At 43.3% G+C, this 238,361-nt stretch overlaps 4 protein-coding genes and 1 long non-coding RNA gene across 6 annotated transcripts; 4 read left to right on the forward strand and 1 right to left on the reverse strand.

Annotated features, from left to right (window-relative positions):
• Positions 1–58,057: 58,057 nt before the first annotated feature.
• Camsap2 (calmodulin regulated spectrin associated protein family member 2) lies at positions 58,058–146,873 on the forward strand. Of its 2 annotated transcripts, XM_027417480.2 has the most exons (17): positions 58,058–58,854; positions 77,232–77,491; positions 107,389–107,550; positions 114,327–114,410; positions 118,183–118,324; positions 118,572–118,711; positions 124,627–124,720; positions 126,498–126,591; positions 130,732–130,766; positions 131,512–131,581; positions 131,899–134,107; positions 137,378–137,514; positions 137,945–138,165; positions 139,921–139,993; positions 141,063–141,178; positions 143,497–143,615; positions 143,993–146,873. In XM_027417480.2, exons 1-17 carry the CDS (start codon positions 58,716–58,718, stop codon positions 144,296–144,298), a joined length of 4,401 nt encoding a protein of 1,466 aa, XP_027273281.1. In that variant the 5' UTR covers positions 58,058–58,715; the 3' UTR covers positions 144,299–146,873. The 2 variants fall into 2 exon arrangements, with proteins under 2 accessions (XP_027273281.1, XP_027273282.1); XM_027417481.2 differs by lacking the exon at positions 107,389–107,550.
• Positions 146,874–146,991: 118 nt separating this feature from the next.
• On the reverse strand, positions 146,992–169,532 carry LOC103163059. The gene is made up of 4 exons (XR_003485723.2): positions 168,225–169,532; positions 150,627–150,855; positions 150,048–150,088; positions 146,992–147,262 (listed from the first exon to the last, which is right to left on the reverse strand). It is a non-coding gene; the product is annotated as an uncharacterized LOC103163059 (long non-coding RNA).
• Gpr25 (G protein-coupled receptor 25) lies at positions 155,756–156,838 on the forward strand. The gene has a single exon (XM_027417482.2). It carries the CDS (start codon positions 155,756–155,758, stop codon positions 156,836–156,838), a length of 1,083 nt encoding a protein of 360 aa, XP_027273283.1.
• Positions 169,533–183,143: 13,611 nt separating the features above from the next.
• Positions 183,144–197,171, forward strand: Inava (innate immunity activator). The gene is made up of 9 exons (XM_035445560.1): positions 183,144–183,284; positions 183,921–184,045; positions 184,566–184,682; positions 185,321–185,543; positions 189,636–189,689; positions 190,447–190,657; positions 191,134–191,307; positions 194,348–195,032; positions 196,315–197,171. The coding sequence occupies exons 1-9, from the start codon at positions 183,230–183,232 to the stop codon at positions 196,405–196,407; spliced, it is 1,737 nt and encodes a 578-aa protein (XP_035301451.1). The 5' UTR covers positions 183,144–183,229; the 3' UTR covers positions 196,408–197,171.
• A 5,161-nt stretch (positions 197,172–202,332) lies between these two features.
• Positions 202,333–233,549, forward strand: LOC113835935 (maestro heat-like repeat-containing protein family member 7). The gene is made up of 21 exons (XM_027418076.2): positions 202,333–202,413; positions 202,763–202,885; positions 202,998–203,077; positions 203,444–203,573; positions 204,300–204,386; positions 211,669–211,776; positions 212,255–212,390; positions 213,164–213,252; positions 214,499–214,648; positions 217,617–217,771; positions 223,529–223,673; positions 224,112–224,284; positions 224,654–224,791; positions 224,894–225,008; positions 228,559–228,699; positions 229,267–229,443; positions 229,761–229,919; positions 230,900–231,001; positions 231,981–232,083; positions 232,601–232,660; positions 233,377–233,549. The coding sequence occupies exons 1-21, from the start codon at positions 202,333–202,335 to the stop codon at positions 233,526–233,528; spliced, it is 2,604 nt and encodes an 867-aa protein (XP_027273877.1). The 3' UTR covers positions 233,529–233,549.
• The last annotated feature ends 4,812 nt before the right edge of the window (positions 233,550–238,361 follow it).

Genomic DNA, 238,361 nt, shown 5'->3' on the forward strand with positions numbered 1-238,361 from the left:
ACCAAACACAATCATAATGCACACAGATATAATGCAAGCAAAATACCCATCTACAAAAAAAATTAAAGAAAAACACAATATATATATATATATATATAGTCGGAAAAATTATATAGACGTATACTAAATTAGCTGTTTTCTCTTTATTACAGGATACATAAGTCTATGGTTTGAATGAGAATGATGCCCACAAACTCATCTGCATACTTGGTCCCAGTTGGTAGAACTGTCTGAGAAGGATTAGGAGGTGTGGTCCCTTGTTGGAAGAAGTGTGCCAGTGGTGGTGCGCTCTGAGGTTTCAAAATTCCACACCATTATTAGTTAGATTGCATGTTCTTTCCCCCATCCCTCCCCGCCACCATGCTTCTGTTTTAATATTAAGCTCTCAGCTACTGCCCCAATACCATGCCAGCCTGCCTGTTGCCATCCTCTCTGCCATAATGGTCATGGGCTTTAACCCCCTGAAACTATAAGCCCCAAGTAAACTCTTCCTTCTAAAAGTTTCTGTGGTCACAGTGTCTCTTCACAGCAATAGGAAAGTAACCAAGACAGCATCAATTGATTGCTTCATTACAGGTGGATAATTCAATCACTATCAGGTGATGACTGCATCTAAGTCAGTGGTTCCCAACCTTCCCAGTGTTGTGACCCTTTAATACAGTTCCTCATGCTGTCGTGACCCCAACCATAAAATTATTTTCGTTGCTACGTCATAACTGTAATTTTGCTGCTGCTATGAATATCTGAAATGTAATATATGTGACCCCCTGTGAAAGGGTCACTGGACCCTCCCGAAGGGGTCATGACCCACAGGTTGAGAACCTCTGATCTAAGGGACTGACTCTTCCTTTACACATGCTCAGAAGGCAGTAGGACTTAAATGGAGGCACAGGTAATCCATGTACATAATACAAAACATCAAAATATCTTAGACACATCCGAAAATTAAAACTGCAGAAGACACACAGCCCACTAAAACCTGAGATAACCCATGGGCAAACACTGCAAAGAAACGGAAAGCTTTAGAGATACTCCGCCATCATCACATAAAGCAGGAAGGCCTGATCTTAAAGACCAGGAACACAGCTCCCTCCAGAAGTCTGTAAGGAGGGTTTTTGCTTGTTCTGAAGTCAGTGTCATGGCGAACAGCGGGAGTTCTGTAGAGGCGCATGGGGAACAAGAGAAGGAAAGCTGCTTTCAGTTTCTCAATGATTCCATCAAATGCTGATTCCTTTTGAAACATGGCATGAGCTGAAAACGGAAAGTTTAGAAAAAAGCGGCAACTGCTTAGGTCCCTCTTTAAGTTTTTCAACTGTCACCTGCCCCGGAGTTTCAAGGTGAAGAAGGCAGGCTTTGCTGAGAACTGCTTGTCGGAAGTGTCAGAAGCCATGTGATTCATCCCGGCTACCCACAAGGACTGTGTTTCAAGACCCACAGAGGATTCTCCACACTGCAGAGTACTGAACCGCTGTATACCTATACATACATACCTGCAGCAAAGCTTAATTTATAAAGTGAGCTCAGGAAGAGATACCAACAAGCAATTAAAATAGCATAGAATATTATAAGGGTTATGTAAACCCCCATCATAATTTGCCCAATTAAACCCATTGAGTCACCAGGGCAGGAAAAAGACAAGAAAATGAAGGGCAACTAGTTGGGAAGAAGAGAGGATTAGAAAGACTAGGAAGGGGAGGAACAAGAGGCTATCTAGGGTGAATATGACCAAAATATGTCTTACATATGTATGAAAATGTAAGGATGAAACCTGTCATTGTGTACAATTAATATATGTCAATAAATACACATGTAAAAGTAAGTAAATAAATTTATTTTATTAAAAATGAAAATAAAAACAATGTATTTTAAACAGATTTTGAATTTTATGGCAATTGTCTATAATCCTAGCATGGGAGTTGGAAGCAGAAATATGAGGTGTTCAAGGTCGTCCTTAGCTATGTAGGGAATCTAAGGCAAGACCCTGTTTCAGTAAACAAAAACAAAATATCCTTAAAATAGTTTACGTTGCATGTCTGTGCATTGTGTCTGTGTGAGTATATGCATATGAGTGCTGACACCTACAGAGATCAAGGCTTCAGCACCTCCTGGAGCTGAGCAACAGGCAGGTAGGAGCCACCTGACATGGGTTCCAGGAACCAGACTCGGGTCCTCTGCAAGAACAATACTTGCTTTTGACCTCCAAGTAACCTCTCTAGGCCCCAGATAAAAATATCTTAATTCTTCTCTGCACCATAGTTATATTTTTAGACTGTACCTGACTTCAGGGAACTCCAATCATGAAATCAAACCAGGCTGAAAATGGCCATGTTCACTTCCAGAGCCAAGGCTGTAACTGTGTTCCCTTCATTCTCTTGGAGACTATTTTTAAGTAAAAGACTATATGTGTGTGGGTTACTATATGTGTGCTAAAATCCAAGATACACAATGTCCCCCTCCTCGCCTTTAGTGTAACAGTTACTTTGGGAGAGCAGGGATTCTCTATGACTTTATATAGCCCTTCGCTAAGATTGCCTGCCCTTTTCCCCAAGCACCTCACCTATGCTGACATCAAGCCTTTGGGAGGGGATTTCAATTTTGATTTACTTCTTTGCTTCTGGGTCACCAGTACCTTGGCAGTAACCGGCACATGAAACTATTTGGATTCTGTTCAGGATCTAACCATTGAGCTTCCTACTACCATCAGAGATAGAAATCCATTTTTAAGTCAAGGCAATCGGTGGTTCTTGAGGTAAAGAAGGTCATTTTCCAGCACCATTTGTGGATTTTTTACCAACAGGAGCAGAACCACAGAGAGTTTCTGGCCCTCATTACTCTCTCATAATCTTGCTCCTACACCAGAATTAAATACTTTTATGAACTGGGTCATACACAAGCTGGTAATGCAAGTCTGGCGAGCTTGTTTCTCTACAAGGTTCTAGAGAGGTGTTCCAATTCCATTATTCCTAAAGCAGTATCTCAAGGGGAAGGAAGCATCAAGATGACTTTGGATTTTGATTAGATCTTTACAAATCTTGAGCATGTTACATTTTCTGAGTCAAAATTTACTCTGAATTTGGTTTATATGACTTCACTTCATTTGCTTTCTTTAATAGAAGAGCATCAAATTTTCTGTCTATATTTTTCTAAATTTATATTTTTTGTGTTGCTGCTAGAAAGCGTTCAGTGTTCAGTTTACCTTTCTATTACTGTAAAAATCACCATGGTGGTTGACAGTAAGATGTGAAACAAGCCTTCTCTCATATGAAAAAAAAATCAAAATCAAATGTCATCAATAATAATAATGCTTGATCCTTTAAAAAAATTGTTTTTTGGTTTTTCAAGACAAAATTTCTCTGTATAACAGTCCTGGCTGTCCTGGAACTGGCTTGGTAGACCAGGCTGGCCTCAAACTCACTGAGATCTGCCTGCCTCTCCCTCTCAAGTGCTGGGATCAAAGGTGTGCTGTGTGCCACTATTGCCCAGTTGCTTGCTTTTATATGTAGGTAGATTCCACAATTATTGGAGTAGAGGAGGAGGAATCGGAGGGAAGGAGGGAAAAGGAATGTCTATGGTTAACTCAGGAAAATACCACAAAACTAACTTAACAAGTGAAAACCAAGATGCAACAGTCTCTCTCCTGTTCAAATTGTTTTAGCTAAAAAGTACACCACGTGTGATGGATTTAGAATGCCACGGAGCTGCTTGCTCTGATGACTTAGTGGGTGTGAGCAGAGACCATCAGCTCCTGCTAAAAGCATCAGGTGAAAAGCTGAGTGAGAACTTGGCAGCTTCCCACTCAGCACAGCAGGGCCTGACTCTACCCATCAATCCATCACACAACACACAAAGAGCCAGCCAGGTAGCTTACGCTTCTGGATATAGACAAAACAGGGAGCTTGGTTTTGGTTTCTTTGACTTGTGGTCTAACATGACTGAGAGTTTAGAGGACCAATGTAGCAAGCTTTCTTTTAGGTCACCAATGAGCTCCCAAGTCATGACATGGAGACTTATTAGTTATGAATGCTTGGCCTTACCTTAGCTTATTTCTAGCTAGTTTTTTTTTTCTTTAACTCAACCTGTTTCTTTTTATCTATGTTTTACTTTGGGGCTTTTTCCCCTTCCTTCCTTCTTTCCTTCCTTCCTTCTTTCCTTCCTTCCCTCTTTCCTTCCTTTTCTTTCTACATGTCCTACTTTCCTGCTTATTATGTCTGGGTGGCTGCCTGGTTTCTAGCCCCAAGCATATCCCTCTCTTTCTCTCTCATTCTCTCCTTTCTCTAGATTTCTCCTCCTATTTATTCTCTCTCTGCCAGCAGCCCCACCTATTCCTCTTCTGCCTAGTTATTGGCTGTTCAGCTTTTTATTAGATCAATCAGGTGCCTGAGGCAGGCAAGGTAAAACAACAACACATCTTTACATAATTAAACAAATGCAGCATAAACAAATGTAACACATCTTTACATAGTTAAATATTCCACAATATATCAACTATTTTGTGTAGTTTAAACATTTTGTTTATTTATTTATTTATTTATTTAGTGTGTGTGTGTGTGTGTGTGTGTGTGTGTGTGTGTGTGTGTGTGTGTTGTGTCTACATGCCACAGCAAACATGTAAATGTCAGAGGACAACTTGCAGGAATCAGTTTTCTTTCTCCACTTTATTTTGAAGCAGAATCTCTCTTATTGTTTCTGCCATGCTGTATACTTTTGGCTAGCTGGCCTGCAAGCTTTTGAGTGACTCTCCTATTGCCATCTCCCATCTCACTAATATGAATGCTGGGATTACAGATGCACACATTCAGGAAAATAATGATTAGGGTTTATTTCTAGCTGTGGACTTTTGCCCATATTTACAGTGCCTAGCATGGATTCCTTCGTGTGGAGCAGGCCTCAATTGCAATCAGAAAATGGTTGTTTAACCCCATAGCTGAGTTGCCACCATTGCACAGTGTACTTGTCTTACCTGAGTAAGCAGTTTTGTAAGACTTTGGATGACCGCTCTCCCCAAACCGCCTGCATAGCACCTTGCATCATGGTGAGGGCTATTGAGCTGGAATTCCAGCCCAGTTCCAGCTTGGGTTCTTTTTGTCCTTATAATGAAAACATGTGGTTTCTTCAACAATAGGGTCTCAGTACTGGTGGGCAGTCAGAAGAAATGAAAAATTATATAATAAAGTAATTTTTGCACAAGACCTAATTTCTTTATATACTTAAGTGAATTTGGTATCGTTACATAGCAAGGAAGTGCAAAGTATGATTTCTATGCTGCACTTTCTGAAGTTGAAGCACTAATGAGATTACAGGCTTCCAAAACTAGTTTTAGTAGTCTTTCTTGGGCCAGTGAAATGGCTCAGGTAAAGGCACTTATTGCCTGATAACTTGAGTTCAGTTCTTCGAACACATGTAAAATTGGGTGGAGAGAACAGGCTCTGCAAAGTTGTCCTCTGACTCCACACATGCACACTGTGACACATATGTGCCCACACACGTTTATATACACACCCAGTATAATATCTCTTATACACCAATAAAAATAATAATAATACATTAAATTTGCAAAGCATTCTTTATCCTATAGACTACTAAGTAACTAGTATTAACTTAGATTCAAGAGTTAAGATTTCAGTGACTGTCTTAGTTTCCTCTCTGTTGCTGTGATCAAATACTCTGACCAAAAGCAACTTAAGAGCTTTCCAAATCCATGTCACAATCACTCTTTGACATCTGGGTCACAATAAATCTTTGAGGATCATCAGGGCAGGAACCATGGAGGAACATTGTTTGCTAGCTTGCTCTCTGGCTTATCCTTAGCCAGCTTTCACATACAGCTCAAGCCTACCTGCCCTAGGAGTGGTGCCATCCATAGTGCACTGGGCCTTCCCACATCACTTACCATTCAAGACAGTACCCCACTGGTGTGTTCTTGGACCAATCTGATGGAGACAATTGCTCAATTGAGGTTCCCTCTTCCCAGGTGAGGTTCCCTTTTCCCAGGTAACTTTAGGTGTTGTGCGCGCGTGTGCGCGCGCGCGCGCGCACACACACACACACACACACACACACACACACACAAATCCTAACCAGGATAGTAACATCAAAAATTCAGCTGAGGGGACAGTTCAGTGGTTAAGAGCACTTGGGGCTCTCCAGGCCCAGCTCTCAGGAGGTAGAGGTAGTCGGATCTCTGTGAGTTCAAGGCCAGCCTGGTCTACAGAGCAAGTGCCAGGACAGGCTCCAAAACTACATAGAGAAACCCTGTCTCCAAAAAAACCAACCCCCCCCATGGGGGGTGGAGAGATGGCTCAGAGGTTAAGAGCACTGGCTGCTCTTCCAGAGGTCCTGAGTTCAATTCCCAGCAACCACATGATGGCTCATAACCATCTGTAATGAGATCTGGTCTGCAGGGATACATGCAAACAGAATACTGTATATATAATAAACAAATAAATATTTCTAAAAAACCAACCCCCCAGTAAAAGAGCACTTGGGGCTCCTGCAGAGGGCCTGGGTTCAGTTCCCAGCATCTATATGATAGCTTACAGTCATCTGTAACTCCATTTCCTGGGAGACCCAAAGCCCTTTTCTGGTCTCTGGGGGCATGAGGTTAACACACAGTACACAAACACACATGCAGGCAAACAGTGAATACACAAAAAGTAAAAATAAACAAACAACCTTTTTTTTAAAAATAAGGAATTCAACTTGGATGAAGCAGGTTTAAATGAGTCTCAACAGGCACCAGGCAGTTTCTTTCTTCTGGTTTCTTTTCTGAGCACAGATTTCTCATCCTGTACTCAAGAGCACAGTAGCTCCTTTTCTTACCACTTAGATGAAGTAAATAATTCAGAGTAACATAACCTCCAGTACAGCACAGGCTGAATGGAACGCCTTCCACTTCCCTTTAAAAACAGCGTCAAGAGAAAACATGGAGGGGCACTTTGTTTTGAGACAGCATCTTGCCCTGTAGTTCAGACTGGCCAGAGATTCACTAAGTATCCCAGGCTGGCCTTGCACTCACAGCGTGCTTCATGTCTCAGCTTTCCAAGTTCTGGACTCAGAGGTGTGAGCTACCATACCCAGCTGACAATGGCTTTTGGAAAGATATCCTAATTTTTCTCATAATGTCAAAATAATAAAAAAAAACATCTGTAGTTGGTGTTTTCTATTTGGAAAAATCCCCCCCCCTTTTTTTAAAGCAATGACACGGTGGCTCTGGTGTTCCAAGTTCCCACATCTTGTCATTGTGTAAGATGCAGAGTCCTTTAGGGATGATGGCATCAGGATGTCATAGAAACAAGGACTTTTTCTCCTTGTGAAGACTGGAAGAAAAAAAAATTCTATTTCCTTGTAGGAGTGTATTGTAGTGCAAACTGGCCTCACAAGAAATTTATCAAACGTGTCTCCTTCAGCCTTTGCTGGGAAACGCCTGGGTGTTCAGTGCAAATGAAAGTGGCAGGTGGCTGGCATCCGTGTGAGAGCGCTGCAGGGACCTGAGACAGCCTTCCCTACCTTTGAATGCCCAGTCTGCAGCCAGACCTTACTTGGTTGCTGTTTTCTACATTTGTTGATTTTCTTTCTTTTTCACTAAAAAAAAAAAAACAAAAAAGAAAAACAATACACATCTTGCTGTGTATCCCAGGCTGTCCTCAAACGCTCCATTCTGCTGCTGTAGCCTCTCAAGTACTCAAGTGATACCACAGCACAACACCCGACAGATTTCCAGATTTTGATGTTTCTTAAGTCTAAGTGAATTTACCTCTCCTTTTGATTTTCATCTCATAAAAGTTAGTTATTATTTCCAATTAAGCTCATTCCTCCTCTTCCCCTTCCTACCACGGTGCTTTCTTTCCTATGTGACTGGTGAAGCCTATGTATCTAAAGTGTGCTGTCTGATTTCCACTGAGTGGCATATGTCTTGTTTTCTGATGCCATTCTTTCTCAGTCAGACTGCAGCATCACCAATGACTGCTATGTTTCCATCAGCTTACAACACAAATGCTATTGCTGATTGTTTTTTTTTATTAAAACACAAAACAATTAGCCAGTCAGTGGTAGTGGCACTTTAATCCCAGCATTCAGGGGGCAGAGGCAGGCAGATCTCTGTGAGTTTCAGGACAGAGAGAAACCCTCTGTATAAAAACAAAACAAAACAAAAATCCACAAGCAAGTAAAAGTGTATATGATGTTGTCTTAGAGTTTTTATTGGTGTGATGAAACAGCATGACCAAAAAGCAAGTTGGGGAGGAAAGGGTTTATTTGCTTTACTGTATCACTGTTCCTCATCTAAGGAAGTCAGGACAGGAACGCAAACAGGGCAGGAACCTGGAGACAAGAGCTGATGCAGAGACCATGGAGGGGTGCTGCTTACTGGCTTGTTCCCTATGTCTTGCTCAGCCTATTTTCTTAGAGAATTCAGGACCACCAACTCACGGATGGCGCCACCCACAATGGGCTGGGCCCTGCCCCATGATTCACTAAGAAAATGCCCTACTGGCTTGTGTACAGCTCGATCTTATGGAGGCATTTCTCAATAGAGCCTCCCTCCTCTGAAGACTCTAGCTTGTGTCAAGTTGACATAAAACTAGCCAGTACAGTTGTTACAGCAATAAGCAGATTTTCAAGTCCAGCACTTAGCTTGTATGCAAATGTTAATTATATTCATTGTTCATACATTATGTAATGATTTTGTGTTGTGTGCTAAAGGCTACTTGGTGTTATTAAAACATAAACGTTCACTTCTCATTTCTATTTTATTGTGTTAAATACATAGTCTTAAAAATAAAGCAGTTTGGGTTGGTGAGCTGGCTCAACAGTTAAAGGCACTGGATGTCAAGCCTGATGACCTGAGTTTGAGCCACATAGCCTATGCGGTAGAAGGAGAGACCTGCTTTCTGCAAATTGTCCTGTGACCTCCATATGTGTGCTGTGACATGTGCACACACATACACATAAAATATTCACTTTTTTCTGTTTTTTTTCTCCATTTTTTTATTTGAATGAGAAACAAGATTGTGAGGGCTGGAGAGATGGCTCAGAGGTTAAGAGCACTGACTGCTCTTCCAGAGGTCCTGAGTTCAATTCCCAGCAACCACATGGTGGCTCACAACCATCAGTAATGAGATCTGGTGTCCTCTTCTGGTGTGAAGATATACATGGAAGCAGAATGTTGTATACATAATAAATAAATAAAATAAGAAAAAGAAAAGGCCGGGCGGTGGTGGCACATGCCTTTAATCCCAGCACTCGGGAGGCAGAGACAGGTGGATCTCTGTGAGTTCAAGACCAGCCTGGTCTACAAGAGCTAGTTCCAGGACAGCCTCCAAAGCCACAGGGAAAACCTGTCTCGAAAAACAAAAAAACAAAAAACAAAAAAAAAAGAAAGAAAAAGAAAAGAAACAAGATTGTTTTACATGTCATCCCAGTTCCCTCTCCCTCCCCTCCTCCTCTACCACTCCCCCACTAAAACCCTACCTATCCCAAACCATTTCTGCTCCCCAGGGAGGGTGAGGCCTTCCATAGGGGGTCTTCAGAGTCTGTCATATCCTTTGGGATAGGGCCTACTCCCACCCCTATATTCACTTTTAAAATAAAAAATTAAAGTTCTTCTTTATATACATACTTGAACTCTCTTAATTCAATGGTTTTCAACTAGAGGCAGTTTTACCCTCAGCTGATCAAAGGACATTTGGTAATATCTACAGTGTTTATTTGTTTACTCATTTACTCATCTTGAGACAGGGTCTCACTATGTGGCCCAGGATGGTTGGTTATGAACTCAATAGTCTTCCTGCCTCAGTCTTCTAAGAGCTGGGATTTTAGGCATGAGCTACCATGCCTTGGTTTGTGGTCATTTTGGGTTATTACAGTTAGAGAAGAAACATTATTAGTTTTTCTTTCCAGACCATAATAAGCATCCAAATTTTCTTTAAACCACCTTCAAATTTACATTATCCCACTTAGACTTAAAGCTATGAATTATACATGGTCTGACCATTCCTGAGTCTAAAGGACAGACCACTTCATATTCTTCCAGGCTATGATATTTATTAAGAAATAATCTGCCGGGCGGTGGTGGTGCATGCCTTTAGTCCCAGTACTCGGTAGGCAGAGGCAGGCGGATCTCTGTAAGTTTGAGACCAGCCTGGTATACAAGAACTAGGACAGCCTCCAAAGCCACAGAGAAACCCTGTCTCGAAAAACAAAACAAAACAAAAAATCAAAAGTAGCCGTGCTGAATGAGGACAAACTCCATGCTAATTTAGATGAACACATCCGGCGTACTACACAGGTCCACACAGAATGTCTGGGATGTAGAGCAAAACACGGGAGCTGAGGGCCTGGGGTAGGGAAGGAAGAGCTGTCTGAGTTGGAGGCACAGAATAAAAGCAATTGCAATGGGAGGGGAGTTCCCAAGGCTCTGAGAACTCTCAAACTGTCAACACGGGCCACCAAAGAAAAGGGGCTGAGTAAGGCTTCCTAGCCCCATTTGTGGCACTGTGGCCTCTGGACGTGTCTTTAAGATGACTTTGGCAATTTCTTGTATTTCTTTCCAATGCTTGTGTGCTGTTAAGCCCGGTTCATCGATAATGTGGAGAGGTGACAACTCTTAAATTCACAGGCTTGTGAGCAGAGGACAGCAGCAGCAGCAGCAGCAGCAGCAGCAGCAGCTCCAATTCCAGCAATCACTGTGGGTGGGGTGGGGGTCTGAAGAAAAACTGGACTGGGCAGAGTCAGGAAGGAGAAAAACCTAGAAAAATCCCCGAGATGTATGAAAAGGAATTGGGGGTCCGGAATTGGCTAATTCCCTGGCTGGAAAAAGTGCTTCAGGGTCTCAGAGCAGACGGGGAGTTCTGCTGTACTCAGATCCTCACTCATGGGAGAATTTAATGCATGGTCTCCTGATTTTGATTAGCATTTTGCTTCTAACTACTGCTCTTAAATTCAAATTATAGCTTTTTAGAGGATACAAAGAGAAAAAAGAAAAAGAAGAAGAAACACGCTGACGTTGCATGAGATCAAATAACCAGTCCTTTCTAAAACCATAGATCCTGCCATGGGTTGGCTTTCAGAGCCAGGTCTGACATTTTCCATGCTTGGTGTCTGCATGTAAACAATCACATCGGAGAGTTTGAGCAAAGTCTTCTGGTTGGTTTGTGCTCTGTGAGGAATACGCAAAATGTTCCATGAGATTCTGGTTCCCAGTGTGTTTTACATTTACATGGCTCACAAAGTCTTATCTGCACATTGCCCATCTAGAATAAGAAAGGATCTGGATGGATATGGGAAATAATTTCAACTTCATGCAAGGGAAGGATGGAAGTGTCCCACATTCCATCCATCTGTCTCCACTCCAACTCCATCTGCTAGGCCATGCAGGAGACCTGAAGGGAAAGAATCACAGACCTGAAAGAATTGTTCATCCTGTGGGCAGGACAGGAGCTGACAGGAAGGGTTTGAGAGTTCCAATGTAAAGACATAAAAAATGGTGGCTGCTGGTAATTTGTCTCCCTATGGTACTGTGATAGCTGACATGTTCACGGTCCCTCTGCAGCCCTTGTGAGTGTGAATATGCTCCCTGATCCCTAGCTGCAGTGAAGAAGCAAACTGAGGCCTGAGGGCTCCTCACTCCTTTCCCCTCTTTCCCTCTCCCCTCTTCAGATCTGTCTGCCACGATAAAGACTAGACTCCACCATCCTTCCCACATGTCAAGACTGCTGACGTATGCTGCTCCCAAAGTGTCAGTCAGAATGAACATGGCAGTCAAACTGCCCAAGTCCCTTAGGAAAGCGTTGCTGGGAGAGACAGGCAATATGTTTACAGCAAGAAAGAAACACCAGTATAGATGCTAAGGAGCCCTGAGAACAGCACAAGAGACTCCGAAGAGAAACAACAGTATGATGTTCAGACTAGTCTAGTGGAAGAAATAAGCCAACAGCAAAAACACAATGAAAAAGAAACTGTGACTCAGAGGGAAGGGAAAAGGGAATTTGGAGGATAGACCCTTGATGGTGGCTTCTGAAAGGAAAAAAGGATAGATAGAAGAGAGGTGATAACACCGGGCGTTGGTGGCGCACACCTTTAATCCCAGCACTCGGGAGGCAGAGGCAGGCGGATCTCTGTGAGTTCGAGGCCAGCCTGGTCTCCAGAGCGAGTGCCAGGATAGGCTCCAAAGCTACACAGAGAAACCCTGTCTCGAAAAAAAAAAAAAAAAAAAAAAAAAAAAAAGAGAGAGAGAGGTGATAGGAGGAAAAAATGTTACTGTGTTGAAGAAGGGCTTATATCTACAATTCAGGTGAAATTAATGAGAGATACATGAACCAAGCAAAATTCTTGAACTTCAAGATAAACGGAAAAATCTCACATTCAAAAAATAAATAAATAAAAAAAGACTGAACTACAAAGAAATAGAATTGGATAGGCATGTCACTGATCTTCAGTGCTGTGGAGCCAGGCACCATGGTACTCCCTGGTAGTCCTGGCTCTTGGGAAGCTGAGGCAGGAGAATTATGACTTGAAATCACTTTGGCTGCATATAAGACACTGTCTCAGAAACAAAGAAAAGACAAAGAATGAAAGGGAAGGAGTGTGGAAGGGAAGGGAGAAAATGACAAATTTCTGAGAAGGATTAAAATCATAGTATTCTAATCTAGGAAAGTTACTATTTAAAAGCCACTGTTCACCATTGCTACTTACCTGCCAACTACAAGGGAAGACATCTGTGAACATTCACAGACTAGAGCATGTCTCTGGCATTCTACCTGTAAGTGAAAGGCTTAAACAACAAATTAATCTGAATATGATATATACATCCAAAATTATCATTAACTGCGCAGAAAATCACATTTGAGTGACGTAAGCACTTGCCATCTGCCATCTTATGGTTTTCCTGAGTACAAAGTGACTTAGCTATGAAATCCTGGTCTGAAGGTTTTCACAAAGACTGATCATTATGAGGCACTGTGGTCCTCTGAGGATCAAGGTGGTCACTCACTGACTGAGACATTGTCTGTCTCTTGGTAGAAGGCTCAGACCCTCCAATGTGTTGTTCTTCTAAGTGTACTGAATGTCTTCCTGATATGATGGCCAGTGCCAGCTAGAGCTGGAGAAGAATCAGCACAAACCACTTCACTCTGCTGATTTGAAGCTAGATACTAAACACAACCCACATTTGGAAGGCAAGAGTTAGATATTACCACTGAGGGACATGTATTGAAATATTTGTAAATTTATTTTAAGGTCATTGTATAGCACAACTAATAGCAAAACTAATAGAAATGCAGAAAAAAAACTAATAACATTTCAATTCTGGGAATACAGGTCAGTGACATAACAGTGTGCTTAGCATAAGCTAGGCCCTGCGTTCTGGGTTCAGTTGTCAAGACAAAAACAGCAACCAAAAAGTAAACACAGAAGAAACACAATAATATATTATACTTATTACACATATACAAAGCCTTATAGCCCCCAAAGACATACATCCCTAGATCCACGAAACAAATGATAAAAAAAGATCAAAGCAAAAATATTTAGTGATGGATTTGCCACCATTTTGTGTCTTCAGTTGACTCTGGATGCCAGGTGTTCTGAGTACTTTACAGGTAACCGGTTGTTGACTCACCATCCAAACTCATGGATTAGGAAGACATAACTACTTGGTAATTTAAAAAACATCCTGGTTGGAGACATGGTTCAGTGGTTAAGAACACTTGCTGCTCCTACAGAGAACAAAGGTTTGGTTCTTAGCACCTCATGGTGATTCACAACCATCCATTAACTCCACTTCCAGGGGATTTGATGCTTTCTTCCTATTGGGCACCAAATATGCACATGGCACATATATATACATGCAGGCATTACTTATGGTAAAAGGATAAATACTTAGTCCTTATGCAAACAAGGTAAGGTGTCTCCTCTTACTGGTAGAATTCAGCATAATACTTGAAAGTATAGTCATTGTCATAGGTAAGAAGACAAACATCGTAGGTTGGAAAAAAGAAAACACAACCATTCCTATTTATCAATGATAACACCATAACAACAAAAAGAAATCACCCTGAACAAACTTCCTAGAATTAATAAGTGACTTTAATAGGATCTCAGGACACAAAGTCAACACCTAAAAAATGGATTGCACATATGTATACTAATAGAGAACAAACAAGCAGACAGAAGTTACAGTTCAGCACTGTTCACAATCACTCTAAAAATGAAGGGAGAGACCAGGCATAAAGCAAAAGATACCCAGCCTACAATCCACAACCATAGAGAAACTAGAACCCTCTTCCAGAAACAGATGGAGGCAGATGCAGAAATTCACAACTAACCAATGGGCCAAGGTCCTGGAGTACAATCGAAGTGAGGGAGGAGTGATAATATGAACAAAGGAGTCAAGACAATAAGGGGAAACCCACAGAATCAGCTGACCCGAGCTAGTGAGACATCACTGACTCAAGTCTGACAAATGGGGAACCTGCATAAGACCAAACTAGACTCCCTGAATATAGTTGACAATGATGCAGTTGGGGCAATATATGAGGTCACTGGCAGTGGGTCCAAGATCTAACTCTAATGCACAAACTGACTTAGTGGAGACCATTCTATATGGAGAGATACTTGCTCAGCCTGGACGCAGGGGTGTGGGGGTGGGGAGGTGAGTTGGTCCTGCCTCAACAAGATAACAGGATGATGGGACAGACTTAGTAGACTTCCTAGGGGAGGCCTTATCCTCTCTGAGGAGCAGATGGGAGGTGGGGTGTGTGTGGGAAGTGGGAGGAGGGGGAGGAGAGGAGGGAGAGGGAACTGGGATTGGAATGCAAAAAATAAATTAAAAAAATGAAGTGAGGCACAAACTTCACGGAACTCATGCATTGTCTGTGCACCGATGATTATGGAACAAGTCCTAAATAAACGGGGAAACAAACTATGCTCAGTGGCTGGGAGACCAAACAAAAGAATGTCATTTCTCCCAAATTAATCTACAGATTGAGTTTAATTCCTATCAGAATGGTAAATATTTTTGAGGCATGCGTTTATTTTAATATCACATTGAAAGGCATACATCCCAGAACAATGAAAAGAATCTTCAGAAACAAAGCAGAAGGGATCACAATGCCTGGCAGAGAGCCTCAAGACGTATTCGGAGGGAGAAATCCTGATCAGAGGTACCACTGACCACACCCGATTGGGCGTGCTCAGTTACGTAACAAGAGTTTAAGAAGGAGGGAGGTGCCCACGTGGCTCTCTTTTACCCGGCTGGGCTGACCAAGAGGCATTTCTGGGTCCATCCTGCTCAGGTGCAAACTTGGTCATTGGCTGCCTTGCCTGAGTGCTTTTCCCCAATAAACTGCTGTTTATCAACCTATTTCTGACTCCACTTTGTAAATGTCTATAGTAATTCATGACAAAGGGTATGGTGTTGGTGGGAGGAGAGATGGAATGAGGACCCACATACGGAGCCACACGAACACACATGGGGAGAGATGGGAAGTCAATGCTGTGGTGAAAGGCTAACCTTCCAACATGGTGCTGGAGCAAATGGACACAAGGAAAACGGGGAAAAGAAAAAGAAACTGGACATAAATCTTATACTTCATGCAAAAATTGTACCAGCAGATTGGATACTTAACTATAGAATATAAATCTTTTTGAAAAATTAGTGAGAAATCTTTAGGACACAGGACGAGACAGAGTTCTCACACTTAACATTGAACATATGAATCATGAAAAGAAAATGATGAATCAATTGGAGCTCATAAAAATTTAAAACATTATTCTCCCAAAGGCCATATGAAGAAGACAGAAAAATCAAAGTCAGACCGGGAACAAAGATTTTTTTTCCAAATTCTTAACCTGGCAAAGAATCAACACGTAGAATATACAAAAGTTCCCTTTAAATTCAACGGCAAAAAGCCAAATGACCTGGGTAGAAAGTAACAGGAGACCCAAGTGTCCTGCTAAGCAGACTGTAGACAGTGAATGAGCCGGAGAAAAGATGTGGGGTGCAATCAGGTGAGGGTAGCTCAGACCTATCATCCCAGCACTCTGGAGGCTGAGGCAGGAGGATTCCTGTGAGTATGAGGCCAGTCTGGGTTACAGAGTGGGACCTTGTATAAAACAAATGTAATTCAGTACACTGGCAAAGATGCAAAGGAAACAGAACCTCCATCTACGGCTGGGATGGATGGGAAGGGAAACAGTATAGCCATTCAGGAAGGGCTCTTCTCTTCTTTTTCCTATAAAACTAAACATGCAGTTACCATACACTTAGCAATTATACTCTTCAACCTCTGCCCTAGGAACTTGAAAACTTACATGTTCACTCAAAAAACCTGTAAGTGAATGTTTATACCAGCTTTATTCCTAATGAGCAAAACAACCCAAAGCCTGGGGCTAAGATGGCCTTCAATAGGTGAATGATGAAATAAACCATGCCATCACTGTGGAATACTCATCAATAAACATGAAGAATAAATGTCACAGCAAGCTGGATGAATTACCAGGGAATTCTGTGGGGGGGAAAAAGCCAGTCCCCAAAGCTACATGTAATTCCATGTATTTGACACTTCTGAAGCAGTTCAATTTTAGAAGCAGAGAACAGTTTACTGGGTGCTGGGGCTGGGACAAGAGAATCTGGAGTGAGAGTCACCAGAGAAGAGCATCATGAAGGATCTTGTGGTGAAAACAAGCAACATCTTGCATCATCTTGATCATGGTAAACACATGCTCCCACACATATGGCGTCTATGAAGCCAGACATATGGGCACAAATGAAGTAAATGGCAGAGGTGCAGTGTCAATATTCTGATGCTGGGGTTGTACTCAAGTTTTGTACAATGTTACTATGGTGACACATGGGTAAAGCACATGGGATCTTTCCATTGCTGTATCTTTTTGAGAGGGCAATCTCAAGTGGCCTAGATCAGCCACAAATTCCCTACGCCATTAACGAGGACCTTGAATTTCTGATCCTACAATCTCTGCCTCCTAAATACTAGAATTACAGCCGTGTATTTCCTCCACACTCAGTTTATAGTGCTGGGAGGAAACCAGGGCTTTAGTAGGCAAACACTTTACCAACTAAGCTGCTCTCCCGCCCTCTCTGCACTATGTGGGGAGTGTGTGAGTGTGGGGGGTCAGGTATGTGTGTGCCACTGAGTATACATAGAGGTCAGAAGACAAGCATGGGTGTTGGTCCTCGCCCTCCCACTCTTTTGAGACAGGGTCTCTTGCTTACAGCTGTGCATGCCAGGCTAGCTGGCCTACGTGCTTCTGGATTACAGCTGTGCATGCCAGGCTGGCTGGCCCACATGCTTCTGGATTCCTCTGCTTCTGCCCTCTGTCCTCTCATAGGATGGCAGTGATTACAGATGTACAAGGCTGTGTTCAGCTTTGCACGGATTCTGGAGATCTGAACTCAGATCTTCGCTCTTGCACAACAAGAGCTTTACCGGCTGAGCCGTCTCCCCAGCCCACCACATTATTTCTTATAACTACAGAGAAATTGGTGTTCAACTCTGTTGACATTTCATTAAGAAACAATCGCCCCTGAATTATTTTTCAATATGTCAAAGGCAACAAAAAATACCATCTCTTATCTCTTAGGAAGAATGTGCATCACTCCCCAACCCCCCCCATTTTCTTTTCTTTTGTTGTTGTCTGGAACAACTGGTTTTTCATCTGAAAAAAATATAGGCAGAATCTATGTTATGCTGTGGGGTTCGTCAAACGATGGACCCCCCCCCAAGAGGGGAAGGAGGAGGCACTGGAGAGGTGGCTCAAATGGTTAAAAACACTTGTTGCTCTTTTCATTTTTGATTTGTTTTGAGTTGTTGGTTTGTTTTGAAACGGGATCTCATTGTGTAGCCCTGGCTGTCCTGGAAGGCACTTTGTAGATCAACCTAGCCTCAAACTCACAGAGATCTGTCTCTCTCTTCCCCCAGATGCTGGGATTGAAGATGTGCACCACCATGCCCAGCTGTGCTTGTTGCTGCTACAGAGGACTGGGGTTTAGTTCGCAGAACCCACACAGTGACTCACCACTACAAAGAACTCTAGCTCCAGGGGATCTGATCTTCTCTGATTTCTGTGAGCACCAGGCGCACCTGTGTTGCACAGAATCACGTGCACTCCTTCAAATAAGATGAATAAATCTCAAAAGAAAACAAGACAAAACAAAACAAAAAGAACCCTCCCAAAACGTTAGAGTACAACATATAAACTCAAAACAGAAGACATCAACTAAGGTAGAAAACCTAGACAATAGTTTTTCTTTTTAAAGTTATGTTTGACAACATAAATATTTAAAACCTTTGAACAGCAAATTGTACTAAGTGTGAGTGACCTCAGCAAACAAACGATGGAGCGGGAAACATTCTCAGTGATTACAGCAGGAAAGCCAAGTGTCTACACATGAAAACCTCCAGCTTAAGCCAACACACACAATGAGATGGACAGACAGACAGTCGAGCAAGCAGACATTCTCAATACTTGCAGCAAGGAAGGACTAGCACTCTACATACATAAAGAATACCAACAACGGAAAAGGAGCCCATATGCATACCAAAATGGTCAATGAATCACACAGACATTCACAATGCTTATGACAGGAAAAGGTCTATTGTCTACAATACATACAGGTCTCTAATAAAAAAGGAGCTCATGAACAACCTGAACTGTTTAGAGGCTTCACCATTTACAGAAGAGTAAATGTTAAAAACCACAGGCAAATATGGTCAAACTTGCTGGTATTGGGAAAATACACATTAAAATAACAAATTATACTGCTTTGTCCATTGAACTGTAATAATTTAAAAGGAACAACAGTGGCCATTTCTGTTTGGAAATAGGAGGAAAAAATAACCATTAAATATTTTTTGGTTTCTTTGGAGAGGAATCTATGGCTACCTACTTAAAACCCTATACATGTCATCAACATGATAATCCTTCCAGAAATATGTTACCTAGAAAGAAAGCTTAGTTCCAGGATGTATGTATAATGTTATTTGGTTCACTCTAGGCCCCAAAGAGACTCTTGTCTAAAAAAACAAGGTGGCTGGCTCCTAAGGAACAACTCATGTCCTCAGACCTTCACATGAACACACACATGTTTGCATGTGTGCCCACAAACAAACACACACCCAACATAAACATATGCCCATGTGTGCATTCATACAGGCGCGCGCGCGCGCGCACACACACACACACACACACACACACACACACACACACACACACACGATTATTAAGTAAAATATAATCTAGTTTTACAAATTAGCAATAATTTCTCTCTCACACTTTTTCTCTTTTTTTGGTTTTTCAAGACAGGGTTTCTCTGTGTAACAGCCCTAGTTATCCTGGAACTAGCTCTGTAGGCCAGGCTGGCCTCAAACTCACAGAGATCTGCCTGCCTCTGCCTCTCAAGTACTGGGATTAAAGGTGTTGAGTCACCACTGCCTGGCTAGCAATAATTTCTAATCTATGTATTTGTTCATGGTTGTAAATCTGGAGAAAACAAACTATAAATCAGATTGTATTTACAAATTCTCTGCACAGAAAGAGGTGGGGGCAATGAGTGGAGCAGAAGAGGGAAGGAAAAGTAAATGACAGAGAAAGTTCAACGATAGAAGCCATAGCAGACAGACAATAGACAGACAAAACAAAACAAACGTGTTCTAGAACATATGGCATTAACTTGTGAAATATTCTGTGTGTGTGTGTGTGTGTGTGTGTGTGTGCTTGTGCTCACAATACACATATACACATATGTATATATGCATGAGAGAAACAAAGACACATAAAGAGAAAAAAGAGTTACTAAAGAGAAAACAGTTATTAGAACCAGTTGTGTTGGCTCATGCCTGAAATCCCAACATTTGGGAGGCTGAGGTAGAAGAACTGTAATGAGTTTCAAAGCCAGGCAGGGCTGCAGATAAGACCCTATCTTAACAACAAAACAGACAAAGAAAAAATTTAAATTATTATAGATCCACATTTACTATTTTCAGAGATATTTATGATGACCTGTCAAGTGGAAAACAAGTCGGGCTGTATGGATTTGAATAGGAATACTTGTAAGAATGTTGGAGCTGGCATGTAGCACACACTATAATCCCAGCGCCCCAGTACTCGCAGCCTGAGGCAGGAGCATCACCAGTTTCATACTGGGCAACAAAAGAGATCCTGTCAAGAAAAGGAGGAGAGGGAAAGATAGGGAGGGAGAGAAGGGAGATACTAGAAAGGATTAGAAAGAGAAGGAAGATTGAGACATGGTATGGAATCATCCAAGGTCTAAACCTATATGAAGTATGATTATATGTCTATAGTGACCAACAAGCATATCTCTGATGCATCTGAGTGTGCATTTGTCAGCAAAGCATGGGAGCTGCCATGGAGAAACACTGCAGAATGAAGAGGTGGTCATTGGTTTTATCTTTTCCATATACTTGTGCCTTGTTATTGTACTTGTTAATGGAAGTCTGGGCAACTGCCGCAACCTCTTTAAAAGTGAAGCATTTTAGAGAAACTCAGTCCTAGCTTTTCCACACGGCACCATACAGAGGTGTACCCTGGCCTGCATGGAAAGCACACGGTACACACCAATTCTGAAGATAGACTATAGGCACTATGGGCTTAAAATGGACTTTGAGGGCCTTAAGTTAGAAAAAAACATAGTATCCAAATTGGGGTGCACAAACATATTTAAACTTATCTTGGAAAAATATTAAATAGCAACTGCTAGGAAAGAAAGCACACCAATGATCCGTGATGCAGAGTTCAGAGAAAGACTGACTCAGTGTGGCTGGAAAGATGCTGTTCATGACAGAGGCAAAACACAGCCTTTCAGGCCTAAGGAGCCAGACTCAACTCAGGTTAGGCAGCCAGAGAGCCAGGCAGCAAGCCAAAGCAGCATTCAAGTTGCCAGCAAAGGCCCCTGGGAAAGCACCAGAGTCCCAGGCCCACTGCAGAGAGCTGCCAGCTCCTTTTACTGTCTCCCTTCCCTTCTCCAGATGCCTGCAGCCTAATCGCAGGATGTAGAACGGGAGTTTGTTTTCTCAGAACTCGAGCTTTAGCCTCAAAGCTGTGGTCAACAGGTAACAATTGCCCCCACGCTCAAAAGAACGCCAAAGAAACTGCCGTGGCGGCACAGAGAGTGATCTTCAGTGACCAGTCCTATCACCCATTTCCAGCTTCCGGAAGGAGAGATTCCGTAACAAGACTCTTGGTAGCAGAGAACTGTTGTGAGCAGGAAGCCTTATGTTTTCTATCACACCAAATCAAAGCTGGCCTCTTTTGGAAGGGGACCAAGTGACCTGATTTAGACATTGGCTCTAACTACAAGAGCGGAGGGCTGTTATCTTATTTTCCAGCTGGAAGCTGGGTGCCCTGCTACCACAATGGACCACGTGAACATTTGGGGAGGAAAATGTCTTCAGGAAATTGGATCCTATGGGATGAAAGTAGAGACTAGGGCCTCCCTCCCTCCTGGAAAACTCAGAGCAGAGATGGATGCTAGCTAGCCATGGAGGAAGGCAAGGAGAGACTCCAGTGGAGGCGGCTAATTTTCCCATTCAATCTCAGTGTACCCAGTGAACGCCACAGACATGTTGGTGAGCAACTTGAAATACTGCACCCAAAGAACCACCCGCATGGGTGAGGAGAGTCACACAGATGTGGATGTGACTGACACATGTGAGGATGGAGTGGGAAAGATCAGGAATTGTATTATGTTGAAATGGAAGGTGTTAGGCAAGACTTCACTTCTGCACGGTGGGAAGCAGAAGCATTTAAATGCCTGCCAAGCCCTGGTTGCCAAAGAAAACTGCAGCTACAACCTTTGCCTCTGTCTCTCTCCACCACTGTCCCCAACCCTGAGGAAGTAAAGAGCAGTGGCAGGGTTGGGGGTGGGGGTAGGGGATGGAGCAAGGACAGAGCAGACCTCTCACCCAGTGTTGCTTACAAACCCACAGGTCTGGCCTGAGAGGGAAGCTTAAGTTGGAGGAAGGATTGGAATGTTAATTTAGATCTAGAAGAAAACCCTAAAATTACTCTGAAAACTATGGATCTTGCTCAAAAGTAACTCAAGGAACATGAAAGAGAAATCTTAGAGTATGCTTGATAAGAAATGGTAAATAGAACTGTTTGCTAATTGTCCCCAGCCAGTGTCCGCCCATTCAGTGGTGGAGTCATAGCTACAGCCAGCACCGACTGTCTTTGGCCACCTGGCCCTTAGATATTCTTCAAGCTTATTTAGTATTCTTCCCTCCATTCCAAGCAAACATGACATGTGATTCCCTGTGTTGATGACATTTCCTCCTTTTGGAAAGCACTGCTGGCGGCCCTCCTGGGCCCTGTTCTGTCCAAACCCCAACCTCCTTCACAAAGCCTGCCTAGCTGGCCCAGATTCGTCAGAATCACTGCTTTCTCTGAGTTTCATATTGCTGACTGGCAATGAAACAGATTTTTCTATCCTATCGCTGCCCTTCAACCACACAATCCAATACTCAATTGAAAAATGTACTTACTGCATACATCTAGCCTTGGTATTCACCTTCATACCTCGGCCTGTCATTCCCTATGGGCTCCCTAAAGGCAACATGGTTACTAGGTTTTCACCACTATCCTCATCCTATTTCCAGTGGTGGATTCTGGGTAAATGTTTGTTATGGATGTTTATGGTGCTGATGAGTCTGGCTTTGCCCTCTTTTCTGGATCAATGTCTCACTTCCTGGGGCTGATTGTCCGTAAGCTGTCTACTGGATGAACTGGGAATGAGCCATGAGCCCATGGGAATGAGCCATGAGCCCATTGTTGTGCCAGTGTTCTGTGGACCAGGTTTCTAGGAGAGTTTTGCACCACTTTCTCTATTTTTAAAAGCGGGAACAACAGTATGTTTTCCTCTGCATAACCACTAATTATATTAGCAGAAGCAAACAAGATGACGTTAATTGTATTTCTCTGTAAATCTGATTATGTATCATTAGCACTTTGCAGGATCATTTCTGGGGAGATACAGAAATAACTCATCTAAAAGGATACCAGCTTCTCAAGGGGCTTTCTCCTTTATCCTCTTTTCAATTTAGAAATGAAGATTCCAGTCCTGTAGGAATAGAATAGTTGGGCTGTGAATGGATTGTGACTCATTTCAAAGATTTGGGCAACGTAAGGAAAACCTTACCTCACGGCTTATTTTCTAAAGGTTAAAAAAAAAAAAAAAAAAAAAAAAAAAGATGACAACCTATTTTCCATTTCCTGATTCTTAGTTAGTCCCAAGAATGCCACTGGGCCCTACTTCAGCCTCAGGTAGTTGAAGTAACAAGACCAACGTCTGCTCTTGAGTCTACCCTCAAGGAAAGCCAAGTGTTGTATTTCATTTGGAGATGAGTATGTGTGGAAAAAGTGAGGGGTAGTGAGATCATCTGGTGGATTTTACTTACCACGCTAATTCCCTAAATAACCCAGCAAAACAAGTCCAGAAGTTCAATTACCTAAATCACCTGCCCACATCTGAGTTTGCTTACTCTGCAGATAAATCAACCGTGCCCTCACTTCCCCTCAGTTGTTTAAAAGTAGAGCAAGGTAGCCAGAGTCTAACTGTTCCTCTGTAGGGGAAGAAGGAGGAAATACCGTATTAAGAGACCAAGATCTGGGAATGTATCTCAGTGGTCCATGCTTGCCTGGCTGTTTCAGAGAGAGGGCAGAAAGACAAGGGAGCGAGAGCGACAGAGACTGCAAAAGTAGATAGTGCTTGCCCGGGATGTGCAAAGACCTAGATTTGGTCCCCAGAACTGCAAAAACAATGACAATGACAACGAGAAGCAACAACAACAACCACAACAACAAATAAGAAGAGAGATCAAGGGTAGAAGAGACTGATTAAGCGTTTGAACTCTGGGCCCATTGTGATGGCTCAGGGTCCAATCCCTGGGACCCACAGAAAAACGAAAAGAGAGAAGCCGCTACACAAAGTTGTTCTCTGACCTCCATATACGCACCATGGCAGGAATGACCATTTACACACATCACAAACTCATATACAGAAATAATAAATTTTACAATAATAGTACTTTTTTGAGTGTGTGTGTGTGTGTGTGTGTGTGTGTGTGTGTGTGTGTGTGTGTCTCAGACAGGGTTTCCCTCTATAGCCTCGGCTGTCCTAGAACTCACTTTTTAGACCAGTTGACCTGGAGCCCAGAGATTCCCCCTGCCTCTGACTCCCAAGGGCTGGGATTAAAGGAGTGTACAACCACCGCCAGGCCCAGATTGCCTAAATTAAAGGCATGTGCCACCATGCTTGGTGAATTTATTTATTTTTTATTTGTATTATTTTTAATTATGTGCATGTGTGTACATTTGTGTACATGACAGCAGGTGTCTGCAGAAGCCAAAGGTGTTGGATCTCCTGAAACTGGAGTTACAGGTGGTTATAAGCTGCCCTATGGAAATGCTGAAAATCAAACTGGGATCCCCTGCAAGAGCAGTATATGCTCCTAACCATTGAGCCATCTCTCCAGATTCTAAATAAGTAAAAATTTAAAAGAAGATTTTGTAGTTTTCTGTAGCAAACCCCAAATTACTACAAATGATGAAAAAAATGAATGTGTTGTTCTTCCATGAGCAATATATTTGAACACTATATTGGGTATTGATTCTTCTTGCTTTTAACTACAATAATTATTTCATTCACTGGGGACAGATACAGCAAAGTGTTCAAAGGACTCTATTGCTCTGACATTAACATATCAGGACAAGAGGCCCTGAATTTTCTAGCATAGTGCCACTTGTGTTCTCTTCAGTTCCGGTAGCCTGTTAAGTTTCTGACTAAATATCATTTAATATTTGTACCTTCAAAAATTCTTTCACTTCACAAATTAATTCTTTAATGAAAAGAAAAGTTTCTCCCACCAAGCATTCTGATTTGGGATTTTTGAGAATATGGTCAAAATACTCAGTGAAAAGAAAAAATGAGTTTGTTTCATCTCTTTTGAGCCTTCCTGTCTTGAGCTGGGTCTCCTGTAAGCCCCTGACACACTGTGTGGTATAGCAGAGTGAACAAGATACAGTCAGGAGAGGCAGTAAGCTCTGACCAAGTGTGTGATTCTGGACAGTCAACAATACCTATCAAGGTGGTCCCTGGTGATGTGGCCAGATGAGGACAACTTTCAGGGTCTATTATTGAGGTTGTTGGAAATCTAAATGGGAAGGAAAATTGTCAGATGTATTAAAAATATTTCTAAGTATTTTCATTTATATTTGATTACCTACTTTTGTAAAGTAAACTCCTGCTCAATTTTTGTTATCATATTTTCTGACACCTAAGGTATGCTTTTCTTCCACACATTGCATCCCAGAGTTACCCCAAAATGACAGAGGGACAGGAACAGAGTGCATCTATATTAGCCACTAACTGCAGGACCCAGGTGGAAAGATGACACAGAAACTTGAAGCTGAGCGCTTAGTTTGCCCTCTCTTTGTTGCTGTGACAGAACACTCAAGAAAACAACTTAAGGAGGGAAGAGTTGATGGTTTCAGTCATGCTTGCCTAGTTCACTGCTGTGGGCCTGTGGCCAGGCAGAACACAATGGTAGAGGACTGGCTGGCACAAAGGTGTTTACATCACGGCAGCCAGGACACAGAGGGATGTGGAGGAGGGAATCTGGAAGAAGATACAGGCCCTAAGGATTCATTTCCAGTAACCCAGTCAGGTCCCATGTTGCAGCTTCTACCACCTGCTAAAGAGTACATCCGATTATAACTCTGTCAGTGGGTTAACCCGTTGATTAGGTCAGAGCCCTCCTGATCCTATTGCCTCTTCACGATTAATTTGCTGGTTGGAGACCAAGCCTTCGGGATACTTCATACCCAAAACAGAACAGGTAAGACTTCCATGTAGAAAAGAGACCATTACAAAAGCAGTTCTGGGCCTGTGCTGTGGGATGACCTGGGTAGGGATTTCTGCCAGTTATGGGATGCCAGAGCTAGGGTGAAGCAGACGTGTCTCATTTAAAACCTGCTGCTATAGAATTAACAGTGCCCCAGACGGCGGCACTGAGCAGGGCCTTTTGTTTGAAGACAGCGGTGACTCAGTTTCGGGTGCAGCCAACACTAGTAAGTGAGTCTTCTAGATACCACCATGACAAAGAGCTGTCAGCTTGCAGAGAGCTAGGAGTTTCTTCCTCTGAGGATGAAGAATCAAATCTTCAGTTATGTGTTGTTTTGTAATGGATTCTCCTGTTTTTTTATATACAGTGATACACCAGAGGTTTTTGGTTTTTTGTTTGTTTGTTTGTTTGTTTGCTTTTTAAATTGGCTCAATTTGTCTCTTTGCTCATTAGAGACTAAGCATTGGTGAAGTGTCATTACCCAAAAGTACATCCACAGAAGTCTTTTTAGATGTCCTGCTTCTGCATTCTTTTTATTTATTTATTTATTTTTATTTTATGTGTATTGGTGTTTTGGCATGAGTGTCAGGTCCCCTGGAACTGGATTTATAGACAGCTGTGAGCTGCCACGTGGGTGCTGGAAGTTGAACCTGAGTCCTCTGGAAGAGCTGCCAGTGCTCATAACCACTGAGCCATTTCTCTACCCCCTGCTTCTGCATTTTTTTTTTTGTGATTGTTTTCAGCTGAGCTGCTGGTTCATATTTACTGGAATGGGTCAGCTATAGAGCAGCTACCAGAAGCTGGGAGCAGAACCCAGAGGAATGCATCACCAAGACCCTCCAGTCCTGTGGTTCTCACCCTTCCTAATGCTGTGACCCTTTAATACAGTTCCTCATGTTGTGGTGACCCCAACCATAGAATTACTAAGTTGTTCTTCATAACTGTAACTTTGCTGCTATTATGCATCATAATGTAAATATCTGATATGTGATTCCAAATGGGTCCTGACCCACAGGTTAAGAACTGCTGCCCTAGTGCCTTTGCAATGCCGGGATGCCATGAACTCTGACTGTTCTTCAGTCTCACATGTGATCAAGTGTGCAGGAATCTGGGCCCTCTGAAGGACAGACACTCATGACCCTAGTCAGTCTCTGTCAGGGGGGTTTAAAGAACAGTGACTGAATGTCAGTGCTGGGGTTGGAATGAGCAAAGGGGATTGGTGGAGGCCTGCAAAGTAGCTCAGCAGGCAAAGGTACTTTCTGTCTGATGAAGCAAGCCTGAAAACCTGAGTTCAATCCCAGAACTCATGTAAAAGGAGAAAGGGGAAAACCAATTCCAGAACCTCCACACAAATGTACGGCCCACGTGCTTCCCCCTTTCCTGTATCACACACACACACACACACACACACACACACACACACACACATGCTAATAATAAATTAATTAAATAAATTTAAAATAAAAACTTTTTTAAAAGTAGAAGTTGGTCTGTAGAGAACAGGAGAAAAACACAAAGCTCACAGGCGAGACCATCCAGTGTCTTTTCCTTCTTCCTCCCTCCCACCCTCCCTCCCTTTCTCCCTTCCTTCCTTCTTTTTTTGACAAGGTCTCATGTAGCCCAGGTTGGCTTCAAACTTACTATGTTGCCAAGGATGGCCTTGAACTCTGATCCTACAGGATTGTGCCACTATCAGGGTACTAAAGATGGATTGCAAGGCTTTGTGTATGCTGGCAAGCACTCTACCAACTGAGTTGTATCCCCAATACACACCCTGCCCCCCAGAGTCTCACTAAGTAGTTCAGGCTGGCCCAGAACTTGCTGTGCAGTCCACAATGGCCTAAATTCGAAATCTCCCTGCCTTAGCCTCAGGAGTGAAGAAAGAGAACACAGGCAAACCCTGGGATTACACGTGTGTGCCACATTTGCTGATTTAAGAGTCTAATTCGAGTTCCTGTGTCTGGTCTTTTATGCTGCTTCATTCTTGGATATTCCTTATGAAAAATCTACAATACTTACAATAAACACATTTATACACATTTTCAAGGTAGTTCGAATGGGTTTTTTATTATTTAAAAATTAAAACAGAGGGGTGGTGAGATTGCTCAGTGGGTAAAGACATTTGCCACCAGGCTTGATGCCCAGACTTCCATGCCAGGACCCCCTTGATGGAAAGAGAGAACCAGCTCCTGCAAGTTGTCCTCTGACTTCTATTATTATTCTGTGACCTGTACAGCCACCCTCCTCCCCACATTCAAAAATAATATAATAAAATTTTTAAAATCAAAATAGACCTACTGAAGCATTCACATCATTGTGTCTGTGTGTGAAGCTAGCAACTGATTTCATCCAGGAATCACTGCAGAATTTTTCTACTGTGTTGTTAGTATAGATGGAATTAGAGCTCACTCAAGGTTTTGGTAGGGGGATGGAGAAGTGGCTCATCAGTTAAGAGCACTGGTTGCTCTTCCAGAGGACCTAGGTTTGATTCCCAGCACCCACGAAGTATCTTACAACGGCAAGTAACTCTAGTTCTAAGGGATCCAACACCCTCTTTTGACCTCTGTGGGCACAGACATTCAAGCAGGCAGAATACCCATACACATATAAAGTAAAAATGAAGGTTATAGAATTGAAGAGAGAGCCCAGAGAGACAGACACAGAGATTTTGGTAGGCATACCTAAGTAAGTATTGACTGTCAAAAAGAATAACTACAATTTCCTATATCTTAATTAAACATGTAAATATTTTCCATAAAATGGTCATACTTTTGTCTCTCCAAAATATCCTCCTTTGAATATCCAATAGGAAATCGTTGCAAATTTCCTTTAAAAGACTGGAATTTAGGGGAAACACTTGTAGTTGTTATTGAGCTTATGGGAATGAGTTACAGAATGCATTTTTTAAGGTGCATTTTCCTTATCTCTCTTACTCTGCATTGTGGATGTGCAAAATGAGAGACTTCTTGTAATTAGCATGGTAATTAATTACTGACATGTTAATTTGCCTTGCCAGGGTTAGGCACAGCACTTGTCTAGCATGAGTAAGGACAGGGTTCTATTCCCAGAATAACAAGCAAAACCCCAAAGCAAACTTCCATGCCAAAATTATTAGGAAAAATACCTCCTATTGTTTCTGATAAATGATCCAATTACAAAAATAATCTCACATCACTTACTTAATTTTTTAGTGTTTATGTTGGAGGGTTTTTTGTTGTTGTTTTTTTGTTTTTTTTTTCCTCTCAGCCCTTCGTGGAGAAATCTGCACCAAATGAGTCTAATCTAACATTTTAGAAAAATCATCGGGCCATTTACCAGCTTTCATCAGTTTCTGTTGGTCAGTGCTGTCTGCCCACATGGCTGGTACAAACCCCCTGAAGCTGCTGTTTAGGGTGCTGCCTACTTCATGAATTGCTCTTTGCTCAAATAAACTCTGCTCAATTTAACTTCACTAAACCTTTTTTATTTTTCTTGTCTAGTACCAAAGACTGTGTTTTCTTTGAAATGTCTCCCTGCTTTGCTTCTTGAGGACATAGTGGAGAACGAGGCTCTGTTGCCAGGTGGTCAGACTTTAAAATGCTGACTCCAAAACCTATTAGCTATGGAAAACTTAGTGAGATTATTTACACTTTTCATTACCAGAACAGTGGAAATAATAATAGTAGCCACCTCAGTAAGGGGGGGTGTGCATATCAATACACGAAAAACACTTAAAATAGCCCTGGCTGGTATTAAGTAGCTGTGCTTGCAGTTATCAATCTATTAAATATCTGGGCTCATTTCTGAACTCCTGGTTTGGCCTTAGTTCTCTCTGCAGGCTCCGCTTGTTCCCAGTTCCCTGGTCTTTTGCATCAGCATTTCACTTAATGGCATCTTACTTTCCACCCTCTCTCTGGTCAATTTTATCTTAGCTTCCAGGTTGAATGATAATTTACCTGTGAATGGCTCCTTACATTCATTCACCATCCCAAGAATAACAGTCCCACATATAAGCCCAAGAATCACAGTTTTAGCTGACTAGTGAATACATCTAGAAGTGTCCTAGACACAAGCTCAATACTTAGAAAAGCAAATTAATTCCCCTCTTGCCTCCATCTTCCCAAATCTTCCCACAGGTCCACAGCCAGTAGGTAACCATAGAAACAAGAGCAGGTTGTTCTCCACTGCTAACTGAATAGAGAGGGTATTGTAATATTAACCACAGTGGACAGGTATTGTTCACACTTATAGATAGAAATAGTTATCTGGGGCTGGAGAGATGGCTCAGAGGTTGAGAGCAATGGCTGCTCTTCCAGAGGTCCTGAGTTCAATTCCCAGCAACCACATGGTGGCTCACAACCATCTGTTATGAGATCTGGTGCCTTCTTCTAGTGTGCTGATATACATGGAAGCAGAATGTTGTATACATAATAAATAAAATCTTTAAAAAAGAAATAGTTATCCTTTGTAAACTGTCTTTAAGGTTTTGGAACCAGATAGTTAAGTTTTGACATATTTAGAGAAAAGAAAGTGTGTGTGTGTGTGTACACCAGTCCAGAGAGTGGGAACTTAACTCTCCTCTCTTCGAAATAATGAGAGCTAAAGCTCACTATGCCCTCTGTATACGGCAAAATCAAAGAAGGACTTGGGCGGGAGTAGAAGAGGGCAAGACTGTGCAGTTTATTGAACACAGGAAAGGACCTTTTTTTTTTAAAAAAAAAAAAAAAGAAGGGGACATTCTGGAAAATGAAAGAAAGAAAGGTCAGGATATAAGAAGGTGCTGAGATATGAGCAAACATCTGCTCACCCCAGACAGGGAACCAACGAAAGACTAAGGTAAAGAAACCACCAAAGTCCAAGCGGTGAACCAAAACTGCTTTGTTTTATTGAAGTTACTTATAGGAATGCAGGTGAGGGACTGCTTACAGGACTCAGTGACAGTTGCATCACCAAAGCCCATCTATCATGGGTGACAGCTCATAAAACCTTACAACTTAACAGCCTGAAGGCAGAGCAACAGGTTGGAGAGTGTCATTTCCAGGTACTTCAATTGGTCTGAGTGTCCTTCCAGGCAGCTCAAATGGTTTCTCTCCTTCTGGTCTCTCCTTCTCCTAGGGGGGCTTAGTCTGAGCTCCCCCCCATCCCAGCAAAACAACTTGTTTCCGAAGTTCTTACAGTTTATAAATGCTCTGGGAAGGAGGGGATTAGCGAATCCAGTCAGTTTCAGGGACTTCCTGAAGCTATTTTGAGTTACTTATGCCTTATAAAGGGACTTCCTTACAGGATGGAATGTTTTGCTTCCTCTCAGAAGATTGCATTGTTTCACCTTCTCGTAAACATCCCTTCTTAAACTATGCCCCCACCTCCTGTAAACTTCCTCTGTCTTAAGTATCCTCCCTCCAAAATGGAAGGTTTTAATCTAGGAGGAAACGGCTACTTAACAAGGGGAGGTTACGCGAGAGAGAATCTGTGGAGAAGATCAGCCCTCAGGGAAGATGGGAATATACCTATACTGTCTATATGATGATAGAGGAAACCTGTCTGGAGGGATGGGAGGGTGGGACCACACCCAATTTTTCTACTTTCTGACCCTACAGTATAGATTTATCACTGGTGGCTCTGTATAGAAACCCTTGAAAACTTTCTTCAGACTCCCATTTTAGTTCGGTCTTAATTTAAAAGTCAGTTTTCCAGATGCACTCTGGAACCATCGCGCTTCCCCGAGTCACCAGCAGCAGCGTATGTTTACCGCCAAGCCACTATGCTGGAGCTCCTCCTGTTCGAAGGAGCTTGTCCCACAACCTTTGTTGAACCACCATCCGTACCACTTTGTAAAATCTGAACAGGCAAGAGTTTCCACAGTTACTGTCTCCCATCTCCTCAATCCTACAAGTTGTAGAAACTTCAGACTGCGAAAAAAGCTGAGTCTGATAGCCCCTTTCCGCGGCAGTCTCCGAAAACATTTCTTTTTTGGATTAGAGTAACGGTGAGGCAACAATGTCTCTTGTAGAAAAACAATAATGTGATTCCCACCCCCTCAGATTTCACATCTCTTTGGAACCAAACCAAACTGGAACAAAACAAGGACAAACCTGCTTCCTACATGAGGTTATTTGTGCTGGTTAAAAGCATCACCTATCTCTCTGGAGGATGCTCTTCTTGCCCTACCTCCATCCAACGGTCCATGAAGTCTTGGCATTCTCCCCTAGAAACGGGCTCCTTCTTCCTCCACAACAGTAAGAGCCAGCGTCAGTTCTCCGGATCTCCCCCTTTCACTATATTGGCCTAAAGGTGGACCTTCTTGCTTTCAGAAGTGGTACCTCAGTACCCCCTTTCCTCTATGATCTTTGTTTCTAACAGTCTTGTGAGAAGACATGTCTATGTTGTGCCTTTGCTTCAATAAACCAGTGCCTCCCATCACTCCCATCACTCTCACAAAGCTGCTCTTCAGCTTATACCAAGAGTTCCCAAGAGAGGAGCACATAGAGGCCATAAGATGATTATAGTCACATGAATGGATTACTCCATTTTATAGGCTTATTAATGTGTGTCATTAAAGCCATGCTTCAAAACTGTGACTTCATGGATATTATCACCCACAATGAAGCTAAAACAGGCAGCATGGTGGTAAGCTGCTTATATTGACACAGGGAAAAGGAATGTTTTCACTGTTTCTTACATAGAAACAGTTTGTCCCCACTCCTGAGAGTCATGACAGCTTATGAGAACTACAAAATGGCATTGTTCAAATTGTCCGTAACATTAAGAGGTAATAATGCCTGAGAACTACCGTTGCCTAATAATGAAAGTCATTAATCCTCAAATTTGGATACAACTAGGAATCCCAAGAATGTTTGAAAAAAAATTAAGGCACATGATGGTAACACCGTAACTCTTCATAGTCAAGGAAAGATATTCAGTGCAGAAGGGAACTAACCTATCAGCAGAGCCATTAGCAGAGTGCTCTTCACTTGGGGAGGGGAGAGGGCACTCACACACAGCCCTGAAGAGGTAGGGGTGTGTGTGTGTGTGTGTGTGTGTGTGTGTGTGTGTGTGTGTGTGTGTGTGCGCGTGTGCGTGCGTGTGCGTGTGTGGCGTGCGTGTGTGTGGCGTGTGTGGTGTGTGTGTGATGTGCGTGCGTGTGTGTGTGTGTGGTGTGTGTGTAGTGTGTGTGGTGTGTGTGGTGTGGTGTGTGTGTGCGTGTGTGGCGTGCGTGGTGTGTGTGTGATGTGTGTGTGTGTGTGTGTGCGTGGTGTGTGGCGTGTGTGTGGTGTGCGTGTGTGTGGTGTGTGCGTGTGTGGCGTGCGTGTGTGTGTGTGTGTGTGGGGTGTGTGTGTGTGTGTGTGTGTGAGTGTGTGTGTGGTGTGGTGTGTGGTGTGTGTGGTGTGTGTGTGTGTGTGTGTGTGGTGTGTGTGTGTGTGTGTGTGGTGTGTGTGTGTGTGTGTGTGTGGTGTGTGTGGTGTGTGTGTGTGTGTGTGGTGTGTGTGTGTGTGTGTGGTGTGTGTGTGTGCGTGTGTGTGTGTGCGTGTGTGGTGTGTGTGCGTGTGTGGTGTGTGTGCGTGTGTGGTGTGGTGTGTGTACGTGTGTGGTGTGTGTGTGTGTGGTGTGGTTGTGTGTGTGGTGTGTGTGTGTGTGTGTGTGTGTGTGTGTGTGTGTGGTGTGTGTGTGTGGTGTGTGTGTGTGTGTGTGTGTGTGTGTGTGTGTGTGTGTAGTGTGTGTGTGGTGTGTGTGGTGTGTGTGTGTGTGGTGTGTTTGTGTGTGGTGTGTGTGTGTGTGTGTGCGAGCGTGTGGTGTGTGTGTGGTGTGTGTGTGCGTGTGTGGTGTGTGTACGTGTGTGGTGTGTGTGCGTGTGTGGTGTGTGTGCGTGTGTGGTGTGTGTGCGTGTGTGGTGTGGTGTGTGTACGTGTGTGGTGTGTGTGTGTGTGGTGTGGTGTGTGTGTGTGTGTGTGTGTGTGTGTGTGTGCGAGCGTGTGGTGTGTGTGTGGTGTGTGTGTGCGTGTGTGGTGTGTGTACGTGTGTGTGTGTGCGTGTGTGGTGTGTGTGTGTGGTGTGTGTGTGTGTGTGTGTGTGTGTGTGTGTGTGTGTGTGTGTGTGTGTGTGTGTGTGTGTGTGTGTGTGTGTGTGTGTGTGTGTGTGTGTGTGTGTGTGTGTGGTGTGTGTGTGTGTGTGTGGTGTGTGTGGTGTGTGTGTGTGTGTGTGTGTGTGTGGTGTGTGTGTGTGTGGTGTGTGTGTGTGTGTGTGTGTGTGTGTGGTGTGTGTGTGTGTGTGTGTGTGTGTGTGGTGTGTGTGGTGTGTGTGGTGTGTGTGTGTGTGTGTGTGTGGTGTGTGTGTGTGTGTGTGTGTGTGTGTGTGTGTGTGTGTGTGTGTGTGAAGAAGGGAGGTCAGGTTCTAGAAGCAGGGCTCTTAAGAGGATGGATCAAAGGCAGAAAGAGATTACACACAAAGGTAGCCACACTTAGAAAAATACATCAACAAAAATCAAAGAAGACTAGAAGCCAAGATATATCTGTAATCCCAACACTTGGGAGGTGGAGGCAGGAAGGAAAAGTGTTAGGTCCACTACTAAACTGCAAGCCCAAGGCCAGCCTGAGGGCTGTGAGGCCATAAATAGGGGTAGGGGAGAAGGAATACTAAAAGCAAACAAACAAATAAATAGTGAGCTAGCATGATCAATTTAAGAATAGAGGGAAATACAGAACAAAAATACAAGGACAGTAAGGGGAGAATGGGACAATGGCTCACTCAGTGCCATGCCTGCCATACAAGCAGGAGGAGCTAAATCTGGACTCCCAGAATCCAGTAAAGAGTGTGACTTGACAGTATGCCTGTAGCACCAGCTTGGGGACTGGGATGGGGATGGCAGATCCCTGAAGTTCATTTGCCAGACAGGTTGAGTCTTAGTCAGGGGGGAAAAAAAGGTGGAGAGATTGAGGAAAGACCCCAAACTGACCTGAGGTCACTACACAGGCACTATGTACTCACACCTGCACATACACGTGCACAAAAACACACTAATAAGTACACACCACATCAACCCCCCCAACACACACACACACACACACACACACACACACACACAATGAAAATTTTAAAAATTGAAAGGCAGTGAAGTAAACTCAAAGAAATAAGAAAGGGAATAAAGAGCTGAAAATTAACAACAATAACAAAAGGAAGAGATAAATCAAAAAACAAAAAAGTTAAAAAAATATTAACAAGATGCTAAGAAGTAATACTGGAGATGAGAAAAATGGGCATAAACCCAAATAAAACAAGAATCAGTTATGGATGGAGAGGCAGGTCAGCAAATAAGAGCAAATATTGCTCTTGTAGAGGACTCAAGTTCAGTTCTCAACACCAGCTTTAGGTGGCTCACAAGAGACTGTCACGCCAACACCAGGGAGTTCAGACATCCTTGGCCCCTATGAACACCTGCATTACTTGTGTGTAAATCTCTCTCTCTCTCTCTCTCTCTCTCTCTCTCTCTCTCTCTCTCTCTCTCTCTCTCTCACACACACACACACACACACAACTAAAAATAAAGTAAATCTTTTAAAAATTATGAGAGAATGAAAGAACAGGTTTATTCATCTAAATAAAATATAGATGAAATGCAACTTTTTTCTTAGGAAAAAAACAGCCAATATAAACTGAATCAAGAGGAGTAGAAAGCCTGATTAGACTTTCAGTCTTTAAAACATTAATTTAAAAGTTAAAATTCTTCCTACAAAAGCACCATCAGGCCAGGATGGTTTCTCAGGATACTTCGGCCAAACTTCCTTGAGCAAGAAGATAATCCTATTTCATATCATTTGTTCCAGGTAATAGAAGAAGATAGAATGCCTTCCAACATAATTTGTGAAACTAGTACAATATTTATTCCATAATCAGACAAAGAAGCATTTAAAGGAAGTTTAGGCTTAATCTCAGGCAAAAACACACAAGCAAACATGTTAATGCATTAACGTGTCACACCCAATCTGATAATTCAGTTTAAACAAAACAAAACAACTCATAAGAGAAAGAAACTCTTTAATCTGGAAAGGTCATCTTCCCAAACCTTTGCAAACAACACAACCAATCATGAGTTGTTAGAATTACTTTCTGTCAAGAGCAAGCCACAGAAACCCACTATTCCAGCTTACGGTCATTCATGATTGGACAGGAACTTCAAACCACAGCAGGAAGATGAAGGGAAAAAGAGAAGGTGGAAGGGAGGGAAGGAAGGAAGAAAGGAAAAGCTGGAACAAAGGAAACTAATGTAACACTTCACAGATGACCAATTCTTACAGAAAAATCTATGTATCAATAAATTATTCAAAAACTGAGCTGGTATTCTTTTTTTTGCCTTTTAAAAAGTTTTTTCTTCTTCTTTTTGCATTTTCTTTCTTTCTTTTTTTTTTGGGGGGGAGGGGTTTGAGACAGGATTTCTCTGTGGCTTTGGAGGCTGTCCTGGAACTCGTTCTTGTAGACCAGGCTGGTCTCGAACTCACAGAGATCAGCCTGCCTCTGCCTCTTGAGTGCTTCTCTTGGTTTTTCAAGACAAGTTCTTGGCATCAAAGGAGTGCGCCAGCCAATTTAATTTTGCATTTCAATCACAGTTCTCCCTTTCACCCCTCTTTCTGCCTCCCTCACCTCCCCCTCCAGTCCCCCCCCCAATTCACTCCTACAGGGTAAGGGCTCCCATAGGGGGTCGACAAAGCCTGGCCCATTAAGTTGAGGCAGGACCAAGCCCCCACCCCCTCTGCTTTAAGGCTGAGCATGGCATCCCACCACAGGGAATGGGTTCCAACAAGCTATCTGAGCTGTATTTCTAAAGGAATCAATAGCATCAAACTCCTTAAAACTTTTAGGACTAGATTTTGCAAGACAGGTCAGAGAGCTTTTAGAAAATAAATATGAAAGCACATACAATAAGTATGTGTAATTAAAAATTAGAAAAAAAAAAACTCTGAAACTATTTGGGTAGTGACATCCATACATAATTCCAGCTCTTAGAAGGAGGAGGAAGGAGGATCAGGAGTTTAGACCATTTTCAGCTACCTGACATGGAATTCAAGGCCAACTTGGGTAACCAGAGACCTTGTCCCTTCCCCCAAAATAAAAGTAAATAACAGGAAGAAATGGAAGACTAGAAAAAACATAGAGATATAACTTGTTAATTAGAAAAGTCAGTATTGAAAAATTCAAATTATCCTCCAAATTAATCTCTGAATTCATAATTTGCCTAGAGAAATCTAAAATTTGCATACAAGGATGCTCTTGATGAAAATGAAAAAGGATGAGGAGCTGGTCTATACCTGTAGGCCTAGCATTTTGGGGGCTAAGGAATTAGAACTGTTTGAGGCTAGCCTGGGTTATATACACAGATCATATTAAAAAAAAAAAAGAGCAAAGAAATTTTCTCTACTTCATGGGAAAACTTACTAGAAAGCCTTGATGGCTACGACTAGCAAAGAGGCAGGAATAGAAAATCAAATCAAGGGCTGGAGAGATGGCTCAGAGGTTAAGAGCACTGACTGCTCTTCCAGAGGTCCTGAGTTCAATTCCCAGCAACCACATGGTGGCTCACAACCATCTGTTATGAGATCTGGTGTGCAGATATAGATGGAAGCAGAATGTTGTATATATAATAAATAAATAAAATCTTAAAAAAAAGAAAATCAAATCAATAGTACAACATAAAGGATTGTAAAACAGGACCATTCCTATATTAAAGCCTCACCTGACACTCAATTCAATAAGAAAGGAAGACCTCTTCAACATTCAGTGCCAGAAGACCTGATTGATCATACTGAACAATGACATGCCAATTCACACAATCCACAGAGGAATTTTTTTCCTGTAGAATAGAGGTGACACGGAAGAAGGACAGCAAAAGACATGAGCAAAGTAAGATTCTCCACACAAAATAAAATTACCCAGATGCACTTGTGTTGAGAAATTTGTTAGTTATACAAAGACATCATGTGATGATGCCAAGTACTGGGGTGGCCATTGACCAGGAAGAAATTCACAAGATGCTGGTGGGCCCTTGAATAGGATCAGTCAAGCTTGAGAGCGCTTTAACAACATGCAATTAGCTTGAAAACAGAACCTATGCATGTTCTTACCAACTCTTACACATGTAAATAAATAGAACATTACGTTTGACACTTTACGACAGTGGAAACTTAGAAACCTTCTAAGTTTATTCTAATAGTAAAGTGGATAGATGAGAGTAGCATGTCCTGTTATGCAGCTATTTCCTCTGAACTGACACACTCCCACCTGGAAGGAGGAACTAGGCCTATAACACTTAAGAGTGTTGGAAGCTGAGAAAGTTGACAAGTCACGCAAGATGGCCTTCCCAAGGTTAGGAAGGCCGTGAACTACTCTGGGGCAGAGAAAAGACTCTCCAGTGAACTTCTTCCAATCTGGGCAGGGCACCCTAGAAATACAGTGCTCCTAAGCTGTCACTCATGCTGGGATGAGCTTTTGATGATGCAACTGCCTTTAAGCCACCCATGTTCCTATAGATAGCCCCTCACCCATACTCCCGTATGTAACCTTAACAAATTTATTGGTTCATCAATAAATGAATTCACTCCTGCCTGGAGTGAATGTGTGTTCACGTTTTTCTAGGCAAAGTCACACGACTTACATAAAAGAATTCTATACAACACTAAGATGAACAAAGTTGAGCTAAATGTGCCAACAAAGGGAAATCTCAACATGGATTGAAAGTGCTATGGTATTATTAATGTGAAATTTAAAGACATGCATCGGTATGCTTTATTATGGTCATGTGTTATAAAAGTATAAAATGATAAAAAGAAAAAAGACATCTGATATAAAATGGTGTTAGGCAGAAGAAGAACATAATTAGCATGAAGATAGGACTATTCACAACTCTTGAGTAACTCCTACACTCGTGTCCATGAAAATAGGGCAGTAAGAGTGTAGCTCCGTGGTAGAACACATATGCTTGAGGTCCTCCTCTCATGCTTAAGGGGTGAGAGAGGTAAAAGATTCAGGTGTGTGTGTGTGTGTGTGTGTGTGTGTGTGTGTGTGTGTGTGTGTGTGTGCATGCGAGCACGCGTGTCTACGAATGGAATCTAGGGCTTCATTTATGCTAGGCAAGGGTTCTGAAATTCCACATTGTAGTCCATCACTGAAGGAAGGAAACCAGTGAAGAAACACAAAGAAGGTGGAAGCAGGAACTGAAGCAGAGACCCTAGAGGAACACTGTTTACTGGCTTGCTTCCTAGCTGGCCCAGTTACCTTTCAAAAAAATACCACCTGCTCGGGGTGACACAGCCCACAGTGGACTCTATTACTTTCTCCATCAATTATCACTGTCTTAGTTAGGGTTTCTATTAGGAGGATGAGACAGCATGGCCAAAAAACAAGTCATGGAGGAAATGGCTTACACTTCCATATTATAGTCCATTGTTGAAGGAAGCCAGGTCAGGAACCTGGAGGCAGGAGCTGATGCAGAGGCCAGGGAGGAGTGCTTCTTACTGGCTTGCTCAGTCTGCTTTCTTATAGAATCCAGTACCACCAATCTGGTGATCTCTGTTGACTCTAGCTTATGTCAAGTTGAGAAAAAGCTAGCCAGTACAAATACAATGCCCCAGGTCTGAAGGAGGCAATCCCTCAATTGAAGTTTCTTTTTCCCTACATGTCTCTAGTTTGTGTCAAGTTAGCAAAAACTAACCAGCTCACCAGTTTCAAATATTTAGATTTAGCCTTATAATATTATTTTCTGTAGGGTTGAATATTTTTATATAAGAACATTCTAAATATGTTAAAAATACTGTCAAATCTATAACGCCAAATAGTTACATGAGTGTCAATATAATAATGACATGCTATGTGTTGTTAGGAATATTTTAATATTTTGAACTGAGACTATCTTGTTATTGATTTCATAACATTATTTTGTTACTTAAACCACCAGAAATGAAGGCAATATTTAAAGCTAAGCAGAGCTTTCTGAGATTGCTTTGCAAGGGAAGAAGAGGGAAGACAGTGGTATTTAGGAGAAATGAGTGAATGAGGAAGACAAGGTGAAGCCTGCAACAGAGTGGACGGTTGCTGGGACCAGGTCCAGACCAAAGCCGAAGGGAGGAGGAAAGGAGCAGAAGGGACCGGTGTGCAGATCTACAAGGCAGGAAAACAGAGAGTGAAGGGCCGGACAGGGCAGTCCTCTATGTGATTATAACAAACACGGTTAAAAGGCAGATTCATATGCAGAGCATGACTTAACTCACTTAGGTCAGGGACTTACAGTTTCTATCATCTTCAACGTACTTATTTCAGAATGAGGAAACTGAATCAGAGTTAAGTACATTTACCCGTGGTGAAGTGTAGACTGAAAGTTCAAATTCCCATCCTCAGGGCACCTTGGAGAGATTCATTCTTCTACCCCACGGCATCCTCTCATGGACGTGGGTGTGAGAGGGAATCACAAAACACCCAGCCAGGGCAGAAAACTGTGCTCTTTCTTTTCTTTTCCTGTGTGTGGTTTGTGTTTGTGTATGTGATGTGTGTGCATGTGTTTGCGTGTTTTGTATGTGATGTGTGTGTGCATGTGTGTTTGTGTAGTGATGTGTGTGTTTGTGTGCTGTGCAGTGATGTGTGTGTGTGTTTGTGTATATGATGTGTGCATGGATAGGTGTGGAAACTCACATGTCACAGTATGTGTGTGAAGGTCAGAGGACAGCTTTGGAGATGTCTTTCTTCACTTTTACACAGTTCAAGTCTCTCGACTCTGCCTCTCAGAAGGGCACATTGTGCACCCAGCTTTTATGTGGATTTGGGGGTCTGTGTTCAGCAAGCTTTTTATCTCCTGAGTCATCTCACCAGTCCTCTTAAAGTTCTTGAAGGAAAAAAAAAGTTCTTGAAGAAGCAGGGCTTGCATGGCATGGTTTTCTTCTCAGAAGTCATTTAGTAGACAGTTGGCAGCTAAAATGGAGAGTTGAAAATGAAAGGTTGAAAACTATACTAATCTATTTTTCACACTCAGTTTGGTGCTGGGCCTTGTGCACCTAAGCCCACAGTTTTTCACTGAGCCACACACATACACAGCCAGCCACGCATACTAATCTACTACTGAGATGTTTTGATTAGTTCTTAACCATTCTATTGCCATTCCATGATTTCCTCTGTGTCCCTTTTGATAGAGTGAATTCTAGCAAATTCTAACGGTAATGGTTTTTAATGTTTGGGTTTTCTTTTTCAGAGATGGTATATGCCTGAAGACAGAATACAAAGTTAAAGAAAACAAAACCCAAATTGGTTACACAATACAGTGAGTTTGAAGTTTCTTAGCTCTACTAAACCATAAACACAAACGTTTCCTGATGAAGCTTGCTAGCTAGACCAATGTTTGATTCCTAAGCAGTCAAGGCATCGGAAGATACCAGGTACCTTTTTATATTTCTTTCAATGACTCCTAGTTCTCCTGACAAAGTTCACTAACAGCACCACAAAAGTTTTGTTGGTGACAGTGTGGAGCATGAAATGGCTGGGTAGACCTATGAATGTGGCTTTGTTTGGGCAGAGTACTGCTACAGCTAGGGCACAGACCAGCCCAACACTTGCCATTTAAACCTCCCTCTGCGGAGCTTTATGACTTGGCTGGAATGCCTAATTCATCATGCAGCTTAGTGGCAAGGATTACCTTTTACATTCTGAAAACAGTCACATCAAGTGAAACAAATCAGACCCCTCAGTTTGATTTTCCCCTTTCTCATTTGTGCTCTCAAATTTTTCTTGGGAAAAGGGATAAAATTAACGAAGTGTTTTTAATGAGACGTTGATTAAAAATCATACCCTGGGTCAGGCCACATTGCATAATATAGTTTTGCTTCTTTTTGGAATCTAGTAAGAGCTGACATTTTATTGGGAAAAGTGAGGTAACTTGTTTTAAGACATTTTTTTTTTTCAAAGAAAAAGTACCTGGGATCCTATTAATAAAATTTTAAAAAACATCTTGTACTTAAAGTCACATAATGTTTCAAGCTACTATAAATACATTTTTGAAAGTGCAGACCCCTGTTTTGTTTTGGTTTTTTTTCTTTTTAATTCCATAAAACCATAGCTAATTACCGAAGTGCTGAAGGTCTTGGGATGAGGGCCTCGGAGGTCACTTGGCTTACCCTTCCATGGGCAGAACTGTCCCTGGCTTTGTTTCCTTGAGCATTTTTTCCAGGCCCACGGAATGTCTAAAGATCACAGTTTAATGCTTTGAATTGTGATTTTTTTTTGCAACATTTTATCAGCTGGAACAATGCAGAGTATAAATGATTTTTCTAAATTGAATGCTGCTTTTAACTTTCAATAAGATTTTAAAATGAAGACATGTGTGCATGTGTGTGTGTCTGTTTGTTACATGTGAATATGAGAACATATGTACTTATGCACACAAATGTGAAGGCCAGAAGACATGAGGTGCCTTCTATTGCTTGACGTCTTATCACCATGAGACTGGGTCTCTCTCACTGACCTGGAAGCTTGTTGTTTTAGCTAGGCTGACTGGCCAGTGAAATGCCAGGACCCCCCTGCTGGCTCCTCCACAAAACTGGGAGTATAAGCACACATTCATAGCTTTTTATGTGGATACTGGCAATTTAAAATCAGGTCATCATGCTTGTACAACAAGTGCTCTTACTGTCTTAGGGTTTCCATTGCCGTGAAGAGACACTTACCGTGGCAAGTCTTATAAAGGAAAACATTTAATTGGGTGGCTTACAGTTCAGTGGTTTAGTCCATTATTGTCATTCTAGAAGCAAGGCAGCACACAGGTAGACATGGTGCTGGAGCTGAGAGTCCCTGCATCTTCATTCAAAGGCAACAGGAAGTGAACTGTCTCACTGGGTATGGCTTGAGCATATATGAGACCTCAAAGCCCACCTCCATGGTGACCCACTTCCTCCAACAAGGTCACATCTCTTTATACTGTTGCTCCCTTTGGGGGTCATTTTCTTTCAAACCACCACACTCACTGAATCAGCTCCTCAGCCTCGATGCTTTTTTTTTTTTTTTTAATGTCTGGTTGTTTTGTATGTGTGTACTCTCTCCTGGTACTGGGGACAGAATCCAGGGTCTTGAGCTTGAACAAGTTAAATCCTTAATTCCTTAGCTCTCCTTAAAAAAAAAAAAGATGTTGGACTGTTTAATTCATATCAGGTGTTTGTACTGTATGCCACTTAAAGACTAAGCATTGGGTGAAACTTTTACGTTTTGTTCTATTTTATTTTTAGTTTTGGGGATTAAACCCAGAACTTAACACATGCTAGACAAACTTGTGCCACTGAGCTGTACCTTCAGCACACAATTAGATTTTATGTTTTAGAAGACATAACTGTATGGAGAGTCAATGAGGTCCTACTGTAACACACCCTACTTGGAGGGTTTATGGCTTTATCACATATAATTATGCCATAAAATGATATGCAACCCATTAGAAATAACTTGAAGTGTCAAGAGCAAAATGGTTCATTGACTGACATGAATTTCCTCAAGATAGAATATAGACTATAGCCGGTGACTCCTAGTGAATGATTGCTGAGATACCTACCAAAAAAAAAAAAAAAAAAAAAGGAGTAAAAAATGATTAAAACTCATTATTTGTGGATCACACGAATAAATGTTAAGCCAAAGATTTTACATATAAGCCGGGCATTGGTGGCGCACGCCTTTAATCGCAGCACTCGGGAGGCAGAGGCAGGCGGATCTCTGTGAGTTCGAGGCCAGCCTGGTCTCCAGAGTGAGTGCCAGGATAGGCTCCAAAGCTGCACAGAGAAACCCTGTCTCGAAAAAACAACAAACAAACCAACAAACAAACAAAAAGATTTTACATATACTACCAATAGATCATTTTCTCTTATAAATATCCAACTTACAGATAGAATGGACAATTCTGTAAGAAACTTTGCAATGCTAATGCAAATGTTTTTGAAAAAACAATACAAATAGCCTCTATTTGTGTGTTTTTTTTAGCTGTTTGTCTCATCTCTGTCAGAAAGCTTTCTTCTTGGCAAAAGACAATGAGGTCTTGAAGATCTTTTCTTTTTGTTTGGTTCTTTAATAAAAACAACAACCTATTATAACTGGACTACTCATAATTGTTTTATTGTTCAGTTGATTTTAAACGCTTCCTAAACTTTTGCTCTGCAATTGATATTTCCAGAACAGTTCACTTGGAATCTTTGTGATGTCCATCCACAACGGGCACAAAAATGAGTGACCAGGCTGCTGTACTTTGAGTGTTGAATGTCCTCAAGGCCTGGGCGTTAAAGGCTTAGTTTCGAGATGGTGCTATTGGGAGATGTGGACCTTTCACAAGGGGCTTTGTGGAGGTCACTGGGAGATGCTCTTGCCGGATGATGGAAGCCCCACCTCTACCCTCTTTTGCTTCCTTGTTTATGGTGACTTTGTTCCACCACTTTCTTTGTGTGCTCTTTCTTTGTGTGCTATCTTGCCTCAGGCCCAAAATCAATGGGGTCAACAAATCATGCAGAAAAACATCTAGAGCTGTGGGATAAGCTTTTCCTTTTAAAAAGTGGATTTAACACAGGAAAATGTGGGAAGGGGGTTGGAAAATGTCTGTCATATTATAGAACTGAGCTTGGAAGGGGTAGTTGGGAATGCTAAGCTAATATTCTACTACCGAGTTACACCCCTGAGTCCTACCTACGCAACTCTATATTGCTGTCTGATTAAGCAAAGAAAACAAAAGGAGTGTGTGAGGTGTGGTGGGGGTTATGAGAGTGAGACAGAGAGAAACAGGATAAGTCCAGGGAGGGAGAGGAATGAGAGCAAAAGAGGTGGGGAGAGGGCAGAATCAATAAAAAAGGGGCACTTGAACTGATATTAATTGGAGGGCTCAAACTAGGGCTTGGGTAGCATCTCCAAAAGTCTTTTCTGAACCCATCTTCTATCTTACTGCTGTAGCCTCTTCGTTAGTCACCTATTGCTGCATAACAAATTAACCCTAGCGATTGCACACAGTTTTGGTGCATCAAGAGTCCAGGAGCAGATTAGCTAAGCCACAGGAGCTGAGTCTCTTGGGAGGTTGCAGGCTAAGCTGAAGACTGGACAGAGGACAAACAGATGGGCTTGCAATGGCTCATCACATGACTGTTGGTGAGCAGCCTCAGTTCTTCTCCAAGTGGGCCCAGTAACAGACTTCTGAGTACCCTTTCCACATGACAGCAGGATTCCCCTAAGAAAGACTGGTTTAAGAAAGATCAAGGAAGATGAAATGCCTGTGATAGCTCTGTCTCCAGGACTAGGTCATGAACAGTGTCCCTTAAGCATCTCTCCTATTCTTTGGGACGAAAGCCTTTGGTTCAGCCCACATTCAAGGAAAGAAGACACAGCCTCTACCTCTTAAAGAGAGTCTCAAACTATTTGTGGTCTTATTTCAACTTGTCCCATCACTTACTCGCCCTGGGCTGGCCAAGATGTTCTGCACTTTGTTCTCCTGTGTGATAAAGTAGCCAACTCAATTGATAACACCGGCTTTTAATCTAGCAATCTTCTATACAATTCATAATGAAAATTGCTAACAGAAATAATTGGTATAAAAGCAAAAAAGCAAGCACAGCATAAGCAGCACACAGCAAATAGATGAAAGAATCATTTGGCTTTAGAGAACCATACCTTTAAAAGAAACAGTGGGCTAGAAAAATGTAACGTAGAAAAACTAAACTTGTTTAGTTAAAAAAAATGTCCACAAAGAAAAACGTGTAACAGCAGAAGCTCTCATGAGAATTTCATGTGAACAAAACCACTGTATAATAGAAATCAAAAGCCAAAGATGGCTCAGTGGTTAAGAGTGCTTACTGGTCTTGAAGAGTTCCCGACTCCAGTTTCCAGCACCCACAGCAGTCATTCAGCTCACAACTTCCTGTAACTCCAGCCCAGGAGCATCTGACAATACTGGCTTCTGTGACCCCAGACACAGGCATAATTAAAATCAATAAACTCTTTTAAAAAATCTTTCTTGTAAATTCACCCGGAAATGAATTAATACCAACATGAATAGTCTCAGTAAATCAGCAAAAGAAACAGCAAAAAAAGGGGAGGGGGCTTAATTGTAGAATAGAGAAAAGTGATCAGTTTAATAATACTTTGAAAACAGCATCTCCACAATCAACTGTATTAGAACAATTTTAATTAAAGTCTTGTGTAGGTTACCTGGAGCAAAACTGCTTGAGATTAGAACCAGGTATCTAAGTATCTCCGGAAACAAAATATTTGCATTGGTATAAGTCTTCATTTATTATGTGTAGATTCATAACCTTCAGGATGGAAGGAGTCTGGAGGAAAGGCTGTCTAAGTTTGCAAAGAACAGATTGACAAGCAAGTTAGGGATGTAGCTCAGTGGTAGAATGCTTGCCTAGCATAAATGGAGCTGTAAGTTCCATCCCCAGAAACATAAACAAAAGGAGAAATTGTTTTTAAGTGAATGAATTTGACTGTACAAAGATAAGTACAATCCAAAATGAGGTAACCAGTGTGTTTAAAAGGGGAATGAAACTGGGTGTGGTTCCTCATATGAGTAATCCCAGAATTTAGGAGGCTAAGGCAGAAGGGTTGCTGATAGTATGAGGTCAGCCTGGGCTATCATGAATTCCAGGATAGCCTGGGCTACAAAGAAAGATCTTGTCTCAGAAAAAAAAAAAAGGGGGGGCGGGGGTGACTGGAGAGGTGGCTCAGTAGTTAAAAGTGTTTACTGCTCTTGCAGAGAAGCCAGATTAGGTTTCTAGCAGCTTGCAACTGCCTATAACTCCAGTAACAGAGGATTGGATACCCTCTTCTGGGCTCTGAAGGATCCTGCATCCACATCACATGGTACATCTAAACTAAGTAGGCTCACACATACATGTAAGAAAGTCTTTGAAATCCAAAACAGAAAAAAAGAAAAGAGTAAAAAAGGAAGGAAGGAGATTAATGGAAAAATTTGGGGAAAGAGCTGATATTTGTATTTGATATATAAATTTACATTAAAATAATTATGTATAATTAAGTTGATAAGTAATTATAATTCATCTTTCACAAATCAATATGAAAAGACAAACACTAATTGAAAAATTAATGGCCACTAATTGAAAAATAAGAAACTGATTTTATGTGAGGCAAAAGCAAACAAAATTATGAAGAGTTTTTTATATATATATATTCTTTTATTAGTTCAAATTAGGAATAAGCTTGTTTCAATCCCTTCTCCCTCTCCCTCCCCACGCCCACACCTCCTACCCCCCCCACCTACCCCCCCCCCCACCCCATCCACCCTCCACTCCCCAGTTAGGGTAGGGCCCTCTACAGGGGCTCCACAAAGTCCACCACATCTTCCTGGGCTGGGCCTAGGCCCTTCCCCATGTGTCCAGGGCAAGAGTGCATCCCTTCACCTGGGATGGGCTCTCAGAGTCCCTTCTTACACCAGGGAAAAATACTAATCCACCTCCAGGGTCCCCCTAGAGTGCAGAGGTCTCCTCATTGACATCCATGTTCAGGGGTCTGGATCAGTCCTGTACTGGCCTCCCAGACAGCATCTGGGGTCCCCCTTGTTCAGGCCAGCTGTTTCTGTGGGTTTCACCAGCCTGGTACCGACCCCTTCGGTCTTCATTCCTCCCTCTCTGCAACTAAGTTCCAGAGTTCAGCTCAGTGTATATCTGTGGATGTCTGCTTCTGCTTCCATCAGCCACTGGATGAGGGCTCTAGGATGGCAAAAAAAAAGTAGCCATCAATCTATGAAGAGATCTTTAATATAACTAGTTAGAAACTAAAAAATACAAACTAAAAAAATATAGATTCTTACACACTATTCACATTATTGTTGTGCATAAAACTGATACAACCAATTTTCTTTCTTTTTGGCTTTTCAAGACAGGGTTTCTCTGTGTAGGCCTGGCTGTCCTGATACTTGTTCTGTAGACTATGTTGGCGTCAAATTCAGAGATTTAACTGCTACTGCCTCCCAAGTGCTGCTATGAAAGACATGTACCACCATGTTCCACTGGTTTTATAAAGCTAAAGAAAGGAATGATAGTAATTTCCATTCACAAATTTGTCCACATCTGAGAATAATAAGTAAAGTAGGCACAGATGTAACAGATAAATGTGTAAGGGCATTCCTCACAGCACACTACTCATAAAAATGAAATTAGAGAAATACCAAATATATTTTAACTAAGACTTGGTTATAATAAAAAAATGACACATTTACACAATAAAATTCCATTATTCACATTAAATTGATGACTCTTATGAAAGGATATTATCCTTTCTTTTCCTCTTCCTTTTTTTTTTTTTTTTTTTTTTTTCAGGCAATTTCTCTGTGAAACCCTGGCTGTCCTGGAACTCACTCTGTAGACCAGTCTGGCCTGGAACTCACAGAGATACACCTGCTTCTCCCTCCTGAATGCTGGGATTAAAGGCGTGCACCACCATTGCCTGGCTATTATTATCCTTTCTTTTGTGAAATTGAGTATATGATGTGATAGCATCTTGGTGTAAAAGGAATGAAAGGATATACAAAGAACATCTCTGGGTGGTGAAACCATAGGTGTTTGTTCCATTCACTTTTTTTTGTATTTTCTGTATAAAGTAATTTAGTATGGATTGTTTTCATCAAAGGAAAAAAAGTTAAACTGTAAGGATAAAAATTCTCCACTAGAAGCCTGTGTTCTAGATTTTTTTCTTTCAGAAGTTTTCTAAGTTGTTTTTCCCTCTTCCTGATTTATACACACACACACACACACACACACACACACACACACACACACACACTGGGCAATATTCAAATACAGGTTATAGTTCTTGTGTCTCCACATCTTGACTCCTGCTTTGATTCCTCCCTTTCCTCTACAAAATGAACCAAAACAGCTACGTGGCTCATACAAAGTTAACAGTAAATCTCTTTTTAAGTCAAATAAAAAGTTATGCAATACACTGGAATAAGACTTTCGGATGTAAGCCCCCATGTGTGAATTCGAGGTGCTCACACACAAAGTTTTCTGCAGGAGAGAGGTGACTTGACTTTGTGCACACATCCAAGCAATTCTTAGATTTTTCACTTTTATTTACGAATGAAGAAAATGTTCTCAGTTTTATTTACAAGTGGTATTTATTATTCTGAATGTGCTCATTTAATTTAATCTTTAACAAATGTTTCACAGTACCAGAAGAAATCTGCTTAAGCCGATTTAAAATGGATTAACAAAAGCACTCATGGATTTTCTTCTATCTTAAAAGGAACCTCTTCAGTTTGGAAACGGGAAAGGTTACCTCTGAACATCTTTAGCACACTAGGCCTTTTGTTGCTTTTCTTACCTTGCCAATCCCAGCTTGTATTTTGAACAACCTAAAAGCAAAGTATTTCTCAAAGTTATCTAATTTCTCTGAGTCATCCAAATTCCATAAAAGATATCATTTCAGATGCCAGACAATTTTGTCTTTTCAAATTCTCAACGATGTGCTGTAGTTTTCCTCTTCTAGTCTTTCCCAGGGACTTTAAATGAACAAAAGAACACTAAACAGGAAGTTACATTTCTCTGATGTAGAAAATTAGGAGGAAGAGAACAGATGACAAACGGAAGTTAGGAGAAGGAAGGCTGATGTTTTGTTTCTGTTAATTCAAAAATCCTCCTGGAATCTTAGCTTAAAGAATAAACATCATGTGCCAGGCGTTGGTGGCACACACCTTTAATCCCAGCACTAGAAGGCAGAGGCAGGTGGATCTCTGTGAGTTCAAGGCCAGTCTGGTCTCCAGACAGAGTGCCAGGATAAGCTCCAAAGCTAACAAAAAAAAAAAAAAAAAAAAAAAAGAGTAAACATCACAAAGAAGCGTGGTACAGTTTTCCAACTGGAAGGAACAAAATGAACATTTCTACTGATGGTTCAAAATCTATTTTAAAGAAGATCCACAAACATTTCAGCGTAGCTCTTCACTTTTGTTTTTTTTAAAAAATATTTTGTTTGCATATTTAGACACCATAAAAGAAGAAAATCTTAGCCCGTGTGCTATGACTTGGTTCAGTATCAGCATGCTAGAAATTATGTTTCATAGCAAATATGAAACACACATAATTGACTTTTGCTGTACATTTCTGAAGGCAGTAGGGGCTACTTTTGTTTATAACTAATAAGAAGTAAGCTCCTTGGTTCGTTTACCAGAGCAACAGCCTCCAGATTTTGAAATTTCATAAAGCAGTCAGTGTTTTGAATGAATGAATGAACTGGAGAGGAGTGACCCTTGTCAATCTTTCATTTTGTGAAATTAGGACATACTACAGTTCAACCATTATCTACAACTACTATTATATCATAAGAAATGGTATTTTAATGAGAATCACTCATTTTTAATCCCCACATAAGCTGGGTTTTTTTTTTTTTTGAGGGGGGTGGGTTTCGAGACAGGGTTTCTCTGTGTAACAGTCTTGGATGTCCTGGAACTCATTCTGTAGACCGTGCTGGCCTCAAACTCACAGAGATCCATCTGCCTCTGCCTCCCAAGTGTTGGGTTTAAAGGCTTGTACCACTACTGCCCAGCAGCTAGCAATGTTTTTATTGTATGGAAATGTAAACAAACATCGTGGGGGATTCTTATGGATTTTGTAATTTTCATGAACTCCCTGAGCCTTGTAAGTTTCATTTATCAATTTATTGATTTATTTATTGGTAGTTTGTTAAGATTTAGGAGCCCCCTTCCCCTCTTAAAAAGGGAATTCTTCAATTAAGAAGAGAGAGCTACAGGATACTTATATGTTCTATCCCATGATCCTAGAATGTGTGTTAACATATATTCTGTTGTTGTTGACCTTTTATTTCATCAATGCCTTCATTTATCCAACAAATAGCTCTCACGACTTATTATATATTAGGCATTGCTGGAGATCACCAAGTAGAATAAGATCACCTTTGTCTTTGTGAAGAGGTGTGTGTGTGTGTGTGTGTGTGTGTGTGTGTGTGTGTGTGTGTGCTCAAGGAACGCTGGTAATGAAAGCCAAGGGTAGGAGAGAGAAAGCTTCATGGAAGAGGAGGCACTGAAGTTGAATATTGAAAGAGGAAAGGATTTCAGTAGCTAATGGAGTCACCAAAAGCATCATTGAAATTGGTTAAACTAAGTCCGGCGGTGGTGGCGCACGCCTTTAATCCCAGCACTTGGGAGGCAGAGGCAGGTGGATCTCTGCGAGTTCGAGACCAGCCTGGTCTACAAGAGCTAGTTCCGGGACAGCCTCCAAAGCCACAGACAAACCCTGTCTCAAAAAAAAAAAAAAAAAAAAAAAAAAAAAAAAAAAAAAAAGAAAGAAATTGGTCAAACCAATAAACCATTGAATGGTTAAATATATCCAAAGTCCTGAGAATAGTTTGGCTTTAAATGTACAGGTGAGTATTGAAGATACATGAAGGCAGATACAAGCCATTTTGTACCGGGATCTCGAAAAGACAAGGCACATATTTAGATCTTTGTCTGGTAAGCAACAGGGTAGGACAATTCTGGAACTAGAAATTGGGAGGCAGAATTTTGGGCATCAGTGCTGCTGCTCTCAGAAAGAAGACTTTGAGGGATTCCTTATTCCGTCTGAGCCTTCATCAGCCATCTATAAGATGAGACTAACAGCCACACTATACGCTGGATTATGAATTCACTGAAGCTTGCTGACTCTAGGTACTTTTGACTCTTCACACTTCAGGTTTAGGAAGATTAGTGGGCTAGCCTGGGCATTCAAATGAGAGAAAGCAAGTGTGAATTTTTCAGGGATGCAAAAGAGAGAGACTCTTCTTTCAAAAATCTCCCTCTCTCTCTCTCTCTCTCTCTCTCTCTCTCTCTCTCTCTCTCTCTGTGAGGATGCACTCGCCCATATGCACCTGTGTGTGTGTGTGTGTGTGTATGTGTGTGTGTGTGTGTGTGTGTGCGCGCGTGTGCGCGTGTGTGCGTGTGTGTGTGTGTGTGTGTGTGTGTGTGCGCTCGCGCGCGTGTATGCACATACGAATGTGTACACAGATCTGCATGGAGACCAGAAGACAGATCCTGTATGAGTGTTAAGGACTGAGCTCCTGTCCTCTGCAAGAGCAACAAAAGTCCTTAACCACTGAGCCATCTCTCCAGCTCTGAAGTGAGAGACATTTGAAGAGCTTAGATCAGTGACATGAGAGAGAGGAGGCAGGAGGATAGATAACATAGTTTAAATAAACAAGATATAATTAGCAGAATTTAGAGGCCAAATGAAGGGCCTATTTTATTTTTATTTTTTAAATTTCATTGGATTTGAAGTCCTAGGGCTATTGTTGGATTAAACACATGCAGCATCTTTAAGAAGTTAAGACAGGGATCAGGAGCTGAGAAGCACGTCAGAAAATTGTCTGTGTAGGAAGACTGGACCATAGAGGTCATTCTGAAATCCTGTGTGGTGCCACATACCTATAACCCCAGCAATGGGAGATGGCACAGGACTGAGAGTTCAAGGATAGCTTGGACTACACTAGAGACCCTGTTTCAAAATTCCACTACTCTACAAGAGGTCACTGTGATGCCAAGGGAGCGAGAAAAGAAAGAAGGCAAACAAGAATCCAGTCTTGAATAACTCCTCAACTGAGCAGGAGAGCAATGAAGAAGGTTCGAACGGTGGCAGAGGGGGAATTGAAAAGTGAGAGAACCAGGTGCTGACTGCAAGGCCACAGAACCTGCCTGGAGACAGGCTGCAGAACAAAGGGGCCCTCATAAGTCCTGCATGCCAAAGAAGTCAAAGGAGCAAGAGCGCAAGAGTCACAACAAGGTATCGTGTGATGGCTTTGTGAGAAGTCTCTGCAGTGTGACAAGAGCTGGAGATACTTTTCCAAGATGGAGGGAAGTGTCAGCTCGAAGAAACTATTAGTTATTTTGTATAAAGATGCATATGAATCAAAATGAAGCAAAAGCAACAACAACAGCAAAAATGGTCCCCTCTTCTCCTTTGTGTATCCATGCATTATCCAGGCTGCTCCAAATATTGTTTGTTCAGCAGTGCTGGAGGTCAAATTTGAGCCTCTTACAGGATAGGAGTGTGTACTACAACTAAACTACATCTTCAGCTAACTAAAGAAATATGTATATGTATACATATATGGAATGTGCTGTCATCCTAAGGTTGTTCCCTATTTTCCTCCTTTTACTCAACCATCTCATGTTTTGGCGATCCCTCAGTATGCTGAAGAGGACTCCTATTATTGCATTTCTTATCCAATCATTTCTCTACCAGTAGGCATTTGGCTTGTACATATTAATTTGATAAAAAGAAAGAAAGAAAGAAAGAAAGAAAGAAAAATCTTCCCAGCTAACTAGAAGCCAAGCCATTCTAGAATTCCAAAGCTTGTGACTTCTCCAGGCTCTGCTGATGTTTTGACTAAACACCACAGGGCTTCTGTATTTAACCAACAACAGTTGCATGCATCCCCCTCTCTCCAGAGTTCTTCTCTTTTGCATTTGATCTCTAGCTTTGTTGGAAGGTCCTGTTTCCTGCTCTATAATTTCCCTTAAATTTTCTGTACAGTAAAGCTTGGTGGAAATCCAAAAGTAAAGATTTAAAGTCTGAGTGCCAGGCACATGACGGATTTGACCTTCATTTGTAATCTGGAAAGATACATAGATGCCATCTCCGTGGTAACTGTTGACACAAGAGGTGCCTTAGATGCTGCTGGGCCCACCTACTTTTACAGCAGTGGAAATCTGAGAGCAGAGTGGCTCTGACAATCACACAGTATCAGTAAAAAAAGGTGTTGACCTGGGGTCTTTACTTGTAGCCCAGTAATCTTTCACTTACCTCCAAACACTCTAACCTGCCTTCAATGGTGTTTTAAAATGATGGCGGCTTTACTTGTTACTAGTGACTCAGGAAAGTTGGTTTGCAAAAGGAATAAATAAAAAGAACAATTTGTTATAGGATCTGAGAAAATCCCAGTGTTGGACCTGGGAACCTGAGGCCAGGTTTCTCTGTTCTGTGCAGACACTGACTGACTCATGGAGTAGTTCTGGGAAGTTATGCAGCCTCCGTGTGTTTCTGTCATTCCAGGCACAGTCATAGCACATTAGAACTGTTGTCAAGACTGCTGAGGTAATTCTTGTAAAAGCCTGTTGGTTCTTCATATGGCAGCCATAGCTGTATCTAGAAATGATACATGGCCAGATGCTCCTCTCACACTGGCAGGTTAGAGGCAGCTACACACCCAACGAAACTCACTATTGTTAACAATTAGCCAGAATTTCTTCACATCCCTGAAGATGGAGGTTTCTGTCCTGCCTGGTCTCACAGCCACTTTGCCCCAAATAAACACACAAAATCCTTACTCCTTCCTCTCATAGCCCTGCCTATACTTCCTTCCTGGCTAAGGGCCAATTGGTGTTTTATTCATAAACCAGTAAGAGAAACATATGTACAGAAAGACATCCCCCATCACATGCCTCCCCCACCCCTGTGTGTGTATGTGGTGTCTGTCTGTCTGTGTCTCTGTGTATGCTCCCAGTAGAACCCCAGGGCCCTGTGAATATTGAGTGATCTACTGTTGAGTTGTATTTCCAATTCCTATTCTTAAGCTAGATGATTCTGTTTTCTTATAGCTTAGCTCCTAAGTTTCAGCAACCTAATGTCTTCTAATTACTTAAGCCTTCTGCTCAGTAGTTTCATCTACCTAATGAGGATAATAGGGCTGTAATGAGATTAAATAAGTTAATATATGCAGAACACAGCCTGGTGCACAGAAGATGCCCAGTGAGTGCTGGCTGCTATCACTGTAACTCTGAATGGATCTGCTAACACACACACACACACACACACACACACACACACACACACACACACACACTTTAAAATAATCAGCTCTCTTTCTTCCTCTCTCTCTTTCTTTTGGCCCAGGCTGGTCTCAAGCTCACTATGTATCCCAGGTTAACCTTAAACTCCTAATCTTCCTATCTCTACTTCCCAAGAGCTGGGATTCTTGGGGTGTTCACCAAGATATAATGCTGGAGGTCAAATCCGGGGTTTCTTATATGCTAGGCAAGCATTTGGTCACCTGAGCTACACTACAATGAGGTTTTCTGTGGAGGAAATAACAAGGTTTTTAACTTCTGGTGATACAGACCTGACAGTGAAGACAATATGAGCATTTTAGGTCACAGAGGCTCCCTGTTTCCATGTTTTCCCATTAAGAATTTGGTGTTGCTTCTTCTTTGTTCTTTCTTTATTCCTCCCCCCCCCTTTCCTTGGTTTTAAGATGGGGTCTCATGTAGCTCAGGTTGGCTTTGAATTTAACGTAGCCGAGGATGGCATTGAACCTCTGATCCCCTTGTCTTAATCTCCTATATGCAGGGCTGGAGTCACAGGCCCAGTTCAGCATGCCCAGCTTAGCAAGCTGCCTCTTCAGCTGTCTGGTTCAACACTCAGTCCTGAGCACTTGAGACTCCATCGACATTGGTTGATGAGTGAATGAGCAAACGTAAGTCTATTGAAAGGCCTAAGTAAAGGATGGCCATAAAGAAAGAGGTCTGCTTCTCGGCATTTCAGGATTTCCAGAGAACGGGAGGGGAACAAGATAAAGGAGGGAGTGCTGCATGTATGGGGATAAGAGCCCCTGATGGACTGAGACCCCAGACCTAGAAATCAAAAGCAGAAGGAAGCTGTGCAGCTGGACCAGCAAGCCCATAGAACCACCAAGCTTTGTTTTTGCTTCAAACAAAGTAATTTGTCTTCAGAAGGCGGAGGAGAGCATTTCTTTTCGGAGGTGATAGTCCACAGAGATTTCCAGCCTTAAAAAGAACCATTCTGAAGGTGTCACAAAGAGCACCCTATTAGAGTGTCTGCCGCCCTGAAAATGAATCCTCCTTCTTTGTACTCAGGGTGTTTCCCTGTTAATGGCATCCTCCCACTGTGACCCCGAGTTGTTTCAGAGCCTCCCTGAAAGTAAAAGCTGCTCATTGTTTCAGTGCTTTCCTCCCCGCCTCATTCCTAAACATACTCCTTCCCAATTGGGGTCACAGTAACACTATCCTTACTAAAGCATCACTGTTGAATCAAGAGACAAGTCAGAGCAACTGTCATTGTCTTCTTCTCTTCCTCATGTAGTTTATTTAGGTTGAAATAGTTTTGAATGAGATTCAACACTCATTTGTTGAGAACCCTGTCTAAAAACAGGGCTGTGTTAGATCATGGACAGCACAAAGGTGACTATGTTTGGTTGCTTGCTGGCTTCGAGAATCTTCTATTTGCTTGTAGATTCATATAATAACAGACATAGTATTTCAGTAACACTTTCTAACTTTTTCTAGGCTGTAGATTTCTTTTAACTTGATATGTATGCTCTAGAATCCAGTTGAAACTGGACTTAAGGACATTAGATGTAACAGAACTCTCTAAGACATATTTGGAGTTCCCCTTACCCGTCTATCTTTGCTGTGCCTTCTTATCTCTTACAGCATGAACCATTTTTACACTACGTGGTGTTTATCTGTATATGTGCCAACCACTATACAGAGACAGAGCAGGAGCCTAGAAAAGTGCCCAGGAATGGAGACAGAAGGCCTGGGTTTGAATTTGAAGCTAGACTCCGATACAAATGGACCCAGAAATCTTCATCTTGCCACTTGATCTCTATGATCCTCAGTCCTACATCTAGAACAGGAAGCTAATTAGTGCCCATTTCTTCAAATAGATATGGAAATTACTTATCATTTGAATGTGCTTTGACCACTAGTATTTATATGTTAATAAGTTAATTTTACAAAGGACCTCACCTATGAGAAAAACCTTATTAATATTAACTGAATTACTGAGAACTATGCCAGTCCCCCCAATGGCATATTGTTATTGGTGCCATTTTTTCCCCCTGCTCTGAATTGTTAGTGGGGCTTATCTGTAATGCCTTATTGGGCTCAGGGAGGAGTGTTTCAAGGGATTAAGCAGAATCAAAAAGGTGGAGCTTGCCAATGGAGATAGTAGGGTCCAAAGCTTCCCCCCTCACATTTCATGTCTTCCCTCTTAACGGCTGATAATAATAGGAAGGCCCTAGTTGTACAAAGTAAGATAGTTCTGGGTTCAAACTATGAGTGCGCCTTTACTATATGTGCAATTTAAGATGCTTTTCTGAGTCTTAGGTCTCTCATCTGTAAAATGAAAACAACGCAGGATTACGTTATCAAAATTAGACTACAATGTGATAAAATGTAAGTAAGTAGCACGCTAACTAAACTCAGCATTAACTACAGTAATATTCACCCTGTAACAGAGCAACTACTGTGAGGATGAGCATCATACAGGTGCCCGAGATAGACGATGTCATCTGTGTAAATGACAGCTGGAGACTGGCATACAATGTGACTAGAGTTATGACAGAAAGGATATACATCGCTCTGGAAACATTCGGGCAGGCGTCTATATGACAGCTCTGCTTGGGAAGTTGGCAGTTACTATCAGGGACCTATCTGGAGGGAATGGCTATTGTGGAGGGGCTTAAAGTCACAAGAAACCACAGTGACAGGGCGAGAAGCGCACAGGTCTGAGAAAGCATGCCCATATTGGGGGAACCAAGAGGGTCCTGACAAAATGAATTCATAGAAAAATACGACAAATCATAATTGTGTGTTTTTTTTTATGAAACGATTTCTGCTTCGTTTTATGAGGAATCAGAAGGCACCGAAAAACTGTCCCTCACGTAGAAAACTTCGGTGGGTAGCATCAAGTTAAAATGTCTTTATATGAAATTAATACAGGTTTGGAGACTTTAAAGCGGACCTTCAACTCTGGATAAACCCCGTGGGTGCCTCAACTCACTGCATCTCTCCATAATTTCGTGGCCAACCAGCTGTAACACCTATCTCTCAGGGTTACTGCAAGGACTAAATGGGTGTGCAAGGCAAGTTCGCAGCAATACGTGTGTGGCATAAGCAGCATTTGGGATAAATATCAGTTCTCTCGGCCGAACCACGTGTAACCGGAGGAAAAAGTCTCGCTCCTCCCTTTCTTTCCTGCCCTCCTCCAGCAGTGTCAGCGGCAGCAGCCCAAAGCCGGGGACGTCCAGGACATCCACTCAAGCGGGCACTCTGTTGATTAATGGAAAGGGGCGCGGAGCCCGGCGCGGGCGGCAGCGAGGTTGGGCATGCTCAGTGCGCGCGGCGGCGCGAGGCAGCGGCGGGGGCGGGGCCGGGCGCGCCAGGCGCATGCTCAGTCTCCCCATCTGCTCTTTCCATCCAGTGCCGCAGCCGGAAAACCGCAGCGGCGGCGGCGGCTGAAGGGGAGCGACGCGCCCGGCTTCGGGAGGGGTAGCGGAAAATACGAGGACAAGCCCGATAAGGCAGGAGCCGAGGGCCCGTGATTTGCGGCCTCCTCCAGGCCGCTGCCTCGGCCGTGAGCTTCGCCGAGGAGGCGGGCGGCGGCGCCGGGGAAGCGCCGGGCCGCGGGCGGCTCGCGCGCTGCAGCGATTCTGACGTTTTCCGCGGCGGGTCCCGCGGCCCGAGGGGCGGCGGTGAGTGAGGCGGGGCGTGCGCGCTCCGCCATGGCCGGGACACTGTCCGCGACGTGATCGTCCAGGCTGCCCCCGCCCGAGCATTCCGGGCCCTCGCAGCCGCCACCCTCCTGCGAGCCCGTGTGACTAAACGGAGACAAAGGGGAGGCGGCGGGGCAGACCGGGGCCGGAGCGAGCGCGGCCCGGCGCCGCCTCACGTCTATGCCCGGGGCCGCGGCGGCTCTCGCGGGCGGGCGGCGGGCTCGCGACGAGCACAGCTGAGCTTTTCCGCGCCCGGCGCCCGGGAGGGCCGCGACCGGCGCGGACTGTCTGAAGTCCCCTCTCCGCCACACCATGTGAAGGCTGTCGTCCCGCCATCCCGACCAGCCGCCGTGAAAGATGGGGGATGCAGCAGACCCGCGGGAGATGAGAAGGACGTTCATTGTTCCAGCCATCAAGCCCTTTGACCACTATGACTTCTCCAGAGCCAAAATCGCCTGCAATCTGGCTTGGCTGGTGGCCAAAGCCTTTGGGACAGGTAAGTGGTGTCATCCCTTCCTCTTCCTCCCGATGGTGTCCACATCCCGGTTTTTGTTCCTGATTCCAGCCCCCTCCCCCCATGTATGTCTTCCGGTACAGGTTCAGGGAGATGATGGGAGACTAGCACTAGGAGAAAGAAAGAAGGCAGGTTTGGTCTTAAATGAGGTGCCCTTGACTGATTGTTTTTAATGCATAGGGTTGGCCAGATTCCTTCTATTGGATAGCGTGAGTGTGTGTGTGTGTCAATTGAAGGAGCAAATTGTCGTGTTTTCCCAAAATGGCTTTAATTTGTGGTGTTTTCCTCATTATGCTGCATACATTTCCCTATCAGTCATAATTGTGATTACACTGCCAAGAAATCTGAGTTTCTTTATTACTGGAAGAAGGCGGATGGTCCATGGTACTATATTGATTTTGACATTTGTAATGGTGGCTGCTATTCGGCTCTATAGGATGAAAGGTGGTTCCGTTGAAGTGCAGTATTAATTTTTGTTGTCATTCTTTATCCCTCTGTCAGCCTTCCATACACATTTCAAATCCTCATTAAGCCACCCATTAAAACCAGTTTTCATTTATAAGTTAATATTATCGAGGCATATTCCTTTTTCCAGATGTATGTATCTTGGCGTAATAAAATCAGATAAACAAAACCTCCTTGCTTTGAAGTTTTCTTTTTGAAGTAGAAGTGGTTTTTTTTTGGGGGGGCAATGTGCTGTTGACACAGAAATCCTGTAGTACAGTGGCAATTAAACACTCCCTCCATAACCCAGTCTTTACAGAATAACAGGAAAGGGGCCTCCTGCTGTAATTCCTTAGCTCTTGCTTTAGAAGCTCATCTTGTGGAATGCTTTAAAAAAATTAAGAGAAGTCCCTCAGTGCTTGCAAACTGTTCTCTGGATGTTTTGTGGACGATGACTGATTTCCAGTTTCAGGACTGTGAAAATATGTGGCTTAATGGTTTAATCATGCTTTATTGTTTAACCTTACACATAGCGAGTGTTTTCATGACTTGTGCATCTGGGTTAAAGAGTAGATGAATTCCCTCTTAGAAAAGAATTTGAGGTAGTTTGAAGGAATTTTTATGTTTATGTCTAATAGGAAACACAGATAATACTTCTAAAAAATTGATATAAGGAATGGGAAGTAGTATACTAAGTATCTATTTGGAGAACAAACGAGGCTCTTTGCATACTTAGAAAACAGGGAAACTAACAGAGTTTTCTGTGTGGAAGGAAGCTAGAACACAGAGAGGACCAGGGCCATTCTTGCCATCTGAAACAGAGAGAGTGCTTATAGCATAAAAGGCGAGCGTTCTGCAGTTCACTCTCCCAGAGGCTTCGGAGCAGAAATGTCCTACTTTGGATGTATGTCAGGCTGGTCACTGGATTCTGGAGTACTAGACCACACTTGGGAAGAAAGGAAGTGAAGGAGCATACTGTCAGTGAGTTCTGACTTCTGCCAGGTGCTCTGCAGTGTTTTGCATTGTTTTACATTAGAATTCACAACTCTGATGCCAGTGTGCTCCATGTTTAAGTAGGAGGAAGCCAGGGCAGCATTTGGCATGAACAAAAAGATTTAAGGCCTTAAGAGAGCAGCTTACAAGTTGACACATTCTTCAGTGTGTGTGTGTGTGTGTGTGTGTGTGTGTGTGTGTGTGTGTGTGTGTGTGTGTGTATTCTGAGACATCTCATTGGTCTCACTGTGTATGTTCAGGGGGCCTGGTCTCATATGGAGACTGGAATCCAGACTGGCCTTGGATTCATAGTAATCCTCTGCCTTAGCACTAGGCATCAGTGCTAGGGTTAGAGATGTGTGCTACTCTGTTCCACCTTGCTTTGCTTTATTGGCAGTCTTTTTTTTTCTTTTTCTTTTATGTGCATTGGTATTTTGCCTGCATGTATGTATGTCTGTGTGAGGATGTTGGATCCCATGGAACAGGAGGTACAGTTGTGAGCTGCCGTTGCTCTTAACTGGGTGCTGGGAATTGAACCTCAGTCCTCTGGAAGAGCAGCCAGTGCTCTTAACCACTGAGCCATCTCTCCAGTCCCCTATTGACAGTCTTTAAAACATAAACTTATACAGAGTAAATTGAAAAAAGGTAAGATTTTTTGATATATTTTTATTTGCCATAAACACATAAAAAGGTTAACAGACAAATCTTTCTATTTATTACTCAAAACGTTAACCCAACTTCTTAGGCTAACGTATAGGGTTTTTTTTTTTTTTTTTTTTTTTATTGTTGCTGTTAGAAATGTTCAAAGTTTTAGAAATAATTTGTTGTATCACATTTATATGCCTGTGTGCATGTACACACACTTACCCATTAGAGGACAACTTGCTGGGGTTGGTTCTCTGTACCAGGTGGGCTCCAGGGCTAGAATTCAGATTGTCAGACTTGGCAGCAAGGGCTTCTATCCGCTGAGTAATCTTACTGGTCGCTTCCTAACTTTTGATATACAAAATATCATTAATTTTAGAACTGTATGTTGGAAAAGCAATTCAAAATGGTTAACACAGAATTAATTGTGGGCAAGGAATAAATTGTAAAACCACTAAGACTAGCATTGTGATACCTAGAAAGCAAATACGAGATATTTACATGAATAATATTCTTCTTGTCCTGAAAAATATTCCAAAGGCCCATCTTTCATAGAGTGTGTGTATTCATTAGTTTTTGGTTTTTGAAAGACAGTGCTTCATGTAGCCTAGAGTGGCCTTCAATTCACCATATAACCAAGAATGACACTGAACCCTGATCCTACTGCCTGAGTTTCTAGAGGGTGTGCTAGGGATTACAGGTCCCAATCGTAATAGTTTTATTTTCTCAAAGATTGTAGCTATGGTTTTGTTTAAACGAAGAATAAGTTTGTATAGATGAATTTACAACCACAGTAGGTATTCTGGTCACAAAAGAGGAGGCTAACCTATGTGATGACTGCTACAGTGTTTGAAAATAACACATTCAAGCAGCAATATAACTGAGATTGCCTTAAATGTTTTGTTGTTTTGACTTGTCCAGCTGATGCATGTAGAAGAATCTCTTGGAAGGAATCCCACTCTCTCTCCTCCCCACATTCCTCTCTCTGTGTGTGTGTGTGTGTGTGTGTGTGTGTGTGTGTGTGTGTGTGTGTGTTGTATAAACAGGGTCTTACTGTATAGCGCTTGAACTCACTATGTGGACCAGACTGGCCTGTAACTCACAGGTTCTCCTGTCTCTGCCTTCTAAGTGCTGGGATTGAAGGCATGCACCACTATATTCTTAGCATGTGTCTGTTGACACAGATTCTTGCTGTGTAGTTCTGTCTAGCTTAGAATTCATGTGAGTCATCTTAATCAGCGTCTTGAGTACTGGGATTGCAAATGTGGGCCATCATGCCCCCCAGAAGGCCCATTTTATAGTGCCAATTTATCAGTTTGACCTTAGTAGCTATATTTTCTGTGTGTGTGTATTTATGCCTGTGCATGTGTCTGTGACTGTGCCTGTGAAGGACATAGGCAGAATTGCTCTCCATTCTCTGAAACAAGGTTTCTCATTGAATTTGCAGCTCCCCAGTCTGGCTAGCAAGCCCCAGGGATCTTCTTTTTTTCCCCCTCTGGGTGCTAGGATTATAGGTGCATACTCCCACCAACCCTGGCTTTTTGTGTGGGATCCAAAGTCAAGTTCTCTTGTTTGTGTAAGAAGCACTTTTACTTAAAGACAGTACCATCTTCCCAGCCCCTCTTTTTCCTTATTCTATCTAGTTAGTAATGTAAAATCATTTGCTGTTGTAGGTATACTTTGTTACATTTCTTTATGTCCCAGCAGATATTGTTAAAATCTTATAGAAGTCCTGACTCCTACTAAATATTTACAAGGACTGTTAGAGCATTGAGTAGCCATGAGGTGAAAAGAGACTCAGAGCAGAGAGGCCATTTGGGACATTACTGCAAGAGTCTGGATAAGAGGTGATGAGGGCTCAAGGTGGGGTGAAAATAGTAATAAATCTGCTATATTCATTGAGCAGTTACTGGGTGTCATACACTTCACACATAGTATCTCATTTTAATCCTCATGATGGCCTTAAGAGGTGGACACTAATGCTCACCCCAGTTTTAACGAGACTCGTGGGTTTAGGAGCTTATTCAATGGAAGGAACTAGGATCAAAACCAGGGAAGTCTGACTTGGTGTATGCTTTTAATAGTTAAGGACTATTTTACATGGGCCAAAGGAATGGAAAAAGAAGTTAGTGACAGAGAGATGTTGAGGAAATTTAATCCTTAGTGTTTCTAAAGGACTGAATTTGGGGTACGTGGGTGATTTTGAAGAGTATAAATGATAGGGCCACCCGAGGATTTAGAGAAAGTGACACTTGGAGACTTTCGTGGCTGGGAAGTACAATTGTGACCCTGGTTAATGGAGAAGCAGCAGGTTGGATGGGAAGGCAGATGTTTTTAATACTCTTGAGCCTGGTGTGTAAGTCCATGTATGCTGTCTGAGAAATCCAGTGAAGTCAGTAGTGACAAATACAGGGAAGACTGCTGTGAGATCCGAAGCCGAGTCTGGAGTTAATCATTTGGTGTTCTGTGGATAGTAACTGCAACTGAAGTTGCACGTAGATGTGATTGTAGAGAACAAGAAAAAAGTTAAAGACACATTTAGAAGAGTAAGGACTTAGGTCTGGAGAGGTGGCTCAGAGGGTAAGAGCACTACTGGCTGCTCTTCCAGAGGTCCCGAGTTCAATTCCCAGCAACCACATGGTGGCTCACAACCATCTATAATGAGATCTGATGCCCTCTTCTGGCATGCAGGCATACATGCAGAGAGAATACTGTATACATAATAAATAAATCTTTAAAAAGAAGAGGAGGAGGAGGTGAAAGGACTTAAGAAAAAGGAAGGAGAAGCAGAGCAATTGGAGTTAAGAACTGTATTGTAGGGCTGGAAAGATGGCTCAGAGGTTAAGAGCACCGACTGCTCTTCCAGAGGTCCTGAGTTCAATTCCCAGCAACCACATGGTGGCTCACAACCATCCGTTATGAGATCTGGTGCCCTCTGCTGGTGTGCAGATATATATGGAAGTAGAATGTTGTATACATAATAAATAAATAAAATCTTTTTTTTTTTAAAAGAATTGTATTGTAAAAGCATATAGACCAGTGAGATGGCCAGCTTGAATTTGATCCCCAGGAACTACAAGGTAGAAGGAGATAACTGACTCTGGCAAGTTGTTCTCTGACAGTCACACATGCACCGTGACACACAAGCCTCCCTCCCCCCTCCCAATAAGTAGATGAATTAATGTTTAAATTTTTGTTCAGAAGAAAGGATAATAGCATTGAGGCCCTGGGAGGAAAGGTGTTTGACAACAGTGGTTTTAAGCAAAGAGGAAAGGCTAACTGCTGTATAGTTCAGGATAAGGACTGTACAGTGGGAACAGTGACATTCAGAGAGACTGGTAGGGATGGGGAGTGGCGCTGGAGGCTAGTCTGGAGAAATCACTTTCAGCCCAGCAGTGTGAAGTAAGGTGTGTTGTAGTAAAGGAGGCTGTTTTAAACAAGACCCTGAAAATAGGCATTGAAGTTGGAGAAAATGGCTTGTGTCCATGGAGGAAGGACCATCAGGTGCTGTAAGGGAAGCAGCACAGATTTGGTGAGATTTGTGTAGTGAAGTCAAGGGGAAACTAGCTTGGAAGGTAAACTAGTGCACAGTAGTATTTACGATTGCATTTTGTTGTTGTTGTTAGTAGGTAAATTATCTTAAAATGCACTGAATTAAAATTAAAATTGTTATTTTATCATACCATGTACTTTGAGTTGATTACTATTCAAGGCATTTTACATGAATTTTTCTTTTAGTTCTGAGAGCAACCCTATTGAGTAGATATGTTATTTCTTCCCCAAATCTCTAAATCAGGGGTTCCCAACTGTAGAACTATTGATCAGGTAATTCTTCATTCTAGGGGCTGTCCTGTACATTACAGAACTTTATCAGCACCCTTAGTTCTTGTCCAAATGCCAATAGTATTCTCTATGCCTGCTGGAAACTTGCAACATATTGCCAGGTTAAAAGGGTATTTTTATTTTAAAGTGTGAACAATATCCAGGTTGAAGTCAAGAAGTTAGGAAATGTAGTTTTTCTTTTTTAAATAAATAAAAAAAGGCATGGAGAAGCTAATTAAATTATCTTTGGCCATCTAGTTAAATCTAGTGAAAAGTTTCCTGCTTGCCTGGGACCCTGACCTACTCAGTTTATGTTCTGGGCAAGGTGGCATCTCCAAAATCTTTTTCAGAAGCTCTTATGGAGTACACTTTAAAAAGGCTGAACTGTATACTTCATGTTACATAAGTGTTGCCATAAAGAAAAATGAAATCTTGGAAATAGCATAGGAAATGGATTTGAGTAGGACTAAAAGTTATAGTGGGGATCCATTGGATGTTAAAGGTGGGAAATGTAGACAAATGAGACTAGGTTGAAATTGGATAGGAAATAGTTTTGTTTGTAATTAATGGAAAACCCAACTCAAATTGACTAACAATAAAAAGGATTTATAACTACAAGAGTCCTAAAGTAGAATGGATTTGGATTTGAATTTCTGGTGCTTGTGTTTTTCCTTTTAGCTGTACCCTTCTTCACTGGTGGGCTTTATTCTCTGGTTGTCATGGTACTAAATAGCTATAGGTGTTCCAGGAGTCAACCAGCAACCACAATTCAGAGCCCTTCCTGATTATTACATGAAAGTTCTGCAGTCTTTTCTTGCCCTTTTCTTTTTCTTAAACAAAACCATTTGATGGCATCTCATCCATGTACAGTAACAGCAAACTTTCGTGGCCTCATTACCTATACAATCATAAACTTGTGGCCAGTCTTGATCTGTAAGCACGTCCTCCCCCAACCAATTATTTAAAGCAAATCTGAAACTGCTCTATCTACCCAAAGACAAAACTCTTTAAAATGTAACCATGTCACTGCCATTACCACAAGTCCCACCCTAAGGCATAAGTGTTAGCATTTCTGATTGTGTCATACATTCCTTTTCTTTTTGTAGTTGTTTACTTGTCCTTGTCAGTATCTGCCAAAGGACCATTTGTTCTAAGTTTTTTGTCTTTGTTTTTCAAATATATAGACTCCCTCTGTCGTTCTTGCAATTTGCTTGTTGGAGAAAGCAGAGTGTTTAATAAAATGTCTTGCGTTTCAGCTATAGCACTCTTGGAAACAAACCCAAAGGACTCTATATCCTCCACAGAGACACTTGCACATCCATGTTTATTATTTTCTTCATGATAGGATAATGGAAACACTCCAAATGCTCATTAATGGATGGATAATGAAAACGTGGTACATGTTTTCATGTACCATGGGCTGTTATTCAGCTATAAAGCTGAATAACCATGGGCTGTTATTCAGCTATAAAGAAAAATGAATATTGAAATTGGTAAAGAAAAATGGATGGATCTGGAAAATATAATATTAAGTGTGGTCACCTAGACTCAGAAAAACAAAAGCTCATGTTCTCCTAAATGTCCTGGCCCTGCCCATAATGTATATCTGTATATATGGAGATAGCTGTAAGTGTGGAAGAAGTCTAAAAGTCTGGAAAGGAGTCCAAGTGGAGGGTCACAGGTGGTGAGGAAAGGTCACTGGGTCATGAAGGATGAAAAGAACCACGTGGGGGAGTCTATAAGTGGGGAACAGGGAAGCATGAGGATGGAAAACCTCAGAAACACACTTCGTTTAAAAATGTCATAATGGTGTTTAACACATTACATGCTGATAAGAAGAGATCTTGGGTTTTGTTGTTTTGAGACAGGGTCCCATGCAGTCCAGCCCGGCCTTGCACATTTGTAGCCAAAGACGATCTTTAGCTCCTGATCCTCCTGCCTTTACTTCCCAGATAGTGGTTTTAGGAATGTGCCACTACACACGGCTTAATGACGTTTTTTTATTCTTTAGATTTCCAGAGTTGCTTAACAGGTTTCTTTTTTCTTCTCTGTTTCTAAATTGATAATTTGATTTAGGAAATAGATTCCATTCGTATTTTTTTAAAAATAAATGTATGCTGTATATGTGGATTTTTGTTTTAATCAGGTGACACTTCATATCGTTCTGTCATGATGTCTTCTTTTTGGAATGCTCCTTTAATAATAAACTTCTTAGCCTGTCAGTGGTGGCACACACCTTTAATCCCAGCACTCAGGAAGCAGAGGCAGGCAGATCTCTGTGAATTTGAAGCTAGCCTGGTCTACAGAGCTAGCTCCAGGATAGTTTGGGCTACACAGAGAAACCCTGTCTTGAAAAACAAAAACCAAAAGAAACTTCTTGCCATCGGGTGTGGTGGTGCACACTTTTAATCCCAGCATTTGGGAGGCAGAGGCAGGTGGATCTCTGAGAGTTTGAGGCCAGCCTGGTCTACAAAGTGAGTTCCAGGATAGCCAAGGCTATTACATGTAGAAACCCTGAGAGTTGTGTGGGAAATTACCCTAATACAGGAATAACCTCTAAGCACATATGAGGCAGCCTACCTCAGAGGTCTTGGAACAGAAAGCAGACAAAATAACTTGAAATGCTCATTCTCATGACTTATTAAATCAATCCACAGGAAGAAGCAAGAAGAAAAAGAAAAGTTTTAGTGATTTAATTAGGATAAGGTGGAAGCAGGAAGAATATTTCAAAATTTGCAGCAGACAATGTTTTTATGTCCATCCTTTCTGCCACTTTAGTTTTTCCTGCTCTTGGTATGGTCATTAGGACAAGAGTTGAAATTCCAACAAAGAGCCTCTTGGGGAAACCCAGTCACTGACACATACTGTTTTTATCAGAGACACCAGAGGAATGAGCATGTCTGCCACAGTTGAAGCTTACCAGTAAGCTTGGTGAATAGTCATGGATTTTGTGTTCCTTTGGTAGCAAACTTAGACCAAAATGGGGATCATTGTTGGGTGGCTGGATTAAGGACTCATGAATATTAGTTTTTTTTTTTTTATAGGTCCTTTGTCTCTATGTTTACTGTATCATAAATATTTAGTGACATATATGTGTATATATTTGTAGTATGAATAATCAGTATCTAGGTGCTTCATGACCATAGGGTATCTTTATTTATTTATTTTTTTATTTACTCTTTTTGTTTTGTTTTTCGAGACAGGGTTTCTCTGTATTGTTTTAGAGCCTGTCCTGGAACTTGCTGGCCAGACCAGGCTGGCCTCGAACTCACAGAGATCTGCCTGTCTCTGCCTTCCAACTGCTGGAATTAAAAGCATGCACCACCAATGCTCGGCTGGGTATCTTTATTTTTATTTTTTCCATTCCCTATGTTTGTTATACATAAACTACTAAAACTTTAATACAATCTGTTAAGTCTCTGTTTGCTAAACTTTTCCTTACTTTAAATATCTCAGCACATAGTTATATTCTATAAACTACAAACTCATCTTTTATAATAGAATAGTCTTGAAAATAAAGGCACATTGAGATACAGGAATGGCAGGATAAGTGGTACATTCTTTCCTTTTGTTAAAGGGAAATTGGATGAAGCTGTCAGTCACTGGCCCCTCAGAATCTAAAAGGGTATAAAGAATAGGAAGAGAGAACATCGAAACACCGGTGACCACAATGTGCCAGGGCACTGAGTAAACGAGGACGTGGTTTTTAGAAGCTGAGTGTGGCTGGCAGACAGGAGCACTTTACTCTTCTAGTCCAGAGGAAGGATTTTAATCCTCAGAGAAGGAAAAAAATTGAAAACCCTTGGGATAGACGGGCTCTGTGCCACGATTGAATTTGCTTATGCAAAACAAGCAGTTTGACTAGAGAGAATGACTTAATTTTAAATTGTGTTTTTGTGTGCATATGCACAGGTGCTTTTATTTGTCAGCATTTGTCTTCCTCTATTGCTATTCACCTTTTTTTTTTTTTTTTTTTTTTTTTAAAGGCAGGCTGTCTCAGAACCTGGAGCTCACCACTTTGACTATGTTGGCATAACATCAAAACCCCCAAGATTCAGCTGTCTCCTTCCACCAGACTGGGGTCATAGATATGTGCTGTCATGCCCAGCTTTTTACATAGGTTCTGGGCATCTGAACTCAGGTTCTTTTGTTTGCACAGCAGACATTTTACCCACTGAGCTATTTTCTCAGCCCCAGGTAGGGCATGCTTTGGAGTGACAACAAAAATGAATATGGGAAGATAAAATTAGCAATAGATGTGGTAATTGAGAGGAAAAGTGCTGATTATATGCACCAAAGTGACATGAGTTGACATGATAAGGGAAAGATTTGGACTTGGTTCTGAATTTTTTTTGAAGGCTAAGAGACAGGAAAATAGTAGTGATGATGACTCCTAAGTTTCTGTCTTGTATAGCTAGATGAACACTGTAGTCCATTGGTGTGTGAAACCCTAGAAGATGGGGCAAGAAAGATTGGTAATCAGCATTTTGAGGTCTTATACTTTCCCCTTTACCTAGATTTAAGAACTGTTAACATACAGTCCAGTTTATCATTCTATTCTCCCTCCCCTCCTTCTATACAAATACATGTACACATTATGTTACGTGCAAATATAAATGTATGTGATATTTTTATTTGACTATGCACTGGAGACATTGTACCCTCCCCATGCCCCAGATATTTCACTGTATTTCTTTTAAATGTAAGTTTGTTCTCGTAATCTCTTTTTAAAAAATCAGAAAATTAACTGATATATTTTCTAATCCACAACCCATGTTCAATTTTGTTTCAAAGCTAATTATTGCTGTTTTATTTCTCATTGCAAAATCAAATCCAGGATCATGCATCGTATTAGAAATTCACTTTTAATCTTTAGTAGTCAGTCATGACAGCAACATTTTGAAAGCCTAAGCACTTAGTTACATGCTGAGTTGTGTATCAAGCTTTTTCCTTGCCCTCTATGTTGGTCCTTGCCAAACTGCCTGTATGCTGTAAGCCTGATAAAAGCAGCCAGTCTTCTTTCTTCAGTGCTCTGGAATGCTGGGCCTTCCTTAGCAGATGTCTCCTTCCACCTTGGGTCTGAGTGACTAGAATGGTGATGAGATCCTGGCATGGGTTCTGGCTGTGTCCCAGAATAGGAGTGCCTAGACTGGAGAAACAGAGGACACAGATTCTAGAGACGATGTCCCAAATTCCTGGTAATGTCTGCCTTCTGTCTTCCATCTTCTTTGACCTTTTTCCTGCCTCATTTTCTTTCTTCTCTTATGATTACCGCCGCCACCTGTTTTTCTACCTGCAGACGTGCCCTGTTCCCTCTTTGCATAGCACCATCTCTGCATTCCACAGGGCCCTTGCTTGGCAAAGGGTGTCCCAGCACCTAAAGACAAGCCAAATAGCCAAAGGAAAGATGTCCAAACAGAAGAAAGTTTTCTTACCCACTGTGTTCCTCCTAGGGTGAGAGTGACACGTCCTCTCATATACAGTAATGCTGGGAAGGTCTGGGGTTGGGGTAGGGAAGTGGTAACTCCTCTTTCCCATTATCCCCAGTGTGTGAACTTTCTTTTTTTATTATAAAATGTACTTTTATCTTAGAAAAAATGAGTCAGTTATTTACAGAATGCCTCTGAAATTGTCTTTATTTAATGTTGTAGTGATTGATGTTAACACAAATCTGGCAAAACTACCACAGAGCTACGAATTCTCAGTAAATAAGATCACATGACACATGACACTGCCAGGGATGTTTACTATGACCATCTGCGAAAGTTTACTCCACTATACAATGAATTCTTTACGTTTAAGAAAAGATTTATTTTTATTTTATATGTATGAATGTTTTGCCTGCATGTATGTCTGTACACCATGTGTGTGTCTGGTACCAGAAGAGATCAGAAGAGTGTGTTGGATCCCTCGGAAGTGGAATTACAGAAGGTTGTGAGTTACCATGTGAATGCTGGGAATTCATCCTGGGTCTTTTGCAGTAACAGCACATTCTTTTAACCACAGAGTCATCTCCCCAGCCCTACTTTTTTTCTATTTTTAGTTAACAATTTATGGGGATTTGACTCTGTAAACTTGTACCTACTTTTTTACCATCAAGTAATAATTTTGCCTGAATCTGTTATAACTTGATTACTGTTATCATTCCTCCTCATTGATTATTTGGTACTCTACTACAAGGAAGAGCTTTTTTTTTGTTTTTCTTTTTGTTTGTTTTTGTTTTTTCCAGACAGGGTTTCTCTATGTATCATCTCTGGCTGTCTTGGAACTTGCTATGTAGACCACGCTAGCCTTGAACTCACATAGCTCTGCCTGCCTCTGCCTGTCAAGTGCTGGGATTAAAGGCAAGTGCCACCACTGCCTGACAAGGAAGAACTTTTTCTTTCCTATGTATTTACTTACTTACTGGGACAGTATCATTGGTTCATCTTTTATTTAATGAATTATAATCCTTTATTGTTTTGCATTTGGTATAACTCAAATTGCCCTAGATTTGGCCAGTAGGCTTCCCTTCCATCTGGATCCTATGTCCCCTTGACATAGTTGTGTCCCTTCTTACATACAGCATTCCTTTCTCTCTGACAGTGAGGCTCACACATCCGTATGCACATGTGTGTGGTAACAAAGATATTCTAAGCTGTCTTGTACTTTATCTGTACCAGGTTTTGATGGGAAGAAACTAAGTTAGAAACTAAGGTACAGATTATAGGTTTATTGCTTGTGGAACGTTAATATAACAGAAAGCTAACACACAGAACATATAGCTACAAGTATTTTTTTTATTTTTTCTGTGTATATGTTTTAAATACTGTATTTATATCAACGTTTACCATTTCATACCACATCAAAGTTCCTTTGAGTCTTCGTCATATTGTAACCCCTTCATCACTGAGAAACTGAACTCCTCCTGTGAGTTTAGGTTTCTTTGTGGCATTCAAGCGAAATAGTAGGTTGATGCTTCCAGAATGATCTGGAACATAAAAGACCTGGTCTCAGGGTAGTGGAAGGAGTGCAGTGGTAACTTAAGCTTGAGAATGCCATACAGCACTCAACACATCGCCTGGTTGTGGAGCTCAGAAAAGGACTTTTTAATTGATGCCATCTGGGTTTAGGGGCTTGCTCTATTTTAGTAACGTCTCAGGAGCCTGTTTTGTGTCAGAGTTCTGTGCACTAGTGACACTGGACAGAGAGGCATTAGAGTAGGAAGCTGCAGAAAGAAAGATGCAAAAGTTAGGGGAGAATTAAAATTGTTAAGGGAGTTGGTTCTTAACATCTCCCTTGTTGGTGCAGGATACTCTCTTGTATCTACTTTGCTGGGCTAGCTGGCTTGTGAACTTCTGACCTGCCTCTGCCTCCTCTCCTGCCTTAGAAGTGCTGGAGTTAAACAGTTCAAACTTCAGTCTGGCAAGCAAGGCAGCCTCCTTTTAACATTCTGATGGACAAAATATCTTTAATTGTAGCTTTCTTAGATTACTGGTAGTATGAGTTTCTTTTACTGTTAGTGATTGCTTTTCGTGTTTTTCAGTTAGCTGAAAGCTCAGAGTTTGGCTTTAGTTGGAAGTTTTTAAAATTTTTATATTCAGTGTTAATAATTATTTCAGAAACTTTTTTAAGATTTGAAAAATAAGGCATTCCTTCCTATCTGCTGCCCCTTACTTTTTTTGTTTTTCCCTTATTTTAAGAAATCTGTTCCGCTTGTAGGAATAGGGATGACACTGGCAGTTGAGCCTCTTCTAGCCTGTTGCCTAAACAGTACTGTCACTACTGCTTCTACCTATACCTCAAGCATTTCCAATGCATGTGAATTTCAAAACATAAATCTAGTCAGGTGGATAATAACACGATTGAGATAGGTTCTGTTAAAGATCTGGCACACAAGAAAAACTTGTCTCCCATCCTTTGCAATTCTCACAGTGGTATTTCACTCAGCCATTCTGTAATTATGAAGTTTTTGCTTTTTGTTCTGGAGTTCAGAAAAGAATGAAATAGTTTACCTGGTTTTGCCTGCTTCTTTTCTTTTTCTTTTTTCTTTTCTTTTTTTTTTTTTTTTGGGAGGGGGGGTGTTTTGAGACAGTTTCTCTGTATTGTTTTGGAGCCTGTCCTGGCACTTGCTCTGGAGACCAGGCTGGCCTCGAACTCACAGAGATCCGCTTAGCTCTGCCTCCCAAGTGCTGGAATTAAAGGTGTGTGTCACCAATGCCCAACTTGCTTCTTTTCTAATATGCTCTTTCAGCTCATTTTTCAAAAAACATACAATCGCAAATAATTTTGAAAAATAACATATAAACCATTATAATCTGTTTTGAAAGTCTTCTCAAGAATGTCCTTGAGGATTTGTTTTAGGTGTTTGTGTTTGGTGTGGTGGCTCACAGTTGTCATCCCAGCTCTCAGGACACTGAGACAGAAGAAGGGCTGCAAGGTATTTGTATGGAGGTTTTCTTTCTTTTTTCAAAAAAATAACTTCAATTAAATTTGTTCCCAGACAATTCCTACAAGTATACAGTCCGCTCTGATTATTGTCACCTCTCACGATTTTTGGAACCCAACCCTTCCTACCTCCTCCCCAACCCCTCCTTCCTAGGAGTCCCTGTGCTTCCATTCATTGTTTTGTGACTTGAGTTTAATGAGGACCATCTGTTGGCCAGGGGTTTAGAGCTATTTATTGGAACCTGGTGGGCTAGCTCAGTGGTATACACAACTAGAGACAATGTCTGTTCTTCTCCCAGAATCCAAGAGTAGCCAAGAGTTTGTCAGGGAACGCAGGGCCCTGTGAGATAAATGATGTATTGATAACAGGCCCAGTCTGTGTGGACTCATTGCAGGCAGCTCTGGCTGCTGTGAGAACATGATTGTATTGGCTGTGCTGTGCCCAGAAGATAGCTTTCACACCAGCTCTTAGACCTTTTCACCCCTTCTTCTGTAATGTTTCCCAAACCTTAAGCAGCGTTTCTTAACCTGTGGGTCAAAACCCCGAAACCTGGGGGTCGACTGACCCTTTCACAGAGATTGCCTGAGACCATTGGAAAAAAGATATTTACATTATACTTCTTACAGTAGCAAAATTACAGTTATGAATTATCAAGGAAAATGATTTTATGGTTGGAGTGACCATAATATGAGGAACTGTATTAAAAGGGTTGTGACATTAGGAAGGTGGAGAACCACTGCCTTAGAGGGTATGAAAGTCTTTAAGGCTGAACCAGCTCAACCATCATCACCTTGAGTACCATGTGTCTCTGAACTCACTGCTATTCATTGTAAAGAGAAGCTTCTCTGATTAAGGCTGAAGGCAGCCTGTGGATGTAAACATATATTTATGAAAACAACCTGGTGTCATGACAACCTTTTCTTTCTTTAGGGAGTTGAAAAATACTTTTTTTGGAAGGGGTGTGTGGCTCAAGACAGGGTTTCTTTGTATACCCCTGGCTGTCTTGGAACTCACTCTGTAGACCATGCTGGCTTTGAAACTAGAGATCCTCCTGAGTTCTGGGATTAAAGGTGTGAGCTACCCCTGCCTGACAAAAAAGTACTTTAAAACATATTTGAAAGTCATCTTTTGTTTGTTTGTAGACAGGGTTTCTCTGTGTGGCCCCTAACTGTGCTGGAACTGTCTTTGTAGGTCCAGTGGCCTTGAACTCAGGCATCCCCCTGCCTCTGACTCCTGAGTGCTGAGTCCAAAGGTGTGTGCCACCACACCTGCTTACATTTGAAGCAATCTTTGTTACTCTGTTTTTCTCTTCTCCTTGTACCAGGGTTGTTTTCAAAATAGACCTTTCATCTAAAGTTAAGGGTATGCTGTAATAAAGTGAAAATAGCCCTAGGCCTTGCATCTTCCACCTTCCACCCTTGTGATCCTGGACTATCAAAGCTACTTTGTAGTGTATCACCTGTGTAGAGCTGTATTTATAGCTGCGTGTCTGTCTTGGGGCAAGAGAACTGTTGTGAAGTTTTTTTTGTTTTGTTTTGTTTTATGTCACACACATACAAAGAGGTGGTTAAGATTCTTGTTTAGAGCAATGCCTAACAGACACTGTTCTAAGTATTTACTTCTGTTACTTATCTGGGTATCACCCTTACTTGTCTTTTTCACCAAGATACTGTAAAGCAGTGTGTGAGAATGTATAAATGGATGTGGAACTATAGACTGAAATAAGCCTTTCCCTCCCCAAGCTGCTTTTGGGTTCAGTAGTCTATCTCAGCACTAGAGTCCCTAACTAAGACAGTGGGGTAGATAAGCTTAAAATCTTAGTAATGGGCATGTACTTTTTTTGTGCATTGCTAGTGCTTAGATGCCAAGATGGCCTGTTTTAATCATTTTTACTGCTATTACAGGAAACAAAATGTCACTTAGATATTTTATAATAATTATCTTTTCTTTTTTCTGGTCTTTAGAGACAGGGATTCTCTGTGTAGCCCTGGCTGTCCTGGAACTTACTCTGTGGACCAGGCTGGTCTTAAGCTCAGCGATCTGCCTGCCCCTGCCTCCCATGTGATGGAATTAAAGGCATGTGACACCACTGCCCAGCTAATAATTATTTTAATAAAATCCACTCAGACATTTTATGATAATTATCTTAGTATAGTTTTTCTTTAATGGATTTTCTGCTAATAGCTTCTGTTTAGGTACTATGATGCTAAAATACAGTACCTGCACTGAAGTCTGAAGTGAACGTTAAACCCTATGTTAAATTTAAGTTTGGATGACTTTTGGGTTGGTAAGGCAGTTAGAAAGGAAGGAAAGTGTTTTCAATTATTAAACATGAATGATATTTTTAGATGTCTCTAAAATCCCAAATTTATAGATTGGTTCTGACCTCTTTCTGAGTCCTATATTTCCTGCTGCTCACTGGGTATTTCTGTTTGGATATTTTTGCTATTATTTCAAACTCAGTATGTCTGCAACAGAACTTACCTTCTTTCTTCCAGAATTGGTGTAGCCCCTGCTTTTTGTTTTTCTATAATACTAGCACCCTTTTTGTATTAGTTACTTTTCTGTTGCAATGATAAATCATCATCAAAAGCAACCTGTGGAAGAATTTCTTTTGGGTTCTGTTTCCAAATGGGTAAGAATTTGTCCTGGCAAGGAGGCATGGTAACAAGTGGCAGGCATGGCAACAGGAACGGGAAGCTGAGAACTCAAATCTTGAATGCCAGATACAAAGCAGAGAGAGTACATTGGAAGTAGGAGAGGCTTTTTATTTCTCAAAACTCTTCCCAGTGACATACTTCCTCTAGCTAGGCTGTACCTCTTAAACCTCCCCAAAGGATGCCACTAATTGGGACCATGCATTCAGATATCTTAGTCTATGGAAGACATTCTCAGTTGAACTACTACACTTATAACTTAGGTTTGATCATCTTTGATTTTTATCGTGACCTCTGCTATATGCCTGGGTACCTTCTGATTGCCTTTAGCAATCTCATGTTTTTTACTGCTTCTAGTTTTCTTCTCCTTCTCTTCTCTCCCCTTCCTCTTCTTTCATGTGCATTTGGTGTTTCCCCATGGGTGTCAGGTCCCCTGACACTGGAGTTACAGACAGTTGTGAATTGCTATGTGGGTGCTGGAAATTGAACCAGGGTCCTCTGGAAGAGTAGTCAGTGCTCTTAACCTCTAAGGCATCTCTCCAGCCCTATGCTTTGTTTTGTTCTGTTTTCCCCTGGGAGAGGAGAGTGGTGGTTTTGAGACAGGGTTTCTGTATGGAGCTCTGACTGTCCTGGAACTAGCTTTATAGGCCAGGCTGGCCTCAAACTTAACAGAGATCACCTCCCTCTGCCTCTCATGTGCTGGGACTAAACGTATGTAAACCACCACCGCCTGGCTCAAATTTTATTTTCTTACCTTTGTAAAATAGTTTTCATCTGTTTATGATTTGTATAGTCATCAGTATTGAATGAAAGATTTTAAACAGAAGATCTTATCAAAATAGTTGTAACTTCCCCTCAATAAATTTAGCAACCTAAGCAAAAGGGGCAAAGACTGGGACAGGGTCAGGGTGAAGGGCACTTAAGGAAGAGGGACCAGATAAGTTAGGCAGTCTCAGTTCTACCACTTGGTAGCTGATTTCTCCTGTTAGGTCTTCAGATAGTAGGTTCATTTCCTGACTGCCTGCATGAGTAGCTAGTCACTGACAGGGTTAGGAACCTACTTGAGGCACTGCAAGTGGGCTTTTCTCCTAGTTTGCATCTTCTATTGTGTATCTCAGAACCATGTGTTCTCTAAAGGGAATTTGTAGCTTTCCTTTTAGATCTTATGCCCAGATCCTTCTTACCCCCTCAAAAAAAAAAAAATCATCTTTCCAGTTAAAGGTATATTAATATTTTAAGAAGTAATCTCAAGTTCTGTGATGTGATTTTTAGTGATGTGATTATTAATAGTGATTATTAAATGATATTCGTGGTTTTTTAATAGAAGTCTTATATTTTAGATAAGATTTTTTTTCCCATCCTCTTTATAGAAAATGTGCCTGAGGAACTTCAGGAACCATTTTACACGGATCAGTATGACCAGGAGCACATCAAACCACCTGTTGTTAATCTGCTTCTGTCGGCTGAGCTGTACTGTCGTGCTGGGAGCCTCATCCTCAAGAGCGACGCAGCAAAGCCGCTCCTGGGCCATGATGCTGTGATCCAGGCATTAGCACAGAAGGGCCTTTATGTCACAGACCAGGAAAAATTGGTAACTGAACGAGATCTCCACAAGAAACCCATACAGATGGTAAGTCTTTGTATATGAAAGATTATTTCAAGTTTGAAATGCATAAGTCTGTGAATTGTACTATAAAATAGAAGGAAATACGTTTGAAAACTTTCATGGCCTCTACACCTAGAGTTCAAAAGCCATCTTGTTCTTTAAGTGAAAGAAGATTTTAACAAACTATTTTGGAATATTTGGAGGCTTCTAATGTCTAGAAGGAACAATTACGTAAATTTCAACTATTTTGAGATAATTTTTCTTTAAGTAAAATTTTCTAGTTTTAGAGATTAGCTATAAGGAGATGGAAAATGAATCCTTGACTATTTTTGTAAGACAAAAAGGGATTTGTAAATTTTCCTATGGGAATGGGACTATAGCTCAATGATAAAATTGGCACTTGAAAGACCTTACCTGGGTTTGATTCCCAGAGCCACATAAAGATAATATGTAAGGGGATGAAGAAAATAACTCAACACATATGAGCATTTAAGTGCTTTGTGCAAGCGTGAGAACTAGAGTTTGGATTCCAGCAGCTGTGTTAAAGGCCAGGCATAGTCTTCTGCAGGCCTATGACTCCATCACTTGGGGTAGAGACACGAGGATGGATGGGGCTTGCCAGGTTGCTAGCTTAGCCAAAACAATGGGAACTCCAGGTTCAGTGAGAGACCCTGCCTTAAAGGTGGAGGGTGATAGAGATGGAAAGTTGACATTCTACTTTGGCTTCCATGTGTATGCACTTATGCACACATACATATGCACACACAAAAATATTTTAAAATGTAATGGAAAATGGGAAAAAAATCACAAATGTAAAAGTATTCATTTATATGCTTCAGTCATGGGAAATTCTTATGCGTTCGATATTTTAGCTTACTTAATAACCATTAACTCATTCTTGTAGAAAATACATGTAGAAGAAGTCTAAGTGGAATAAGTATGTAGGAACTCATAGTCTATAGACATAAACCCAAATATTTTTAAGCTCACTGTGTGCTTTGAGTAAAGTTCACAAAATACAGGTATCATCAAGAGTGTTAAGAAAGTTACTAAAAAAAGGGGGGGTGGAAGAATATTACTAAAAAGCAGGTCTTATGAGACGGCTCAGTGGGTAAGTGTGCTTGCCATACCATTGTAAGGACCTGAGTTCAAATCCCCAACACAAACATAAAACAAGCCAGGTTATATGATCATGTAACCCTGCAATCTCAACACTGTGGGGAATAGATAAAGATCATTGGGGTTTGCTGACAACCAATCAGGAGGAGAATGATAGAGCAGAACACCCAACATAGTCTTTGGCCTCTGTATGTGCACACAGGTGGACACACATACCCACACATACATGCACAAAGAATGCTAAAAATTAAAAAGTAGTTTTGCATGTTCAAATTATTTTTCATGAGCATAGTAGTCTTGGGATAAAGTACTGTTACATAAAAGGGTGTATTATAAAACTCAAGAAGAGTGAACAAAGTCACCAAGTCTAATACTAAGTGGAAGGGATGTTATACTTTGCTTTCTTTTAAAAAACTCACTTTAGTACTTGTAAAGGATTGAGAATAAGTTCTCAAGAGTAATTTAGTTAAAATTTATAATAAATTATTAAGAATAACCTAGAATGTTGAACTTTTTCCACATATGAGATTTTCAATTCTCACTGGCTCCAGATTCACATATGGTTACCCTTTCTGAGTTGTGTACATGTGTGCATATCATGTGTAAACCATTCACTAGCTCTAGGGACCATTGAATTCTATTTCTGGATATGCCACATTCAGCTCTTCTGGGTTTACTCTCTTAGTTGTACTCAAACGGCAGATATATCCACTTCTTAGTAATTGGAAGTTTCAAGGCCAGGTAGATAGATACACTGCACACTGTTGACTCTGAAAGTGTTTGATTAGGAGCTGCTCTTTCAGACACAGCGAAGTATGTGGTAGGTAACCCAGATGGTCCTTAACATAGGCTGTCTGTCTTCAATCTTAATAAGGAAACAAACTTAACATACTTTCTACAGTCTGTCTAGTGTAGTTGGTATGTGTGAAGATATAACATGAAGTTACTTGGAGGACTAAGTTATTAATAAAGAGTTTGGTAGACATCTAATTATATTATTAGGTTTCTTTCACCCTATAGAACTTGCTGACAATTTTGAATGTTTAATACTTAAAGACTAAATAACATATTGTATCCCTCTTTTTCCAGCTCTGACTTCTAATTGTTGGCTGTTAAAACTTCAGACTAGACTACATCAACTTAACCCTTTGTAGTGTCACATTTATTGATCTGTATTGTAACTGTATACTTTCAGTTTTTGTCAGAATTCAAAGTTTTTCAGTTGTAACTTTTTCATTGTTACTCTTGTAATATTATATTACTCTTCTAAAAGCCTATATGAGAACATTTTACTAGTAAAATTTTGTTAAGGAACTTTTTAAATGTAACATAAGTTATTTAAATTACCAATGCTTCTTTGTCTTGCTTTTTAGGTGATATCATGTAAAATATTTTTACTCACAGTTAATGTGTTGATACCATTTTGCAGTTCTGAATAAGCTTAGTAGTTTTAGTAAACTATTATATGCCTTACAACTTTGGAGTCAGGGTGGATATAATAGCAGAAGTATCATCTTGGCTTTTTAAGACATAATATTCTTCCTGATTCTTTTTTTAAAAATGTACTTTATTTTATGTATGTGAGTATTTTGTCCACATGTATGTGTATACCATATTCATGCCTGGTGCCTACAAAGGCTGGAAGAGGGCATTGGGTGCTCTGGAACTGGAGTTAATAGAGCCTTTAGCCTCCACGCATGTCCTGGGAACCCTGGTTCTCTGCAACAGTAGCAAGTGCTCTTAGTAGATGAGCTAGCTCTTCAGCTCCTTAATTCTTTTTTTATCAAAGTCTAAGACAGTACAATATTCAATATTTAAAGAACTAATTTAAATTATGTTTCCCCCTTTTTTGACTGCCTTCTAATTGTTGATTGTTAGAACTTCACACTAGACTTTCAACTTCCCCTGCAATTGTATATTTTGTGAGAGTGGTTTTTTGACAAAATGTGTTTAGTTTCTTCTTCTGTGAAATGGGATTAAATTGGCATGAGAGGGATGACTGGTACTTTGATTGTTATTTGATGTATTTCTATATTGGTAACATTTGTATATAATTACATATACTATTTTAAAACTTACAGAGAAGAAATTTAAGTTCAAGTAGAAGTAATCATTGTCTGAAATGTTTTTACAATCAGCCTTGATTCTGCATCAGTAGATCCAGCCAAGCTGGAAGTGAAGCTACTTAAGGAAACAAAACAAAACAAAAACTGTTCACCGTGAACAGCTTTTCCCCTGGTTATTCCTTCAGCAGTATGTTTGAGACTATGACATAGTGCTTACACTGTGTTGGGTAGTACAGGTACTGTGGAGGGAGGGCTTTATACATAAGTACTCCATAGGTGAGACTTCAGATTCCCAGATTTTAGTGTCCCTAGGAGCTCTTGGAACAACTGCTAGGACATCAAGGAATGACTATAGTTCAGTGTTTAAAAGCAAACATTTCTGAGGATTGACAAGAATAAATAGTTATTTATACCAAAGTTTTGACTGTTAGTTAACCTGAGGAATAGTTGCATATGTGAAAATTACAAATGAACATTTCTCAACTAGAAGTATATTCTAGGCAAAATCTTATCAAAATTCCAGAATAAATACTGGTATCTAAGATGGCATGAAAATGTACCCAAATGCTAAGTAAGATAGATTGAGAATACAGAAAAAAAATTTTTTGTCTTTTGGTTTTTCGAGACAGGGTTTCTCTGTGTAGTTTTGTAGGCCAGGCTGGCCTTGAACTCAAAGAGATCCACCTGCCTCTGCTTCCCGAGTGCTGGGATTAGAGGCGTGTACCGCCGACACCACCACCTGGCTACAGAAAAGTTGATTGTTCTTTAGTGAAATACAATTTCATGGGAATTGTATTAGTATCAGCTGGGATGGAGTGCTGCTCCATGTTATATAATTTCAAATGCATGAAACTCTTTACCAGTTGAGAAATCAGAAAGCAGTAAGATTAAAACATCCCAAAAGCTGTGTGGGAGCTCTGAATATACGGTGTCAGAGCTGCTGCGTCGGCATCTTTAGGGAAAGAGGGCTGTGTGTTTGTACTTGTTCTGTTTTGACCCAGAGTATTACTGTGTGCCCTGCTAGCTTTGAGCCTTAGGATTCATCCTGCTCCCGCCTTCCAAGTGCTGCAGCACAGGAAGCACCACACCCAGTCCAGGGGCTTCTGGTTCTTAAATGTGGTTTTTATGGGTGGTTTCTATGATCAAGAATGTATGGGAAAGGTTCATCTAGTCAGAGTTTTATGTTGTGCATATGATACCACATAGGGCTCGGCAGGGTGAAGTGATTTGCCTAAGAGAACTGCTCTGTAGGCAAGCCAGTTAGAACCTGGGCAGAGCTGTGGCTTTCTAAAGCATGCCCTAGCTATCCTAGAACTCACTCTGTACACCAGGCTGGCCTTGAACTCAGGGATCCACCGACCTCTGCCTCTGAATACTGGATTAAAGATATGCTCCATCATAACTGACTAGTTTTGGGAATCATATTTACCTAGCTGTCCTCTAGACTAGAGACTCAGAGATCAAACTCTGGGTTGTGAATTAATTTCCCAGCCATATTTGTGCATATGTATATAATGAAATGAGATTGATTTTAGGATATGGTTTATTGTTTCATTATTATGTAAATCAAAGTACTTAATTTTTTTTCACTTTTTTTTTTTCATTTTCTTATGTTTTGAAGACTGGGTCTCATGTTTCCCTGGCTCTCCTCTAGTGTACTGTGTGGTTGCCTTGAACTTTTGGTCCTCACTCCTGCATATAGCTCCTGCATGTGCAGGGATAACAGATGCAGATGTGTACCACCACAGCTGGGTTAGAGTTTCGGGCATCAAATCTAGGTCTTCCTGCATGTTAGGCAAGCATTCTCCCAACTGAGCTACATTCCCTGCTCCCAGATTTATATTGAAATCTTTTATTCTAACAAATACAAAAAAAAGAGTAGCTTATTCTGTTTACTTAATTGTAATTAAAGTAGGATGATACATCATTGGAAAGTAAGGAATCAAATGTTCTCTTCTGAATTGCCAATATTGTTAATGGAAGCCTTATTTATTTACTTGTTAATATTTAGTTAGAATGTTTTTAGTGAGAGGGTGAGCAGAGTCTTGCTACATAGACCACATTGATCACAGCAATCCTCCTGCCTCAACCTTTTGAATTGTGAAATTACAGCTGTATACCACTACCTGGCTATGAAATATATATGCGCACACGTGCGCGCGCGAGCACACATACACACACACACACACACACACACACACACACACGTATATTCCATGATATATAATTCATATAATATGTATCATTAAAGCTAAATAGTTGTGGTCCACCTGTGCTACTGTACTACATTGCTTTATTATACCACCAAGGCAGGGTCAGTGAAGTTGTAGTTAGAACACAGAAAGACACTGCAAATATTTTTTACCCTCAAAAAAGGTATTTCTGTATGTAAAGAAGTGTTATCTCTTAGCGTGTTTTATGCTCTGCACTCATGGACCACTGAAAGGACATCTTCACTTGGATAATGAGCTTAAGAATTTAGTGAGGAAAACGCTGGGGCAAGCCCCTCAGTCAGAATGCAGGAAATGTGTGCTCTAAACTGTCAGCTTGGGCAGTAGACACTGACCACAAGGTAAATCGGATGGCCTCTGCTTGGTCCTAGGAAAAGCGGCAAAGGACAGGTTGACTGATAGGATGGGGAAGTGGTTGGGGTGAGCATGGTTACTGAATTGACCGAATTGTTTGAGCCAAGTGTGTCATACTGTGAAGTATGTTGTCTATTACAAGTTAAAATGTAACTACATACAAGTATAAATGTGGCTCAAGGTCAGAAGAGACGGAAGCTAAGAATTTTAGCTTTTTTTTTTGAGTGACAAGATCGTAGAATAAATGGTCATAGTAGTCTCCATATTCCATCTGTTTCTCTTGTTTTGTTACTATGTATGTGTTTCCACCTCTGCCTGTATCAATCCTTTGTAAAGTACTTTGTCAAGTTAGAATATTATGGTCCTGTTGTTAGGTCTTTCTGATTTTCATACATCTGCTTCTCTGTTCTCAGACAACCTGGTAGCTCTTTTTGTTTGTTTTCCATGTACCATGCAGCGTGCTTATACTTCACACACCCAAGCTCATGTAACTTGGCTCTTAACTGCTGTGTTATCCTGATGAAGATACAGGCTTTGAGCATGTAATGACAAAGCTCACAAGCAAGGACAGGACTGCGGTGAAGGCAGGATTCTGATCATCTCTGCCCTAGTGATAAATTCTGTGTTCTTAATAACCAGGTAGCATTTCATTCTTTGCTGAAGTAGTAACAGGAAGTGGGGAGACAGAAGGAATAGATAAGGATGCTACTGGAAAGCTGTGTCCTTTTCTAATTGTTTTGTCTTACTCTTCTTTCCTTCTCTGCCTCTCCTGTTCTCCCATTTGGCAGCTATTCTTACGGATTTCCCTTATGCCACCAACTTACTCATACAGAGTTAGAGGGGAAAAAAAAGTTCTCCATTTAAAAAATTCCACTTTAGAGAAGGATTATGTAAATGAGTATTACAATAGTAGGTGAAGTGAGGAGACCTTAGTTTCTTGTCAAGGTTTTATAAAAATGCCTTTCAAATGTGTGAGCAAATATGTAACTAGTCTTTCTCTGTCCCTCCAGCCAACTCCCAAATCATAACACGAAGACTTAGCTATTAATTATGAAAGCTTGAGTGATAGCTTAGGCTTGTTTTTAGCTAGCTCTTATAACTTAAATTTACCCATTTCTATTCATCTATGTGCTGCCCTGAGACTCCTGCTTTGCCGCTTCCTGTGCTAGTCTCCTGAGTCTCCATCCTTCTTCCCATTGTCCTCTGCTTGCAAATCCTGCCTATTTATTGGCCGTTCAAGCTTTTTATTAAATGAATCACAGTGACATATCTTTACACAACATAATCAAATATTGCAACACTGAAATTTTATTTGAATACTTTTTTGTTTATGTTTTTATTTTTCTGTGTATGGGTGTGTTTGTGTGCACCGTGTGGTTGCAGTAGCCCATGGAAGATGAGTGAGATTCCCTGAAACCAGAATTTCAGATGGTTATGAGTGACCCCGTGAGTGCTGGGAACCAAACTCAGGTCCTCTACAAGAGCACAGTCAGTGAGTGCTCTTCGCTACTGAGTCATCTCTCCAGCCCTGGTAGCTGTTTTTACTCAGAGTCCTTTTCCCTTTAGGTAGTGCTGGATCTCACTCATTGTGTACCTAATTTGCATTCTTTCATTTCTAGATAGCATGTTGTATATGCCTTTTTTTTTTTTTACGTCACTGGGACTGGAGAGATACTCAAACTGATAAGGTGCTTGCTATATAGAGATACTTAACCCAGTTCTTTTTTTTTTTTTTTTTGGTGTCTGTGTGTGTGTCTGCCTCTGTGTGTGTGTGTGTGTGTGTGTGTGTGTGTGTGTGTGTGTCTATGACAGAGGGAGGTGGGATATATGAGAATGAATACTTGTGGAGGTCAAAGGATAACTGTGGAATTGCTTTTCTCTTACCTTTGTGTAGGTTCTGGGAGTTAAACTAGGTAGTCAAGTTTGCGTGGCAAGTACTTTACCTACTCAACTGTCTTGCTAGCCCATAAGCCAAGGTTTCAAAAGTGTGAAGGAATTTGCTAGATAGGGAAAGATGGGTGTGATGTTGGTAATATATGTGGGAATGCAAGGCAGTGTTTAGTTATAGCTTAGGTATAAGGTACATATTGGGAGATGACAGGAAGTGATGCCTCAGAATAGATGGAAGACCAGCTGTGACAAATGTGGTGTTCTCCTAGAAGGAAGGGAGAGTGACAGAGACTAGAGGTTAAACCCCACAGAGAGGGTATGATCAGATTTGTGTTTCAGAAAGTCACTTTGGCAGTACTGTGTCACTTGGGAGTTTAAAATTGCTGGGCCTGAATTACATTAGGGACTGAGGAGCTGGAGAGCTGTTTTTGGAAGGGGATGGAGGGAGTGGTTTCTTAAGGTCTGTGAAATGGAGGTGAAGTTTTGACTTCTCAGAGTTGGGAGATAAAGAACAGAGATTACAAATAGGGCCAGGGAAAAATTCATCCAATACACCACACCTCTAGTTAGTTTACTCAGTCAGTAGTTAGTAATTACAAAAGCCCCTTAGTTTAACCCATTCTGGACCCCCTCAGGGTTGAGCTATTCTTCATTCTCAGCTTCTGTTCTCCCTCCCCTTTCTGCCTGTGTGTCTGTGACCCCTTTGGCCTCATGTGGAGGCCAAAAGTCAAAATGAAGTTGTCCTTTCTATTTGAAGATGGGGTCACTGAACCTAGGGTAGCTGGCCAGCATGTGCCCAGGACTTGGCCTGTTTCTGCTCCCCTGGGACTGGAATTACAGCTCCTTGTTACTGTGCCCAACTTTTTACTTTTGGAAATCATTATTTTGTTATTTTATGTGTATCGGTGTTTTTCCTGCATGTATATGTATGTACCACATACATGTGTGTTGCCCAGAGAGGCCAGAGAAGGCATTGCATTCTCTTTTTTAAATTTTAAAAAATTGTTAGAAAAGGTAAGATGCCTAGTAGATTTCAGCTTATTCCTGTAGAATGAAGCCAAAGTGAAGTTCCTCAAGAAAAGAAAAAAAAAAGATATTCTATTGTTCCACCTAGCCAAGGATAGCCCCAAATTGCTTTCACATAGAATCACTTTTGTGAAGACAGGGTCTGTGGGTCCTGGTTATCACCATATTCTGCCAAGGAAGTGCAGAATCAACGAACATTTGATATTAGTGAGTTTTTAAGAATTAAATGCATTTGCAAGATCATATCTTTTTAAAAATAAAAAAAAAAGGTTGCAGTGTTGTTGTGCTTTGCTAGTCTTAGACTCAGCTCAAAGGTTCCTCTGCTTTGCTGAGTTCTAGGATTAAAGCTCCTGCCTTAGGGTTTCTATTGCTGTGAAGAGATACCATCCATGACCAGGGCAACTCTGTTGTTGTTGCTGTTTTTATTTTTTGAGACCCAGCTGGCAAGAGGTTTCTGTCCAGCCTGGTCCCGCCCCACTCTTCATTCCCAAATAAACACTCAGAAGATTATATTAATTATAAACTGTTTGGCCTATTGCTCAGACTTCTTATTGTCTTGCTCTCTTAATTATTAACATACACATAACTATTAATCTATGTATTTCCACATGGCCTTATCTTACCGGAGAATGCCCAGGCTTTCTACCTTTCCAGTATCTACAAGGTGTCTCATACTGGTGACTGCTCTCTCTGTGTTCCTCTTCCCAGAATTCTCCTAGTCTGGTAGCCTTGCCTATACTTTTTGCCTGGCTACGTCCTGCCTGTCCATTGGCCAAAACAGCTTTATTCATCAACTAATAAGAGAAACATATATTCACAGCACACAGAAGGACCTCTCCCATTAGAGACTGGTGTGGGTGTGTGTGTGAGTGTGTGTGTGTGTGTGTGTGTGTGTGTGTGTGTGTGTCTCTGTCTGTCTGTCTGTCTGTCTGTCTGTCTGTCTGTCTGTCTGTCTGTCTGTCTGTCTGTCTGCCTGCCTGCCTGTCTGTCTGTCTGTGTGTGTCTGTATAGCCTTGCATGTTCTGGAACTAGCTGTGTAGACCAGGCTGGTCTCAAACCAGGGCAACTCTTATAAAAGAAAACAAAATTTAATTGGGGCTGGCTTAGAGCTCAGAGGTTTGGTCCATTATTGTCATGGCAGGAAGCATGGGGGAAGCACAGGCAGACATGGTGCTGGAGAAGGAGCTGAGAATGCTCCATCTGGATCAGTAGGCAGCAAAAGAGAAAGTGAAGCCACTGGACTTGGCTTGAGCTTCTGAAACCTCAAAGCCCACCCCTAATGGCACACTTCTCCAACAAAGCCACACCTACTCAACAAGGCCACATGCCCTAATCTTTTCAAATAGTGCCACTCCCTGTGAGCCCACCGCAGCTCCCCATTGCTATTACACTGCTCATTGTCTGTGGCTTCTGAAATCCCGATATGACAGGATTATCATGACTATTTTGTCCTCTTTTTCACACAGAGTGCTCAGAAGATGACAATTAGGGACAGTCAGGATGGTATCATAGCTTCATTACCAGTATTTATGATAAAACTAAGCTGATAGTCACGTTTGCATACACAGCCAGCATGTACGGAAGAAACTGACAAACTTTCAGAGTTTTCTGAGGGTTCACCGAAGCTTTAGCTGGTGGTTATTTTTACATAATAAAATATATTTCAGAGTACTTTGGTAACTTGTTTTAGATTTGGAGATTTGAGGCACAATTTTTGGCTTAGAGTCAAGTATTCTTGGAAAACCTTCAAATTTGGAAAACTATAAAACACAAACATTTAGAAATACAACATATGTAACTGCTTAAACTACATTAGACATGTCATCTTGTACAGGGAGAGAACATGGCCATCATTTTCCATTGTGGGCACAGGGAGCAGCAATTAGCTGAGCAGTGCTGGACAAGCCTGAGCCACTGTGTGTAAGCGGTCATAAAAATAGACTTGCCCAGATCACAGTGGGTAGGACATCTGAAAACACACACGTTCCACTTAAGCCCTGATTTGTAGAATGTAATCTACTTTCATGGGCTTTTAATAACACCCCTGTTTCATGGTCTTGATGGTTACTTTTTCCTATCTACATGTCCGATTGATTCATTGGAAACTCAGTTCCTTAAAGCATTAATAACATTTTAAGTCTAAAGAGTGTCTTTAGATTTTATTTATTATGTAATAAGCTTCTGTCATAACTGCAAACATACAACCAGTGATTGTAAACCTATAAAAATGTTCCTAGAGAAAATTTTAGATTACTTTGAAGTATACATTTCATTTGACACTTTGTGGTAAGAAATCAAATGTTCACATTTGAAAAATTGTTCTAAATTGACACTAGTACCTATACATATTTATGGGGCAAGTATGCCATTTTAATATATGCGATGCATAATGACAGGCTCAGGATAATTGCATACCTGATGCTCCAGACGTTCATTAATCCTTTATATTAGGAAAATTAATGTCTCCTTTACCAGTTTTCTTGGCTCCTTTTTTTCTTTCGTGGGGTGTTTGTAGTGTGCGTGTGTTCCTATCTGTTAATGTGTGGACACATGTGGCTGGGTGTGGTTGTTTCGAATCGTCTTCAATAAAGCAGAGCTGTCAGCTAAACCCAGAGCTCTCTGATATGGCTGTTCTTGCTAGAATGTTGGCTCTGGGGAGCCCTTGTCCCAACTTTCCAAGGCTGGAATTATAGACATGACTCTACCCTTATCTGTCATTTTTCTGGGTTCTTGTGATCCAAACTCCTTTAAGAATCTAACCATTCCCTCATTCTTCTACTCTTGTTTTGAAATATTTAGTTAATTGTCAACCAGTTATTCACTATGCTATAAAACATGAGAAGTTTTTCTTCTCTTCCACATGAGCCTCCATAGTGAATAGATCTCTTCTCTCCATTTCCCCATCCCCATGTTCCTAGGCTCTGATAGACATTCTTATGTGCCACACTTTTTTATTTTTTGGAGAGACAAGGTTGCTAGCCCAGGCCAGTACTAACCTGTATCATTTTATCCCAAGTCTTGCCGTCTGCAATGCAAACTGCTCAACTTTGTATGTCAAAATTAGTATTCCATTTTCTTTATATTTCCATATACACTTTAGAATCAGTTTTTCACATGGGCATGCAGCTAGTTCCTACCTTTATACTAAAGAAAAGCCAACAAAGAATAATGCTATTTGTAGGATTTTTGAAGATGTCCTTTCTTTCAGAGTTTGCTAAGAAGCTTATGTATGCTGAATTGTAACTTGGTGTTATTTTTTCTTTTGTTAAGGTAATCACATGGCCTTCCTCATTTATCTTGGTAATATGTGAATTAAGAATTTTTCAACTATTAAGAATCTTAGAAGTTACCTCTGCTGGTCCTGATATATTAGCCCCGCCTCCATACACACGTACTTGCACACACAAACATATGTGAATGATTTCATTCCACTCATTCATTCATTCATTCATTCATTCATTCATTCGGTATGAACATGTATGTGTGTGAGAGAGGGTCTTCAGTGACAGTTGTTATGTTAGCGTACGTGTATGAGATCTCTCAACTTTATCCCTTCTTCCTCCCTCCTTCATTTCCTTTCACTTGTTTTCTTTATTGGGGCTTGAAGAAATTATGCTGACAGCTTTCACCTTTCCTTCCTTTGGGGAAGAGTTTCTCTGAAAGCATCACTGATCAATCGTCCTACAACTAAGTTTTGACTGAGCCTTGGTGCAGAGAAGGTCTAGTATGAGGGAGTGGACACCAGTGTCAAAGCCCCATTTAATTGTGTTAAGAAGAAAGAGGTTTAAAAGTTGTAGTTTTCAGACTAGGTTTGCCTGGAGCTCAGTAGTTTTCGTTTTCCATAGACATGCGCTATCACCGCCAAGGGCTGGGCCAGCATTGTTTTGTTAGGCGTTTTACTTCTGCAGATCTTTGACAGGGAACAGGGACAAACTTTTAAAAGAAACTAATGTTTTTTTGTTTTTTGTTTTTTTTAAAAAAAAGACTAGTAAGAACATAGCAAAGGAACTTGCATAATGGCTTTGGGTCATGAATCTGGGTGTAAGGGCAATTAAGTGAGCCCTGCTCCTTCTGTTTAGCCTGTATTATTTTTATGCAGTTGGGTTTCAGTTCCCTAGAGAACTTTATTCAGATAGAGCATGTAGTATTAATTGAGTCACAGATATTTTCTTATTTAACCAATATGTAGTCTAGAACAATCTCATCTTCTAGTCCCCAGGCCTGTGTGGTATTTGGAATGTTTAAAATAGAGAGTGAGAGATCATCTATACAGTTTGAACAAGTGGTTACATTAAAGATGTTGCTAAGTTGCCTGGTGAACTAAAGGATTCCCTGAGTTGAGTTCTGGATAGCTGTTCACAGTAGCTATTGTTGTGAAGCAAGTATTCATGAATATCTTGTATAGGCCTTCCCGTGAATTTGATTGTAAGAGTACATTCAGCTGGGAAAAAAATGGATGACAAAAGGGGTGGATTTTAATGAAGTTCTGATAAAAGTCTTGTAATTGACAAGAATATTCAATTATTTTCATAGCATACACTTTAAGATACCAGTCTTGATTGATAGCCTGACATCCAGAACCATCAGACTTTTGAAATTTTCATGGAATCTTTCACACATCCACATCAATGAAAAGTCTACAGTATGACTTGAGAGCATGTTATCACATATGTTTCTATAGATAAGGTGAGATTTTCACTTGTAAACTGCCCAAGGTAGTTCTAGGTCAGAGAGACCTGACTCACACCCACAAGTATGTGGACAGCATATTGGACTTATGTTATTAAATTAAAAAGAGGACATTTTAAGAGGACACAAGGGATTGGGGGAGGTGAGGCTGGATCAGGGAGGAATTGGGAGTAAATGTGATCAAAAGACATTGTATGAAATTCTGAAAGAATTAATAAAAATGTTTATTTAAAAAAAAAAGACATTTCAAAACGTTAACCATGAAGAAGTTAGCTAAGATTGTTCAACAGTTTTAAAGCACTTTATCAAAGTAGCTCTATAGACCTTTGTGAAAAAAATAGTTGTGAATGGGCCCCTAGAGGCCCAGTGTTAAATTATTGATCCCCAAGGTGACACCGTTAAGAGGGGTTTCCAGGTCATTGGAGCATGTCTTTCAAAGGAATAGTGTAACTCCAGTGACCTCCTCCTCTCTTTGACCCTCCTGCCATGAGGGTGAGCAGTTTTGTTCTGTCACAACTTCAGCCATGACTTCAAAACCATGAACCCAAATAAACCTTTGTTCTTAGAAGTTTATTGACTTGGGTGTTTGTTACAGTAATGGTAAGCCAGCACAGTAATCATTCATCAGAGTGGTAATTAGAAGACTTTGGAGTTGGCACGAACCTGTGATCCTAGAATTCAGGAGGCAGAGGTGGGAGTATCCTAAGCTTCAGGCCAGCCTCGGGTATAAGCAAGACCTGTCTCACAAAACAAAACAAAAAAAACCTTGAAGAACAAGGAAAGTTTTTCTTAAGGTTTTTAAGATTGAAAAATAAACAAAACCTAGTAAAGTTAACACAGAACACAAGAACTTACCTCAACAAACCATAAATGTTTGTTTTCCTGGGCTTGTTGCCAAAGGTAAAGACAAACCTTTTTCAGGATGATAACTTCTCTGTGGGAAACCATGTAGCCCAGGTCCCACCTGATAGAAAGGCACTGGAGTATACATGTCTGAGGTTATGAACACAGATCATACTACAAAAGTAATCAAGAAAGTCCAGTACTTTGAGCACAGGAACACATGACTATTGAAATAGAGTATAATTCAAATCTAACAAATCTAGAAAAGTAGTGACGACACATTAGGTAAGAAACTAAAATAGTGGAAGCAGAAAATACCTTACAGTTTGAAGGGTGGGTCAGAACACAGAGAATTGGGGTATAGACTTAAAAACCTTGTGAGATTTTAGCTATGAGTATACCAGTTTTTGTTTTGTTTTGTTTTGTTGTTTGCTTTCTTTTATTTATTCTTTGTGTCTTTCATATCCTGATTCTACCCATATCCCTCCAGCCCCAGAATAAAACATAATAAAATGTAAAAGAAAAAAAGGGGGGAGGAAAGGAAAATCTCGTCATGCAGTGTGACACGGTGAGTCCCACAGTAAAGCCCTTTATCCATACATTTTACATGCAGGTGTTCATTGCAAAGAATCATTGGCCTGGTTCAAGGGCCCTAGTCTTCTCTACACCATTAACTCTGGGCCCTCTGGGACTCTTCCTGGACATCCTGTTTCTGCCCTGGGTTATGGAGATCCTGCAGCCCTGGGTCTGCAGGATCAACCCACCCTCACCTCCCCTTGCTCCAGCAGATCACAGACGGGGTGGATATTGGAGTGGGCCAACATACAACCCTGGCTCTGGGCCTGGTAGTGCAGGGTTGGTCAGCCCGCCAGCTCTCCCCCATCTGCACCACCAGAATGAGCTCTCCAGCATTGCCCTGGTTACTTTACCCCTTGCAGCGATGAGCAAGGTGTGTGTGGGGGGCAGGAGGCAGTTGTCCAATTTTCACATCCTCGGGGTCAATTCTCCCTCACCTACACCTTCAGGGCAGGGCCAGCTCTACTGTGTTGCCCAGGCCAGGTGTAGGCACCGCTCTCAAGTGGTGCAGCTGGTGAGGGAGGGGCAGCGACAGCTCTCCCCCCTGCCTCAGGTGCTAATGGGAGGGAGGCATCTCTCGCCTGCCATGTGACAGGTGAGTAATGGGGACAGCTCCCCCATGCTCACAATATCAGGACTGGTTCACCCACGCCTGTCATGGGTGAACAGGTCAGCTCCCTCACCCACCACGGGTGGCAGGGTCAGGGTGGGGGGCATCTTTCCATGGCCCTCACCACCACATGGCAGGCAAGGGGGGGGGCATGACCAGCTATTCCACTCTCACGGCCTCAGGGTTATTTCATCCACACCTCTGCCAACAGATTCATCTCTACTGTGCTGCCTAGGCAAAGAGCAGGGCCTGCTTTTTTTGAGCACTGCAGCTGGTAAGAAGGTGGCCCAGCTCCCTGGTCTGTAGCAAGGGGTGAGGGGAGCATCTCTCCCCAGCATTGGGGGGTGGGGGGGTGGGAGTTATTTCTCCTACATCCATGCCACCATAAGATAGGTACATCATTATTTTAAGGAAACCTTTGAACCAGATTGGATTTTTCCTTTGTACCACCAGTATGTTACCCAACGCTAAGTTTTTGGCAAAAGCTATAGTAATTTCCTCTAACTGTACTTGTGATCCACATATAGGGGAAAACATGATGCTTGCCCGAAATGCTGGCTTATTTCAGTTCACGTGATGATCTCCAGTTGCATGCTGCTTTCATTTTTTTATGACAGTTTTGTTATTTATGCCTGAATAAGATGTGTGGGTTTGCACACGTGTGTATGCATGTGTGAGCACATGCGCAGGAGTGCATGTACATTTTTGCAGCACACGCACTTTTCTTTATCCATTAGTAGGCCTCCAAGCTAGTTCTGTACCTTGACTGTTGTGAGTAGGACCATAGTCAGTAATCATAGATACATAGATACAACTTCCATAGGAAGTTGGCTTTGATTTTTTTTGGTATGCCCAAAAGTGGCCTGGGATTTGGTTTTCATTTGTTGAGGAAGCTTATGTGGTGGTTTGAATGAGAATGGCCCCCATAGGCTCATGTTTAAGTGCTTTGTCCCCAGTTACTGGAACTTTGGAGGTGTATCACTGGAAGTGGACTTTGGGGTTTCAGAAGCCGGCTCCAGGCCCAGTCTCGCTCTCTTCTTCCTGCATGTGGGTCGAGATGGAAGCTCTCAGCTTCTGCTCCAGTGCCAGGCCTGCCTGTCTGCTACCACATCCCCCTCCATGATGGTCATGGACTCACCGTCTGAAACTGTAGGCCAGTCCCCAGTTAAATGCTTTCTGTTATAAGCTGCCTTGGTCCTGATGTCTCACAGCAGTAAAATAGTAACTAAGACACCTCCATACCAAATTTTTATAGTGGCTGGACTAGTTTATATTCCTACCAACATGGTGTAGAGAGTACCCTCCCTTCCACATACTACCCCTCTGCAGTCTTGTTGATATCTGTTGGGTTTTGATGCACCTTTGATTTGCATTTTCCTAGTGGCTAAAGATGCTGAACACGTTTTTTGTGTATTTATGTGCTATTCATACTTAACTAATTTTAAGAGTTCAGTTCATTAGCCTATTTGTTGAGTGGATTGTTTGCTCCTTTGGTGTTTCAACTTTTTGAGATGCTTGCTCTATTCTGGCTGTTGATTGTCTATCACATGAGTGTCTTGCAAACACCTCCCATCCCATGTGCTCTCTTTACTCTGGTCATTGTTTCTGTTGCTCTACAGAAGCTTTTGAATTAGATGCATTCCTGGCTATGACTTCCTGCTTTTATTTCCCGAGCTTTTGGAGTAATATTCTGAAAGCCATTGCTTGTGTCTGGATTTGAAGTATTTCAGTGTTTCAGGTCAACACTGGAGTCTTTGTATTTTCAGTTGATCTAGTTTCAGTCTTCTGCATGTGAGCATCTAAGTTTGCCAGCAGCACTTGTTTAAAAAGCTGTCTTCTTTGCCTTTCAGCATCCTTATCAAGAATCAGATGGCTGTACATGTGTGAGCTTGCTTCTGGGCTTTCAGTGGTGCTCTGCCAGTAGGTGGCTGTTTTTGTGTTATTACCACAGCTCTGTAGTGTCAGCTGAGATTTCTCCATCTGGATTGGCAGGCAGCAGGAATAAAGAGTGACACTGGGCCTGGCTTGAGCATCTGAAAACTCAAAGCCCACCCCCAGTGACATTCTTTCTGCAAAAAGGTCACATCTCCTAATAGTACCACACCCTGTTGGCCTGTGGGGGCCATTTTCATTCAGACCACCACAATATTCTTGATATTCATTCAGACCACCACAATATTCTTGATATGCATTGTGTTATTTGTTTTTCAGTCCTGGAGATTGAATCCAGGGCCTCAGTCATATTAAGCAGGCGTTCTACCTCTGAGCTACAACCCCTTGGCTTTTTGAGACAGGGCTCCCTGTAGCTCAGTCTAGCTTTGAACCTGCTCTTGCCATCTGTGTGTTGAGATTCACAGGTGTGTGCCACTTTGCTCAGCATGTCATTTTTGGTGCATAAACTGCTGCCACTGCCTGATTTTGCAGTGTAGGCCATTGATGCACAGCAGCATGAGGGATTTGCCTGAGATAAGACTTAAGACCAGAAAGTTGGTGTTTTGATGATATTTAGAAATGATGCTTTAAAATATTTCCTTTGAAACCATATACCGCATTAATTTGGCTACCGATATGCTGTTTCTTTATATTTCTGTCCAGAAGGGCCACATTAAACATCTCAGCATTTGAGGTTAAATCTATTCCAAGTAGCAAAACTGTATGATAATGTGAAGTATTAATTACTAATTTGGAATAACTCTTTTAAAAACATTCTGATATGTCCATGTTGTATGTGCCATTTCAGTAGAATGACTTAAGTACTTCCTATTTATAAGCTAAGTCTTAGTTTCCTCCTCTGTCCCTATGGAAGACTTCTGTGTGGGGCTGAGACTAGTGTTCGTGTTAGGAATTTTTCTCTTAGTTATGTATCTGACTGTGTTGTAAGAGGTATAAATGTTATATAGCCATTGTATTTCTTTCGTTGTGAGGCTAATACACTTCTTACAACACTTAGAAGCTCTTGTTTCTGCTTTTCCTATCTGTGTGTTGTGTATGTGTATGGTGCAAATGAGTGTGTGGGTGTGTATGCCCATGAGTGCAGGTCTGGAGACCAGAGCAGGACACCTCTACCTTATTCTTTCATTGTCTCCAGCCTCCCAGTGGTGGGGTTCTGGGTGTGCAGTCATGTCTAGCTTTTTATATGGGTGCTGTGGATTCAAATTCAGGCCCCTCTTCTTGCACAGCAAGAGCTCTTACCCACCGAGCTGTCTCCCAGCCCCAATGCCCATTTCTTTAACCTTCATTTCTCATACATAATGTGTACCTTATTTTTGCCTAGAGTCTCCAACAAAAACACACTCCTGGTAATACAGATACAGAGCCACCTGTTGGCCTTTGGATGATACTTCAGATTTCACCAGAGTCAAAGTCCTCGAAGCCCACCATCCATCCTTTTTTATTAAAGTATATGTGGGGCTCACCTGGTTTTTGTTTTTGTTTTTCATAACTAGTATTTTTTGCTCTTGCTCCAAAATACTGTATTTCACTCTGCCACCTAGTGGCCTCAATAGGCACTGTTGGTTCTACTGTAGTGTAGGTTGGCATTAAGTTTGCAAGAATGGCATGTGATTCTGTTCTGCCTACTTTTCCTGGTTGCTGTGTAACCATGAGTCAGTTACATAGTTTTTCTTCTGTTAATTAGACAGAATAGTCTTAACTCAAAGGAGCTTTCTACAGATTCTGAAAACATTACTTACAGAAGACTTCACATAGTGAGAGTACTGGGAGCAGTTAATAGTAAGCTGAGCAGCACCTGGCATCAAACTGCATTTAACTGTTGTTATCAATCTGATGTTAATGTGTTTAGATAGGAAATTACATCCGTTTACTTGAGACTATAAAAGCTCCACCTTTGGCCTTGAGTTTTTTTAATGTTTATCTTTTCCAGGTCTGTTATGTCTATACTCTGTTATATATGATTCTTACCTTACGTCTGTCTCCTAAAGTGAAAGCATGAGAAAGACTGAAGCACAAGCATTCTTAGAAGTGAGAGCCACATAGTAGTGGCCACATAAGCACAGTAATAGAGTCTTCTTAGTCTCTTCTGTCAGGGAATTGAGCTGTCTTAAAGCTATTTTAGTAATGATTCTTACTGGTTACTATCCCAGCTCTTGAAGTAACCTACAGGGTTAATGTGTGTCTTTACATGCTGTATATAACAAGGCATTTTCTAAGTTTAACTTTTGTTCATTGCTTTTTATTTCCTGTTTCATATATATGACGTGTTAATATAGAGAGAACATTGTTGCATGTTTTATTTTTTTTACTAGTTTTATTACATACATTTCACATACTGTAATGTATCCAAATCTATCCTAAATTACTCGTTATAGAACCTTTATATTTCTCTTTTGATTTAAAATACTAAAATGATTTCTTTTCCTGTGTGTGTGTGTGTGTGTGTGTGTGTGTGTGTACACATAGTGTACACATAAGTGCCAGTGGAAGGCAGAAGAGGGTATTGGATCCTTTGGTGCTGGAGTTACAATTGGGAGCCACCTGACATGGGTGCTGGATTTGAACTCTGGTCTTTTACAATAGCAGCAAGAGCTCTTAATGGCTGAGCCAGCTCTCCAGACCCAGTCATTTTAACCCTTTCCTGTTATATCTGTCCAACAAATAGCCAAGAGAGATCTTAGGGTATATGAATTGTCTGGTGGCTCCTGAATTTCACACATTGTTGTCCCTATGGGTTATGGTTTTAGTGCTCAACTAAGAAATTTCATCCATGATACCTTGTTTGGGAACAGGAAAAATGGTGGCTCCTATGCTTTCTGGAGCAGGGTTTCTTAAACTTTTTTGGCTTGCTATCACCTGAGGATTTTTTAAAATGAGCCTGGATTTATAAAATAGGTATGCAAATCAAGTATTTACCAGTAACAAATCACAATTTATTTTTAAGGTTATTCTTACATAAATATTTACCATTTACTAAAGGGAAGGTGAATTTGCTCTAAGAAGATGGATGTGTTTATTTCTGAATAAAGGATCTAATCTTGGCTGAATATTAGACACTGCAGGACTAGAGCATCTTCAGTTTTTCAGAGTTGATTAATTGGGCAGAAGTGTGTATATTTCATGCATGTGTACATGCATATGTGTGTATATGTTGCAAGTGGTCCAGAGGTCAACATTCTTGAAACAGGGTGTTACTGAACCTGGAGCTTGCTCATTAAGTGGAGACTGTCAGGCTTTGTAGCAAGTGCCTTTCTTAAAGAGACAGTCTCATTGTTGCACAGAATGCTCTTAAATTCCTGGGCTCAAGCAGTCCTCCTGTTTTAGCTTCAAATAGCTGGGATTATAGACATGTGCCACTGTGAGCTGCTAAAATGTAAATAAATAAAGTAGTTGGCGCACTATCTGACATAAAAATGAGAGTCATCATAGGTTTTGTGCCATCACTGCCAACATGAAGCTTTCTGTTTCACACAAAGCATTGATTTCCCTGAAATGTTCTAATAGAGTCAGCTCACTTCCTCACCCTCCAGCACAAAGCCTGCTCTTAAGTTTATAGTAGCCAATAGCTAGCTCATTCCTTCCTGTCTCCCTCCTCCCGTAGATGTAGTGTGAAAGAAGATAACATTCCTGGCCTCAAGAAGCAGAGTTTTGTACATAGGTGGCTGAATTAGAAGTAAGAGAAGTCAGTAGTTTTTAATCCCTGATTGTTCTTTTTTAAAGTTTTTTTTTTTATTCATTTTGCATACCAACCACAGTTCCCCCTCCCTACCCTCCCCTCCTATCAACTCCTCAGTGAGAGTAAGGTGAATCAAGTAAGCCTGGCATATCAAGTTGAGGCAGGACCAAGCCCCTCCCCCTGCATCAAGGCGGAGCAAGGTATCCCACCATAGAGAACGCCAAATTCATGCACCAGGGATAAATCCTAACCCTACTGCCAGGGGCCCCACAAACAGACCAAGCCACACAACTGTCACCCAAATTCAGAGGGCCTAGTTATGTCCCATGCAGGCTCCCCAGTTGTCAGTTTAGAGTCCCTGAGCGCCCACTAGCTAGGGTCAGCTGTCTCTCGGGTTTCCCCATCAGGCACAGTGGTTGGCTGTGGATCTCCTGATTGCTCTTTTTGTTTGTTTGTTTGTTCTGTTTTTCGAGACAGGGTTTCTCTGTATTGTTTTGGATCCTGTCCTGGAACTCCCTCTGTAGACCAGGCTGGCCTCGAACTCACAGAGATCCGCCTGCTTCTGCCTCCCGAGTTCCTGATTGCTCTTTAGCATTATCACTGAAGCTGTTAAAGACACCTGTGCCCATTTCCTGCTCCATGATGTCAGTACAGAGTACAGGTGTACCTGTAGTCTGTCCGAATCTGCTCTTTAGAGGATGAATGAGGCGTCTGATTGGGAAGGCCAAAGGAAAAGCTTTACATTGAGAGTCCCATTCTAACCAGTGTCAGTCAGTATGAAAAGGAGAACTTAGGAACTCAAGGCACAGAAGCTTGAAAAGGAATGGCAGACTTAAAGCGTGGCAGGCAGTTTTGTGTTGCTGCTTTTGAAGATGTATAGGCTGAAGAAGGGAGTAGTAAGGCTGGAATGAGTGGTACAAGTCAGATAATAAGAAAGCTTTATCTCCGTAAGGCTTTTTTGTGTGGCATTGTTCCTGAGGATATGTGAACGTCTACTCACTCCAGATAGGGAACCAACAACAGACCAAAATAAGGATACCACCGAAGCCCAACTAGTAAACTCATGTGTTTTATTGGGGTTACTTACAGGAATATGGGTGAAGGGTTACTTATAGGAGCAGAAATGACTAAAAGTGCACCCCAACATGGGTGACATCACAAAGGGGAAACCTGGAACACACTGCACAGCCTATAGGCAGCTCAGCAGGTTGGAGGGTGCCCTTTCAGGCAGCTCAGCTGGTCTAAAAGTGTCTGGGGTAATCCTTACAGCTTAATATGGGCTGGGGAATAGAGCAACCTAGTAAATCTGGCTAGTTTCAGGGACTTCCTGAAGCTGTTGAGTTGTTTACTGCCCCAAACTTCATCTCTCCTTAGAACATCCTGTTGCTTTACCCTCCCCCCTCCTTTAACATCAATGTCTTCAGGAGCTTCCCTCTGAAATGGAAGGCTTTAGTCTCAAAGGAAATAATAGGAGTGCAGGTTTACTATGTTAAAAAAAAAAAGTTATTTGTAGGAATGATAAGATGTAGTCTTTGATTTGAAAAATCATCTAGTCCCTAGTTCATAACATCTTCAAAATTCAAATGGATTTAATATAATGGAGAAAATAAAGAAGACAGTATTTCTAAACTCAAGAGCCATACAAGAAAGCACCAAGCCTGACAGATTTTACCAAGAAAAGCTAGGAAAAAGTTTTTGCTGTCTAGACAACAGAAGACTAACAATGCACCCAGTATATGATGAGCTCTTTACAAGTCAATGAAAACTGTTCCAAAGAAGAAACAGGCAAAAGATATTAGTAGGCAGTTTCTGAAGAAGAAATGCAAATAGTTGCTAACCACATAAAAGCATACCTAGCAATAATCAAATAATTGCAGAGGCAAACAAGTGTGAGAGTTTTTTTTTGTGTGAGCTATTTTTCTTTTCTTTTTTTAATTTTTTTATTTAAATTAGAAACAAGATTGTTTTACATGTCAATCCCCGTTCCCTCTCCCTCCCCTCAGCCCCTGCCCACCACTAACACCCTACCTATCCAATACCATTTCTGCTCCCCAGGGAGAGTGAGGCCTTCCATGGGGGAGGGTCTTCGGAGTCTGTCATATCCTTTGGGATAGGGTCTAGGCCCTCCCCTGTGTATCTAGGCTGAGGGAGTATCTCTCTATGTGAAATGGGATCCCAAAGCCCATTCCTATGCTAGGGATAAGTACTGATCTACTACAAGAGGCCCCATATAGTTCCGAGGCCTCCTCACTAACACCCACATTTATGGGGTCTGGATCAGTTCCATGCTGGTTTCCCAGTGATTAGTCTGGGGGCCAAGAGCGCTCTTTTATACCAGGGAAAAATACTAATCCACTACCAGGGGCCCCCTAGACTTCGGAGGCCTCCTAATTGACATCCATGTTCAGGGGTCTGGATCAGTCCTGTACAGGCCTCTCAGACATCAGTCTGGGGTCCATGTGCTCCCCCTTGTTCAGGCCAGCTGTTTCTGTGGGTTTCACTAGCCTGGTACCGACCTCTTTGATCTTCATTCTTCCCTCTCTGCAACTAAGTTCCAGAGTTCAGTTCAGTATATATCTGTGGATGTCTGCCTCTGCTTTCATCAGCCACTGGATGAGGGCTCTAGGATGGCATAAAAAGTAGTCATCAATCTCATTATAGGGGAAGGGCAGTTAGGTTATCCTCTCCACCATTGCCTAGATTGTCAGATCGTGTCATCCTTGTAGGTCTCTGGAAATCTCCCTAGTGCCAGATCTCTCCTCAGACCTATAATGGCTCCCTCTAATATGGTATCTCTCATCCTGCTCTCCTCTATTCTTCCCCCCAACTCAATATTTCTGCTCCTCCATTTCCTCCTCTCCTTTCCTCTTCTCCTGCTCTCATTCTGGCAGCTCCCTCTCCCCTACCCTCATGCTCCCAATTAGCTCAGGAGTTCTTGCCCCTTCCCATTCTCTGGAGTCCTTACATTTTTCCCTTAGAGTACTTCATGTTTTCTAATTTCTTTGGTGAAGAGGATTGTAGGCTGGTAATCCTTTGCTCTATGTCTAAAATTCATAGATGAGTGACTACATACCATGTTTTGTATGTTTTGTGACTGGGTTACCTCACTCAGGATGGTTTCTTCTAGTTCCATCCATTTGCCAGTGAATTTCAAGATTCCATTGCTTTTTTTCTGCTGAATAGTACTCCATTGTATAAATATACCACATTTTCTCTATTCATTCTTCAGTTGAGGGGCATCTAGGTTGCTTCCAGGTTTTGGCTATTACAAACAATGCTGCTATGAACATGGTTGAACATATGTCCTTGTGTGGATGTGCATTATTTGGGTATATGCCCAAGAGAGGAATTGCTGGATCTTGAGGTAGACTGATTCCCATTTTTCTGAGCAACCGCCATACTGATTTCCAAAGTGGTCTTACAAGTTTGCACTCCCACCAACAATGGAGGAGTGTTCCTTTTTCTCCACATCCTCTCCAGCATAGATTGTCATTGGTGTATTTGATTTTAGCCATTCTGGCCGGTGTAAGATGGTATCTCAGAGTTGTTTTGAGTTGCATTTCTCTGATGGCCAAGGATTTTGAGCACTTTCTTAAGTGTCTTTCAGCCATTTAAGATTCCTCTGTTGAGAATTCTCTATTTAGTTCTGCATCCCACTTTTTAATTTCATTGTTTGGTGTTTTGGTGGCTAGCTTCTTGAGTTCATTGTATATTTTGGAAATCAGCCCTCTGTCAGATGTGGGGTTGGTGAAGATCTTTTCACATTCTGTGGGCTGTCATTTTGTCTTACTGTGTCCTTTGTCTTACAGAAGCTTCTCTGTTTCAGGAGGTCCCAGGTATTAATTGCAGATCTCAATGTCTGTGCTACTGGTGTAATGTTCAGGAAGGGGTCTCCTGTGCCAATTCGTTCAAGTGTATCTCCCACTTTCTCTTCTAGAAGATTCAGTGTGGCTGGATTTATGTTGAGATCTTTGATCCATTTGCACTTAAGTTTTGTGCGTGGTGACAGATGTGGATCTATCTGCAATCTTCTGTCCAAATCCAGTTGTGCCGGCACATTTGTTAAAGATGCTGTCTTTTTTCCATTGTATAGATTTAGCATCTTTGTCAAAAATCAGGTGTTCGTAGGTGTGTGGGTTAATATCAGGGTTTTCAATTCGATTCCATTGGTCTATCTGTCTATTTTTGTGCCAATACCAAGCTGTTTTCAGAACTATGGCTCTATAGTAGAGCTTGAAGTCAGGGATGGTGATGCCTCCAGAAGATCCTTTATTGTACAGATTGTACAGTTTTGGCTATCCTGGGTTTTTTGTTTTTCCATATAAAGTTGAGAATTGTTCTTTCAAGGTCTGTGAAGAACTGTTTTGGGATTTTGATGGGGATTGCGTTGACTCTGTAGATTACTTTTGGCAAGATTGCCATTTTTACTATGTTGATTCTACTTATCCAAGAGCATGGGAGATCTTTCCATTTTCTGGTATCTTTTTTAATTTCTTTCTTTAAAGACTCAAAAGTTCTTACTGTACAGGTCTTTCACTTTTTTTGGTTATTGTTACCGCAAGATATTTTATGTTGCTTGTGGATATTGTGAAGGGTGATGTTTCCATGATTTCTTTCTCATTGGATTTATCATCTGTAAATAGTAAGGCTATTGATTTGTTTGAGTTAATTTTGTATCCTGCTACTTTGCTGAAGGTGTTTATCAGCTGTAGGAGTTCCCTGGTAGAGTTTTTCGGGTCACTTATGTAGACTATCATATCATCTGCAAATAGTGAAAGTTTGACTTCTTCCTTTCCAATTTGTATCCCTTTGATCTCCTTTTCTTGTGTTACTGCTGTAGCTAGAACTTCAAGTACAATATTGAAGAGATGTGGAGAGAGTGGACAGCCTTGTCTTGTTCCTGATTTTAGAGGAATCACTTTGAGTTTCTCTCCATTTAGTTTGATGTTGGCTGTTGGTTTGGTGTATGTTGCTTTTATCATGTTTAGATAGGTTCCTGTTATTCCTGTTCTCTCCAAGATCTATCATGAAGGGATGTTGGACTTTTTCAAAGGCTTTTTCAGCATCTAGTGAGACGATCATTTGGTTTTTCTTTTTCAGTTTGTTTATATGGTGGATTATATTGATGGATTTTCGTATGTTGAACCATCCTTGCATCCCTGGGATGAAGCCTACTTGATCATAGTGGATGATTTTTCTGATGTGTTCTTGGATTCCATTCGTCAATATTTTGTTGAGTATTTTTGCATTGATGTTTATCAGGGAAATTGGTCTATAGTTCTCTTTTTTAGTTGTATCTTTGTGTGGCTTGGGTATCAAAGTATTGTAGCCTCGTAAAAAGAGTTTGGCCATGTCCCTTCTGCTTCTATTGTGTGGAACAATTTGAGGAGTACTGGTATTAGCTCTTGTTTGAATTTCTGATAGAATTCTGTAATGAAGACATCTGGCCCTGGGCTTTTTTTGGTTGGGAGGCTTTTGATGAATGCTTGTATTTCATTAGGGGTTATAGGTGGATTTTAAACTGCTTATCTGTTCTTGATTTAATTTTGGTAAGTGATATCTATCCAGAAAATTATCCATTTCCTTTAGATTTTCGAATTTTGTGGAGTACAGGTTTTCAAAATATGACCTGATGATTCTCTGGATTTACTCAGTGTCTGTTGTTATATTCCCATTTTCCTTTCTGATTTTGTTAATTAGCATGCTCTCTCTCTGCCTTTTGGTTAGTTTGGATAGAGCTTAGTCTATCTTGTTGATCTTCTCAAAGAACCAACTCTTTGTTTCATTAATTCTTTGTAATGTTTTCCTAGTTTCTACTTTATTGATTTCAGCCCTGTTTGATTATTTCCTGGTGTCTACCTCCATGGTGAGTTTGCTTCTTTTTGCTCTAAAGCTTTCAGTTGTTCTGTCAGTTCTCTAGTGTGGCTTTTCTCCCGTTTTTTCATGTGGGCACTTAGTGCTATGAACTTTCCTCTTAGCACTGTTTTCAGTGTTTTTATTTCTTCCTCAACCCAGGAATGGTGCAATTGGGTGTTACTCAATTTCCATGAATTTGTAGGTTTTCTGCAATTTGTATTGCTATTGAATACAAATTGCATGGTGATCTAATAAGATACAGGGGGTTATTTCAATTCTTTTGTATCTGTGGAGGTTTACTTTGTTGCCAACTATGTGGTGAATTTTAGAGAAGGCTCCATGTGGTGCTGAGAAGAAGGTATATTATTTGTGTTTGGATGGAATGTTCTATAGATATCTGTTAAACCCATTTGCGTCATAACTTCTGTTAGATCCTTTGTTTCTTTGTTAAGTTTCTGTCTGGTGGTCCTGTCTAGTGATGAAAGTGGGGTGTTGAAGTCTCCCACTATAACTGTGTGGTTTTATGTGTGGCTTGAGCTTTAGTAATGTGTCTTTTACAAATGTGGGTGCCTTCGTATTTGGGGCATAGATGTTCAGGATTGAGACTTTATCTTGATGGACTTTTCCTGTGATGAGTATGAAATGCCCTTCTTCATCTCTTTTGATTGATTTTAGTTTGAAGTCTAATTTGTTAGATATTAGGATTGCTACACCAGCTTGTTTCTTGGGTCCATTTGATTGGAAAATCTTTTCCCAACCCTTTACTCTGAGGTAACGCCTGTCTTTGAAGTTGAGGTGTGTTTATTGTAAACAGCAGAAGGATGAATTCTGTCTTTGTATCCATTCTGTTAGCCTATATCTTTTTATGGGTAAGTTAAGACCATTGACATTTAGGGATATTAATGTCCATTGTTCATTGGTTCTTCTTTGTTTTGGATTTATTGTTGGTGGTGTCATTGTGTGTGTATTTTGCCCTCCTGTTTCTTTTCGTGTTTGGTAAAATTAGATTATCTATTGCCTATGTTTTTGCGAATGTAGTTATCTTTGTTGGGTTGGAGTTTTCCTTCCAGAACTTTCTGTAGTGCTAGATTTGTGGATATGTATTGTTTAAATCTGGTTTTGTCATGGAATGTCTTGTTTTCTCCATCTATAGTGATTGAAAGTTTTGCTGGGTACAGTAGTCTGGGTTGGCATCCATGCTCCCTTAGTGTTTGTAGGATATCTATCCAGGACCTTCTGGCTTTCAAAGTTTCCATTGGGAAGTCAGGTGTGATTCTGATAAATCTGCCTTTTTATGTTACTTGGCCTTTTTCCTTTGCTGCTCTTAATATTTTCTCTTTATTCTATAGGTTTGGTGTTTTGATTATTATGTGTCAAGGGGAGTTCTTTTTGTGGTCCAGTCTGTTTGGTGTTCTGTAAGCTTCTTGTACTTTCATAGGCATATCTTTCTGTAGGTTGGGGAAGTTTTCTTCTATGATTTTGTTGAACATGTTTTCTGTACCTTTGAGCTGTATTCTTCACCTTCTTCTATACCTATTGTTCTTAGGTTTGGCCTTTTCACAGTGTCCCATATTTCCTGGATATTTTGTGTTAGGGATTTGTTGGACTTGAGATTTTCTTTGTTCAATGACTGTATATTCTCTAGTGAGTCTTCAACAACTGAGATTCTCTCGTCAATCTCTTGAATTCCATTGGTTTTACTCACTTCTTTAGTTCCTGATTGTTTATCCAGCCTTTCTATTTCCAGCATCGCCTCATTCTGTGTTTTCTTTATTGTGTCTATTTCAGCTTTCATGCCTTGAACTGTTTCGAGTGCTTCCTTCACTTGTTTGTTGTTTTTTCTTAGCTTTCTTTAGATTCTTTAAGAGATTTATTTACTTCTTGAATTTTTTGGTCTTTTCCTCCATTTCATGTAATTTTTTGCTTGTTTTTTTCTTCTATTTTTTTAAGGGATTTTCTTGTTTTCTTTAAAGGTCTCTATCATCTTCCTAAGATAATTTTTGAGGTCCATCTCTTCTTCATCCTCTGTGTTGGGCTTTTCAGATCTTGCTGGTGTGGAGTCCTTAGATTCTGGTGGTCTTTGGTCTTTCTGTTGTTGAGTGTGTTCTTACTCTGTCTTCTTCCCATCCCTTCTTCCAGTGAGTGCAGGTGGGGTCTCTCCCTCTCTCTGCTCAGCCTCTGGCGGCAGTCAGATGTCAGAGGGCGGTGGGTGGACAAGGGTGAGGTGTGTCCGGACTCAGGGTGGGCCTTCCCGGTCTGGGCAGGTCCACTCTTGTGGGGGGGGGCGGCAGTGTATTTTTTAAGATTTTATTTATTATGTATACTGTCTTCTGCCTGCATGCCATCAGAGGACACCAGATCTCATTCAAGGTGGTTGTGAGCCACCATGTGGTTGCCAGGAATTGAACTCAGGACCTCTGAAAGAGCAGTCAGTGCTCTTAACTGCTGAGCCATCGCTCCAGCCCAATATTTTGTATTTTTTTAACTACCATATAACATTCATATATTGCCCAAAACAAAACAAAACTCTGAGGAAATACTACAAGTTCGGTGCCATAGGAATTAGATGAAGAAGAATTTGGAGGCAAGAAACTCGGTTAAAGATTTTGTTGTTCATGAAGAAGTGAAGCTTTGTAATGTAAATTGAAGGTGTGCCTGTATTAATGAAGAGCACATAGGGGTATTTGTAAAGTTGGAACTATAAAGTTGTACTGGGGTTTGAAAAATGAAGGAAAAGCATCAACAGCGATTCTGGAATTTGTAAACTGCATTGCAAATGGTACATGGGTGATTCTAATGCTGAGAGGAGAGGAGAAGTGGCTTGAGTAGGTTACAAGAGCATCTTCACAGAAGTCTTCAGTAGTGTTTGAATAATAAAACTAGTGTAGAGTCAGCTTGTCTTAGCATGCTTTGTGCTTTCTTAACACACGTCTGTTTTGGCTTTACTACTGTTTTTAAGAAAATGCTAATATTTTACAATAAAGCAATTTCTAAGTGTAACTTTGAAACTGTTTGTGCTTTTCTATTTTCAGAGTGCACATTTGGCCATGATTGATACTCTAATGATGGCTTACACTGTAGAGATGGTCAGCATAGAAAAAGTAATTGCATGTGCTCAACAGTATTCAGCTTTTTTTCAAGCTACAGATCTGCCCTATGATATTGAGGATGCTGTCATGTACTGGATAAATAAGGTAGGCTTATGTCAATTGGAAATGGGTCTACTAGCAGAAAAACTAAAACCCTCAATTACTTATTGTTCTTGTATGACTTTTTGTTTTAAATCAAAGTATAAGCTAACATTGTACAATTTGCTTAAGACATTTTATCTTAAAAAGTGTAAAACTGAGCACCAAGGCTCAGATCTGTGGTCTCAGTACCTGTGAGGTTGGAGGCTGAAGCTGCAGGATCTGAGTTCAAGGCCAGACTGGGCTGTGGTGAGACCTAGTTTTAAAATGAAAGCGTTGAAAAGATGAAACCAATTTTTATATATTTGACAGTGTCTATAATTGTACTTGTACTTAGTAATGATTACTTAAGATTAATCCATCTTGTGACATATTATTAAAAATCAAGATATAATTCACATACATTTCTGATTGTGAGCATCTTAGGTTTGTTTAACCAAATTGTACAAAATAGTGAATCATGGATTCATTGTCTTGGAGAGTTTTTGGTTTGTGCTTTGAGCATGGTTAAATTCTTAATTTATTGTCCTTGTCATTTATTTTAGTAGTGAATTCTTCTTGACCCACATTCAGACATTCGGGGCTGAAAAAGGTCTCACTGTATAGGCCTGGCTGACTGAAGCTTGTAGAGGGCCTCTTGCCTCTGTCTCTGGGATCACAGGCTTATGTACCACATCCAGATGCACCGAGTTTCACTTACAGTTTTCATTGCAGAGAAAACTAAGCTGGATTTGTGGGATAGGCAGTGAACAAATGTGGTGTCCTTCCTTAAATGCTTGCATGAAGCTTGTCAGAAGCTAAATTGGGCTAGAGAAATGGCTCAGTGAGTAAAGCACTTGCCACATGAGCATCAAGTCCAGAGTTCAGATCCCCTGAAAGCAGAGATGGGAAATGCCGTGAGACATGAGAACAACGGCCATGCCATGTCCAGAAGACAGCATTTCATTGTTCTCCTCCCCTCCTCAAGCTCTCGTATTTACCCCATTTTCCATGGTGTTCCCTGAGCCTTTGGGGAAGGGGACTACAGGGATATCCCATCTAGGGATGAACAATCTGCAGACCAGTTATGAGTCTCTGCTTCAACAGCCACCCATTGCAAAAAGAAGCATCTCTGGCCAAGGCTGAAAACAATGCAGCTCTGTGGGAATAAACACAAGTATTTAGAAGGCAGTTTGACATGTGATGGTCTTACCACTGCTAGACTGTGTGTGCTCTAACATGATCTGCCTGGCAAGCATGCCATTAATACAGTAGTGGCGTGACAGTTATGGAGCTAATAAACACTCTGAGATTGGATTTGAGGCCTGCTCACTGGAGGGAATTCATGCCTGTTACTGTAAACTTAGTCAAAAGCCCATGACTGGGGTGGCTTAAGGCCCTAAGGGAAACTTCTATTTTTTTTAGTAAATGTTCGTTTAGAAGGAGAGAATTAACTCCAGCAAGTTGCCTTCTGATCAACACATGGAGGGCATGGCATGTAAATGGATAATGATCCCGAATTTAAAAATGTTTTTTGCCTTTTGTATTTTTTCTTTTGAGAACTCTTGCTCAGTTCATTGGTGTCTCTCTCCAATCTCCTCTGTATGACTTCATGTGAATGGATGTTGGATTTCCTCAGAAGTTTTTCCTGTGCTTATAGAGATACCATGTAATTCTGTCCTTGAGTCCATTTATGTAATTTATAATATTAATTTACCAGTATTGAACATCCATATAACTCTGGAATAAAGTCAACTTGATCATGGTTGATGATTCTTTTGTTGTGTTCTTGAGCCTTGTTTGCAGGTATTTTGTTGGGAATTTTTGCCGCTATATTCATCAGGGAGCTCAGTCTGCAATTTTTATTATTGTGTCTTTTATCTGTTTTGAGTATCAGTAATACTAGCTTTGTAAAAAGAGTTTAGCCATGTTTCTTTTCTATTTTATGGAATAGTTTTGAGAAGCATTGGGGTTCTTCTATGAGGGTCTGGTAAATATCACTAGTGAATCCATCTGGGCCTGGACTTTTTAATTTGATTTTGGTAGGTCAGATGCACCTAGAAATTCATCCATTTATTTTAGATTTCCAGTTTAATAAAATATGTTTTTTATAGATTTTCTGAATTCCATTGGCATCTATTATAATGGCTCCCTTTTCATCTTTAGTTTTATTAATTTGTGTCTTCTCTTTCTTTTGGTTAGTTTGACTGATTTCATCTTATCTTTTCAAAGAACCAACTCTGTGCCTCATTGATTCTTTGTTCTGTTTTGTTTGTTGTTTTCATTTCATTAATTTCTGCCCAATCATACTGGTTAGAATTTGGCTTATTGTTCCTTTACCAGAGAATTAAGGTACATCATTAAGTCATTTATTTGCAATCACTCTGACTTCCTAATGTAGACACTTGGAGCCATAAGACATCATCTTCCCCATTCCCTAGGGCTGCTTTCATTGTTTTCTGAAGATTTTGGTATGTTTTGATTGCATCTTCATTTGATTTGGGGCATTTTTTTTTTCCTTCTTGATTTCTTCAAGGTCTCCCTCCTCAATCAGTTCTGTTTGGCTTAATCTTTCTGAGCTCTAGGGTCTATGGGTTTATAGCCTCAGTCCATTGTGATAAGGTAGAATACAAGAAATTATTTCAGTTTTCATATATTTGTTGACTTGTTCTGTATCCTGATGTATGATTCATTTTAAAAGAAAATCCCATGTACTGCTGGGAAAAAAAATGTGTACTTTTTAGTGTGGGACGGAATAGTCTGAATATACCTCTTAAGTCCTCATAAGTACATTTAATCTATGATGTCATTCAGAAGTTTTTCTGTTGATTCTTTTTGCCAAGATGACCTATCCATCCAAAGTAGGTGCTGAAATAATCCCACTTTTGTGTTGGGGTTATTTGTGACTTTATATCCATCTAGTAATATTTGTTTTGTGAAACTGGGTTTACCTAAGTTGGAACATACATATTTAGAATGTAACATCCTTTTGATGGATTGTCCCTCTAACCAGTATGAAGTGACCCTTACCTATTTTTTTTTTCACCAGTTTTGGTTTGAATTCTGTTTTGTTAGAAACAGTAGCACATGTGTGTTTCCTAGGTCTGTTGGCTTGGAATACCTTATTCCATTCTCCCACTCTAAGGTAATGCCTGCTTCTCACAGAGAGGTGTGTTTATTGGAGGCAACAAATAAAAGCTTTCTGCTTTTTGATACACTCTTTGTCTTTTGATTGGGATATTGAGACTTAATATTCAGAATTATTGTTGAAAATTATATATTGATTCCTGCCATTTTGGTCAACCTGTAGCATTTTTTTCTTCCTCTTTTGCTTAGTAATATTCTAATACTGTTGATTTTTCTGGTGGCCTTGTGGATGGATTTGCTTTTCCTTTTAGTCTAAGATTTCTTTAGGTATGGTCTGTAGATCTGCCTTGGTGGTCATAAATGCTTTCATCTTCTTTTCAGTTATGACAAGTAGCTTTGCTGGCATAGAGCTCTGGATTGGCAGTAGTTCTCCTTCAGAACTTGAAACCGAGCCCTGCTGGTTTTTAAAGTTCCAATGGAATGATCTGGTGTTACTCAGTGGGCCTGCCTGTCCTGTGACTTTGTGATTCTTCTCTCTTGCTGCTTTCACTGTGCTGTCTTTGTTCTGTGTATTTAGTGTTTTAATTAGAATGTGACAAAGGGAGGTTCTTTTCCAGTCTTTCTGTTTGGTGTCTGTACTGGATAGTTTTATGCCAACTGGACACAAGCTAGAGTCATCTGAGAGAAGAGAGCCATCGTTGAGAAAAATGCCTCCCTAAGATCAGGCTGTAGGCAGGTCTGTGGGCATTGTCTTCATTAGTGATTGATGTGGGGGTCTATCTGGGTGTTGTTACCCCTGGGCAGTCTGTCCTAGGTTCTGTAAAAAAGGAGGCTGAGCAAGCCATGGGGGGGGGGGGGCAAGCCCTTAGCAGCACCCCTCCGTGGCCTCTGCATCAGCTCGTGCCTCCTGATTCCTGCCCTGTCTGTTTCTGCCCTGGCTTCCTTAAGTGATGAACAGTGATGGAAGCAGAAGCCAAGTAAGCCCTGTCCTCCCCAAGTTGCTTTGGTCATGGTGTTTCATCACAGCAATGATAACCCTGTGACAATGCCCTAAATGTCTCCTGTATCTGGTTAGCTCCTCCTTGCCAGCTCTAGGAGATTACCTTTTATGGTTCTTTGAAAATATCTATACCTTTAGAATGTGACGATTTCCTTCTGTGCCTTAATCCAAAAATTTAGTTTCAGAGTGTCATCACATATATCATGAAATTCTCATTCACCTCCATGTCCTCTTTGGGTTGCTCCAGTTCCGATACTGTATCTTCAAGCTCAGGTACTCTCCTCTCCTTGATCCATTCTATTTGCTGGGATTTTCCCACAGGCTTTTTTGTTGTTGCTGCTGGTGATGATGATGATGGTGGTGGTGGTGGTGGTGGTGGTGGTGGTGGTGTGTGTGTGTGTGTGTGTGTGTGTGTGTGTGTGTGTGTGCCTGTGTCTATTTTCTATGTGTACTACATGTGTGTCTGGTGCTCAGAGGGTCCAGAAGGAAATGTGGGATCCATTGAAATGGGAATTTCGGAGGGCTGTGAGCCAGCATTCGGTTACTAGGAACCAAACCCAGGTCCTCTGTGGGGGCAGCAAGTGCTCTTCACTGCTGCTGAGCCATCTCTGTAGCCCCTGGCCACGCCTCAGGTGGTTGAGCTTTGCTAAGTAAATGTTGAGAAGTAAATGTTACTAGAGGGACTGAAGCTGGTTCCATTTTAAACTCATAACCACAAACTTTAGACAAACACCAGCCACTTAGGATGTGCCCTGAAAAGTCTGCTTCCCCACACTCAGAGACGTTCATCTTTTTTCTAGTCTTCACACTTAGGAAACTTTTCCCCTGTTGCTTGGAGCTGCAGCTAAGTTGGCTGGCCTTATCTCTTTAGGGGAAATCCATTTCCTCTTCTTGCTACTAAATCTGTTTGCCTTTCTGCCTTCTCCCAGTCTTCTTTCCCTAGTTTAGAGTGGAGAATATCATCTGGGAACTTGTTTAACTGCAGGGGCCTGCTCTGTGTGGAGCAAGAGACGCTGACGATGGTGCTGATGTGATCTTCCTGGTGTTCCTTCGTCTCGTTCTCCTTCCCAGCTGAATTATTCTCACTGTGAGCTGTGTTCATATTTCTCTATCTAAACACAGCCTCATTTATCTCTTTGACCACTCCCCCAAAGTGTTCATTTCCTAAATGGTTAGCTTCTCCGTTTACTCTTTTATCTTCATTCATGCCCTGAAATTGTTCCTCTTGATCAGTTAGGGTCTCCATGCTGACAGATCCACTGAGTACTTTTCTGTCCTCAAATTAAACTCAGCCATCTCTTTTAAAGCACAACAAAATGACATGGTTTCTTTGGAAAATCTGAGTTATTTCCTAAGCCCTTCTTTTATTTGACAGAATTTGAGCACCAGACTGCCCTCTATTGGCAGCTTCTTTGTCCTGCCAGCAGGGCCCGTGGATTCTTTTTAAAGCATAAAGCCAAAATAAGTAGACCAGTGGTTCTCAACTCTTTGAGGGCTGCGTATCAGATATTTACATTATGACTCATAACTAGAAAAATTACAGTTTTGTGGTAGCAACAAAGCAGTGTTATGGTTGGGGGTCCCACAACATGAGGAACTGTACTAAAAGGTCACAGCATTAGGAAGGGTGAGAAACCCGCTGTGGTCTTTGTTCTTCTTAACTGTGATTCCATCCTTCCCAGGATGCTCTTCACATACATCTACTCTGATAGTGTCAAATTTCTCTTGGATTCTTCAAGCCAGTGAGATTACTTTTCTGCTTAAGTTCTAGTCACTCTTTCCTGTATCAGTTGTGGGAAGGCCACATGTCCTTCTTTATTTTTATTGCTGGGGTAAAATACCCTGACATTGTGGGAAGTCAAGATAGGGACTTCACATAGCTAGTTACGCCCTCCTCACAGTCAAGAGCACAGAGAAATGAATGCATGCTGCTTGCTTGTGTTCAGCTCAGTATCTCCACTCCTATAGGTTTCATCACACGCACACACACACACACACACACACACACACACACACACACACACACACACACCCCTTCCCCACCATCCCACCCCCTGCTCCTGCCAGTAGTACACCAACAAGTAGGCTATATCTTCTCACATAAGTTAATGTTAGACAATCTCTCCTAGACATGTCCACAGGCCAGCCCATTGTTGCTCATTGAGACTCTTGCAGATGATTATAGACTGTGTCAAGTTGTTTACCATATAAACACGAATAGAATCCATTGTGTTCATTTTCTTTCTGAGTTCTTTCCTTCTTCCCACTTGCCTTTGTTTATCTTTAGCAGGGTTTTTACATGTATGTGCATGCATGCGTAAAATGTGGATTGAACACAGGGTCTCACGAATGCTCTTATCATTGAGCTGTACGTGCACTCCAGCCTTGCCTTTTGTTTTGTCAGAATTGATAATCGGTCTCTTGGAGGGGATTTGTGTGTTGAATGCCTAGTAGTACAATACATGTTACAAGTATAATAAACTCTTTCTAGAACTAGAACTTTCTGGCATACAGTAGGTGCTCAATATGTACTATGTTGATTTATAGAACTGATGTTAGACTTGCAAATAAAATTCCCTGTAAGGTACTGTTTTCTAGTTGTAAAAATGACATTTTATTTGTATGTTACTTTTACTTGATATTGGTGATTTAATCATGTCATTTTGTTGCTGTATTTTAATGCAAATACACATTGATTTTTCTTATATATTTTAAGGTAAATGAACACTTGAAAGACATAATGGAACAAGAACAAAAATCTAAAGAGCATCACACAGCTGAAGCTCCAGGAGGTCAAAAGGTACACACTGCAGTGTGAAGTGTGGTTATGATTGCATCGCCATAATTTTAGAGATGCCAGAACTATTCTAGGAAATGTAAAATAACTAGTCACTAATAATTGATTAGTACTGAGATTAGAAACTTACTGAATTTAAGTTTTAAAGAATAAAAAAGTGGTACTCTGTATGACACCCTTAGATAGCAAAATTATTAACTCTTAGATTCCCAGCCACTTCAGCTATATTGCTGTTTGCTTTATGCTTCTGCTCAATGTAGTGATTTTCCCCCCTTCAAAAAGACTATTCCTTTCTTACAGTTGATCTACTAATATCTAAGAATCTAACCTAACAATCTTTTTTACTTTAATAATATGAATTTATTTTTAAGTACAATTTATGACTGTGAATCTCTGAAATAAAATTATTTGTTGCTAAAATATCCTCAGTATCTTAAAATGTGATTGTGTATGGGGAGGGCAAAGGAGAGGAGATGGCACTGGTCTTGGCTGTTAGGAATTTATGTAGCTTTAACTATGTGTTAATTATACTAAACACGTGAGAACTGAATGCAGAGCCCCGCATCAGAAGCCCCACTCTAGCTTGCTAAATTGGACAATTCTGGTAGACTTTTCCTTCACCTCCTGCTTTATCTTTTCTCCCTCTGCTGCTTCCTCTGAAGTCTCCTTCCAAATGGTTTTGGAAACTGGTTCCAGTAAGTTTCCCTCACTACTTCTGATTTTTCTCTCCAGAACTGTAATGGTATTGGTGGTATTGTTTATAGCTTTCTGGTATCGTTATTTCATACAAATCTGTTGTCTTTGAGTAGAGAGAGTAGAGAGATTAGGTTTTAATATACTTTCATAATATAAAATGGAAATAGTGAGTCCAGCCAGTTTCCAGAACAGCTTAAAGAATAAACACCTTTGCTCATCACAAAGTTCATTTACCCAATGCCAATGGGTAAAACAACCTTGGGTATGAAGTCTTGCTAGTATTAAGAGTTTTCATAAAAAGTGAATTTGAATTTTTTTTACCCTAATTGAAGATAACACTTCACTATTTGAAAAATCAAAACCTTCTCTGTATCCCCTTGCCAGCATTGTACCTAAACTATGACACTCTGATTTCACCGGTGACTGATGTTTCAGGGTTAGGTATGGGCAGTTAAACCAAAAAAGATTCCCTATAGCTCATGGATTGTAGATAACTATCTGGGAATTGTAAAACCTCACTTTAAGTTTGTTTGCTCAGGGGATTTTATAGGATATGTATAGTCTTAAGGGAAATGCTTTGGTTTGTCACCATAAAAATTCATTGTTAGTGTGAGTACACACACACACACACACACACTCATACTCCTTATCCATAAATGCTAGTGACAGAGGAGATAGAATGAAAGAAACCAGTTTTGATGGTGATGCTAAGTTGTTTCAGTCCGGCTCTCCCTAGCTAACTGGAGAAAAGAAGGTGGGTATGGAGCAGTGCTCACTACCTGGAAAGCCAGCTTACCACTGATTGATTTTCTTTCTTCTTCTCCTCTTCCCTCGCTCTTCTAAATTATCTCCCAGCAAGAAACTGAAGGTTTTTAGGAATGATATAAAAGTCAGTGATCAAAGAATCTAGGTTAGCCTGTGCAAGATGTCTCACAGCTGTAAGACCAGCATTCAGAAGCTAAGGCCAGAGACTTGAGATTTCAGGGCCAGTTTAGGCTGCTTTGATACACCCTCATCTCCCCAAAAGAGAACAGGAAAGGAAAAGTAGATTTGTACATGCAAGTAATTATTTCCTGAATATAGTAATGTATGAGTTAGGGATATAATGTATGTCTTTGCACTTCTCCAGAATTGTTTTTCAAGAGGCAAACATGTTCCATGACTCTTGCCAGTTGGTACTCCGGGACAGAGAAGCAGAAATAAATACTTCTTCTTCTTTTTCATTGGTGCATATGTTTTCTGGAGGATGTCACTGAAAAGACGCTAATTGCACCTTCATGTGTTAAGTGTTGTTCAGTAAATTTGAAAATTTCTTTTAGTCACATAAACACTTTTTCACAATTGCATTTTAATTTATAAATTGCAGAGGTGACAGTTTAGATAGAATTGGAAGAAAAAATTTAAATTGTCCTTTTATAAAAATGACACCTATAGCTGGAGAGATGACTCAATGGTTAAAACCACTTGCTACTTCTATAGAGGAACTATGTTCAGTTCCCTGAACCCACATGCCAGCTCACAACCCTCTGTAATTCAAGATCCAGGGGGTCTGATCCTCTTTTGGTTTCCACAGATATACCAGGCGCAAAACACCCATAAGCATAAAATAAATATTTTAAAAACTGACTACTAAATATCAGTAGCCTATGTAATCATACATCTTGCCAATAAAAGCCTTCATGCACTGGCAGTAAACCATAAGCATTCTTTTTCTTGCCTGTAGGGAGCTACTAGCTAGTAACAGCCAGCCTGCACTGATTGCTTCCATGTGCCCAGGAGTGAACTTAGCACTATGTGTCCATCATCTTTTTAAATCCCCCAGTAGCCAGGAGTGAACATAGCACTATGTGTCCATCATCTTTTTAAATCCCCCAGTAGCCAGGAGTGAACATAGCACTATGTGTCCATCATCTTTTTAAATCCCCCAGTAGCCAGGAGTGAACATAGCACTATGTGTCCATCATCTTTTTAAATCCCCCAGTAGTACTATGAAATAGTATGAAGTAGGTTTTACTATCCCCGTTTTACAGATAAGGAAAATGAGAAATGAGAGTTTGGGTAACTTGTCCAAAGTCACAGCTAATAAGTGGCAGAACCTGGATGTAAGTGCAGCTAATTTGGCTTAAGAGTTTTTCTCTTAACTTTTATTTTATTGTTTTGGTTTTAGAGACAGGGTTTCTCAGTGTAGCTCTGGCTGTCCTGGCACTCTCTGTAGACCAGGCTGGCCTTGAACTCAGAGATCTGCCTGCTTCTGCCTCCCAAGTGCTGGAATTAAAGGTGCGCACCACCACCCAGCACCATGCTGGCCTGTCTTTACTTTTTTTTTTTTTAATTGGTTGGTTGGTTTTGGTTTTTGGTTTTTGGAGACAGGATTCCTCTGTGAGACAGTCCTGGCTATCTTGGAACTGCTGGATTAAAGGCATATGCCCGGCACCTGTCTTGACATTTTTACCCAACCACATCAAGCTGTCTTTACAAAGCTAAGATTTGTTTTTCTGAGGGGAGCAGGACCCTGACACTTGGCTCTGTTCCTCGTTCTGAAGTCTGGTGCCGTGTGCCCTGACATTCAGATGGTAGATGGAGCAAATACTCTGGTGCTGTTTCTTGGCTCCAGATTTTCTTTGTGGAAAACACTATCCAGCTCTACCCATTCCCAATTTTGATAGCTCTTGTAATTATTTCTGCTCAGATGGTTCCTTTGCTCTTCAGAAGCTGTACATCTTTCTGTGTAGGAACTTTCAGTCTTGATTAAGTGTAATATTAAAGTAAATAAAATTTTAATCAGTAAATGAATAGAACTTACTTGAATTCAGTGTTCAGAACTGTTTTGTGATTGTGTGACTATTGTAGACTAAATGCCATGTGATATCATTGTTAAAATGTTATATTAAGTTTATGATTTGAAATTAGTATTGTTGTAAATTTAACCTTAGTATATAGTATTACTGCCAGAACAAGGTGAATAGTTGGTATTTCTTGTTTCTCCTGATTTATATTTAATATTTACTATTAAGAACAATTGGGGGTATTTGTTTTCTTTACATTGTTTAATATTTATTTATAACTCTTTATATTGTAGGCTCGTTACAGGAAGGAACAAACATTGCTTAAGCAACTGCCTTGCATTCCATTGGTAGAAAATTTGTTGAAGGATGGTACAGACGGCTGTGCATTAGCTGCCCTTATTCATTTTTACTGCCCTGCTGTTGTCCGGTTAGAGGGTAAGTATTCTGAACTGTGGATAGAGGGCAAAAAAAAATTTAAATCAACAATATTGAATAACTAATGAAGGGTTTTTTTTAAAAGGAACATTGAAGTATAATTCTGAGAAAGTTGAAAACTTTTTGTCTAATGATATTATTTATAAATACATTTACTGAGCAGATTTTACGTAATTATGTATTTGTATTGTCAGTAGTTATGAATTGTTCATAGTTAACTCAAAGTCATCCCCTTTTCTGTTTGAAGATATTTGTTTGAAAGAAACCATGTCTTTGGCTGACAGCCTGTATAATCTACAGCTGATTCAGGAATTTTGCCAAGAATACTTAAACCATTGCTGCCATTTCAGCTTGGAAGATATGCTTTATGCTGCTTCATCCATAAAGGTAAATTCAGTCATTCTCCTTTTGCCTTTCGATAAAGTTTAAAAGTCATGGCATCAAGCTGGGGATGCATCTCAGTGGTGCAGTAGGGACCCATCATGAGCAAGGCCCCAGGTTCAGTCTCTTCAAGTACTAGCAATAGAAAGGTGGGGGCAGAAGATAAGGAATTCAAGTCCAGCTTGAGCTTTGTAGTGGGTCTGAGGCCAGTGGAGATAACAGCAGAGAACCTGTCTCTAAAAATAATGAATATAAATAAAAGCTTACAAATTAACTATCAGTAAAGAACTTGTGGGTGGGGGCTGGTCTTTTTTCCTTCCTCTTTAAGCATCCATTGCTAGCTACAAGACTTTTACATTGTAAAGGCAATGTAAACACAAAGTCATGTATAAAATTGATCTGTTGTCTTGGTGTGGCCTGAGTAGTTTATGAACCATTAAATGGTTTTTGATCATAGGTAAATGGAACAAAAAGTGAGAGCCTCCCTTTAAAAGCTGGGTGTGAGTGTATGCTAGTAACCCTGTTATTCTGAAAACTGATGTCAAAGCATGAGTTGGATTCATGCCTGGAGACATAATGAAACATCTATCAAATAAACAGCAAACAAAAACAGTCTTGGAGTTTCATTTTCATGAAGAATTTTTAATTAGAGAACCAAATGAAACACTTTGGTATGCATGTGTGTGTGTGTGTGTGTGTGTGTGTGTGTGTGTGTGTATTTTGGGATGTGTGTATATGTAGCTTTTATGTAGGGTCTGGGGATCCAGCCTTGGGTCCACTGTGCCCTGCTGAGCCATCTTTAGCCTCTTTGGTCGATTTTTAAATCAGATGTCAAAACTCTTTTTGCCCACATTTACTTTGGCTCTTCTGGGTTCGGAGGCTTCCGCATGACTTTCAGGATTGTTTTTTCTAGTTCTGTAAGGAGTGTCATTGGAACTTTAATAAGGTTTACATTGAATCTGTAGATCACTTCAGTAATTTGGCCATTGTAACAATGTGATAATTTTGTCACTCCATGTCCTACTTCAGTTTCAAAGCCTTAGGAATAAGTGATCTTATAATATGTTTAGTTTAACTTAGAAGTTTGGCTCAGAGGTAACAATTTTCTGTTGAGTCTAGTCAGAGTTCCAGTGCTAATCCTACTTGGAAGTGCTAAAGAGCTCTCCTGACTATGCTAGTGCCTTACACTTAGAATTCTTATTCTCTAGTATCTCCTGTTTTTCCTTTGTCCATTTCAGGATCTCCAAAAGGCAGAAGATAGAGCCAATGATAAAATCATTTCCAAATGAGGCACTAGTCCCCGTGACTCAAATGGTACTCACTCCTTACTCTGACACATCAAAAGAGAAACCTTGATTAATCAATTCTGAAGGTTCACTACACCATTATTTCCTGTATATCTTCCTAATGACTTTTCTATAAAATATAAGCGCTACTTCTGTAATATGAGATGGAAAGTTGTCATACACCTAAGATCTATATTTGTTTTAAAATTGCTATAGATTTTGGTAGTGTTCCTTCCTGTCCATTTTGGAGAACAGAATATAGACTTTCAATAAACCAAATAATCCTGATATTTAGATCATTTTGAGCATGATGCAAATATAAAAACATTTCCTTAAGTCAACTTACTTATTTAAACTAAATAATTGTCAACAAAATGTCTTTGTTTATGCTCTGCATTCTTTGCTTAATTATCACAATTACAAGTTTGAATTTAGCATACTATTTTAAGGCTCTGAACTCTAGGGAGTTGCTTGGCTCATGTTGCTGGCACCTCATTTTCACTTTAACTTTTAATAGTGGTGTTTAGGAATGTATGGGAAATGAGCACTGCTTTTTCTTCTTGTAGAAGTACAAACTGGGATGTGGCTGCTTTAGAGAACTGTGGGCATTGCCTGGGCAAGTTCCTGTACTGGATCCTAAACACCACCCAAAAGGCATTGAAGGGTCAGGCTGTGTCCTAGTTGGAGACTAGCTCCTCTGCAGTGTATTTGATAGACTATTTTTTTTTTTTAAGGGATAGTCCCTGTTGAAAGGCACATAAAGGACTGCTTCTGATGTTGAAAAGTTAGAAATGATCCATTTTAGTAGAGGCATAAATTTAAATGTTTTGTAGTATAATTGACCCATTTAAAGGAAGGTAGTTGAGAGTTTTGTTGTTTTTTGCTGAAACAGAAAGCTCCAGAAGACAATTGTTAAGTAAGGGTAAAGTCAACAAGAATACTATAACTGTGTGTGTGTGTGTGTGTGTGTGTGTGTGTGTGTGTGTGTGTGTGTGTGTGTGTGTGTATTTTAAACCTTTCTCCTCTTTTTTCTCCCCCTTCAGGGCTAGGGATCAAACTCAGAACCACAGACACATTATTCCCTAAACAATTCAGTGTAGTAACTATTTATATATTATAGTAACTACTAGTATGTAATATAGAGGTGATATTAACTCTCCTATGGGAGCTGGAGAGATGGCTCAGCTGGTAAAAACTCATACTACTAAGCCTGACACCCTGAATTTGATCCCCAGGACTCACCTTGTGGAGAGAGAAAGCCAACTCCTCCCATGGCAGAGTACATAGGTTCTATGTGTATACTGCACGATCTTACATAAGGGGCTTAAACGTCTTTAAATCTTTGGTATCTATATGAAGTTCTAGAACCAACTTTTATGTAGATTCACAAAAGGGGTCTTTAGGATAAATATAAAACAGAAGTAATTCCTTCTGAATGTGGTACTGGATATGGGAGAAGGCGTTAAGCTTCACTGGACTTCTTCATTTTATATAATCTGTGTTGTTTTCACTGTTTAAGTATGTAGATGTATCTGACCTTCTTGACTAAAAGAAGTAGGGGTTGAAGATATAGCTCAGAGGTTAAAAGCATCTACTACTCTTCCAGAGGACCTGAGTTCAGTTCCTAGTACCCCTGGCTCACAACTTCCCGTAACTTCTGACACCATATTCTGGTTTCCACAGGCGTCTGTGCTCACATGCATGAACCACATGCAGACACATGCTACATATATTTAAATGTAGGTCAGGTGTGGTGATGGATACCTTTAACCCCTTCTTCACACGGAAAGTACAGACAGGCTGATCTTCATAAAGAGTTACAGGCCAGCCAGGACTACATAGTGACGTTCTGTCTCAATGTAAACTGGGGAAAGATGATTTTAAATTAATGTTGTACCATTTCTGGAATTTGTCATTTAACCATAATTTTATAATGAAATAATCTCCAGTTTAGTTACCAGAAAAATTTCTTCCTGCTCTGCCATCTTGTGGCCAATTTTTGCCATTATGTTATTAGGACAATTCATAACAAGGTCCTTAAAAATAAATACTGCTTTTCTGTGGACAGATAACTACTGCATATATAAGAGGCTTTTTTTTTTCTTTTTCTTTTTCAGAAGATAAAGTCAGCTCCTAGTTAACTGTGCTAGCAGGGCAGAACCTAGCCCCAGTACTTAACAAAGTTTATCCCTTGGTTTTAGGAGATATATGGTAAAGATTATTTAAAAAGGTATAGGTATAATGATATTTTGTGTGTGTGTGTGTGTGTGTGTGTGTGTGTGTGTGTGTGTGTGTGTGTACTTTAAATAATAAGATAAAATTTTAAAAAGGAAGGAAGGGCTCTGACACACATTATGAGACAGGGGTCCAAAGGTCCTGTTGAGTTCGTTTTCTGTTAGCTGTCTATGGCTAGGCATGCAGCCTACCCTTAAGAGTGATTTGTTTTCCCAATGAGACTTCCTTGGAGAAAACTAAATTTTCATCTGTAAGTGGTTATCTTACAAGACAGAGCTTCTGGGTTAGGAATGGGAATGTGCCCACTTCTTTGAGCTCCAGGACCCCAACTGGCGCAGACCTGTGCAGGCCCTGTGCATCCTATCTCAGTCTGTGAGTTCATGTGTGTGTCAGTCATACTGATGCAGGGAGTCTTGTTGTGGTGTCTCTGTCTGCTCTGGCTCTTACACTCTTTCTCCACCTCCTCTTCTGTGGGGTTCCCCGAGGGAGAGATTTGATAGAGACATCCCTCTTAGGGATGGGTGTTCTAAGGTCTCTCTCTCTCTGCTTAGTGCCTGGCTGGGGGTCTCTGGAATAGAAATGCCCCCGGTAGATAAACTGGAATAAGATCACTTTATGGAGAGGATCGCTGTTTCAGTTTTGGCCTTTGAGATTTATAAAGGCAAATGCTCTGTGGACCATTTTGTATGTAAGTGCAGTCAGTGTGCTAGGGTTCACTCAGCAGTGGATGGACAAAGAGAAGAAAAGTCCGGAGCATTGTAGTTCTGAGAGTCAGTAAAGTGAAGTTCAGGGTCACCGGAACCAGTAGAGTTCTGGGGAGTGATGGTTCAGCATGAGACTACAGTGCTCGAGGCCATAGGAAGGGAAGAAGCACGGGATTAGTTTGAGCCTTTCCTTAAGGAACTTCATTAGATGGTAAGAACGGAGGGTGAAGAGAAATAGGACGTGGTGATTACTGAGAGGTCTTACGTTTCAGTGGAAGAGAGTTAAAGGAAGGCCGAGTAATAAATACAATTAGAAATGCAAAGCTGTGAGAAGGCAAGGTGTTGTCCAAGCCACAGTTTTAAAAGAAGGTACAAATTTTCATAGCTTCAAATGATTTTAAGCATCTGAATATCCTGGAAATTTACAATGAAAACAAATACTGAGAGTAAGGTAGAAAAACTACCTTTTCTATTTGTCTTTTGCTCTGTCACCCTCCACAATGCCTCGTGCCCCTACTTTCAAGTCCAGTGAGATGTTTAGGGAAAGTATCAGAGATGTCCCTTTCATTACCTTTTCTCCCAGTAATCTTCATTTTATTAAGTGGCAGTAACAGTTGCTCAAACAGAGACCTTGGAGACATCTTTGACTCTTTTGCTTTTTTTTGCCCTCTAAGATGGCAGGTGACTATGTGAACATTACCAGCTTAAATATGACAAAAATCCAGGTGATGAAATCCAAGGAACTATGTTTATGTATGTATCTAAAGAAGTATGTTTGGTGCCTTGAGCATTGTTCAAAATTAGCAGATAAGCAGAAGGCAAGACATCAGAAAACACCCCATATTTCCAGAGATAATAGACACAATGAGGAAAACAGGTTTTGTATAGTGCTACTTTTAGAAATATATTAAATACCTAAAATTGAAATTATCTTTCGTATGTATTTTAACGTATAAACCTTATTATTCTAGTACAGTAGGGGCACATCTAAATGACACTGCTCAGTTTTCAAAACTCTGTCTCAGAAAAACAAAGAAAAAATAAAAACCCAAACCATATATATGTATGTGTATAAGTAGTTACATATTATATGTGTAGTCCTTTAGAAGTATGCTTTTGAGAATTCCTTTAAGCTATTTAAAGAATTATTTGTGTTTTCAAGTATAAATATAAAAGATTGTTATCATTAATGTTTTCAAACTTAGAAGGATGCATTAAATGATAAAGACAATGTTTTTATACATTTCAAGATTATTTTAATCATATTAATCTGTAGGGTTGATATCACTCAGCATGTGAATTACTATTGAATTCAGCATTATCAAATATGGATACAATATTTAAATTACATATTTAATTACTTTTCAAAAAATTCTTTTTTTAATGGAAAATGCTCTTTATGCTATTTGTATTTACACTGAAAGAAAAGGACATTTGTTATCTCAGAGTTCTACATAGCTAGAGATAGTGATGCCTGAGAGATTTGCTGTAACCTATAAAACAAAGTATCAGAGATCTGAATGTGTGTTTACAGGTGCTAAACTTTGTACACCAGGTTTAATACAGCATAGTGAATATTTTTAACAGTGAATGAGTAGAATTCAAATCTGTATTTGAGAGGATAAAGCATATGTGTTTATCACTGTGGCTGATTTGACTTAGGGCTTCTTTTAATTTTCTTAACTCTCTTATATAGAGTAATTATTTGGTGTTCATGGCAGAACTCTTCTGGTGGTTTGAAGTTGTGAAGCCATCATTTGTACAGCCACGTGTTGTTCGTCCACAAGGAGGTAATCAATCTTTGTAATCTTTATATATCTCATCTGGTTATTCTTTTAGATAGAAGCTTGTTGTTATTTTAGATTCCAGCTGTTATCCTTAATAAGAGTCTAAATGTTTTATTAGTTACGGCACCAAATTATCTTCAAGAAACTGAAAACATTCCCTGTATTTGACATCTCATGGTATGGAACTTTTAGTGTTAACTGGGTGCTGTATACTTCTTGCTTTCTTTTGTTCCTATCCATAGTTTTTATTTCCTATTAGATTCTTCATTTTTAACAGTATCTTACCCAAACTCCACTCACATTAGGACTTGACCTAATTGATTTTTGTTAAACCATAAAATACTTTGTAGATATATTTTTTAAATTAGTAGCCTTTGTTATTACAGTGTAATTATGATAAAATTAAAAGAAATAAGAGTGCTGTTGTAAAGACTGAATTGCTGGCAGAGGCTGGGAACCCAGCTTAGTGGTGGAGTACTTGCCCAGCTTGCACACAGCCTTGGGTTCAAGCTTCATCACTGTCAGAAAGCAAAAAAAACAAAAAAACAAAAAAACAAAAAAGAATTCCTTCTGGATTTTTTTTTTTTCTAGCACAAATGCCATGTTTAGCACAGTAAAACTGGCTTTTATTTTCAAGTCAAACACATACTCCTACAAGGGAAAAATGATTCTAAGTTTAGCATTTCTTCTAAGCTTAGAACTTTATTCCAGCAAAAATTATGGGGCTACTTCTTCCTGCTACAGTGGCTCCTGTACCCAGTACAAAATGTGATTGCTCTGTTTCCTGGCTACTTAGCAGCTTTCCTTGGCTCAACTTCCTTTTTCTAATTGCTGTAGTTAACCTCTACCTTCCCAGAGATAAAAAGGAGGAAAAAAGTTTAGGAACAAAGCGGAGTGAGGGTCTAATCACTAAAGAAAGGCACATCATTCTGGTGGGTCTGAGCTTACTTTATAAAGTTTGCTGATCTCGGGAAGAGTCTGTGCAGTATGAGATCATTTGTATTCTATCTATCCTGGTGTCTCAATACCACTTAAACCAGATTCTGAATACTGAACAGTAGATAATAAATAGTACCTTGAAGGAAGTTGAGATCCTTAAGGCCATTCATGAGGATCTCTTACCTTTAATAATTGTCATAACCAGTATGTATACATTATTTTGCAATTAGTGTGACTTTTTACTTGCACTTTTTGTGATTTCATCTGTGAAGCCCAGCACTCAAAAAACAAAGCTTTTGCATTAAACATCAGTCAAAACCAAGTTGTTTCCCCCTAGAATTACTTACAAGTATGGAAGCTAGATATAGTGGGGTTTTTTTTCCAGTGAAATTCTGTCTTTAATTAACTACCAAATTACCAGCTATTTCATAAAAACCAAAACTGAAACTGACCTGGTGTGTGTAAAATTTCATGAAAACTTTCACAAGATTAAGTACTCAGGTTTGACCTTGTTTTGAATGCATTTATTTTATGGTACTTCCTCCCATTAGCCTTAAGTGAAATTTTAAAAGTCAGATTATATCAAGAAATTCTTTTGACCCATGGAAATGATTTAAGGGTACATTTCTGTTATAAGGAGTTATTTCAAGAGAACCAGGGCAGTTCTGGGGTCCTAGGCTTGATCCCCAGCACAGAGTGGGTGGGGAGAGAACCATGACTACTCTGTAAGTATGAGGAAAATATAAAGTAAAATTTAAATGATTACTAAGGCTCAGAATGTCTGAAACAGTGTTCAAAATAAATTGAACATACAGTTTTGAAGTTTTATCCTTTATTCCAGCTGAACCTGTGAAAGATGTGCCATCAGTCCCTGTCTTGAATGCTGCCAAAAGAAACATCATGGATAATTCATCTAGTTCTGACTTCACCTCAAGGTAGAGTCCACAATGTCTTCACCATTTCCATGTTAATTTCTAATGAAATCAGATCATATTTTGACATTAAAAATAGGTTTTTTAGTTTTGTAGTTGGATTTATAAATTAAGTTACAATTACCTTCTCTTACTACAGCCTATTTTAATTTAAAAGTTATTGAAATTTATATTTAAATGGGTATTTCATAAATTGAGAGAAATGATTCTAAGTTCTGAATAAAAAACCTAAAATTAAACCTGTGCTACATTATTCCTACAATTGAGACTTATTTAATAGTATAACTGGAAAAATATCTGATAAGTGATTCTTAGGCCTCAGGGAACTTTTAAAATTATGTCTGAATTTTTACTTCTTAACTGCATTTATTTATGAATGAGCCCATATGATTGGTTAATAATTTGTAAGGTCAGTTCACTCCTTCTGGGGAGCAAAAAAGTACCTTTACTTGCTGAGCTATCTTATCTTGCTAGCCCTGGATTTTTTTATTTTCCTATTATTAAAAAAACAAAAAACAAAAAAAAAAACCAAAAAAACACCCAAAACTTTGAAACAGGTCTCCCCCACTTATACTAGTTATTGTTGTAGTTGTTGTTGTTGTTGCTGTGTTAAAACACCATGGCCAAAAGCAATTGAAGGAAGAGTTTATTTTGGCTATGGTTCCCAAAGGGGAGTCCAGAATGGGGGAGGCATGGCAACAGGTAGCCAGAGCAAGAAGCATAAGGCTGTCATCCTCAACTGCAAACACAAAGCAGAAAGAGTAAACTACAGGTGGTGAAGGGCTTCCAGCCCGCAAAGCCCACCCCAGTGACGCACTTCCTCCAGCAAGACTGCCCTCCTGGAAATCCCAAAGCCTCCCTGACTGCAGCTGGGGCCCCAACTATTCAGATGTCAGTGGGAGCCTTCTTTCTTTTTCTCATTCAAGTCACCTGTCACACACAACAAACCAAACTTTGTTTTCTAGTTACCTAATTCTTGAGAAGTAGCAATTAAATAAATATGACATTGAATCTTTATTGCATGCTGTAGTCTTTAACATAGGAGTAAAGAGTGTAAATAAATAAATAAATAAAAGAAAGTAAAGAGTGTCCTAATTAATATTAGGATATCCTGACTACTAACCCACATATCTGATAAAGTCATTTGTTAGTTTAAAATTTTTCTTCCTTTATGTATTTGGTTTTTCTCTGTGTAACCCTGGCTCTGTAGACCAGGCTGGTCTTGAACTCAGGGATCCTCTGCCTCCTGAGTGCTGGGATTAAAGGTGTGCGCCACCACTTCTAACAGCGAAAAAAAATTTTAGGCAGAATCTATAAGTTGCCTTCCCTCCCTCTCTCCCTCCCTCCCTCCCTCCCTCCCTCCCTTCCTTTCCTTTCCTCCCTCCTTCCGTCTTTTTTTTTTTTTTTTTTGAAAGGGTCGTATTATATAGCTCTGGCTGTCCTGGGACCCTGTAGACCAGGCTCCCACTGATTCACAGAGGTGCCCTGCCCCTGCCCCTGCCCCTGCCCCTGCCTCCCGTGTGCTGAGATGAGTAGTGTGTACCCCTACACCCAGCCTTACCTTTTCATTTGTGTTTATTGCAGCTTGGCATTTATATTAACTTTAGACTCCCTAACCAATCTTATTCTGTGCTTTGTGGGGTTCTGGAAAGTCAAGGAGATCTATTAAAAATACATTTTAAAAAGGGATGGGCAAAACCTTCAAAGTAGTCTTTGTATTAATTCTTGGCCTAATTATATAAAAATAAAAACTTATTCTGAAGCTGCTACTTACTGTCATGTAAGAAGCTTTTGTCAAGTGTGTGTTCATGAACTTTCAGAGTTTGCCTGACTTAGAGTGCCCCATTTCCTCTGTATTTCCTATCTTTGTGAGCTTCCTGGTGTCTGTAATGCATTTCTTCAAAACTAAAGAGGTTTCCTCTCCTTAGCCTCCAGCTTACTGCTGTGAATCTTTTTGCTACTCATTAAGTTTCTATTCTGTACCTGGCTCACAATTTAGTGCAGAAGGGTTAAGTTATAAAGTACTATTGATCTAGTGTTGGGGATATCACTCAGGTATAGAATGCTTGCTTGGTGTGTGCAAGGGTTCGACCTCCAGCACCTAAGAAAAGGAAGAAAGGAACAGGTATGTGTGTAGCTTCATCTAGGGACTGCTGTGTATTTTTCCCTAAGGGTGTCTTTCCAAACATAGTTTCCCCGAAGCTTTGCTGATTGACTACATTTCTTTCCTTGAAAGTGTAGAAGATATTCACATTCTGGGTCATCATTCCCATGCTCTGTCTACTTCCATTCAAAAGTGAACAGTGAAGCTTCGAGATTAGATTATTTGGTCATGATCAGGACCGGTATCTGAGTGAACAGTGCCCTGTGTCTCTGACCCTGGGAAAATGAAGCTTGGGTCCTGTGGAGACTCATCTCTTTTATGTTAGATACGCCAGGAACTACTTTTTCTCTCTTTTCTAGGAGAACCCTGATAACCCAGGTAGATTTTAAATCCTTCCCCTTGAGGAGTTGCTGTCTACTGTCATCCTAGGCTTCTAGGCACTCTACTTCCATAAGTCTCCACATGATCCTTCATAGAATTTTTTAATGACTTACTTTTACTTTATGTGCATTGATGTTTTGACTGCATGTGTGTCTGTGTGAAGGTTTTGGATCCTCTAGAATGGGAGTTACAGACAGTTGTGAGCTGTCATGTGGATGCTAGGAACTGAACCCTGGTCCTCTGAAAGAGCAACCAGTGTTCTTAACCGCTGAGCCATCTCTCCAACCACACTTCCTAGAACTTTCGAGTAGGGATTGGATCATTTTCCCTCTCCCTGGGAATAATGTGGACCTATGTACAGGTGTTACTACACCTAGAAAAAAGGCCTTATAAGTAAAATGAAGGCAGGCACAGCAAAAGGCAGGCCCAGCAGGTGCCCCACCTCCTAGACTCCTAGCTGACTCAGGAGTGTACAACACCAAACCCTCTGTGAGAGTTTCAAAATGAGACAGTTAACCAGCTTTTTATCATTGTAGCCATTATTTGGGGAAGAAGAAAAGAATAAACACTTTTGTTTGTTTGTTTGTTTTTCTAGACAGGGTTTCTCTGTGTAGCTTTGGAGCCTATCCTGGGACTCACTCACCAGGCTGGCCTTGAACTCACAGAGATCCTCCTGCCTCTGCCTCCCGAGTGCTGGGATTAAAGGCGTGCACCACCAACGCCTGGCACAAATGAACACATTTTAATATAACCAGTTTCCTTGTATTCAGGATTAGCTTCTCTGGTATATATAAGCTGTGGAACATATTTAGGAGGAGGGATATCACAGACATGCTTGGAAACTGTCTGTGTCTATTGACAGTCCTAACAAGTGACTACAAATAAACTGAGCGGACAAGCTGCACATACTAGAGAGAAAGATTCAGAGACCCCAGAGTGCATTTGTTTTGGACAGATAATTCTTCAGTATTGCTGCACTCTATCAGAGCTCATTGATTAAGCACAGCATTGATCCTGACTCTGAATCTGCTGGCTTGTTCAGAGTCTGAGTTTATATGAGTTCAAAGACGGTGTGATTGAGTGAGTGGAGATGCTGCCTCTCATCCCTGACTTCCAGCACCTGGGGATGGGATGTGTACCTTCACTTGATGCCAGCAGAACATGGCAGATAAAAACTCCAAAAGAGGACTAAGAGTGTATCTTGGTTGAACCAGTTATCACTGTCACTTGAGAAGACAGTGTTTATTGTCAGTTCCCTGTGTTTATTGAAACAGAGCAGAGTTGGGTGAGAGGTAACAGGAAAGCCTCATGTCTTTATGAAGAAGGCTTCAAGGTGGAGCTCACTGTCATTGGGGTTGGAGGTCTAGAGACCCAGGCTATGCTGAGAGGCTTGGCAGGGTCTTCTGTGGGATTTTACTGTACAGAAGGTTTTAGACATTTAGATTTCCCTAAAATACTGTAAATTAATGGGTTTCATTTAACTTGTTTCTTTAAATTTTTTTATAAAAGTGTGTGTGTATAAAGAGAAGTGTGTGTGTGTGTGTGTGTATGTATATGTGTGTGTGTATATATATATATATATATATATATATATATATATATATAATGCAGTGCATTGAGAAGGAGCTATATTTACAGTCTCATCATTTGCCTTTTAGATATGCACGTCCCCAAGCTCGTTCTTCAGCCTCAGGTAATGTATTGAAAAGGCTTATGAGGAAAATGCTATTTTAAGTAGGCTAACTGGAAAATAAGTGAGAATAAATATAAACATCTTCTTCTGAAAAATGTCTGTTATGTACATGAAGGGTGGTCTGTAGCTCCACATGCCCCCTCCGTTTGTGGTATTAGGGACCTCAGATGTCACATGCTAGGCAAGTGCAGTACCAGTGAGCTGCCTCCCTGTGCTTGCTTTTCTTTTGTTTTGGAGACAAGTCTTATATAGCCCAGACTGGCCACAAACTCCTTATGTGGCTAAAGATGACCATGAACGTCTGATGTTCCTGCCTTGATCTGTGAGTGCTAGGGATATAGGTGTGCACCAGGATGTCCTCATAATAGGGGTGTGCCACCGTGCCCTGTTTTTATTTTTCTTGAGGTCTCTATATATTACCCAAATTAGTCTTGAACTACTAACCCTCCTGCCGAAATCTCCTAGTATTACTGTTGTGAGCCTCTCCCGAGTCTATGTATGTATGTGTTTGCTTGGTTTGTACAAAATAAAATTCTTTACATGTGTATACTTACTTGTCAGGGAGGTAGTTTACTGGGGATTAAACCCAGAGCCTCTCATGCTAGTTAGTTGTTAGCTGTGAACCACACACTCCTCCCCTAAGCTGTATTGTTGGTGCTGAGGTTCCCCTTTCTAGTGCCTTGAAGTAACTCTCAAACATGTCAAATGTGTGTTTTCAATGTGTTTTCCTTTCTTGCATTTGAAGGAGGAATTAGAAGGTCTTCATCTATGTCTTATGTTGATGGCTTCATAGGAACATGGCCTAAAGAGAAAAGGTAAGCAGTTATTAGTGCAGTCACGCTACCAGAAATGCTGGTTTTACCTCACTCTGCTTTTTTGTTGTTGTTATTAGCCAATCTGTCAAATCAAAATTTTAATTAGGACTTAACTTTGAAAAGGGTAACTTAGGGGTATGATAGAGGTCAAAGAGACTAAGTTAAAAGGTAGTAAAATGGTCCAATCTTACCTTGAGGTCAATAAGATTTCAAAAGATGCAAGAAGGGCATAGACTTTCAAATAATTGTTGAATGCTATTTTAAAATCATTTGTTTCCTGCAGTTTCTTAAACATTTTGTCTTTACATCTTTTTTAGAACATCAGTGCATGGTGTTTCATTTGATATTTCTTTCGATAAAGAAGACAGTGCGCAGAGTTCCACTCCAAACCGAGGGATCATCCGCTCTGTTAGTAATGAAGGGCTTACTCTCAACAACAGCCGTGCATCCAGACACATCAGGAAAAACTTGTCCTTCAAGCCCGTGAATGGAGAAGAAGACGAAGATGAAGAAGAAGAAGGCATTGAAGAAGAACTTCACGTAGACCCTCATACTGACCTCAAGTCTTACATGCCTCTTAATACAAATGAACTAAATTCTAACGAGAGTGCTCACTACAGGCTTCCTAATGGGGCTTTACAAAATAGAGTGCTTCTAGATGAGTTTGGCAATCAGATCGAGACACCAAGCATTGAAGAAGCATTACAAATAATTCATGACACTGAAAAAACTCCTCATACACCTCGGCCAGATCAAATTGCTAATGGCTTCTTCCTTCATAGTCAGGATCTGAGCATCCTAAACTCAAATATCAAGCTAAATCAATCTAGTCCTGATAATGTAACTGATACAAAAGGTGCCTTGAGTCCCATAACAGACACTACAGAAGTGGACACGGGCATTCATGTTCCTTCAGAGGACATTCCGGAAACAATGGACGAAGACTCTTCCTTGAGAGATTACACTGTTAGCTTAGACTCTGACATGGATGACGCGTCTAAATTTCTTCAAGACTATGATATAAGAGCCAGCAACCCCAGAGAAGCCCTGAGCCCTTGCCCAAGTACCATCAGCACTAAGTCTCAGCCAGGGAGCAGTGCTTCCTCTAGCTCTGGAGTGAAGATGACCAGCTTTGCTGAGCAGAAGTTCAGGAAGCTCAATCATACTGACGGGAAAAGCAGTGGGAGCAGTTCTCAAAAAACTACACCAGAGGGCTCTGAACTTAATATCCCTCATGTAGTTTCCTGGGCACAGATTCCAGAAGAAACAGGCATTGCCCAGGGGCGGGACACCACCCAGCTGTTGGCCTCTGAAGTGGTGCAGCTTAGGATGAGACTAGAAGAAAAGAGACGTGCTATAGAAGCCCAGAAGAAGAAGATGGAAGCCGCTTTCACTAGGCAGAGGCAGAAAATGGGAAGGACAGCGTTCCTAACCGTAGTGAAAAAGAAAGGGGATGGGATTTCCCCTCTTCGAGAAGAAGCAGCGGGTGCAGAGGATGAGAAAGTGTATACTGACCGAACAAAAGAAAAGGAATCACAGAAGATGGATGGACAAAGGAGCAAGTCTCTAGCAGACATAAAGGAGAGCATGGAGAATCCTCAGGGAAAATGGCTGAAGTCTCCAACCACGCCTGTGGATCCCGAGAAGCAGTGGAACCTGGCAAGTCCTTCAGAAGAGAATTTAAATGAAGGAGAAATTTTAGAATATACCAAGTCCATTGAAAAGCTAAATTCATCCCTGCATTTTCTACAGCAAGAAATGCAACGCCTGTCCCTTCAGCAAGAGATGTTAATGCAGATGAGAGAGCAGCAGTCTTGGGTGATTTCGCCTCCACAACCCTCTCCACAGAAGCAGATCCGTGATTTTAAGCCTAGACAGGCAGGCCTGTCATCAGCTGCTGCTCCCTTCTCCTCTGACTCCCCACGCCCCACTCATCCGTCTCCACAGTCTTCCAACAGGAAAAGTGCATCTTTTTCTGTTAAAAATCAAAGGACTCCAAGGCCAAATGAATTAAAAATAACTCCTTTGAATCGAACCTTGACGCCTCCTCGGTCTGTGGATAGTCTCCCTCGGTTAAGGAGGTTTTCACCCAGTCAGGTCCCCATTCAGACACGGTCATTTGTATGTTTTGGTGATGATGGAGAGCCTCAATTAAAAGAGCCCAAACCAAAAGAGATTAAAAAGGAGCCATCCGAGTGCAAAGGAACGTTGGAACCATGTGACCGTAATCCTGGGGAGAAGGAGATTAAACCTGTTGAGTCAACAGTTTCTGAAGTCTTATCACAGCCCATCACAGAGACGGTGTGTGTGACACCAAATGAGGACCAGTTGAGCCAGCCCACAGATCCACCTCCTAAACCTGTTTTCCCACCCAGCGCTCCTAAAAATGTCAATCTCATTGAAGTTTCTCTGTCAGATTTGAAGCCCCCTGAAAAGGCTGATGTATCTGTTGAAAACTATGGTGGAGAGAGCGATAAAGAACAATGTGACGATGACCAGAAAGTATGCTGTGGATTCTTTTTTAAGGTAACGATAACCAATCCAGATAGTTTGGAGCATCCTCTTAGCATGGGTACCTGCATGTTTTCTGAGTTGATATATTTACTTCTTCAGAAACAATCTCTTTAGTACAAGTGAGCCATTGCTCCCGGAACGTGTCTAGGCAAACCCTGCCTTGTCCTATAGAAGTACCAAGGCACACCATGGTTCCTGCAACCGTAGTCCAGTGTGGACTTGAGCTGCAGTCCTCTACCACAGTCATGAATGCATGCATTTAAATTATGTTATATGGTTCCCTACCTCCCCTTCTCACTTTTATCAAAGCCCTTTTAAGAATTCACCTATTCCCAGTTGGTAAAAGTACTCATATTGCATCGTATATAAATATATTTTAAGGTTTTAGCATTTTTTATTCATAATATCTTTTGAGTTTTACAAACTTATCAGATATGGACCAGGCAAAGTCAAACATTTGTAAAAATATGTAGTAGTTTGATATTATCATTAAGATACAGGTCTCTTTTTCAGGGAACCAAAGCCAAGGCCTTGCATGCTGGGCAGAACTTTGCCACCAGCTATACTGTCCGCCCCTGAAAAGACTCCTTTAAAGACAGTTTGAAGAAAGATGGATACAGTCCATGGTGTTACCTAATTATACTGTCTCGTAGACCATAGTTTGTTTTCTGTAACTGGAAATGTGTGTTTCAGATTTCTTGTTAAGACAGGTGATCTCTAATCTTGTATCTGTACAGATTAGGAATATAAATCTTAATCTTATTATTGCTGTTAGGTAACAGTAGTCAGATAGTACTTCAGCCAGATAAATGACAGAGCCTAGACAGTATGATTTCTTGATCGTAAAGATCTCAGAATTTATAAATAAAACCTTAGTAATATTAAAGGTTTTTTTCCTCCTCAATCATCCATTTTCTTCATCTTTGTAGTTTCCTAAATTACCACATGGAAGGTTATGTTTTTCACAGTTAGAAACATGTGCCGTTCATACTTCTTTCTTTCATGAACTGTTACCTCTGACCCTGTAAAGCTGCACAGGGCAGGCGTCACTAGAAAAACAGACCCGGCAGCACAGCTTAAGAATTTAAGATTTAGGTGAAGTGTGCAGTAGCAAATGGGAAGAAACATCACTGTGAGGCTGTGGTAGTTTTAATGTTGTGATTATTTTAAATTTTATCTCAGGATGTTCGTCCTTTAGGCCTCTCTCAGCATTTAGAAATTTGGATATAAGTCATGTTTTGTCTCTTAATCATGTAAAACTACCGCTTTTTGGTTTTTTTTTTGTTTTGTTTTTTAATGGACTGCTACTATAGATATTAACACAGCAAAGTTTTATGTGCAAGGTTAAAGTCTTTTGGTACCTTTGTTCCTTGCCCAGAAAGGAAAATGGGACAGAAGGATCTTCAACATGAGCTAGGCATCCGTCCGTACCTTCATTTCTTTTCCATCCTGTTCATTTCATGTCCTCACTGCCCCAAAGGTCATCTCTTGGATGTGGGTATAATTTCTTAACTTTACTCGTACCATCCTGGTACTAATTGTCTCCAAGAGCCAGGCTCCACTGGAGGATCCTTATTTATATCTAAATGTGGTACTGGAGAGTGATCCTACGTCCTCAGGCATTCTGGGCAAGTGTTTATAAATCTCAGCACAGCCCAGGGACTTGGGCAGAATAACCCATACCTGCTTGTCTAGACTCTTCCTTATACTTTCTAGGCCGGAGGTTCTCAACTTGTGGGCCATGACCCCCAAAGGGGTTGAATATCAGATGTCCTGCATATCAGATATTTACATTATGATTCGTAACAGTAGCAAAATTACAGTTGAGAAGTAGCAATGAAATAACTTTATGGTCAAGAGTCACCACAGCATGAGGGACTGTGCTAAAGGTTCACAGAATCAGGAAGGTTCTGCGAGCCACTGCTCTGGAACTACTGTTCTTTACCTCTGTTTCTTCTAAGACTTTTCTTGCTTCCTTGATTAGTTAATGTGTCCACCTGTGTCTCTGTGGCATCCTGCATATTACTGACAATGTACTTATAATCCAGAGTTTTCAGTTTCCTCTTTCACTTAGACTGTGAATACCCAGGGGACTAGTTCTTTTTTACCCAGGGCATTGTGTAGTGTGTATAGTTTGGTAGATACAGAAATGCATGTTTGAGCCTATGGGTTCAGTGATATCATCTGGCTTTTTCTATTCATCATGAGATCTGTCTCTGGGCTCCCTTGTGAAGCAAGAGGCCACAGTGCCTCTTCCCCATGTGACTTAATACCTGCCATGTCTAGCATCGTGATGCAAATGTATTAGCCACTAAATCATTAGGACCGAGAACTGGTACTGCAGCTTGTTACTTGCTTGAATTGTAAAGCACCACCGCGTAGAAGCCTTCTGAGTACTGAGAGTACCCTGGTGGATCAGTAAGTCAAGGAGATTTACAGACTGTGACCAGTTCTCAGAATGGCAGAACTTCAGAACAAGAATATACCCATCTCTTCTTCCAAGTGAACCCGCCAGTCAAACTGTCAGCCCCTCAGCTGAAAAACAAGCTAAACTAGAAGCAAGCCCATGCAACACTTAGGTGACATGATGTTTGGTGGCTAGTTTTGGAATGCTTTTTATCCAATTTTCATTATAATTTAAATATGATTTTCAAAATGGGGGCCAAACTCTCCTACTTTAGGTTATTAGAATCAAAAGCCAGTTATTTGGGGGCCAATGAGGTGATTCAGTGGGGAAGGACACTTGCTGTCAAGCCTGACAATCTGAATTAGATCCCCAGAACCCAGATTATGGAGGAAGAGAACCAAGTTTTGCAAATTGTCCTCTGACTTCCATGTGTGTGCCATGGCATGAATATGGGACACACAAATGCACATACATGTAATTTTTAAACAGTTGTTTTCAGACCATGGGATGGTTCATCAGGTAGAGGAAAAGCTTCTGAACACCAAGCCTACTGACCTGAGTTCAGTCCCTGGGATCCACATGATGGAGGAGGGGACAGACTCCTACAAGTTATCCACCCATCCACCCACCTCCACACATGCTCCATCCTATGCATGCAAACTGAAAAAGCAAACAAACAAACTTGTTTTTGTTCTTTTTTTTTTCTTTTGATGGTCATTAAGGAGTTTTTATATTTTCTGAATCATGTACACATTTGGTAAAGTTGTAATTAGTTCAGGTTTTCAGATATGTGTAACTACTAGACGTGGCTATGCTAGAAAATGAAAATATTGGAACCTAAAATGTTTACTCTTTTCAACAAAATTTGTTCTTAGGATGATCAAAAGGCAGAAAACGATATGGCAATGAAACGAGCAGCCTTGTTGGAGAAACGCTTAAGGAGGGAGAAAGAAACTCAGCTTCGTAAGCAGCAGCTGGAAGCAGAAATGGAGCATAAGAAAGAGGAGACAAGGTAAGGGTGCTGCTGCGCCTCGTTGTCCACACACAGGGGCTTAGAGAGATCTGCAAGTGTGCCGTGGGGCAAGTCACGTCTCCAAGTGTTAACGGGATTCTCCAGATAGGCTGTGGGGAATGTAAGGCAGCTGGATCCTTGCTGACTTTGCTTGTCAAGAGTAAAGTTCTCCAGGAGCATTAACTTTGAAAATCAATGTTAAGGTTTAAAAAAAAAAAAAATTAAAATAACTTCACTGAGAAATACACATATACACACCACACACAAAGAAAGATGACCAAAAGTTTAGATTTTCTTAAGCCATCTATGTTTTCTCCCAAGGTTCTGAAATATAATAATTTTCATTCTCTCCCATCAGATGTGTAGCTCTCTCCGATGTCATTTGTATTTGGTATGCAAAATAATCCATTTAGCCCATCTGGTTTCTTAGGCGTAAAACCGAGGAAGAACGTCAGAAGAAAGAAGATGAGCGAGCGCGCAGGGAATTTATTAGGCAGGAGTACATGAGGCGAAAACAGCTGAAGCTGATGGAAGACATGGATACAGTAATCAAGCCTCGTCCTCAGGTGGCAAAACAGAAAAAACCACGGCCAAAGTCTATCCACAGAGATCATATTGAATCCCCCAAAACACCAACCAAAGGCCCTCCAGGTAACACCAGTTACTTATGAGGAGGTCTGTTCATAAGCACCAGCTTGGTTTGTTGTACTAACTTGACAATGCTTGGTAATACTAAATTGGATACACAGTTTGGGGTGATGCATGGTCTTTTTGGAAAATCAAAATGTGCAAAGGAAATTTTTATTTAATCTAGGTGCATTATATGTGCATGCATATATTTAGTGAGTCAAATGGGAATGCTAAAAATGTAGTTGAAATACTAACTTATTAGGGAATTCTGTCTGCAGATGTCACATTCTTGAATTATCAGTTACCATTTCTATCTCCTTTTATTTCACTCTTAAGACAAGCTCTTACATAGCTCAAGCTAGCCTCAGACTCACTGTATAGCCACGGATAACTTTGAACTTCTGATCCTCCTACCTCTGCCTCCCAAGTCCTGGGATTACAGGCATGTACTAGCCAGTATGCACCCCTCTGACCACAGTCCTGGGGGTTGAATCCAGGGCTTTGTGCTTGATAGACAAGCACTCCACCAACTATACTACATGCCCCAATGCTTAACTACTGTTTAAAAACTTACGAATGTAGGATAAATGTTATGTGTGTAAAATGTATAAGAAACATACCTGTATTTTTTGTTATCCTTGTTCTGGAGGTGAGGGTATAGGATTGACTCCAGGGCATTGCACTTGAGAGGCAAGAACTCTCCTGTTGACTCTATCCCTAACCAGTGTTACTGGGCAGTAAAGAACATCAGGTCAAGATTTCAAAATTTTCTCCCTTTAAGATAGAAATAGTCAAAAATACAAAATGATGATTTCTTGAAATTGAGAAAATATATCCCTTAAATTTAACATGCATAGTTTCTAAGCCATATTATTTAAAGTAGTGCTGTGGAAAATTTCAGATACTTCTTACAGTTAGACCTAAGGATAAAGGTAGAGGAGGCCCCTTGCCTAACTTGAGGCTTTAGATTCTATCCTTAGCACTTCAAAACTAAACAGGAATCCTATAGTTATTCGAATCCTAGACTTAATTCTGAGGGAAATAACCTAGAATTGATGGTTGCTAGGCAGTGAAACTTTGCTTGTGTGCTTGCTTTTTAGCATAAGCTGGCCTCCAACTAGCACTTTTGCTTCAATATTCCAAATTCTGAGGCTATAGGAATGGGCCTGGTCTGGTGAAACTCTGATATTGGCTGATGTGGCTGAAGAGAGACTGGTGAGATAGCTCAGTGCTTAAGAGCACTTACTGCTCTTGCAGAGAATTAGGGTTCAATTCCAGCACCCACATAATGGTTCACAACCTCCATAGCTCCAATTCCAGGGGATCCACCACCCTCTTCTAGCATCAGTGGGCACAAGGCATGTATGCAGGACACACATAGAAATGCTGGTAAAAATTAATATCCATGTAAAATAAAAATAAATCCCAAGCTAAAAACCACTGGGAGAAATTTTAATTTTGTACATAGGAATTAGATATTACAAAATATATGTTTTCTTCTTGAAAAAAACCTGGACACAGTATCAGGTCTTCTGTTACCACGTTACTTTTAGAACAGCAAGTTAGTTTTATTGTAGCCAAAAATGTGATTCTTAGTTTAAATTGTGAATATATGCATGCACCATATTATGTGTTTAGATTCAGGGCAAAAAAAGAAAAAAAAATTAGAAAAGCCCAATTCTCACTGCTGGTGTTATCTAATGAACAGACTCCTTTCTTCTTCTACATTGACAGTTGTGTTTTGTTCAGGATCACGAGTTTACTGTGTTTTTTCAGTCTCTAGCCTCTCTTTGGCATCGCTGAACACAGGTGACAATGAGAGTCTTCATTCAGGCAAGAGGACACCAAGGTAAGCCCAGAGCTTCTGAGTGTTCTCCACAGAAAAGTGTGTGCCCCTTGCAATTATGTAACAATCTAGATAAAAATTAGAGTTACTTTATATTTTATAACAAATGAAACACCACAAATTTTTAGTTTTGCTGTGTTGGCATACATCTTTAATCTCAGCACTCAGGAGGCAGAGGCAGGTGTATCTCTGTGAGTTCGAGGCCAGCCTGCCTGGTCTACAGTGTGAGTTTTAGGACAGCCAGGGCCACACACGAAACCCTGTCTTGGGGGGTCAGGTGTGTGTGTGTGAGAGAGACTTTCTGTTAAAATGATATGAAATGGGGCCACTAAGATGGCTCAGTGGGTAAAGGCACTTGCTGCCACATCTGGCATCCTGAGTTCAAACTCCTGATACCCTCATGGTGGAAGGGGAGAACTGACTCCAGCAAGCTGACCTCTGACCTTGTGTGTGACATGGCACAAGTGCATGTACACGAGCGTGTGCCCACACACACACACACAATAAATAAATACAGTGATTGTAATAAATGGTCTATTTACTTTTCAGTCTCTTTTATAATTTGAATTATTAACATTAATTCTTTTGTGAGCTGTAAATCCTAATAGTATTTATATGCAAATAGTAACTATATGCAAAGATATTGTTAATATGACTCATTAAATAATAGAAACAGAAAATAAAACCTGTCTTCCCATTGAAGACAGTGACATTACACCAATCCCAAAAGTAGCTTGCTTACTTGAATCTCTCATTTTGGAGCCTTTGTATCTAACACATGATATACTTTCTCTGGCATATAGACTAGACAGAATCAGTGCTGCCTTCAGCTACAAGACTCACATCACCAGAGTGCTTCTCTGGCTGTCAGAATCTCAGTCTTACGGTCCTAGTGTGCAGGTTGCCAGTTTTTGTATGGAAAAGGTTCATCCCAGCGGTGTTTTGTAATGTGCTGTAGAGAAGGCACAGTACTAGTGCTGCCTCATTGTTTTTGCTTGATGTTATCACACACATTCTCAGAAACGCAAGCGTTCTTTCTCTGGGACATAAAACACAAGTTATCCATGTTTAGGTCGGAGTCTGTAGAAGGCTTCTTATCTCCAAGTCGCTGTGGCAGTCGAAACGGTGAGAAAGACTGGGAAAACGCATCAACGACTTCTTCAGTGGCTTCTGGGACAGAATACACAGGTTGGTGTGAACGTTTCAGGGGGTGTTTTAATTTAATGCTCTGATGAGAACAGGTATGGGGCGCAGTGAAGGAGGAGTTACTGGTTCATCTTGTGGTATGAACACAGCGTCTGCTACAGTAAGGAAAGCGGCCACTCTGAGGTGCCAGCCTCTCAGTGATACAGCCCCACTGAAAGAGGCAGAATTCACCCCTGCCAAGTAAGGTAGGTTTCTAAAGTTGTCAGTTAGATGTCATCTGCCTTAAATATTACTTACCATTTGACTGTGCTAATTTGAGTTCAAAGAAAGCTTAGAGAAGTTTTGTAAGCAACATATTGTTCCTTAGAAGTATGTGAAGGAGCTTCTATCCCTAAGGACTTCCCAACTCTGCTTAACACTGGGGCTTCAGGAATAATCAGGCTGGGTAACTTAATGACACTGTCTCAAAATAAAAAACAAAGGTTGGGTATATATCCGACTGGTGAAGTGTTTGCCTAACTTGCATGAGGGTCGGAGTTCAGTCCCCAGCATCACCAAGACAGTAGTGATAATAATAGTGTTAAGGGAACCTAGAGGTCAGAAGAATGCATTAGATCTGGGAGGGTGTCTGTCCTCACGGATCCTGTTTTCTCTAAGTCCTTTTCAGTCCTCTGTGGATGGGCATGATTGAATAAAATCAAACCAAAGAATAGAAAGTGAGAATCCACTGAAAGACATGAAGCAATAGAGAGAAAGGGTGGCGACCTGGTGTGGGGAAGATCAGGTGAAGGAGATGGCCCCTGTGTGCCTGCAGTTTTGCAGGGTTGGAAGCATTGCCATACCCTGAGTAGTCAAGAACCGGCTAGAGACTGTGTATTTACTTTCTGGCTTCCCCTTTCTCCTCTTTATTCTGTAGCTTTGGTACAACCTCCTATGGTCAATCTGACAGCCTCTTTTTTCGTTTCTGTGTGTATGAGTGTTTTACCTATATATGTCTGTCTGTTCCCCTCTTGCACACCTGGGGTCTGCATCAGGAGGACATCAGATCCTCTGGGACTGGAGTTAGAGATGGAATCAAACCCAGACACTGGATAAGCAAGTAGCCAGTGTTCTTGACCACTGAGCCATCTCTCCAGCCCAGGTCTGACAGCCTTTCGTGTAAGATTGGGGAATATCTCCCTGTCACTCTGCCTCTGCCCAGGTCTGACAGCCTGCAGTGATAAGATTGGGGAGTATCTCCCTGTTACTCTTTCTGCCTCTGCTTGTAAAGTTGAGCAGTGTGAACACCCTAAAAAAGGTGCTTTTCTTCATTTTTGTTTGTGTGTACGTCAAGAGCTAGAAGACTGTGGTGGTGGTGGTGGTGGTGGTGGTGGTGGTGGTGGTGGTGGTGGTGGTGGTGGTGGTGGCGGTGGTGCTTTTGGATTTTTAAACAGAGTCTCAATATGTACCTCAAGCTGGCCTTGAACTCAGATATCCACCTACCTCTGTTCCTGAGAACTGGAATTACCACACTCAGCTTTGTGCATTTGTGAAATGGGGTTTCTTTCATTTGCCTGTCTCCACCTCACCAGAACTTTTTTTTATAAAAAATATATAATGTGGGTTCTGGGGGTTGAACTAACATCCTTGTGCTTACAAGACAAGTACTTACTGAGTGAGCTATCTCCCAAGACTACCTAGCTAAATATGGTGGCTTATACCAGAAACCCCAGCACTTGTGAGTCTGTGAGGCTAAGGGAAGAGGATGGCCATGAATTTGAGGCCAGCCTGGACCATATACTTACTTCCACACCAGTCTGGGCTTACAGAGAGAGACACTGTCTCAAGAAAACAAAACTAACCTAAAAAGGACTCTTGGACCCTGTATATTTTAAGCTTAATAGTCAGCAGTCTAGCCAGCCTGGAAAGATTGAAGAGACTGTAAGGTTATAAGCAGGATCTCATTCCCAATATTGCCTTCATGGGACAGCATCACAAAGCCACAAGAAAATCCCCCAAATGTGTCCTTGTGTGTATAAAGCCATGTTGTGATTGGAGTGTAGCCCCTAAAAAGAAGACCATAGAGCTGGACATGGTGACTTACACCTTTAATCCCAGCACTTAAAGGCAGAGGCAGGCAGATTTCTGTGAGTTGAGGCCAGCCTGGTCTATAGAGTGAGTTCCAGGACAGCCAAGGCTGCATAGTGAGATCCAGTCTCAAAAAAAGAAAAAAAAAAAGGGTCCATAAGAAACTTCAAGTCCAGAATTTGGTTTTCTCTTGCAGTGTCGTTAGTGTAGAATCAATCACATCATGGAAAACTGGTAATGTTTCTGTCTTGGAAATGTCATTTCTATCACTGTTATAAATGTTTTCACTACAGGACCAAAGCTCTACAAGGAACCGAGTGCCAAATCCAATAAGCACATAATCCAGAATGCGCTAGCTCACTGCTGTTTGGCTGGGAAAGTAAATGAAGGTCAGAAGAAAAAAATACTAGAGGTAAGCACATTCTCATGAAGATGAAATTCAGTAGCACTTGAGGGTCTTCAGGGTCAGTGCTGGGAAGACCCTCTGGCAGGGTGATCAGGTCATGTGTTAGTATTAGGTAGAGTTACTCTACTCCCAGAGAGTTCTGAAAGACCTACAGGTGTAGTTAAACTGTCTTGGAAAGTCTTGGTAGAACACAGTGGTAAATGCCTCCTGAGTACGTGCAAATGATCCCCTACGACTGCCAGAAATAGTAACATGAAATAGTAACATGAAATTTGATTTTTAAAATGTCATAAGTTTTAACCAAGTAATATGAACAGTTACATAAACATTCAATAAAATGGTACAACTTTATTGTTATCTTGTTTTTGTTTTCTATTCTAAAGGAAATGGAGAAGTCAGATGCCAACAACTTCCTAATCTTGTTCCGGGATTCAGGCTGCCAGTTCAGGTCTTTGTATACTTACTGCCCAGAAACTGAAGAAATCAATAAACTGACTGGGATAGGCCCTAAATCTATCACTAAAAAGATGATTGAGGGACTTTACAAGTACAATTCTGACAGGAAACAGTTTAGCCACATACCTGCTAAAACTTTATCTGCTAGTGTGGATGCAATTACCATTCATAGCCACTTATGGCAAACCAAAAGACCAGTTACACCCAAAAAACTCTTACCTACTAAAGCGTAGGAGGCGGGAAATGCTTGCTTCAGAACCTTTGTGGTAAATTTGTACTTCATCTTTCCTGCCTATAGAAAACCTTTCTAATTGCCAACAAGATTTTTATCCATTAAAACTGGACCTTAACTCTGTTGTTGTGAACAACTGGAATGTACACAGTGTTTGGAGTGCAGAAGATTCTCCTAGGTGATAAGGCCAAGTGATGAAGGGAATGCTTTGATTCACAAACAGAGGTTTGTATGTGACCAGGCTCGCCTGCCTGGCATTAGAGACCTTGAAGCACTGACTCCTCGTGGACACAGTGGGACATAGGCTTGAACTAGATGACAAAATTATGTGTTGTATTTTTTTTAACCCTGTACTATGTGTGCACATCTTCAGATGGTTTTGTTGCTGTTGTTACCTTTCTCTCTCCTGGGTGTTTATTCTAAGCTGCCTTTGTGTTTTGTTTCATGTGGAGATCATGAAAGCAGAAAGTTCACATTGAGAAGTGTCTTGCACCTTTCTTACGATGTTAAGAGAAACACTAGTGTTATGTTTTACAATAGCCCTCATGTTTTAATGGTATTACAGCATTTGCAAGAATCATCCTAAGTATTTACCTTCTCTATTTATTATTCACACAAGTATTAACATTTCTGTTTAATAAGGAGGTGTAAAGAGCTGCTCCTGGGTTCCCTGCAGACCACACAAGCTTTACCCAGAGTATCTTGTAAGAAGCTGCTGATTAAATCAGTGCCGTTTTTTACCACTTCTGGCCAACTTCAGAATAATTTAGATTGTACTTTTAACAACAACAACAACAAAAACACTTTCTATTTCTTTTAAAGTACGTCACTTTATAAGCTGGCAGAAGTGAGTAACACTTGAGTGTTGCCTTTCAGTATGAAAATGTAAGGCTTCCTGGGCAGTTCTCGGGAGGCCTTTATATTTATAACTGATATAGAAATTATATTTAGAATTTTTAAACATGTACAAAGGGCTACATTTTGATTTGAAAGTAGCTTTATGTTATTTTAGTTTTACTGGGTTTTCCTTCTTTTTTAGCCCCTTTTCAGTGGGACAGCGTAGGTTAGGACACACATGGAAGCCCCTCTATACTGTCTTTGTTCTTTAGCAAGTATACCAGGGTTAAGGTTAGTTGGGGAAAAACTTCATTCTCAGGAAAAGACTTGAATGATTTTGTGACCCTGTTGTGTTTCAGTGTTGTGACAACTGTGTACACTGGGGGGCGGGGGGAGAGACATATTGTTTATAACTGAGAGAGTAGTTTGTTTTCTTTCATGGGATATGGAGATGAAACTATGTACATTTCTCTAATTGAGTTGTTTAGAGAGAGAACTCATGTCTCATGTAATGTATTTACTTATTTAAAAAGAAGGACGGAATGGGATGTCCCTGAGCTGTACTTTATTATAAGGCCTCTAGGTTTCAGTGCATCTGGGTTTTCAACATTTTCTCAAATGCTGTCAATATTTTACTGTAATTTATGTTCTTATATTTATGTATATTTGTTAAAACTGTAAAAAAAAAATTTTCACGGATTTTTTCCAAAACCTGTGCAAAATGTATGTGTAGCTGAAAACTATTTGTGATCTGCTGCTTGCATGTAAGAGACCAGGCTATGTAACTCTCATATTTTAAATGTATACATATTATGTATATATGAGTATTAAAAATGGGGAATTTCACATTTTACCTTTCAGACACCAATTTTTATCACAATTAGAAGGAAAGGGTCAAACAAATATCCTTAGGCTAAGACTAGTTTAAAAAATTATGAACAAAACTAATCAAAACAAAGTGAATAATAGACAAAGGAATTTAATAAGCATTTTATATTACTAAACATGGTCTTTTTCCCTATCAAAGCAGTCTTCTTGCTGTCATCTGAATATTGAATAAAGAAAAATAGGCTGCAAGACAAAGGAAGAACTAATGAACACTAACCACACCTGTCTCTCTTCTTAAATTATATCCAGCGACTGAACTGAATGTCTAGTGTCTAAAGGTAGGGTGTGACTATCGCCACGAAGCTCATTGCTCTCAGTATATTTTACTTTATTAATGCAAGAGGAATACAGATATATTTCTTTAGTCTGCAGATTTTTTTATTATGGTGCAGCTTTTTAAATTATGTTTTAAAATTATACAAATGAAAATATACCATTCCATAAAGTTTGGAGATTTCCATCAGTCTTACTGAAACACAAGTGTTGTCATCGTTGGAGGTCAAATCACCATGATAATTATTCAGTTTAAATTGCCAAATCCTTGTCATGGTAAGCAGTGTGGCCTGTCAACTCCTGCTATTCAACACAACTTCTGAAGTTTTTAATTCCTCTCAGTTTCTTGGTTTTGGTTTTTGGAGGACTATTGCAGTTCTTATTTGGCTGTTTAAAGCCAAAATCTTCTTTCTCGCTGTGACTTCATGGACACTGTTGGGCAATGTGCAGTGTGTGGTGTGCTTACTGTCCACTCCTGAGCACTGCAGGTGATGTGTGCTGTCAATGCCGTCAGACTTGCTAGTTCCTGGTACAGTGTAGTTCCCCTTTCATTTGAATAAAAGCATGGCACCAAATGACTCTGATTCTTCAATAAAATGTGTGTTTTGTCTTGTGTTTGGTAAAATTATTTGGATTCAAGAGAATGCATCATGGAGTTTTCCTGTCTCGTAGCCTATGTTTAAATTTAACGATTTGAGTATTTACTTATAAGAAGTATTTTTTAATATTAAATGTTGTTTGAATACCTTTCTGGGTGATGTTAGGAAGTGTTTAAGTCTCTCTGCTTTGCCCAGATAGTGTGTATGATTCGTGTATGTTCATGTTCCTCACGCATTGCTTCACAGCATCGCTGGTGGACTGGTGAATGTGCAGCACGGATGCTCTCAAGTCTTCAGGGTAGCTAGGGAGCCCGATACAGTAGCCACTTCTTCACCTTCCTCTAGGTTTTGCTTTGATTGGGCTCATTCTGTTTATTCAGATGAGGGCATGGGGAAAAAAAAAGCTTATAACCAAAAAAATCTTCATGCATATTCATGCACCTGAAGAATGCTCGGGCATTGGCATGAGCCCCACCTTTTTGTAAGAAGCTCATTCCTCAGAATGCAATCACACTTCCACAATATTCTCCAGTATTTTAATTTTCCAGAATAAACACATTTGCTCCTAAAAATTGGGTGTATCAGAGAAATATACATAAACCTTGGTGCTTCCCCCTCACCTGGCTAATAAGTGGGTGAACTTTGCTGAGCTAAAGGAAACTACTCCGTGGTGAGCAGGGACCCACATCTTCATTTCTAACCTCTACACAGATATGGAAGAGTGAAATCTGATGGTTCAAACAGCTGCAGTCTTATCGCTTAGGAACAAGGAAGGGGAAAAAATATCTGAAATGAGCGAAACTCCATCATTCCATAGAAACTTGCTACTTTTTTGTAGGTTTTGTATCATTTCATGAGTTGTTTCTCAAATAGGAAAATCTAGACTTTGAGTCATCTAGTGTTTGTACCTTGGGCATGTCATCCTCTTCAAAGCACCTCAGTGTCCCAGTGTCCAGTGCTTAGACACCAAAATTTAGTGTCACTGTACTATATAGAACCCCTGAACAAAGTGGGAGCACGGGGCATGGGTGGAGAGGAAGGTGGGAAGGGAAGACGGGAGGCGGAGGAGAACAAGAGGACTGAGACGGGAGGAATACAGAAGGGCAAGAAAGGAGATGCCTTGATAGAGGGAGACAGTACAGGTTTGGAGAGGTCTGGCACAGGGGAAATGTTAGGGGATCCACAGGGATGACCCCAACTAAGAATCCAAATGTGGTGGAGAAAATGCCACTGATATCCTTCCCCTATAATGAAATTGGTGTCTACCTTGGTTACCATTCCTAGAGCCTTCATCCAGTAGCTGTTCAAAGCAGAAACAGGCACCCACAGCTAAGCACTGAACCATACTCCTGGAATTCAGTTGTGGAGAGCGAGGAGGGATGAGCAAAGGAGCCAAGAAGGGGCTGGAGAGACCCGCAGAAACAGTTGACCTGACCTAGTGAGAGCATGGAGACCCTAGTCATAAAGCTGGGGAAACAGCATTGGACCAAACCAAGCCCTCTGAATGTGGGTGCCAGCTAGGAGGCCAAGACAGTCTATGGGACCTCTAACAGTGGAGCCAGTGTTTATCCCTAGAGCACAAATGGACTTTGGGAGCCCATTCCCTGTGGAGGGATACTATTGCAGCCCAGATACAGCAAGGAGGGCCTAGGCCCTCCCCCAAATGATATGACAGACTTTGAAGGTCCCTGGTGGAGGACCTCACTGTTCCTGGGGAGGAGTTGGGGGATGGATTGGGAGGGGGGTTGGTGGGGGACATGGGAGGGCGAGAGATTGGGGGGATGGATATGTAAATATGAGTAGTAATTAAAGAATTTAAATTTAAAAAAAGACTATCTCAATAGAAAAAAAAAAAGCTACTTCATCTACAGGTGCCTTATATTTGTTACAAAAAATATACGAGGGACTGGAGAGCTCCCAGAGTTCAATTCTCTAAGCACCCTTGAGGCCGCTCACCACTGTCTGTATCTGATCCCTGTTAGAGGGAATCTGGTGTTTCCTGGCCTCTGGACATCAAAAGCACCTGCCAATTGATCAAGGAGCTAATGATATGAAGAGACCAAAAACCAATACTCATTTGTGCTTAGTTGTTTAACATCCTTATTCAGGAAACTGCAAATCAACAGTAAGATTTCATCTCATGCTAATCAGAATGGCTGTTGTTGAAAAACAAATTACAGCAAATGGTAGGCTAACACCTTACTTCCTTTCCTACTAACAGAAGATCCTTAATCTCAGGCAGGCACCAAAACCTAGTGTGTTCCTCCTCATTGTCACTGACTGTTAGGCGCTTACAGTTCATGCTTAGCACCTAACCCTAATCTTAACCCTAACCCAATCCTAACATTCCACACTGTCTGCTTCTCTGAGCACTAGTGTCATCATGCCATCCCCACTGCTCAAAACCATGATAGTCTTTGTAAACATCAGTTCCCACAGTAGGGCTTCAGAGGCCTCACAGGCTTACGCAGGTCACCTTTCAGCATGACCGAACCACAGAGAAATATTTTAGTCATACCAAAACAGAAAACTAAGACATTCCAAGCTATCACAAAACTGGTTGGGATGGGGGGGGTCAAACCATGAAGACTTGTCTCCGTTCATTTTATTGTTGAGCACTTTATTGGACTACATGGAGAACGGGAGAGCTGAGGGAATTGCCTGAGTGCTGGGAACCACTGAGAATTTCCATTTGTCCACACACATCTTCAGAAACCCTTGTTGTTTTGACCTTGATACGAGGCAGGATGTCACAGTATGCCTTGTATCACAGTTACTGGTACCGGATGGCTTATCTTCCCTAATACATTTTCCCTGTTTGAAAGGAAGCCCCATTCTGTGTGTCTGTGAAGTTCCCTGATACAGCCTTGCCCACAAGTAGGAAGGGGCCTTTTGTAAAGTCAGCCCAAATTGAAAGTGACTAGAATTGGTTTCTCTGAATGGCAGAATCACACCACTGGAGAGGGGACAGTGCCCTCCCACCAGTGCTAATGAGGCTTTGCTGCAAGTAGCTAGAGTCTGCCCTAACCTGGAAAGTGATGGCAGGTGGGTAGCCTGTAGCCCAGATGCTTCCGACAGCAGAATACCATCAAAAGAAAATGTTATTTCCTTTCCAAACAAATTCTAGGGGCATTTTTATATCAAGGGACTTACCTGCTGCTTGTCTTTAAATTTTCTGGTGAGTTTCTTTAAACCTAAAAGAAAAAAGAGACAGAGAAAAGCCCTTACATTGCAGAAAGACAACATCACTTTCCTTGAAAGCTACCTTCCACCCAAGTCTCCAGTTCTGCCCCTGCTTTCCTCCCCCATGTGCTCCAAGGGCCACCAAAGATATTTGGGGTAGATGTAGCCTTGGGGCTACCACCCAGCTGCAGGCCACAAGGCTTTCACTGTGACTCATCTCCTAGACTAGAGCCCAGTGCTCATCTGTGACTCAGATAGTGTTTGTTCCCAGCTACCCCATATTTAGTACCTGAAAGTTTCTAAATAATTGAACATCTGAGATGTTTATAATGAGGGTGGGGCTCTCGCCTGTGTGTGCCAGCCATCTCAGGTGGTAAGACATCAGGTCAGGGCCAGAGTGGCCATCATCTATATCTGCTGCCCCTCAATACACGCTCACATCTATGAAGGACCTGCCCAACAGCAGTGAGTAGAGGATTCCTCACTCCCAGTTGAAGATGCGTCACTGGTATAGAAACGCAAGAGAGGACTTTGCTTGGTTTTACTCACCCTTCAGATTCAATTCTATCTTCCCTGGCAACTGCTCAGTTTGGTGGGGTACAAGCTACATTTCAATCCTTCTGGCAGTTTCTCTATATCATCCTATGTTTGGTCCTGGGGCCTTCATCAGAGTGACACCAGGTACCAAGAACTGTGGTGGTCAAGTCTTGAAGATTCCTGCATGAGGTGTCTCTGTAGACACATTTAACCAGGTGCTGTGTGCAAAGAGAACACTGTCCTAAAAGGGAGAAATAGCACTTGAAGCAGGATAGCTGGAGACAAGGCGGTGATGACATCACCAAGCACTATTGCAGACCCCATGGCCCACAACCACCTATAACTCCAGTTTCTGGGAATCCAACACCTTTTGGCCTCCATGGGTACCAGGCACACATGGTGTGATGCACATACATAAAGACTCTCACACATACCCATAATAAGTCTAATAATAATGGCCATAGAACTCAATGTTCACACATCATGTATGAACCTTTATTGTCACTGTGACAAAGTATCTGACAGAGCACCTTAAAGGACATAGGATTTGTTTTAGGCTCGCTGTTTGAGAGGGTACACTCCACCATAGCCCCAAAGAGTAATATGGTAGGAGTAGGGGTGACCTAAATACTTCAAGATCCTCCCCTACAGCCCTACATCCACCAGCTAAATCCTATGTCCAGAAGGTTCCACAGCTTTCCAAGACAATGCCACTAGCTGGAGCCCCAAGTATTGATATACATGTGTCTGAGAGACATTCCTCATTCAAACGGTAACACATAATCAAAGAGGTTATAACCTTCTAAACTGAAAAATGGTAACAGCAACAAATCTGACTGAAACTGTAAGATGAAAAACCTTTTTAAAATAGCTGAGAAAAAGTTTGGAAAAATATCTGAATCAAATGATCATGGTTTATCCTAATAACAAATAGTTTATAGAAATTAATATTAAGTATATGATGATAATACATACAGATATGATTATCTGAATATCACAAACTATAACAATTAAAAGCACCAAAACCCCTGAAATGTCTGAATTTAAGTGCTTAAAAAATTAAGTGCAAGCCTTGGTGGCACATGCCTTTAATCCCAGCACTCGGGAGGCAAAGGCAGGCAGATCTCAGTGAGTTCGAGACCAGCCTGGTCTACAAGAGCTATTTCCAGGACAGCCTCCAAAACCACAGAGAACCCCCCCCCAAAAAAAACAAGAAAAAAATTAAGTGCTGGACAGTGATGGCACAGGCCTTTAATCTCAGCACTTGGGAGGTAGAGGCAGGTAGATCTCTGAGTTCAAGGCCAGTCTGGTCAATGGAGTCAGTTCCAAGACAGCCAGCCAGAGATACACAAAGAAGCCTGGTCTTGAAAAGCAAAAAATAAAAAAATAAACAACATTTAACAATGTTGGACTTTTGTGGCACAGAGAACAGCAGACGATAAACCAGGTACATTCTAATGGCATATTTGGCTGAAACAGTCATGTAAATCTACATACATGGAGACTATATGGCATACAACATTTTTAAAAAACCTAAGAATAATGGCAGTATGTGGACACATTGTTTTTGGAAACCTACTTCCCTGAATGAAAAAAAAAATTCAACCTACAAGTATGATTGTGTTGAAGAGCCAAATCTGGGGTGACTTTCACGAAACTTTGTAATGAAATGGAAAGTATAATTTCCAAAAAAAATTTCCTTGAAGATTATGATAATTTTTTACAGAAAAAAATGAATAGTGGTGGGAAACGTTGAAACTTTAAATTCAGCCTATGTAGGGGGGTGGGAAACTTCCTAGATTAAATGTTGTCCACGTTATTCTCCCTTCATCCCAAAGACAATACAGTACCCTAGACAGGCAGAATGGAACACAAAATAGTCAGCCCATTGCCCCCCCCCCACACACACACACAGTACAGACAGAAGAGGCCTGTGAGAGATGGTGTCAGAGAAGGCTCCAGGGGTCCCATGGAAAAAGGGCCAGCCACTTCTATTTAGCCTCTCACACTAGTCAGAGAATCGGCAACACTCTGGGCTGGGAAAGATGAATCTTTCAATTGGCTAACTTGTTTGTATCCCTGTGGTGAGTCCTCCTGGGGGGCATAGAGACAGTAGTCGGCCACACCTCACAAAGCAGCCTGGGGGCCACAAGTGTCCAGGGCATTGTCCTTCACTCTGGCCTTTGCTAGACAAGCTGGAAAAAGTCACTGTGCTTGGGCCCCAGCAGAGAAAATCCACCCTATGTGCTCAAACAGACTTCCCTGGGGTATGAGACCACAGCCAGGAAGCACTAATCTGTGTTTTTTAGTAAACAACCTACTTCTACTTCCCCTCTGCCCCTTGCTCCCCTCCCCTCTTGGCAGCTGCCCCCGGTCTGCCTTCTCCCTGCGGTGGCTTCACTGTTTGTCTCTAGCTTTCATGATCACTCATGCTCTTGGAGCCCTGGACTGAGATGTGCCAAGTGGTAAAAGTTCTTCAGGACTGGGCCTGGCCTCTGGCTAGGCTCTGCCCCACTGGTCTTCCAGGGAAGGAGGCTGTGTGTAGCACCGGGGCCGACCAGAAGGTAGACACAGCACACCAGCATCATGTGGGAGCCCACAATGAGATCAGCCAGGTTCACTCCCTGGTCTGACTACCTTTTCCCGGCTTGTAACTTTAAAAGCTGTTACGATTCTTTAGTGCATGCGTGTATGTGTGTGGGCATTTGTGTTTATGGCACACACGTGTGATCAGACGACTTGCAGAAGTAGGTTCCTTCCTTCTGCTATGTGGGTTAGGGGATTGAACTCAGGCTCCTCGGACTTGGTAGCAAGCGCCTTTACCTACTGAGTCATCTCCTCAGCCCAGGGAAAAAATTCTTGGCAGGAACAGACTAGATATGTACCCCAAGCTCTGCACGTTTGACCTAAGGGGTAGATTTTGCAGGGTAGAAGCAGGCCCTTTCCCCTTACATAAAGGCAACCTGGCTACACCCTCCCTCTCTAGCTTAAAAACCCTTACTCTATGAGAACTGGATTTGGACAGAAATGCGAACTCATCTAGCTCCATCCCACTTCCCTACCCGGGTAGGGAAGTGCTCCATTTATCAACAGAGACTCAACCCAGGGGTATCCCATAGCCCAGTTTGCCCACAACAGTACTGTTTGCTGCCTTGCTTCTTTTACTCTCAGTTGTCTTGGTTTGGATCATAAATTACCTCATCATCCTACTTCCAGTCAAAGCCAAGCGGGCCATACACACAGCTGCCCTTCTGTGCTCTGGTCCTTTAACCACAGAGACATCTTCCACACTCTTCCTCAGAAAGAGAAAGCCCAGGCCTACCTCAAATCCTTGCTGTGGGGGGACCTGTACTGATCCTGACACTTCCTCTCCCTTCTGTCCCTTCTACCAATGACTATGTCAGGAGCTGGGACGTGGCTCAGTGGCAGAGCACTTGCCTGATGAGGGGGAGACCTTGCCACCTGCAAAATAAAATAATAATTGTCTATTTCAGTCACAAACACAACAGCTGGCGGTGGAGTCCTGCCAGGGTTGTTACATATCAGATGTACACCCGAAGCTCTTCAGGGGCAGGCACAGGGACAACTGCCAGTTTCATCTGTTGTCTGCTCGCTCACACTCCTACACTCCTCCCCTAGGCTCCCACAGCCTGCAGTGTCTTCCTACTGTCTCAGTGTACTTGCTTTTCTATCTCCTCCTAGGTTGGCTCATCCTCTCTATTCTGCCATTCTTCTTGGCCCTTATCCTCCTCCTAGACCTGACCTGAAGCACTGCCCCTCAGCAACACTTTCCTATCAGCAGTATGGCCCTTGCTTCTAAGCACTAGGAGGACTTTGTTTTAAGCATGGACCACGTTTTGACTGATGGCATGTTGGCCACTGCACACACGACCTGTCTCTCCCCACCTCAGTATTCTGTCTGAGGTCAAGAGTGCATTTCTTGAAATGCAAAGAACAATGCCTGCCACATGAAGAAGTCACTGTTAATGGAATGGAAAGGAACAAAACTGACAATCCAGTCCCCCCCCCCCCAATTTCCAGGGTTGCTCAATGCATCAGTCACTCATTCTTGGTGACAGCAGAAGTGACTCTGGGAAGGCATTGTTAACATTAGTTCCAACACAGCCTGTCAAGGGATGGATCTGTGTTAAGAATTTGTGTGTAGCTCCTTGAATAGAAAGCACGTCTTCCCTCAGCCACCCTTGCCCCTCCTCTTGCTATCCCATGCAAGTTGACATCTTGCACACCTTTATCCACGAACCTTCTCCTTCCCCTATGTTCACAAGGGGTCTCTGAGTTCCTACCTCACGATTTAGAATAGCAAATCTGTTGTTTTGTTAGGGGCCATTTTGGGTCATCTTTTGTAAGAGGTTAGGCCCCTGTTTGACTTACCAGCAAGGTTTTGAAGGATAGGGACGGAAGAGGGTTAACCCAGGAACCTGGGCCCTTTCCAGCAGGGGACTCCAACTAGGACTTCCCTCTCTAGCGTTAACCCTTCTGCACTGCTCTGAACCAGAGCAGAAGTGCCGCTCCAGGTGACACACCTAGACCTTTTGGTCTAAGAGTTTGCAGGGGAGAGGGGAGGAGGCAATTCTTAATCAGGAATCATTAGAGGCTGCCTCAACCTCTAGGCCTCCTCTGTATGCTACCCAGCAGAACAAATTAGAGACAGAAGATGAGGCATTGTCCTCCTTTAGAAGCCCTTTGTGCCTGGTCTGTCTCCTCCCCTCTAAACACTAGGAAACAAAAGCAACTCCTGGTGAGAACCGAGAACAGGTTAGAGTTCTAGGGCACTCATTGCCCCTTGAACCCCATATTAAACCCCCCCTGGCCCAGATAATAGGCCAAGCACCCAGAAGTGATGAGCCATCAACACTGAGTGGCCACAGGTCTCCCAGCCCTAAGGACATCTCCTCACAGTTACCAGTCCAGCCCCAACTTGGAAGCCACCATTTCCACCACAGAGGTCTGCCCCTCCCGGCCCACACTCTTCTCCCCCTCCACCTTCCTGCTCACCCCTTCACCTCGGCCTGGGGTGGCAGGAAGGGAGGTGCTGGGCACTGGCCGTGAAAAGCAAACTCCCTTCTGCTCAGAGAGAACTGCACTGCTCCAGGGTGCACGCAGGTCCAGTGACCCTAGCCATGCAGTTCACCGAGGCCTGGAGCCACAGCTGGGGCACGACGTCCTGGGACTATTACTACTATTCGGGCTCTGGCTCCCTGGATCCAATAGAGCTTTGCCCGGCCTGGGACCTGCCCTATGGCCACGCCATCATCCCTGCGCTCTACCTGGCGGCCTTCGCCGTGGGTCTGCCAGGCAACGCCTTCGTGGTGTGGCTGCTGAGCGGGCAGCGCGGGCCCCGGCGGCTGGTGGACACCTTCGTGTTGCATCTTGCTACCGCCGACCTGGGCTTTGTGCTCACACTGCCACTGTGGGCCGCGGCGGAGGCCAGGGGCGGCCTCTGGCCCTTCGGCGACGGCCTGTGCAAACTCAGTAGCTTCGCGCTGGCGGCCACACGCTGCGCGGGTGCGCTGCTGCTGGCTGGCATGAGCATGGACCGCTACCTGGCTGTGGGCCGGCCGCTTAGCGCGCGGCCACTGCGGAACCCGTGCTGTGTGCGAGCCGCGTGCTGCGGCGCCTGGACTGCGGCGTTCCTGGCCGCTCTGCCCGCCTTGCTGTACCGCGGGCTGCAGCCCAGCCCCGACGGCGTGGGTAGCCAGTGCGCCGAAGAGCCGTCGGATGCGCTCCAGGGCCTCGGCCTCCTGCTGCTGCTGCTGACCTTGGCGCTGCCGCTGGCTGTCACCCTGGCCTGCTACTGCCGCGTGTCGCGCCGCCTGCCGCGCGTGGGGAGGGCCCGGAGCAATTCGCTGCGCATCATCTTCGCCGTGGAGAGCGTCTTCGTGGGCTCCTGGCTGCCCTTCGGCGTCCTGCGCGCCATCTTCCACCTGGCGCGCCTCCGGGCGCTGCCGCTGCCCTGCGAGCTGCTGCTGGCGCTGCGCTGGGGTCTGGCTATCGCCACCTGCCTGGCTTTTGTCAACAGCTGTGCGAACCCGGTCATCTACCTCCTGCTGGACCGCTCGTTCCGCGCCCGGGCCAGGTTCGGGGTGTGCACGCGCGCCGGGCGCCAGGTGCGCAGGATCAGCTCAGCGTCCTCGCTCTCCAGGGATGACAGCTCGGTGTTCTGGGGTCGGTCCCCAAAGGTGAACTCTGCTTCTGCCTGGTAGCCTGGTGCAGATGAAGCGGCCGGGCCGCGGAGTTCCAGAGAGAGACGAGAGGGGACGGAGCTCCAGAGAGACGAGGGGGACGGTGCTCCCAGATGCGCCCCGGGGACTGTCCATCAGCTTTCTCAGAGCTGGCTGCTAAGACTGGCTGTTCTCGAAGGCAGGCCAATTGGTGTGGGAAGGGTGGGCGTGTTTCCTTAATTTTCCCCAGGGCAAGAAAGGCTGTAAACACCCACCTGGAGAAGAGCTGGTTCTGCTCTAGATGTGAGGGAAGCGGGTTTTCCTCTCTGCTTCATTTAGTAGCTCAACCCAAACTTCCAACCCAGACTCTAAAAGGCCCTTCTTGTCCCTGACTATTCTTGCTCCTGCAAAAGCCTTTGCCCTCTGAGAAATTTTTTTCTCCGTGCCAGTCCTCTAGCAATGCCACCTCAAAAATGTTCGGTAGAATGAGAGGAGTGACAGCTCTCTTCGCTCTGGTCATCTTCGAAGCTGTATTGCCTGAATCCTTTCTCATCCCCAATTTGGTTTTTCATTTTCAAAGGCTCACCCGGGAACCAACCCCAGTGTGAGCTACCCAATTTGGTTCTTCCCACCTGTTCCCTCAGAGTACCTACCCTGCTGTGGTGATCCTTCTCTCCTCTGAAGAAGCCTTCTGGCCTTCCTTCTGATTGCTGGAATCTGAAATTTTTAGTGGGTGCTCAGATTCCCCATCGCTGAGCCAGGGACCCCAGGTTCTTCTGTGAGCTCACATCTCAATAATAATAATAATAAGAAGAAACCATTTGTTAGCCGTAGTTGGCAACTGTTTCTTGACTTGAACAGCAAGAGTGAAATGGGTGTCAGAAAGTGCGTCTCACAGTCAGACAAAATTCAATTCAGAAGTTGAGGTACCTCAGGGTGATGGTTTGTGTGATGTGGGGATGGGTTGAGAGGACCAGCTGCACCTGTGTCAGTGTGGTACTCCCAGGAGGGCAGAGAACTGCTTATTCTTTTAAAGACATCTCACATATTGAAGGTTGCAAGATGAAAGAGGAAAAAAACTGAGGGTGTACAGCATCTGCCTGCCAGGTGTCATTTCAAAGAAGAGATGTGTAATTTTGATTTTTAAATGTGGTCCAGGCTTTCCCCCATTTTCTGGGAGCCCTTCCAGTACAAATGTTTGGAATTAACCATTTCAGACTCTGGTTTATCCTTTGAGGCTTCTGGAAGGCTTAGAAAGGAAATGTTTTTAGAGGAGTTGGCCAAGAAACGTCTTGATCGGTGAGGGAAGGTGATTCTGTGATCAGGCTGTTCCTGAGAACCACGTCTGCACAGACTGTGGATTGTGTAGTAGCCGCAGAGACTGATGCTTCCTTGCTAGGTTAGATCTGGAGACGGGCATCTCTCAGGATGTTTAACTTCCTCTCTCTTCATCTAGCACCACTGTGTTCCCTCTAGCATTTGAGACTATTGGTTTGGAGTACGTTTAGCCCCACAGCCCACCTTGACCCCACCTTGCAACTGCTCTTGTCAAAAACAACATCACTGCATGTCCCCCTTGAGTGACAAGGCTTGCAGCCTACGGGTTACCTGGGCCAGCAGCAGGGTGTACTTCAGGTATATTCAACTCTGAGGGCTTGTTTATTTCATAGTCCTTCCTGTCCTCCTATTGCTTTCTGAGGTGAAGGACCCAGGGCTTCCAGAACAGGGGCACTGACCCTAGTGTGTGTCTAGACAGAAGCTTACAGAGCAGGTATTGCTCTAGGCTAATGGGACAGAGCTCCCCTACAAGTTCCTCTCTTCTGTCTCAGCCGAGCTCCCTGAAGACAGACAGACAGACAGAAGACTCTTCAAGCCCATGGGAAGTTTTCATCTCCCCTCCTGCAGTGCTTACCGAAAATTGGCGTCTACCACAGCATAGAACTATGCACAGAGAGAGGAGTTCCCTCTCTTCTGGTGCTGCACTCAATTGGGCTCCGTGGAGGATGAGCCCCCACTTCCTGGTGAGGGAGACCAGGTATGGATGCAGGAACTAATAATAGGTTGTGGAGGGAGAGCAAACTAGATTCTTTTATAAAGCAGTTGGGGGAGGGAGGCTGAAGAGATGGCTTAGTGGTTAAGAGCACCGACTGCTCTTCCAGAGGAACAAGGTTCAATTCCCAGCACCCACATGACAGCTCACAGCTGTCTGTAACTCCAGTTCCAGGGGATCTGACGCCCTCACACAGACATGCAAGTCAAAAAAAGAAAGCAGCTGAGACATCTTCATCAAGAAATCTACAGATGTACATGTCCCGGCCCGGTGGTGGTGGTGCACCTCCATTCCCAGCATGAGGGAAGTAGAGGAAGGTGAATCTCTGTGAGTTTGAGGCCAGCCTGGTCTACAGAGTAAGCACCAGGACAGCCAGGACTGTTACACAGAGAAACCCTGTCTTGAAAAGCAAAAAAAAAAAAAAAAAAAAAAAAAAATGCATATTCCAACCCCTCAAATGTCCACACTCCTTAACCTTACAATCTTCACGTCTACTCCCTCCTTACGCACCAATCCTAAGTAATGAAAGTTGGGTGGCTGAGTAAGGGAGCTTTTAAAGATTTAAACCAAGAAGGAAAAAAAAAACTCTAAAATGCTATGCGTTTATCACTATGATAGACTAAAATGCAAATTTTAAGGTAGCATTCAATGAGAAATCAGAAAATGTTTGTAGTAAGTTTCCAAGATAAAGAAGGTAAAAATTTCAGAAGTTAAATAACCTCACATTTTTATTGTAAGGATGCAAAACAGTCAGCACTGGTCTCCTTGAAGGAAAACATTACATGTCTCTTAGTTAGGGTGTTATTGCTGTCATAAAACACTGTGACCAAAAACAAGTTGGGGGAGGAAAGGCCTTATTTCAGCTTACACGTCCACACCACACTCCATTGCTGAGGGAAGTTGGGTCAAGAACTCAGTCAAACGGCAGAAACCTGGAGGCAGGAGCTGATGCAGAGGCCAAGGAGAGGTGCTACTCACTGGCTTGCTCCTCCTCATGGCTCTCTCAGTTCACTTTCTTGTGCCATCCAGGGCCACCTGACCAGGGGTGTCACCACCCACAATGGGCTGGGCCCCGAAACATCAACCACTGATTACAGGCCACTCTGGTGGGGGCATTTTCTCAATTCAGATCCCCCCAATGACCATAGCTTATGAATCAGAGTTGATAATGAAATTAGCCAGCTGAGTCTCCTCCATTGGATCAACGCTATCTTTTCTTTGTTATCCCTCATGGTTTCGGAGTCATAGGTAAGATCTTTTTCTCCTGCTGTTCGCCAATAGAATACCAAGTATTTATTTTTTGGCCTATTGGTCTCTCTCATAACATGCACTCCTGTGGTTGCAGATCGTTTTGCTCCTTGATTTCATGCTGTGTCCCCAGTCCCTAGAGCAGGTTCCTTCCTTACTGCTAAATGAATGACTACAAGGACTGTGTCATCCAGTGAGACGATGGGGAAAGTGGAGGAAATGCTGCTGCAGTCTTTGCGATGTGATGGTTACTAAAGGGCACAGAGATGGGGTAGCAGAAAATGCAATAAATGTGAACAGTGACTGTGTTAGAATTAGGAAAATTATCAGGCCTCTCCCCCCATTTCGTTTGCAAAAATGTTCATAAAGCATTTTAAGGGTCGTTAGCATATACTGATGCTTCCAATACAAAGAGGCTAAAATTAGACCAGGGTCTGGCTCCCCATGGTCACATCCAGTTGCCTGTCCTTGGGCCCCTCAGCGAGGCTTCTGAGCTGAAGGCTGGGGCTGATCATATCTGCTCGGCTGCATCATAGACCAGAGGAAATGATGTTCTTGAAAGTACTCTGTAAGTGGTGCTGTTTCAGACAGATGTGCCCCAAGAGCGCGTCCCCAGGATGAACATGTTCCAGGCCCAGCTCTCCCTCCCCATCTTGTTACTGTGGAGAGACCTGTGGGGCTACCGTGGCTTTGAAAAGGCCAGCATCTTGGCTGAGGCAGTAACTCAGTAAACAGGGCCCTTACCAAGCCGGTGAAAAGCTAGGTCCTATGGGGAGGGGGCAGAGGGAAAGGAGGGGAGGGGAGGGAAGGAGAGAGGGAAACTCCACATCCAGGCAGAGGCTGGCATGTGTCTATGTATCGTTCTTAATTTGTTTCTTGTGACTAATTCTGACCTTTCTCCTCACCTCCCTCGACCCCATGTGTCTGTTCTCAGGGCCCAGTGTGGGAACTGGGGCCCAGACTGATGAGTGATCTGGGGAGTTCAGAAGGCTGGCAGAGCCAGGGTGTATGTTGGTGATGTCTGATATGACTCAGCTTCCCTCCCACTGAGGGTAGAGGGACCTGGACACTGTGAAGGCATCTCACTTGTGGGATTTTCTCAGGTCTAAGTCCCTGGCCTCCCTGGGCTGAGAGGCCCGCAGGAAACTGCTTACAGTCCTCACCTGACCCCCAGACTCAGCAAAGGGACAAAGGGTGGCCAGACCAGGAAATGCAGGTTACTTCGAGGGAAGGAGAAATCAAAGGTGTGAAAATACTCTTCCTCTCCATTATCTTCAAAATCAAAAACCTTCCAAGTTTGTGATTACTCCGCCTGAGACTTGTGACTACAAAATGTCACTTGATTTTAATGTTATCAGCTAGTTTTTCCCATTCTAAGAAAGAGACCAAGAGCCAGAGATGGAAGTCTCCTGCTTAAGACAACCCTTTTATCTGTGGTGCACACTGTGGAAAACACTTGCGTGAGCTCTTTGCCGTCCTCATCATCGCGCATGATGCATTGAGGGTGAGAAGGTGAAGGACCATGGGCAAGACCACAGACCAGCAAATGGCTCAGCCATCAACCGCCTGTCTTTCCTGCCCCTGTGACAGATAGAGGCACCTTCTTCATTTTGAACCTGGCTCACATGGACAACTCCCTGACCTCTTCTCTCTTGAAAATGTTAAGATTTTCTGCTGGGTATGGTACCTTTAATCCCAGCACTCAGGAGGCAGAGACAGACAGATTGCTAAGTTCCAGGCCAGCCTGGTCTACATAGTGAGTTCCAGGCCAAGGCTACATAGTGAGACCTTTTCTTAGAGAGAGAGGGAGAGTGTGTGTGTTAAGATCTCCCTGCACTAATTATTAAAGCAATGAAGACTCTTTGAATTTTTGTTTGTGAGGTTTTGTTTTATTTCATTTTATTCTGAAACAGGATGTCATAGTATGTTGCCCAGGCTGATCTCAAACCCCTAATGGTTCAAATGAGCCTTTATTAGTCGGCTAAGTGACCAGAATAGTAGGCACGAACCACTGAATATACACTTTTTTATGGAAGCATAGTAAGATAGTAGAAAATGTGTTCTAGGAAAGAATGCTGAGGGGTGAATACTAAGAAGGGATGGGAAAGGTAGTGGGAAGGAGGCATAGCAGGAGAGCTAATCTAAGGATGTATGAAGAACTTTTATGAAACCCTACTAGTTTGGTGACCTAATTAAAAATAAAATAAATGGGGGCAGGGGCTGGAGAGACGGTTCAGAGGTTAAGAGCACCGACTGCTCTACCAGAGGACTTGGGTTCAATTCCCAGCACCCACATGGCAGCTCACAAATGTCTCTAACAAGATCTGGCACCCTCACACAGACATATATGCAGGCAAAATACTAATGCAAATGAAATAAAAGTAAATAGATTAGTTTAAAAAATAAAATAAATGAAGGGGAAACAAAGGAAATACCCAGTGTGGGTGAGAATGCAGCTCCCATGAGACATGGGTTAGTAAATGAAAATCCCAGTGCCAGGCATGGGTTACCTTCCTACAATTTATTGCTCAGGGTGTCCTCAGAGGCAGCCCAACAGCACGGGCTATTGCAGTTGCTCTTGGTTGCCAATGATGACTAGATGGTATGACCCTGTTGCTAAAGACACCACACAGTTTGGTTACAGGACATAAAGAAATTGATCTTGAGCTGACTCGGAGTCTCTCAGGGTGGCTAGCTTTCATAGTGCAGGAAGGACTATGCAGGTTGCTGGAGAAGAAAAGACAACAAAGGCCTTATTCAGTGCTGGCTCCTGAATAGTACAATACCATCCTACAGGCAAGATGTGTACACTGGTGCAATAGCAGCAAGACAGCTTATAGGGGTAGCCAAATGCTCCCTTGATTAGATTTGAGGCCTGCTCTAAAGGAGAGAATGTATTTTAGTCAGGGTTCTCTAGAGTAACAGAACTTATAGAATGAATCTCTCCCCCACCCCTGTGTGTGTGTGTGTGTGTGTGTGTGTGTGTGTGTGTTTGCTTTTCTTATGTAACAATATGCTGGACTGTGTGTGTGTGTTCTTAAATATTGCTTTAAAACGTGCCTTTAAAGCTATATTACATTATAATATAAATGTAACCTTTTAAATTTAACTAACCTGTCCATTCTTTTACCACCATTCCCCTCCCACCCCCTTTTTAGATAAGGTCATTTTAGATAAGGTAGCCAAGGGTTGCCTGGAACTCATCATGTAGCCCAGGCTGGCCTTTAACTCATGATCCTTGGGATTACAGGGATGTGCTACTATGCTCAGCTATTTTTTTCAAGTTTTACTCATAGGATTTAACCCAATAATTAAGGATAAGCATCCTTGCACAAAATTATTTCTGCCCAGAAGCCAGGATGAGGCAGGAGGATCATGAGTTCAAGGACATTCTGAGTTACATAGTAAGAACCTGTTTGGGGAGAGGGAGCCCATATTTAACCCTGGATAAATTCCTAGACTTGAAATTATTCATTTTTTAAGACTATTTTACATAGCTCAATCTTTCACTCAGTTCTCAGCCTCCCGGATGCTTGTATTTTAGGAGTGTAACTCCATACCTGACCCCTAAGTAAACTTACTCATTAGAGATTCTGAACAGCCTGAGATTTGTGTGTGGGGGTGGGGGTTGTGGTTTGACACAAGGAGATGTGATAGACAGAGGTGATTCATATTAGCTTTCCTAACTGACCTCCATGATGTGCAGACTCCATAACCCTCCTACACGCCTGCTCCAAACAAGTGAGGATGTGCAGGGCACACCTGGATGAGGACCGCCTGTGCCTATTCCAGATCCCAGGATCATGAAGGCTCAGCATTGTGTGGCTAGCTTGCCAGATCAAAATCAGCACTCCTCCCTCCCTCCTCCCTCTCCCTCCCTCCCTCCTTCCCTCCCTCCCTCCTCCCTCCTCCCTCTCCCTCCCTCCTCCCTCCCACCCTCCCACCCTCCCTCCTTCTCTCTCTCCCTCCCTATCTCCCTTCCTTCCTTCCACCTATCTTTTTCCTTTAAACAAAGCCTTGTTCTTTCCATAACTCAGTGCAACCAATCTCCTCAAGTCTCTACCTTTGAAATTGTTACTACAAATAAAGCTGTGATATCAAGAGTGAGATAACGCAAGACCTTTTCCTCTAATTGCAAGAACTTTCCCACCTGTACACCTTTCCAAACCTTCTCAAGTGTGGTCTCATGCATGTCATGCCATCGTCCTCATGCGGTATTTGGCTTTTTCTTTTCAGATTCCTTTTATTATTTCATGTGTATGGTGTTTTGCATGCATGTGCGTGTGTACACCATCTGTGCACACCATGAGTGTGCTTGCTTCGTGAGGAGTCATAAGAAGGGATCAGATTCGCCCAGCACTCGAGTTACACGTGGTTGTGAGCAACCATGTGGGTGTTGAGAATTGAACCCAGGTCCTTTGCAAGAGCAGAGTGTGCTCTTAACCTCTGAGCGACCTTTCCAGGCCCAGTTCAGCCTTTTCTTCCTCACAGCACTCTATGCATTCTTTGTTCATCTCAATGTAGATTTCAGAACAGTGACAGGCCACATAGTACGACTAGCCATCCCTCCTTTTCTGGACGTTGAAATTGCTCATGAGATTTTTCTCTTATTGCCAATGCTTGCATGAGCATCTTTCCCCTACAGTTGGGGACTTACTTGGAACATTTGTGTCAAATGTGAACAGACACTTGCTGTCTGCCCCTGGCCTGGGCTCTTCCCCTTTGTGACTTTATCACCCAGAAGACAGAACTCTCAACAGCAGTAACCGTGGACTGATGGAAACACATCACCGAAGCACGTTAACAAGCAGCATAGTGCACTAATGAAAGCTGGGGTGGCATTCACAGCTTCTGCTGCCACCACCTGGGTTCAAGCCTGAGCTCTGCATCTCACTGTCTTTGTGACTTTGGCTAAGTTAGCCATTCTCTTCCATGTCACAATCCTCACCTGTAAATCTGGGACAATGCTTCCACCTTATAGGGTAGATGAAGGGTTAAATGTCTTGGTATGTGGAGAGTTCAGGATTATCCCAAACATAGTAAGAATTGTATGTGCTGCGATTACCAGTAGTAAATAAACCACAGGATATTTGCTAAGTGGCACTGAATGCAACTGTGGTTAAGGATATCGCCTCTCAAATGCACTGAGTGAACAAAACTCTGATTTTGTAATTCCTTGTTTTAGTAAGGCAGTCCATGGGGCTCCTTAGACTCCCAGTTCTACAAAACAACGGTTGATAATTTGAGTCTCCATCCCATTCACAAAAAGACAGCAAATGTGGAGTTAGTGGTATAAAAGGGGAAATAAAAGCCAGCTGTCTCTAAGCTTGGGGTAAAAAAAAAAAAATTGTCCACTGAAACTAAAACTTATGTGATGAATTTTGTGCTGTGACTTTTGTGTTTCCTGTGTTTCTAGAGAGTGACTGGTAAGTGTGTCCTGTGAGTAGACCATGAACACTTTGTCTCCCTGGGCTCAGAATTTCTTTCCAGGGGCTAGAGAGACCACTCAGCAATTAAGAGCACTCATGCTCTTGCAGAGGACCTGGGTTCAATTCCCAGCATCCATATGGCAGCTCTTAACCATCTGTAACTGTAGCGCCATGGGACCCGACACCCTTTTCTGGCCTCTACGGGTACGAGGCATGTAGATACCTATGCATGTAAAATAAAATAAAATTTTTATTTAAAAAAATTATCTTCCAGAGCTCAGAGTGAACCCCGAGATGAGATGACCTTCCTCACAATGACACCTCCATTGAAAAGCCACACCACTGCAGTATCTGCTGCCTTCTGTCCCAACACTGCTACAGGTCAGAGGTCAGGAGACTTCTTAGACTCCAAACCACAAAGATTGCAAACCCATCCAAGACTCTTCTCCAGACACCTATTTAGCATATTGCCTTTCCTAAAATCTTGTTAAAAAGAAAGCATCAACAAGAAAATATACGGACCTAGGGACATGCTAACAATTACTAAGTCTAAGGATGTGGTTCAACTGACACAGTGCTTGCCTAATACGCACAAAGCCGTGGGTGTGACCCCGTACCATAAAGACCAGGCATGATGGCTTATGCCTGTAACTCAAGTACTTCTGAGGTAGAGGCAGAAAGATCAGAAGTTCAAGGTCACCCTCACCTGCACAGCAAGTCTGAGGCCAACCTGAACTACATAAGACCTTATCTCTCTTGAAAAAAACAAAACAAACAAAAAAACTTTTTTTTTTTTTTAATCTGGGCAGTGATGGCGCACGCCTATAATCCCAGCACTTGGGAGGCAGATAGGCAGATCTCTATGAGTTCGATGCCAGCCTGGTCTACAAAGTGAGTTCCAGGACAGCCAGGATTGTTATACAGAGAAATCCCATCTTGAAAAAAAAAATTTTTTTTTCTAAGTCTACATGGTAGGCAAAGGGGAATTCATTAGCTAGACTCAACTCTTCCCCTCTGTGCCCCATCTCTCCACCAGCAGCTTCCCCACTAGAACTCTTCAGTACATGTGGCTATGAGCAAATAGACACAATGCTTTGACCTAAGTGAACTCACAGAGGACTGAGAATGGGCACGGGTTGGGGTCAGAGCTCAGAGAGTGAGGGAGGAGGAAGTCACACATGGCTCACTTCCACTAAGTACACAGCTATCATCCGACCTCAGTGAAAACCCTCCTTCCTCTTTTCTCATTGTGCTTAAGACATCTTAAGAGAAGCCAAAGATGTGAGGTATTAATTTGTCTCTGATGGACCCAGCCATAGCTCCTGCTCAGCCTCAACACCGGGGGAGTCTAGCTCTGTGACGCAGCTAGTCCCTAAGCCACAGGAAGTGGAGGATGGCTACTGGCAAACAGGTCTGGACCTTCAAAAATATAACCACACAGAAATCTAAGCATTGTTTTCCTGAGGGTTAGAAGTGAGGAGGAAGAAGATGGGGTGTTTTTTAGACTTAAAATGTAAGAAAACTTAAAAAAGTAAGAAAACTTAAAATCGCTACCTCTTACTTGCTGTTTCCTATGGGCAAAGGATAATACCAGTGTTTTATCTGTGCAGGGTCACTGTCTCAGCCATGGGGCTGGGGGTCCCAACACACCTACTTTACAAAGGAAGAAACTGAGGCACTCTGACAGAATTTCTTGTAGCCTTCTGTGGGCTAGGCAGGTGCTCTACCACTGAGCTACACTCCCAGCCCCAAGTATACACTTCTAATGTGTCTCCCAAATTACCTACCTGAGCCATTTAACATCATAAAAGGTCAAAAGATGACAGCCCTAAGTAGCCAAGGCACTACCTGAGGAGGCATCTGCCATTTCAGATCTTTTGAGTTTGATTGTTTTTCATGATATTAAATAAGAAAAACTTAGGAAGGATATTGCCTGGGCTGAATTCCCACACTGGGCCCACAGATCAGACCAATAGAGTCACTCACTAAAGCTCAGTAGCATGGAACCAAATGCTCAAGGGGAAGAGACAAGCGCTAAATTCTCAAACTGGATGCTTCTGATGGGCAAGGTAAGCAAGTTCCATAGAGTTGACCCCCCAGGGAATGTCACCAGATTGACCGGATGGCAGTCAGTTTCTCTCTCAGCCCCTTTCTGTTTTCTTCCCCCTTCCCTGCTGTCACACTCTCAGCTGACCAGGGTCTTATCTATATTTTTTAGAGGGAACATCTTCCCTATTCAGGATGCATCTTAAAAATCCTCAGGACCTAAACTGAATGTGTTATATTCAGTTTCTTGAAAGCAATAAAACCAGCCCACAGTGAGCATAAGGACCATTACTCACACACAACACACTTGCTAAGGACCAGTCATCAGGCTGCAGTCCCTGACAGGACCTAAGAACCTAGGTTTGCCCCCTGGCTTGGAGAAGAATTCTATCTCACTCCACTACCAGAGAGGAAACAGACAAGACCAGACCAATGGGTCTCTAGACCCCATTGTAGCTGACTTCAAGCAAGGCTTTCCTGAGGAACCAGGAAGCTTTTTCAGAGCAGAGCATCCTTAAGGCACTGCTGTCTGGGATGCAGCCCCAGCAGCCCCAGATTAACATCTCTCTCTCCACCACTGTATTTAATTTTATCTTTAAAAAGAACAACAACACCACCACCAAAAAGCAAAGAACAACCCACAATTCACTCTTACCTTAAAGTTTCAAATCATCTTTAGGCTTCCAGAAATGGTAGGACGATAAGAGCCATAGGGCTTGGTGGTCCTCAAGGGGCTGGAAGTTAGGAGGGAGCTTGGGCTCATAGTGAGAGAGGGGTCAGGTTTTGCTCTTCTGAGAGAAGTGATCCAAGCCATAGGAAAAGAGGAAGCGTCGCAGGCCAGGCCGAGGGACGCCTCCTCAGCCCTCTCCCCATCACACAGAAGACCACGGATCCAGACCAATTGTGACAAGGACTAGTGGCAATTACCACCCTATAATGGTCTCATCTAGGTGAATGAACTTAAGTAGGGACAGAAGGAAGCATGTCAGGGATCAATGATCCACCCGGAGCCCCGAGGACACCTGTCTGTGGCCTCTCAAGTCCCCGGAAGCTCAGAGGGCCACAAGGCCTGGAGAGGGAGGGAAAGATGGAAACAGAAAAGGTGCATGAAGGACATGAACGAGAAGAAAGATGGTGGGAGCCCTGGAGAGAACTCAGAAAACCCTAAAAACCAAACCAGAACAGATGACCAGAGAGTGCTGGTGTGTCCTGGGGGAGTGGCCTGTCTCATGCAAGTATGGGGTATGACTCCATGACTTGTCTTGTCTTCCGTGCTCTTTAGACTCAGTGTCCTGGGCCCGTTTTCAGTTCACTCCACCTCCTAACTTGGCCTCCTAAGTCAGTCCTATGCAGTTCAGGGAGCTACCCACCCTGCTGGAGCCCAGCCTGGACATCAAGAGTTCTAGCCATAGTTGCAGTAGCCTCCAGGCAGTAGCTGCTGGCACCTGCCCCAGCTTGCAGGATGCGGTCAGGAGAGGAAGCAGTCATTCTGGGGTTTCCAGACAGCTACTTGCCAAGACATTGATAGGACAGTGTCTGGGTGGCTAACCATGGCCTTCTTATCCCCCACCTGGCTCTTAGAACCCAGGAGGAGACTGTGTGGGGTGAGTTCTCTCCTCTGCCAAGCCTGAGGTCAGACAGGGCAGAGCAGCTTCTAAAAGGCAGCACAGGAAGTTAGTTGCCTGGGGGCCCCTCCCTCTGAAGGAGGCTGCTGGAGTACAGACATCTTCAGCTTCCAAGCAGATTTCAGAGGGCTGTGAGATCTCGCTCTATCTGCTTCTTCCCTGTGGACAAGAAGTCAGTTTCTGATCTAGAACGTCCATCTGCTAGAAGAGGGCCTTTGCCTCTTTGGCCAACTCAGAAAGGAGAGAAAATGAACCGAGCTTAGCTGACTCTCCCGATTTGCAGCTTCCATCAACCTCCAGTTGCTCAGGACTTGGGTTTCTGCTGCCAGAATTCCTGCTTGTTCAACCCTGGCATTTTGCAACTTTTGCGCATGCTCAAGGCTCCAGCCTAGGCTCCCGAGGCCTCTGCTGTGATGGAACAGCGGCACAACCTAAAGGATATACATTTACCCAACTGCTTGGGGTTTTTTGTTTGTTTGGTTTTTGAGACAGGATTTCTCTGAGTCCTGGAACTTGCTCTATAGACCAGACTGGCCTGGAACTCAGAAATTCACCTGCTTCTTTCTGTCTCCAAACTGCTGGTAATAAAGGCATGTGCCACCATCACCCAGTAACTGAGTTTTTAGCAAAATGATTAAATATGTCCAGCCTACTTTTTTTAAACAAAAAATTGTGTTTCCAGATTTTATTTTTAAAACGGATGCATTTTCTTGTGATAACATTTGTGGTGACTGCCCTTTAACACGACCTGCATTTTCTTTCTTTTTTCTTCTTTCCCTTCCTTCCTTCCTTCCTTCTTTCTTTCTTTCTTTCTTTCTTTCTTTCTTTCTTCCTTTCTTCCTTTCTTGGTTTCTTGCTTTCTTCTTTCAAGACAGGGTTTCTCTGTATCTTTGGAGGCTGTCCTAGAATTTCCTCAGTAGACTAGGCTGGCCTCAAATTCACAGAGATTCACCCAAGTGCTGGGATTAAATGTGTGCACCACCACCGACCAGTTATCATTTATTTGATTTTACATTCATGCTTTACCTGCATGCATGTCTGTGTGAAGGTGTCAGATCCCCTAAAACTGGAGTTGTGGAAAGGTCTGAGCAGCCATGTGGATGCTGGGAATTGAACCCCAGTCCTCTGGAAGAGGAGCCAATGTCCTTCACTGCTGAGCCATCTCTCCAGCCTCCAACAACCTGAATTTTCTAATTTGTCCTACTGTGTCCCAATCCTCTTTTGGGCTCATCTCATCTCCCTTCCCCAATTCAAACCAAAACTAAGAATGAGTTTCAGGACCTTAAACTAAATACTATGATGTTTGAGGACCAGAATTCTTACACCTGACATATTTTATTCCTTAACCACTCAGTCCTGTTGGCATCTGAAGTTGTTCAACAAGTGCAGAGCTGTGGCCACAGAGGCTCCGTCTTCACATTCTAAATCCACTTGGTTGAGTGCTTCTGGGCCTTGGTTTCCTCATCTGCCAAATGCAAATGACAGCAACACAACAAGTGCCACTCTACAAACTCAAGCTTGCAAGACAGACCACTTCGAGGGGTAATCTCAGCTGTCAAACTAATGAGGTTAAGGATTACCATGGAAACAAACCCCTTGCCCTCACAGACTTCTATATTAGGTTATCGGAGGTGAGAAGCCTCACCGGAAGTGTGGATGGCACCATCTTATGGCATGGATTCCTGGACTGCAGAGTGGAAAAAGCTAGCTGAGTATCAGCTAGTGCCTGCTTCATCACTGTGGGTGCAATGTGAACAGCTGACCTGGTCCTACAACCATGCCTTCCCTACTGTATTGCCTTAGATTGTGAGCCCAAATACACCCTTCTTTCCATAAATTACAGTTGTCAGGTATTTTTGTCCCAGTATTGAGAAGAGCAACTAACATAACCATCTTAGATCATTTTTGGCTGCTATACCCAAATATCTGAGACTGAGTAATTATTAGGAAAAAAAACAGTTTTGGGGGTGTGGTGATGCACAATTTTAATCCCTTGGGAGGCAGAGGCAGACAGATCTCTGTAAATTGGAAACCAGACTGTCCATATAGTAAATTCTATGCTGCTATCTGGCAAGGGCTCTCTGCTTTTGCTATAGCATGATAAGAGCACCACACTGTGAGACAGAGCAAGCAGGCTACCTAGGGCTCTTCAGCCTCCAAAGCCAGCGATTACCATCCCTAAGGCTCTGCCTTAATGTCCTAATCCTGATCTAATCGGGATTATTACCCAAGACTCCAGCTCCAAAGCCATCAACTTACAAACTGGGATATTAGCTTTGCAACACATGAACTTTGGGGGAACATTATTCAAACTACAGCACATATAATTGCTTTGATTTTGACATGGGGGGGAGGCATTTTCTTAAGCAGATTCCAAAGGCTTAGGGAAGGCTGATACGTCAGGGACCCTCATCTTCACTGCTCTAGGCTGTTGAGGTCTCTTGTAGACCGAAGGATCCTGCTTCCTAGACACACGGGGTATCAGAATCTATCGAAGCAGGAAATCTGGGGACAAAACTTCCTGCTGTCACCCCCATTTTGGTTCTGTCACTTCCCGAGGATATGCTTGCTGTGATGTGCCCAGGACACACAGCATTTTCCTTCCCATTCTCAGTCTATCTCATCACTTTCGTGACCCCCCCCCCCAGACTTCCATCTCTGTGCTGGCATTTTCTAAATGAGTGCAGAGTTGGAACCTTCAGGAAGACTCTACTACTCATCCAGAGAAAAGGTATTGGTGAGCAGCACATGGTGGTGCCAGAACTGGGGTCATAGATCTGTGTTTCATAAACCACCCTATCCTGTGAGTAGTAGTATAGTAATTCTTTTTCTTGTTACTGTGACAAAATACTTAGCAAAAGCTACTTAAGGAAGGGTCTGTTAGCTCATAGTTTGAGGGTGCGGTCCATAAAGATGAGGATACGGTGGCAGGAGTGTGAAGCAACTGGTCACAGTACATCCACAGTAAAGAAACACAGACATATAGGTGCTTAGCTTTCTCATTTTAAATTCAGCCCAAGACCCCAGCTCACAGAACACTGCCACCCACATGTAGGGGATGTCTTCCTAAGCTAGAAACTCCCTTACAAAAAACCCCAATGGTTTTTCTCATTGCTGATTCTAGATCCTGTCAAGCTGACAATGTTAACTATCACAAATCTACCCATCAACCTGACACACACATATTGTTTCAAAGTCATAACATTTTACTCCTTGTCCCCATAGGCTCAGGGCCATATTATAATGAAAAGTGTATTTAGTCTCGCTTCAAAAGTCCCCATAATCTTTAGCAGTTCCAACACAGTTTGAAAGTCCAAGTCTTTTCTGAGATTCAAGGCACTGTCTTGAGTTCCATTAAAGTAAAAAATAAATTATAGACCTCCAATACACAATTGTATGGAATAAATATTCAACTGGGAGGATGGGGGCATGGGAAGGAATGATGGGACTAAAGAACAAACCTGGGCTCCTGATGAATCTTGGGTAGCCCTGACTCTCCATTTCTACTGCCTATAAAACACAGTCTCTCTCTTGGGCTGGCTCTACTTCTTAGCAGATGTCCTATGGTCTTGGCATCTCCAACATCCTAGGGGCTCCACTATAAGCACACTTTGTTTTTACAGCTACATGCAATGGCATCTCCAGGCCTCCTTGCAGAGATTCAGACCCTTCTACACACTGCCTGGCATGTCTGGTTTTTAGGGACCTTGGTACAAGCCTCCATGAACTTCCTCCCTCATTCTTGCTCGTTCATGACTTTTTTTTTCCTTCTAGACAGGGTTTCTCCGTGGCTTTGGAGGCTGTCCTGGAACTAGCTCTTGTAGACCAGGCTGGTCTCGAACTCACAGAGATCGGCCTGCCTCTGCTTCCTGAGTGCTGGGATTAAAGGCGTGCGCCACCAATGCCTGGCTCGTTCATGACTGTTAATTCAGTATTTTATAAAGCTTCCAAGTTCTGCTGCCAGCTTGAGAAGCAGCCTGGCTCCCTCTTTAAAAAAAAAAAAAATCATTGAGCTTTGTGTGTGACACTTTCCTAGGCAAACTGTTTTTAGTAAGAAATTTCTTCAGTGGCATTCTCTGGTCAGGCTCTCTGTTTTTGGTGCATTTCCACAAGTTACAGCCTTCAGTGGGTGGGGTCTTGCCCTTAGAGAACTTTTCTAATTGTCCCAACATAGTGCAGGATATTATTTTGTTGTTTATTTCTTTTTTTTTGAAACAGGGTCTCATTTTGCAGCCCTAGATGGCCATGGGATTCCCAGCGATCTGCCTACCTCTGTTTTGGGAGTCCTGAGATTAAAGGTACGTAGTACCACACGTGGTAAATTTGTTTTTAATGGTGCAGAACTCTTTAGCAGTTATTGCTGCTTTCTCCTACTCCTTGTTGGTAACTTTAAACTTGTACACAAGTTTCCTTGCAAAGTTTACATTTTTCTTCCTTCTGCTCTTTCTCACTGTAGATCTGAACAAAAGCAGGGAGTAGCCTGAATACATGGTCTTGTCTTGAGAAGTCTCCCATCAGACAAATTAGTTTTGTTACTTCTCAGTTCAGCCTCTTCCAAGTTCTCAAGGCATTGGCAGAATGAAGCTAGACTCTTTGCTGGAGCCTTGGGGCTGATAGAATCCTTGCTCCTCTATGAGACCTCAAGAGTTCTTTCAGCATTCTGGCCTTCTAAACTCTCACCAGAATGGCCTGTTAAATTCTATTTACAGCATCTCATTCTCATTCTGGAGTTCACAGCTGCAGCGGCTTCCATATTCCTCCAAAAAACCAGCTCCAAAAGCCTACAAGTCACATGGTCAGGCTGATGACAGCAATGGCCCCCACTTCTTGGTCCCAACTTTCTGTATTTGTTATTTTTCTACCTGATGAAAGGAAGCACTTAGTTTGGCTCAGAGTTTGAGGGTAATAGTCCCTTCTCACAGGGAAGATGGAGCAGCAGGCATGTGAGGTGGTTGTCACAGTGCATCCACACTCAGGAAGCAGAAAGCAAGGAACACTGGCACCCATCTGCCTCCTTGTTTTTTTTTTTATTTGGATCTTACGTTTAGGGTACAGCTTTCTACCCAATTAAGCCAGGCTAGAAACTCCCCGGCAGACATGCCCAGAAGTTTGTCTCTTAGGTGAGTCTACATCTTGTCAAGCTGGCAATCAAGATTAACAATCACAAATGATAATGGTACCTCCAAAGGTATCCTCTGCCCGGCTCTAAAAGTTCCCAACATTTCTTCTCTCTGATCTTTCCCCACTTTATACAGTTTTCCCAGATCATGTTGCTAAGTGTTCCCAAACCTTTTTCTCCAACTTTTCCTGGACTTCAAAATTTCAGTCAGACCGCTCAAAGGACAAGACCGCTCAAAAGAGCAATAGTGCTCTGACACAGATGCAGCTTAAACTGAGCTCTCAAGACAGGAACCTGGGAATTCTTAGCTATCCTTCTTCCTCATTGCCCACTGACATCAGTTACCAACTCAGGCTGGGTCCACCCACTGCGTAGCTCTGGACTCACCCACGCTTTCCCTCATTGTCACAACCTAAGCTTAGACCCTAGCCCCTTGCAGAGGAGCTGAGTGACAAACTTTTCCTGGGAAGATGAAACACATGCCTACTTATCCCAGATAGGGAACCTATGACAGACCCAAGTAAGGATATCACCAACATCCAACTTGGTGAACCAATGAGCTTCGTTGGGGTTACTTGCAGGAGTATGGGTGTGAGGTTACTTACAGGAGCAAGTAAGAAGGAAGCTAGACTCTTTGCTAGAGTTGTGTCTCAGAGACAACTGCATCACCAAAGCCCACCCCAGCACGGGTGGCAGCTCACAAAGCAGGGAACCTGGCACACACTGAAAGCCTCCAGGCAGTTTAACAGGTTGGAGAGTGTCCTTTTCAGGTGCCTCAGTTGGTCTAAACCTCTTCCAGTCAGCGTGGCTGCTTCCAAGCTAATCCTCTGGTCTCACTCCTCTTTGCAGCTTTGCTTGTCTTTGAATGCTCTGAATGCTCTTTACAGCCTGGCTTCCTTCAGTCTGGGAGGAACTCTCAGCTTAGGCAAGGAGGGCCTATCGAATCTAGTCAGTTTCGGGGACTTCCTGAAGCTATTTTGACTTCCTACTTCCCCAAAGAACTGAATTGTTTCGAAGAAACAACACTGCCTTCCCAGATTTCCTTTTTGCCAGGATCTCTCCTCCACAGGCTTACCCAAAGTTACCCGATTACGGTGTTGACTTGTTCACACTACCTCCTGGATCAGTGCTTTTGGGAAAATGAAGATTAATTTTTATCATCATGGCTAGTCTGCAGAACATAGGATAAGTGGTCAAGCATTATTCTGTGTGTTGTGATGAGCGTGTTTTTTTTTTTCATTTGATGAGATTAATATTGAAACCAATGGACTGCGAGTAAAGCCGATTTCCCCCATGGGTAGGCAGGACTCATTCAATGGGTTTGTGTGGGCTCTGCTCTTGTCAGAGTTCACATTCTCATGACTGCACCAATCCCCACCCCACCCCTTCCTAGTTCGGTTTCCCTGGAGTATCCTGACTTGCACGCGTAGTTTCTCTTCAGTTTCTTCAGCCAACTTAGCTCATATATTCATTAGGAAAAAAGGCAACGAGTAGTTAAGAAAAAAGCGCCAGATAGTCGACTAGGGCTTTGGTTGAGCTTTCTAGACAAATCACACAATTGCTCTGCCCCGGGATGGGTTCCTGCCTGTCACAGCCTCACCCCTCTTCCATCCCCTATCCTAAATTCCCTACAACTCCTAGACCTGCTGTGTTCCTTTGCCCAATATATCTTGTACAGCCTGCCTGTCAACGCCCCCCTTAGACAGCACACTCCTCTGGCCAGGCTTTGGGGACCCTCGGCCTGGCTTGGCCTCCACTACTCTTGTTCTTCAAAATTACACTTGCTTGATCTAGACTGAACAACCCTCTAGTAATGGAGTCTGAACTTAAAACAAACACCATGCTTGCTGCTGGCAAAGGGCTGCACACATGTAAATAAAACCTACGAAAAGAGGAAAGCGCAAGCCTGAGTGAATGAAAGGATGATTTGGCGGACTCGCAGCTAGCAGCAGGAGGCGCTGCCCATGAGTGTGTTCCTTGCCTCTCTGCAGCCCGCCACCCCTGAAGAGATTCCGCTGGGGCCGCAAGAAGGGAGGCGACCCCGGTTCGAGGCGCCGCCGTCCGGGCCTCAGGAAGGAATCGGCGAGGAGGGGGAGGGGCATGCTGTCTCTTTTCATTCTTCCACGCTGGGGTCTCTGGAATGAAAACTGCCCCTAGCCGGGCTAGAGCGAGAGGATGAAAGGCGGCCCTGAGACCTCTAGTCAAACCTCGTCCCGCCCGGATTTCGGAAACCGGCCCTAGCCAGGGGTGTCCCGCCTCGCGGCCGCCCCAATGCGGGAGGTAGGGGGCAGCGTCACCCCTCGCTGTCGCTCCCGCAGGACGCACACTCGGGCTGGCACTGTCCCATCCCATCGTGACGCCCCGCCCCGTGTGTGGGGATCAGAATCTCAAATCCCTTCTAGCATCTTCCCCTCTTTCCGCTGGGCCTTTGGTATGCCCCAGGGGACAGATGTCTTGGGATCTTTAACATTTGGGATGCTGCAAATGCCGAAGTTAAATGAAATACCTCCGGGGAGGGGAGGCCGGGGAGATCCTTGGGGAGAGGGAAGATGGGCGGGACCAACAGGTCCTGAAGCTGCGCGGAGGGCGCGGGGGGCGCGGGGGCAGGCGCGGGGCGCCAGAGCTCGGTGGGACAGGTAAGGCGGAAACTTAGCAAACGGGACGCGGGAGAACTGGGGGAGATCGAGCCCCTGAACCCCGGTCTTCATCCTCAGGAGAGGGGGTCTTGCAGGGAACGGGGGTAATTTTACCAAGAGATCTAGAATTCCCGAATTCCTACCCCAAAGCCGTTTCCAACGGCTCAACCTTTCTCCTGCGACCCTCTCCCCAGGCCGGTGGACCTCCTGGCCAGGTTCCGGGAAGCCTGAAAGCAGGCAAACAAAAGGAGACCGAGTCCCAGGCCGGACTGGAAGGGGAGGGCGCAGTGGGGGAGGGGTTGGGGGGGCAGGACAAAGGGGCTTTTTACGGAGAGCCTAGAGGTTTGATTTCAGGGTGCATCCCCGGCCAGCCCTAGTTCCCCTCCCTGGTTTAGTTGGGGTGAACACCTTTCCCAGTGTCCAGAGAGAAGAATGAAAAAAGAAAACAGTAACGGTGGACGGTCTTCCATCCCTCTTGCCCAGAGAGTCCCCGACAATTTTCCGTCTTTTCCCGGCTGTGAGATCCCACGGCTGGCCATTGATTTGTTAATTCATTAAGTAAAGTTGTGGCAATGCTGATGCCTGTACTTTGCTGGGCGCTGTTGGGGATATGGAGATGGTAAGGATGAAGGAGTAGTTTTAAAAACTTTGACTCCTTGCGTATCACAGAAATCTAAAGAAGAAGAAACTTCGGGACAGCGGGGGGTGGGTGGGAGGTGGCAAGGAAACCTTACTTTCTCGCCTGTCGGTGGTCTGTCTTTCTTGTTGCCAGTGCTCTGGGACTCGGGATCAGAAGTGTCAGCTTCCTGGTTCCAAGAGTCGGGCGCTGAGTTCCAAGTTCCAAGATACCTCTGGAGTGCCCTTGGTGTTGCCCCCTCCCAAGCCCCCTGGTTTGTCAGCAGCATTCCAAACATTAAGATTCTGTTGGGTTCGCGAATGCTGAGTGTGGATTTGGAGTATATACAAATTAAGGATCAATGCAAGCAGGTTGGTCTGTAGGTCCGTTACTGAGCAGGGGCCTGCTACCCATTTTCAGTAGAAGTCTGTACTACAGCAGGGGGGTTCTGCAAAAAAAGAAAAGCTCCGTTGCACAGCTGGCCTGCAAGGAGGCTGAGAGCTGTATGTGAAGATCTTCCTCCCTATATAGTGGTGAGGAAGCTGCAGGTTGGTTGCCGGGCTTGCCTCTTTGCAGGCTGCATATTTCTGGAAGGTGGGGGGACTTATGTTCTGCTTGAGGGGGTTTGAGTTTGTGCATCACCGTCCTGGCTTCTTCTGCTCAAGTCCATTCTCGTAATGCTGGTTTCAAGCAGCAAGAATCATTAGTGAAGGCCTGAAGGCTTTTCCTGGAAGACAGTTTAGGGAATTTATGTCCTGGTGTGTACAGGCCTTAACCCGATTTTGATTTTTTGTCCTTGAATTCAGATGGCGTTATCTGAGGCCATAGTTTTTAACTGAGTCCAAATCTTACATCTCAGGCTGTAGGGGCATCATCAGTACCTGTGGCTTTCTGGTGAGGTTGGTTTCCTATCCCACTGAAGCTACATGTAAATAGCTTCATTCATCGGTTGCTTGAAATGACCCATTTGCTGGGTCCTGTTTAATGTTAATAATGAAGTATACATGTTGTGACGTATTTGTGGTTTCAGAACTGTACTTCGGTATAATTGGGCTACATAATTGGTCTCTTTATTTTATACGTTAAAAAAAAAAAAAAGAGCTGAGTTGATTCTAGAAACTACCACTGTCCCCAGTTGGAGCTGGGGGGATGGGTCAAGACAGCTCAAGCCCAGAGTCAACCCCTGGCAGACACTGGAAGTGTGTGTAAACCTGTTGGGGGATGGGAAGGGCCTGCAGTATTGTGGAGGGTTGGGGGCGGGGGGATGGAAAGGGTTGTGAGTTCTTTGGGAGGTTCAGAGAGCATGCTCCCCACGGTGGGGAGGGTCTGTCCCCTGTGAGGGCCCCTCAGCCTCTGCTTAGGGAGAGGGGGAGGTGGTCAGTCTGTAGGACTCCTGGGCTAGCATTGTTTGGGAAGAGGGTGTGTACAGGAATGTGAAGGTATGGGAGGGGGGTTGTGTATGGAAGGATGGGCTGTGGTGAAGGGTGGTGGCAGACTGGGACACAGCTCTGCTCACGGAGATGCTTAGCAGCCTGCTTCTCTGGCGTTTAGGTGCCAGGGCATGGAGACTGAGGACGGGGCGCCTTAGGGGTTGAGAGAAAGAAGCAACTTAGGTGTGTATTGAGTACTGGGACCTGGGTCCCAGAGGCGGGAGGTGATGGGACAAAGGCTTGAGAGATGCAGGCCAGTCTGCAGTGTATCTCTAGCCTGTGGGAAGAGGCAACCATCAGCTCTTGAATTCTAAGCAAGTTTTCATTTGCTTTCGGGTCAGAGGAAGCCAAGTTTTTGCAGGGAAAAAGTTCCAGTTTAGCGACTGGTTCCCTGCGTTTGGAGAGTTGGCTAAGGATTGGCGGTCACTGCAGCTCTCCTATGGAATAAGTGATGACTAGGCTGTTCAGGTCAGTGCCCCACAGAGCATTGCTGGGGGTGGATGTCCATTACAGATGGGATGTGATGCTCTTGATGTTGCTGGGATAAAAAGAAAACAGCTTGGTCCTCCATCTCTAGCACCTTAGAGTCTCCGCCATAGCAATCCTCGCTTGTTTTTGCTGTCCATTTGGTTTTGTTTCTTTTTTAAGTGCTGGGTTTTAAACCAGGGACCCCTGACTTATATTCTACCAATACCTTACGTACACTCCCAGCTGTCTTCTCCTCCTCCTCCTCTTCTTCTTCTTTTTAAATATAGTACCTTGCTCTGTTGCCCAGGCTGGTCCTCAGTTTATGGGTTGATGTTAACCTCCTGCCTCAGATCACAAGGAGTTGGAACTGCAAGTTGCTACAAGTGCCTGCCACAACCCCCAACTTAGCCTGAGGCTTTTAAATCCTAATCTTGGAAAACTGAGGCTGTGGTTGTCACCTGTGTACAGGGTAAGCAGTGACCCAGAGTGTCTGTAGATTTACTGATGATGCTTCCTAAGGACACTGAATTTTTTACTCCTTTTTTTTGGGGGGGGAATGAGGGGTGCTTAACATTCCTCAATTTCTAGAAAGAGAAAGTGGGGTAGAAGGGAGGCCAGAAGAACCATGCAGGACAGAAGGGCACCGAAGTATTTCGTAGCTCAGCACACTGTATTAGGGTTCCTTGTGGCTATGGAAACCTGACTCTTCTGCCTTCTGGTTCTCTTTCATGGGGAGCCCCTTTTCCCTGCTCCCCTCAGCCCGGAAGTGCAGAGGCCTAGGAGCTGCCTACCGGCAACTGCCAGCAGCCGGATTAGTTCAGGGAAGGACTTGCTCACCTGCTCCTCCCCTCTGACTCAAGTCGTAACAAGTAACCTGGTTCCCCTGGCCCGGCAGCCTGGGAGGGACAGCAGGCAGGCGGGACCTGATGAGAGGGAGAGCTAGGGGGCGGCCATCAGCGTGTGGAGAGCTTGCTGGAAGCAAGAGCACTAGGTGGCCTGTTTGTAACCTGGGAGACCCAGAGGTGGCATGAGAGGCACCCTAAACCCCTGATCTGGGAACAGGAGTCTTCCCTGATCTGGATTGAGCTCTGGAGCAGGTGAGAATGGTGTGTGTGTGTGGGGGGGGGTGAGGCCAGTCTGTGTGTGTTTGAACTGTATGCAGACCAGGAAATGGAAGGAGCCCTGGGCAGACATGGCTATCTATCATCCCCCTACACCTAAGATCATATCTGGGCTAAGGGGTGATAGGGGACTGCTAGTGGATTTGGAAACGGGGACCCTGTCTCTGTGAGGAGGCCTGAATTTCCAACAGAGATGAGCTGGGACAGAGAGGACCTGGCTTTGGGGACACATTTGTGATGCCGAGGATCCCCAGTGGCCTCCCTGAGAGAAAGTATGCTGGAGTTTCCCTCCCGCCTTCCAAGACTGTCTTTCTCCCTCTGGCTTTGTCTGGGATGGCTTTGAGCAGGTGGGCTGCTTCTGGGCTGGCTGGGAGGGTCAGTGGGGCAGAAAGACTCCTGAGTTGGGGGTGGGATTGTTACCTGAACTGCCTTTATCTAAAGCAAGACCTTCCATGCCTAGGCCCCAACTCTCCTGGGTTGGGCTGGGCTGCTCCTATGAATTTTGGGGAAGATTCCTCACACTGGAGAGCCTGTGTCCGTATGGACATCATTCTCAGGCTGGTATTGTCCAGAAGGTCCTATTTAGAAATAGGGGCTGGGAAGGGCCTTAGGCCTGTCTGATTTTCATCGTCCTTGTGAGGAAAAGTGGGTCTTAGGAGCTGTCTCAGGAAGCTGCACAACTGAGCGCTGACTTCAGGTCTCTGGACCTGTGCACTTTGCCCTCCTTGGAGCAACAAGTGGGCCCAGAGCTGACCCTGAATCCTATGGGGTTCACCATAAATACCAGAGCCTTGAGGAGAGAGAAGCTGGAGAAGACATGCTAAGGAATCCCTTAGTCTTCCAGTGACCACCCCTCTTGTCTGTAACAGCCTGAGTCCACCTGAGAGGCAGGGCTTGGGTTGTTTCAACCTTTCAATGCACCTTCTTAGTGGTTAATAATTAATTAGCAAGTGTGACTAATTGATGGCTTTCCCTCCCACTTATCCCCTCCCTCTGTCCAAAAGCAAAAAGCTCTAGGTGCCAGCTGCCAGCCCTGCTAGTCTTGGTCCTGCTTCCTAGATGAAGATGAGCTTGCCCTCTTCTGGGGAGGGTGGGGGTATGCCCCAAGGTGGGAGGAAGGCCCAGCTACCGGCTTCTCCGGGCTAGAAAGAGTAAGGATCTGAGACCGATGGATAGTATAAACTAACAATCACCCTAGCTTCCTGAAAGGCCAGTCCTTCCCATGTGTTAATAAAGGTACCACATCAAGTTTTGTTCCTTTTATTCTTGCCTTCATTCTCCAGATTTGCTTGGAAGATTGAAATTCCAGGGTGCAAAGTACATATCGATTTCCGGGCCTTGGTTTTAACCATTGTTGTCCGTGGTACATCGATAAGCTGTGTTTACACAGCCTATTACAGCTCTGCTTAGTCCCTGCTCTTTCGGGCTCAGTCAGCTGGCATGGGGAGCTTAGCTGACAGTAGTAGCACCCCATTCTGCTCGGCAGGGATGCAGTCTCCCCTCCCCTCCTCTCTGCACCACACCCCTGCAGCCCTTGTGCTCTGTGGAGGCAGCAGGATAAGTTCCAGACAGAAACTCTGAAGGACTTTTGGACTCTTGCTCAATGGGCTGACTCAGTGAGGAGGTGGCTGGTGGCCTCTGCTTCCAGACCTCCGCCTGGGCTCCACCCACCCCTCCCCACCCCTGCCCTAGCCAACAGCTGCCAGCCCTGGCCAGCTGGGATCCCACTGAGGATGTGGGTTTGAGAAAGAGATAAGGGGTGGTCACAGGTGTTTGGGTGGGTGGTGTGCTGGGCTGTACCTACACCACCAAAGTGCTATGCAGTCATAGGGAGGCAGAGAAGCTGGTGTTTTCCTTTCTATCTTTGGTAACTTCTAGTCTGCTGTTGCTTCTATCAGCTTCCAGCAACTCAAAGACCCCTCTCTCCTCCTAGCTGTGGAGTATAGAGCAACCCAATAGACCCTTCCCTCCTAGCTGTGACGTATATAGTCTGCAGGTTAACTCCTCCTCAGGAAGTCTCCTAGGTATACTGGTGGCTTGGGATTCAGGACAACTCTCTGTCATGGAGTTGCTTCCTTGACCTTCAAGTGAAGGACCAGGTCCAGACAGCAAGGTCCCCTGGTCCTTGGGTCCCAGACCAGGCTTGGCTTTGTGCTCACTGTCCAGCCATTTCTTGCAGTGCCCTTAGCAAGTGGGACAGTAGGCCATGCCTCACGCCTCCTGTGCTCTCAAGGTGAGGATGGCTATACGTATCTCATGAAGACATCTTGTCATCTCCTTCCTTTGCCATTGTGTCCCATCTTCCTGCCTTTTCATCTTCTCCTTATTCTTTTTCTTGTTCTTGTTCAGCCACCAGTTCAGTCAACCCTTTCAGACCTAGAGAACTTTGTGATGGAGACCTAGTTGGGGGGAGGGGGAGCCAGGCTGTACCCTCAGAAAACCTCTCGCCCCAGATGATCCAGAAACACAATCCTTACTTCCATTCCCCCACCCTCAAGCATCAAACCACAGGAGGCTTCAGAGTGTTTTTGTTGTTATTTTCTCTTCAAAGCTGGGAAAACTCCAGGCATCCTACACATCCTGGCCCAGGCTGGGACTGGAGCAGCCCCTTCTTCCTCTGTGCCCCCTCCCCCCAGAAATTCATCATGGAGAGTAAGGATGAGGTCAGTGACACCGACAGTGGCATCATCCTTCAGTCTGGTGAGTGATCTAGGAAATTCCCCTGTGCTGGTCCCTGACTCCAGACTGAGTCCCTAGGCCCTGGGCTAGTGAAGCTAAAATTCCCAAAGGGCTGGGGAAGGAGAGGGTGGAGAGAGAGGGTTATGTTGGGGAAGTGGGGGCACTGGAAGGTCTGGCACCTCAAAGAACTGCAGTTTTCCTTGCTGGAAGGCACTAGCCAGGCGTTTCTGCCCTATCTGGAGTGGAGATCTGCTGTGTCCAACTTGAGCTGCAGCAATTACTAAGAAGTTGAAAACTCTTATCTAGTTAGTGTGTTAATGTCCTGTCTCTCTACTAGCCTGTGGGTCTAGTCTGGCCTGGCTTTGAGAGAGGAAAAAGATAGGAGAGGGGAAGACACAGTTCTGACCATGAGTCCCTCCCCCAGACGGGTCCCCTGGTAGGACGGACAGCTCTCTCTTTGCACTATAATGTTACCAACCTTTGGGCAGCCAGGAGACATGATGTTTTGTGTTTGTGACACAGACCATAACAGCTAGCCTGTAATTTGTGGGCAAGCATGAGACTGTAGGCGTGTGTACACTCCTAGAGGTCATTAACAGTATCCTAGGGATGCCTTGCTTCAGTTTTCATGAGCAAGTGCCCCTTGTCTTCCTGCAGGCCCGGACAGCCCTGTTTCACCAATGAAGGAGCTGACCAATGCTGTGCGCAAGCAGCAGAGGGCCCTGGAAGCGAAGCTGGAAGCCTGCTTGGAGGAACTGCGTAGGCTCTGCCTAAGGGAGGCGGTGAGGCCCCTGGAGCTCCTGCCCCGACAAACTTAGGGTTTATCTGAGGAACTATGTTTTGGGATATTGAGGCCAAGGGGAAAGCTACATTTTTGAGGGGATTGGAAATCAGATTGAGGTCTAGACCTAGAGTCTCCCTTATGTGGGTTTGACATGGACACTGGGTAGAGGGAAATTAGACCTGGCAGGGGTCCAAGTACCGAAAAGGAAGAGATGAGGGACTGAGAGGGGCCAAGGAGCTGCAAGCGCATTTGATAATTATACCTTGGGTCAGGGTAGCCCTTGGGAGGAAGTGACCAGAGGGAATGGGAAGGCAAAAGGGAAAGAGCAGAGAGCACGCTTCAAGAATGGGAATAAGAAGACAACTGTGGCATGGTGGGATGAGGTGGGCAAGAGCACAAGTTGCCCATTGGTTCCAAAGGGCCATGCAGTGTAGAATAGGACTGCAAGTTTAAATGGTTGGATAAGGGTTGAGCAAGTGGAGGGGGCCCTGCCTTGACGCTGCCTCCCCTCCCCCCAGGAGCTGACTGGTACTTTGCCTGCAGAGTATCCCCTTAAGCCAGGTGAGAAGGCACCCAAGGTCCGGCGCAGGATTGGAGCAGCATACAAGCTGGATGAGTGGGCCCTGCACAGAGAGGTGAGGAGTGTCAGAGGTGATAGTCACTGTGTCTCATCCCCAGAGACAAACTAGGGAAGCAGTCCAGTTCCCTGGCAATCTCTACCATCCAATGTGGTGCTGACTGTGTTAATCCAGGGCTTCTCCTCATGGGTAGCCCAGATGGCTCTGAGTAAGCCTGCCACCTCAGCAGCTGGAGAGCTGGGAGCTCAAGGGAAAACACTGGGCTTGGCCTAGTGGGCAGAGGATTAAGAATACTAATAACCACCTCAAAGAAGCGGTGGCCAGGGAGGTTGGTGTAGCATGAGGGCCTGTACTTTTTCAGCCTAGGTGGAAGGAGGTGGGGTAGCTCTGGCTCTAGGCAGCCTTTACCTCAGAGAAATTCCCATGGGTTGATGTGCTTGGTTCTTTGGGATCAGGGAGGAAAGTGTCCCACTTAAGTCCTCTCCCAGCCCTGCACAGCAGGTAGCTGGGGTGGGACTCTCATGCTGACTTTTCATAATGACAAGTTGGCTTTGAGCCCCTCCCACTGCTCCACCCTTTGTTGTGTGTCCCCGGACACTGCTGCCTGCTCACCACCTGGTCAAGGCTGCCTGGAGTCTTCTGTTCCCCCGGCGCCAAGGACTCTTCTTGGCCCTCACTCCCAATCCCTCCCTCAGGACCCCCTGAGCAGCCTGGAGCGCCAGTTCGCTCTGCAGCTTCAGATCACGGAAGCGGCTCACAGGTTGTGTGCAGAGGAGAACCTCAGCAGACAGGTGCGCAGGCAGCGGAAACATGCTGCACTACAAGAGGAGAAAAAGCTCAGGGAGCTGGAGCGCTGCCTGGGTGATCGGCGGCGGAACAGCGAACCCCCTCCCACCACTGTGCCCTCCATGGGCAGAGGTGAGCCCACTGTCCTGAGCTGTGCAGGCCTCACACAGCGCGGCGCTGTACTCCCTTTTGCCGTATGCTTTCGGCTATTGCCTGTGTTAACGTTTCACATTAGCGCCATCAGGGTACTCCTTCCTGGGTCCACACAGACTCCGTCCTTACCCCCATGTACCCCACCAAAAGCATCTCCACCCTGGGAGACCTTCTCCACCCCAATTCCTCCTCCTGCATCTCCCACGTAGTACCCTACTTTTATAAGACTTTATAGAGAGGAGGCGTTTCTCTGCTTGATCACGATCCAAGGGTTTATTCAACCTGGAATACTATCTTCAGGGTAAAGTGCAGTAACCCAAAGGTGATGCTCTCTCCTCTAGCTTGAGTTAGGGATTGACTATTGCTATGGGTAGCCGATCACTGATGGGTTCAGCGCCGCCTACTCATGGGTGTTTAGGCTGAAATCCAGTTGTACCCTCACAGCCCTTTCAGTGTGTGCAACTACCACCGTCAGGAGTGCTGGTTTTCACATCTCTCCTTTGCTGAATCGTGCTTGTAGCTTAGTACCCGAGCCCCAACCCAGAGATGAGGCTATAGGGCTCCTTAGAACCAGAACCAGCCAAGTGACTTCAGTGTGTCCAGTCTGGTGAGCTTTTGAGCCCTGAGGTGGGACTGTTTTCCTTTGCACTGACCCAGATCTGGCTTGTCAGGTCAGGACTTGTAGCCTCCATTCTTCCACTCCCGCTCAGGCCGGCTCCCAGAAGTCTCTTGCCCTGGCCCTGGCCGTGTCTGAAGGAGGTGGTGTTAAGGACCAGCTGCTGTTCACTGTTGCCTTGAATCAGAGCCTCAGGCTCAGCCTGGGGAGCAGCAGTCTCCCTCATGCACGTGAGTCCATCGCCACACGTCGGCTGGGTTCTTGCCCAGCTGTTCTCATCCCTGACTGGACACACAGTGGAAGCCTACAGGTCCTTCTTGGTTGGCATGTTCCATGCCTCAGGCAGGCATTGCTTCCAGCACCTGTGACTAGTTTAGACTATGAAATGTGTGAACAGACACCAGCCAGGTCACCCTTGGAAATCTGGAGTAGACGGCAAAGAACAATGTGTTCTTCCATGGCATGGCTGACCAGGAAACCAAGAAGAGCACGAGACTGACCCAGGGCCTACGGGTCAGATCCTATTCTGCTTTCAGTGACTCTGGCCCCAATACAGGACATCACTCTCATTCCCCCAAGGTTCTAAGAAAAAAGGCATTCTCTGTCTGCCCTCCATTTCCCATAGGCCAGGGTTTGGGAAAGATATGAGGCATAGTGATCCCCAAGGGCCGCCTCTGGACGTGAAGGAGCCGTTAATGATGAGATGTGTATTGTCCCAGTTGGTCTCAACCCCTCTGGTCCCTCTCCAGCACGCACTGTTTGGAAGTTCCTTTGCTCATAGGTGCTACCATTGCCAGGAGCTTCTGCTCAGAGTAGGGCTTTGGGGGAATGTCACTACTGCTGCCATGAGACTGATGACACTCCTTGTTGGAAGTGGGGAAGCAGGCCAGGACGTGCCTAGGGCTCTGGCTTAACCCTGTGTAGGAGGCGAGAAGCTGAGGTTCTCAGGGCCTTTAGCCCAGAGAAGATGGAGGTGTGCAGAGGAACCAGCTGGCACAGAGTGACTTGCTTGGCTCCAGCACAGACCCTGCCCTCCAGACGGGCCTGAGGTTCTGGGTTTTAGTGTCCTCACTTGGGAGCTCAAAGGGAGGTCGTTTTGGACTAGTCATTCCCATTTTGTGGCTCCTCCATCACTTGCTGCGCCCACCGGGAAAGGAAGAAGTAGAGAGAGTTTACTAATTAGTTTGAGGGTGTTTTCAATTAAAAAGGAAAAATAAGCAAACAAACCAAAAAAAAAAAAAATCAAAACGAAACCCCACCCACCCCCTTTGCACACAAGGGTTATTCAACTTGAGAAGGTAATTTGCCAGGTGAGGGTAATTAGTCAGTTCTCTGCAGGTGGCAAGGAGCGGTCAGGTGTTGAGCTAATTTTTACTATGAGCAAGCCCGAGAACCACCCCCTGAACTCCTAATGTAATGGGTGCTCAGTATGTGTTTGTTGATGGACAGTGTCAGTCTTGGGCAACACTGTCTATAGGGACTCAATGATGGTGGAAATGCTGGGCTGCCCGACGTGGTGACCACTAGCTGCATGTAGCTACTGAACATTTGAGCTGTGCCCTGTGTGACTGAGGAACTGAATTTTTAATCTGAACCAGTATAGTTTTGTATTGTGTGGTTTGATTTGTTGGGTAGTGTAGCCTTGTAAGTATGGTTTCATAGTTACATGTCTGCCTGGGATATTCTGCCATGGCTGTTGGGGGAAGAGTCGTGGTAGATAGAGGACAAGGGTGAACCAGGACCCAGTTGGGACAGGGCGGAGATAATTAGCATCTCAGGAACCACTTGTGTTTGGCAGCTTGTCTTCCCAGCATCCAACCCTGCAAAGCCAACAAGTCTTCAGGCTTTCCTCAAAGCATTGTACCTTTTGGCCCCGAAACTGATGGTCTTGTTTATATGTGGGTTAGAGGTGATGGGAATGATGTCTTTCTTCCCAGACCTTTATATCTTGACCCAAACCTACGATTTGAACCCACATTGCACTAGCGGGCTGTGAGAAACACCTGGATAATTTCTTCAACTTGACATTTGCAAAAAAATAAAATACTTTGTTCTTTTTTTGTAAAAGACACCAGACAGAGAACCACAATTCAGCAAGAGGGGGCTTCTCTTCATTGAACCCCAAAGCAAAGGTTAGCTGTTAGCTATGCAAAACCTTGGCTGGAGACTTGGCAACCTAGCCACATAGCCACAGACGATAAGAACTACTATAGTAAAGTTGACGTTTGGTTTTAGTTACAGATCAGAGATTGGCAATTTTCTCCATAAAGACTTTGTGGATTGTACAGTCCCTTATCACAACTAACTCTGCCAGACCTCGTGAATCTGTAGTTGTGTCTGAATACAACTGCAGCTTCATTGGTGAAGTCGGCCCATGAACAGAATTTGGTCTGTGGGCCAAGGGTTACCAGCCTTTCTTAACAAAAGATTTCAGGATGGTTGAGACTGTTTGTTCTTTGTAGAACTTTCTGGTAATCACCTGTGCTGACTGACAGGAGAGCTAATCAAGGGGCGTGACTTACTTAGAGCACAGGCTCTAGCCAGACTAGCCAGGTGTGAATTCTTCATCAGCAGCCTTTTTGACCCAAACCTCCTTGCTGGGCTAAGACTGGTTTCCTCTGTTACCTGGAGATGATAGTAGGTAACTACCTTATTTGTTATGGATTTTACATGAATTAGTGTATGCAACATATTTAGGAAAGTATTGGCACAGTAGAAATAATAGCCATCGTTAATGTTTCCTCATCTTCATTCTCAAACAGTTGGAAATGCTTTCTTGGTCCCATCTGGATCACTCAGAGTTAGCCACAAACTACAGGGCACTACATCTGTTCAGGGACAAAAGCAAAAGTAAGGTCCCCCCAGTTTCTCGAGTGGGACTGCTATTGTCTCACATGGAACTGCCATGCTCCATTTCCCTCAGGCGGCTTGCAGAGCACTCTTGGGGCCAGCTGGCCAGACCCTGTCATAAGTTGGCCTCATAGTCCCCACAGCCCCTCCCACCCGCACAGCTCTTGTGGGTCCTGCAGAAATTCTTATGTTTGAGACCCTGGAGTGGAGTTGATTTTGTGATATTTGAAGATTATAGACCCCTGGCAAAATGCTTTTCAGCATAGAGCCTTCTAAAATGGCTCTCAGTCTTTCCCTTTATTACCAGGAAGTCCTACTGTTTTTGGCTGAGGGGAAGTCTATGGTCCAGAGCCTTGAAATGGCTTATTCAATGTTGTGTGGTTCAGGATAGAGCAGGGTTAAAATCACCTTCCCTGTCTTCCAACCTCTAACTTGTGAACCTTTTTTTTTTTTTTTTTACCTTTAAGTATAAGTTCCCAGTACATGGTTTATCGAGTAGTGGGTATTTCCTGGGGGAATTCGGCTGCTGTCCTAGCAGAGGAATTGGGCTGTTTATCTCTGGGTTCATTGTCTCATGTCTCTTTCTCCCCCTTTGACTGTTGCAGAGCTCAGTGCCTCTGATGACAGCTCCCTGTCTGATGGTCTACTCCTGGAGGAAGGTGAGATGGACAGTTTGGGGACACAGTCAAGACTGTGGGAATTTGCAGAGTTTGCTAGCGAGGATTTCCAGTGGGACTGGAAAGTTCAGGGTGCTGGTGAAGGCAGGAGTACCAGCCAAGGGTCTGTCTCAGATCTGATGTCAGTTCCTGTGTGTCCAGGCTCATACCCCATTGAGGGTGGGGGATGTGCTGAGCTCCTCTTTCAATGGGTCCTTTTGATGAGGAAGGGAAAGATGAGCTCTAGCCTGGTGAATTAACCCTGGCATCTCTGCTTCACTCAGGCTGCATTCCGGAGCCAGTTAGAGACAATGAATGGTCTCCTCAAAACCATTGCTGTGGTTGATGAGAAGGTAGCACTGGAGAGGAAATACAAATCTGTGGATTAAGGATGTTGTTTTAAAAGACGGAGAGTATTGAGGGTCAAAGTGGACACACCCAGGGCGTGACCAGGCCAATAAGGAAACAGGGCACCTAGGTGAGGCAGGAACAAGAAAACTAGCTAGCTGCAGACAGGCACCGTGAACAAATGCTAAAAAGTGAAGCAGAGCGAATCAGCAAGGAAGCAGATGCAAAATTAAAATGGGGCCAGGAGGGAGGGAGGGAGACCCCCAAAAGAAGAAAACAGCTTTTCTTATCTGGGATTGGGGCTATGGCCTGGAGCTGTAGGTCAAGGCGTTGAGGAGAGAGAGCAAGGCAGGGCTGTGGAGGTTCTTGCTGAGCCGGTTTTCCTCAGCCTCTGCCTTTTCTACCCCTGCAGAAGATTCCAAAGCGCCAAAACCTCCCCCAGAGTCCCCTGCACCACCTTCCCGGCCTCTCCCACCCCAGAGCCTAGAGGGCCTGCAACAAACAGGACCTGAGTCTGGCGGCCTAGAACGGGCCCCAATCCAAAACAGTCCGTGGAAGGAGACCAGCCTGGACCACCCCTATGAGAAGCCCAGGAAGTCTTCCGAACTCAGTAGCGAGTCCAGGTCAGGCTGGGGAGGAAGGGAGAGCCCAGAACAGGCAGAAAGTGCCAGGGTGGTCCCGACTGGGGGTGTGGATGGGGAAATGTGCAGGTGGTCACTCTCCTTGTCTGTGTGATGCCAGAGGTGTGAGACTTGGTAGCTTTTTGGGGTGCTGATACTTTGTACCACTCCCATTGGGGCCACCTACCTCTTGAGCCTTTAAACTAGTGGTTCTCAACCTGTGGGGCCCCACCCCTTGGGTGGTGAAAGACCCTTCACAAGGGTCACCTAAAACTATCAGAAAACACAGATATTTTACATTACAATTTCATAACAGTAGCAAAATCACAGTTATAAAGTAGCAAAGAAAATAACTTTATGGTTGGGGGTCACCACAGCATGAGGAACTATATTACAGGGTCGAGGCATTAGGAAGGTTGAGAACCACTGTTCCAAATAAAGACATTGCTGTCACTGACTTATCTCCAATCCTTTTACAGCAGCCCAGCCACCACGCCTCAGGACCAGCCCAGCACGTCCAGCCTGTGGCTGCTGGACCCTGCCTCCTACCATGTGGTCCCCATCCGAAATGTTCCTGGCCAGCGGCAAGGCCGCACCAGTGCCCCAGCTACCCCTGAGATGCAGGGCAGGAGGGGCCAGTCGCAGTCTCTGAGGTAAGAAGGTTACCCTAGAGGGACAGCCCATTTCTATCCCAAGCTATGCAGGTAGAGCTGAGACACACGCCCTGGGTGACACATGGCTAGCACCTTGGGTACTCCTTTGCATCCCCCTCTGGGGTGCCTCTCTAAGAGGTAGAGGCTGCTGCTCTTCAGCAGAGTCCAAAGCATTTCACTCACAATGGAAGCATTCTTGACTCGGGGTTTTCAACCTTGCCCTGTTTCCTTGTCCTGGCAGATACTGGTTTATTGTTGGTCACTGACAATGCATACTTCTCTTTTCCAATTGATGTGCATACGGTTCTCATTATTCATGGTAGTTATGGTCTACAACATGGCTGTAAACACACATTCTCCTGTAGCAGTGGGTCTCAACCTGTGGGTCGACATCCCTTTGAACTCCTACGACCATCTGAAAACACATATTTACAATTCATAACGATAGCAAAATTACTGTTATGAAAGTAACTTTATGGTTGGGGGTCACCACAACATGAAGAATTGTATTAAAGGGCCCCAGTATCAGGAAGGTTGAGAACTATTGTCCGATAGAGAAATACAAGTTTTGGTAACAGTGTTGCTGTTTAACCCAGTTGCTCATTAACCGAGTCATGTATATATATCCTTGTTGAACACGAGTTTCTGTTGAAGGACAGCTTATGGTTAAGGACACTAACACTGAACTGATGCCAAGTGACACTGTAACTTTGTCTGAAGCTGGCCTAGCAGTCTTGCTTTCTCTACAAGACACTTCACATTGTTCTTGTGCTTAGAAACTACAGGGAGCACTTCAGCATCACTTGTGGGGGGGCATTTTAAATACAAAGTAGCCAGATGTGGTGCTTCCAGGCCAGCCTGGTCTACAGAACTAGGTCCACGACAGCCAAGGCTACATTGAGAGACCCTCAAAACAAGCAAAAATAAAGTCAATCCCCCCTCCCAGGGTATTCTAACGAATACTACAGGAAGTCCAAAGGGTGAAATAAGATAGCAGCACGTGACCGTCTACCTAGTTCTAGTTCAGTGTGGGGCCGAGCTGGGGAAGGAACCTGGGGCCTCATGAGTGATGGAGAAGCTTTCTAAGAGTCCGCTAATGTTGATATTTGTAGATAAGATTTCCCTATGTAGTCTAGCCTGGCCTGCAATTCACCATCCTCCTGCCTCAGCTTCCTTGGTGCTGTACCTCTGTGCCACCACACCAAACTCAGCTCTTGATCCTCGTCCAGCCTTTCCTGGGTATCTGTGCTTAAAGCAAATCCGAATTCTTTGCTGCATCAAGTGCCCATGAATACATGTTAGTTACCTTTCTCCTTCAATGCTGGGGCAGAATGCTTGACAAAAAAGCAACTCGAGGAAGGAGCTGTTATTTTGGTTCACGGTTTGAGATGCTGCCCATTGTGTGGGGAAGCTGTGGTGGCAGGAGGATGAGGTAGCTGTCACAGTGCATCTGCCATCAGGAAGCAGAGAGAGATGAACGCCGGTTCCCAGCTCACTCTCAGTCCTTTGAAAGACAGGGTTTCTCTGTGTAACAAATCTGGCTGTCCTGGAACTTGCTTTGTAGACCAGGCTGGCCTTGAACTCAGAGATCCTCCTGCCTCTGCCTCCCGAGTGCTTGGAGGCACAACACCAGGATACTTTATATTAAAAATGGCCCCACAAGTGATGCTGAGGAGTGCTGGGATTAAAGGAGTGTACCTCTACTGCTCAGCTACTCTCAGTCCTTTTAATTCAGCCCAGGACCCTAGCCCATGGAAAGGTGCCACCCATATTTAGGGTGGGTCTTCTCACTTCCACTAACCCAGCGCAGAAACTCCCTCACAGACATATCCAGAGGTTTGTCTTCTAGGTGATTCTAGACCCTGTCAAATTGACAAGATTAGCCATTGACAAAATGCTGTGTATATTGACTTTGGAATTAGCAGGTCAATTTTAGTAAGCAGGTGAATCAGCAAATACTAAATCTATGAATAATGAAAATCAACTGTACATTTCTTTTCAAGCCCAGTAAGTTTCAGTAAGCAAGGTACCATCACCAAGGTCATTTTATAAACAATGTCTTTGTGCAAAAGGCCCCATGCCCAGTATATAAACAGAGGGGAAGCTAGACTTTAGCCCTCGGTGATCCCACACTGCATGTATCCGCCCTTTAAAACACATGAAAGCTTTTCACATTTTTAAAGACTTTATTTATTATGTATATAGTGTTCTGCCTGCATGCCAGAATAAGGCATCAGACCTCATTATAGATGATCGTAAGCCACCATGTGGTTGCTGGGAATTGAAATCAGGACCTCTGGAAGAACAGCTAGTGCTCTTAACTTCTGAGCCATCTCTCCAGCCCACTTTTCTCATTAAGTTAAATGCTTGACAATGTCTAACCTAACAGGGTCTGAATTAAACGCTACCAAACAGAGTGTACCCTAGCTGGCTAAAAAATGTGACATGGATATAGCAGAATGTTGGCACTTCCTATCTATGAATTGAATCCCTGAGAAACCAAGGTACTTTTAAAAATCATAGATGTATAAGACATGTACAAATTCTCTTTCCAGGCCTGGGGATTGAACCTGGGATTTCATGAATGCTAAGCAAGTATTCTTACCTCTGAGCCACATTGCCTGTCTGTCAGATTCTTGTCACTATTCCTAAATAGTACGATACATGAACTAGTTACATGGCATTTACACCGTATTAGGAATTACAAGTACTCCAGAGATTAAAGTCCACAGGATGTAATGCTTACCTAGTTTATGCAGGGAACTTGCGACCTGGATTTTGTGACTCGGGCCAGCACTTGTGGAGTCAGTTTATCCTGATGCGGAAAAAGCTAGAAGAATCGAGTAGGAACAGTATAGCATGCAGGGAGGGAAATGTGTTACCTCTGCAAATCAGGACAAGCCCGGGGAGGTCTGAGGTATAAGACCTAACACAGGCTCATTGAACTGGCTTTGGGACAGAGCACTGGCCTCCAAAGTCATAACTCATCACTCCAGTGTGGCTTCTCCCCAACTCAAGGTTCTCCCGCTTTCCTCTTCAGGGTGGACTCCTTCCGAACAGGTGCGGAGGGCCGAGGTCGCAGTGCCTTTCCCCGCCGCCGCCCCACTCATTACACGGTGACGGTGCCAGACTCCTGCTTCACACCGAGCAAGCCCCCGCTGCCACACCCTGCCTGCCACTCTTGCTCTGAAGACAGCGGCTCTGATGTCTCCAGCATCTCCCACCCCACCTCACCCGGCAGCAGCAGCCCAGACATCTCCTTTCTGCGGCCCCTCTGTCCTCCTGAGCCACCTCGCCATCGCGGGGCCTGGGGCCCAGCCTGTGGCAGAGAGCTGGCCACTCACTACCCTAAACTTCTGCTGCCCGCTGGATATTTCCCAACGGGGCGCTATGTGATGGTGGCCGAAGGCCACCTGCCACCTGGCGAGTGGGAGCTGTGTCGTGCAGCCCTGAATGCTGCCTACGATGAGGAGGGTGCTCCCCTGCGCTACCAGCGACTGGTGCCCTCCCACAGCCGCATAGTGCGCACTCCCTCGCTGAAGGACAATCCTGCGGGCAGGGGACTCAGCAAGGCAGCTGTCTCCGAGGAACTCAAGTGGTGGCACGAGCGGGCACGTCTCCGGAGCAGCCGCCCTCACTCACTGGACCGCCAAGGGGCTTTCCGTGTCAGGAGCCTGCCTCCCGGGAGGGAGAGCTTCGGGCGGGTCTCGGGACCGCGGACACAGGTATAGCTTTCCCCGAGGGAAGACATTAGATCAGCAGACTACTGGCCAAGTAATCCCCACTTAGGAAAATTAGGCCAAAAAAAAAAAAAAAAAAGTTTTTCCTCTCGTCCTTAGAAGGCACTTCCGATCCCCTTGCGGGTGCCTCTTAATTGTGCCTGCTGTCTAGTGTCTTGTGCTAGAGCACATACCGATGTGCCCCAATAGAGATCATCCACACAGATAGCTGGGGAGACATTTTTTCCCTTCTGGCTTCACAGATGATCCACACAACAGATAAACTTCCTCATAACCAAATGTGTAACCCAAATTAACCCCTGGAATTTCCTGACTCGAGGGCCCTGGACAAAGGGAGGATCTGGAAAATGGGTTTGCAGAAAGCAACTCAGGGCAGCCAAGCTGAGAAGCAGATGGTCTCATAGTTAACAGCTAGAGTGCCAGGTTCCAATCCCAGCCCCACTTCTTACAAGTTATATGGTCCTTTGGGTTGTTTGACTTGTAGGCTTCTATTCCTCCCCTCTAAAAGATGGGCATAGTAAGTGGATAAGAGGCTAAAATGATTAGAGCAATGCCCAAGAGTGCTAGCTAAGTGATAATGTTGTCACTAGGCTCCCAGAGGCTGGGGGTAGGTTATATCGGTAGTGTATAGGATTAGGAACACTCTGACTTCGGGTAGGGATGCTGCCTTGGTTCCTGTGAGCCCCATTTCTTCATTCTGAGAGAAGGGCTAGCAGGCATGAATCCTTTCTTTATTCTCCCTTCCTGATTCAGAAGGCTATGCAGGGGACACGCTCTAGAAGTTACCAACAGGCTGCTTCTTTGAGACCCCCGATTCCCAGCAGCCCAGCTGCATTATCCTCCCCTCCCCCAGGTTCTTTGGGCTGTTGCAGCTGCCATCCCTGGCTGGGCAGCACCCTGGCCCAGTCCCAGGTTGCACACCCTCCCATCTGACATGCTTTCCCCTTCCTGCGAGCTTGGACCTGTCTTTGGTATAGGCTTGGCCCATCCCAACCTGTCAGACAGGGATGGTGATGAGACATGAGTCCAGGAAAGGTGGTGAAGAAGGTCAGGGTGTCCATCACACCCCAAAGAACCTGGAGTGGTAAACAGATGAGGGGATGGTCCCAGGGAGCATCGTTCCTGGGGAGGGCAGGAGCAGACCACCCGGGCTTCACTACTGATGGTCTATGCCTTTAAGCAAAAAGAATGGTGTAAGTGAGCTCGCAGTGCTGACCTTTCTATCCCGTTTGCTCATCCCCCCCCTCTTTTCTCCTGCCTGTGACAGGTGCCCCCAGTGTGTGTACTCCGGAGGTCTCCAGATGGGGCTCCCGTGCAAGTCTTTGTGCCTGAGAATGGGGAGATCATCAGCCAGGTGTAACTACTCTGAAAGCCGTGGCCGTGGAAAAGACTTTTATATGGGAGCTGAGGTTGAGACCCCCTCACCCTGAAGTGCTTCTTTCAGCTCTCCTACGCTCATCGCCGGCCGATGACTCAGAGCTGAAACCTCTGTTTTTTACGATTGTTTTCTGGAAGTCCTGACCTGAGGATTTATATCTGTGATTTATCTTCAAGGTTCCTATAATATGATTGTACTTTATTCCCCCAGAGTCTGGCCTTTTTGGACTTAAGGTCTTGCTGGGCTAATTGGCGGCATTTGTCTCCTTATGTGGGACAAGTGGCATGGAGGGCCCCTTGGGAGTCCCTGATGCTCTGTGCCTTCTTTTTGAGGTAGCTGCTGGTTCTTACTGCTGGAGGCGGCATGTGGTACATACCCAAAAAGGATTCCTCCCTTGTTTCCAGATCTCTGGGTACCATAGGCTGGGCAGGATTCTCCTCTCCCCTTTATGTGCTCTGTGATGCACACACACTATGGCAGGAAAGGTCTTTATGTCTGGTGGAGCCTTGTCTTCTGTCCTGACTCCACGGGTCTCCATTAGCAGCCCTTGCCACTGTTCTGACTCCATACCCTGGAGCTCCCAGACCACTAAACATGGAGTTTGAGGCTACCCTGAACTGTCCGGTCAGGGGCCTGGACTAGGGGGCTGGTTGGTGGAGAACATCTCATCCTCCACAGCCACTGCTGGGCATTGTGAGGCTAGGCTGGCTGCCAATTATGCCCTCTAAAATCTTCATAGTCTTAGAAACCAGCCTCTTGGGAATATATATATATATATATATATATATATATATATATATATATATATAGTGCTACTTCTGTGGTGTGTTTGAGGTGTGAAGAGGCAGTTACTGCCCCTTCCATTTTCTGCCCAGCCAGCTTCTGCTCTGAGAAAAACCCTTGTTTGTTCACACCCGGAGAAGCTCATTAATGACTTCTGTTGGGGCACTGGATTGTCTTAGACAACACGAAGGAGTTGTCCCAACTCCTGAGACCAGGCAAGCCAGGAAGCTGCCTGTGCTTAGACCAGTGGCACACTTTGATCCTTAGGCCTCCTTTGCTACTGGGTCAGATGCCCAGGTAGGCATCTTGCCTAGGAGCAGCTAGGAAGGTAGCGATTTTGATTTTGTGTGGCCTTCCTCACTGGAGCACTTCTCCCGTTCTCCCCTGGACTGGATGAACACTGATGTCTGACTCTAATGGTCTATTTCTCCCGCTGGTGAGAAAACTGGCCCATTGCGCTGGGGCTGGGGGAGGGGCAGGGTTAGGAATTAGGGAGCTAAGAGGAGCCTGAGGGGATGCATAGGACATTTCTGTCACTGTATTCTCACTACATCCTACAGCTCCACCCTCCACATTGTGTGTGGAAGCCCTGTTTTGGTTTGTCTGGCTTCTTAGCCTCTCCCCTAGTATATAGATGCTCCCCTCCCCCCAGTGTGTTCTCTGGGTCCCTAAGTGCCTTAGATCCTAGGTCACAGAGCTGGGAGATCTTTGAGTGCCAGTCTCTTCCTCCACCTGAGCATCCTTCACATTAACTTATTGGTCTTACCTAACAGCTATTCCGTGTGTTTGCATAGTGGTTGTGCCCGACTGTGCAACATTGTGCCAAATACTTCAATAAAGTCTGATTGGCCCAGCTGAAGATGAAGGGATTTTGTGTGTGTGTGTGTGTGTGTGTGTGTGTGTGTGTGTGTGTGTGTGTGTGTGTGTGTGTGTGTGTGTTCTGAACAAAGGCTGTACACGACTCCCTGAGGTGTCTGCCTGACCTTTCCAACTGGTCTGGCCATGTCCCTAAGGAGCAGGTAGGGTGGCAGAGGGAGACCCAAGCTGCTCCTCTGAACAAAGGGAATCCTCCACAGCCCCTTGAGGTCTCCAGGGAGCTCTGATTTGGAAGTCACCTCTTCCAGAGAGTTCAGAATTTGTGACAGCCTAACCTCTGGTTTCAAATGGCCTCAGCCAAGCAGTGGTTAGATGTTTTTGAGAAACTGTTCCTTGTGGCTGGAAAAACAGGCTTTCCTTGTGTGAGGAAGGGTTGTCCATAACCCCTTCTGTGTTTCTGCAAAGAGCCCACAGCGAGTCCGTCCACCATGGGGTGGGCGATGTGGGGGAGACTGCGACTTTCACCTGTAGGGTGAAAGGACCTGGCATCAGAGTGCCCCCTATGACTGAAGCCTCAGGAGAAACTTTGGCCTGAGTCTGAGGTAACATGTGTCAGGTAAAGGGGTCTCTGTTTTGCCTGGCCCTCTCCACAGTCAAGGAAGAGGTAGGTCACAAAGGGTCAGGGAGATGGTTATACAGGGGTGACTCCAGCCCAGCCCTGAGTGCCCAGCCCTAGGGACTGTGGGAATCTGACCTTCAAGGGCCTGGCTTCATTAGGCCTGGGGGTGTTATTCCACGTTGGATATTGTTCCAGGAACTCTAGAGAGAAATTGTGAACATCCTTACCTCAGACCTGAACATCAATTTAACTGTTAGCTGTGGGCAGTAGGAACTTAATTTTGGATTTAACTTATCTGTGGTGAGTTTGAACTTTATTTTGCTGGGTTGGGGATGGAACCTGGTTTTTCATACATGGTAGGCATGTATTTGATTTTGTATTTTAGCTACTTGTTATCTGTTAGGCCAAGGAAATACATTTTTAGACTTTCTTTTTTTAATGTGTATGGGTGTTTTGTCTGTATGTCCATTATGTGTATACAGTACCTACTTTGGCTCAAAGAGGGCATCAGATTCCCTGGAAGTGGAGTTACTGTGAGCCACCATGAGGGCGTTGGTAATGGAACCTAGGTTTTCCAGACGAGCAGCCAACACTCTTAACTATTGAGCCATATCTCCAGCCCCCACTCCCAACTCCAGGAAAAACCTGACCCAATATCAGGTTTTAATAATCTGTGATAATCTGTCTGGGAGACAAGGAAGGTTGAAGAGGGGGCAAAAAAGAAAAAAAGGGAGGGAATATCGAAGTTCTTCTAAGCAGCTAGCCATGAAGTGTGCCAGTGTGAGGACCTGGTTGGGCAGCAGCAATTCCTTCCAGTCCACAGGCTAGTTCTGCTGGGCCATGTTTGGGAGGGGCAGGCATATGGCTTACTTAGCTCCCCTACCAGAGGGCAGAAGTAGGATGATGAATCCCAGGGAACCGGAATGAAGCATCTGCTCAGAGCAGCTTCAGGATTTGACCTGAAGATGCCTAGAACCACAGATGGAAACTTCCCTGGGAGCCAGCTTGATTCTGAGATGTCCCCAGGGGATATCCTTGGATGGAAGATGCCTGCACAAGCCATAAGGAATCAAGAGCCTTTGGGTCGTGCCGTGCACCTTCCCCTGAGGGAACAGATAAAGTAGGGAGGGGGCAAAGGGGACCCAGCACTGTTGGGTCAATTCTTTTCCTGTAGTTGTTCTGTTGTTTTCTGCACTCTGCCCTGGGACTGTGGATAAATTTAGAGCCTCAGTACATGCAAAGGCTAAGAGCAGTGCTCTGCTGTTGAACTACATCTCCAACCCCATCCTTTTCTTGTAAATGGTCAGGCTGTCTCCTGCAGCCTCCCTCTATACTAACCCTGAATCCCTAGGGAGATCCACCTCTCACCAAGCCTGCTGCTAGTCTCATCACAAGTCGCTGGGTATGCAGTTCAACTCACACACCGACAGAATCCAGAGCAAAACAACATCTCTTACATCAAATTATGATTACTTGCCGAATGCAAGCTTGTCAGGTGAGCAGTTATCCCCAAGCAGGGGCATCTCTCATCTCACTGCCACTTGGAAGTGAGGATAAGGATGATTGCCTGGCCCTTGCTGGTGATGCCCCTCAAAGGGTACATGTCTGCTTGCTTCTGGCTACCCCTTCCATAGCTCTAGTCTCTAGAGGCCTGTCCCTTTTGCAAGCTTGCCTCCCTGAGAGTCCTGAGCTCAGCTGGGCGCTGACGTCTAAGATCTTGGCCATAGCTCACCTAAAGACAACTAGATGTTCAGGGTAATCAGAGCTGATCTTTCCTTATCACCCCCAGGCCAACAACCTCCTAACAGACACCTGCTTCAGATCAGCAAGTTCTTACACCCCCAGTCTTTTTAACCTTTGTTTTGATTTTGCTTTTGTTTTTTGAGACAGGGTTTCTCAGTATCTATTGGAGCCAGTCCTGGAACTTGCTCTCTAGACCAGGCTGGCTTTGAACTCAACAGAGATCCTCCTGCCTCTGCCCCCAAATGCTGGGATTAAAGGCAAGCACCACCACTGCCTGGCCAGTCATTTTAAATTTAAATGTCCTTTATTTCTTTACTGTGTGTGTGCATGCACATTGTATGTGTGCATGCTTGCTATGGCATTATGTGTGGAGGTCAAAGGACAACTTACAGGAGTAGGTTTTCTCCATGTGGGCCAGAAGATGGAATTCAGGCTGTCAGCCTTGGTGGCTATCACCTTTACTTGCTGTTATTTTGTTGGCCTTTTCTTTTTTCCCTTCCCTCTTCCTCTCCTCCTTCCCCACTTCCCTTCCTCTTTCTCTTTTTCTTCTTCTAGACAGTCTTTCTACATTACTCAAGCTTGTGATTCTCCTGCCTCAACCTTATGATGGCTACGAGTTCAGGGAAGTGTCACCATGCCCTATCCAAAAGTCTATTGATACCTGAACTTTGATGGCTGGTAGACATCTCAAAATCAACATGTTCCATGCTCCAACTGAACCCAGTCTTTACTACCACCTTCAGCTCTCCTCAGGTCAACAAATGGCAACCCAATCCTTCTAGTTTCTTGGGCCAAAAAAATTTAATCTGCTGGTGTTTTTGTTTTGTTTGTTTGTTTTTTGTTTTCTCCAGGCAGAGTCTTGCTATTTAGTACTGTGGCACTGGCTGGCTTGGAGTTCATTTTGTAGATCAAGTTGGCATCACCTTTGCACTGGTTCTTTTGCCTCAGTCTCTTAAGGACCAGAGTTACAAGTGTGTGCCACTGCACTATCTGTTTTGGCTTTGTTTGCATTTGTATCCATTTTTATTTTTTGAGACATGATTTTACTCTGAAGCCTAGGCAGGCGCAGAAACTCAACTTATATAGCCCAGGGTGCTCTCAAATCCAAGATCCTCCTATGTCTATCTCCCAAGTTCGTGGATTACAGGTGTGTAATGCTATGCCTAATTAATTTTTGTTTAGTAGTTGTAGCAGGGAATCAGACTTAGGGCCTTTAGCATGTTGAGCTCCACCACTGAGTCACACTCCTAACCCTAAACAACCTTGACTTCTTTCTAGCTTTCATACTTACGTCTTGTCCATTATCTTTTTCTACTGATCATCAAAATAAATTCCAGATCTGACAATTTAGTGCTATCACCTCCCTCACTGTGTGCTGCCATTTGTCTCTCTGGGCTATGGTTTCAGTCTCTCAACTGATCCCTCTGAAGGATTTTTTTTTTCAGCCTGGTGGTGGTGGCACATAACTTTAATCCCAGCACTCAGGAGGAAGAGGCAGGTGCACACTGTCATAACCTTCTTTCTTTTGCCTTAGCCCTTCTGAATTCTTTTCCTAGCCTCCCTCCTAAACTCTGTCTTCGATTCTCATTGGAGCAAGCCCTTAAGCATATGCTCATTCCCCCCAGTTGACAAGAAAGACTCACAAGGCTGACTCGAATCAGGAATTCCAAAGGCAGTGTGGGACAGTCCTAGATATCTGTGGGATGCTGAGAATGACTTAAAGCCTTCCCCCTTACCAATCATTCTTGAATCAGTGACCACACCTGATGCAGAAAGTCTTAAGTCCACACTTGAATGCTTTCCATGTTGACTTCTGAAGTTCATGTGACAGGTGCTGTGCACACCCATGCTGCACCTTGGTGGTTTTCTAGTCTTCTCAGTGGAGGGGAGAGGAAGAGTGGCTGTCCCTTCCTTGCCCACCTGATAAAATCAGCTAATCTCCTTCAATGACACCCCCTTCAGGACTGTGCCAATCAGAAAAGGAAGCCTACCAGCTGATTGTGAACTTCATGGAACCAGGCCAGTTGGTAAGGGGATTCTCTAAGACTCTGAGAACTGAGGAGCAAGGTGGAGAATCTGAAGGTCCATTTTTCCCTAGACCTAGCCTGAAGCCACCAGAATGTCAACTCATTCGTGGCTCTTGATCTGGGGGAAAACTTGGAGTCCAGGCCACTAAACAGGGTGGCAGTACCCTTCTTCTCTAAAGGACATTCCTTTAGACTCTGCCCTACTGTCCCCAGAAGCCTACAAGGGTAGAAATATCAGTGATGTCTAGCACTGAGCCATCATCTATACTTTGGTCCAGTTGAGACTGGGCACAGTGTGGAGTGCAGGTCTCAGGTTCTGCCCTGAGACTGGTTTTGTCTTCTGCCTTAGTCCGTGACAGACAAGCTGAGTTTCCTGAATGCGGTGTTAATTTTGAGCAGTGTTGTACGTGACCAGGCAAATGGCAACATGAATAACTATTATTCTAAAACCCTTCTAGCAAAGAAAATTGAGGTGAGAAAGAACATAACTCTTGGTTGGTCACTCCGGGTTGAAGGTGACAGTTGTAAAATGGAGGACTGGTAACCTCTCTGAGGTAAATTCTCACTTTTCCTGGTTCTTCTAGACACTCATCCTGGAAGAACCCATCGAGACCTTGGACAGTTGTGTGCGTCAGCAAGCCATGCTCTGCATCGTGGCCCTGAGGTTCCTTCCCCACGGACCCTCTCCCAGCCCCCAGGGATTCTGGTCCTAAGAACATTTGGGTTGGGAAGACAGGACAAGTTTGGGAACTTAACTGGAGGCTAAAAATGACAAAGTCTATGGTTGCCACTTCATCTGCCTGCATCCTGGGACCAGGGACACCTTTTGGAAATCTATTGAGACACCTATTGTAGGAAGCCTCCTTACTCAGTGATCTCCTATCCTGACAAGGAATCACTGTAAAGTGGTCCACAGTTTTCTGTACCTCAGAGAGTAGCAGAGCAGTTTCCCCCAGGGGATTCTGAAAATATACCTCAGGCTCACACAGGACCCCCTAAGTCCCTTGTTATTCATTGATTCTTCTCCAAGCCAGGTGAAGCCACCTTTCCACTTATGCCAGAAGCTGGACCTAGTTAATGTTAGCATCACCAGCCTATTCGCCCTGCCTCTCATCATGCCCAGTCTAGACCGAAAGGAGAGTGCTAGTCTCTACCTCCAGGTAACCACCGTTGTTGTCAGTCTCTTGCTGAAGATCTCCATGGGGATAGCTTTGTCTGGGTGACCACCTCCTGCTTGCTTGGCTTGCTGGCCTTCCTCCTGCTCTGACCCCTCCCTCAGGAGACCAAAGCCCCATGGCCTCCATTCTACTTGCTGTCATTCTGGGCTTCCGAAGGAATGGTCGTTGTCCATATCTCTTCTCTCTGAAGTCCACATGACAGCCTTAGTCTTAGATAGTCTAGCAATAAAAACCATAGATTATATAGAATAATTGGCAAATTATTTTCCCAATGATATTTGGTTTTAAAATTTGGACTAGGGAATATAGCTCAGCGGTAAAGCTCTTGCTTAGCACCTACGAGGTCTTGGGTTCAGTTCCCAGAATTGCAAAAATAAAACATAGGAGTCTCCATAAACTGGTAATATTACTCTCTAATACTGAGAATCCCAACAGGCTGTCTTAGTTGGCAAGAAATGCCTACAGCCTGCATTTCACTATTGGCTACAATTAAAGATGAGCCTGATCCCACCTTTAGTAAGGCTGAGAAAGTTCAACACTAAGGAAAACCAGAATGTAACTGGTATGTGAGCAGATGCGAGGACAACAGAACTACGCTGGCTCCCTGCTCCTTTACCCTATAGAAGAGATGGAGGGAGTGTTCTCAGGAAGCTCAGCAAGCCACGTGACAGTCATCCTGTTGTACACCGATGTCTCCTTGATTCTCAGACAACCCAGGCCTTGGATGACATGCTACAAGCTCTTGTGATGGAAGATAGGAGCCCCGACATGCTTATTCTGCAAAACTTCGTGGAGGTAGGTGCCTCTAATACCAGAACCCCACACTGCTCTTGTACTGTACGCTGACTAAGGCAGGAAAGGAATATGACAACAGTCAGGTGCTCCTCTAGTTCCAAGATTCTCAAGCCCCAGCATGCGCAAACTTCATTGGAGGATGCAGTCCTGTGTCTCCCCCAAGGTGCTCTGAGGGTGACATTTGGGGACCACAGTCATCAGGCTGAGGAGCCTTTTCCATCAAGAACTTGGGCATGGTGGGGCATTAGCAGTGATCATATTTATGTCCTTGAATCTTCTTAGTGTGTTTTCCCTTGCTGTCACTGCTCTGGGCTGGAGATCAGTGTTCACCCTTAAGCTAACTCGTCTATGAGACTGGAAGCCTTATCAAGTGCTTTTGCTTTTTTTTAGTTGACTTAAAATATTCTTAGCTTTGGCAAATTTTCACTACCTGAAAATGAGTTTGAATTAAGAAGATAGCAAGAGTCCATTGAAAATAATGTTCATGAGCAAAATGCCTATTGACTGGGCTAAGATATTTTGCCTAAAATTCTGTATGATTACAAATAGAGATAAGAGTGTCTGGGAATCTCATAAGATGGTCTTGACGAGGGCTTCATCCAGATGAGGCACTTGTTTGTATTTGGGAGAGTAACATAGTGCTTTGGAACGTAGTGCTGCTCATGTGTTTGTGGAGAGGCATTTCTGTGCTTTATAGACACTTCATTGTGAATGCAATAACAAACCCCTGTTATTCCTGGAGTTCATGGGGGAAGGGAGGCACTGAGCTCTAGTTCTGGTCATCATGAAGTCCTCAGCATTCATTAGGAGGTTTCTTGTTCTCCAAAGGAAAACGGTGCCAGGCGTAGTGTATGTGTCTATAAATATAGCAGTGAAATGCAGAAGCAGGGACATTGCAGTGAATTCGAGGCCAGCCTGGGCTACACAGTGAGACTTTGTCTTAACTACATATAACAAAAGAAAATAAAACAGCACCATGCTAGAGTTTCAGCCTTTCATAAAAATGGATTATTTTGTTTTATTTTTATTTTTCATTATTTATTCAAAGTAACTGCCTCTATTTTTCTCTTTCTCTCTCTGAGAATAGATTCTTTTCTCACACAATATGTCCTGATTTATAGTTTCCACTCCTTTCATTTCTTCCCCACCGGCCCTCCCCTCCAGATCCACTTCCTTTCTGTCTCTCATTAGAAAAAAAGGGGCTTCTAAGAGATAACAATGAAGCTTAACAAAATATAATATACTAAGGTGAAGTAAAAACTTTCATATCAGGCTGGGCGGTGGTGCTGCACGCCTTTAATCCCAGCACTTGGGAGGCAGAGGCAGGCGGGTCTCTGTGAGATCAAGGCCAGCCTGGTCTACAAAGCGAGTTCTAGGACAGCCAGGGTTGTTACACAGAGTATTCGTGACTCAAAAAACCAACCACCCAACCACCCAATCAACCAAACAAAAAATCTTTCATACCAAAGTTGGACACAGCAACCCAAAAGGAGGAAAAGAGTCAGAGACACACTTTCTCATAGTCAGGAGTCCCATAATAACACTAAGCTAATAGCTATAATACATCCACAGAGGACCTGGTGTAGACCTGCGTAGGTGCTGTGCTTGATGCTGCAGTCTCTGTGAGCTCATATGCACCTTGCTTAGTTGATTCAAAGGATCGTGTTCTCCTGGTGTCCTCCATCCCCTCTTAGAATTTTCCTTCCTCCTCCTCTTTGGGATTCCCTGAGCTCTGAGGGGAGGGGTTTGATGGAGATCTCCAATTTACTCTCTCTCTTTGTATAATGTCTGGCTGTGGGTCTCTGAATCTGTTTCCATCTGCTGCCTGGGGAAGCCTCTCTGATGAGGATTGTGAAAGTCACCGATTTATGAGTGTAGCAGAATACCATTAGGAGCCATTTTATTAATAGTTTTTTTGACCAGTAGTGTTTAATCTTACCAAGTCTCTGGGATGTCTAGTCTCTGGTTCTTGGTTACCCTAGCAGTGTCAGTATGGGTTCTTTCTTGTGGAGTCAGCCTTAGGTAAAATCAGACATAGGTTGGCTACTCCCACAAGTTCTATGCCACCATTGCCCTAGCATATTTTGTAGGCACAACAGATTGTAAGCCAAAGGTTTTGCAGCTGGGTGGGTGTCCACATTTCTCTTTCAGTAGCCTCAGAGTACCTTCTTGCACCAAAGACACTAGAATGTAGGGGCAAAGGCTCCATGGAGGTATCAGCTCAATTTCTCTATGTTCAATGAGTTGTGTAGATATTGTCCTTGTCAATGGGGCCTTGCCATCAGTTTGTGGAGAGCAATCTTTTGTCTTAGCATCAGCCTAGGCTGTTGGGAGGATTTCCATAGGACTCCCTTGGCCAACAACTCAATGAATGTAACCCAGACCCACCACTGGGAGCCTTGTCTTGCTACAATAGATGGTCAGTTGGGACTATAGATCCTGCATTACTAGGAGTCCTCATAGGGATCACTGTCTTAGTTAGGGTTTCTGTTGCTATGAAAAGACAGCATGACCATGGCAACTCTTATAAAGGAAAACATTTAATTGGCGTTAGCTGACAGTTTGATTGGTTTAGTCAATAATTGTCATGGTGGGACACACGGTAGTGTGCAGGCAGACATGGTGCTACAGAAGGTGCTGAGAGTTCTACATCTTGATCTACAGGCAATAGAAGGAGACTGTGAGCTTCTGAGACCTCAAAACCTACCCCCACAGTGATACACTTCCTCCAACAAGGTGACGCCCAATGGACCAAGCATTCAAACACATGAGTCTATGGGGGCCCTTCCTATTCAAACCACCACTTTCCACTCCTTGACCCCCATAGGCCTGTAGCCATAATATAAAGCAAAATTCATTTAGTTCAACTTCAAAAGTCCCCATGGTCTATAACAGTCTCAAACTTGTTTAAAAGTTCAAAGTCTCTTCTGAGACTCATGAAGTCTCTTAATTGTAATCTCCTGTAAAATCAAAATGAAAAAGCAGCTCACATACTTCCCACATATAATGGCACAGGACATAAATTACAGTTTCAAAAAGGAGCATAGTGAGGAAATACTAGACCAAACCAAGACCAAAAATCAGCTGAGCAAACTCCAAACTCTTCATCTCCGTGTCTGATGTTAAAATGCTCTTCAGATTCCCAACTCTTCAGTATTGTTGACTGCAACACACTTCTTTCTCTTGAGATGATTCCACTCCCTGTTAGCAGCTTTCCTCAGCAGGTATCCCATGGCGTTGGCATCTCCTACATTTTGGGTTCTCCAAGGCAATCCAGGCTTCACCTTCATAGCTTTACACAATGGCCTCTCTAGGCCTCCCATGCAGAGACATCCCTGACATATGCCTGGGCTCAACGGATTTCCTTAGTCTCAGAGGGAGATTCCATAGCCCCTTTCTTCTATCCTTGACTCTAAAGCCACAACCACCTAGCCTGCTGCTTTCTGAGGCTGGAACATGCCCCCCTCATTCAATTACATCTTCACCAACTCTCTGTTTTTGATGGTCTCCTTCATTTCCTATGCTTTTCTGTCCTGGAACTTGCTTTGTAGACCAGGATGGCCTTGAACTCTGAAATCTTCTCGGCTCGGTCACCTGAGTGTTGGGATTAAAGGGATATACCACCACGTCTGGACCTAATCTTTAATTCCTTTTCACAAGTTGGAAGCTTAGCCACGAGGGCTTCCCCTGAGGTCACCACTCCCTTTATTCTATTTAATATCTGGCTTTTCTTTAATCCTGTCTCCCTGAACACAGGACTTAGCTCCATTCCTCTCCCTGGTGCCCACCCTTTCCTCAAATTGTACATTTTGTAACTTTCCTTGCTCAGCATGCTCCTTTTCATTATAGATCTGCATAAGTGTGGCCACTGATAACCATACAACACAGTCCACACTAGGTTGTTTTGAAATCTCCTCTGCAAACCCAATTAATCCAAAGCTATTAAACTTAGCCTCGGGCAAATTGTTTGGACAAGGGCAGAAAGCAGCCTCATTCTTCACCAAAATATCACACGAATAGTCTCTAGGTCACATACTAGCATTCTTCTTCTCTGAAACCTCTTGAGCCAGGCCATCATAGTTCAAATCACCCTCAGCACCACTGTCTTCTGTGCTTCTACTAGTATGGGCCATTAAGCCCCACTTAAAGTGGTCAACTGCTTTTCTCATCCAAAGTTCCAAAGTCCACATTCCTCCAAATAAAATCATGGCCAGGCCTATCACAGTACTACACCACTTCCTGGTACCAACTTCTGTCTTAGTCAGGATTTTATTACTTCATAGATTCCAGTAAGTTTCCATTGCACTAGGTTTCCACACCTAGCTTGGTTATCATTTACTTTATGGCTAATATGCACTTAAAAGTGAATACATACCATTTTGTCTTTTTGGGTCTGTGTTACCTCACTCAGGATGATTTTTTTCTAGTTCCATCCATTTGTCTGCAAATTTCATGATATCATTTTATTTTAACAGCTGAGTAATATTCCATTGTGTAAATATACTATATTTTGTTTATCCTTCAATGGAGGGACACTTAGGTTGTTTCCAGGTTCTGGTTATTATAAATAGAGCTGTAAGGAACATGGCTAAACAATTGTCTTTGTGGTAGGATAGAGTGGTATAGCTGGACTTAGGGTAGATTGATTCCCAATTTTCTGAGGAACTGCTATATTGATTCTGCTTGCTCCACATCCTCATCAGCATGAGCTATCACTTGCATTATTGATCTTAACCATTCTGACAGGGGTAAGATGGAATCTCAAAATAGTTTTGATTTGCATTTCCCTGATGGCTAAGGATGGTGAACATCTCTTTTAATGTTTCTCAGCCACCTGAAATTTCTCTACTAGGAGTTCTTTGTTTAGATCCATACCCCATTTTTAATTGGATTATTTCATTTTTTGATATCTAGTTTCTTGAATTCTTTATGTATTTTGGGTATTAGTCCTCTGTTAGATGTGTAGTTGGTAAAAATCTCTTCCCATTTTGTATGCTGCCGTTTTGTCCTATTGATGGTGACCTTTGCCTTACAGAAGCTACTCAGTCTCATGAGGTCCCATTTATTAATTGTTGATCTTAGTGTATGTACTAATTGCCTCCTTGCCAATGCATTCAAGGCTAATCACCACCTTCTCTTCTGTCAGGTTCTGTGTATATGGTTTTATGGTGAGGTCTTTGAGCCATTTGGAGTTGAGTTTTGTGCAGGATGATAGATATGGGCCTACTTGCATTTTTCTACATGTAGACATCAAGTTTGACCAGTAACATTTCTTGAAGATGCTTTCTTTTTTCCAGTGTGATCTTCTGGGTTCCCTATCAAAAATTAGGTGTCCATAGGTATATGGATTTATATCTGGGCCTTCAATTTGATTCTTTGATCAACATGTCTATTTTTATGCCAGCACCATGCAGTTTTTATTACTATAGTTCTGTAGTACAACTTGAATTTAGGGATGAATACCTCCAGCAGTTTCTTTATTGCTCAGGATTGTTTTAGCTTAGAATTTTGTTTTTCCATAGGAAGTTGAGAATGGACTTTTCAAAGTCTGTAAAGAATTGTGTTGGGATTTTTGGTAAGGATTGCATAGAGTCTGTAGGTTGCTTTTGTTAGGATGGCCAGAAAATGAGTTATTTTATATGAAACAAAATTTGGATTATATTTACTACTTCATTTAGAAAAAAAATTGTATAAAATTATGGTAACATAATGTGTCATAATTTATTTTAATTTGACTTTGAACAGTAGAATAACACTAAATATATTTGGGGGGAAGCTACATAAAAACAATATGTAAAGAGTTTAAATGGGGGGCTAGAGAGATGGCTCAGAGGTTAAGAGCACTGGATGTTCTTTCAGAGGTCCAGAGTTCAATTCCCAGCAACCACATTGTCACAACCATTTATAACGAGATCTGGTGCCCTCTTATGGCCTGCAGGCAGAACACTGTATACATAATAAATAAATCTTAAAAAAAAAAAGAGTTTAAATGGAGTTCCTCTATACAGAGGGATAACGCCTTTACCAGACACCATAGGCTGTCAGACAAAAAAACCTAGCACCAGGTGTGAGTTACTTTCCTTTAAGATGTTGACCAACAGTATTTCTATAGACCCCTCAAACAACGCAGGCTGCTTTTGTTGCCCATGGTTACCCAGCAGAACTTGATGGTAAGACCCTGTTGTTAAAAATACTTCACTGGATGTGAAGAAATAAAACTGGTACTGATCTGAGGGCTTCCTTCCTATTGGCTAAATTTTATAGCTTAGGCTTGGTTTACACTCACAGCAGTCTTCCTACCTCTATCCCCTGAATGCTAGGGTTACGGATATGAGCTACCCAGCCCAGGTTCATTGTAGATTTTCAGTATACATCTATGAAAAGTCTGAGTTTGTATTGGATACCAGGTATGGGTGGTTCTCAGTCTCAGCTCAACCTTTTTTGTTTCTTTTCTTACACCCCTGCGCTTTTTTTTTCCTTTTTATTTATTTTTATTTTTTTAAGTAAATAACTTATTTATTTTTGGGTTGTTGGGTTTTTTTGTTTGTTTTGTTTTTGTTTTGTTTTGTTTTGTTTTGTTTTGAGACAGGGTTTCTCTGTGTAGCCTTGGCTGCCCTAAACTCACTCTGCAGACCAGGCTAGCCTCCAATTCGAGATCCACTTGTCCCTGCCTCTAGATTACATACAGCAAATGGGTGGTGAGATTAAAGGTATACACCACCAAAACATGAATGTCCATGATCGGGAGAAAGGTTCCTGTTCCTCAGCTCTGACCCCAGACTCACTTTTCAAAAGTGAGCACCAAGCAGGTCCCCACTGGTGGGACCTCAACCTAAACAACAATAAAAATACCACCTCGAAGGACTGCGGGAGGATGACATGAGTCCTTGTCCACAGAATCCTTACTGGAAGCATGTTATTATGGAGCCCTAGCAACCGCTGGCTCTGAATTCACCCTTCAGAGACACTTCACTCCTGAGCCTGGCCTAGCAGGTGGGGGTGAGGTGTCTTCCGTTTCTTACTGCTCCTCCTTGCCCTTGAAGGTATGCCTTGCTCTCCCTGGAGCCATCTCCTGTGTGAAGGGACTCAGATGGAGCAGGAGTGAATGAGAACTTACCTTATCAAATTCACAGATGGCAGGGCTCCTCTAGTGACCCGCCTCTAGTGAACCGCAATAACTTCTTGCTGTCAGTCTTTTTTTGGCTATCAGCTGTAGACACAGGACAAGCCAAGAAGGAAGCACTGCTCCATGCCCTGTTGAGTCCCTGTGTCCTGTCTGCAGATCATCTTACCTTGGTTAATGCTGTCAGACCAAGTGCACCAACAGATACGAGCCTTGGGCATTATTTCCCGATTGCTGAGGTTTGTTTGCAATTTCTCGGAACTGTTGGTGAGTATTTGTGGTTGCTGCAAGGCAGACCCAGCAGGCCTTGCATCTCTGTGGAGGGATGCTGGTTGAGCCTGGGTTCGGCAGGGGCAACAGGAGGGCAGTTAGTCAGAGTATGTCCCACTTTTCTGCATGTGTGTTTATTTCTGTCCTTGAGGACCAAGAGACTTGATTTGTTCTTTTGTCTGTTCTGGACCTAATAAACTTTGATGAGCCTGGTTGAAGTCCTTGGCCTGGACAGCTGATGGAGACCCAGTGCCCACTGGGTAATGAATGTATTTCAGGGCGTTAGCTGTTCCTTTCCTTGCTGTTGGCTAGGGTTGCTTTCCTTGGCCAGGACAGTGTGGGGTAGGAAGGGACGGGATACATCGAGGCAATGATCAAGCAATGTGGAAGGAAGGAGGGATTTGGGATGGGGGACCTTAGCTGGGAGAAGCTCCCTCGGGATTAGAAGAGGTAACCATTTCTGCTTTCCCGTCAGCACATGGTATCATTCTCTATAATGGGGAGGTTGATTGGAACCTTCAGCGTCTTCTGCCTGAATCCCAGCCAGGAGATCAGTTCAGGAGCACTGGAGGCACTGTATTATTTGTTCACCATCCTTGTGCTTCAGAGAAGTAAGTGACCTGCGCCTGGGAGGCCTCTCGCAGCTGGATCCACTGAGTCAGTGGATGCTTGCACTGTTTCAGACATACGCCTCCTCCCCCCCGCCCCCCCTCCCCGCCCCGCTCCGAAAGTTGGTCCTTCTAGCAGGGCCATCTGAGAGGGGACATGATGCAGGGAGACCGGGTGATCAACTGATCAAATCTAGAAATTTTACTTGGGTAAATGCCATCCCCATCTCTGATAATATGTCCTTTTCGATGATGTTCTTGTGAGGGGGCATCTAAGCTTGTAGCCACTTATAGGGGTCCACTTGGTTCTTCAATATTTCCTGGATGTCCCATCCCGACTATATTCGTAACACTAGGGAAGTAAGCATATTTTCTTGGGGAACAAATGTGGGGATTTTTGACCAAGCCCTTCTGCTTCAAACAGTCATGGTCACAGAGGCACCCAGGGCATTTGGAAACCCCACCCCCGCCCCCACCCCCCACAAAGGCAGTTTCAAGACCTTGGCTTCTTGTGGTTCAGTGGGGTACAATCTGCTAAGCACACAGGAATGACTCAAAGTTCACATTTTGTCATAGTACAGCAACAGGGGCCAGCTTGAGTCCCAGCCCACACCCTCCCTTCACCTTTTATTTGAATGCTAGGGAATTCCCTCTATTCTTTGGGGCCAATGCTGTGTAATCCATTTGTCTCTATTGCTCTCAGAGAAGAGGTGGGAGTGTGGGTTCCTTTTCCTCTGATAAGGTCTAGCCCCTTACTTGCTGTTTTTGGATCGGAGGTATCAGACCGAATACAGAGACCATCCTGAAGGACTTGCAGAAGCATTTCCGTGGACATTGGATGGCCAACATGCAGAATCTCACACTGGTAACCCAGATGCCCACTGTACACGGGATGCCCAGAGTGGGAGGGTTAGTGGGGGAGAGAGGAGGCTGGGCAGTAGATTGTAGGAGTAACAATCCCACAAACAGGCGTTTACAAAGTCCAAGTTCTCAGGATAGGTGTCTAATTCTCCTAGTGACACTTGAGCTGTGTAAAGTTAGAGGGCACTAAGGTGGTTTTAGAAAGAAGTGCTGATGTCTCCAAGCTCAGCCAACCCAGATCACCTCAGCCAGATATCCAGGATTCGTCCTTTGTTCCTTCCTTTCCATCCCTCTCCACATCCAAAGCCACACCACACTTAACTGCTCTGCCTCCTCTTGCCTAGTCATTACAGCAGCCTCTTCCTAAATGCTCCATTTCAGCCATCTTTCTGCTGTACCTTTTCTATGTGCAGCCAGAAAAACATTTCTAAAACACAAACCTCATAACATTCCCTTCAGACGTCATGCAAACTCTCCGCTGTCTTTCTCTACGGTCTGAACCTCCTCAGTTGGTCTACCAGGACCTTCAGGGTCTGGTTCTTGCCATACCTGCCCCTGCCTTGACCTTATTCAGTCTCCTCTTCCTGCTGGCCCCCCATCTTCAGTGCAGGACACGTAGTCACATTTCCCACTCCCCACCTCACACATTCTACCTCATGGATGGAACTTAGTCCCTTTTTCCTTGGGACTAGACTCCAGGAAGCCTTTTAGTTTTCCCAGCTAGTTTCAGCCTCAGCCATTCTTAGCATTTCCCCCCACACCATCTTCCATACTTCCCAATCCGGGTTAATGGTGAGGTCCCAGAGGGCAAAGGTACCAAGTGTTGTCTTATTCACACTCCCCCTAGATTCCAGCAATAGAACCACTATAGAGTTGGCACCAATGTTGCTTGACCCCAATGAGCATCACATTTGCACATTCCTATGTGGGGCATGTCTGGCTTTCTCCTTGCTTTGGAATGCTGTAAAGCCACTAGGCACAGAACATGTTTCCAATGGCCTCACCTAATTGCATTTCAAGTTTAGAAATGAAAAGGCGTTGGGTATCATCCTCTGTGTCACATTGTCTGGACTATTGCTCCTTCTCGGGGACATCAGAGTTGGTGGCACTTTGGAGTTGACCTCAAATCACAGATGTTTCCCAGGCTGCCTCCTAACTGAGACCTGTCTGATGGGTCTCTGTGGATGCCCGATGTTTGGGGGCCGTCTTCAAGGGGGATGCTGGGATGGAGAGTTCTACTTTTCTTTCAGTTCTTCAGGAAGTACCTGACCCCTGAAGAGAGAGCCGATGTGATCATAGTGGCCATGGAGGCCATGACCGGTGGTGACTTAAATAATGCCTTGGCAGCCACCAAGATGTTAAAGGTGATTCTGAAGTGCCCTGTTACGGAAGTTGCCAAGGTAGGCGTTGGAGGACATACGGCTTTAGAACCTCTCTATTCTGTTTGGGGGTCTTGTTCTATTTCCTATCAACTTGAGCTGAAGGAATCCCAAGTCCCTTAATTCTGGAGAGAAAAGCCTATATGGCAAGTTGTTTTTGCAATAGTGCAGAAGGTTATTTCTGTGGGAAAAAATGAAGTAGTGATGACCAGGCTCCCGTCTCTATTAAGAAGGCAAGAATTGTGTCAAAGGTAGAGTGGAAGGGTACCACTGGCTCCCAGGACCTTGGTCATCCTTCCCGTTTCCAGACATTGTGTATATATTTTGTTTGTAGCTGCTCCTTCACTTATGTGGGAGAACGCATGGCCAAGAACACTGGTAGGCAGAGGTATACATATTAGTGACCAACCAAATGCCTGACAGAAACAACTTTAGGAAGGGAAGGTTTGTTCTGGTTCACAGCTTCAGAGGGTTTCAGTCTACCATGACAGGGAAGACATGACAGAAAATCTCTGTACATGGCAGCAGGAGTGTGTGGAGGAGCCTGTCCCCATGGCAGTAGACTAGGAAGCAAGGCAGGGTGCTGGAACCAGGGGCCAGGCTGTTGCCTTCAGAAGCTTGCCTCTAGTGACAGATTTTCACTAGCTAGGTCCCCCTAATCCACAGCCTCCCAAAATAGTGCTGCCAGCTGAGGAACAAGTGTTCAAAGTGTGAACCTGTAGAGGATTTCCGACTCATACATCAACAACATAGATATACTCAGGTATGCCTTGACTGAATGGCAGATAGTCTAATAAACTGAAATACTGGAAGCTGAGAACACACCTAGCCCACCAAACAGCCTGGCTTAGCAGCACACTGTCTCCTCTTGTCATCTGGTGACTAACAAAATTGCAGCTCACTGCTACCACCCAACAACGAATGTTGTTCCACTTATTACTCTCCCCAGAGAAGATGGAACTTCAAAGTATTGTTTTTAAGGAATATGTGTTGCACCAGCCTTTTTCTTTTGAGCCAGCTCCCAAATCATGACATGGAGACTTCTTATTAGTTATGAATGCTCGGCCTTATCTTATGCTTTTCCCACTAGCTCTTATAACTTTACCTGTTTCTCTTCATCTACCTTTTGCCATAGGTCTCTTTTGCCTTTCTTTCCATATGTCCTACTCTGTGTCTGCTGCCTGGCGGCTGCCTGGCTAGCCCTGGGCATCTATCTCTCTTTCTTCCTGGTTCTTTCCTTTCTTCTTCCTCATGCCAAGAATTCTCCTCCTACTTATTCTCTCTGCCTGCCAGCTCCCCAATTCCTCTCCTGCCTAGTCATTAGCCATTCAGCTTTTTATTAAACCAATCAGGTGCTTTACGCAGGCAAGGTGAAACAGCAACCCATCTTTTTTTTTAATAAACAAATGCAGCAAAAGCAAATGCAACACATATTTACATTGTCAGCAAAGGCAGCATAAACAAATGTAACACAACTGTACATTGTTAACAACGTCAGCATAAACAAATGTAACATATCTTTACCTAGCTAAAATAATATTCCACAGCAATATATTGTTTTCAAGCCATCACAAAGTTGGAAAGTTACAATAGCAGGAGCTAAACACATAGCCAGCCCTTTGTGGCATCTGATCATGTTCCTCAAAGCAGACCACTGATGGGCCTTTAGAGATGAAGGGGCCTCTGGGGCCAGCTACTCAGCCTGGTGTTCAGATTGTACTCTAGTGAACCTGGTGACAGTCAGACTCTGCTGTAAGCAACATGGCTGTTGTATAATCAAATGTGAACAATGAGTCTTAAAGCTATGCAAGGGAGAGAGGGTAAAGACACTTGTCATCCTATCTTATAAACAATCCTAAAAATGGAATTCCATATTTGCCCCTGGCTTGTGTTCAATTCTTGGCATCCTGCAAAGAAGCAGCTCTCCATCTTTTGTCATTTTTCTCCCGTTACACCCAGTTATTGTCTCCTTGGTTCATGGCATAAACCAGTGATGAGAATATACCATGTTATACCCAAACTTCAACCTAGACAGTTTTTTTTTCTTTAAACATAGCTTTTTATTTGCAAACTGCTTACTTAAAAAGAATTAAGAGCAGACACACATACACACACACGCACAGCTAATAATAAAATAATGAGGAAAGGCCCAAAGAGGCCAAAAGTCATGAAGATTGAAGTTTCTGGACTTCTTGCATGACAGGTAATGTATGAACCCAGTGGTTCTCAACCTTCCTAATACTGCGACCCTTTAACACGTCGTGTTCCTCATGTTGTGGTGACCCCAGCTATAACATTATTTTCATTGCTACTTCATAACTGTGATTTTGCTGCTGTTACAAATAGTATTGTAAATATCCTGTTACGCAAGATATTGGATATGTGACCCCTGTGAAAGGGTCATTCAACCACCAAAGGGGTCACAACCCACAGGTTGAGAAGTGTTGTTCTAGCCAAAGCAGATGTCGTAACTTAGATGCTGAGGAAGATAAAATTATTTCTCTTGTTTTCTAAGTGAGGACACAACACACAGAGAAGATGAAAATTGTCCTCTAAGTCACAAAGGTGACTTCAGAGGTGACATTCAAATCCAAGTGGTATGGTGACTCCAGGTTCCATGCCATCCAACATGAAGCAGCCTCTACCAGTAAACAGAAGAACTAGCCATTCCCTCCGGCCACAGGGCTCTTTTGATGCAACAACCATATACCCTGTTTTCCATTTCCCAAGTCATTCTTCATGCCACGTGTTCCAGACATGTTATGGCCCTCCATGGCTGCTTTCTCTCTGCCCTTCTGAAGGGCTGGAGGCCACAGGCTCACAGTCCTCTGGGAGTGCCTGGCCAGGGCAGAGTACAGCAGGATAGAGCTGTGCTTGGTCCTGACACTATATTGTTTGCAGCCCACACTTTAAATGGTGACTTCCGCTCAGCTAGTGTTGCTGTCCAAAATAAAATAAAACAAACAACTCTCCCTCCCTGTTCTTTCAGGTGTCAGAAATCCTCCAGTTAATTTACTACCACGTAGACAGAGTCACTGACAAAAATGTCCTGAGTACCCTAAAGAAGACCTTCCAATTGCTGGTCCAGTCTCAACCGGAAGAAGTGATCTTGACACTGTTCAAGATACAGGACCAGTCACAAAGGTTATCTGTCCCATCAGCTACAAATTTACAGGCCGCTAGTTGTCCTTTTAAGAGCATCTCTCTCTCTCTCTCTCTCTCTCTCTCTCTCTCTCTCTCTCTCTCTCTCTGTGTGTGTGTGTGTGTGTGTGTGTGTGTGTGTGTGCGTACATGTTCAAGAGTGTCTGCATGTGTGTGCAGATTTGTACACGTGTGTGGAGACTGAGATGTCAGGTGTCTTTCCTTATCTACATTTCACCTTTCAGTGACAAGGTTTCTTACTGAACTTGGAACTCACCAGTTCAGCCCCAGGGACTTGGCTCTCTGCCTCTCCAGTTCTCCTGCATGCCACTTTATGTAGATATTGGAGCTCCAAATGCATCTCCCCAGCCCCTAGTTTATTCTTAAAATGTATTCAATAGTGAATACTTTCGTATTTGTTTGGAGCAGAGTGATTCTATCTGCCTTACTGCAGAAAATCTTGGAAGCATGTAAAATTCAGAAAAGGCAAAGCAAAAAAAAAAAATGTGTTAAATTTCAGCCAATAGCACCTTCTGTCATCATTTGAGTATAATTCACCTTCTGAAAGCATTTAAAAAAAAACATTATAGCCGGGTGTTAGTGGTGCATGCCTTTAACCCCAGCACTCAGGAGGCAGAGGCAGGTGGATTCTGTGAGTTCAAGGCCAGCCCAATCTACAGAGCAAGTTCCAGGACAGCCAGAGCTGTTACACAGAGAAACTCTGTCTTGAAAAAAACAAACCCCAAACTGTATATAATGTATGTATGCTATATGCTATATATGTGTTATATTGTATATAATATATGTATTTATCATTTGAGGATAATTTATGTTTTGTCTACCTTCTGAAAGCAGTGTTTTAAAAAACAACATATATAATACACATATGCTATATGTTGTATATCATGTGTTATATTGTATATATGTTGTATATATGTATTCATTATATATAATATATGTGTGGTTAAGCCCATACTATATTTACAAATTTGTGTGTTTTTTCATTATAGAATTTCCTAAGTTATAACCCTCTAATAAGTAAAATTTTAATGGCTTCTTGATCTTATATTGTAAGGCTATACTATATTATAATTTTCTTTTTTAAATAAAAGTTAAAGTTGGTGGCACAAGCCTTTAATCCCAGCACTTGGGAGGCAGGGGCAGAGGCAGAGGCAGGCAGATCTCTGTGAGTTCGAGGCCAGCCTGATCTACAGAGGGGGTTCCAGGACAGCCAGGCCTACACAAAGAAACCCTGTCTCTAAAACAAAAAAAAAGTTAATATATGTGTAACAAATTCACCTTTTTAACATATAGTTATATGAATTCTCTGAAAGTATGATCACAATAACCATCACCACAACCATGATGGCATGTCCATGACCACCCCTCCCCAATTTCCTGTGCTGTCTTTCTAGGACCTGCCCCTTCCTGTACGCCCCTCTGCTGCTGGCAGTCACTAGTTTGTCTGCTGTCCCCATCATTTTGCCTTTTCTAGAGTGTCCTGTGTCTACAACCATATAGTATGTGTATGGCTTAGCAGGTAAAGGTACTGACTCCCACCAAGTCTGATGACCCCCGTTCAAACCCTGGGACCCACATGGTATAAGGAAAAATAGATTCCCACAAGTTGTCTTTTTTTAATTTAATTTTTTCGTATGGTGTTTTTGATTACATGCATGTCTGGGCAACTTGTGCATGCCTGGTACCAGCACAGGCCAGAAGAAGGTGTTGGGTTCCCTGGAACTGGAGTTCAGATGGTTGTGAGTTGCCATGTGGGTGCTGGGGATGGAAGCCAGATATTCTGGAAGAGCAACCAGTGCTGAATTGCCTCTGCAGCACAGCAAATTGTCTTTTAAGCCCCCCCACACACACACATTTTAAGTTTTAGTTACATGTACATGTCTGTATGTGAGTTTGTGTACATGAGTATAATGACCATAGGAGCCAGAAGAGGGCATCAGATCCCTGAAACTGGATTGTAAGTGGTTGTGAAGCTGTCTTATGTGAGGGCTGGGAACTGAGCTTGGGTCCTCTTCTAGAGCAGTATGTGCCCTAAATCACTGAGCCATCTCTCCGACCCCCAACAAAATACAAAAAAATTAAGTTTTTAAAGGTAAAAAAGAAAGTTTCTTTATATTTGTAGTTTGTTCAGAGTGTTTATCACAAGTGGAGATTAAATTTAGTTAAATTTTTAATTGCATCTATTGAAGTGATTGTGTGATTTTCTTTTTAACCTGTTAATATAGGGAATTGTACCTTTCAGACTAAAGCCCATTAGTTCTTCTGTTCTTTTATTGTAACTAATATATCTAGAATAAGTTTCTTTTATATAGAATATAGTAATATCTTTGGGATATTTGGCTGTTGTTGTTTGTATTGTTTTTTGTTTTGTTTTGTAGTAGTGGGGATTGACCTGAAATCCTCAAGCGTGTTGGGTAAACACTTTACCACAAAACTAGGTCATGCATTTTTATCCAGTCTGAAAATCCATGCCTTTTAATTTGTATATTTGGACCATTTTCAATTAAAGTAATTAATGGTTTATTTAGATTTATGTATCATTTTATGATTTGTTTTCTGTCTGTCTCTCTGCTTAGAGTCTTCTTTTCTGCATCTTTTTTAATTATTTGAATTCTTTCATGTCTTCCATTTTTCTTTACCTGTACTACCATTTTTCTTTACCTATACATGCCTTCCGTTTTTTCCTTACCAATATTAGATTAGATCTTACCTTTAGCTTATTAGTCAATTAAGAATTTATATGACCACACTGAAATTTACTAATAACTAATATCTACAACTTAAGGATAAGGAAGATCCAACAGCTTCCTTTTGCCTCCTTGCTTCACACGATAGCTGCCACTCACCTCACATTTACATATACTGAAAAACTTGACAAAAGTTATTGTTTTACTTTTCAGCAGTCATGTATATTTTTAAACTAAGTGGAGAAAATGACCCATTACAGTTACTCAAGTATTTGCTATTTCTGTTGCTTTTTATTATTGAAGTTCCTACTTCCCTATAATAAATTTTCTCCTCAGCTAAGAACTTTTTATTAAAATTCACTGAGAGCATATCTTTTGGTAACAACTTCCCTTAGTTTTCTTTCATATGAGACTCTTTAATATTTTACCTTTATCTTAAAAGATTATTCCCACTGAATACAGAATTCTGGGCTGGCAGTTCTGCCCTTCCCCACACAGCTTCCTTTGTCTCAGGGTTCTTTGAGTCTTATTCTCTCTATGTGAGCACTTGGGGGTGACAGTGGGGTTTGTGTTGGCTTGCACACACAACTGGAGGAATACTTCACTTGCTGCCTCTGAAACATCCCTTCCCCGATTTTTTAAGCTGTCTTTGTTGATACATAGCACAGTTATCAGGGGGATAAACTGGAAAAAAAAAAAAAAAGAGGGCCAGAGAACAACAAGAGCAAAAACAGGGGGGCACTAGGCTGTGGTTCAGAGGTGGAGACTTACAGGGTTTGTACAAGGCCCTGGCAGCTGATCCCCAGCACCACAGACATAAGTTAAAACAATAAAACAAGCCCTCAACAACAGTAGAGATGCCTTCCTTAACCTACCCATCAAGTCACATCTTTGTGTTCCAGCCAGACAGCTTCCACTCTGCAGCTATGCCGGAGTCACCCAGACAGGGTTTGGAAAGAACAAAGAACAAAGACCTACTCACACCGTCTGACTCACAGGGTTCCATTTTCCCACTGCTCTGGGGAGACAGAATTTCACCCAGAGGTTCTGTTGCCTGTGTCTGGTGCACAGTTTTGCTCTGGGGTCATGTGTAAGTCAGAGTTGGCAGATAAAGGAGAAAAAAACCTAAATCTGGAATGCTCACTCAATAGGCTAGTTTTCTGCATTTTGGCTTCTGTCTCCAAACTGCCTGTTTTTATTAGTCTTTCGGGATCTAATCCAATTCAAGTTTTGTAAATTAGATTAAGATAGTTGATAGTATTATTCAAGGCTTCTGTGTCTTCATTGATCTCTGTGTATCTGTCAATCATTGACAAAGGGGTGACGAAAGCCTTTTGTGTTTTCAAGTATTTGTAGTTCTAAACAGTGGCAGAGCTAGGCTACGGTGGGCCTGTTCTCAGACAACAGAAACTAAAATTGCTTATTATTAATTTCTAGTAAGTGTTCTTATCATGGTAAGGAAGCTTCTATTTTAGATTGCTAATTACAACAAACAACCAAAAAAAAATTAACCTTTAAATTTCACGAAATATCCAATGACATACCAGTATAGATCTTCAACAATTTAGTGTTCAAGTGTTAGATATTTTGATCAATTTCTTCTTTTTAAATAATTATTGGGGAATATGATCTTAAAACCTTTCTTTTAGATTTAGATTTTTAACACATATGGACTAGTAAGATATGGATGTCAGTTTTGTTGTATGTTGAGTGGATATTTGAAATAAAGTGTGTTTTCTCTGCATGCAAGATTATTATACAAGACTGGTAAAAATGTGTTAATAAATCCTCTACATGTGAATGTATTTATATTTATTTAATCTGTTAAATTATTTATATTTTTTTGCTGGGTTTCATCCAGTTTGTTAGATGTATTGGATCCTTAGATTGTTTATAATATTTCATTATTTGATTGTCCCATACTTTATCTTACCTATTCTTTTGCTAACAGCTATTTGTCATCAGTGTTTTTGCTGTTATTAAGGTCCCCTTGTAACATCCTTATGCTCACACCATGCTTAGATTTTTTGGGCTTGGGGGTGCCTTGCGTTCTCTGCATCCCAGGCTTTCCTTGTGAAATAGCTTTTCTTCTCCTTCAGTCTGTCCTTTAGTTTATCCTCTAGTAAGGGTCTGCCCATCCATTTGTTCATTCAAGAAGCTTTCCTTAAACAAGAGACTTTCTGTGACGCTTGTATGTTGATGTTTTTGTTGTTGGCTAACCTTGGAAGGTTATCCACTGGTGCTGTTAGGAAGTAGCGGTCAGTCTAACTGCCATCCATCAGTGAGTGGCCGTTCTTTACTTTGCCTTCGTCCCTAGAGCACATGTTGTGCCATGTTGCCAGCAGAGAACTTCTCTTTTTGAAAAATATTTTTGTTTAGTGTGTGAGCATGTGTGTATGTGTGAGTGTGTGTGCGTGGTGTGCATGTTTGTGTGTGGTGTGTGGTGTGTGTAGGCCAGAGGATAACTTGCAGGATTGCAGGAGTTGGTGTTCACCTTTCACATTTGGGTCGTAGGGATAGAAATAGCTTTGTCAGGTTTGGTGATTAAGGATAGCCATGAACTCCTGATCTTCCTGCCTCCAACACATCCCAAGTGCTGGTATTATGGGTGTTATGGGTACATGAACAACCACACCAAATTAGTAGCAATAGGGACTGACCTAGGATGCTGTATACTAGGCAAGCATGCAACCAACTGAGCTGTCTCTGCAGCCCCAGATGCAGTGTTAGTGAGAGTAAGGAGAACTTAGCTATGGCCACAAGATAAGGACTTGATCTGATGCTCTCAAGGGCACTGGACAACCTTCAGTCTTTGATGTTTCCAGGCCCACAGGTTAAGTGAACATTTTCCTATTTGCCTATCTACAATGTAACCTAGAACAAGGAAGTCTGAAGGTGATGAAACAGTGAAAAGAATTAAGAGACATGCAGGATTGGATGAAAGCAGGGAGCTAGACCTGGGCTAAGGAGCTGAGAGCCCTTCTTCAGGGAAGCCTTGAGGAACAGTGAAAAATGTGTTGCCTATAACTGCTGGTGGCTTCTGACTCCACAGAGGGGCGCACAAGTCCTGGGAAATCTTGGCTTCCTTTCCGAAAGGCTACCAAGTGCTCATGGAGTATCTGCTACAGAGGCTGATTTCACCCCAGACACCCAAGGACCAGGAGGCCGGCTACGCAACAAAGTTCTCAACACTGATTGTATGGAGGGGCTGGAGGCTGGGAGGGGATCACACTGGGATTTCTGCTGGACTGGCTTAGCCTCTATGAACTAGTACCATTTAGGGGCCCACGTGTAGTTGGGCATTCTAGTGGCAGAGTCTCCAGGTTGGGCTAGAAGGATGATTTCCAGTCAATTGACTTGCCTAGAACCAAAGAACCAGATTCTGGTTTTGAGTATGGGGGTACAGTGAGGTGAGACAAACACCCCAGGCCTGGTGAATGCTTAAGGACTCTGAGAGGCTAAAGCAAGACCCATAGTTACAAGAGCACATAAAGGCATTCCAGAAGCAGCCTGGCGTAACTATGCCCAGTCTTCACTTGCTGGTAACATCAATGACCGCACTGGGCTGGCCTATCTGGGTGATAGGAACTGTAAGTGACAATAATGATGATGACATCCTGCTCTCCTCACTCCAGGTCACCAGGGCCATCTATGAGCTGCTGCTGATATCCAGCCAGCGGTCAGAGGTGCAAACCTTCTTTGCCTCTGTGTTTGTGGCACTACTTTTCCAAATCTCTTTCCTGGTGACTAGCGGGAGCACTGTGACCCAGGACGAGCTGCGTGAAATAGAATATGTGGACCCTGTGAGGTACCTTGGGTTCTGGGCCCATGTGCTACGGACTATGACCTGTATATCAGCATCTTGGCACCTCAGACTTGGTCTGGTCTTATCCTCCACACTTAACTTTATTACTCACATATAGGCTCTCTTTAAAGTGGCTTCCCCCGGTTTCTGTTCTAGGATAAAGTCAAAACAAGACTGCTGTGCCACAGACCTAGCATCCATTTCCCCAGCCTCTGCAGGCTTCCCGTGCCACCTGGGAGACCCCCACAGCCCTTGTCTGTAAACAGTCCACGGCCAGGTTCATAATTCACAGGATGGGTGAGAATCCCACATGGGGTCAGGAGGTCAAGGGCATGGCTGACAGTGACTCCCTGCCTCTGGCTCCATCCGCAGTTCTTCTGTAGAGGCCTTGAAGACCTTACTGCGAAGCTCAGGGTACATGGACCACATGTCTCACATTCAGACACTTGGGACCTGGGAACTGCTTGTCAACCTTGAAACGCACTATGATGGAGTTGCTCTGCTGGCCAAGTAAGCTGCATCCAGTCCCTGCATGGAGGACCTTCTGTGCTTTTGGTCCTCTCCTGTAGTTCAGAAGAGGGTCTTTTTCTGAGCACCCTAATGTTATCTCAGGTCCCTGGTTGTCAAGAAGTGTTGGCACAATCGTCCTATCTTCAGCTTCCTCATCAAGACCTTGGAGGACCCAAACTGTGTCCATTACTTCACAGCCCTGGTGTTCCTGACAGAGGTGACTGGAGAAGGGTGGGCAGAAGGTGGTGGGGACAGCTTCCTGGGAAGCAAGTGGACCTCAAGAAGGCTCCTGGGGAAGAGAAGTGTTTACCCATGCCCATGGATGGGCTGGGGAACGTGGGTAAGGTTTCTTTGAGTCATAGGCCTTTACCCTCCTCAAATCTCAAGGCTTTGACTCTGCCCTGACCTTGTGGTGCACTAGTTTTCTCTCTTGCAGTTACTTTACCTTTGACCAGCCACCCTGCTTCACTCTATAATTTAGACAGGGAAAAATTGTGTAGAAAATTTATAAATATATATATATATATGTATATATATATATATATTATAAAACCATTCATCTTTACAGCACCTAAAGAGAGCCACTTTCATGCCTTTGCTTGGATGAAGATGTGTGTGTGTGTGTGTGTGTGTGTGTATGAGTGTGAGAGTGTGTGAGTGTGTATGAGTGTGTGAATGTGTATAAATATGTGGGTGTATGAGAGTGTTTGTGAGTGTGTATCAGTGTGAGTGTGTATGGGTGTGTGAGTGTGTGTGAGTGTGTATGAATATGGGAGTGTATAAGAGTATGTGTATGAGTGTGTGAGTGTGTATGAATGTCTGAATGTGTGTGTATGTATAAGGTTAAATTATTCTCTAATATTCTATGTCCTGTTCTTTTCATTGCGTTTTTGTTTGTTTGTTTATTTTATTTTATTTATTTATTATGTATACAACATTCTGCTTCCATGTATATCTGCACACCAGAAGAGGGCACCAGATCTCATTATAAATGGTTGTGAGCCACCATGTGGTTGCTGGGAATTGAACTCAGGACCTCTGGAAGAGCAGTTGGTGCTCTTAACCTCTGAGCCATCTCTCCAGCCCCCTTTAGGTTGTTTTTAAATTTACTTTTTAGTTGGTATACAAGGAAATGAGTTCCACTGTGATATTTTCATACATATACAACATTACAATTTTGTTCTTACTCACCCCTCCACTGCCTCCCTACTCTCCCACCCCACCCCCTTTTTGAGACAGATTCTCACTATGTAGCCCCGGCTGACCTGGAACTTTCTATGTAGATCAGGCTAGCTTCAAACTCACAGAGATCCACTTGCTTCTGTGCACACACATGCATGTGGACAGAGAACAACATGCACGAGTCAGTTCTGTCTTTCCACCAGGTGGGTCCCAGGGATCGAACTCAGGTCTTAGACTTGACAGCAAGTGCCTTTACCCACTGAACCATCTCACTAACACCAACCTACCTAATTAAAAAGAAATAAGAAAGGAAGAAGTAGATTACTTTTGAATACAAGCAGAAGATAATACAATAGCCACAATACCAGGACACAAACAGTGATCTTCATTCTAAAATGCTAGCAGACACTTGTTAAGTATGTTAAGGATTCTCTTGGAGGATATAGAGGTCTGATTAGCTGGGGGTGCATTCATGCAGCGGGTCTCAGGCCTTGGTGTAATCAAATCACTGAGGATGCTGTTTAAAAGGCAGACTCTTGTGTCCTTACCCCAGAAGCCTGAGCCAGTTGACCTGGAATAAGCCTTCGTCTTCTAAAAGCACTCTGCTGGCTGCTGTGGTCAGGTGCTCCTTGGGCTTAGCTTTGAGAAACAGCATAGGAGACTAGCCTACATGCAGGAGGGCCACTTTTCTAGAGGAGCAGTTTTGAACCCTTGATGCATACTAGAAGCCTGTAGGGCGGCAGTTTTCAACAAGGGTTGAATATCAAATATCCTGCATATCAGATGTTCATATTATGATTTATAACAGTAGCAAAGTTATGAAGTAGCAAAGAAATAACATTATGGTTGGGGGTCAGCACAGCATGAGGAACTTATTAAAGGGTTGCAGCATTAGGAAGGTGGAGAACCACTGCTCTAGGAGATGCTAAGTTTCACACCACTTTTGTTCTTCTACTGGGTGCCTAGTTCTTCAGAATTGCTCTGGGTGGGGTGCAGGAACTAGTGTGCTCTAAGCTCTGGAGTTTACAACTGTGATCTAGGCACAGCTGGTACTGGGGAACACTCTAGAAGGTCCTGCAAATGCCGATAGCCTGCTGAAAAGAGTAGACACCCACATAAGCAGTTGCTTAGCGGCCACTCTTATTGAAGTTTCAGGCTGGAGTGGAGTAGGCATGTGTAGATTAGGGCATTCAGGTAGAGAGATGGGTGAAACTCATTTTCAGCAATGGGAGGAGGAGCTCTGACAGTTTTAAAGTGGGGAACCAATGGGGTTTAGGTACCAGCTAAGAAAGTGGGTCCAGACCTGAAGGTGAGAGACCATGGCTGTGAACACTTGGGAACAATTTACAGTCCCTTAAAACTCCTTATTCAGGGCTGGAGAAATGACTCAGAAGTTAAGAGCACTGGGTGCTCTTCCAGAGGACCTGGGCTCAATTCCCAGCTGCATGGCAGCTCACACCTGACTGTAACTCCAGTTCAAGAAGACCTGACACTCTCACATAGACATACATACATGCAGGCAAAACACCAATGCACATAAAATAAAACAAAGCCTCCTTTCTCACCATTCCCGCCATCCACAGGCAGTCACAGAGAATTTAAAATAGACAGGGCTGTGCAGTTTAAACCAGGGTACTTAACAAACTGAGCCCAAGCACTTCAATTCTCACTTTGTAAAAGACAAAACTCAGGCTCATAGAATTTAAGAAATTTGCTCAGCTAGTGAGTAAATTATGGTAGATCTGCCTTAGTGGCCTGACAAGAACAGGAAGACATATTTACCTTAAGGACAGACACACAGTCACACACTCAGAGACATGGACACATATGTACACACACAGACATACACATGCACATACATACAGACATGTGCACATATACACAGATACACATGAACACACACGGACATAGGCATGTACATTCACCAAGAGTGTACGCACACACATGCACAAAGACACAGACACATGTGTGCACACAGACATAGGCACACACATGCACATACACAGAACACATATATATAGACACACACATGCATACAACACAGAGATGTATACATACACACACACACACACACACACACACACTTGTCAGTCCTCTGGGAATCCTTTCCTTTTGAATGGCACACACACTCCTCTGTCCACTGGGAACCCCTTCCTATTATCCTATCGAATTGTTTTCTAGTCTAAAGACTTAGGCTTTATGAGGTTCTCTTTATCTTCAAGTCTAGTTCAACCAAGTTCTGGCTCCTTTGTAAACTCCCATTCATGGTGCTTTGTAGCTGCTTTCAACCTGTGGCTCGCTGCTCTTTCCTTGAAATATTCTCCAGGCAATTCAAAGCCATGTCTTTAAAGGCTCCCCAGTGCTAGGATCTGTGATGGCTGTAAGCGTTTCTCATTGCTGTCTCCCATCATCCCTTCTCAAAGATGCCCAAGGAAGACTTGCAAAAAAGATGAATGAAAGGATGTGAACTTGTCCTTTAAGCTCTGACTAAGGCTCTAAGAACGTTATTTTACTAACAAGTCAAAAATCTAGATTCAGTTGCTCCCTTGCCTACCTTTCTGTCATTCTTGGTCTCCTTTTGCCAGCTGCTCCACTGTCCAGATGTGGCAGGTGCTGTGGATGAAGTCTCCACCAAGATTCTGGTAGAATGGTTCAGGCATAAGGAGTCAACCACTGAGCATTTATTCCTGCAGATCACAGAAATCTTCACAAAGCACAAAAACACGGTGAAAATGGGATAAGGGCCAAGGACATGGCACCCAGAGAAGGAACAGGTGGACCTGGAGAGCTAGTGTTCCCAGACACATCAGTCTGGATGTGACACACTCTTGGAATTAGAGTATGGGTCCTCTTGAGGCCAGTTGTGCAAGCACAGAACCAGGTGGGCTGGAGCTGTTCATGCTTCCTCCCATCCAGGAACGGTCCTGGAGGAAGTTGCCCTGTAAGTCACTTCAGAGAACAGGCCCAGCCAATCCCAGGATCCCAGATGTTCCATCCAGGTCTCTGGAGATGGGCATCATCGGGAGTGAGGGAAACAATGAGAGGAATTTATGGTGCAGTAGGCAGAACATCTCTGTCTTCTCACCTCTGCCCATGGAGAGCAGAAAGTTCCTGGCCAGGGACCCTTTTGACAGTCTAGTTTGACCGCCATCCAGCGTTGGGGCCATTCCTACTTCCAGAGTGAAAAATCAGGAGAGCTTGTGCCCACTGGTCTATGTGAGGGGTGGGATTGATGGGAGATGTCAGTGGGGACAGTCTCCTGACTCTGCTTCTGAGCGGCTGTCACTCTGTAGATGAGGCACTTCCACATCCTGCAGCCGTACTTGCTGAGCTGCTGCTACTCCTGCAGCTGCGAGCTGGTGATGAAGACCTTCCTTATGCTACAGCGCATCGTCAAGGACCTTAGCTGGCATCATGCCTCTTCCTTCCTCACTGAGCTGGCCTTTACTCTGGCACACTTCTTTGAGGAGGTAAAGCCCCGGGAGGGATGGAGAAGTTGCTCTCTTCCCCTAAGAGGGCTGTGGGATAATGGAGAAGGGTGGCTCGGTCTTACAAAGCCCTTTCCTTGACCCCAACTTCTTTGGCTCCCTAAAGTCCTTGGGAGACTGACTGCTTCTGCACCCTTGTTTTGTAATAGTCAAAAGAGGGCAGATGAGAGCAGCACAGGCGAGCTGTGTTGTTGAATAAGGAGATAGATGGGGGATGTGCACGGGAACGTGGTGACCTGGATGACCGGTGCAGGTGCAGGGGTGTCAGTGTCTTCCTGAGAGGGTCTCCTCTTCTCCAGGAGTCAGAGCAGCTGCGCCTGATAGCCTTCGAGATCTACGGGACCATCCTAGCTAAAGTCTCAAGGATGACCCTTGTCTTTCCCTTGAGGCACCAGATCCTCAGCTTGCTGATCCTCCTTGTGGCACACCTGAAGGATGTAAACACCGACGTGGTGGAGGTGAGAAGCCGGACCCTGGAGCCTGGCATTCAGTTCTCAGTGGATGTTAATGCAGAACATGGTAAGCCCTTGGACAGGGCTGTGGCAGGGTTGTGTAACACTGAGAGGGGCCACTAGACTTTTGAATTGGAGAGGTTCGGTGAGTAGAGGTGACTGGCTGTTGGGCTGACTCTCCTCCAGCTCCAGTTTGACCCAATAGAAGTTCACTGGCACACAAACTCTGATGCAGGAAGTCTCATGGTGGCACTAGCTCCTCTTCCTCTTGTGAACTTTCTACAGACTGTTTTTTGCCCTTGTCTTACCAATGGCTGGAGTGGGAGAGCTCCTGGTATGGGTTGTATGCCGGGCAGAGCAGAGAGGCCTAGACTATGACAGGCCAAGCCCTGAGCCCAGAAAACCAGAAGCATGTACCACAGTAGATACTCAGAAACTACTGACTGGATTTGTAACAGAAGACCACTTAGATACATCCAAGGATGCTGCTGAGCACGTAACAGAAAGGGATGAACAAAGTGATATTCCTGACCAAGTCAACATTGATGTAGAGCAGAGACCACCCAGGTGGGGTGTCAAGACTTTGAGGAACCTGGGTGAGGTGGTATACTTCTGTGAACCCGAGGGTCTAAGGTGCAAATTCAAGGCTAGCCTGGGTTACATAGCAAAAGCCTGATATTTGTTTTCAGACAGACTGCTCTAGGGTTGGAAAGCCAATGACTGTGCTGTAGAGTCATGCTGCTGTGGGACTATCACAGCAACTGGAAAAAGCATTGGAACTGTCACTTCTTCTTCATGGGAAAAAAAGGGGTTGTCAGTAGATCCAGATGTCTAGACGGGCTCTCCATTTTTCCTAAACCTGGATCCTTGCAGGGTCAATCCACCAAGGTCAAATGGGCTGCCACCTGTCTCCCTCCTGGACCCTTCTGCATCTTTGTACAACCTTATTCCCATGATCCCTCATGCTGAGCTGCCTGTCTCCTCAGGTCTGTAGGGTCTGCCTCTGCAATGTAGCTACCATCCTGGGCTGGTCCAAATTCAAAGTGGCCTTCGCCAAGAATGACGCATTCACCATCCTCAGTGCCCTGGTAAGCCAGCAGCTGACTCATCATTCTGCCCTGTGCAAGGGAGTTGCCCCCCACCCCCATCCCCCCACCCCATCCCACTATCCCTCACCCCCGACAAGCCATCTCAGTTACTCTTCACCCTGTAGCCTGGGTTAGCAGCAACAGCACATCACTCACTGAACAGTGTATCTTCTTTGTGCTGGCCACTGAGTGGTGCTTTCTGCCAGCTTGGCACTTTCTGTCTGCCCTGGAGAGCTAGGTACATCACTTGGGAATTTCCGAGTCTTCGGGAAAGGGTAAAGGAGAGGAATGTGCTTATACAAAGGCAGGGCAGGCACTCTGTCCAGCTCCCACTTGAGTACAGGCTTGACCCCAGCAGAGAGGTCATCTTCATGGGGGAGGAATGGATGAGGGGTAATGCTTAGCCTATTGGTTCCTTTTCTATTAAACGCTGTGATTAAACGTCATGAAGACTTTATTTGAGCTTTCAGCTCCAGAGAGTCCATGATGGTGGAGAGAAGGCATGGTAGCAGGAGCAGGGATCCAAGGGCTCACATCTTGAACCACAAGCATGAAGCACAGAGAGCAAACTCAAAATGGCACAAGGCTTTAAACTCTCAAAGACTGTCCCCAGTGACACACTTCCAACAAGGCCACAACTCGTAAACCTCACCAACAATGTCATCAGTTGTGGACCTAATATTCAAATGCCTGAGACTACAGGGCACGAGTAAAGCTAGACACCAATAGAACCAAAGACTCCTCACTATGTCAAGGACTTTGTCATTCCTGGGACTTGGTCAGTCTAGGAAGGCTTCATGGAAGAAATAAGGTCCCAGAAACTGGGATACAAGAATTTACAGGAGGTTTTGAAGTTTTTGTTTTGTTTTGTTTAGCAGTTGGGAAAATTTCCATTGACCCTCCTATTTAGACTGTGTGAGAGGCAAGAAAATTGGCAGGGTACCACTTTAGTTGCGCCATCTAACGCTGCTTCTTCCAGTTGCAGCAGGAAAGGCACAAGGTGCTCTGGTTTTTGAAGCAGAGTGTGGCTCTCTTCAAGAGTCGGCAGGACCCCATCCGCCAGCTGGCTGTGTGGTTTACAGGTATGATGGCCCTCTGTCTTCTTGGAGCTACTGTCTCTCTCCTTGAAGTTGGGTAGGCCTGTGAGGTTCTAATTACAGGACCCATGGTAATTATAGAGTCCTTGGCAATGACCCCTATCTGCTCCCTTCTGCCACAGGGAGCCCCTGGTTGGGTAGGGATGACCTGTCTATAGTAGAATGGGCCAACTCTTAAGAGAAACCAAGACAGCATAGTTCCCAAAGGGTGGAGCATCGGGCTGTGTGTGGTCCCAGTGGTGGAAGTTCAGTAGCAGGTAGACACTACCTCCTGCCACCCTGTGGACAGGCATCTTTTGTGGCAGAGTTTATCTATATCTTCCTTCACCTGGCCCAATTACTTAAGAGTCCTTTGCAGAAATGGAAAAGTAGTCTAGCCCCAAGGCTGGTCACCAAGGTGGGAAAGACAGACAAAAGGACGGTGATGACTTTTTCTAGGAAGCTTATAGTTAGGATCCACGGGCTCCTTGTGAGACCACTGAGTGCCTGTGTGCCCCTGTAGGGCAGATCATCCGGGACCTTGACTGGGCTGAGCTAGAGGAAATGGAGGAGGAATATCTGGGTAAGTGGCCAGCCCATTGCTTACTGCTTGCATCTGTTAGGGGTACTGGCATCAGAGGGGTGGCTTGGAAACGAAGGCAGGAGTGTTCCAAAAGATCATCATCCAGGAGCACAAAGCTGCATCTCCAAGTCATGTAGGTCTGGGGTACTGGTCAGAGCTCCTCTGCTCCCCACACCCACTCACTCGCACTGCTGTTGAGGCTGTTTGTCTGCCAGGTTGGTCCCTTAAACTCTCCCTAGGAAAGAGCTACCTTCTCCCCAGAGGTACCACCATGTCCCCAGCCCAACCCCTCGGGAGCTTCATCCCTGCTCGTGTTACAGTGTGGGAACCTTTGTGTTCTCACTGTCCCTGAGCTATGTCGCCTGTACTCTCTTCTCTCCTATCCTTCCATACTGCATTCATAGCACAGACCCCTAGGTATGGCTCTGTCCTGGGCTGCAGTTCTCCTAGAGGATCAGAGGACTTCACAGAGAATGGAAGAAGAAGGCAGAGTTAGGGAGGGGCAAGTGGGAGGGCCAAAAGAACAGCCTGTCCTGTGTCTCCCTGAGCCAGGGGCAATTTGGGGATCTTGACCATCATGGACAGTGTGGACTTGTAGAAGACATCTCTGCTTATATTGTAAAAGTTGCTGGGCTTCCTCTAAGCAGTGCCAGGGCCCTGTTGCCCCACCTGGTCCCTTTCTTCTGTCCACTGTACCATCCCATGTTCTGTTACAGCCTTCAAGTACATGAAGAAAGACCCTGACCCCATAATTAGATGCCTCACTGAACAGACTTTCTACATCCTAGAAGCTAAGGGTACCAAGATGCCAGCTAAGACCCCTTTGTTCTGCCTCTGCATGAGAGGGATCCAAAGGAGAGTCTACTGAGCCTGCATGCTAGGGTCCAAGACCAAGAACACTGCGATATCAGACCACCTCCTCAGTCCTGTACTAGAATTGATGTGTCCCTGTAGAACCTTTCTAATAAAAAGAGAAAGCATGTGTTTTTGTGGAGTTGGATGTCAATTTGTGGCCATGAGCTGCCTTGTGTGTGGAAATCCTCTGGGTCAGGCTGGCTTCTCTGGCTCTGCTGCCTTGTACCCACTCCCATGCAGCTGAGTGATCTAAGATCACAGTAAGCACTTTTCTTTGAACGAGTGTTAGACACATGTGGGATCTAGAATTCATTTGTGCTGGCAGCTGTTTGTTTTGTTTTTATACAGGGTCTTGCCATGCTCCCAGGCTGGACTCAAACTCATATTCTCCTGCCTCTGCCTCCTGAGTGCTGGGATCATGGATGTGTGTCACCATAGCCAGCCTTTATTTTATTTGAGATACCGTCTTGCTACATAGCCCAGGCTGCTTTTGAACTCTCCTAGTGGCTGGACATTGTTCTAATTGGTAAACAGCAGTGTCCCCCTAACTAGTTGAATTGGAAAGTGATTGGTGTGGTGTGTGTGTGTGTGTGTGTGTGTGTGTGTGTGTGTGTGTGTGTGTGTTCACAGAGAGTGTGGTTAACTCTGTAGATAGGGACACTCTATAAAAAGCAGCTTTATGGCTGGCTGCCCCTGGGCACCACCCAAACCACAGCTCCGAAGTATCCTTCCCCTGACACACTAAGGGGACTTGCTCTTTCTCATGCCCCTGTTACAATTGGCCTTACTGAGATCTGCCTGACAGTGAGTCCTTGGGATGTTCTGCGTCTATACAGGGTCATCTGCGGCTACTATAGTCCCTCTCCCCTCACCTTCTTGTTTTCTGTTACCTCAACCTTCAGTCATTGGGCAAAGCTTATAGGAAACAATCTCATTTCCCAAAACAAATGCAAGCTCCTTCAATGGGCAAGCATGCTTGGACTTGGCTGGAGCCCTGTCCACTGTGAATTCTGGCTTCACAGTCCCATGTCTTGAAGTTCCCAGCTGTCTCTTGCACACAAGCCTTCAGGAACCTGAGGTGTCCAGCACTCAATGGGCAGAGGCAGGTGGATCTCTGTGAGTTAGAGGCTAGCCTGGTCTACAGAGCAAGTTCCAGGACAAAGATACACAGAGAAACCCTGTCTCAAAACAACAACAACAAAAAAAGAAAGAAAGAAAGAAAGGAAGGAAGAAAAAAGAAAAAAGAAAAGAAAAATGACCTGCCCTCTTTTTGCTGGTCCTCCCTAGGCCCACATCTTTCTTGCATTATCTTTTAAGCTCACCAGCTTGCAAACAACCCCCAGGATGTTATTAATGGTCCCACTAATCTCTGCATCAACCAGGTTTTTCCTCACATTTTCCTCTTGTCCTGTTTCCTGGCTCATCAGCTGCCACCAGTGACTATTAGGAAGATTTCTGGGCTAAACACTTCATACGTGGAGTAAATGGAAATAGCCAAGACTCACTAATACCTTATAGCTCCTTCCGTGTCCCCAAAGGACAAATGTGTCAGAATAAATAGTATATCTTATCTTAAAAATAAAATCAAACACAACAACCAGTAACTGGGTTTTGGGATAAAACCTCCTCTAAGACTGGGTGTCCCCACATCACTGCATTCACTTTAGTTAAACCAAGAAATAGGCATAAAAGACTGGATTTGAGGGCCTCTTCTGTCCTACTGAGTCTATCCTCCTGAAACCCGCAGATGACAGCAGAGTGTGGGGGTGCACACATGTCACCCAAGCTCTGCAGAGTCAGAGACTGGATGATCCCCCCGGGCTGGCTGTCCAGACTGAACCAGAAAGCTCTCAATTCAGTGAGATCTATCTCAAAAATAAGTTGGAGCCCAGGCCTGAAGACACTCGGGAGGGAGAGGCAGGCACAGCTCTGTGAGTTTTGAGGCCAGCCTGGTTTACATAGTTAGTTCAAGGCCAGCCAGGACTACATAGTGAGAGCCTGTCTCAAGAAATCAAAAACAAATAAAATACAAATAAATAAATAAGCAAGGTGGAGTGTGATTGAGGAAGATATTGGCATACACACACACTTAAAATTAAAAAAAAAAAATTAACAGGGTTTCTCTGTATAGTCCTAACTGTCCTGGAACTCACTCTGTATACCAGGCTGGCCTCAAACTCAGGGATCTACCTGCCAATGCCTTCTGAGTGCTGGGATTAAAGGTGTGCACCACCACCGCGCAGCTAAATAAACTTTTAGAAAGAACAGCCAGTGTTCTTGACTACTGAGCCATTTTTCTAGCCCCCATATTTAATCTCTTAATTCTGGACCCATGGCCAAGGGTGCTGATGTCCCCACAGGTTGACCTGAATTTGGAAAAACTGTTGCTGCAACCCTCTGGGGGATGAAGGGAGGAGTCAGAGGAAAGGAGGAAACTGCTGAAGTCCCCCCTCCCAGTTTCATCTAAATGCCCAGCCCAGTGACCACATCCAATTGTCACTTTGCACAGGTCACAATGGGCTGCATCTGTCCTTGGAGTAGAATAGGATTTTTATAAAACGTGAGCTTTGGGGAGCAAGGGTGGGGCAGGAGACTGGCATGGGGTGGGGCTCAGTGGATCAGCCAAAATCAATGATCTTCAGGAAGCCACACCGTTCTCCAAGGCTGTGTGTGCCTGTCCAAGAAGCTGGGACGTAGGGCAGGACTGCCCACTGTGTCTCCCTTTGTGGCTAAGGGTCCCTCCCACTCGTTCTTCTGCTGGAGGAGCAGAAACCTCTTTCAGAATCCCTCCCCACTCCCCATGGAACTCTGGCTTATCAGTCAGTATAAACGGCAGGGATGTTTGTGGGCTTAGAAGCCACTTGGCTTTCCATTTGGGAACTAAAGCAAAAGATGCTCCTGGACTGCTGGCTGTACAGAAGGCATTGAGCCTTCTAACCTTGGATGGTATTAAGGAGAGGGCCAGACACACCAGAGTATACAGAGATAGATGACAAAACAGAATGCAGTTGGGGCTGGGAGAGTAAATCAGTTATAGGCCATGCACTCAGCGTGCATGAGGCTCTAGGTTCCTTCCCAGCCCTAAAAATGAAAAAGGGTGGTGGAGAACACAACTTTCAAAAGACTGAAAAAACACTGACCTAGTAATAACATTACAACCATCGCAGAGTTGGTTTTATGTATGAGTTTTTCAATATATTTACATTTCTGTCTTCTCTCTGTAAGTGGCAAAGAAATGAAACATGTCCAGTATGTACCACACACGGGCAGTCCCAAGTCCTAGAGAAGGAATGCATTGTGTGAGTGAAGGAAAGTGGATGCTTTGGTAGCACAGGCTGATCGAATCCCATCCCTGTCCTGATGAGTCACTCCCATTTTGTGGCTGTTCTCATTTCATAAAAAGGCCTTCGCCTATTACCAGGAATAGGGATGATCCAGTAAATGCCCTGAACAGTACCTTGGCACTGTGTGTTCAATCACTGCTAGTGCCTGCACTCATCATGGGCCTTGTAGGCCACATGGAGGGTGGGGAGGAGGAACCCTAAGGAACCCTAAGCTCATCATAGAGCATTGTTCTCCCATGGGGCCCAGATACAAAGACCAGTCTCATACACCGACCCCCAAATAACCTCCCACCCCTAAGAAAGCACTACCAGCCACAGGTCAACAGCCCACTAGCCACACTTTGGCACAGACAATGGTCATTCGAGTTTTATTTATGACAAATCCTCAGAGCACACATATCCAATTCCATAACAGAAATGTACAGCATGAGGCTTAAATAACTTTCATACAGTATGTACAGTCATCAGCAGAGGTACAAAACATATACACACCTTGTGCTACCATGTCACGGAGAGCGCATGAGCCAAAAGGAGACCCCACAGCCTGGGCAGGGGCAATGGCTGTAAGAGCTGGTGGGAGGGCAGGGCACCAAGACTTCAGTGGTCTTTTGACTTTCAGCAGTACCGATTTCCCACTTTCTGAGAAAGCTTTTGGGACACACGACTGAAGGTGGAGAGGAGGAAGCAAAGAGGGCCAACTGGGTGCTGGAGATGAAGAGGGGTGGGCACAGGGGAGAGAACAAAGATGTCAAAAAATCCTGCTTTCCCTGTGGATTCTGTTCTTGCACATAAGGAGCAGTGAAGACCTGGGACTCAGGAGGGGAAAGCTGGGCTCAGGAAAGCTCAGTGGGGTCACCCGGCCACTGCTCTAAGCAAAGGATGTAGCAAGGACAAAGGGATAGATGCCACAGGTTTGGGCCACATGGTGGGAAGGAATTCACTGTTCCTGCAGGGCAGGTCTTGCCCACACAAACAAACCAGGCTCAGCCAAGGGCGTGTGGCTGCACCCAGCCCAGACACCAGGGGAGGCCTTCAGGAATGGGGAGAGGGTGGGACAGGGATAAATGCCCTGACAGCTTCCTGCCAGTGCTACCACCACAATGGGCAGCACGAGAATTTCCCAGTGAGGCAGCTCTCTCCCCACATGGTTTTGTGCTTTAAACTACCCTTTGCTCAAGCCACACAGCCTCAGACAATTCCAAGCCTGCAGCTGGGGCAAAGGTGGGGAGGCCACTTCCAGATCCCTAGCTGTCCCTTTTCAAGTAGCTGGTGGTGGCGTTCTGACCACATCAAAGGCTGGGCAGAGTCAGCTTCTCATTCTTTGCCTTCTCTTTCTCCTTGGCAGTCTCTAAAGACTGCTCCAGGCACAGCCTTCCAAGATCTGGCCGCTGTAGAGTCAAGTCTCTCCAACAAGAGCAAACACTGAACTGGTTAATACTGGAATGGGTCCTGGCCCAGGATTGTGTGGAAAGGCCCAAGAGTAAGGGCAGTAGACAAGTTCC

The sequence above is a fragment of the Cricetulus griseus genome, chromosome 5, assembly GCF_003668045.3.
Source record: "Cricetulus griseus strain 17A/GY chromosome 5, alternate assembly CriGri-PICRH-1.0, whole genome shotgun sequence".
NCBI classification, from domain to species: Eukaryota; Metazoa; Chordata; class Mammalia; order Rodentia; family Cricetidae; genus Cricetulus; species Cricetulus griseus.

What these genes read in the sequence shown, in the direction of transcription:
- Camsap2 (XM_027417480.2), top strand. Translation starts at nt 58,716, where the DNA reads ATGGGGGATGCAGCAGACCCGCGGGAGATGAGAAGGACGTTCATTGTT. An exon ending in ACCAACCAAAGGCCCTCCAG is followed by an intron (nt 138,166 to 139,920) that starts GTAACACCAGTT and finishes GTGTTTTTTCAG; the next exon opens with TCTCTAGCCTCTCTTTGGCA. An exon ending in AGAAGAAAAAAATACTAGAG is followed by an intron (nt 143,616 to 143,992) that starts GTAAGCACATTC and finishes TCTATTCTAAAG; the next exon opens with GAAATGGAGAAGTCAGATGC.
- Gpr25 (XM_027417482.2), top strand. Translation starts at nt 155,756, where the DNA reads ATGCAGTTCACCGAGGCCTGGAGCCACAGCTGGGGCACGACGTCCTGG.
- Inava (XM_035445560.1), top strand. Translation starts at nt 183,230, where the DNA reads ATGGAGAGTAAGGATGAGGTCAGTGACACCGACAGTGGCATCATCCTT. An exon ending in TGGCATCATCCTTCAGTCTG is followed by an intron (nt 183,285 to 183,920) that starts GTGAGTGATCTA and finishes GTCTTCCTGCAG; the next exon opens with GCCCGGACAGCCCTGTTTCA. An exon ending in GGCTCTGCCTAAGGGAGGCG is followed by an intron (nt 184,046 to 184,565) that starts GTGAGGCCCCTG and finishes CCCTCCCCCCAG; the next exon opens with GAGCTGACTGGTACTTTGCC.
- LOC113835935 (XM_027418076.2), top strand. Translation starts at nt 202,333, where the DNA reads ATGACACCCCCTTCAGGACTGTGCCAATCAGAAAAGGAAGCCTACCAG. An exon ending in CTGTTACGGAAGTTGCCAAG is followed by an intron (nt 214,649 to 217,616) that starts GTAGGCGTTGGA and finishes CTGTTCTTTCAG; the next exon opens with GTGTCAGAAATCCTCCAGTT. An exon ending in TCACAAAGCACAAAAACACG is followed by an intron (nt 228,700 to 229,266) that starts GTGAAAATGGGA and finishes GTCACTCTGTAG; the next exon opens with ATGAGGCACTTCCACATCCT.